Raw genomic sequence first — 240335 nt, forward strand, 5'->3', positions numbered from 1 at the left:
CCTGCCCAGCCTGGCCTTGGGCACTGCCAGGGATCCAGGGCCTGCCCACCCTGCCAGGGAGGAAATATCCCATCAAATCCTTCTCTCTATCAGTCTGAACCCAGTTCTCCTCGCCCTGCCATTACAGTTCCTGATGAGGATGAGGTTATTTACTTTATATTCCATGGTTTTCCACCCTGATTGTCCACATCCTTCCAAAGCTGCAGCTTTCCAGCAGAGAAGCTTCACTCCTGTAAACAGCAACTGCAGAACAGGCTTAATTCTTGAATTTATTCATTTAACGTAAAATCATCAGTAAAGATATTCACAGAGACTCTCCAGGAGCTCCTCTGTTTCCAGTCAGCCCATTTGTATTAAAGGAACTTTATAAGGCCCAATTCTTTAACGCTGTCACGCAGCATCAGCTAAGGAAAGGAAGTGTAATCCCTATTTTAGGGACTTAAGGGCATTGCAGAGAGAGACAGTGACTTGTCAGAAGTTACACAGGAAGTCTGGAGTAGACCTTTGGGCTTTAGCTCTTGGCACCTTTTCCTAGTGTCTTAATCACTATGCCATCATCTTATTTTCTATTTTGGTAGTATTTCCATTTTCTGAAGCATACCTGACTCAAAGAGCCCCTTTTCCTTGCTATCAGATGTACTATTTCTTCTTTCCTTCCTGCTTCCCTTCTTGTTTGGGTAGACACATCCTTCCTGGGGAGCAGAGCAGGCTCCAGGCTGAGCCTTGTCCCATGCCAAACCTTCCTTATTCTACATCTTGGACTCCAGAGCCACAGCAGGGAGTGAGGAGGGGAAACCCTGTAAACAGAACCGGAGAATCCTTGAATGCTTTGGGTTGGAAGGACCTTAAATCCCATCCATGCCACCCCTGCCATGGCAGGGGCACCTCTCACTGTCCCGGGGTGCTCCAAGCTCCATCCAGCCTGGCCTGACATTGCCAGGGATGGGTTATCCTGTCTTCAAATGATGCATTGAAAGGTTCTGCGCTGTCTTCAGCAGATGTAATCTCATTAATCCCAGGCAGTTCTGCCTCTCCTAAAAATTCCTTGTGGTGCTCTCAGCTTTGAAAACAAAAATAATGGAACACTGTCATCATTACCAAACTCTAGGACAGCATGGCAGGATAAATATGGCCTCAAATGCATCTCTCCCCCAGCAGAGATGTGAATCCTGAGAAAGTCCTGTAAAACACACCTGCAACAGCCTTTCCCAGCCAGGAGGAGCAGGTGGGCACCTGTACCTGTCCTGTGGCCCAGGGCTGGGCCTGGCTGCCAGCAGCATTCCAGCAGAGGGGGCTCTGAAGCTGCTGAAAAACCAGAAGCTGTTCTGCCTTTGGAATGGCAAAATTAGAGAAGGAAGGGGAGGAAGAACGTTAAAAATATGATATGCTTTTAGATCCTCACTTCCTCTGAGCTGACAGTCTGGACTGTTTCTAAAACAGCACGAATGAAAAAGCTGAAAATGAAATGCTTCTTCCAGTCACAGCCCCAGAATAATCTCAGAGGCCACTTTTTCTCTACAGCCATTGCTGTGCATGGGTTAACCCAGAGGGTTTCTTTAAGTATTTTCAAGCCTGATTGATAATTAATTTTTCATTCGCAGCTGGTCTCAGCGCAGGGACTCTCCCACAGTCACAGAATAAAACAGCTGTGCCAGATGTTGGCTGGTCCATAACATTTACAAAAGGCAGAACCCCCTCTCATCTTTTTTTCTACCTACATTCCTCTTGTTTTGCCGCACTGACAGGCAACCTGCTTCACCCATTACCCACCAGTTCACCACTTCTTGCACTGCTCCAATCTGCACAAGCTGCCTCCTTCCACCATAGTGGGAGCTGAGAAGTTTCTCTGGAGCGTTCCAAAGCACAAATCCAGGGACAAAAATAATCTGTGAGGATGCAAATGCATTTCTAGGGCGAAAGACAAACAATTCTTAGAAAGAAAGTAATTTTTTGAGCAGGAGTTACTAACACAAAGTCCATATATAGCTTAAAAATCACTGCAGCATCTTTGCAGGCAACTCTTTCCACTGTGGTCATGAAGCTCAATAAGCTTTTATTTCAAAGCCAGTACACAAAGAATTAGAAAAAAATCCAAGGGTTTAGTTGAACTAGATTGAACCTAAATACTTAGGGAAGTCATCCGTCCTGCTTGCCAAGGCCCAAGGTATAAATGTCCAAGCTCTGCCACACTGTTCTCCTCTTGGCCCCAATTCCAGACACGACAGCAGTGACTGAGAGTGGAAAAAACCCTTTAAGAGAGGTCACCCTGGCCAGGAGAGAGACTTAAAGCTACAGAAGTGCCCAATTGCTTTGTTTACACTTTGCGTATATTCAAAATCCCTCAGAGACTAATTATTTAAACTCTAAAAAAAAAAAAAAATCCCTCTTCCCTTCATCTTAAAAACAAAACCACACAACAGATAATTCCCATTTTTTTGTGCAGGGAACAAACAAATGTTGGAAAACATGAGCAGAAACAACACTGGGATACACAGACCCCGCAGCAGATTTTTAAGAAAGCAAATATTTAATGTACAGCTGCATTAACCATTCTGTTGGAGTTCTGTAGTGATTGGGTTCCTATAATGTATTTGGGGAAACTTGCAATTTAAGGGTAGCTGGAATTATCAAGTTTGTTTGGGTATTTGTAGGATGAGGGATCAATATACTTCACCAGCTTTGCAGAGGCAAGGTAAAGCAATCAGCCTCCTCTTCTCCACACAGAAGGAATGAAGTGTCTTTGTAGTTTTCTGCTCCCCCCAGCTTTTTACTCATCACACAGGGAACTGCAGTCAATCTACAAATGTTCCATTTTTATTACAAAGTATGAAAGGCAGAAAATACTGTACCTAATACACAGGAGGCCAAAACTTAGAAAGAAGGTTAAAAAATCTGAATAAAACTACATAGGAAGCAGGAAATAGCATAAAAGGATGCAACATTCCACTTTCAAGCGAGTTCAGAAAATTGCCTTAAAATTTACAGTTTCAACAATATGGTTCCATGACTCAGGTGTTAAAATCCATTGTAACAAACCCTTTTATATTTTCTCCATAAAAATAAAGGAATATAGGGACACTGCAGTTATCCATGTCAACAATATATGTCTGTTGAATAGCAGGATACTGGGACTCCTCTAGGACAGAATAGTAGCAAAGTTGCAGGTGGAGAAAAGGACAGAAGTAAAATTACTATTGCTTTAACATACTCTAAGTGAGAACAAGAAGTCAGGAATCTCATATGGATGTTTGTACAATCATGCTACAAAGATTACACCTTCAGGAAATTACCACAACAGGACTGTGAATGGGAAGAGCAGAAGGGAAAACACACCTAAAAGTAGAATCTCCTACTTGGCTACTGGTAACAAAAATGCTTCGGCGCAACGGATTTAAATTACATTTTACACTGCTAGCAACCCAAGGGTTAAAAAAAAGGTTCTTTTTAAATAGTAATTTCATAATTCCTATTTCCCAAGTTGTGAAAAAAAGCAACATACCTTTTTCCAGCTGCACTGGGACTCTGTCCTGCTCTGGTTTTTGCTTTTCTGCCTTGCTAAGACCCCGCAGACCCACCCTCAGCACTAAGAGGGGCTGGAGTTGCATATGGAAAACAAACTCCAAGGAATGGGAGCTGGACCATGGGTTTACAGCTGCACATGGCCACAATATTTTGTCAGGAAATAGCCTTTTTCCTTAATTTTGTTAGATTTCCTATAAAGAAACCAGCTTGATGGAAGCCACTGAGATCATTTATGACTATGGAAATTCTCGCTTGATGCTAAGTATCAGAGGCTGCACAAAAGGCCACTGAGGTCCTTGGCAGACACACTTGTCACCTGACACAGGCAGCAGCAACTCTCCCAAGTCCCTTTGCATCTGGTGTCTGCCATGAATCACCAGATGAGCCTTCAGTGATTGGTATTTAGCTGCATTTCTAATTACTGCTCCTTTTACTGCTGGTGAAAGGTGCTGATTGGAAGTTCTGAAGATCCCTTCCAGAAAACAAACCAAGTCAGGGGCATCCTAAACTCTCCTCAAAACCCTCAAGAATGGAACATTTCTGACTCTTCTTGGGTAAGCAGGGGAAGTACAGCTGCATCAGAAAGTGCTCTTTAAGTGCCACATACAATTAATTCCCTGGATTCTCTGCAGAGATCAAGAGAAACTGGGACAGAGCTGGCAGTGACCTGCTCTTTGCTTTCCATGTCCACAGAACAGCAGGTACAGGCTTGCTCTGAGAGCAGAAGGCAGGAAACACATGTTAGGGAGAATTTGTGTTACCTGACAGGATAACTGCATTTGAGGTGGTGGAACCACTTTGCTACTGAAAAAAGCAATGGGAAAACTCAGCCCTTTAGTACTTTGATGGGACTGAAACTGTGCAGCCTGCTGAGCCCAGAGCCTGGCTGTGCTGCTGTCCACTCTTTGCAGTGTGTCTGGAAAGAGTTAAAACACCACTAACCATCTGGTCAATTCAATGTTTCAGGCTGTGTGAATTTCCAGGCAGCAGCTGCCGTTTCTCTCTCACAAAATTCAAGTTATCCAAAGGCTCCAGGCACAACCAACACAGCCAACCCAGCACTGTCAACATCGTGTTCTGATGGCAAAGAAGAGGATGCCCAAACACCACCAAGTTCCTGAACAAAAAGGACTCTGGGGGACATGCAGCAGGACATCCCTTGGGTTGGCCTTACAGGACAGTGCCAGTCTCACAACATGAAGCTTCAGTTTAACATTTACAGCCTTGTCAAGTGCTCACATTTTTGGCTTTCAGTAAAAACAAGCGAGGGTCATCCCCAGTTTAGGATTTTGGTGACAGTCATTATTTAACATTTTCTACACAACACAAATGCCTACACTACGAGGGCTGAGGAAAAGATGACTCTCCTCCTAATCTTACCAAAAATATACTTGTTAAAGTGCCATCTGCAAGAGAACAAAATGGACACACTCAGCTCCTTATTTCCATTGACAACAAGCACAGGAACATCTGTGAATTCTGTACATCAGATTCCTCCCCTCACCTGGTCTCTGGCAGGCTATGATCTACAGACTGAGGCAGCTTCTCATTGCACCATGAGGCAAAAATAGAGCTTTTCACTGTTATCCAGAACATTCAGTAGAGTAATTACTGCTAAATTTTGAAAGGATCATTAACTTTGACTTATGAGAGGCAATGCCTCCCCCGTTAAATACATTTCAAGGTTCCATAAGAAACAACCTGTTTTAGCAGTCTTCTTTCATATTATTTGAAACCACTGTGTTTTCTTTCTCAATAGATTGTCAAAGCACTCAAATCCTTACCTTTTAAATCCCTGCACACACAAGTACAATTCCCACAGATGCAAGCTACCATAGCCCTCCTCATTTAGACAGTTCACAAAGTTGGCACACTACACACTAATTCAACATTGAACTTGTTAACTGCTGGTTTTCACCTCCCTAACAAATTTTACATCATCAACATCTCCTGGCTGAGAGCCAGCAGGTTGCCCACATAATAGTAGGAATCTGTGGAAAGCTTGGTTTAAACAGAACATAACAACCAAACAATAGTTTAGTCTCCTGAATTAATCAATTGGAGAAGTGATACAGAACTTCCTAATTCAGAATTATTTCTGTCCCAGAACCAGGCTGGCCTGTACCAACAGCAGCACATGGTTTTCTGCTTTGCTCACCTCACCTGTGTTCACTCTTCCCTTAATGTTACTTTCTACTCAAAAACATGAGGTATTTGCAAGCAGTTGTTCTGCATCCTCTGCTTGTGCAGTAAGCACCAAATAACAGAAATTGAATATCAAAGTATTTATTTTCATGAACTTTGGGAAAAAATAATGATTATGGGGGCTTTATGCCCTACAAAATTGAGTGTCAAACAGGGGAATTGTAATAATCTGTGCATTTCAATTCACAAGTGTCAGGGTTTGTTTTATCTTGCAGACAAACACCAAGCACAGCATTCCCTCCCTGGCACTGGGTCACAGCAGCTGTTGGCAAAAGGGCACCAAAGTCTTTCCCTTCCTTGTCTATATAGAAGTACCATTTGCACTACAGAACATCTCACCCATGAGGATTTTCATGTCTTTTCACTCATTAACCTTTCAAGGGACATCTTTGAAGTTATTTTAAGTATTATTTCCCTGTGCCAAAACAGTCTCTAGTGATTTAAAATGTAATTTCTTGTGAAGAATGACAATGGATTATGCCCAAAGCAATATGCTGTAGATCCAGAAGGTATCCCAACTGGCTAAAAAAAAAAAAAAAAAAAAAAAAAACCAGGATATAGGCTTTATTTAGAATCCAAGATTCCTTAACTTGCCTTTGATGCATTTGGGGTAAGTACACAATTTCACAAACAGACTTCCATCAATTTCAGGGATGCAAGAACAGACACTGGATCCTCTTCAGGTCCCTAACAGGATTAATTTCCAACAGACGCAGAATCTACCTGGCTATTCAGAGCATGAGTTCCTTTACACAAGCTCTCATTATCTTAGCATTCATCTTTGACTCATGCAGGAATCTGTACAGGAATAAATTTTGAAGCAAAAAGGGGACATGGAAAGCACTAACATTGCAGGTAGTTCCCTCTCAGTAACAGCACCTTTTGCCTGCCATTTGTAATTAAACAGAGCATGACAAGCCTGTGGATGTGTTTCAGATGACTCCTAAAGCTGTGAATGCCATTAGCCACTCCTGCTAGGAAAAGCCCAATTTTTGCTTCATCCTATGTAAGTTTTTTCCAGTTTTAGATGAAGTGCTATTGCAAAAAGTGATTGTTTGGCTAACACTGCTCTGACATCCAGCTAAAGCCTGTCTGTGGAACACACCACTCTCACTAGTGCTGCTAATAAGAAAAATTGACCTTCAAGTCAAATGAAGCTTTGTCAGAAATCCCACCACTGAACACGCTGACAAAACACCAGCTTGCACAGTGTTAGCTCCTGGTTCTCTGCTATCAAAAGGAGTGATGGAATACAGCTGCCCCTAATGAATTCCTATCAAATTCCTGAGGCAATGCTTTTCTGAGCTCCATGGTGAGAAGCAGCCTGCAGAAGAGTATTTCTCTATGTCCAGAATGACAAAATTCTGCAGATTCTGTTCTGTATTTGACAGTGTTCTCAGTGTCAGCTTCAGTGTTCCACAGCAATTGCTTTCCCAACTTGCCTTTCCTGCATAAACTGACAAGATGCAAGTTTGCCAGTGTCCTGCTATTTATAATCTGCCTCCAGTTGCAGGTGAATACTCATTAGGTGGAAAGAATTTTGATGTTTTCTGACATTTACACAGAAACTGGGCTGCACACCCTTCCAGAGCAGCTCTGGCTGTCATGTCTTCATCAGAGAACTGCAGAGCCTTCAGCACAGGACCCGTGTTATGGTAAAACTCCAACAAGGATTTTTATCTTGCCTAATCCACTCAGCTTTCATTGAACAGTATTATTGTAGAGGGGTCATTATTCCAAACAGAAGCCCTCTGGCACATCCCCCAAAGTCAGGAGGATGACAAATGCCAAACCTTGGCCTCAATGGCACAGCTTCTTTCCTTCCAGATCCACCTTTGTGCATCACATTAGAGAGTAACTTCTTTCAAAAAAACAGCTTTCTTTTGGGCAGCAGACCAGCTCTTCTGACTTGTCTTGTTCATTCAACAAGACCTGGCAGTATAAAGCAAATACACTTCACAACAAGATTGCTTTTTTGCTCCCTTCAAGACCTCCCAGGAACGCAGGCCAAACACTTCCTCTGAAGTAGAGCCTAATCACAAAATCTTGCTCATATTATTTGCCAATCAAGCAAGCTCCAAAGTGTGAAACCATTTTATTTTGATTTAGATAAGGTAAGTCTTCCAAGGGGAAATAATTTGGTTGGAAGTGTCAATCCCAAGCCCATTACAAGTACATTTTTTCAGGAATTGTTTACCTCCTGGGAGCTCATGTCATGCACAGATCTTCATTCTCAACCTATCACCGCTCTGTTTGCTAACACAACTGCAGGATACACACAAACTCAGTCAGAATTTAAAAATAAGACCTACCATAGTAACAACTGCCTTGAGCATCAGAAAAGTGTAAAGAAATTGTGCAACAAGTACTTGTACTTCACAGCACCAGAAAATTCTGCCCAGGTCACCAGATACAGGGAGCCAAGGCAACAGTTAATTCTGGCAGGCCTTTACTGCCAGGGAGCCTGCAGTGTTACTGTGGTTTGTATCCATGAACAGGTCCTGCTCTGGACATATGGAAGTGGATCACATATCAAAAGTAAGAATTAGGGAGAAAAACCTTACTCAATAGAAAGTTAGCCCAATATATAAAAAACATACAAACGTTTAAACAGTTTAGAGGCAGCAACAACAGGAATGATAAAGATTCCTGCCAAGGTGGCCGTTAACATCACTGTCTTTTTTCCCCCCACCTTGTTTTGCACCTGCATCTGTTAAACTGGTGGATGTGCTGCCTCAGCTGGCTGACAAACACATGGACATATGCAGCAACTTAAAAGCCTGCAAGCTTATTAATACAGTCAACAAACAAATATACAGAACTTTTACTGAGGGGAAAAAAAGAATTTCACAAGAAAACCAGAACCCAGAAGTTCCAAGAGGCTCAGCACGTCTCTGCATTTTAGAGTCTTGAGAGACAGGAGACCCCTGCCATCGATTCTTGTAACAGTTTCTTGTAACAGCAGATGCAAAGCAACAACAGATACTGGCCACTTGACTGGTGGTGTTCTTACTTTAGAGGGGAGGGGGAAGGACACAGCCCTGCCTCACTGTGCACCAAGCTGCAAAGTTAGACTCTGAGGATCTCCAGGCAGTTGTTGTAGCAGATGGCTATCCAGTCTGGCTGGGTGGATGCCCACTGTACATTGTTGATCTCTCCCTCGGCTGTGTAGGCCAGGATGGGGTCCTCGATGGCACGGGGCATCTGCTGGATGTCCCAGATGAGAGCCTGGTGATCATCCGCTGCACACACACAACAAATGCAAGCACAGTCAGTGTAACAGGATCTCCACATGTGCCCACTACTGGCCTATAGCCTCAGGAGCCGGGAAAGACATGGCTGTTCCAGTCCTGATCCACATTCAAGCCAGATACAGCAACACAATTATGCTCCAACAAAATAAACTTGGATCATTACACATTATCCAAGACACAGCTGATAAATGAGTGACCAGTGGGACTCATAACAGCAGAAAACATTTAAAACTGCATTACAAAAAAGCTAAGGAGTATTAAAATAACAGGAGCTTAACCAGAGCTGATGCACAGTTTGGGTACTGGTCTCATCACTCTAGTAGGTGTCTATTTCTGTAACATTTTAGGAAAGTCACCTAATAAAGAGCTTCTAAACTGCAAGTATTCTTTAGCAAAAGGCAGGCAGAGAATTGCATATACTTTAGGATGAAGAAGATTTTGCAAATGCAGCAGAAGACTCTGAGATTCTCCTGTAGGTCTCACTTACCTGCTGTACAGATGTGGCAGGAAGAGTGAGGTGCCCAGGCAATTCCATTTACACAGGCTCTGTGGTTGTTTAACCTGGCAACTGGGGTGCAGGGAACTCTGACATCTAGAATCACAACCTTCAGGAAAAAAAAGCCAGCTACATTAATAAACTACAGTAAAAAAATTAATTTATTCCAAATACAAAATATTTTGAGATCAGGCTATAAACATGGCTCTTTCCTAAAGGATGTGGTAGGCAAGCAAGCCTTGTTCCTAAAGCTGTGCCATGTGTCTCAAAAGAAGCCAGACTTGACAGGGGTCTTGTGAGTTAGGCCACAGTGGCAAACAAACTGTGCTTCCCTGAAGCAGCCTTGGTAACAAACTAAAGCTGCACTGGGAAAGAACAAAGTGACTCAAAGATATTAGGTGAAAATTATTGCCCAACTGCTCCGACTCTTAAAAATGAGCTGAAATATATACAAGCCATAAAGCTCAAGTTTATAATGCCAAAGTCACTTTAACTCCTCAGTGCACTAAGAACTGGTCCTTAATCACACTTCAGGTATTGATGCTGCCCCTTTACCATAAACACTGAGGTGTAAATTAGCATCAAGCCACCCGTCCCAGCAGCCAGGGGAGAGGGGCTGCTGCCTCACCTCCATGCCATCCATGGCCATGGTGGCCAGATAGTTGGGGTCCTGCTTGTTCCAGCAGAGGCGCAGCAGCGGGTGGTGCTGGGGGTCCTCGTAGATGATGGTGCTGTGCTCCAGGTGCCGCAGGTCGAACATCCTGACCGAGCCATCGGCGCCCACCGACGCGAACATGTCCCTGCCGCCGCCCGCGCGGCTGAAGGCGATGTCGTACACCTGTGGGCACAGCATGGCACAGGTGACACCTGGCACGGCACAGCACAGTACAGCTGACACCTGGCACAGTACAGCACAGCATGGCACAGCTCACACCTGGCATGGCACAGTACAGTACAGCTGACACCTGGCACAGTACAGCACAGCACGGCACAGCTCACACCTGGCATGGCACAGTGCAGTACAGCTGACACCTGGCACAGTACAGCACAGCACGGCACAGCTCACACCTGGCATGGCACAGTGCAGTACAGCACAGCTCAGACCTGGCATGGCACAGCACCGTACAGCTGACACCTGGCACAGCACAGTACAGCTGACACCTGGCACAGTACAGCACAGTACAGCTGACACCTGGCACAGTACAGCACAGCATGGCACAGCTCACACCTGGCACGGCACAGTGCAGTACAGCACAGCTCACACCTGGCATGGCACAGTGCAGTACAGCACAGCTCAGACCTGGCATGGCACAGCACAGTACAGCTGACACCTGGCACAGCACAGCACAGTACAGCTGACACCTGGCACGGCACAGCACAGCATGGCACAGCTGACACCTGGCATGGCACAGCACAGCATGGCACAGCTCACACCTGGCATGGCACAGCACAGTACAGCTGACACCTGGCACAGTACGGCACAGCATGGCACAGGTCACACCTGGCATGGCACAGCACAGCATGGCACAGCTCACACCTGGCATGGCACAGCACAGTACAGCTGACACCTGGCACAGTACGGCACAGCATGGCACAGGTCACACCTGGCATGGCACAGCATGGCACAGGTGACACCTGGCACAGCACAGCACAGTACAGCTGACACCCAGCACAGCACAGCACTGTGGTGGTGTTCACAGGGGTCTTAGGATGAGGGAAAAGATGAGAATGTTGACTCTATGTTTCAGAAGGTTTGATTTATTATTTTATGATATATATTATAGTAAAAGAATAAAAAAATTAGATTATGTATTATGATATATATTATACTATACTATATTATACTATACTATATTACATTACATTATATTATACCATACTATATTATACTATACTATATTATATATAATAAAATAATATATATTATTTTATGACATATATTATAGTCAAATTATAGTAAAGATTTGATCAGAAGGTTAGCTAAGAATAGAACAAGCATGTTCTTAAGTCAAGAGTCTATAATGAGTAAAATAATTGTTTCCATAGCCAGCAGTATTTAGGTACTCAAACCTGTATGTAATTTTAGAAAAAACATATACAAACTTGCATAAATCATCTTTTTGAATCATTAAATTGCTCAAGAAAAAAAAAAAAAGTTCTGTTCCTTTTCTAGTGCTTTTAGAAGATGCAATGTAAACAATCAAAATCCCCCATCACCTCTTTGTCATGTGCAATAAGCTGGGTCTTCACGTGGCCAGACACCAAATTTACTCTTCCCAGAACCTGTCCTGTCTCCAGACCCCAAATAGTGCAGGTTGTGTCAATACTAGAGGTACCTGAAACAAAACCACTTCTATTAGCAAAATTAATATTGTCACAAATTATTTAATCACTTCCTGGGTTAATGTAACGTCCCCCAACATCTACAGATCAAAATAGTCACGAGAACAGCATAGGACTAAAATCAAGAATGTCAAACAGCCAGCAGTCTTCCATGCATTTAAATGACCCAAAGCTTTTAACTGCAGAAATAGCCTTCCACACAGGAATAAAGTGTAAATAGCTCATGTCTGCTTCAATCTATTCCAAAGCCTGATGCAACAGGGAGATCAGCTTTCCCATCCTGTTCATCTCTCATGTGTGCCAACCCCAAATTCAATCAGTGATTTGATGGTGTGTTATTATTAATTGATTGCTGATGTGGGCTGAGGGTGGGGTTAGCACTAAAGCTCTTAAGAGATGAGACATGTAACACACAAAAAATAAATAATGTAGTAAATAATTACTAGGACATATTATCACTGTTAATCTCTGGGCAAATCCCCCTGACATAAATGTCTGTTCTCTTCTGGGAAACAAACCTCTGCATCAGTCATCCTGGATTCACCATTTTTCCTGTAGGCTATAATTAAACCTTAAGTGTTCAGCCCCCTCCTCCAACTGAATGAAGGACTCTTGGCTCTCCTCCTGCTGCTGAAATGGCTTCACAAAACACACAGCTCAGTGCACAGTTTCAAATTCACTCCAGAACACCCAGAAATAAGTCACAGAGGTGATGGACATCCTTACTCAGAACTGCAACAACAGCTCACCAGCCCTGGAGGCCAAGACTCTCTATCCCCAAATGTCCCATGTCCAACCTGAGTGACCATTCTGCACTGAACAGGGCACCTTTCAATGAAAAAAAAGTCCCCATGACATGATTGTTTTAATTTTTTAAAGTGAAACAACAGCAGTTTCTATGATGCAGCAGTCTGTGGTTAATTATCAGATTAGCCAGTGGACATGCAGTGACACAACAGCAGTTACAGCCCAGACTTCATCAGGTTCAATTAGAAAGTGTGCCAAAACCATAACATTTTGTCAGTCTCACCTAACAGGTAAGGATCCACTTCATTCCAGTCAAATGATGTCAGTGGAGCACAGAAATCCGAGTTCTTGTTGTTGTTCAGCAAACACTCCAGCCGGGTCTCAGTTTCACCCACCTTTAGAGAAAATCAAACATCTGACTTAAAAAGCAACATCACCTGACTTGTTCCTCTGGCACAAAACATTAGGAGTTAATCCTAGGTTTCCTTCCTCTCAGCTTTACATCCTAAAGCTCTCGAAAACACAGCCACCAGCTCCATTTTCAATAAGCTGATTAAAACAGCAATTGCCATGATAATTCTGCTTCTCTTACAGTCCCCATACAGTCACATTATTGCAATCAAGAAAATCTTGAGTGAAAAAGAGACCAATATATAACACAATTCAGTTCATGGTTCATTTCCTAGGGAGGATTCACTCACCCTCCACACTCGCAGGTAGTCACCACTGGTGGCCAACAGGTCTGGGTAGACTCCCTTGGTGTCTGGGATCCACATCAGCTTTGTGGTGGGGTAGGGGTGATCAAAGGTGTTCCTGCAAATGAATTCTGAGCTCTCCTCATCCAAACCAACAAGCTGCACCTGTGAGAAACCATATTTAAAAGAAAGCATTTAATCAAAATACTAATTTCTAATGACAGCATTAAGACTGAGTGGGTTTCAGGACATTTTCTGTCACCTCAAGGACGACACAAAAGGATCATCATGTCAATGAAATGAGAAATCATTAAGTGCTGCTGGGGCATATAAGTAAAGAAAATATCCATAATCACAGAGCTTTCATTTGAGGAGATGATCCCAAATGAACTGAAATCCAATCCTGAAGGATTAAAGACCACACTTCTCTTTTCCACATCACAAAGCCCAGTTTAAATCACACACTTAAACTGCACAAACATTATTCCAATTCATCCTTAACTGAACTGGTGCTGACAATGTCATCTTCAGAGAGCAAAACAAGCTGTAGTTTGCACAATTAAAGTGCATATCATGGAATTCTTGGGCATAACCTTGCAGACTGTGATGGATCATGTCAGGTAGCTGGCAAGCTTTTTCAGCACCACATGACCCAAAATGTTCTGTCACAAGTGCATGAAAAATTAAATTAATCACATCAGAGAGGAAGAAAGTAAAACAGAATTCAAACTTAAAACATTGGGGAGCTAAAATGGTTACATAATTCAAATGTTTTGTGTGAACCAAGACCAAGAAAGCAGGTCTGCTGAGAGATTCTAGGTAACTGAATTCCAAATTCAGTTTTTGCACAATGAAGTGTCAGGGGGAAGGGCTAAACTTGCCCCATTGTGAGAATGATGCAAAACAGAGCAAACAAGAAACCATCTCCACACAGCCTGGTCATGACAGCACCTGAAGTAATGCCTGAAGTCCCAGACATGATGTTATTAGAAAAATATTGACATGTCAGAAAGTGTGCAGAGAACAAAAGGTGCTGGGAGGACTTGTTTAACCTGCAGTGACTCAGGACCCAAACAGGATGAAAGTCCCACTGTGTGAAATGCTGCTCAAACACAAACATTATGGGGACCACTCACTGCAATCAGTTTGTAAGCTGCTCACAGTTGTAATTTCCTACTACTTTCCACACAGGAGCTTCCTCATGAGAAGAGTACTTTAATGGACTTTTTCTAAGATGTTTATCTGAAAAAAAATCCTAAATTTATGCTTATCCTGGGATAAGCAATTTGTCTAATCAACTACACATTTCAGCTAGATGAGAAATTTATCATATTTTTCCCCAAAACAGAAATGCTTCCGTTGATCTTAAAATCTAATTAATTTGCAGTTTTATGAACTCATTTAGAGATTTTCTTAAATGCAGAGCCTTGCCCCCCCTCAATGAGAAGCTCCATCCTTTCCATCTCATAACAAACACTTAGATGCAGCCAAATATGCTTCCAAAAACTGAAATACAGCCTGTCTTGCCCTCTCTTTATTACAACTACTCCTTACTATCCTTCACACCCTAGTATATATAAATCAGTCAAAAATCTCCCAGACTTCCAAAGTGATTGACAAATAGCTTTCTAACTCCTTTAGGGATCAGAAGTACTAAGCAGATTTTACAAAGGAAGCACATTGTCCTTGGTGATAGAAAATCTTATGGCAAGGTTAGATCAGAAGACAAACGACCTCTAATCATTTCTCCTTTGCTTATGCTGTTTTCCACTCAACATGAGTGTATTAATCCTACACAAAGCAATCACCATCCTGATCACCAGAAGCAAATCTCAAACAGCAAAATACCCCCTTTCACTGGCGTTAATGTAAATATTCCTGCAGTGATATTCACATTTAACCCCTCCTCAGACCTTAAGATGAAGCAATTCAGTATCTCTGATATTTGACATATTTAGGCTGGGTTAGGGAACAGAAATTGTGTTATCACCAGCAGAGCTGCTGCAGCTCAGGTGCCAGCCCAGCCCTCAGAGCTGGAGCAGCTGCCAGGGGGAGCAGGAGCAATGCTTGAGAAGCTCTGCTCTTCCAAGCTCTGCAAATTCAGAGCTGTGACTCTTCTCTGGGACTCCATCACACACGGTCATTACAGAGCCCCTGCACTCATCCTCTCCTGCAGGCTGAGCACGAGGGGATGGAACATGGGATTCTCTCTAGGATGTTGATTATATCAGAGCCCTGTCTCTCCCCTGTGCAAGAGAGGCAAGAATGCTGAGACTGAGGAATGGGAAAGTACTGGATACAATCTGAACCATCCTACATCTCCCTGTAAGTTTTTCCAGTGAGAAAACGAACATCAGCGTGTTCAGTCTCAGCTAGTTTTGTGATTATGCCATGACAGTAACTAGGAATGCTAAGTATTTATTTGTTGCTCCAACACTTGAAGATAGGAAAATCCAAATCTAATTTTAGCATGTTATAATCCAAGCACTTATCAACATAAAGCATAATTGCAACAGTGCATGTCAGTAAAGAATCACCTTTAATCAGCATTCCTTAACTTCTAAAAAAACCCTATTTCCAACTTGATGCTAAAGAACAGCTTCTTTTTCTCATATGGTTGGAGGAACTATGAAGTCCACAGTAGTTTGAAATCCCCCAAAACTTTAATGCAATTAGTAACTACCCAAAATGACATTTCACAATTATTTTAGGGTCATGTACAATCAGAAAGATGTCACTGCACCAATTAATCTCCAGCATTCAATCAATTTTTCTTTGCAGTGCCAGATCTTACAGAACAAATGAGGTTCTGGCAGAAGAACTGCCCTGAACCCTGCTTGGGAGGAGGTGGAGATCTGGGCAGCACCTGGTCAGAACCTGTCTGTCTGCTCCAGTGCTGTGCACACCACAACCTCTGCTGTCTCCTAAACTGGATTGCACTTTTGTCTTGCAGATAGATCCCAAAAACCAGCCTTTCCTGGTGTTTTCCACAGATCACTCCTGATCCATGAAGCCACAGCCAGGAGCATTTTAAACAGCAGGACCTATGAACACTGTGCCCTCCCATCGTGACACTGACCCAGGAGGGTTAGAGTGGCTCACTGCAGTTTCCCAATCCAAGAAGTTTAGGAAACACCACCTCAAATTATTTAATTCCTCCATCCAGAGCAAGGCATCTGTCTTCTTGTAGCAGTGGTTTGATCAGTGAAGGTGGACAAGCTGAAACAAAACTCACTGGGGTTCAAACAGGTCTTGGCAAGCAGCTTCAGTCTGTGCCCCAGAGCCCATTAATGTGATGGCTGACAGGGTGAGCAGATTTGCTCTTTTACCTTCTCAGAGTACAGACTAGAAAAATGTTTCCAAGCTGGTCTCTGGACAAATTGGAAGCTTTCAAGCTCAGCACCTTCCTGTCTGTCCCCAGGAGCATTCCCAGGTCTCCAGGAGAAGGACACAACTCTCACACAGGGCTGACACTGCCTGAAGTGCAATGTGCTCAGCAAAGCCCACACTGAGGACTGCTGTGAGGGCAGTGATCTAACCCCTCCAAAAGATGTCAGCACACCCCTGCACAGAGCCCTAACCCCAACATTCTGACAGTATTTTCCCCAATCTCCATTAAACACCTTGACAAAGCTACATGCTATAAACCAAGCTCGCTGGGCAAACCTTCAGCCTCACAGAAATTTCAGGATGCACTGTAACTTCATCCATCTTCTCATCTCTACTTCTATGCAATTCATTATACCAGCCCAGCACCTTGAAGGTTGTTCAGAAGTGACTGCACATGTGTTCTGAGAGATGAACACAGTCTCTGTTACCAGTGTGACATTCTTCACTTACACTTTGCAGGGAAACACTGAAGATACAATCTCATGCCTCATTACACCCTTGTTCTCGGGGAAAAGTACTGAGGAATCAATACTGAGAGTGGTTTATATACTTATGAAAGAGTTATCACCACAGCAAGAAAGTACAACGAGAACAGCACATTTCCAACAGTCTCAGACACCCTGTACATCACAGAATCACAGGGGCAGGAATGAAACTCAGCTCATCCAGCCCAATCCCCTTTTCCAGGCAGAGTAACCTGGATCAGGTAACACAGGAACACATCCAGGTAGCTTTGGAATGTCTCCAGAAAGGGAGACTCTACAAGCTGCTTGACCAACCTGTTCCACTGCTCTGCCACCCTCCATGGAAAGAAGTTCTTCCTCCGATTGAGGTGAATTCTTTATATCTATATGCATCTATATGAACAAACCTCAACCCTGGCCATGAACTTTCCTTTGTATTGACCAAAAAAAGCCAGATATGCCCAAGCCAGGGGATCCTCTTTTATTCTACAGCAGCAGCATCCACACTCATCCCATACTCACATCTTCAGTTCCCAGCCCTTTACACCACAGAGAACTCACAGCACACGGTGTTTATATGACTGAAGTCAACCCAATCGTTAATACCGAAGATCAGAGGTCACCAGAAGCTCTGCAGCAGCGTTATCCCAAACCCAGCGGCACCCAGGGCTCGCTAGAAGGAGACCAGCCTGACCCTGGTGCAGCTCCCGCACTTCGGTGGGCACCCGACGGTTCTGTACCGCTGCCCCCCGCCCACCCAGCCCCGGGACGAGGCGGGCCAGCCCCTGTTCGCCCCAGCCCCTGCGCCCACCGCTGCCCACCTTGTTGTTGTACTCCTCCACGAAGCTGCCCAGCGCCAGGCGGAACCGCTTGTCGGGCCGGACGCTCCAGTTCATGGCGTACACGGTCCAGGGCGCCTCATATTTGTAGATCTCCTTCCGCTTCCCGTGCAGCGACATGGCTGGGCCGGGGGGGCCGCGGGCCTGGCCCGGGGAGCGAGCGGAGGGGCCCGGCTGGAGCGAGCGGGGAGCCGGGGCGGGCCGGGGGGAGGCTCAGCGCGGCCCCCGGGATGGGGAGCGGAGGAAGCACGGCAAGGCACGGCCCCTAGGCGGGCAAGGCTCGGCTCGGCTCTCGGAACGGCGGGGGAGGCGCGGCTCGGCCCCCGGGGGAACGGGGAGGCCCCGGCTCGGCCCCCGGCCCCGGCCCAGACCCGGCGGCGGCAGCGGCGCTGAGGCCGTTTGGGACTCGGCCTCTCACACAACGGGAACGGAAGCCACGCGGGGAGCCCCGCCCACTGCACCCGAGTTGGATGCCCTGACTGTCATTTAGAGTGTCGGTTGCCTATTGGGTAATCTGCCTGTGCGCTCGGCCCGTTTCGGTTTTCTATTGGTTGTTTTACCCTTCACTCCAAACGGACGCTCGCGCGCTGGCTGGGACAACCTACGGCTGCGCTTGGCCCCGCCCAAGAGGGCGGGCGCTCTCGGTGTCGACATCTTATTGGCTACCCGGGGTCGCAGTGACTGGAGGCGGGATCTTGAGCCCTTATCGATGATCGATTGGCTGGCAGTGATGTCAGTCACGCCAGCCCGAGGCGGGTGGGGCCATTCAGGCTCTCGAGTGTGCCGCGAGTTCGAATCCCGCCTCGGCCGGGTGGCGGACGGGCCCGGGCTTATCTCTAATTAACGAGAGGTTAATTATGGTGACTGCAGGTGAGCTCTGCCAGCCCCGCACTCCTTGCATGAAGTAACCTGGGCTTGACCTTTTTGGGGCCAAGATGCCTGGGATGAATTCATGGATGCTCCCAACCAACACAGCCGTAATTCACATTAGGTGCCAAAAACATCTTTATTAGCAAAGTGTACACTAAAACTCCGGAGAAAGAGCTGCTCACAGTTTGACTACTCTCGGAGGGAGCTCGATACATTACTTGAGCTGGCGGCCTAGGACTATCACAGCATCTACCCGAGCGAGCGGCGAGGCGGCAGCGCTACGTGGGCTTCTCCTACGGCCTCTGCGGAGAGAAGGGTGGGCAGGGGGAAGCACCTATGGAACCCTTATCAAAAGAGAGAGCCTGGGATTGAGGACTGGACACGGGGCTTTTCAGCTTTCTGGGATTGTGCTTTTGAATTTTGTGCTTTATGCCCAGGCCAGTGACGAGCTGGATTTACCCGGGGAGCCGTGGGATGCGTGTTGGGGTTTGCAAGGTGTGATCAGCCTCGCTGGAGAAGTCACTGCTCTGGGACTCGTGCTGAAGCAGGCTGAGGTGGCATGGGCTGCTGGCCCTTCACTTCTCAGTGGCATCAAGTAGGACAATCTTCTGTCCTCTGTCCTTGTCCTGGGCTTGCCATCTGCAGTTTGCCCTGGACCACACCATGGAGATCTCACACTCCTCCTCTGGTGACCACCCTTCTGTAAGACCTGCAAGCCTTGTCCCAACACAGTGGTCCCTGCTCCAGAGGTTTCCAGCACAGCAGCCTCGCAGCCCAGAGCCCTGGATTTGGTCTCCTGTGGTTGCTGTGGCTCGCTTGGCTTGTTCCCTTCTCAAGAAGAAGCCTTGGCAAGGAGGAGGTGGTGGGAACCACGCGGCCTAACCAGCTCGGTGGTGGCTGTAAGAACAATTGTTCTAGGTTCTCTCTAATGTGCAAATGAAATCTACTCTATGGGAACTGCTGGAAAACGTTGACCTCGGAAGCCAGCCACTCTATCCTTCCCGTCACGGTGGCAGAAGATAGCTACAAATTATACCCCTGAGCCAATGGCATTGTCCAATGTCTTACCCTTGCAGTCAAAATCAACATCAACTGGCCGGGCTTGCAGTTGAGGTTCCTCTTGACTGGCCCCCACGTCTCTAACTTGCAGGAAGCACGGGGTCGGAGAGGTGTCTCTGAATGTCCTGGTGCTCGGAAGATGCCTCCAAGTGCTCGGGGAGGGAAGGGAAACGAGAGCCCCGCGAGAGTCCCTGGGTGCTTGGTGCCCTTTGGTGGGGAGGCTCTGGGCTGGGCAGAGGTGGGGAGTGGTGCTCCTGCTCGGAGTAGACGGTCAGGGTTTTGTCGGATGACGCAGACAGATGCATCCCGCTTGACAAGGAGTCCCTGGATTTCAAGTGGAACTTTTCTACCTCCGTGTAGCTCGGGCTCTGGTGGGAAACAAGGAATTGTATGAGAGATGGTAAAAGCAAAATAAAGTACCCACACTCTTTCCTCATCAGGCTCCAAGTCCCAAAATGTTATTTTTCACTTGGGGGAGCCTCAGAGCAGAGGAACCACTTCCTTCCCTACTGATGGGGCAACCTGGCAGCATTGGGGATGGCAGCTGTGCCCCAAAACCAGAGATGCACTGGGCAGATCGGCTCCAAGTCAAAACCCCGTGGCCTTGCTGGGCCCCATAAGTGTGCAAAGCTGTGCCTTGCTGAGAGAGAACTTGAGACTGGGGCAGAAGGACCTGGTGGGTGCTGAGCCATCAGGGGTGCCCTTACCTGCTCCTGGGTGGGCAGAAGGACCTGGTGGGTGCTGGGCCAGCTGGGGTGCCCTTACCTGCTCCTGGGTGGGCAGAAGGACCTGGTGGGTGCTGGGCCAGCTGGGGTGCCCTTACCTGCTCCTGGGTGGGCAGAAGGACGTGGTGGGTGCTGAGCCATCAGGGGTGCCCTTACCTGCTCCTGGGTGGGCAGAAGGACGTGGTGGGTGCTGAGCCATCAGGGGTGCCCTTACCTGCTCCTGGGTGGGCAGAAGGACCTGGTGGGTGCTGGGCCAGCTGGGGTGCCCTTACCTGCTCCTGGGTGGGCAGCTCCTGGTCCTGCAGCGTTGCACAGGGGGCGAGCGGCTCCAGGCTCCGCGGGACGATGCCGTACATGGCCAGGCTCTGGGAGCTGGGCGAGATGGGGCTGTAGGCGGGCGGCACTTGGGACAGCTGGCGCTGCAGGAGCTGCAGGATTACATGAATGTCTGACGACATCCTGGACTCCAGCCTGGGGACAGAGCAGCCAGAGAACCCTTTTGCATCCTGCACTGGGAGGAGGTGCCAACCCCGCTACCCCAGGGCAGTGATGCTTTGCCTGCTGCTTGTTGAGGTTTTTAGAGAGCTTCAGACCAGCCCTGCCAGAGAGAAATCAATCCTGCCATCTCTCTCCTGCCACACTCAATCATCCTCTGCCCAATTTTATGTGGAGCCAAACTGGGATCTGGAGCGGGGATTTGAAAAAAGCTAAAATTACCCTGGAGGGGGGAAAAAATCGCAATGGTTAGTTTTAATCTGGATCAATTCTCCAGGCCAGATGCCTGTGCTGACAGATGGAGCAAGGCAGGTTAGTGCCAACCACTTTTAACTCAGGAACAGAAGAAAACAGAAAAGTAGAAGTCTCTTCTTTCTGCCTTGTCCTTGACTGAAGTGAACAAGTCTGGCAGGAGTGGGCACAGCCCCACTTGCAGGACACAGTCACAGCATCACTGACAGAGTGGGCAGATCTGTCCCCCAGAGCTGGGATGGTGCACTGGAGAGACACCCAAACACAAGTGTGTGGTGAAATGAGCTCAACAAGGGCAGCAGAACCCACAGTGTCAGGGAGGTTCTGGGGTGGTGACAGATGCCAAGGGTGGTGGCAGGTCCCAGATGAGGGGCTGGGCTGCAGTCAGGGTCAGGAGTTGCCCTTTGAGAAGCCGCTGCATTTGCAAAGCACTCTCACCCTCCCCAGGAATGCAGTGTCCCACTGCAGCCACCTCTAGAAAGCAGAAGGTGATGGCCCAGAGTCCCCAGGTCCTCTCCACCCCTGCCCACCTGCTGAGCTGGGCCTGCAGGAGCTCCAGCCTGGACTCGATGTGCCCGGGCCTGCAGTCGCCGTGCAGGGGCACGTCCTGCGAGCTGTGCACCAGCGAGATGTGCTGCAGGGGCTCTGCAGGGTGGGCTGCCTGCCGGTCCTCCCAGAAGCTGAACATGTTGGGAATGTCCAGGGGAGTGGCTGGAAGGAGAGGAGACATCTCAGCATCTCGTCTTGCATCCTCCAGCCCCACTGGAGATGCTTCGGATTCTGTCAGCCGACACAGAGGGAGAGCCATCACCAACATAGATGTGGAGCCACCACTGACATCATGGAGAGCTCTCACCAACACACATGGAGAGCTCTCACCAACACACATGGAAAGGCATCATGTACACACATGGAGAGCCATCACCCACACACATAGACAGCCACCACCTTGACATACATGGAGAGCCATCGCCAACATACACATGGAGCCACAACTGACATCATGGAGAGCCATCCCCAACACACATGGAGAGCCACCACCCTGACGTACATGGAGAGCTATCCCCAACACACATGGAGAGCCATCACCCACACACACAGACAGCCACCACCACATGGAGTGGCACAGGAGGGACACAGCAGATCCAGCTGGGGACAAAAGGCAGCCAAGACCCTTGGCCTTGGAGTGTGGCTCCCCTCAAATGCCCATGAGCAGCTTGGCCCCGCTCCAAGCCAAGGCCACCACACCCAAGCATGTCTCCCCACCCTCCTGCCAGCCCTGGGTACCTGTGTAGGACTGGCTGCTCTCTGCTGCCTGCTTGCCAACCTCCGTGTTGCCGGCGCTGGTGGTGATGAGGCCGAGCGAGGGCAGAGCCAAGTCATCCTTTTTGGCTGTGGGGAAGGGCTCAGCTTTCACAGGGCTGCCAGTCTTGGCCTCATCATCGCTGGCCTGGGAGCAGGGAGAGGTGCTGCTGCCCAGGTCGTCCCACTGCTCCTTACTCAGCGGCTCCTGCGGGTTGGTGAGCTCGGAGTAGGTGTGATACTGCTCTGGGTCAGAGATGCCCGTGTCTGGGTCTGTGGGACAGCACAGCACGTCACTTTGGGCAGTACCACACGTGAAAAAAACAGCCCTCCATTCCCTCAGGATGCCTGTAGGGCTGGGGCACCCCAAGGGGAGGGAGGGGAGGCAGCCTGGGTGCCTGCAGGATGGTTTGCAGGGACAGAGACGCCAGCAACCTCTGCTTTGGGGCACCTGCTCAGGTAGTAATGGATACTGATGGCACTGTCCCACCCTGCCAGCCCAGGGGCACTCACCAGGCTTGTGGGGCTGGCAGGGCAGTGATGCTGACCCCACTGTCACACCCTGCCAGCCAGAGGCACTCACCAGGCTTGTGGGGCTGGCAGGGCAGTGATGCTGACCCCACTGTCACACCCTGCCAGCCAGGGGCACTCACCAGGCTTGTGGGGCTGGCACGGGGAGTGCTTGCGGCGGCGAGCCCGGCGGTAGGTGCAGTCGTACTCCTCGCTGAGGGGTGAGCGGGGAACGCTGTCTGCCTGAGGAACAAGAGGGGCTGCTCATCAGGGAAAGGCCGTCCTGTCCCATCCATGTGTGCCACGGGGGCTCCAGCCCTTGCCATGTCCTCTCCACCACTGCCCTGTCCCACCCCGTGCCTCCTGGACTGGTTTCAAATTATCCTGAAGCTGTCCTTGCTGCTCTGAGACTCAGGTAAGTGTGTCAGGGCCATGGGGAGGGAAGGAGCACCCTGACAAGTGGCAGGACATCCCAGAGTGGGACAGAACACGGAGGGAATTTTACTTCCTTGTCTATATTTCAGGTCTCTGAAAAAAAAATGTCAGGAAAGGACAAAGTTCATTCACATACTGTAAAAGTAGACGTATCCTGCTGTGGGGGAATCATAACTCCCTGGAGAATGCCCTGGGAAATGTGGCTGTTGCACCTCCTGACATCCTTGCTTCAGCCCTCCCACTTGCCAAATTTAAGCCCTGACCGCATTTGCTCCCCGGGGCAGCCCTGGCGCTCACATCTCGCAGGTTGAAGGTGATCTCTAGGTTGCTCCAGAAGTTGTCAGAGAAGGCTGGGTACATGTCCAAGACCTCCAGCAGGTCCTCACGCTGGATCTTGTGCAGGTCACAGTAGGTCAAGGCCCTCACATCGGCGTTGGACTTCCCTGGCCGGGCGTAGAGGCTGATGGGCTCCCCAAAGATGTCGTTCTTCCCTGTGCCAAGAGACAGCTCATTGTGGACACGTGGGCACCCACCACTGCTCCAGCTATTCTGGTCCAGCACCCTTTATTTTGGAGCTTGTGAACAAGGGGATGCCCAGCAAACCCAACCCTGACTGTGTGTGTTGGGGATAACACTGTGAAAGCCACCACTGATGGTGACACCAAGCAAGGGCAGGGGGTCATCAGTGATGGCTGGAGACTGCTGAGCCATGCTCTGCTCTGCTCTCCTCATTCCTTTGCAGCTTCCCCCTGGCATCTCCCAGGGATCTTCCTTGCCCTGTCCACTGGTGTGGGGACCCATCAGATGCTGAGGAACAACCTTCCCTTCCCCAGCATGGGGGCAAGTTCTTCCTCCACTGCTCACCACCCTTTGCCCCTCGCCCGTCACCCCTCGCAGAAGGAAGAACTTTTTCACCTAAGATGGCCACCACAATGTCTTCCCTGAGGATCTCAATGGAGCCGCGGGAGATGAAGTAGAGGGTGGTGAGGACATCTCCGTAGTGCACCAGGGTGTCTCCGGGCGGGGCATGAGTGGTCTTGAACTTCATGGCCAGGGCGCGCAGGCAGCCCTTGCTGGCGCCCCGGAACGCTTTGCAGTTCTGCAGCAGCGTGCGGTTCAGGTGCAGGCAGATGTCGGCCTGCAGGCAGTCAGGGAAGCCCTTCAGCACCTGTGGAGAGCCAGGGGGAGATGTCATCACACCACTGTCCCTGGGAGGGAGCGCTGTGACAGAGCTGAGAGGCTGTGTGGCACTCAGCATGGAACAATGGGGCTAAAAAGGGAGATGGTCTGCCCGGAAAGCCAAAGGTGGGGACATTTCCCATCCCTGGAAGTGTTCAAGGCCAGACTGATGGGGCTTGGAGCAATCTGGTCTAGTGGAAGGTGTTCTTGCTCATAGCAGGGAGTGGGACAGTTTGAGCTTTGAGGTCCCTTCCATCCTTAAACCATTCTGTGATTCTGTGATTTCCATCATCTTTTGATCTTCTCTTAGTGGATCCCTGCCTGTCGCTGGCTTTTACTGCTTGTGGCTGGGGACAACAGCACTCCCAAGCAATAATTAAAAGTAACCAGCTCAATCTATTTATACCCACTGGTGGCATATCCCCTTTTTCATCTTTACACCCACTAATCTTGGATGAATGAGAGCAGAAACTGGCACAAAGAGCACAAAAACCTTAATTAAACAGCACCTGCCTGAATGCCAAGAAACAGCAGCACAGGACAGTTGTGTGCACTGACAGCTAAATATACCTGTGCAAATACCTCATGTTGAACAAAAGCTGAATCTGAAGGTGACATCAAGGTAAAACTCACAATATGGAGAAAGCTGCTGCCACCAATGACTCACAGTGCCAAGGTGAAAACCACCTGGGTTTGGGTTTTTTTTGGAGAGCAGCATATGGCCCTGGGGTCCTCCTTGCTGTCCTCTTTGCTCACATCCCGCTGGTGGCCAAATCTGGAACAGCCATGCTGGGGCTGGTGAGCACGACCTGTTCCTGGCTTCAGCTTGATCTCCCATGCTAGCAGAAGTGTTTCCCTATTGGGAAATCAGGGGTGGACGAATTGATCCGGCTGTGGGTTGATTGATGAGATCACGCTGTGTCTCTGCAGCAGCCGGCAGGAATTGGTGTGAGCAGCAGCATGGGTGAGCTGCAAGCTCAGCTCTCCCTGGGGATGTGTGACCTGGGTTTGTACTAAGCCAAGAGCACCTGTGCTTGGGTAAGGTGGCACTGCTTCTTGTTATTGCCACTGATGTCCGGCCCAGGGTGTGCCCTCCACCTGAGAGGTTTAACCCAAAGCTCTCCCAGCAGCAAACCCCCAGATGCTGCCCAGTTGTTTCATGTGGCAGCAGCAACTTTAGAGGGAGATGCTGAATTCATGCAAATCTGTGTCCTGATGCTGCTCAGGATCAAATCTTAAGGAAAAGAAGGAGCATTAGCAGGGAATGAGAGGGCTGATAACCTCCCCAGGGCTAAGAGTCCAGGAATATGAAGCCTCATGTCTCTCCTTGCCTTATCCTTTCCATTCCTCTGCCTTGCTGCTGGCCAAGCCATCATGTCTGTGCACTGAATCCCAGGGCTGTGAGTGCACTCCCCAGCCCAGAACACCTCAGCCAAGCCGAATCCTCATCCCCACGGAGCCCCGGCGCTGCCGGCTCGGAGACACGGCGCCTCTCCAGCACAGCTCCGCCATTGATCCCCCTTTGCTAACAAACAGCTGCCTCTCTGGGCTCTAATTAAAATGGATCGAGGTTTATTTAAATGCCCTCCTTTCCCTGCTGCGAGAGCAGGATGCACTTTGCTTAGCAACCGGTGGTGTGGAGAGGAGCTGGATCGATACCTGCTCTGCTCCTGTGACACCAACAGACACCAGCCTGAAAGTGCTCAGTGCCAAGGAGGGACTCTGAGCTCCCCACCAAACCTGCTCTCTGGCCAAGAAAAGTGCTCATGATCCTGGAAAACCTCTGGGTGGATGTAAAGGAATGGGCAGAAAAAGGAGAGAAGGAGAAAGGGGGATGCAGGAGGTGGAAATGCAGGAGGTGTATGGATAAAGTCTGTCTCCAACCTCCCAAGTCTCCTGCCCCTATCCTGATCAAACGGATGGAAGTCTTTGGCTGGACCCAGATCTAGACGCTATGTTGTTTAGGACAAGGTTCTGTGAGGACACAGGGCCTGCCTGCCTGTGCTCACCGCGTTCATGTCGATGCCGTTGGTGTAGGACCAGGCGTGCTGGAAATACTCCTCCAGGCGCTGGCGCAGGGGGTTGGGGATCTGGTGGAAGCGGATGAACTCCTTGACCCGCAGCATCTGCGTGTGGTAGCGTGCCGTGCCTGAGTAGAGGCGCTGGATGATGGCTGAGACGTTGCCGAAGATACTGGCGTACATGAGAGCTGAAACGAGAGGGCAGGGCTCAGCGGGACATGGCGAGCTGCATGTCCAGTTACACGAGACCTGGAACCAGCAGATTCCCAAAACCCACATCTACCAGGACCTGAAAACATGTGTTTCTACCACCCCATCCATTTGTCTGTGAGGAAGAGGCACAGGCAGAGGGAGATCCTCCAACCTCCAAAGCAGGGGTGGGAACAGCGGGACATGCACAGGCACTCACAGCCAATGAGCATGACACAGATGGAGAAGATCTTCTCGGAGTTGGTGTTGGGCGAGACATTGCCAAAGCCCACGCTGGTGAGGCTGCTGAAGGTGAAGTAGAGGGCAGTGACATATTTATCCTTGATGGATGGGCCAGAGGAGAGGTCGCTGTCGTTGTAGCGCTTGCCGATCTGGTCGCCCAGGTTGTCCAGCCAGCCGATCTTGTGCTCCATGTAGGGCCTCTCCACGTTGCCAATGGCATACCAGATGCAGGCCAGCCAGTGGGCGATGAGGGCGAAGGTGCACATGAGCAGGAAGAGCACGGCTGCCCCGTACTCCGAGTAGCGGTCCAGCTTCCGCGCCACCCGCACCAGGCGCAGCAGCCGGGCCGTCTTCAGGAGGCCAATGAGGGTGGTGGTCTGCAGGGGAGAGGTGAGACACCTCAGGGACCAGCAAAGGATAAATATGGCATGTTCCAAAGGCACGTTCCCAGCTGAGCTGTGCTTCCTTTGAAGGATAAAAATGCATTTCTAGAGTGTGAATCACCTTGTCCTGGAGGTGACCTCTGAACTGGGTCAGATGAGTCACAGCACAGGAAGGGCAGTTTGACTCTGCTGATCATAAAGGCAACAAGCTCTGGGATTAGAGGTGAGCAAGTGAGAAGAGCCAAGGCCAAGCCTGTGTTTCCTGATGGGTTCTCTCCTTGCCAGCCATTGCTCCCACAAGTGCTGCCTTTCACTCCCAGATGTGGAGCCTCCAGGCAGTACAGTAACTACAGGGTTATCTCTCTGCCAACATTTTGAGTTTGCCTGGCAGTGCACCCCCAAATTCACCTTCATTGGAGTGTGGGCTCAGCCCTTAAACTGAGCCCCCAGGCTGCTCTGCTGGGTCAGCCTCAACAAGGCGAGTGGATCCACTCTCAACACTTAGAGTAGGGACTGCCTGACCCTAAAAAATTAAATCCCAGGTCCCAGCTGCTTAAAAATCTGTAAAGATTTTTAAACACCCTTCTCCACCCTGTGACCAACCACCCCTCTCCCCATGGGTTTAACCATCCACCACTTACATCAAACCGCCCACATCCCTTTCCTTCTTTCACATACATCTCTCCCTGTCCATCCACGTGTCCCCTCCTGTCCTGATGGACCCTGCTCTTACCTCATCAGAGCCGGAGCGGAAGATGAGCAGGTCGAAGGGGATGGCAGCCACCATGTCGATGAGGAACCACCCCTTGAAGTAATGGATGGCGATCTTGCCGGGGTGGCTCACCACCTCGTCGTTGATGTTGACGTAGGTGGTGCGGAAGTTGATGACAATGTCCACGATGAACATGATGTCCACGATGAGGTCAATGATGTTGAGCGGGTCGCAGGAGTAGCTGCAGTCCCAGCGCTTCTCCTCCACCTGCTCCTCGTTGAGCAGGAAGGCGGCCGAGTAGGGGGTGAAGACGGCTGTGTAGATGACCAGCAGGAGGATGAGCCAGTCCCACACGGCCTTGAAGGGGCTGTAGTGCAGGATGGTCCATCGGTGGATGCGCGGCGCCTGCAGCTTGTACTCGGGCAGGACGTCAGCGCCCAGGGACAGCACCTGCCAGGAAAGGGGTGTGAGGAGGATGCAAGGCCAGGAGAGAGGCTGGATAATGCCAGGAACCAGGCAAGGGACTTCCATGTGCTGGTAGAGCATCAAGGAGCACACAATGGTTTCCTACAGCTTTTTCACCTTTGTTGGTTGTCTATGTGTTTGTCCAGTTCTCACTGTGGCTGACACCAAGGTCCTTGTCTGTCTCTGATGGTCACAGCACCCTTGGGGCAGCTTCTTCTCTGCTTTATGGCTGTCTGACCCAGCAGAGAGGAAAGTGCCTGCTGCTCAGCCTCCTTCTGCCCTCAGCTCTGTGCCACCTGCGTGAGAGCTGCTGGAAGTCCCTGGTGCAGAGCTATGGGATGGGCAGCTTGGAGATGCCCTTGCATGGCTGTGTCACCCAAGGGTGACAGCACATTCTGCATCCTGCAAGCCTTTCTTGGCCATAGCAAGTATCTTCCCCTGGATGTCCTCCTGGCACACTTGTCCTCCAAGCAGAGGGATAGCTTGGGCCACCTGCAGCAAAGCCTCAGGCAATGCCCATTTCCCACCTCACCTGTGGCCACCAACGTGCAAACACCACCTCGAGTGGTGAGATGGTGTGAGCCCCCTCCCATGTCGTCATGTGTCCCCAGGCTTGCTGCTTTCATGGGGACACTCCACAGCCCTGGTGAGCTCCCCACACACCCAGGCCTGGCCCAGCTCCCCCTCCAGGACCAATGCCAGCTGCTGGTGGCTCTAAAGCCACTGTGGGGACACAACACAAGACACTGGGTGTGGGAGGGCTGGGGCTGCCCTGCTTTGGGTGCTGAGGGGTGGTGGCATGAAGGGGCTCATTTGGAGCTGGAGGCAGCTGGATCCCCTTCCTGCCCCTGCTGCTCTGTTGTCCCCCAGTGTCCCTGTGGTGCTGGGACCAGTGCCAGTTGCAGAGGAGGGTGAGGGGCACCTCAATTCTCTCTCCTGGCACTGAGCCCCCAGCTAATAGAGAGCATTTTGCTGGGCTGCAAAGGAGAGGAGGGAGGAAAGAGAAAAGAGGAGAAAGGAGGATCCACATATCCCAAGGCAACAGTGATGAGCATCACCGTGGCTCTGGCAAGAGATCTGGAAGAAGGAAGGGATCTGGAAGAAGGAAGAGATCTGGAAGAAGGAAGGGATCTGGAAGAAGGAAGGGATCTGGAAGAAGGAAGGGATCTGGAAGAAGGAACCGATCTGTCTTCCTTCCTGACAGGAAGGATCAAGGTTTCTTGTTCAAGGGTCTCCCAAGGGTCCTGACGCTGCAATCCAGAGCAGATCCACCCCTGTACCCCCATCCCACAACCAGCCCCACACCCCAGAGCCCCAGCACACCGGAGGGTCCCATTCCCCAGCCGTGCCCCCTGCTCCTACCTGCCTGCAGCTGGCCCTGCGCCCCAGGCGGCAGCTGCCCCTCGAGCTCCGGGTGTCCACCATGGGCGCCCCCAGCCCCCCGGGCCCGGGCAGCGTCCGGCAGGGCGGCCGCAGCGCCGGGGCCGGGGCATTGCCCACGCAGGCTCGCAGGCACTCGGCCAGGCGGGTGGGAGGCATGGGCACGAAGGGCACCCGCGAGCCCGGCCCGCGTTAATCAAAGGCGATCGATGCCGGGCCCCGTGGGGACGGCAGCGCCAATGGAGCAGCGGGAGCCGCCGACGTCGGTGGGGACCGAGAGGGGAGGGATTGGAAAAAGTGACCCAAGAGCAATCGTTGTGGGGGGAATGAGGCACCAGCTGGGCTGGGGGACCGGCTCCTGCGGGGATGGCGGGGAAGGGAACGAGGCAACGCTGATAAAATGATTGATCCCAAAACTGGGATGCACCTGGAAGGGCTGGGATGGGCTCCTTCAGCTTGTGTCTGGGAAAACCAGCAGTGCTCCCAGCCTCAGCAGCTGGATGCTTGTTCTGCCTGGCTGGAGGCAGCTCTGAATTCAGGACACCAAATACTGTTCCCTGTGCTGGGGCACCTGCCCTGCCCCTTGTCCCTGCTCCTGGCACCTAGCTCTTGTAGAAGAAGCAAGAACAGCTTAAGCACTCTTGCTTTCCAGGCAGGAATTAATAAAAAAACACATCCCCAAAGATCTGAGGCAGAAAAGGGGAAAGAAACAACTCCCAGAAAAGCATCCAAACCAACACAGAGCTAGGGAGCAGCTGCAACCTTGTTCCTCTCTGCCCCTAAGGATTGGGAAAGTCACCCTTGGGTGGCCTGGGTGGCCCTGGGAGTCTGAAGGTGGCAGTGCCAGTGTTCCCCTGGGTGCCCCTTCCCTTTGTCCCCTTTCTCCTGGTGGGGTGCTGGGTGCTGGCAGTGGGTCAGGGAGTGCAGAAGGGAGAAGGAGGAGGAGGATGGAGCAGGGTGGGCTGTGGGTGACAGAAGGAGGAGGCTCCTGTGACCCTGGCTGACCCAGGCATTGCTCATGGCCCCTGGTGCCCTGGCACCATCACCTTCCCAGCTGTCCCTCAGTGTCCCTTGCATGGTGATGGGGATAAAGAGGACTGACCTGAGGTGGGAGCACATCAGAATCACCAGGAGAGCCTTAAACACGGGTGGCTGGGCAGGATCAGGTCCATGGTGCTGGCTGCAGGCTGGCAGTGACCCAGTGTCACTCCCTGGCACAGCTCAGCCCCCCATCCCTGTCCCCAGCACCCTCCCGCCCAGATGGGGGGACTGGGACACATTCCACCTGCAGACAGGACCCCAGCCTCACAGCATCCCCACAGCGTGCCTCCAGCTGTGCTCCAGAGCCCTGTGAGGCTGAGGGGCCTCCATTGCCCTGCTGGCCTGCCCTCTGTGCCAGCTCAGTGCAGGGCCAGACCATCCCAAAGAGCCTGGCTCCACTCCCTGCCCACCCGCGGGTATTTTTAGTCGCCGTCTCGCCGCTGTCTCTGCCTCACCATGAATTATTTACCAGCCAGGAGCAGGGAGCTGTGGCTTGGCCAGGAGGTGTGGGGGACACTGGGGTGAGGACAGGCAGGGGCAGATGCAGCAGGGAGGAGAGGTCCATCCTGTCCTGTCCCACCGCATCCCATCCCACGCGGAGATTGAAAGTGAAGGGAAGGTTGATCTCAGTGGGGCCTGCACTGCAGGGCCCTGCAGCCACCACCTCTGACCCCATCACTCCACACCCAGCCACTGACCCCACTGTGACAGCCACCCCAGTGTGACCATTCCTTCCTGGTGTGCTCCTTGTGATGGGACCGGGGCATGGAGGCTGCTCACTGTCCCTCTGGGGAGCTCAGGGGCCAGCCCTGGGTCACTGCAGTCACTCCCAGATTAGAGGGACTAGGGGGAAAACAAGCCTAAGAACTGTTCCATGATGTGAGAAGTGGGGAGCCCATGCCCTGTGCGTGGAGGCTGTGAAGCTAAAGGTTTGCTGGCACTGAGACAGAAGGAGAATCCTGCATAGCACCCCACTCTGATGGAGCAAACTCCCAAGCCTGGAGGCTTTTCTGGGGTCAGGTGGCTGCGTTTTCATTAAATTTGCCCTGGGCTGTGGCTGGCACCAATGGGAGGTGCCTTTAGATGTATTCTGTACATTGAGGCTCTCCATGCCTCAGTTTCCCCATGGCTAGACGAGCTCCTTGCCCAGGATTGTGGGATACATCAGCACGCTGATTTCCCCGTGGGATGCACTGCTCCATGCGTGTCCCTCTGGGTGACAGCAAGTGTCCCCTGCAGTGACAGTGCAGTGCCACCTGCTGTCTCCCAGGGGATCCTCGGTGTGCTGACACCAGGCCAGGTCCTTGGCCGGGCACCCCAGGGCCTCCATTCCCAGCGCTGGGGGGCAGAACAGTGGCCAGATCCCCCCACAAAAGAAGCCACATGCACGCACAAACATTCAAACACATGTCCCCTTCAAGGCCACCATCACGAGCAGCTCATGCTGGTGTTTCCCCAGCCACAAATTGCCAGAAATGCTCAGTTAGGGGACTAAAATGAGAATTTCAGCCATTCAGAGGAAGGCATGACCAAACATGGGGATACTGGCATTTCCTGGGGTGGAATCTCCAGGTGTCACTGCCCTCTCTGCTTCTCTCCTCCCAAAGCCACCAGAGTGCTTGTGACTGTCCCCCAGCAGCAGCACCAGCACCCCATTGTCACACACATATTTTCAGGAAAATCCTTTTGTTAGGATTTTTCTCCTGAGAAGCTTAGAGGCCTCAGGAACAAAATGTAAACAGTAATTATCAGCTTGCTGGGAATGTGGTTTGGAGGTCGCCTACCAACAGGGGCATCTTTGATTGCTCTCATGTAAATTGTTTCTACTTGATGACCAATCACAGGTCCAGCTGTGTCAGTCACAAGATTTTTATTATTCATTCCATTCCTTTCTGTGCTAGCCTTCTGATGTCTCCTTTTTCTTTAGTATAGTTTTAATATATAATTTTCATTAATATAATATAATAATAAATATTTATTGTGTAAAATATATAATAAATATATTATAAATTATTTATAATTATATTATATATAATTATATAATATACATAAAATTATATATAATATATAATTATTATATTATATATTATATATTATACTATATTATATTATATACATAAAATATATATTATACATAAAATATATATTACATATTATATACAATATATATTATATATAATTATATATATACAAAATTAAATATATAATATATATAATATATAATTATAAATAATTATAAACTATTTGTAATAAAATAATAAATCAGCCTTCTGAAACATGGAGTCAAGATTCTCATCTCTCCTGGAGACCCACAAACACCACCACCAGACCCCACCCCTGCCTTGGTGGCACCTCATGGCCCCCATACCTGTGTGACCTTCTCGGTGACATTCTGGGTGCGCTCCATCACCTTGTGGGGAGCGATTATCTCGATCTCCGTGGTGGAGCCCGAGCGGTGCTTCTCCAGGTTGAACTCCACGAAGTTGAGCGTGAACTGGGGGATCTGGCTGATGGTCCTGTACTTCATGAGGTCCGAGTCCGACGTGGAGTTCGGGGGGTTGGGTTTGACGTGGGAAGCCTCTGGAAGAGGACGGAGAGGAGCACTGAGAAGGGCAGCGGGAGCAGGAGCAGATCCCCAGAGCCCCGACCTCGTGTAGGACCTCCAGGAGCTGGGGGCCACCACAAGGCGCCACCAAAAGGTGCCAAAATCTGCTCGGCCATAAAGGCTCGGCTTCTTCAGGCTGGCTCAGCTGTGGGGTGCCCAGTCTGGGATGCCTGAGAGAGGGCTGGTTTTCCCCACACATCACCCATCTTTTCACCACTAAACCTCCTGCAGGAGGCTCAGAGCAGTTGCCAAAACACAGAGACATTCAGTGTCCTTTGCTACCCTTGATGACTGTAGTGGGTTGGGGACCAAGCCACTGAGATTCACCAGGGAGAGATGCCAAAACTGGCATGAAAACAGACAGGAGGAGGTCGTTCTCCTCCACCCTTTGCCTGACAAACACAGCTCCTGAGCTGCTGTGCTGGTTTTTTGCCAAACTGAACCAGGAGTTGGATGTATCCTCCGGGTAGGGAGGTCAGAGCTTTCTCTGGAAGAAGAGCTGTAGTGGATCCTGATATTTCTCCCTGGGGAGCTGCCTCTGGGTCACCCCAGGGCAGGAGCAGGGAGGAAGCTGTGTAGGTGTCATGGTCAGGCTTGTGGCAACGTGTTGTCATCAGTGGGACCCTGTACCCAGACCCAGCGCTCCAGGAAGGTCCCCAGACACTGAACTCAGTGTGTACCAACCTTTCCAAATCCTAAAGGCAGGGCAGGGTTGTGTTTTCAATTTTTTACCCCTTCTAACCCTTGCACTCTGACATTGACCCAAGTGGTGGTGCGGCAAAGAGGTGTCTGAAGACGTTGTGAAGGTGCCCATTGCCATCCTGCTGCCACCCTTCTCCCTTCCCTCCCTCCACATCGTGTCTCCTCCTGAGGGTCTGTAACCTGTGACTATTGGAGGATCATGAACCCCCAGCCCGTTTTTACAGCCAGATTCCACACATTGATCTCTCTCATCCCCAGCTGAGAGCCTTCTCTTTCTCGACCTCCATCTGATTTGTCCTCATCACTCTCATGGGAACCAGAGGTCTGGACATGGGTAGCATGATGAAGGGTTGGTCCCTCCAGCCCTTCAGAGTGGCCTGGCCGGTGTCTCACCCACCTCCAACACATGGACACAGCTCACACTGCACATGCCTGCAGAGCCCTCCCCTCCCTCCAGGGAAGGTGGGATGGCATCGGGACGCCCCTCGTGTGGGGCAGCCAAATGCAACCTCACACGGTCTCAAACCTCACACACAAACCATGGATGGCTCTACCTACAGAGCAGGACCTGCCTGCGCAGGGAATCACATGGAGACCAGCAAGTTTTGGGGAGAAGACCCGGGTAATCTCCCCTTTGCAGAGGGAAAAGAGACCGAGACCTCCCCCCCGAGCTGTGCTGGGGCCGTGGCCAGAACCCTGACTCCCGCAGTAGAACCGACGGCTCCGGGGTTTTCCCTACCTGAGTTTGCCCTCCTTTCCCTGAATTTTCTCTGGAACTCAGACCTCGCAGCCTCAAAGTTGTCCAAGGAGGAGACCCTGCGGAGGCTGTGGAAGCTGCCCCCAGGGCGAGACCGAAAGAAACCCCATGCGGGGTGAGGGCCCAGCACGGGAGGCTCTTGTTTCGGGGACGAGTGTTGTAGGGTGGGGTCGGCCTCCAGGCTCGGCCTCCGCTCCTTTTCCAGGAGGGATTCGGTCTCTGACTGCATACAGTTTTCCTTGGGCGATGTCTTCAAGTCCCTCAAAATCAGGGAGTCACCACCAGGCTTTAAGACAGCCAGGAGAAAGCGTTGTATTAGAAGGAGTCCCCGCGTGCTGTGGGGCAAGGTGGGGGAGCCGGGGTAGGTAAGAGGAGAGGCAGAGGGCTGGGAAGCACTGCAGCTCCTGAGGTCATCTCCAGCTGGACCAGGACCTGCTTTGGAGTGGGGCCACCGAGTCCCTGGGGACGTGGCAGCTCCCAGCTCCCGCCAGAGGCCGCGGGGAGGTTTGCGAGGCGATGCTGCACAGGTGGAAGCAGGTGAGAGCAAGAGGAGAGACCTAGGGACAGGCTTGCCTGCAGTCCCTGCTGTGCCATGCATTTCTCTGAGTGTCCCACCACTGGGGCTGCCCTTCCCTCCCCTGCTGCAAGAGCTCAGGCCACCACCGAGGCTCAGTGCCCAGGCCCTGTGCTGGTGTTTATGGGGGAGGATGTGCCCTGCACCAGGGAGCACTGGAGGAGCTGCTGGGTTTGCAAATTTGGCCATATTGCTCCCCCTTCTCCTACAGCCACGGTAAAGCATGGCTAAACCTTTTTCCATGGAGACCTGAAGGGTTTGCAGACCTTAATTTCTGCAATGGGGTGTGCAAAGCAACCACCTTCTGGAGTAGAAACCCATGAGAATGTGTGCCTCCAGTAATACCCACAGGAGGAACTGTGGCACTCCTCACCATCCCTAAGGCCCTTTAGGGCAGGTTTTAGGCTGGCTGCATCTCTGGGCTGTGGCCACTTGACCAAGCTCCAGCGAAATGATGCATCATCAGGCTGTCCTCAATGCACATTTCCCATTCCACACTGCATTCCATTTCCATTCCACACTGCAGTGCCCCATGCAGCTCCAGCCTCGGGATACCCAGAGCTTTTAGCAGTGCTGGTGCCTATGGGAATGATGTCCCCAAAGCATCTGATAACCCTGCACACATCTTCAACCTACCATAGGCACAACCTCTGAGAAGACAGGCACCTTCCATCTCGTTATACCTATGATTTGGGGAAGCAGATTTATCCAGGCTGCCTGGATACACCTGACCCTGGCACCTGGGGATGCCTTAGCAGAGCAAAAGCCTCACAGCCTTGAGCTGCAGCACCTCAGAAAACAACAGCTCTTTGACTGGAGCTACCCTGAGCACTGTCAGGAAGCCACCAAGAACTGCAATCTCTAAACAAGCCCCACCAACAGCTTTTCGAGGCTGGTGACAGCATCACCTTCCATCATGGCAAGTACACTCTTTGCTGGAGGGCTGAGAAGCTGAACCTGCCTGTGCTGCCTGCTCCCTGCCAGGAAATCATGGGGAAATGAGCCTGCCAGTCCTTGCTCAGAGCACACCACGCTCCTACAGCCGCCAGCACGTCCCCTCCTTGAGCTGGGGACAGCTCCCTGGAGCTCCACCATCCTGGACAACTCGGGCTATGGAGGCAGAGCTTCCTCCCAGCTTTGGCACATCTCCCACTCCCCCCTCGAGCCGCAGGGTGTGCAGAGCAGCAGGGAGGAGCTGCAGCCCACGCAGCCAAAGCCCAGCGGGGCCAGCACTGCCCCGAGCCCTGCCCTGCCACAGGAGATGGCCCAAACCACAGCAGCCAAGGGGTTCTGGGATGGGGACAGCGAGGAGGAGCGCTGGGACCTGGCCTGAGGCGTGGGCTGGTATCAGACAAAGGCTACGGTTACCTTTCCATAGTCAATGGCTACTCCATCAAACTCACTGGTGGGCAGAGATTTCCGCTGGATTTTGAGGCGCCGCAGGGACGGGAGACTAAACTTCAAACTCCTACCTTCACCTTGTTAAAAAGAAAAACAAAACACAAGAGAGAAAGGTGTGACCTAGCTGCATGTGATGGCTGGAGTGAGGTGGGACAGGGGAGAGGCTATACAGAGTTTTGGGTGGCTCTGGGGGATGCACATGCTGCGTGGCCCTTCCTCCTCCAAAGCACTGGCTACTCCCGTGCCATCGCAGTGCCACGTGCCCAAGGAAGACCCTGACCTGGCAGCAAGCTCCTCTGAGCTGGAGAAGAGTTCCCTACAACTGTGGATGTGAGATGGGAAAGGTGCAGAGCATCCCTAAGCCAATTAAAGAGGTTAAAGCCAATTAAGGGATTTGGTCTCGGAGGAAACAGAGCCTCTAAATCTCCTTGGTGGAACTTTAGGGGAAAAAAACGCCACACAATAGAGATGGTAATTTAGAAAGGCACAGAAAGAAAAGTAGTTCTAATAATTTTATTCCTGGATTTGTTTTGAATTTTCAGTGAGGGAATTTGAACCACAAAACCAGGATCCCTTTCTGGCATCACAGGGGACCAGGAGACCACCTCACAGGGGACTGGGGCTGGGACAAGGGCAGCCAGGGCTGCTAGGAGCTAGGAGAGAGGTGCAGGAGAGGAAGAGCCCAGATCTGGAGAGGGCCCAATGCCCCTGGTTGTGACACTCAATGTACAAACACTTGTCCTCTTCTAGAGGAGACCACGTTCACTTGCTAGTGCAGAGCAGTGTGAGCAGCTGGGCTCACACCCTCAGGGCCTGGCTCAGCCCTGAAGCTCATCCAGCAGCACCAACTCTGCTCCCTAACTGCACAAAAGGTGGCCTAAAATCCTGGGGTGCATGGATGTGGCATGAGCTCCACAAAGACATTGTCCCCTGGGAAAAAGCACTACGTTGAGAAGCTCTTTGGTGTTGGCAAGATTAGCTTCTCTCATCCGGCCCCACAACATCACCAAACTGCTTAGGCAGGGTGCCAGCCTGCCAGAAATGCCCCTGCCCATGGGGTACCACAGTGGCTCCCTCTGCTCACCCCACCCCCACTGCCTAGGGCAGCTTTTCAGCTGGAAGAAGCAAAGCATCCAACTTTCCCTGCACACCAGCGAGCTGGAGACCAGCAATGCAGCCACCTGTGGCTATGCAATGAGAGACTGAGCCAGAAAACCTGAGCACAAGAGCCTGATCTGGGTGGGCACCAGCAGCTCTGGCCTTTCTACACCCCCTGTCACTGGAGTGGGAAAGCCAAGAAACACAACATGCCTTGGGATGCTCAACACAACGTCCAACGTGCAGGGAAGTGACAGGTGCTCTTGATTTGGGTGCCTCCTGCCATGTCTTTGGGTGGGATGGGATATGGCTGCATCACATGTTGGGATATTCTGAGAGCTGGTGGGGCTGCAAAGCAACCCTGGTGCTGGGATTTAGGATTTCCTCAGCAGGTCATGCACAGAGGGTAGCTGGTACTAAAGCAATCCATCAAAACCATGAACCTCATCACTTCACAGACCCACAAACACATTTATCTGTCCATTCACGCTCACACATCCACGAGCCCCCTGTGTGCACGCCTGCCCTGAGCACACACAAACCCACACCAAACTCTGCTGGTGCCTGCTGCCACACACAGACACCTGAATGCTCCAGGATAGAGAGATGGACTGAGCAGGAATGCACTGGGACTCACACAAACCCCAGTTCAGTGGCCACTTGTCCCCATGGCTCCCTGATGTGGCCCTGGCTCTGGTCCTGCTGTGCCACCCCATGTGCCAAGGGGGGACAGACCCAGAGCTTTATTTTGAGGCCTGCCCAAAGCCTCCCAACAGCACCCCCAGGGAATGTCATCATGGAGGCAGAGGTGGGGTTATTTCCTGACTCAGGTAGAGCTGACCAGCACTGAGGGCTGTATGCAAGGAGGAGATTTAGAACCACAGCTCTTTGTCAGGTCTAACATCTCAATATCCACATCCCCTCAAGAGCCTCACCACAGCTTCCCTTTGACCCAGTCTTCCCAAAAAAGGGAATTTGAGTTTCCCACTGTTTCCAAAACCCTAGGATGAGCCTAGGAGAGCGGGGAATGCCTGAAGCTGGGGCAGGCTGAGCCATTGCAGCGCGGCCATCCTTGTGCCATTGGCCTGCAGCGACACCCCCACAGCACAGCCATGCTCTCGGTGACACCAAATGTCCCCTGGCCCTGCTGGTGACCCCACACACAGGTCCTGCCCCACAGCAGCACCTCCAGCCCAAACCAGTGTTAAACATGGAAAAGATCCAGCAACGCAGGGGTGCTCATAGAGGGGACTCCACAGCTCCACTTCCAGCGAGACCCCCTCTCAAAAATGCTCCATCCCATGCAGAACAGGCTGGGCAGTCCCAGCCCTGTTCCCCAGGCCTCTGGGATTTTGGGAAGCGTATGCAGGCAGATGTGAAGGCAAGGGGAGCCCAGCTGGCTCAAACAGCCTTTCCCCATCCAGCTGGGGTTTGCCTGAGCAGGCAGAGCCGCGGCTGTGCAAGAACACAAACCTCTTCCCATGCAGGATCCTGCCCAGACACAGAAGCATCCTTCAGTCCCGCTGTGATCCCAAACAGACCCTGGGATGGGGATGCTGTGCTGCCCTCTCAGGGCATCCTTCAGTCCCGTTGTGATCCCAAACAAGCCCTGGGATGGGGATGCTGTGCTGCCCTCTCAGGGCATCCTTCAGTCCCTCCATGCTCCCAAACAAGCCCCGGGATGAGGATGCTGCGCTGCCCTCCCGATCCCATCGCCCCAGGGCACGCACCTTTGTTCCAGCTGTGCGACAGGCGCTGGTGCAGGCTCCGCCCGGTGCTCTTGGCGATCAGCTGGGCCAGATCCTCGAAGTTGAGGATGAACATGATGACGACGCCTTCCTCGTTCTTCACAGGCACCACATCCACCAGGCAGCGGAAACACGACGCTACCGAGCAGAGAGAGGCTCAGGGGGGATGCTCAGGAGACCCTGACCTCCCCCTCCCCTGCAGCACCCAATACTTTTGGCAGAAAAGTGGAGTTTTGAGCACTTTGATGGGTGTAATCCCTGCTGGTGGGCATGGAACATGATCTGAGCCCTGGGAAAGGGCCACATCCCCGAAGCATCCCAATCACACTGATCACATCTCTTTTTTCTGTCCCAGACAGTCATTTATATTAATGTACTTGAGAGCAGCAATTAAAGAGTGAGTAATTAAGAACTCAGGAAGTCCCAGGTAGTGGTTTAACCTCATTAAGCATCCTGCTTGTAATCACGCTGCAGTTAATTGCCCTGCAATCACCAGGCAGTTTTTGGGGATGGGATGCAGGCAATGGGGGTGAGCCCACGCCGGCAGCAGGACCAGGTGGGATCAGCCCCCAAGGACATTCCCTAGAGGCATGGAGTGGCCAGACATGGCCTTGTCTTGTCCTGCCACAGGGAAACTGAGGCACAAAGGGGGCACAAGGACTGGCTCAGCGTCCTGGGAGTGATAGAGGCTGTGAGAAGCATCCCAGATATTTCCATAGGGGTTTTCCTGTTGGATCTCAGCTCGACCCTGTGGCTCTCCTTGTGCAGCAGCCAGGCACCAGTCTGCAATTAGAGGCAACTGAAAACACCTGCAGGTCTTTTCCAAAGCACCAACTGAAGGACACAGGTGGTTCCCCACCTCCTTTGCCCGCTTTATTGCCACCAAATCCTATAATCACCGAGTCCCTTCCTTGAGCTGTGTGCTGTTGCTTTGGCACTGATGGGAGCAGGACCCCCGAGCCAGAGCCACTGCCAGTGACACCCCCACAGCACAGCCATGCTCTCGGTGACACCAAATGTCCCCTGGCCCTGCTGGTCCTGCCCCACAGCAGCACCTCCAGCCCAAACCAGTGTTAAACATGGAAAAGATCCAGCAACGCAGGGGGGCTCACAGAGGAGACTCCGCAGCCCCACTTCCAGCGAGACCCCCTGTCAAAAATGCTCCATCCCATGCAGAACAGGCTGGGCAGTCCCAACCCTATTCCCCAGCTCTCTGGGATTTTGGGAGGCGTATGTAAACCCCCCAGGCTCCTATCCCCAAACTCCCAGAGATGATGGAGCAGCCAGGTACCATTACAGCCGGTAGGGAGCCAAGGCAGCTCCGTGCCCGCTGTGCCGCCTTCCCCCGGGATTAGCGGCCGGGCAGGGATGCAGGGACGCGGAGCCGGCGCTCCCGCTCCGGCCGTGGCCGCGCTCCAGCCGGGAGGGCCAGGCCGGCCTTCCTGCGTATGATTTTAAGGAGCTCAGGGCCTCCCGTAATCAGGAGCAGATGGCCGGCATCGGGCAACTTCAAAATCTGCCCTGACGTCAGGGATGTGCACATACACGGACACACACAGGCACAAGAACGGGAAAGAAATGGATGTGGTGAAACCTGCTCAAAGACCCCAGCAGCCGGGATTTGGTCGCTTGTTCTTTCATTCTCTCTCTTTTTTTTTTCTCTCTCTCTTTCTCCACTGCTCACCAAAGGAAACCTGCTCAAAGACCCCAGCAGCCGGGATTTGGTCGCTTGTTCTTTCATTCTCTCTCTCTTTTTTTCTCTCTCTCTTTCTCCACTGTTCACCAAAGGGAGAGGAAACCCACTGAAATGTGTGAGCTGAGGAGCAGAGAGTGGATTTTTGGCAGTAAAGCTGTTTGGGGGCTGCATGGCACGTGACAGGTTACCTCTGTGTGGAGCAGGAAGGATAGAGCTCCTTTCCCTCCCTTTGTCAGGATTTTTAGGGCTCTTGAGATGAAGAGATGCCCTGTAAGAGTGAGGTGGCACATGCCTGGTGGGTGACACGGTGCCATCCCCAGGATGCCACAGCTCTGCCAGTGCTGATGCTGGCAGTGGTGTGTGCAGGGGAGCCCGCTCAGGGATGCTTTCTCCTTTGGTGTGTTAGAAATGAGGAGGTTTTTTTCCCCCCCACGGGTGATTTTGAAGCATCACTGACTTCCTGGAACCCACAAGGTTCACTGGAGTGGGCAGCCATCAACCCCAGGGAGTGGGAATTCTGATCCAGACAGCCCAAACGTGGCTCAGGTGCTCTGCCCTCCTGAATTCCTTCACTGCCTCAGGTCCTTCCTTCCTCCATGGCAGTGGGAGGGGATGGGGTCTGAGCTGTTCTCAGGGGTCCTGGATCCTGGCAGGCCCTGTGTGGCACAGGAAAGGGTTAATCCCATGGCCAGTGCTGAACAGCTGAAAACTGGGCCCAGTTACATCCTGTTGGAGGGATATAAGGAGCAGCTGGGAGGTGGCTGGGGGTGGGTTTGGGTGGCAGCTGGTGCCTGGTTTGATCCTGCAAATCTGGGAGGTGCTGAGCTTGAGCAGCCCTGGCCAATGTCACTGTGAGCCCCTCACTGATCCCTTCTTAAATTAAATAAAATAGACTATTTCTGTTGGGAGGGAACTACAGCAATAATCTAGTCTAACTGCCTGGCCAATTCAGGGTTGGCCAAAAGCTAATCCCCCTCCAAAACCAGGGCAATCACCCCAAAAGTGGCCCCAACAGGCTCAGCCCTGCTCAGACCCACATTGCACAGCATGGAGGTGTCAAGGGAATGAGGGAGGATCAGGGTCAGGGATGGGGGCAGCACATTCCCTTAAGCCTGGCCCAAAGACATGGCATTCCCCAGGATTTGGGGTACCCCCAGCTCTGTGGAGAGGCTGCAGATGGGAGAGCCGTGGCACTCTCTGCCCTGACTCAGTTTCCTAATGGTGAGATGAAGGCTGAGCCTCCTCATCATTCTTCCCAAAAACCAGGCCCTGCTGTAGCGCCAGGCCCTGAGCCAGCCCCAGGAGGCACCTCAGGCCTGCCCTCCCATCCTTGCTCCTCAATCCACTGTCCCCATCCATCTCACTGTCTCTCCCCTTCAGCTGTTCAGCTAATCTGTCTCCATCCATCTAATTTTATCCAGCCACCAAATGATCTCTTGGAGGAGCCCTGGGGGGATTCACAACCTGCCTGTGCTCTGTGGCCACCAGCATGAGGGTGCCCGTGCCCATGTGGGGTGAAACCCAGCCTGGGGGCTGCAGACAGGGCTTGGCAGGTGGGGTAGGACAGGGATGCTGGTTTGAAAGGTCCCAGAGCCAACGTGGTGAGCTTGTATTCCCTAAATTTCTGGTTTGACCTTCCAGCACCAAGCTGAGCGAGTGCCTGGAGGTTTGTGCTCTCTGACCCACCGTGTCTTCCAACCTTGATAAAAGCCAACACTTAATAACATTAAAAATGTCATTGCTGGGGGCCCTCCCTCCCTGTCCCCTTATCCCCTGCAGGCAGCGGTGGTTAATGCATTTGTCATCAGTATTGTCATCAGTATCATCAGTATTAAACTAATCAACAGGACACGGGGGTTTCCAGAGCCGGACACAAGCCAGCATTGTTATGAATATTAAAAAAGAGAGCTATTAATCTGTGCCTGGAGCTCTTCCCCAGGCCAGGAGATTTAATCTGCAGGGTCTCATGGCACAGTGGCTAAAGCTATAGTGGGATTATATAAAGGAGCAGAGGAGAGGGGCTGGGAAGGGCACGGAGGGGACGGGAATGGAGCAGAGCTGTGCTCTGGGGCCAGAGAGGAGCCTGGAGGACCAAGCTGTGCTCCCATCCTGGGATAAATCAGTGTCGGGGCTGGGTGGAACTTCAAAGGGAAGTGCAGATTGCTGGGAGGCCCTAAAGCAAATCCCTGAGGTGGGGTGGAAAAAAATGGACAGAGAGTCTGAGCTAGAGGGAGATTGGTCGCTCCTGGGACCTGGGGTGAGCCCCTGCAGGTCTGCATCCCCCTGCACAGGGGGGGAATGTGCAGCACAGGCTCTGCCCTGGCCCCTCTCCCCACACCCAGACATGGCATCAGGAGACTGAAACCTGCCAGGACACCAGGCCAGCAAAAATGACCTTATTAAGTAACATCAGCAGGACAGAGGTTCCCCTGCGCAGGGATTTGTGTGCTTACAGGCCTTGCTGGCTGGGGGCAGCAGTGGGGAAGGAAAATCAGGAGTGCCAATGGCTGAGGGTACCCACCAAAATGTTGCCACAAGAAAGATGCAAGCCTAGCAGGGTGATTTTGGGTGCAGGTGGAAGGATGCTCTGATCCCCAGGAGCCAAAAGGGGTCATGGATCAACACAGTGGGTTGGAAAAATGCATCTTAACTCTGCCAGGGCAGAGATCTCAGGAAAAAGGAAAGAAAACAAAAAAAACCTGCTCCAGGCAGAATTCTTAGAGATGCTGGGGATGATCTGGGCCTGTCCTTTAGTTCATGGGACACCAGGTCCAAGCAAAAAGCATCTGTGGGGATGAAAAATGTGTCTCTTCCAGCTCTCTGCCCTGGTCACACTGGCCCTGGGGCACAGCCAGGGCAATGGGGGTGCCTGGAGCTGCAGCACAGCCGTGCCAAGGGTGGCAGAGCTGGCTCTGCAGATCAGGATCTCTGGTCCCAGAGCCTTTGCCATTGTGAGGAGGGATGTTTATAAGTTCCCATCTGGAGCTGGGCTCTGCTGTCCATCCCTCTCCCGAGGTCACAGACTGACCCTTAAAGCAAACAGCAAGCAGCAAACAGCCCTAGCTTGGCATAGACCCCATGGGTTTGTACAAGCCAAGGGCTCCACTTGGGGTTGGGGTTTGTCAGCTGGCTGTGCCTTCCTGCCCCTCCAACACCCAAGAAATCCCCTTAGTGCTGCCTTGGCCCCACCATGGGGCAGCAGCAGAGGCTCGCTGGGGCTGCCAGCACCAAATCACCCCTGCCAGTGCCAGGATGCAGCAGCTGCTGGTGGGATTTGCCCTCCTGCTCCCAGCGCACCCGTTGGGCACGTCAGATGCTGCTGTTTACAAAGCTGCATGGAGAAACCCTGGCTGGATCCATCCCCCTGGCTGGATCCATCCCCCTGCCTTAGCCAGGCTTGCTGGCAGCAGCTGCTGGAGAGGGGCAGTGCCCCAGATGTGCCCTGGGCTGGGGACACAGGGGATGTGTCACATGAGTGCCCCTGCTCCCTTTGGAGGTGGTGGCACTTCCCAACCCATGGGGACCTGTTGGGGGGGTATGCTGAGTGGCACAGGGCACCCCAATCCCTCCCAGGGGAAAATCCTGGCCTCTGCAGCAGTGTGATGAGTTTGCTGGCCTGATCCCAGCCCCTAATCCCAGTTCCACGGGGACTGACACGAAGTGCTGCTGGAGGGGACAAGCTGTGGGCTCTGCCCAGCCAAGGACAGGCTGGAGGGGCTGGGGCTGCCCCAGCAGCTGCTCCAGCTGTCACAGCCACATCTCCCCTTTCATATTCATCAGCATCACATTCACGCAGATTAAGCAGAGCCAGTGCCACCAGCTGCTGCTGCTCAGGCCATGCTGGCACTGTGGCACTCAGCACCTGTGGCCACCTCCAGCTCTGGGGACCCCCGTGAGCCCTGCCCAGTGGCTTCACTGCAAGGCACATCCCCACCTGGGGAGGGAAAAACCACCCCTGGGTGCAGCTCAGCTCCTGGGTGTCATCCTCAGGGGATGCTGGAGGATTTGAGCTTCCCCGGGCCACAGTGTGTCTGCAGGGCTGGGGGCCACGGCTGCTCCTTGCTGTGGCTGCAGCTGATCCCGTGCTGACCCCCCCTGTCTGGGCCAGCTCCAGCTGTGTAGCATCTTGTAAGGAAATTAACTTTTCACTGATCTCCCAGCTTTGAGCTGGGGATTAGAGCCCACACGCGCTGCCAACGGCCTCTTCCCTCTTTCCAAGGCCTTTTTGGGGCTGGCATGGCAGGGACGGACAACAGCCCTACCTGGGCTGGTCCCACCTTCCCCCACAGGAAGGTTCCATTTTGGGCTCACTGTTGGCACCCCTGGCTCGTTTGTCTCTGTTCATAATTATATAATTATATTTTATATTAGGTGATGACAGCACGAACATCCAGGTGGGGACCGAGCAGCCAGGCTGTCCCCACGGACATGCATCCCCCCTCACTCAGCATCCTGCCTGACCCCAGGCACCCTTGGGTGGCCCCTTCCTACCTGGCCCCTCCAGCCCAGCCTGGCCCTGCTCGGGTGTCTCCAACGGGCAGATTTTGGGTTTCACGTTGCCTCTGTCAGCCAGGAAAGCGAGGAAACAACCCCGCGAGCTGCAGAGCCGGGAGTACCGCAGTAATAAACAGCAGGTCGAGGCTGGAGATTGGTGCTGCTGGTATGAAAAAGAGGACAGGCAGGTTCGGAGCTCCGCTGGCTAATTAAGCAGCAGCTCCCTATAATGCAAAAGCCTTTTCTTCGCCGATAAGACCCATTTATAATGGGCCGAGCGGTCGCAGGCTGAGTGCTGGGGGGAAACAATTGGAAAAGCATGCTGCTGGTGGGGCTGGGTTTTAAAAATAGACATGAAGGGTTTGCTTCTGGGCTTTTTTTATTTTTTTTCCCCCTCGTTTTTAATAAAAAAGAGAAGAAAGCAGCTCAGAGCTGCAATGAGAGTTCCCCATGGCCTAGAGGAAGAGCAGGGCTCTGAGGACAGCGCCGAGCATCCCGTGAGCCCAGCAGGAATGCTTCAAAGCAGGGAGCACGGTGATGCATCAGGCTCACAAGCCAAGTAGTCCCCAGGGAAGGAATGGGAAACTATCCTGAGGGAGGGAGGGAATGGACCAGGGCCGCACATGCTGTCCTTGCCACAGCCAGCGCACGGCCACTGGCACTGGATGGGAGCAGGGGCACAGCGTGTGCCACGTCTCTGCACTGCCCTGGGCTCCAGCCAGGCCCTGCAGCTGCTGAAGGGGGGCACCTGCACCCAGCCCTGGCACCACTCATGGCCCCTCTCCACCCAGGAGAGCCCCACAGGAAGAGCCTCGAGCGAGCGGCTGATCCTGCCACCACACAGGGCCAGGTCCTGCCGGGATAACGCCGGGATAACACGCAGAGGTGCTGCCAGTGAATAACTCTGATACGCTGGCACCTGGATGCCAGCCCGGGAGATGATAGGGTCTGGGAGGGAGGCCAGGACACCCCAAGATAGGGTGCTGGGCTGGGAGCCAGGGTTCCTGCCTGCTCCTTCCTTTTCCTTCCAGTGCTTCTCCCCTAACTGGCTGCCAGCAGATTGGGGTGCAGCCCTGTGCTCAGGCCAACCCCCATCAATACAATCTGAAGTAATGGGAAAGCTCCATAGGTTAAAAAAAGGAAACACTGAATATTTTTAACCTCCTGTGAGTACCAGACCTGCATTTCCCTGCCCCTGGGAGCCCTGGCCACTGCTGTTTTGCAGCATCAAGCACTAAATATTTATTTAACTTCCTGCCGTATTAGAACTAATCACTCGTATTTTCCATCAAAGCTTCATTTTCATCTTAACGTAATTCCATCTGTGCACGCACAGCCGCATCCTGCTCACTGGAAAGGCAGCTCTGAGGATGTTGGCTGCACCCACTCTCAGCAGAGATGGGGGGTCTGTCTCATCTCATCTCAGAGCACAGACTGGGAGCCCTGTGCCCAAGCCTGGCTTCTCCATGGATTCTCATTCCTGGCGCAGGGATCCCACAAGCAATGACACAGCTTGTCCCAGGAGCAACGAGCCACCCCCAAGGGCTCACAAATGACCTGATTCCCAAATAATCTGGCAACACCCTCTATTGCTCAATGCCCCAATGTGCTCCGTGACAGCAGAGATGCCTCCATCCCACCAGGAGCCACCGTGGGGGTGCTCTCAGCAAAGCCCTGAGCCTGGGTGCATCCTGACGTGTTTGCGTCCCACCACTGGCTTCCCACAGCCCGCCCCACGGAGAGGCTCTTACTGTCTTTGCGGTAGTAGAGGATCTCCAGCTTGCACTCCTCGGAGCCCAGCAGGGCCTGGGTGAGCTGGGCAATGGAGCTCTTGGTGGTGTCGGGGCCCGTGAGGAAGTCGCAGGTGCAGGGCTGCTGCATCACCTCCACGCGCGAGTAGCCGAACATCTCGCAGAAGCCGTCGTTGCAGTAGATGATGGCGCAGTTCTCCATCTGGGCGTTGGCAATGAGGAACTTGCGGTCTGCAGGGAGGCAGGAGAGGCAGCACGAGGCTTAGAGGGGTGTGGGGGGCGAGCTTGGGAGTTTTGGTGTCGCCCCGCTGTGGGCATCGTGCAGACAGGTGACACTGGGGACAGCTCTGGGGGGACAGCGGCTGACCTCAGCCCACACAGTCCCAGGACTGCTCTGCTCTTCAGAGAGAGAAGTGTCCCCACTTCAATGCGAATTTGTGGCTGTGGGGACAGGGGGACACAAAGGGGGGGTTCTCAGTAGAGGCAGTTTTGCTGGGGTTGGCCAATCCCTGCAGCCTTGACAATTCACCACAGGCATGTGGGGACTCTCTGCTGTCTAATGGGCAATCTGTCCCTGACCGGCACTGCAGGCACAGGGGAGAGCTGCAGCCTCTGTCCCTTCCCAGGAGCTTATCAGGGACCTGAGTTATCTCAGAGACTTTCCACCCTTGCTCAGATTTGACTGAAGTCAGGCAAGGGGCAAGAGGAGGAGTGAGTGTAAGGCTTGGCTTCATGGGAAGCAGGGGTGAAACCCATCACATTAATGGTTCTCCTAATGTTTTATAGGGTAATTGTGCCTTTGGGCTGAAGGTGAAATCCAGACTCTCCTGGGCTTTGTGGCCCCTGTGCTAAAAAAGTAAAGTGCTCAAGGGAAGGAAAAGGGAAACTGAGGCAGAGAGTGGTGCTGCCCCATTCCCTCCTGGTGCTGCAGCCACCTAGGCTGGGCTGAGGTCAGACTTGCTGCCTTGCCAGGCTGTGTGGCAGTGCTGCACAGCCCACATGGAGCCACTTCCATCCTTATCTTGGGGTGAGCTCTTATTTGGCTTGATTTTGTGGGTTTTTTTAAGGACATCAGGGAGTGCTGGGCTCTGGGACAGGTTTGCTGGGATGTGACAGGGAGCTGGATGCTTATGTGGTGCCACATCCCTCCCAGCACCATCTCCCTCAGCATTTGGCATCAGCTCCGAGCTGGAGCTAAAGGCAGGTCTGAGCAGAGGGTCCATTTGGAGGCTGTCTCCCAGCCCAGACCCCAATTAATCTCCTGGATTACCCAGGAATGGCATCTGCAGCTTGCGTGCTCCAGAACCCTGCTGCACTCCAGCCTCATGGGGAATTTCACCCAAACGCAAGAGGAACCTCTGCACAGCTGTGGCACCGAGTGCTGGGCTGGGGGGACCCCTCCCAGGCACATCAGGGCTGTCCCCAATGGCACCTGCAGGGTCCCAGCTCTGCAGGATGCCTCCCAGTAAAACCAGAGTCCCCAGGGACGCTGCACAAGTCTCCTGCTTCATTCCACCCTCTGGCAGCCCCTTGGTAGCCCTTTCTGGGGGCTCCCACTCTGGCACCCTTCTCTTTCCCACACAGGGCCGGTGCCGATGCTGCAAACAGCACAAAGCACCACAGACAAACGCTCCCCAGTTCCTTCTTCCCGATCCTTCTACCTCCAAACTGCTTTGCCAGCACTAGGAGGGGACCTCCTCCCAAAGCCCTGCTGCTGGGGCACACTCCCCACCTGTGACGAACAGTTCCCCCATCCAGTGTCAGCTCCATGGGCTGGATCCAGCCTGGATCCTGGCCGGGCTGGCGCAGGACAGGATTTACAGGGCTGGCAGGGCGCCGGAGCAAGCTGTGCTGAGCACAGGGATGTGACCACGACCACGATGGGAAGGAGCTGCAGAGCCAGGTCTCCTTGGGGGGTTTTTTCACCCCCAATTTGCTTTCTGTCCTGCTCTCACCTGCAGATTTCCCCTTGGTCCCAGCCCTGGCAGGGAAGAGCTGGGCCCCTCTGGCTGCGCCGGGGACTCACCAGGAGCAGCTACACCCATGGGAGCTGCGGTGCTGGGGATGAAGGCACCCACAGGCACCTGAGAACCCATTGCCTGTAGCAAAGATGTATTAGGTGTGCTGGTTTGCTGCCTCCCAACACCTGCCACAGCACGAAACTGCCGCGGGGGAGCGTGGGGCGATGTTTGGGCAGAACCCAGCTGGTGCCCGACATGGCTGGCAGGGAGCGGGCACGGAGCGGGGTCTGGCTCCGTTCTCCCGTCACGCCTCGCCGCCTGGCCCCGCTGCTCCCCAGCCGCCGCTTCCCAGGGGGAACTGATAGGAAGCAGGCACAGTTTTTCTCACTTTCCATCCCCAGGGTCACGTCAGTCACCGCCAGGCCAGGCAGCGCAGAGCCTGCAGGGATGGCAGCGCCAGGGAATTTGCCCACTCGGGAAACTTGGACACGCACAAAAAAACCCCACAGCGAGTCGGGGCAGTGGGGGCTGCACCCCGCAGCATCCCCCCGAGCTCAGTTTTTGGGGGACCCCGGTGCCCTGGCCCCCTCCCGTCACCCCCAGCATTGTAGGTGGGACCCATCCCTATTGGGGTGCCCAGAGAGCGGGAGCGGAACCCCCGCGCCCCCACCCAGGCACACGCAAACCCCAGTGCTCCCCCATGTGCACGGACTTTCCGCCGTATCTGACACGAAACCAGCCCCAAAATTCATATAAAGGGATTACTCGGAGCAACAGCAAATGGCAACGTTTCACCAGGGACGGCGGCCGCCGAGAGCGCAGAGTTGAAGGCAAACAAGCGGCGAGCCCGACTGCGCTGGGGTTCACCCTGTCCCCCCGTCCAGCCGGCCGGGACCCCCTCCCCGCCAGCCCCGGCACCCCGAACCGGCCCGGGGACACCGCGATCCCCCCGGGAAACACCGAGGCCGGGGTGGCTCCGTCCCCCGGTGTCGCCCTGTCTGTAAATACCCGCGGGGACACTGCCTGGCTGTCGCCCACCCTCTCCCCCTTCGGGAGGTCACAGGGGCTCCTCCGTGCCCCCGGGGACACCCTCCCGCCTTCCCCCCTCCTCTCCCCGCCGCGCTCCGAACTTGGGGGGCGCCCCGGCCGCGGGGGGAGCGGAGCGGGACCGGAGGGTGCGGTACTCACTTTGTCCTTCAAATTTGCGAATGATGGTGTCCAGGTAGGTGTTTTGGGGGGCCACATGGCCCCGGCGCACCGGCATCGCTCCGCTGCGCTCTGCGCGCCCCGGGAGCGGCGGAACTTGCCGCGGGCGCGGCGGGGAGCGCGGCCCGGCCCCGGAGCGGCGCGGCACGGCACGGCGCGGCCCCGCTCCGCCTCACCCCAGGGCTGACCGAGCTCTGGAGCCCAGCCGGCCCGGGGCTCCCATGCTCCCGGTGGCCGGAAGGGGGAACCCCTCCGCCCGCCCTGCCGCGCCCGGCCCCGGGCGGGGGCGGCCGGGGAAGATGAGGATGGGAGGGGGAAGCGGGGGAGAGAGGGGGGAGGACCCGCTTGAAAGCGGGAGAAAATAATAGAATAAAATAATAAAGAGTAGAAATCCCCCAAAGTGCTTAGTCACCGCTGCCCCGGCCGGCCGGAGGCTCCGGGGGGAGCCGTCAGCAGCAACAGCTGCCGGCCGGGCAGCGCGCACCCCCCGGCGGCCCCCGGAGCTCCCCCGGACCCCCCGGCATCCCGCGGCCCCGCAGCCGCTCCCGCACGGCCCCGAGGGCGGGGGGGGCTCCGGGGCGGGGCGCGGGGCGGGCCGGGGGCGCAGGTGGGTGCTGAGGGTGCGGGGGTGGGAGCCTTGAGGGGCTGGGGCAGGACGTGCTGACAGGTGAAAGAGGCTTTGGGGATGGAGGGGAATCCTTGTGGGGCGTGGAGGGGTGGGGATGGGGTCCTCGGGGTGCTGGCAGAGTCCTGGAGGGAGTGGGGTGCTGGAGCTGGAGGTTCTGCTGGGGATGGGGGGATTTGGTGGGAGTGCCACTGAAGGGTGCTGGGGGCGCTGGAGGAAGGGGTGCTGAAAAAAGGGGTGCTGGAGAGGGGTGCTGGAGGAGGAGGCGGCACCGGGAGCGCCGGGAGCTGCCGGGTGGGGATGGTGAAGGAGGATGGTGCAGGAGGGAGCGATGAAGAGCCCTGGGGGGCTGGGGGCGGCAGAGCAGGGGATGCCGGGGTGCAGGGGGTGCTGCAGGTGGTGCTGGGGTGCAGGGGGTGCTGCGGGGGAGCAGCAGGAGATGCAGAGCTGCAGGGGCAGCAGAGGGGGCGCTGCTGGGTGCCGGGGTTGGAGGGGGCGGTCTGAGGGTGCAGGGGGGCAGGAGCAGAGCACAGGGCGCTGAGGAGGGGGCGCAGCCCGAGTAGGGAGCGTCGGAGGGTGAGAATGGGGTGCAAGGGAAGGGGAGCGAGGGGCTTTGTCGGGATGTTGGGGATCCTGGGGATGCCGGGGGACAGGTCAGGGCGCTCCCAGAGGTTCCGAGGAGGAGGTCCGGGTGCTCTGGGGTGCCGGGGGTGCCGGCCCCACTCCTGGCGCTGTCCAGCCGAGCTGGTGCTGAAGGGGCGGGCGGGACGGGGGGGACCGGCTGCTTCTTTTGGGGGCGGGGGGCTTGGCACGGGACGGCCCTGCCTGGCACAGGGCTCTGCGGGCACGGAAAATCCTCGGGGAACACGGAGCGTCCTGAGAGTCCTGAGAACTCTGAAGGACGTGGAGAGTCCAGAGCACCCTGGGAGCTCTGCTGGGGATGGAGAATATAGCAAGTTCCTGGGTTGTGGGGTCACAGAAAGCCCCATGGGCTCTGTAGACCATGGGCACCCTCGTGGGTTTCTGTGGGACATCAGGGTTCCATGGTGATGCTGAGATGTTCAGACCTAGACCCAATTCAGTTCTTCTGCCCACCTCAGGGTGGAGGCCAAGGGGACCAGCTCCCTTTCCTTCCTGAGAAATCCACTCTGGCTGACCCTCTTCTCCTGTGTCCACTGCTAAGGACAGTGTCCACTCAGGGGCTTTCTATTATTATTATTTTGTTATGCATGATTTTTCAGGCATGAAATTGCTCTAAGAGGATTATGGTCCATTATCATCAACAGAAGTGTTTTGCTGGGGTTTTCAATTAATATTCCAGTGCATCTCAGTGGTGTCCATGTGGACCAGGCCATGCCAGTGGGGCACTCAACCCACAGCATGGTTTGCCTGGTTTGCCTCCTGTCCCTTGGCCAGCACTGCAAGTGAGTGAGGCAAGCGCCCTTTCAGCCCATTTTGGAGGCTCAGTGCTGTTTTTATCTCCATCTCTCAGAGAAGTCAGCCTTCCCTAACGCAGAAAAACTTGTTCTATTGTTGAAGAGGGTGAAAAACCCATTATCTCCCCCCATCCACTCTGCACACTGCCTCTGCCGTGATTTACTGCGACTCGTGGAGGATGTTTTGCTCTATATTACACAGATGCAGCTTAATAGCATGGGGGAGGGAGAGGGACACAGAGTCCAGACTCCTGCCTTCTCTGTTTTCTTGTTGATATACTGTGTGACTCAAGGGAGACAGCTCTGTGCTGCAATTTCCTTTAGAAAATAGGGACATTGGTCACCTGGCCTGGTGAAACCTCTTTGAGATTCCTGGATGACCAGTTCTGCAGGGGAAAGCAAACCCTTACTACTACAGCTAATATGATAGTAATTATGATTATTAATCACCAGGCAGCCAGGATTTAAGGCTGGCCTCCTGCCCTCCTCTCATGCCATAAATCAGCCCGGGATGTTCATGGGCACATCACGTGGAGGAGGATGAGTCTGACACAAAGGGCACGTGCCAGCCCAGAGCCTTTCTGGGGGGGGTCCCCAGAGTGGAGGGTGGGGGCACCAGCACAGCTCTGGGGCAGGGAACAGCCCCGTCCCTCCAGCCCCTCTGCAGTGACCCCAGAAAGGCTTGTCCTGCTCCAGCCATAGCTGTGGGGCCCCTCTGATCCCCCTTTCTCCAAGCAGGGCGTTTGTCCCAGCACGTGGAGGAGCCTCTCCTACCAGCCCTCTTCCCCACATTGCATTTGGAGCTGAGTCATGTCATTCCCTTCCAGGTTATTATTGACCGAGCTCCAGGAGCCTCCCAGTGCACCCACGGTTGTTCCAGTCCCCTCAGAGCTCCCCAGGCCCCTCAGTGCATCCCTGCAGGGCCAGGTCACCCATGCAGCTGCCACTCCATGCCCTGCCCTCTTTGGAGCACTCTGTGCCCAGACTTCTTTCAATTCCCTGGGTTTTAAGCATATGCTTGTGGTTAATCCCGCGCTTACATTTTATCCCAAATTGGAAAAATTGGGGTCTTTGGGCAAATTCTCCTGCTGTTCAAGTCAGCTGAAGGGCTCCCTCTAATTTAACTGAGCAGTAATCCTCTCTCTCCCTGCCCTGCTCTCCTCCTCCTCCTCCCTCACTCAGTTCTACTTCTCCCCCCTCCTCCTCCTCCTCCTCCTCCTCCTCCTTTTTCTCCTCACTGAACGTTTTGGAGGTTTTACTCCTTTCCCCTTATTTTTTTTTTCCCTTCCCTTCCCACACCCTGGGGAATCAGTGGGAGATTACCTGGTTTCCAAGGGCAAAGGAGACCTGGGTGCTTCCCGAGGGTGTCCTCCCCCTCCCTGCTCCTGGCATTTCTGATCTGCGCAGGAAATCATCACCTGCTCAGTGAGGGGTTGCACAGGCACGTTGAGAGAGGAGTGCAGCCTTACTGGGGTATGGATTTATGGTGGGAGGTGTGGGATGGAGGGGCTGGGAGCCCGCCTGGATGCCAGCATGGCAGCTGCCGGCTGGCACTTGCCAGGAGAAATGTTTGCCAACCGAGACGCGACATTTCTGCCTCTCTCTGTAATTAGAGCCACACTGCAAACACAGCTGGGAAGGGAGAGACAGGGCTCTCGTGGTCCCCAAAGCTGCCTCCAGCCACCAGGACTGTCCCCAGGCACTCTCAGGCGTCCTTCTGCCTGGCATGGCTCATGCCTCTGCCTTGCCCTTCACCTTTGGAAGATGCTCCACAGATTTGACACGGGATGGAGGAATTTGGGCTGTAAATTTATTTTTGCAGGTGGAAGGATGCTCCTTGTTTTGGCTTCTTTCTCTGCCTCACCACTCCAAATCTTGATGCATTTTTTCAGGCTCTCACCTCCGCGCTGTTTGTTTGTTAAGTATGAAACAAAAGCCCAAAACAAAGGTAAAAATGTGCAGCCAAATCGAACTCTCATCAGCTTGGGCCTTCCCAGCCCTGGGAGACTGCAAATCTGGAAAGGACTCGGTGACATTAAACCAAGTCACGGACGTTGTTTCCTGACAAAGCCACTTCCACTTGTGAGTGGCAGGGAATGCCACGGGGACTCTGCTCTGGGCCGTGGCCACTCCGGTCATGGCATCCCCCTGGCACCCTGCCTGTCCCCCCTGCCCAGCAGGGGAAACTGAGGCACGGGGCAGGCTCGTGACTCACCTGCCAGGAGGATGGATGGGGCCTGCAGGCTGCGAGAGCTCGTGATGCTGCAGGGAGGAGCAGGGAGAGGCAGCAGGCAGCGGGTCTGTCTGACTGGAAACTCCCCTGGAAAGGAGCCCGTGCCGAGTTCCCAGCTCTTTTGGTGGGGACAATTCTCTCCCTGTCACCTGGGATGCCTCAGTGGGACAGTGCCAGCTCAGGGGGGAGCCCCAAAGGGTGGGGACAGTTCCCCGCCAGCAGTGGGACATGGGCAGAGCCCGTTTGGGGTGCTGCTGCTGAGGCACCCTGGGACAGGGCCATGGGGCTCTGTGGGGCTGGGGAGGTGGTCAGCACATCTGGAACCCCTGGATGCATCCCCTGGGGAGGATGGCACCCCACTGGGTGCCCAGTGCATCCAGCCACAGGCGGGGATGGCACCCCTCCATCAAGGCTGGACATCAGGAGGGTAGCGCTGTCATTTGCCTTGGATCTGGCCCTGTCCCCCTTGGTAGGGAATTCCAGCTGAGCCATGGGGCTGGGAAGAGTCTGAACTTGCTTAGGGGGGGAATAAGGGGTCTTTCCTTCACCCCCCAAATTCACCTTTACTCCCCTCAGCCCTGCTTGAGCAGTGGGAGGGAAGGATGGTGCTGACCTGAGCTCCCAGGGATCTGCAGGGATGGAGCTCTCCCAGCCCCTCCTGCATCTCACTGCATCCCTTCCACAATTCCTGTCCCCTGCGACCCCCCCGAGGCCACCTGGCCCCTCTGTCCTGCCCACGGTGGCCCCTTGTGATGGCCCCAGCTGCTGCCAAGCTGTGGCTGCGCCTTTCCAGGCGCTCCCTGTCCCCCGGAGGGGAATGTGAGGAACGCAGCCCGTGCACCCTGCCTGCTCCTGCCTGGCCACCCGCCGGCTAAGAATAGACCTGCCCTGGCCAGGCCCCACCAGCACCACGGGGCTGTGGCTGTGGGAACCCCAGCCGCCTTCCTGACGGGAAAAATGGACCTAAAAATCCCAAAAAATCGGTTATTCTGATGGCCCAAGGGTCCTTGTGCTGGTGAAGGGAGCCCAGAGTGTTTCTTGCTTTGAATTAATGTGATTTTACAGCAAATCTCCTCTGGAAGCTCCATGTACAGGCAGGGGGGTGCAAAGCAGCCCCTCAAGCTTGGTACCTGCTGCCTCCTGAGCTCCCCTCCAGGAGCTCTGTGAATTAAGGGGGAATCTCCTCCTTTTTTCTGCTTTTACGTTTCTTTTTTCTCCTTAGGGAATGATTTCGCTGAGCCTCCTAATTTCAGCTGCAGGCATGATGCAGAAGGCAGAAGGCAGCAAAATCTCTCCAGATGTTATCACAACGGGGAAGGGAAATCATCCTTGGTTTAAAGCTATCTTGTAAAACACTGCTGCTGGCTTGGCAGAGCCCTTGGGGCACGAGCTGGTCCTCGCTGCCCTCAAAAGTCTCACCCAGGCCCCCCATCTCAGCCAAGAAGCTCCAGTGGAGCTCAAGGTGGGACCTTCAGCCTCCCCCTGGGCTGGACTGGGCATAACCTTGTGTCCAGCCCCATCTCCTGGGTGGACTTTGCACCTGTGTTGAAGGCAGCCTGGTGGCCAACCCCATCCCATCTGCTGCGTGGACCTTGGCCCCGTGTGGAAGGTTGGCTGGTGTCCAATCCCACCTGCTGCACACAGCTTGGACCTGTGCTGAAGGAGCCTCTGGATTCTGCACGGCTGGTGGGCCTGGGCTGCGTGTGTGCCTCTGGACACAGCTCAGGGCACCCTCATCCACCCTCGTGTCCCTGGCAGGACAAACTCAGCTCCTGTGTGGATTCTCTGATGTCTAACCAGTGCTGAGTGTGTGTTGCACTCCCTCAGTGACAACGTTCAGCGTGGCTCTATTTTTTTCTTCCTTTTTAATCCTCTTCTCCAGAAAGCAATTTTCATGAAACTCACAGGATCTTGATGACCTTGGAGACCTCCTTTCCTCCACTAATGGGGCAGAAAAGGAGCAAGCTCAAAATCACCAGCGAGGATCCGAGCTGGATGGAGCACACCTGCACCAGCCTGCTTTCCCAGGCTGAAAATACACTTGGCTCCCAGCTCAGCTCTCACCGTGCCAGGTCTGTGCTCCGTGAGGAGGGAGCCTGGTGTGCCGGGATGGAAAGCAGATGCCCCGGGGTGTGAGAGCTGCTGGGGCTGCTGCTCGGGGCCTGGGATTGTCACAGAACCAGGGAAGGTTGGGGTGCCACCTTGCCGTGGGCGTCCTGCGCTCGGGGAGATGGAAAGCAAACAAACACCCGAGCGTGGGCGGGCAGACACCTGCCTTGTGCTCCTCTGCCAGGTGCAGGGAGCCGCTCCCAAGCCTCAGCTTCCCGTGACCGAGGGCAGAGGCCACGGGATGGGATAGGGACGGGTGGATCAGCCAGATCCCCTCATTTCCCCTGCTGCTCCGGGCTGCAGCAGATCACAGCTCTTTAAGGCTGCAATAATCCCCGGCCTGGGATTAGTTTTGCGCCTAATCACTGCAGAACAAATAGGAAGTTTTATTTACAGAAGCAGAAGAAAGACGAGGCCGGGGATGGGGAGGACGGGGGGGGGGGACGGGTGGGCCTCAAAGCACGGCTGATCCCAAGATAATCAGGAGCTGGAGGGCAGGAGGCGATCGCTGACCTTGGAACCCCCTCCCCAGCTCTTACGTAAGCGCGGCACTGCTGCTGGAGTCACAGCAGCGGTGAGCTCCAGCCTGGTGACCCCCAGCCCTTTAAACAGCTCGTGTCTGGACTTTGGGGATGCCTGGCCCTGATTCAGCCCCTCCCTGAGGCACGTGCTGCGCTGGGAACCCACGAGCTGTCAGCTCTGACGGAGCCGCGGTTCAGGGGAGGATGGAGGTGCTGCAAAGGGATGCTCATCTTTCACCTGCAAGAAGAAGCTGAGCTGCTGCTCCAAGGGGTACAAGACACAGGTTTATTTTTCATCCATGCAAGCGAACAGCCTGGTAGCAGGCAAACCAGGATGTGCTCCATCCCTCCCCAAACTGCCCTCTGTCACTCAAGTCTCTGTGGCTTTGCCCACAGATCAGATTTGGCTGGTGGGTGACCAGGCTGGACCAGCTCCAGCCCTGGGCACAGGGGCAGCTTGTGACGGCTCCGTGCCTGCCGGAGCCTCAACTTCTCTTTCCCCTGATTCAGACATTGGCAAATAAATAGCTCTTCTCTGCTCTGGCTCTTGCATAGTGGAAAGGAATGTCTGACCTGATAGGAGAGAGTAATCCTGGGTTGTGGAAACCCATGGCTTCCTTGGCAAGTGTGCCCATGGCATGGCTGCCAGCCTGGCCAAGTGCCCATGCTTACACCCTGTCTGTTGCCCTGCTGGTGGCTCTGCCTTATTTCAGTTCCATTTCTGAGATGGATGTGAAGGCCTTTCCCCTGACTAAGAAGAACTTGACACCGAAGAAGATGGTGGTGATCAGGAAGAGGAGTGCCAGGGCGAGCAGGACCCAGCCCCCAGCTGTGGCTTGACTTTTGGTCAGGGACATTCCCAGGAAATCAGTTTTGCTGGAGTCATCTTGCTGGGCTGGAAAAGAGAGAAAAGAGAGACATGGTTGTTGCTGAGGGCTCTGGGCTGTGGTATGTTGGGCCACCTTTCTGGTCTCTTGGATGCCCTTTGGCCTCAGCTCCACGAGGAATCAAGGAGAAGTATCCAAACACCCTGTGGTTTTTGGGATGGCCGAGCGGCACCAAGAGAGCTCCATTTCATTCTGCCCCTGGTGAGGGCTGAGCCCTGGCCAGTCGTGGGCCTGCTGTGCTTGGCTGAGCCCTGCATACCTGTGTAAGGAGTCCAGCTGTACTCGGGCCAGCCCAGGACCTCCCCGTTCTTCTGGTTCTCTTTCTCCAGCCACGTCATGAGTGGCTCGAAGTAGCTCATCAGGGCCTCTGCTGACATGTTGGGCTGTCCTGTGATGAGCTGCATGGCTTCGGGCCACGGCTTGCTGAAGCCCAGCTTCAGGGCATCCCTGTGGCAGGAGAAATCAGCTCCAGCGCGTTCCCCATCACCCTCTTGGCTGCCAGCCCCTCCCTTTCCCTTGGAGCTCTTGGTGTCAGCATCCCCGGGTACAGTCTGAGCCCCCAGAACCATAGGGCTGCCAGCCTGGAGCACAGGGAAGGACATTTATCTGTGGGGGAAAGAGGGCTTTGCATGGGTTAAAAACCTCTTGTGAATCCAGCCTGATGCTGAGCAGTCCCTGGGTGAAAGAGTTAATTTTGCAGGTGCTTTGCTTGCAGCAAGGGGGTTGTTTTCCCTAAGGAACTGGGGGCTGGGAGGAGGAGGAGGAGGAGGAGGAGGAGGGAGCCTTCCCCCTGTCAGGGGCCTAGCTACCATCTAGTGGCTGCCTTTGCAATCACAGCCCCAGCGCCCAGCCCAGGGTGTCCCCCCAGGTATGGGATGGGAGGGATGAGCAGGGGCTCTGCTGCCTCCTGTCTTGCTGGGCTGGCTTTAAGGTATTTGGGGATATTTTTGCCTTGGCTTTACCCTGCCCACACACCTACCCCAAGATCTTCCCAGCCTCCTTGGACTGGTAGATGTCACAGGTGTGCAGGGGACCCTTGTGGCCAGCTGCATTGCAGAGTGCCTGGTGGAACTGGAACTGGATCACAAAGCTGACAAAATACCTGGTGGAGAGGGATGAAGAGATGGGAATGGACCCTGCTTGTGCCTGTGCAACAGAGGATGCGGCTCCCCTCATTCTCTGGCTGCACCCTCCCAGTCTGGAGGAGCATCAGTGGCTTTGGAGCTACACCTTCTCCAGCTCAGCTCAACCTGCTGAGGCCATTTCTCCCATAATGTGTTTTATGTTTGTTGGAGTGGATGAGCTCGTCTTCCTTGGATAGGGAGAAATTCCCCTAAATTCAGACTTCTTAGGGTCTCTGGAGCTGCCCAGCCCATGCAGGATGATACCACCAGCCATGGAGAAAGGTGTCATTGCTGGCATCTGACCTGGGGATCCTGCTTCTATGTCCAGGTGGTGTCCCTCGTGCCCCAGCCCTGCTGGCTCACCTAATGTAAGGGACGTTGGCAGGAATGTGAAACTTTGCCCCGGGGTCAAAGTCATCTTCTGACCTCAGTGCTGGTGGGCACAAGCCCTGGTACTTCATCCTGTGTGAGAGAGGGAGAGTCAGGCCAGCTGGGGAGGAGGAGATGGGGCAAAGTGGGAAGGAACAGAGTGGGGTGTGAGGACAGAGGGAGGGGCTATGCATCTCATCATTCCCATTGCAGTCGGCTGGACCACAGGGAGAAAACACCCAGTGGGATGACAGCCTTGTTTCAGAGAGGAGTCTGAATTCAATCCTACCTGAGGTTCCACCACTCCTTGTTGTACTCATCCTCCTTGATCCGCCCATCAAATACCTTCCAGCGCCACTGGTCCATGAGGTACCCGAAGGGCAGGAAGGCAATTTTGTCCAGGGCGATGCTCATCAGGTAGTTAATATCACTTTCTGCCCAGGGCATGAAGATGTGAGCAAGTCAGTGCTGTACCCGCCTCTCCTCCCTCCGTGGGTCATTCTGCCCCAGAACTGGGTGTCCCCAACAGCTCCTGTCCCCTCCATTCATGCAAAGCCACCATGTGTGTCCCCGAGCCCTTCAACCTTGCCCAGCCCCTCCTGACCATGTGCATTTCCAGCTGTTCCCATCAGCATCCCCACATTTGCTCTCCAATTGCACATTGTGGCCCTCCAGCTCACCTTTGTTTTCCATGACCTGGTCCAGCAGATTGATGCTGTGGAGGTGTTTGGGGGTGGAGACAGACAAGGCCATGACATCCCCAACAGCCTCATGGAAGCCAGGGTTGGCCCCGTCACGGAAGGAGACAGGCTGGTCCTTGTACTGCAGGAAGTACTGGACGTGGCCCATCTCGTGGTGCACTGTGATGAGGTCGTCCATGTTCACCACGGTGCACTGCTTGATCCTGGACCAGGACACAGGGGTTGGGGGAAAAGGGAGGGAAATGGTGGCATGAAAACCTCCAGGAACCATCAGATCCCCTTGAGCTATTTTTCCTTTCTATGTGCCCCCTCCCCACATCTGATGCCACGCCAGGCTGGTCCTACTCCACTGGGTTGGTCTCTTCCTCCTCCTGCATCTCCTGCTGCCCATTCCCTGTCCCTGTTCATCAGCTTTTCCATTCTCCAGGGCAGGGCAGGCATGAATTGCCCTCCATCCACCATGGGGACTCCTACCAGCATCTTGGCTACCAAGAGAAGTGCCACAGCTGGGGTGCCACAGCCACACTGCGGTGGCATCAGCCCACCTGCCCTTATCCTACAAAGACCCTTTCTGCCCCAGCACCACAGCAGCAGTGGGCACCCCCTGCTCCCCAGGGGCACCTGAAGTCCTTGCGGTTGTAGAAATCCCAGGCTGAGGCGTGGCACACCACCTCCCGCCCGTCTGATGGCTTCTCAATCATGGACTTGTCCCAGAACTCCTGTGGCATCGGGATGAGGCCCAGAGAGGTGAAGAAACGGTCTGACTCCTCAAACATTCTCTTGGGTGTCCAGCCCTGGGGAAAGAGCAGAGACCTGCTGAGGGGCAATGTGGAAGGATGGGAGGACAGGGATAACCTTGTTCGAGGCAGGGGAATCTCCTGGAGTCAGCTAGACTTGGATCCAGGTCTTGGCATATATAGAGGTAGGGAGAATACAGATGAGGCATGGATTTTTTTAGCAGCATTAGAGCATTTGGCAGCATGGGTGGTGGTAACAGCCAAAGATTGCTGGGTCCCAAGGGACTTCCCCAGAGCAGCCTAGAAATGCACTGACCTGGTTTTTCATGGCCGGGGTGGCATCCACCTTGGTGGCATCTGGGAAAGGTACCACCAGGTCGAAAATGTTGGACCATGACTGAGCCCACATGTTGCCTGGGGAGCACAGAAGGATGACACATGTCAGGAGGGTGACAGGGAGAACAACCAGTTACTCCCTCCTCCTGCACAGGTGGATCACCCTGCCTGGTCCCTGCCCTGTCTGCATAAGGGCAATGCAGGCAGGAGCCCATCCATGCAAGAGAAGCCAAATCATGCTGAGCATGCTGCCCTTCCCTGGGGCAGATTGTCCTCTATCCCCATCCCAGGGGACTTTTCCCTTCAGCCTGAGCTGGACAGAGACCAGTGTTAACTCTTGGCACGGCACAGAGACAGCCACACCTGGTGGGAGAAGCAGCATTGCTCAAGGAGAGCCCTTACCTAGCAGATGGGCAGGGATGGGACCCTTCAGGTTGATGTGCTCTGGACCATAATTTTTGTAGAGGGCTCGCCGTACATAAGCATGCAGGTTGAGGTACAGGGGCTGCAGCTGCAGGTACAGCCTCTCCAGATCTTCCTCAAAGGTGGGTGTCTCATACAGGGATCTCCAGTAGGCCCCGTTGTCTGTGTAGCCTGTGGTAGGGCAAGAGCAGAAGCTGTCAGACTCTTCTTCTTGGGCAAGACTCTGTCTTGCTGTTTCGACACTCCAAGAAAGTGAGAGTAGATCTGGGAGTTAGTGAGACCTCCACACCCTTGGGATTGTGACCCCCAGTTGGGTGAAGAGGGCCGTGGTGGGCTCTAGGGGAGGAGGGCACTGACCATTGAGCACGGCTGCCTTGTTGCTCAGCTCCACATATCGCTTGTAGTTGTTCCTCATCTTCTTCCCAGAAGCATCCCGCCAGCCTTTCCAGGCAAAGAGGAGCTCATCGTAGTCCCGATAGGTGGCCATTATGTTTGTGAGGTCTGAAAGAGAACAACAAAGCCACTGAGATGCTGTTGGATGGGCTGAGCAGGTGCAATGGTTCTGTACTGTGTTGCTCAGGGGCCATCACAGAGAAGGTGAAAGAACCCTTCATGGCCTTTCTTCATGCCCCCACTTAAAAAATTCCCTCCCTTCTGATGCCCCACAGGACACCCTGCTAGATCTTACCAGGGTCCAGTGGGTGACAGGTTTTGTTCTCTCTGCAGACCTTGGCCACGCTGTAGGTGGTCTCCATGTCTGAGAGCAGGGTGTTATACTGCAAAGGAAATCAGAGTGTGTAAAGTGGTTATCCTTGCTCCTGATATTGGAGGATATTGGAGGGTGTCCCAGCCCATTGAGGTTTTTGGGTGTTTCACTCTGGTCCCTTCCAAGATCAAGTGTGACCCCAACGGAGGCAACGCTGAGTCCATACAAGAGGCCCTGGGGCCAACAAGCAATGTGCTATTGTCACCCAAAAATCCAGGCCCTGCTGCAGCCTGGGATAGGCAACCTTTGGGTGGGAAACCCTGAAGACAAGGACTTTGGCTTTGTGTAGAAGGTACCAAGATATCACCTTCTTCAAGGCAGATGGTGGCTGCTCAGTGGCATTTCCTAAAGTTTGAGAGAAACTTTTGTCTTCACACGAGGTGATGGCAAGGGACACCCTCTCTTGCTCTGTCCCCTTGCCACTCACCTCCTTCAGCTCATCCTCAGGTAAGGCTGCCCTCTCAATGACACTCAGCTTCCTGAGGATGCGGGTGACACTTTGGTCCTGGAAATCGGAGGTGTCGAACTGCCTGGCCCTCATGCCGTACTCCAGGGTGTGCTTGGACATGGCCAAGTTCTTCTCCAGCTACAATGGGAGAAGAAGAGTTACTTCAGGGAGAAGACACAGGCCACTGCTAGAAGCACCACCTAGCATCCCACAGCTGACACCTTCCCCTTTGTGGGCACCTCATGGGATGATGAGGGTTTTCAAGGAAAAGGGTGAGAATGTTTTCCCTTTACAAGGGGCAGAATCTGCCCTGGTTTTCAGAGCTTCTGTGAAGCGTGCCCTGGGTACCACCTGCCCTCCCTGGCTGCTGGCTCTCCCTGCACAGCCCCAGGGTCGTTCCCATACCATGATCTCCTTGTTGTGGTCAGTGATGTTGGTGTTGTAGACCCAGGAGGCCTCGGTGTAGGCATTCCACACTTCCTCAGCTGTGCTGTTGTACTCGGACAGGAACTCTTTGGCTTGTGCCTCATCTGCTATTTTGTCTAGAGGAGGAAATAAATGGGGGAAGAGATGAGAAAGGTCAGGAGAGTTGCAAGAGCACTATGGAGAAGCTTTTCCCAGAACTGCAGGTCCACTGAAGGATGCCACAACTTGGGAGCAGGCTGAGCTAAGAACTGGGGGAAGAGGTGCCCAGCTGGGGTGTCCACCGGACAGAAGATGGGACAATAGGATAAGTTGCATGCTCTAGACTCTCCCACATGAGCGCAAAGGATACAATTAAGAAGAGAAACTCTTCACACCATGACTGATGACACCACTACACAGCCTCAGACAATGGCACCTGCCTCCTGGGAAGCAACACCCCATGGGACTTCACTGGAGCTGGTTAGTCCTCTATTCCTGATAGGGGGAACACCCCACCCACAGCAGAGACCTTCCTCTGCTTCTGCCTGTGGATTAATGATGTCCCTTGGAGGACTTCTTCCTGGCCCTCCCCAAACCCAGGATGGAGCTGCAGCCTTACCAATGCCTTCAGGGTAGCCTTCAGGGACAGGGGGACGCCAGTCAAACTCAGGCCAGCCCAGCACCTCGTTGGTCTTGTTGTTCTGCTCCTGAAGCCACTTGGTGACAGGGCTGAAATACTCCAGAAGGGGTCCAGCGTCCATCTGACCCGAGCCAGTGAGATTCAAGAGGATTTCCTGCCACGACTTTGAGGATCCAACTTTCAACACTTCCCTGTGGAGGAGCAGAACAGCAAGAGCCAGCATGAGGCCAGAGGACGGATGGGAGAGAAGCAGTGATATCATCTCAGCATCTTAAGGTTGAAAATGCTGTTCCAGGGTGGGACATGAACCTGGAACTGCCCTGGAAGCCACCACCTGTCCCCAGTGTGGGAACTGAGGATTCCTTGTCACACACTCATGCATTTAACACCCAGGGAATCAACAGGAGCCAACTGTGCTTTAGTGACCTCTAGGTGGGAGCTCATGGCTGGAACAATAGCAACACTCTGGTGGTGAGGACCACTCACCCCACCCCAGTGCTTCCACATATTTCCATCCATCCATCTGCAAAGCTATTTCTCCAGTTCACTTTTCCTTCCTTTCTTCCTTCCTTCCTTTGCACACCATCAGCTTCCATGCACACATCTGCCCATGGCGATTTTCCTGACCCTCCTCTGTCCCCACCTGAGTTTGTTTCCAGCCTCTTTGGACCTGTAGATGTCACAGGTGTGCAGGGGGCCGGTGTGGTTGGCGGCCTGGCACAGTGCCTTGTGAAACTGGAACTGGAGGATGAAGCTCACAAAGTACCTGCCAAGGAAGCCCATGAAGGTCAGAACTGGGGACAAAGGGAAGCAGACAAGTCCAAGAGTTCAACCCCAACATTTGTGGTCCGAGTGTTGGGAGATCTCTATGTCTTGAGCAGGAGCAGCACAGGACAGTCCCTGCTCACAGAGGTCATACCCCACCCATTTCACCCCAAACCTTGGTTCCCTTACCCACATTTCCTCTACCTGATGTAAGGAGTGTTCCCTGGGATGTGGTACTTTGCTCCAGGGTCAAAGTTGCTCTCATTCCTTGAAATCGGGGCGCAGATGCCCTGGTATTTGGTTCTGTGGGCAACATGAGCATGGGAATAATAAAGGGTCAGAAGAATCTAGTCAAAGGATGGGAAGGCTTGGCACAGTGCTGAAGATATCTGCACAGTTAGAGCATGATTCCATGTATATCCATCCATCCATCCATCCATCCATCCATCCACTGTTCTCCCACCATTTCCATGGCTACTTTTACGCTTTTTCTTTCCTCTTTCCTGCCTCCCTTCCTTGCACACGCCCAGCTCCCACAGCCACGTCCCCCCTTGGTGACTGTCCCCACCTCAGGTACCACCAGTCGTAGTTGTAGCGGCTCGGCGGCGTGCGGCCGCTGAACACGTTCCAGCGCCACTGGTCGATGAGGTAGCCAAAGGGCAGGAAGGCAATCTTCTCCAGGGCCATCTTCAGCAGGTAGTTGATATTGCTCTCTGCAGGAAACAGAGCCTGAACCAGGCTGGAAAGGATTCTGCATAGACAGCACTACAGGCACCAGAATTTTAGTGGGCAAGAGGGTGGGTAGATCTGGATGAGAAATGGGCACAGCATCTCAACTTCCAACCTTTTTCCTAGAGAAGGTTTTGTAGGACACAGGAGGTTTCTATAAATACAGTTACACGTGCCTTTTACTGAGTGGGGACAAATGACAATGACAAATATGGTGTTCCCTTGTCCTTAGCCCAGCTCTCGGAGTTAGAAGGCCTTTGGTGAGTGTAAATCTTCACTCTTCCACCCTGGGGCCTCCGGATGAGCAGCTTTGGAGGAGTTTGTTCTGCAGTCACACCACTGCAGAGGCTCTGATGGTTCAGACCCAGAACCAGAGTCAACTCTAGGACAGCCACCACCGTACCACGAGGAGCACAGGGGATGGTGACATCTGTTCTCCCCCTCAAGGAAACCCAGGGAAGGAAGTTTGGAGAAGGACCTGCTGGAGACCCAGCTGAAGCTGTGGGGTCAGGGAAGGGTTGGCAGCACTGCCCTGAGGGGCTGTTGGCTGCCTCCACCATGGCAGCCGGGCTGCCAGGGGCTGGCAAGCCGGGTAGCAATGGCTTGAGGCAGAGACCATCTGCCTCGCTGTGTTTATGCAGCGCTGGCCCGATGCTCTTGGCTGCTGTGATGTCTTTCTTGTCGTAAAACGTATTTAATGACACGGCAGGAGGATCCCAGGACTGTCCCTCCTCCGCCAAGCAGCGCCTGGGGCAGGTCTGGGAGTGCTCAATTTCTTCTGCCACCATCTGATTTGATGTGTTGGCTGAGGGATGTCAGTGGGAGGAAGAGGCTCTTGATGAGCTGGGCAGTGCCTGCAGTGACAAGTCCTGCCCTGCTGTGCTGGCTGGCAGCTGGACACGTCACCCTCTGCCTGCCCTCGTGACTGTGCACGTGCATGCTTGGTGCCACCTCCCCAGAGCCACAGCAGCAGCTCCACTGGTGGATGCTCCTTGGGCAGGGAGGAATGCTAGAAAGGTCAAAGCCAGTCAAGCACAAAAATGTTGTTTTCCAGTTTGAGCTCTTTTGGTGAAGGGAAAGGCACAGACGAGCTCTGGAGAGCATCACTCCTGCCTCAGGGGTGAAGAGTATGGAGCCAAGAAGGGCTCTACATGGACCCATGGAGACAGGAGGGGGCTGTGCATGGACCCATGGAGATGAGAAGGGGTTGTGGCAGTTCTGGGCTGCATTGCCAGACTGCAACCCACCCTGGCATGTCCCAAACCCTTCCCAGTGCCACGGGCAGTGCCAGGCCACCCAGCTCCCCAGAGTGGCTGCCATACCTTCATCCTCAGTAGCATTGCTGAGGAGACCGATTTTCTTGAGGTGGCTGGGGGTGGAGACAGAGAGGGACAGGACATCCCCGATGGCCTCGTGGAAGCCAGGGTTGGCCCCGCTGCGGAAGGACACGGGCTGGTCCTTGTACTGCAGGTAGTACTGGATGTGGCCCATCTCATGGTGCACCGTGAACAGCTGCTCCATGGTCACCGTCGTGCACTGCTTGATCCTGTGAAAACAGCACTGCCTGAGCCCAGTGAGGGACCCCTGAGCTGCCTGTGCACCCCCTTGATGGGAAGGACTCCCCACAGTCTCAGAGAGGGTGGCAGCACCCCACAGGGTGAGGGAAAGCGGAGGGGACGGCAGGGCAGCATTGCCACTCCAGACCTCACCTCAGAAAATGCCACATTGGGCTGCATGGCCAGGCTGGGGTACCCAAAAGGGTGGGGGGCTACCCAAAAGGGTGACTACCAATGGGGATAGGAGAGGGTCTTGCCCTGTAGCCCTGGGTCCCCGCATACCCCCACAGACCTGAAGTCCTTGCGGTTGTAGAAGTCCCAGGCCGAGGCATGACACACCACCTCCCGCCCATCTGTCGGCTTTTCCAGCATGGAAAACTGCCAGAATTCAGGGGGCATCTCCAGGAGCCCCAGGGAGGTGAAGAACTCCTCCGAGACCCGGAACATGTGAGTGGCATTCCAGCCCTGGTGGGAAGCAAGCAATGGGTTATGGCTGAGGAAGGGGCTGCCTGTGCCCTGGGCATTGCCTCCAGGGCTCCAGGACTGTGGGAAGGGGGTGAATTTCTCCCCAAGACTGAGGTCCTGCCCCTCTCTCTGTGATGGGGAGGCCCAGCCCCAGAACTGGTGTGAACATTGCTAAAAAGCACCGAGCAATGATGCTGGAGCTCAGCAGGGGCAGGAGAAGGGAGCAGGGCTTATACCCAAGAAGGGCTTGAAGCTGTGTGATGGTGTGAATGCAGCAATGCAGCCCCCAGCCTGGGGACTGGCAGCAGTCCCAGTGCACTGCCCACTTTTGTCCACCTGCTGCCTCATTGGTCATTGCCAGATATGGAGTAAGACCATTTCTTTGTCCCTTCCCCTCCCAGACATGGATTTTCTGCTGTCCCCTATACAAGTATGAGAAATGACTCCCATGGGGTCACTGTCATGGGCCAGCCCTGGCAACACCTCCTGCTTTTTCTCCCTGGTCCCTCCAATGAGTCCCTCAGCCCATCACCTGCTGCACCATGGTGCTCGTGACATCAAGGTTGGGCTTCTCAGGGTAGGGGATCATCAGGTCATAGATGTTGTTCCACTGCTGAGCCCACATGTTCCCTGAAAAGAGAAAACAGCTGGAGCAGAGCTGGTGGCAGGTCAGGAGAGAAACACAGTGATAACTGGGACCTCTCTGGCCTTGTGTGTGCCCCTCTGGGCACAGGCTGGGGGAGGCTCATCTCTTACCCAGGAGGTGAGCAGGGATGGGACCCTTCAGGTTGATGTACTTGGGCCCATAGCGGTCGTACAGCTTCCTCCGGACGAAGGCGTGCAGGTTGAGGTAGAGTGGCTCCAGCTGGTTGTAGAGGTGCTCCAGGTCCCTCTCAAAGGTGTCTGAGTCGTACCAGGAGCGCCAGTAGCTGCCTGTGTCATTGAATCCTACCAGGGACACAGGGAAAACCTCTGTCTCCAGACCCCAAACGCTGCCCCCACTACCCACCCCCAACAGGTGCGACCAGGGACTAGCAGCAGGATTTTTTTCCCTTTTCCCTAAACTGTTGATACTTGGGAAATAGAAGCTGGATGCCTGGCTGCATCCCAATATCCCAGTTCCTGTTTCCACCCCAGCTCCCTGATCACGCCCTGTTTGGGGACCCCCTGGGTTTGTACCATCCTTGGCGTAGGCGGCGTTGCTGAGCTGCACGAACTCCTGGTACTTGGGGCGCAGCGGGTTGCCCGCGGCGTTGTGCCAGCCCTCCCAGGCAAACAGCAGCTTCTTGTAGCTGCGGGACGTGGCCATGATGTCCGACAGGTCTGGGACAGAGGGGACAAGGAGAACATAAGGAAGCGGAGCCCTCCTATTTTTCGGATATTTTTCAGATTGCTGGAGAGGGAGGCACAGCTCTGCAGAGGTGCCACCACCACCGTGCCAGACCCCAGTGCCTGTCACTCTAGGACACGAAACAGAAAAACGTGGGCACTGGATTTTCTAAGGGGAAAAAGAGGGAAGTTTAATTCTGACTTCAACATTTGTAGATTTCCAAGAGGGACAGTGGCTCTGCAGAGGTGCCACCACCACCACCGTGCCAGACCCCAGTGCCTGTCACTCTAGGACACGAAACAGAAAAATGTGGGCACTGGATTTTATAAGGGAAAAAAGCGGGAAGTTTAATTCTGACTTCAGCATTTAGAGACTTCCAAAAGTGACAGTGGATTGAAGGGTGAAAGTGCCACCTCTCCAATGACACTGGGCAAACTAACAGTTTATTAAATTTCTTTTATAAAAGAATGCAAAACTATAAATTATTTACATCAAGTGTGTGAGAAAGTTCATTACAAGAATGTAAACATCAGAAGGCTTAGAAGAACTTAAAAAAACAGGGTGACAAGTGCCCATTCCTCACACTGGGACAATTCTGATTAACATGGGTGGAACCCAAACCCACCAAGGATGTGGGGACCTGGACAAAGTCCTGGCACCATGGGGTGCCCAGCAGCTGACAGGATCAAGGGGACAGGGACCATACCTGGCTCCAGATCCCAGCAGGTGCCATTGGGCAGGCACACCTTGGCCGTGGAGTAGATTTTGTCCATGTCACTCAGGATGGTGTTGTACTGTAGGAAAGGAAAAGAATGCTGAGAGGAAAGGGGGTGCCAGGGGACAGGAACAGCCCTTCAGGATCTCCCTGCTCTGCAGTGTGTGTGTCCAGACGGATGTGGGGAAGGATTGGTGTGTTTATACAGCACATTTGTGGTGAGATAAGTGTGTTATCACTCGGGGTTTTGGCGTGGTGGGAGCAGGGAGGCTCTTTGGGACAGACAATCCATGCTCCAGAGAGGGGCTGTTTATAAAGCTGTTTGTCAGTGGGGCCACGGCACAAGCTGTTTATCTAAATGGGTTAAAAAAACCAGGAGAAGAAAAGCCAGAGGATGAGGGGGGTTTATTCCTGTGAACTGCAACAACAGCAAACAATAGCAGCAGGAGGTTTCCTGGAACATTCCTGGGAAGCCCACTGTCAGGGAAGGAAATTCCTCTGCTCTGTCCCTCTCTCCACTCCCATTCCTCTGCTCCATCAGTGCAGAGGGGATGGGGACAGTGGTGGCTGTGGGATGGAGCTGCCCAGGGATGGGAGAGACATGACTGATGAGCAGGGAGGAGACATGATGTTGTCTGTTGTCTGGAGGAGGCAGGGATGGGTTTCCTGGAAGGAACTGGGGCTGACAGCTCTCCGGAAGGGATTGCATCACAAGGCTTTGCCAGGGCTTGGCTGGGAATGGCTCTCAGGGAGCTGTGGGTCAGGATGGAAGGGCCTGTCCTGTGCTCATGTACAGCAGAGTACCTGCCAGCTTCAGCCTGGGCAATATTTTCATGCATGGAAATCAAAATTCAGATAAACTGCCCTGAAAGCTCAGGATGTCCTGATATCCTTGGCATGGAACAGTGTCACCAAGGCACAGCAGACTGTGTCTTATGGGGAGCTCAGGAGCTGGGTGGCTGCATCAGCCCTTCTTTTCAGTGGGCTGCACACCTGATGAGCCCAGAGGGGTTTGGACAGCCTGGCTGGTCTCCAGGTGATGCCCAAGACTGCTCTGTGTAAGCAGGAAATCTCCAGTTCCTGCTGGGACAGCTCTAAGATAAGGTTAGGGCTGGCTAATAGGGCCAGAAGGCATCCTGCATCCCCTGGAGACAGCACCCCATCTCCTCCTCCATCACTGTGTAAGGCCAGTGACACCCTCCAAAACGCAACAGGCCAGCAGTGGAGTCTGGATGCTTGTGAGAAATCCCCCTAGGGCATTTCACAGCACCCCACCCTCGCCCAGGGCTCCTCCACCACCTTGCCTACCTGCTCTCTCATCTCCAGGGGCAGGTTGGAGGGTCCCAAGGTCTGGATTGATCCGATGATTTTCCTCAGCTGGGGGTCACTGAAGTTACTCCAGTTGTTGCCATAGAGCTCCTTGGCTTTCTTCCCCCATATCTCTGTGAAGTTCTGCTCCTCCAGTGATGCTGCCACCTGCATGGCGAGAGGGGACGTGGGGGCTCAGGACCAGCCCTGGGAGGTGCCAACACCCAGGCGATGGTTTGGGAGCCAGGGCAAAGCCATGAGGGTTTGTGGGAGTCAGAGGTGACAGGACATGGGGTGACAGGCAGGGCTGTCCCCAGCCCTTGGCACCCATGGATAGAGACAGCAGCTTCCATCTGTGTCTGCAGCCCCTGCTCGCTGTGGAGCTCTCCATGAGCACCCATGGGTGGCCTGTGAGGGTGTTTAGGAGGAGCTCCAGGGTCTCATAAGGGATGGGAGTGCTGGGATTGGGCATCCAGGCCATGCAGTCAGGGTGTCTGGGTGCTCCTGGGCTGCCTTTGACATCTGCTGGACCCTGCTTTTGGAAGGAGCTCTGAGGTCTGGCTTATTTTTATTTCCAATCCTGCTGTTTCTCACTTTCTCAGAAGCCCAAAAGAGAACTATAAAGGTGCCACATCCACCTTTCTCTTTCCTGTATGCCCCCACTATGTCTGTACATTTCTATTTCTCTACATTCCTCAATTGGCTGTCTGCACCCTAAATGCCACATCTGGTGTTCACCCATTTGCTCTGAATCCCCAGTTTTGGGTGTCTCTCTGCCACCCAACTCCTGCTAGCCCTGATCTCCCTTCCTGGGGCCATGGGCTGCCTGTAAGCTGCTCAAATAACACTGTGGGGTGTTATTTAGGCAGCTGGGGCTGTGGCCCTGCTTTTGGGATGGGGTGCATTGCAGGTGTTTGTATCCCAGCCTGATCAGTGTCAGCTGTATTCTTGGGAAGCTGCAATCTTTTCAGAGCGTCCTGGCCCTGTGCAGGGGGAGTGAGATGGTGCAGAGTGCCTGGTCAGTGTCCATGTGCCATCCTGGTGTGATTTATGGAGCTCATTAGCTGTGACTTGTGGCATTTTTAGCCTGGATCCAACACGCCTGGTTTGTTTTATTTTAATCTTCACATTCCCTCAGCAGGCAGCAGGGAAGGAAGGGAGTTGTGGTGTGGCAGAGTTGGAGGCAGATACCCACACAGCTGTGGGACACAGGGGTGGGAATGCCAACAGTGCCAGGTGCCCCTGGCTACCCCTCACTGCTTCCCTTGGACATCCCAGCGCCCACAGCATCACTGGCATCAATCCCCCAACAGACACCCTGCTCTTGCACCACCCCTCTCAACAGGAGATGCCTTTACCCCTTCCCAAACCCCGTGCAGAGCTGGAGGAAGCAGAATTCAGCTGTGTTTTGTTTTGTCCTTGAACAGGCACCTGTGTTTGGTCAGGCAAATCGTGCCCTAAACCCTCCTGACAGCTCTGGTGGAGTGAGCTGAGGCCGCTGGTGCTGCCTGAGAGCCCCTTGCCGTGGCCATGCCCAGCAATCCTGGCCCTTCCTCCTGTATCTGGGCGCTCTCTGTGGGGTGCTCAGGAGCCCCTTGGCACCCACAGCTTCCAAGCTTGCCCCAGTCCCTCCCTGCTGGGAGCACAGTGAAGGCTCAGGATGCAGCTCAGGGCACTGGGACTGCCTTGGCCCAGGCATTCTGCACCCAAACATGAGCAGCTCCCAGGCCCCATTGCCAGCCTCTTGCCCAGAATCCCAACTTGTGAATGATGGTACATCTGTCTGTCTGTCCATCCCTACCTCTGATCTCCTGCCTCTCATGTCCCTTTGTCACAGGGTCCCCTTTTGTGGCAAGCCCCAGAGCTGCCCATGCCCTGGTGGCCTGGCTCAGCCCCTCTTGTGTTATGGATGAGCAGGGTTTTCTGGCCCAATGCTCCCCCAGATCCCCCAAATTCAGCCTTTTGGGTCCTGCTGGCCAGCTGTTGTTCCTTTAGGATCCAGTGACTCCCCATCCCAGCACACGTCCCTGCTGCCCCACCATGGGCTGACCTCAGGGGTTCAGATCCCCTCCTCTACCTGTTCTGGCTTAGGAGCCTTAGAAAATCCAGTGTCCACATTGCAGGGAGCTCCTGGACATGATCCTCACACATTTAATAGCACATAAAGGGGGGAAAGCTGCTCTGGAAACACCTTCTGAGAGAAGTCCATGCAAGGTGCTCTCCTGGCCTTAATGATGGGCTCAGTGTAGCTGGGATGTTCCTGCTCTGCCCCAAGGTCCCTTGCCCCACCACATCTGCAGCTAGAGCTGGATGCCTGCCCAGACATCACGTCAGCTTGACAAAAAAAGGCTGAGGGGGCACCTGGGCCCTCTTGAGTGTCCTGCCAAATTGGCAGTGCCCAGACCTGGCAGGGATCTTTCCCCTGCACAGGAAGATGCATTTCCTTCCTGCACAGGGCACACTGTGCTCCCGTCCCCACGGCTTCTGGAGGGTTTAGGGCTCTGTGTGCCAGCCCCTGTGTGACACTGGGCTGGACAAACACACCTATGGGCTGCACTGCCCTTGTGCCTCTGTAGCCACAGCACTGGCAGGTGTGCCCTGAGCTGTGGCTCGTCCCTGACCCCGTGCTGGGGCCACCAGCAGCTCCCTGAGCACAGCTGGGACTGGGGAAACCACTGCAGCCTGTCCAGGCACTGCCACTGCCCGGGCTGGGCTGGGCTGGAGTTCACCTGACCGAGAGCAGACCCAGGGCTGCTCCCTGCCCCACTTAATACACCCCAAACACATCCAAACTCCTGGGAGAACACACAGCAGCCTGAGGGATGCGCACAGCATTGCTCCCTGCAGAGGTTCCTCCTGCACTAATCTGGGCTGATGTCTAATTCCCTACAGCCTGGAGTGCTTTCCCACCTCTGTGTTTGTCCCCGTGGGCTGGGGGCACAGGGACAAGAGGTGGCAGGCTCAGTCCCGATGCCACCCAGCTGCTTGTGTGCACTTTGGGCTCCTGGTGTTCGCCCCAAACTAAAACCCTCAGCACTGGAATGTGGTGACACCAGACAGGGACAGGGACATCTGACAGCTGGCCCAGTTCTGGGAAGGGGGAAAGTGGGAGGTGCTGGGAGCAGGGAATCACCTCAAAAAATAACCTTGACTCTGCTCTGGGACCAGAGCTGTCATTCTGGGGCAGAGTCTCTCTGAAAGCAAATTTGGGGCAAACCCCTGCAGCTCCTGCACTACAACTCCCACCCTCGGTTTGCCACCCCGAGGTGCTGAGACAGAAACCCGCCGGGAGGAAGGGAACCCCACCAAGTGCCTCCACCGCGACCCAGCCCCCCCAAACCCTGCGCTGGGGACCCCGCGGCGGCGGCATCGCCCCCGTCCCGCCACCCACCTGCAGAGCGGCGTTCTCGGCCGTCAGGTTGGTGTTGTAATTCCAGCTGGCCGAGACGCTTTTGAAGAGCACGGTCTCGGCCGTGCTGTTGTAGTCTGAGGCGAAGCGGGCGGCCCCTTGCTCGGTGCTGTCGTACTGGAGGGGCCCGAGGTCGGAGCCAAGGGCACCTGCGAGGCTCAGCCAGAGCAGCAGCGCCAGCGCCGCGGGCATCGCGGCCGGAGCGCGGCACCGAGGGGCCCCGTTCGGTGCCTTCCGAGACGGCTTTGCCTCCGCCGCCGGCTGCTTATAAGCCGGCAGCTTTCGCGCAAACCCTGCCCACCGAGCCTGCCTCCCCTCGCAGATAAGAGCGGAGTGTTCCGCTCTCCCTCCGGCGGATCCGAGGCTTGCGCGAAGGAGCGGCGAGAGAACGCTGCCTCGGGGGGCAAAGTCCTTTTGGCTCCTGGCAGTGCCGGGAGGGAAGGGGAAGGGGCTGGGATAGGAGGGAGGGAAGGAGATGGAGGAGAATCCAGGGAAAGGCAGAAAAAAGAGAGAGGAGAAAGGCTAGCGTGGATGGGGTGGGTGAGATGCAGCTCCATCCCTGCAGGGTCCCAGTTCCCTCCTGATTTGGCGCAGTGGTGCTTAGCAGAAGTCAAGTGGTCCTTAGCAGAACTCCTCTCACCTGCATCACACGGCACACGCCCCTCGGCAGCACCCTGAGCACCTGCGGGGGCTGCAAGGGCAAGCACAGGAGGGAAACTGTTCCTGTGGGACACAGCCGAGGTCTGTCTCGCACTTCTTCCTGCCAAAGGGACCCCCTTCCCAACAGAACCTCATTTTTCAACAAAACAGAGTATTCCTCCTGCTTGTGAAGGAAATCACATCACATCACACCAAGCGTTTTGGACTTGGAGGCTGATGACAAACGAGTAACAAAAAGTTCCTTCAAAATGAAAACCAGACCTGTGTTGATGGGCTTGATAGCTCCTTTGTTTTGTTTTGTTTTCTATTTACTCAAATAAATCCCTTTTCCCCAGGGTCTGGCCTCAGCCCTGGGAATGGTGCCTGGGCTGAACTTAGACCCTGGGTTGCCTGACCTCACGACTCCTTGTTGGAGCAACCACCCCATAGACACAATAGTGAACACCTGCCAAGAGAGAGCTTTTATTAGGAGGGAACAGAGGGAAATCCCTTGACCTTTTATCCCTGATGGGAGCTGCAGAGCAGCTGGACACCATCATGGACCCTTGAAGGAGTAACTGGGGTGACTCCATGGGGACAGCGTGGCCACTAGAAAAGGGACACATCCTCCTGTCAGCACTGGGCATCCTATGGGGTGTGCACAGCCACTAAAAAACAAACAAAACTTAGAAGACTGCAACCCTCTGATGTCTATTAAACCTCACACCAAAAATCACAACTTCACACCCTGTTCTTGCACCCTCCACCTGCACAGGCTGATGTGAGCACATGAAAACCCTTTATCCCCCTGACCAGGAATCCCCCCTGCACCAGCACCACCTGTGAGCCTGGGCATTGCAGAGCTGGTGGCAGAGTCAGCATCTGCCTCCAGCCCCCCTTGCTGACCCCTTTCCTCACCAGCCATAGTTTTCTGGAAAGTCCAGTTTACTGGGAAGTTGGAAAAAAAAAAAGGTTGGTTTGGGTCCAATTTGGCCGGAGACCAAGGGCCAGTGAATGGAGATTTCCTGTCCCCCTGCAGCCTCTGTTCCCAGCTGCACCAGGGAGGGGTTTTCCCGGCCCTGGGTCCTGCTGCAGCCTCTGGCACCAGTGGGGGCTTCAGGAGATCAGTGAGGCCAAAACAGTCAGTGCAATGTCACTGGTACCCGGGAATCACAGCATTTGAAGCTTTTTTCCAAGGCTGATGTGTCCAATGGATGATCCTTCAGGAGAAGGGTAGTGCTCCATCCTTTTATACAAGACTGTCTTCCAAGACTGGTCCAAGTAGGGCTGCTGCTGCTGGACATTGTGCAGGAGAAAAAGTTCCTCTCCAAGGCTGGATCTCCAGGGATGCCCATGGCTCTGTGTCACCCTATCTTGTAAAACTCCAGCTGCATCAGGCAGAAAGATATCCCACATGTAGGAGAGCACTGGCAGGTTGTGTTGGTCCAGGAAGGCAGGTGAGACACCTGCAAGTTGTCAGATGCTCGTTGCCACCTCTGTGCTGCCCCAAATCCATTCTGTGCTCCCACCAAGGATGGGCTCTGAGTCACCTGTGGGCATTCTGTGGAGCACTGGGACCAGTGCCTACTGTCCCCACCCCTCTCAGGGCTGCTGGGGTGAGTGATGGACATCCATCAGCTCCCAGCCTGCAGGGTACCCAGCGCTGCCAGCACCACAGACCAGAGGGGCAGGAGATACCGAAGAATGTGAAAAATGCGTTGCCAGGGAGACGGATGCGGAACTGCTCGAGAGGATGTGGGCTGGACGTGATGGATGTCCCCAGCAGCTGCCCTGGCCCAGAGGGTGCTTCCCATCAGTTTGCATCGCCGTCATCACTCCGTGGAGACCTTTCCTTCCCCCTCCCTGGGGCACGTGTGACAGGACACGTGTGCCATGGCCGCGGTGTCACCGCAGCGCATCGGCCGTGACACTGCGGCCGTGCCTCACACATGAAGGAGCATGACTTGCTCTCAGCATTTTGGGTCAGTTCCTTGGCTTGCCAGACCTGCAGAATCTCCCTGCCCACAGCCAGCAGTGCTGGTGCAGCCCAGAATTCCCCAGAAGAAATAAATAAGGAGTTTTGATGGTATATATTTCTTAATGGGGCTGCAAGGTGTCCATGATGGTGGTGTGATGGGAGACGGTAAGCAGGTGTGGTGGAGCAAAGGAGCAGGAATTTGGGGATGGCCCTGGTGCTGGCTGGGAAGATGTGGTGATTTATGTGTGTATATCCCAGCCTTAAGGCCTCTGGCTGGGGATGGTCAAAATTATTTTCCCCTTCTTTTATTGTAGACCATATTTTTGGCTTCTCCATCCCACCATTTCTTAAAGGGTTCAAGGTTGCTTCATAACTTCTGTCTGATCCATCTCTCTAAAGAACCAAGGAGCTTCTGGAGGTGAGACAAAGGATTCCCTTTTGCAGAGAAATCATTCCTTCTGTATTTAGACCCAAAAGGAGCTTTTTTTAGCCCAGAGTGCAGTGCTGCGTGTCACTTTTCCTGGTGGCTGTGGTTTCATGGGCATGACAACTCCTGCACCTGTTGGTACAAACAACTGCATTGGGATATTTTCCTCCCTCTCCAGACCCTGAGTTTAGAGGTGGCTGCTTTATTTACTGATGAATTCAATCAATTATCATAGCGTGTAATTCACTAAGCTGCTTTCCCAGCTGTGGTGATGCTGTCATGAGGGAGAGGGGGAAAAAACACCCCTCCAGTCCAAATTTTTCATCTAAACAAATAGCTTTATTTCCCCTCAGCCTTCCAAAAAACTAAAAGAAATGTCCAAAGCAATCAGGCTTTTTACCATTTATTTCAAACCTCTGATTGCTAAGATAATTTTTAGCTATTCCAGTGAGTGTTGGGGCTGGTGGAGCCCCTTGATGTCACCTGGATTTGGGGACTGCAATGGCAAGAGGACACAAAAATCCTTGCTCCTGCTGTCTGAGTGCAAAAGGTCTCTGCTGAGCAGTTTTGGCATAACTGTGAGGCTGTTTCCAGCTTTTCCCTGGATTTAAGGCGTGTTGAAAGCCTGGTGTGTCTCCTCTGAGCGGGGATGGGGGGCAATGAGCTCCGGGGGAGCTCACCCTGGCCCCATGAGTGCACACTCAGTAGAATGCAGCAGAAAGCTCCTTATCGTCAAGTTTCCACTCCACCCCATAAAAACTCCTTCTAGCACATTCCTGCCCTAGGACAAGGGTCCATTGTCCCATGGAGAGCGGACCTGGCGCAGGTGTGGGGACACGTGTGACCCAGCTGGCTGCACGGGGCCGTGTGTTCTCCCCAGCTGGGCAGCTCGGTGGGGCTGGGGGGGAGTGGGAAAGGGACACACATGTGGTTTTCACCATCAGAGCTCCTCAGCCTCATTCCCAGACTGGGACCAGTGCCAGCAGCTCGGGGATGTGCCCATTGCAAAGAGAGTCCTGAGGATGTGCTGTGACACTGCAAGGCCATGAATATGCAGTGTGCTGAAGGTACTGGGGGACTCAAGGCTGCTAAATGATTCCCATGTTTTGGAAGGGTCCTAAATAAATGTTAAACCCCAGTAGTTCATCTCTTGGGGAGCCGCCAGGCACAGTGCAGGATATGTGCACAGTGCCAGGCACACAGTCAGGAACATCTCAGGGCAAGAAGTAAAAACCTGGTGAGAAATCATTGCTGGTTCTTCATCTCTCATCCTTCATCTGTCCTCCTCAATTCCTCCTTCCTCCACCTTAATTTCTCCTCTTTCATCTCTCATCCTTCATTCTTTGTCCTTCATCATTATCCCTCATCCTTCGTCACTCCATCCCCCATCTTTGCCACTCAGCCAGAGCTGGGCATGTTACAGGGTGAGCAAAGAGGCCAACGTGTTCCCCTCTGCACCTATCAACCCGATAAAACACGGCAAAGTCCATTATTCCCCCCCCACCTTTAATAAATGAAAACAATCCCAGCCCTGAGGCGAGCGAGCGTGACTGTTCCTGGAGCATTAATCATCCTCTGGGAGCCCAGCACGGGTTATCGACGCTGTTTATCCAAGCTGCTATTAAAAAATGGCCATAAACTTGCCTTCAGCCTCCCCTGAAGGAGATTAAGTGTCTGCAGGGGCTGCGCTGGGCTGATTGTATCGCCCACCCCACGCAGCAGAGTTGTGTTCCTGGGGAGGAGGAGGACAGGGTGGCTTAATTGCTGCCAGGAGGAGAACCAGAGTCTTTTCCAGCTGATTTGCAGCCTGGGAAGGATCCAGGTTCTTGAGGAAGCTTTGTCCCAGCTGGGAATTACCTGTTTTTCAGCCCTCACAGCTTCCTGGGGAACTGGAGATCAGCCCTTTTGATGTTAATCCCAAGCCATCCTTCAGCCACCCTCTTGGCAGCCACTGAACCTTCCAATATGACTGTTATTATTTCTCTTATATTTAGTGAAAAATGGTTAATTTAGCCCCAGGTTTGGGGTTTCACATGGAACAGCAGCAGCTTGAGGTTGTTTCAGGCTGCACCTCAGCTCCTCCAAGGCAGCTGGGCTCTTGAATCTCAGTCCTCAGGGGAGGCATCTTGCAAATTAGCATTTCTTAGCAATAAGAATTTGATTTAGGAAGGAGAAGAAAGAAACCAACCAAAAGAAGTTAGATCAGCAAAATGGTAATTTAATAATCCGTAGCGGAGAGAGGGAAGACGCCCATGCCAAGGTGGGAGGCACAGTTGGGCAAGGACAAGAACTGCTGGTTTTTCCATGAATTATCAGTTGATGATGCTCTTATTGATCCCTGGATCCTTGACAGCCCAGGACAAGCCTGGAACGAATTCCAGCTCAGCCAACAGCTGGGGAGCTGGAGCAGCATCTCCAGAGCCACTTCAACTCACTGATCTGAAGGAATCTGTGGCAGTCCCAAGCACACCCGAGCATGCTTGAACACCTCTAAGCATCCCTGAGAAGCCTTGAGCATCCCTGAGAGGCCTTGGGCAGCCCTGAGCAGGCCAAGAGCTCTCAAGCATCCCCCCAACCTGCAGGTCCATGCCAGGACAGCCTGCACAGGTTCTGGTCCCTAAGTGACACATCCCCATGCCAGCAGTGCCACAAGGATTTCATTACCTCCAGCCTGGGGAAAGCTCAAGCAGATTTAATAAAGCCATTATGCCCCTGGCAGAGCCTTTAATTAAAGAGCTCGTTATAAATGGCTGCTGCTCCCTGGTAAGAGGAACTCAGCAGTGAAGCAGCTCATTTGTCCCTGGATTGGCTGCCACCACGGCCCCTCAGCAAACACTGCCATTGTTCCTGCTGTATGGATGGGACAAGATCCACCTCCATTCAGTCCTGAAGGCTTAAGGGCTGTTCTCTTTCCTTGTCTGCTGGAAGCTGAGATATTTCAGCTGGACACATGTTTATAAACATTTCTAAACCTATTTGGTATTGGGTTACACAGTGCTGCTCTCATCAAGGCGAACCTTTATGTCTTGCCAAGTATCCTAAAGGATGAATCCCCAAATCTGATTCAATCTGTGGATTTTCCAAGGGTCTCAGCTGGGCTTTAGATGGGGGGAGTTCTCCCTCTGCTCTGCCCAGCCTATCCCAGCCATGGCACAGCCTGGTGGCTGAAGGTTTTGTTTATGGTGGCTTTTATGGCTTTAGCAGATGACTCTGCCATAAACCATTTTCCAAGCAGAGATAAAGCCCCAGTGGAGGCTGGATAGTGACAGTGACTCCTCTGGCAGCAACATACCCCATGGCCCATATCCTGTGCCTCACCTCCCTCTGCTCAGGGTGGTGGCTCTGGGACTCTGCCCCGGACTTTGCTGCTGCTGTGTCAGGGCTCTGGGGCTGCAGTGGGGTTTCAGTTCTGCTGAATCATGCTGTGGTGGCAGTGGCGGGTCCCCATGTCCTGGGGTTTGTGTCCCACAGCACAAGTCTCTGCTGGGCAGGGAGAAGGGAATCAGGATGTTGGTGGGGGTCTCAGCTGGGACTTCGGGTTTCTCAGGGTTTCTGTGTGGGTGACAGCAGACTCCAGTGCCCAAGAGAAGGGCTGGGGGAGCAGCCCTGCACCCCAACAGAGGCTGTTACACCTGAGCCTCTGCACCACGGCAGCCCCAGGTGCCACCAGCCACTCCGAGTGCCAGGATGCTCCAAGCTCCCGTGGGTGGTCGGGGGCAGAGGGTGCTGCAAACCCCACCATGAGTGAGGGTGTGCTGGTTCCCCGGGGTGCTCTGGCTCTGGGGGTCCCTCTGGGGGTGCAGCCTTGAGGCTGCTGCCGTTCCTACCCTCTCCGTGTCTGTCCCCTACGGGCGATCCAGGGCCGAGGATGCTCCAGATCCTCTGGGCGCTCCCTCCCTCCTTCCCGCCCCAGGGCGCTGCGCGGCGCGGGTTCCTGGTGACATCTAGTGGTGTCACACACAGGGACAGGCACAGAGATAGACACAGGGACAGACACAGGGACACGGACACACGGACACAGCGATGGGCTGGTCCGCAGGTGCCGCTCGCCCCACTGCTGCATTCCCGGGGGCCCTGCCCGCACTCGGCCAGGAAAAGCTGAGATGGGGACACCCCTCCTCTCCCCCCAGTTCCCTTATTTCCCCTCATGTCGGGTCTCCAGGCCTTTTCTCCCTCAGGGATTCTCCGCAGGCAGTGCAGGATGTGCCCGGTGTGCTGGGAGGGCTGGCGGTGGGGCAGACGGAGGCCGGGGGGTGATGTTTGCCATTTCCCTCTGCCATTCCCTTCTGCCATTCCCCTCTGCCATTCCCCTCTGCCATTCCCCGATCCACCAGCCCAGCCAAGGGGCTCTGGTTCCCAGGATGTCACTCCAGGGCTGCTGGTGGCTGCAGGGATGAGCCACCAAGGCCCAAACACAATTTAAATGGTGACAAAGGCCCTGTGCAGGGGACAGTCCTTGGCCTTGTGCTGGGGCCTTGTGCTGGGCCGGCAGGGCCTGGTGCTCCTGGCCTGTTTGGGGTGTCACAGGGCGCAGGGGCTCGGGTGGGTGGAACAGTGTGTGGGTGTGGGGCTGTCACACACACTGTTAGTGAGCCACCTCCTCAGGGACTGTCCCCAGAATACACAGACCCTGCTCGGTGGTGATCCCCCTGTTGGCACTTTCGCAGCCCCCCTGCCTCTGCTCCTCGCAGCCTCCCCCTGCAGCCACGCTGGGGTGCAGCTCCCCCTCGCTTTGTCATCGCTGCGTTGCCGTGCCAACGCCGTGGCCCTGTCCCTGCTCAGACACTGTCACCGCTGGGCCTGGCACAGGCAGCAGCAGCAGGCACCCACAGGTAGGCTGGGGAACGTGGGGGAGCAGTGTGGGGATCTGCCTTCAGCCCGTGTGGGGATCTGCCTTCAACCCCTCCAAATGTCACTCAGACCCTCCTCAGCTATGAACTGGAGAGAATCCCCTCCCCTGCATGAGCCTGTAGCCCCCATGGAGAGCAGAGACAGCCCCTGAGCCCCCCTTGGCGTTTTGGAGAGGCCACCGTGAGGGGGGCCCGGGCTGAACATGCATCCTTCCTCCCAAGGGGATTAACCAGATTAACCAGAGAAAACTCCCTGCCAAATGTAAGGAGCACTGGATTTGCCCTGGGAAGGGGGAACTGTGGATGTGCTTGGGGGTGCAGGGAGACAGAGGTTGGGAGGGGAGCGGGCAGGTCCTGGAAGGGGTCCAGTCACCTCCAGTTTTCCCAGCACTCAGTGGTGGTTAATGGGCAACTCAGAGTATCCCATTCCCACAGGCGTGCTCTGTGTCCTGCTGCCAGGCCCTGTGGCTGGGGGTGTTCATTGCCTGTCCCTCCAGCCTCAGTGCTGCTGGGGACTGTGTTTGCCCTGTGTGACTGCCAGCAGGGCCAGATGTTTGCATCTGGTGGGAGGGCAGGGCAGGGCTACATGGGTCTGCAACTCCCAGATGTGCCAGCAGCCCCTCGGTGTGATGAGAGTTTGGGGGAGGCTGTTGTGAAATGGGGGGAGCCAGTGCCTCTCACTGTCCCCCCCAGCCTGGTCCCCCTGCCCATCCCACAGAGCACCCCATGGCCCCAGGCACTGAGGCTGGACACAGGCGGCCTTTGCAGTGCAACTTAATGGGATAAACCAATTCCCTTAACCCATTTATCTGGCTGATCCAATAAAGGTGGCTGGGAATAAAGTGTGTGCGTGGTCTTAATGCATTCCCCCTCTCCATGCTCCCCCAGTCCTGGCAGCTTCGTGGGTCTGTCTGCCACAGCTGGCAGGGGGCTCCTCCCCAGAGGCAGTGCAGAGGGGCCAGGACAGAGGGGACGTTGGACCTGCTGGCTCTAGGTGCCAGGGGAGAGAAGAAGTGGCTGTGACAGTGGTGGAGGTGGCTCTGATCGATTGAGGGACAGCCCAGCACAAAGCACAGAGCAGGTGAGTTGTGGGGGCCGTGGGAAGGGTCTCTGGGGTAGCTGTGGTTGGGTGACACCCTGTGTGCGTCCCCCCCCACCAGCACAGACGTTCACTCAGCCCCATGTCCCCAGGGGCCATTGCTTTTACCATGCAGGGGCTCCCTTGCTTACCCCTGCATTTCCTTCCCCTCAGGGTTTGGGGGTTGTTGTGGGGGTCTGGGAGTGGGTGAAGGTGGGACGTGGGATGGGCATGGAGTGGGAGGGATGGGGATGGAGGGACAGTGTTGGAGGGACGGGGATGAAAAGGATGGAGGCAGGGACAGGCACAGAAGGACAAGGATGGAGGGGTAAGGATGGAGGGGCGGTGGTTGCAGGAGGGCTGGGGCAGGAGGAATGAGGCACGCGGGGCACAGGCAGGGGCAGGAGGGTTGGGAAGAAGGACAGGAGCAGGCAGGCACGGACAGGAGGCTTGGAGAGGAGTCCAGGAGCAGGCAGGAGGTGCAGGAGCGCGGGGACGGGTGTGCCATGGGCGGCTGGGAGCCACCTCCAGGTGCGGGTGACGCAGCGGGACCAGGAAGCTCCGGCTCCGTGGCAGGTGAAGGTGGAGCAGAGGTGGCGGACGCTGCTCGGAGCCGGACCTCAGCCCAGGTTCGCCCAAGGGGGACCTGCCTGGGGCCGCTGCGGCTTCGCTGCCCCCTCCTCTCTGTCCCCGCAGGCTGCGATGGATGGGGCCCCGCCGCCCCCCAGCCCCAGCGGGCTCTCGGCGTACGTGGCCGTGTCGCAGCTGCTGGGCCTGACCCTCCTGGGCACCACCGGTGCTTGGCTGGGCCGCTACCGGGGCGGCGTGGCCTGGCACAGCCCCCTGCAGTTCAACGCCCACCCCCTGTGCATGGTGCTGGGCATGGTGTTCCTCCAAGGTGACGGTGAGCAGAACGGGGGGACGCGCGCCCTGTCCCAGCTGCAGCCTCCAAAGCCCGCAGCTGTGGTCAGGCAGGGAACGAAGGGGACAAAGCGGTGACAAAAGACACGGGGAGGGTGCAGCAGCATCCCTGGGCAGGGCTGGGTGAGCCCTGTGGATGCTCAGGTGCCCTCTCTGTGCAGCTCTCCTGGTGTACCGGGTGTTCAGGCACGAGGCCAAGCGTTCTACCAAGGCCCTGCACGCGTTGCTCCATGGCCTGGCCCTGGTCATCGCCCTCGTGGGTGAGTGCTGGGCTGGGAGGGCTGGACTGGGCAGGAACAGCCCTGCTGGTGATGGGCTGGGATGGGAGGGGTGCACTGGGCAGGATCAGCCCTGCTGGTGATGGACTCTTCTCCTCAGGCATCATCGCTGTGTTCGAGTCCCACCGGGCTAAGGGCATCCCTGACATGTACAGCCTGCACTCCTGGTGTGGGATGGCCACCTTTGTGCTCTACCTCCTGCAGGTAAGGGCTGGGAAGCCCCTGGCCCCCCCGGCAGGGAAGGGGCTCTGCAGCACCTGTGACATCCCCGCGTCCCCACAGTGGTTCCTGGGCTGTGGTTTCTTTCTGTTCCCTGGTGCTTCCTTCTCGCTGAGAGGGTGGTACAAGCCCCAGCACATCTTCTTTGGCATCACCCTCTTCATCCTCTCCATCACCTCCTGCTTGTTGGGCATTACTGAGATGCTCCTCTTCAACATCAGGTGGGTAACCTTTGCCATGGTGTGTGTCTGAAGGATGAGGATGGGGATGAGGAGCGGGTCCCAGCCAGGACAGGGATAGGTCACCCATCCCTTAAGGCTTGGGCATCCCTCTCTATGCCTGCAGTGATTCCTACAGCCACTTTGTGCCTGAGGGCATCCTGGCCAACACCCTGGGGGTGCTGCTGGTGGCCTTTGGGCTGGTGGTGGGCTACGTGCTGACACGGGAGGAGTGGAAGCGCCCACCACTGGCAGAGGAGCTGGCCCTGTCCATGGACTTCAAGACCCTGACAGAAGGAGAGAGCCCTGGTGGTGGCAGCCAGTGACATCTGCAGCTCCTGGTCTCCAGCATGGGCTCCTTGTGATGTCTGAAATGTTCCTGTGCACCCTGTCCCTGGTGGTTTGCATCTCTGCCCAGCCCAGGGTGACGAGGACAGCTGGGGAAGGACATGCTTGGTGCAATGCTGCCCGCTGGACTCAGCTTGGCTTGGCCTTAATCATCCTGAGCTCTGTCCTGTCCAGGCCCTGGTGACCCTGAACCCATCCCAGCCCTGTGGGAATGGCAGTGCTGTGGGCAGGGCAGGGGCACAGGAGAGGGGTCTCCGGGTTCTTCCTCTTCCCTGCTCTGGGGATGGAGTGGGAGCGGAGATTTCTGCACTGTGGGCCAAAGCCTTTAGGCTGTTCCCAGTGCTGGTGGGCAGAGGGGATGTTTGCCACCACTGGGATGTCCCACTCAGTGGCAGCCCCTCTCCCTCAGCATGGGATGCTCCCCTAAAGGGCTCCTGGAGGTTCGGAGTGACCCTGTGCCTGTGCAGGCTCAGCAGCCTCGTGTCTGAAGTGTTTTCTCCCCACGCATGATGTGTTTGCTCAGTGGATGCTCCTGACCTAATAAATGTTTGCAGCTAGCCCTGTCCTCCTGACTCTGCCCCCTAGATCACAGTTTTGGGGTATCCTCGAGCTCCCACACACCTGGGCAGGAGCTGGGAAAGGAGCTGCCTGAGGGGCTGGGAGGGTGGGTGGGCACTAGGGGTGGGATTGTCAGTGGTAGCTGTGTGAGGGACCCCATGGGCCCATCTCCAGGGTCTGGCCATGCACTGGGTGTTATAATTATTATCCACTCTATTATTATATGCCTTTTTTGGTGGCAGCAGTAGTGCTGCCTCTGTTGCCCCCCACTCCTGGTGGTTCCCAGGTCTCTGTCCCCACCCCCATGCAGTGACTGTGAGACCCAACCCAACCATCACTTCCACACCAAGAAGCATCAGAACACTCCTTCACTGACCCCAGTGTGGGAAAAACAGCAGCCCAGACACCATTTCCAAGTGTTAACCATTTATAAATAGGTACATTTTTTCATACATACAGTTTTCATTGTACAGATTACAATCTGTATACATTGGGGGGGGGAATGCATTCTTTTGAACTTTTCACATCTATCTCACAGCTCACATGTACAGACAAGAAAACTCTGCTCAAGCAAATACAGCAAAGGAAAAAATATGTTTTCTTCTTTCCTTAGAGATGAGAGGCGAAGGCCTCTGCTGTTGGCAGGGGCTGCTCTTCCCACTGCACAATATCACAACTGTGTGGTGTTCAATATATCAGAGAGAACAGAACATGCATTGGATAATATACTGTACAGAGAGAAAGTCCTTTACATCTGAATTATAGAAAAGCTAAAGGAAAATTTAAGTGTCTTAAAGATCTTCCCAGCAAGTGTCTCAGAGGATGGCAACCAGGCAGTTGTACAAAGCACAAGGCAGGTGTAGTGGACGTGTTTGTACCCAACTCAGATCCTCTTGGGTGTGAAGACAGAAAGGAGATGGAACGCTGAATGCAACACTATGGCAAAGAAAAGGCTGGACAGGGATGAGCCCGGCAGTACTGGCAGAGTCCACACGAGTCTCTGGCTTATCAGTGGAGCAACACAATGGACTTTATGTAGCACACAGTGCTGCTCTCAGTGGCTGGCTGAGCAGTGCACAGCGAGGCAGACCTGTGGGGACCCAGCCCTATGGGCACGAGGCTTTCCCACCTACCCATTCCCACCCGACTTGCCTCCCCACCGCCGTCCCTGGACAGCATCACCCAAAGGGACAAAGTCTTTTAGCAAAGCAGCCCTCTGTTTTCACAGCCATCAGATGGGACCTGGCTGCTGACTCCCCAGTACCGTGACAGCTAGAAAAGGAGCAGGAGGAAGGACACAGCTGGTGGGCTGGGTGTCTGTTGGCTTTCCCCGTGACGGCCGCGCTCGCTGTGACCTCTTGGGTCGGTCTGTACCAGTTTGGTGAGATCCAGCTGTAGAGTCGAGAGTTGGACACGAATGCATCTTGCTAAAGAATTGAGCCCTTAGTGGTTTATATTAGAAAAAAGAGTTTGATTGAATGAAAATCCAGCAATTATTCACATAAAGCTGAAAAAAACGCAGATTCACTTTCAACCATTGTGCTTTGTGTCCAACACGCCCTCCACCAGCCTGCGAAGCGCAGCCGGCATGGGGTGAAGGCTTTGATTTGCAGAGGTCCCAGCAGGTACAGCAGCTCTTTCCCTAAGCCCTTGGGTAAAGGCTGATAAACCAGTAGAGGAGTTACCTTGAATTCCCAAGAGTACAGCAAAGCACAACCACCAAGGAGCTCGCGGCAGCGCACTATGGACCCCCGCGGGCGAGCAAGGCGGAGGACGAGCAGGCACGCTGGCTTGCTTGGTTCTCTAGATAAGGCAGAGCTGGCACTTCGGTTTTAGCTAGACTTCTCCTGGGTAACCCTGAATATACAGCAACCTTTGCAAAGGAGACTGAACCGCTCCCAGTTTACCACCCAGCCTGGTTCCAGACCTAATCCCAGCACGACTCCGGTGTTTGGCATACCCACGCTCACACGTTCACGCCAGCCACGCGGTTTTCTTCACGGCCAGGTTAAAGAAAAATAACCAAAAAGTTCAGTGCTCAGACAGACTGAGCTGGGCACTGGTGCCACAGCAGACAGACAGATGGACTGACACACATTTCAGATTGTTGGAACCATCACAGTCCTCCCAACCAGTGACACAGAGAAGGCAGCTCAGGTTGTACCTCCTTTGGAGACGGATCTCAAAAGGATCTCTCTTTGCAAAACCTTCCTTTTCCTCAACACTTTGATGCCCACTCAAGACTGTGTCCAAAGCCCTCTGATGCCACTCCCAGCCTGGCTGGTGGGATTCTGCAGAGCTCCCCACCGCGTGGGTGTCCACTCCCCTGGGACCACAGCATCCTCCTAATGTGGGAGAAAAGCAAGAGCCAATGAACCCTCACTGATGGATGGGGCAGACACCCACACCTGATGCTGGGAGAGAAGACTCCAGCTCTGTGGCAGCACACCTGGGTCTCAGAGCAGCCACAGGTGAGGATGGGAGACACCTGGTGGGAAGGTTGGCTAAAGAAAGGGGTCAGCTTCAGCATCACTTTTGGCACTGCCTTCTGCATGTACCCCAAGAATGAAAACTGGAGTTTCAATGTCATCAAGAACCTGCTATTCTTAGTGGACCCAAAATCCTGCTTGCTCGAAGGTGGGGCTTGCCAGTGGTACCACTGCAGTCAGGAGGGCATGAAGGCACCAGCTGGCAGCATTGACCTGCATCTTAATTACTCAAAAAGTAATTAAATACATAGCACAGACATACAGGACAGCTCAGTGTCTGAAACTGAATGTGATCCCACAGTGTGGCCTGATTGTCAGACCCAGATCTAAGAGAAGAGGATGAAGGGTCCTCAGGGTGAGATCTGACCTTGTGCTCCCCCAAGCACACTGGGGCCACGCCAGCACAACACAGAATGACCTCTGCTTCTCCTAATGCAAAGACCAAATCATGACTTTGAAGACGTAGGGGACTGAGCAAGAACAGCTTTTCCAGGAAGAAATGTGCTTCTTACCCACCTGGTGGCCACAGCAGCCGTCCTGCCTCAACTGTCCCTAAGAGAATTGCCAGGGAAGTGCTTTAAAACCACTGCAAATAATTTTGTATTCAAAAATTACTCAATCTGTTGATGCTTATATACAGGAATCAGTTCTTGTGCTATAAATATTATGATTCATTGCTTTGTTTCTTTTCTCTTCTTCTTTTTTTTTGAAAAATACACTAAGAGACATGAGCTGTTTTGCTATTTCTCTAATGAAGACACTACTCACGCTTAAATATCCAGTATTTATCATAGTAACAAATCCAAACAGTAAAGTGCACCCATTTACAGAGAGAACGGATGGGAAACCATTAGTGCAAGAATCCTGTGGAAAATGTAACACGTGGAATTGTGAAAAAACCTGCATGCTGCAGTGTTTCAAGCCTTCTTCAGCTTTGTGGTTGTGTTAAAAGCGTGAGCTGTTTTCTCTTAAAACATCTTCAGAAACTGGGAAGTTACACACAGGAGTGCTGCGGGGGGATGTTCTGAAGGACAGGACTGGGAGCACAAGGCAGTGAGTGGCGAAAGCAGAGCATGGGCAGCTCTGTCACTGCCCCTGGGCCACCCTGCTGGCGTGGCAGGGGAGAGCACCCATGGCCAGGTAACACGGGCACAGGGCTGGACTGGGTTGCTTTTTCCTTTCAAAGAAGCAACTAAAGGTAGGAAGCCACTCACTCAGGCAGAAAGCTGGAGGATGAGAGGCACTAAGCAAAGTGACTGATGCTGCTCCAGACCCAGGACACGTCTCCCAGCTATGGGCATGTGGGATGTGGAGGAGAAATCAGTTATTCCTTACAATACAGAGCATGTTATTTCAGAAATGAAAGGAAGAAAGAAAACCATCACACCCCATTTGCAAGGAGAGAAACCATGCACAGACCTGGGTGTCCCCACATCGAAGGGGTCCCAGCCAGCCCCCATTTACAGAGCCCTGGGATAAAGCAGAGTCAGCACTGGGTTGCACCTCAAGGAAGAAAAAACACCAACCTCAATCCAAATACTGGCTTTGACAAAGACCAAATGGCCCCTGGGGCACCCCAAAAATGCCAAAACTCATAGAGGAACCCCCTTTTCCAAATGCTCTCCATGTGTCTATGAGACACAAGCCTCCCCTGGCCCAAGGTGCGCATGTCCCAGCTTGCTCTGAGCAAGTTAGGCAATGAAACAGCAATGAGATGTGCTGAGCCACACACAGGGAAAAGAAAAAAGCCCCATCAAAGCCAGGGTTTGCTTAAAGAGTTCCAGACCCTGTCCTGAGCTGGTGTGAAAGGGTGCAGCTGCAGTGATGTGTTGCTGGGATATGCTCACTCACACCAGCGGAGGCTGGAGCCCGTGATTTGGTTCAAGAAGTCTTGCAATCGATTCTCAGTAGCCCTTTGGAGGTATCACTCCCCTGCTCAGCACTGAATCGCTCCCCAGAGTTGATATGAGTGAGGTTTGGCATTGGGCAACAGGCACTAGTTTGCTTTAAAACAAGCTACAGCATTATCACTCTCCCTCCCATCATCCCACCCTTCACCCTCAGAACACAAAAGGCAGATTACAAACCCACCAGGAACAAAAGAATCGGTAAAGGAAGTTCTTCCCCCCACCTCAAAAGAAATTTTCAGCAACTAATTGAAAAAATTTTTGAAAATCCTATAAAAAGGATTTTGGAACCGGCCCCTGCTTTTCGTGCTGTCTTGATGTGACTTGCATTTGATTACAAAACTGAAAATAATAGAAAAAACCCAACCTGAACTGGAAAATGTCCTGAAATAGATAACATAAATAAATTATAAATAGGTCTCTCTGAACTACAGCTTCTTAAAAAGCAACACATGGTTTCTACCATGTACAGATATGGAACAGGGTGTCCCTTTCCAGGATTTTGGGAACAGAGAATCTTAGAGGAGCACAGCCCTTGCTACAGCCACTGATCCCTGGCAGGACTGAGCCAGAGGGAAGGGATTGCTGCAGGCCTGGGACTGCAGAAGGACCCTTCCTCTTTTGGGACCATCATGCCATGTTCTACATGCTCATCATAAAAAAAATAAAAAAAAAAAGTAAGAATTGCAATTTTCCTCTTTGAATACCATTTCCTAAGTCAGATTTTTGCTCTTCCTTGCAAGTAATAAACCCCCTCCCAGATGAAGTCCCCAACACTGACTTGCCCCGTGCAAATGCTGTGGGTGAGGTGAAGTCTGCCAACAGTGTGAAGAAATTAGTGCAAACCCAGTTCATGCACAAGAGGCTCCTGGCCAACTCCCTTGGCTGATTAAAACCCATAACAAAGGGCCAACCTTACACCCTCAATGCTTCTAAAATGCCCCAGAGCAAAGAAATCAGTGTGAGGGCACCTGGTAGGTACTTGGAAAGCAGCAAAGTGCTGTGTGATCCCCACCCCTTCTGACCAAGTTAAGTAAGGAAGGAAAGCACTGTAAGCCAGCAGAATCAGAATGGGTATTGTGGGTGCTGTGCATAGCTACTGGTGTTAAATCACATCACTGAGGGTATTCCCCTCTTTGGGGCAAAGAGCCAAACAACCTGGCTGGCACGGGGACCTGTGGATGCAGCCTTGGGAAAGGCTCCTGTGGAATTCCCTAGAATTCCCATCAGAGTTGAGTAAGAGATCACTGAGACAAAAGAAACCAATTTAAAAATCCAAGGCAATTGTCTCTTGAAAAAGAGCTGGTTACCTCCTGCTGCGTAGGGATATCTCTGGACCACCCCACACCATGGACTAAGATATCCTGGTTGGAACTTTGCTGGAATTGGGCAAATGATACTGGCTCGGCTGATGTTGGCTTCACAGTCAGCTGGGGAACAAAAGGGCTGGAGCACGTGCATGGCTGTCTGACCACCACATAAAGTACCGGAGAAACTTGATCATGTAGCTATCAAAGAGAAATAAAAATAATAATAGTAATAATAATAATTATAATAGTATGCATGGAAATCAAGCTTGGAAGTGTGTGCTGAAAACATGAGGGTCTCACTCCAACAAGTGTCTTTTACACATTAGACTCCACAAATGGTCTCTTTGGTTTGATTGGGGACGTCTGCCCTTGCCTGGAGTCCCTGGAGAGCTGCCTGTACAGGTTATCCTGGTAGGCCTGCGCCACGGGCAGCGTCCTTGCCACCTTGACGTCGGGGTATGAGGAGGCTTGGGTGACTCTCTCCAGGAGGTCTCCCCGGGACCCATTGGCCAGCATCCCATGGGGGCTGTAATAGTCTTCCTCTAGCAAATGGCCATTCTGTGCATTGTTGGTTTTGTTATAAAAGGCAATGTTGCTGATTGAAGAGGGTGGGCTAAAGGATTCCGGCTGGGGCAGATTGCCAGGAGACGTGGGACTAATGACAGTGTCCACTGAAGACACAGCCCAGGTCCGGTTCTGCTGATGGAGATGGGGGTACTGCTGAGTCCGAGCAGTTTTATCTATGATTCCCATGAACGGCGTGGTCCGGGAGCGGGCTGGCTCGCTGGGGTAGCCCCCCTGCGTGGGCGACACTGGGGACAGCTCATCGCACGCTCTGTCATAGGCTGGCTTCAGGGGGATCTCCATTTGCTGAATCGAGGCAGAGGGGCGAAAGTTGGGAGTCAGGTTGGAGGTGGAGGAGATGCTATTGCTGGAAGGGGAGAAGCGGAGGCCAACGCTCTGAGAGTGGAGTAGAGGCCTTGGAGTCGGTGGGTGAGGCTTGATTTCGCTGGGATTGACTGTGATGGGCCTTCTTATGAGGTGAGACACATCTGGAGAGCCCAGCTGGTTGGCGGGGAGGGAAGAACGCTCCAGGTCAAGTTTTGAGTGGCACACCGGATAGTAGGAGGCGGACTGGCTTCGCCCAATCTGAGGTGTCTGGCTGTATCTCATCCCCCCTCTGTACGCCGAGGACGGTCTCTGTGGAAGGTCTTCTTTGGCCAGCCCTCCGTGCTGACAGATGGCTCCGGCGCTGAGACTCGCCTGCACGTGCTGCACGGGCCTGCTGTCACCCACGATGCCCCCGATGGAGCCCTGGTAGACCAGGCGGCTCTGGCTGACCCCCATGTCCCCTGATGATGACTGGTACTTGCTGGCCATCGAGTGGGCAACCTGGCTGTAGGCACCAGTCGGGATGACAGTACTGGAATGCACGGCAGAGCTGGGCTGGTTGCTCCTCACGATCTGCGCTTTGGCTGGCTGCAGCCTCAGCCCCGGCTGCGGCACGGCCACGGGGAGCTGGGGCATCTGGAAGGATCTCTGCGTCATCTTGGACAGAGGAGACTTGGGCCGGCCGGGCAGCTGGGAGACGGCGCTGGGCTCCTGCTGGTAGCGCACCGGGGAGCCGGACTGGGAGCGGTACACGCTCATGCTCTCTGCGGGGGGACTGGCGCGGTACTGGGGGCCTCTGCGCAGCGGAGACGGCGGCGGGCTCTGATACTCCTTGCCCTGGCTTCCCACGGGAGGGGGGCTGAAGCGGTAAGTGGAGCCCTGGTGAGCTGGGGATGTGTGCGGAGGACTGGGTCTGTAATGTGAGTTTTGGTGTGTTGGAGACAGAGCAGGAGATGTGGACTGGTATCCCTGCCTGGTCGGTGAACCCACAGAGCTGTTGGACCTGAAATCAAAGACCTGATGAGAGCCAAGAGGTGAGCCAGAAATATAGGCTGAGTCCCTGTGAGCTGGAGATTGGGGTGGGCTCTGGATGATGGGCAGCCCTTGGTTTGGCCTGGACTCTGTCTGTAAGCCAATGGAAATATTTTCTACATCCTGCTCGAGGTATTCCTCCTCAAAGATATCTTGCACAGAATACAGCTCTTCATGCTGGGCTTCGGGTTCTGGCTCCACTGGGAGTGGAGGTGATGGCTGCTGCTGCTGCTGCTGCTGCTGCTGTTGTTGCTGCTGCTGTTGTTGCTGCTGCTGCTGTTGCTGCACCTGCCTGCACTCCTCCTCCACCCGCATCAGCAGCCGCTGGATCTCACGGTTGTTTGGACACAGCTTGATGGCCTCGTTCAGGTCCTCCAGGGCTGCTGAAAACTGCCTGCTTGACAAAGGAACAGAAATGAGAACTGAAAGCACTCTGGATTTGGATGGAGCTGTTTTCAGAGATTCCAGGGGAATAAAGTGGCTTGTGCCTGTTACTGAGGGAGAGAGCTGTGGGTGCTACTGCTTGCTGCACATCTCACACGCTGCCTAATGGGCCTCCCTTGGATTTATGCTATCCAAAGAGAGGGAAAATTCTAGAGAAGAAGGGAACACAGGCTTTAGATGGCACAACCCAGACTAGCAAACACACCTGCCTCTGCAGCTTACGTTAGGGGCTGATTAATTACTCCCCCTAGCATCAACATGAGCATCACCTCTGTTTTAGAGAAGGGGACACCAACACATTGATCACACAAGCCCAGCTCACCGACTGCTGTAAACAAGCTCTGACAGAGCTACAACCATGTACGCCAGTGAGAATTTAACTCCTGCCTGATGCCAAGACCACACAGCGTCAGGCCTGGCTCCAGAGCTCAGGGGCTCCCACAGGTCAGCGCTCTGGGCAAGGCCTGTCTCTCCAATTTTGCAGTGGATTTTGGCTAACTTCTTTGGAACGAAGCAATCAAGCAATGTGAGCCCAGGGAAGTCTTTGTGAGGGAAAGGCCAGCCTAGGGGGTATAACAGGGAGGTGGGGGTTTGGGAAGGGGGGTGTAATTTACAGGGACGCTGTTCACTTTGCAGCAGAACTATGTGTTTGAACATGACTGTGATCTGGGAAAACCTACCCAGATGGGGGAAAAGCTCCCATGTGTGATCCCCCCAGCACCTCCCAACACCAGCTGAATGTTCTGTACAGGCCATGAGTCACATTCTGCTTTGAGTCCAAGTTGTGGTCAAACTAAAGTGCACTTTGAAAAAGAACACCCCACTTTGGTGCACAGGTCTCCAGTGTTGTAAGATGTCCAGACAAAGATCTCCCAGAACATTTGGACTCAGAAATCACCAAATGAGGGAGGGCATTACTTTGGAGTTCAGGACGTTTATGATCTCACTAATGAACACTCCTTAGCATTTCTTCCCATGGGGGCATTGCCTGGCTTTACAGGGTGGGTGCCCACACTTGATGTGACAGGCTGGCAGAAACTGGTCCCTCACACCCTTCTCTGTGTCCCTCCTCACCTGCTGCTGCGTTTGGCCCTTGCTCTTGCATAATAAGCTTCGTAAGACTTCGGTTTCAGCTCCAGTGCTTTAGTGGCAAATTCCTCCGCCATTCCAAAATCCTGCCATTTGAACAGGTGTGCAGGTAAGTAACTGAATGCATTCAGAAATAAAAAATACATACAGCATGGAAGAAAACACACTTAGTACGGACTTTCTTTTTTGTATTGCATGGAAAACTTGATGGTTTTGGGATATTTTACATGGATTCAACATCATTTACAGACAAGGAGCTATGATGGCATTTTCAAAGACTCAGGTGTTGTTAACCTAAGTTGCTGTCATCACTCTCACTGTGTCCCCAACATGTGCATGTAAATCCCTCTCCAACAACCTACAGTCCTGAGGAAACATCTGGTCTTGCAGAGGCTGGAATTTTATCTCAAGAACGATTTTTTCCCATAGTTGAACCCAATAGGAAACCTTTCCCACGCCTTTCTGCTTCCCTGAGCACACTGACATTCTCTGAGGGGCTGAAGAAAATTGCCTGTGAAGGACAGGGCTGCATTAGCTGCAAGCAGGACTTGCCTGGCAAAGGTCTCCTGTCAATCCCACTGTTCCTCACTTCTCCATGACAGCTCACCTGGGAGAGTAGTTTGGGAGCAGGGAGAGGGTGCAGTGTAGGATGGGACTGCTCTGGGTGCTTTCCAGGGGCAGTGCCAAGAGACCAGATTATGAGCTCTGGTCCAGACCCTGTCACCAGCCTCCCTTGCCTTGTTCTGAATGCTTCATGTCCTGCTCAGCTCAGCACTTGTGAAAGAGAACTCCTCCTAGTGGGGAGGATTCCATTTCACAGCCAAACACTGATTTGGATTGCTGCACTGGGCTATGACCTGAGCAGCTCTGGGAGAAAAGACTGAATAGTGCTGCTCCTGATTTGTTCAAAAACTTGTGATGCCAACTCTTGCTATGGGCATTCCCTGCCCAGGGAACATTATACTTCTCTTTGTACCTGCAGTAGCAGTTACTGTCCAACAAACTGAACTGGGAATGCAGTCATGAGGTATCTTTATGGTCTCATCTATAGGTGCAAAAACTGCAGGAGCAATTACAACCCTCTAAAATTTTCTATCACAAAAGCTGGCATTCCCTAGTTAATGATAAACCAAAAACCTTGTCCTCAAAGTACAGGACAAGACCTGGAGTTGATTAGCTGTGAATTGGCTGATTTAAAGAGAAGGTTCACACTTTTTCTCCAAACTGTGTTTGTTCACCAGTATTAAGATTTTACTCCCCTTGTTTTCCACTTTTCTTCCTCACAGAATAAAAAAAAAAAGAAGGTGTCCCAAAAGCTCCTTCCCTTCCAGTGTAACCTTTGCTGGCTCATGACCTCAGCTATGTCACTTTTGAGTTTATGGGGACTTTAATTTGTGGAAGTGAAAGTCCCTGCACTCCAAGTCAGGGAAGGGTGGCAGAACAGGCATCTGCACGAGCTGCTTGCTGGATGCTGCCAGATTGCAGTGGGGAGAGTGACAGGGATCTGGAAGTTCTGGGCTGAGAAGGAGTCTTGTGGAGGTGTTTCTGGATGAGTCACTGCCCTGGGGAAGTGCTAACCCCCTAAGCATATGCTCCTTCATTTGAAATTAATTAGTATTCAAAGGAGCACATCTCCTGGCTCCTCCTCACTGCTGCCCCAGAAATCTGGAAATTGCCTCCGCCCCCATGTGACGATGTGAACATCATCATCAAAAGGGAGTAATAAAAAATTCAAAGAGCTATAAACACAGCAATGAATTTTTAATCGTCTGAAACGCATACTAAACCACTACTGCTTTGGAATTATAAAATGTCAGCGCTCTGTGAAGGACAACCAGGTTAGAGGGAGGAGAGATCTGAGAGGCCAAAGCACCACTAGGGGTGGGCATGTCTCTGCAGAGGCACAAAGCTGCGGGGCTGTACCATAAGAGGGGACACTCACGTTCATTTTCCGTCGACACCGGGAGAGGTTGAGGAGCAGCGACACCTTCAGCTCACGGAAGGTTTTCAGGTCTTCTCCAAACCCTTCTCTGGGGAACTTTTTCAGAGCATACTGGTAGCGCTGGGCAGCCTCTTTCACTTTTCCTTTCTATTGGAAGGAAAACATGTCAAAACTCATCCTTGGGTTGAGTGCACCTCCCTGCAGAGAATTCACTCACCAGCCCAACCAATGTTTTAGGTGGCTAAGGAAGCACAACTCCACTATTTAGCTCTTTCCTAGAAAAGAAGGGCAGAACATTTGATCAAGGGAACATCTGAGCTGGAAAGGCAGATGCCATGCACAAGTTGAGATCTCCCACTTCATACAGGAGCTGTCACACTACAGCAGGAAACGTGGAGAAATGGTGTTAACTTGATACAACTCCATCTGGTTCTTGGCTGGATGGTCTTTTGAGCTGGGTGATCAGTTACCCATTCCTGGAAAACACCCTCCACCCAAAGCTTAATACACATCCAGGAGGGTAAGGAACAGAAATTGTGGGACTTTGTGGAGCTCTGGGGCTCAGAGAAGCCTCTCAATAGCAAAGACAAATGTTACAGCACTGCTGTGGCTCTGAACTTGGACAAACAGGGTGAGATTCACCTCCCTGGACTTCAGATGTTTAAACCTCTACATCTAAGTCTGTTAAGTGGGTTCCTTTTATAATTATTGGTATGCAACAGTCACCTTCAAAGGTGACTCATCTCTGCTATTTTGGGCAACTAATTTTGGGATGGGATGATGTGCACCCTGAAGGGGGGCAGCCAACACAGGGTGAGAGAAAGAGGGCAGGATGGGATCTAGGACACACACAGTTCCTCAGGACACAGACATAAATTTTGCAGCTACAAACAGTGATTTTTAAAAACCTGTAGACTCAGGTTTCTCAGCTGTATCATCTATCTCTGGCAGGCAACTCCTACTACAATGCCAGCTTTGCCTATTTTCTGCTTCACCCTTAGAGCCTCACAGTGAATCACTGTTGTACTTGCACAATTTCTATGTGTGTGCAAATCCCCAGGGTTTAAAGACTGGCTTAAAGCAAACAGAGAGCAAAAAAAGACAACCTAACTGTAACAGTGGAATGCCTCCCATGGGCTAAAGGACATGACAAAGCCAGCTGTGTCCTGACAATCTGTTCTCATTGCAAGAAGTTTATTCTGGGAGCTTTTCTGGGCTATTCTATCCTGTTGCCTTGATCCCCAACAGTGAGCTCACTAGGTAATGACAAGGCTGCCACACCTGATGCAATGACAGCAGCACTCCCAACACACACTTAGGTCCTGCTTGTTTTCAGAGAGGAAATGAAGTGCTGGCTCTAATCCAATGCAACTTGGCTTTGCTTCAGCTTTGTTACAGATTTGGGCAATCAATCCCCTCTTCTCCAACCCCACTAACCAAAACCAAACAGTTTAGAACACAAGGAATGTTGTTAGAGGGAGCTTTTACTTGGCATGGGTTAAGGCAGCAGCATTAGGATCACAGAACCATTTAGGCTGGGGAGGACCAACCACTGACCCAACAGGGCCAAAACCTCACACCAAGTGATGCTGCAAGTTACATCTGTTCCATGTTCCAATCCCACCCTTCTCACCTTATAAAACATGTCTCCCTCCTCCATCAGCTTGCTCAACAGGATGATCATGATGTCAGGTTTGGAGGTTGCCATTGCCCAAGTTGCTGGACCTGTAGTGTACAGGATGCATGATGGGTAAAGAACTCATACAATGCAAGGGTGGTAGGAAGCTGGGTGGAAAAAAATACCCTGGGGTGGGAATTTCTGCTGGAGAGAACAACTTGGCATGGTCAAAGGGCAGAGTGCTCCAAAGGACTGAGCTGACAATTCCTCTGACACCTAAATTAATGTCATCCCCCTTGCAATGGTTTTCCTTTGCAGTCATTAAGGCTAATTCCAGTGGCCTGGGAAAGCATGGAGCAGTTTCCACAAGAGGGCAGTGCTGAATATGGGACATGCTGAGATGGGGGAAACAAACTGTATTTAAAGGAAAAATCAGAGTGGTTACATAAAAGCATTTCTAAACTCAAATCTATGGATGTGTACTAGGGAATCTGCAGTTTGACTGTTGATAGGTGGTTTGTGGTTAAGTGGATTGTGATTTCCAGCTTCACAAGATGTGAAAGGCTAGAGTAGAAAATCCATTAAGGCAGAAAAAAATGACAAAGGGAAGGTTGTGTGTAAGTGCTGCTGGTGCTGAAGGCATCACTGGGCTGGGGGCACTGGCTCTGCACAGGAGCCACCCTGCAGAGCCAGCTCCTATCTCAAGGACTAATACTGGGAGGGAAGGGGTGGCAAAAATTTGAGGACAGCTCATTAGTGTGGGTGAAGAGTAAGTCAACAATATTCTATAAGTAGATTCAGTACGTTTTGGGGGAAGGAGGTTAGTTTTTGAGTTCAAGTTATTCTCTGCAACAGTCATTAAAAAAATTATTTGAAGGTGAGGTAAATTAAAAAGATTAGAGGTGTTGGGGACGCATGCAGACTAAATCAAATAGGAGAAAGCAAGGCTAACAAAGCTATCAGATCGAAGCTGATGCTGACAGCAATGAGATATACCTCGTGGGCGACTCGGTAACGTCTGACAACCTTCAAAGAAAGGAGAAAACAAGAAGTTGTAGGAGAGAGGGGGGAAAAAAATGGATGAAGGTGAAAAAAAAAAAAAAAAGAAAGGAAAAAAGCAGCTGTGAGAGGCAGGCAGCGAGGAAGCCAATGCACCAGCAAAATCCCCTTTCACAGGAAAACGTAACGTGAGCGGCTGTGTGGTGCAGTGCAGGTACACTGAGGTCTGGAAGCATACACAGAGCAAGTGAACGCAGCAGCTCACAGCAAGGCATGGACAGACTACACTTGGCAACTCAGACTAGTAAAGATAGAAAAAGCATTACCAGAGGAAAGACCTTGCCAAAGAAACAGTTGTTTATTGATTAACTTTTGCTAAGTAATACCACAGGTAAAAAAATAAAGTCCCCGTTTTAGTAAAGAGAACCAAGTAGTCCTGACTCGCCGTCTGCTTTTGGAGTGTGAAGCAGTGGCCAGGCCTGAGGCTGCCTCTGGGTTATACTTGTATTTTTTAGGATGCCAGCCCCACTGTTTGAGTCCTGACTGAGCACAGAGCTGATGGCAGTGTCCCCCTGCTCCTACCTATCTTTGCTCCTTTCTTCAGGAGGGTGACGACAACCGAGGTGTTGCGGCAGCCCACTGCTCTGTCGAGGGGCCGCATCCCACTGTAGTCAACGTGCTCGATCATGGCCCCATGGTCCACCAGGAACTGAACCTGCAATGAGAAGCCCAACCAGTCAGTTCTGTTCTTGGCTGAGACCCCCACACACTGCTGGGGATGCAGGATCAGCAGGAGCTTGCTCTTCTCCACTGCCTGGGCTAAAAGCACCTCCAAGGTGTCTGAGTGTACATTGTGGGAAGCAGCTTGAGGGAGGGGATTCTGTCCTTCTACTCCACTGTGGTCTCTGGTGAGACTGGAGAGCTGTATCCAGCTCAGGAAGGACATCAACCTGTTGGAGCAAGTTCAGAGAAGGCCATGGAGATGCTCCAAAGGATACAGCACCTCTGTTAAGGAGGCTGGGAGAATTGGGATTGTTCAGCCTGGAAAAGGTAAGGCTCCAGGACTACCTCAGATCCCCTTCCCTTTTTAGAATGCCTAAAGGGACTCTAAAAAGATTGGAGAGGGACTTTGGACAAGGGCCTAGAATGACAGAACAAGGGGGGGAATGCTTTAAATTGAAAAACAGTAGGTTTTGACTGGATATTAGGAAGAAATCCTTCCCTGCAGTGGTGGTGAGGCCCTGGCACAGGGTGCCCAGAGAAGTTATGGCCTCCCTATCCCTTGAAGTGTTCAAGGCCAGGCTGGACAGGGCTTGGAGCAACCTGGGATAGTGGGAGGTGTCCCTGCCCACATGGCACAGAGGGGAATGAGATGGTTCTTAATTCCCTTCCAACTCAAACCATTCTGGGATTCTCTGATCAGCTTCTCTGGAAGCACCTTCCCATAGGGAGGGCCAGGACTACACGTGTTCACTGCTACATTAAGCTGAACTGTTTGACTTTATGGCTTTTACAGCAGATTCCCCTTTTCTCCGGGTGTGCCAGGGCCACTCACCACCTCAGCGTCGCCGTAGAACGCCGCCAGGTCCAGCGGCGTGCGGCCGTTCTTGTCCGCGTGGTCCGTGGCAGCTCCATTCTCCACCAGGGAACGCACCACGGGCAGGTGGCCCTTCAGGCAGGCCCAGCTGAGGGCTGTCAAGCCCTCTTTGTCCATCAGAGAAATGGAGGCACCTGGAAGAACAAGCAGCAGTTCACTTCAGAGCTCTCCGTTGTTTAGCACTGTTTACCGCAGACCCTCTGCTCAGCAACGACAGCTTGTTTTCAGAGAGCTCTGTACATAATTATTAATTCCTTTATTAACGTTTCTCCCGCCACAGATCCCACCCTCTGTGGCAACTTCAAATACACTTGATGGGAACTGTGGCAAATGAGTTGGTTCACACCAAGCTGCAAACTTTTTCACGCCTACCTCTGCAGGCTTTCCTGGCAAACATCTGAGTAGCACGGTAGATCTGACTTCCTTCATCTGAGACATCATCTTTTTAACTGCCTTTTTTTTTTTAAACTTAATCCAACCCCTTCCAGCTTGTGTGAGTCAGAGATGAAGACCATTTTGCTGTTTCAGCAGGTCACCATGGGGAATTAAGTCAATTCAGCTCAGTTCTCCTAGAAAAGCACATATTTTCCCTTCTTCACTCCCCTCCCCTTTACCCAAAAGTACACAATTTCCAGCAGTATTTCTTCCTGAACTTTACCCAATATAAATACAACATTGTGGGATACACTGCTGCCAACTGCAAGCCAGGGAGAGGAGGACTTGACGTTTTCTTGGATGAGGAAATGGCGCTGCCATACCAACGGGTCAGTATTGCTCCACACGGCATATGGATACGGATATGAGAGCTGAACAGCAGCTTTAACTGAACACTCCTCTTCATGGCATGAAGACAACTCCTGTTGCCATGGCACAGGCATGGCTCTGGCTCTGGAGAGTGCAGAGATTATCTGTACCAGCTCTGCTGCTCCGAGGAGCTGCAGCTACCGGCGGGATGCTCCTGCCAGCAGCTGGGATGAATTGAGGCTGCAGTGCTTTTCTCCTGGAGGCAAACTCTAAACCTCCCAGCATGAGATTCCCTGCCTCTAGAATCTTCAGCAAATGTGGGTGTGATTGAATTTCCAAAATGTTCCCGTTCATCCCAGCTGACACATCCCCGGTCTGCACAGGCTGCCCAGCTGAAAGCAGACTGAGAGTTCTCCCTGCTGGCACAAACTGTTTGTGGAGGAGTACACCACAGCAATGTTTGCTCCAGGTGTGCTCAGAAACCTCTGGCCAGAGCTCTCAACACAGCATGGAGTGAGGGGAGGAGGCAAACAGCACCTGGAGCCATCAGGAATGCCAAGGTGGGACAAGGGCTGCAAGGTACAGGCTTAGGGAGGACAATGTAGAATCACAGACTCATCTAGGTTGGAAAAGACTTTAGTATCATTGAATCCAACTGTTCCACCAGCACTGCCAAGCCCTCCACTAACCATGTCTCCAAGTGCCACATCTTTAAATCCTTTAAATCTCTCCAGGGATGGGAGCTCCACAACTGCCCTCAGCAGCCTGTGCCAGGGCTCAACAACCCTTTCATCCCTCCCCCAGAGCAACTTGAGGCTCCTTCCTCTAGTGTCTTATTCCCTGGGAGCAGAGCCTGACCTCCATCTGGCTTCCTCCTCCTGCCAGGATATTCTGCAGAGCCACAAGGTCCCCCCCAAGCCTCCTTTTCTCCAGGCTGACCTGCTCTTAGCTCCCTCAGCCACTTACTGTGCTCCAGATCCTTCCCCACCTCTGTTTTCTTCTTTGGACATGCTCCAGCACCTCAACACATTGCCAGTGTTTTCTCACATTGCCCACACTGCATCCAGGAACCATTCTGAAGCTGTGGGAAAGCCCCTCCAGATGATCCTGAGCTGACCCAAGCTCAAATTTTGCTCGGGATGAAGCTGGAGCTGGTGTGGTGGGATGCACCACAGCTGGTCCCCAACACCTCCCAGCACATGCTCTGACCTTGTGCAAGCAGGAACTCCACAGTGCCCAGGTGTCCCTCGGATGCAGCCATCATCAGCGGCGTCCGGCCCTGCTTGTCTGCCATGTTCACATCAGCGCCGTGTGTCAGCAGGAGATCCACGATCTGCAGCACACAGAGCCAGGGTTACACGTGGAGACACAGCTGAGGAGATGCCAGAGCCAAGGAAGAGCAGAACAGACCCCACATTATAAAAACTCCCACCCCTACAGGCATGGCGGCCTCTGAGATTGCTGGATGGATGATTGAGGATTATGAAAATGAAGGGAGGTATAAGGACAGGAAGAATATTCTGGTAAGTCACGAGCATCCTGTTTGCTTCTCAAATGGTGAGATAACCAGAGAAGCTGTGGCTGCCCCACCCCTGGAACTGTTCAAGGCCAGGCTGGATGGGGCTTGGAGAAACCTGGGATAGTGGAAGGTATCCCTGCCCACAGCAGGGGGATGGAATTAGATGATTAGATGATCACTATTCCATGATTCTATGATAACACAGAACTTAATCAAAGCTGTCTGTAGCCAGCCAGAGCTTGCGGTGATAGAAGAACCAGTATCACTTCTGTTTGCTCTGACCACTCCCCAAAAGAGCTGGGGCTTGTCTTCTCCATTCCAGCATGAGAGAAGGCACGGCCTGACCCAGCAGGGCGAGAGGACCCCACTGACCTGCCAGTGTCCCTGTCTGACGGCGCTGAAGAGCGGCACGACCCCGCGGCGGTTGGGCTGCGCCACGGCGGCGCCCTGCTCCAGGAGCAGCCTGCACACCTCCAGCTTCCCGCGCCCCGCCGCGGCTGTCAGAGCTGCACGAGACAGGAAAACAGTGAGGGAGAGAGCCACGCGCTCGCTGGAGTGTTCTCCTACCTGGAAATGCGTCTTTCTCCTGCATGGGGTCTGAAATGTCAAAGCTGTCCCGCGGCGGGAAAAGCCGACAAAGAAAATGGGCTGGATTGGTACAGCTTCCACTCTTGTAATTTTAGTTAACCTCAAAGGTCAACTCTTCCATGAAAAGTTTACATAATGTCATGGAATGATGCTGTTTGGGACAATCAGCTTTTACTGTTTTCTGCGAGTCACAGTGAAACGGGATGAGAACCCCAATAAATATAAAATAATCTACAGGCACTTGAACTGAGGTTCAAAGGGTGTCTGAGGTTCAAATTGAGATTAAAGGTGTGACTTCGGTTCAGGTTTAGCTGCAAAGAAATGTGATCATGATTTCAATCCTGTCTTCCCTAATGCCAAAGCCATAGGCTGTGAGGCCCAATGTGTCTGAGAAGGGGCACAATATCCAGAGAAAATAAAGGTCTTCAGGCACTTGACAAGACCTTCTGCAACCTGGCACTGCCTCATGCCACCACGAGTGCAAGGAGCAAGTGAGGGATCCAGCAGGAGGCACTGGCAGATCCTGCCAGCCACTGGTATCAGTCCCATCTGTGGCATTTCTTTGTCCAAACAAGCACAGAGCAGTGTAATCCAGATGGAGGACTTTTAATTTCCATATCCCACTTTAGTCTGTAGATCTTTGAAACCAGGGAAACAATGGGAAAGCAAAACAGGGTGGATTTGTTCACCTGTTTTCCAAAAAGAGCAGTATTTCTGGGCTTTGTTTCTGGCCAGGGCTGATCCTACCAGCCAGGGTCTTTGTGCAAACCCAAAAATATCTCTCATTTTCATATGCCCATGATATTACTGGCGCGTAGAAGCAACACCTGAGAGCTCTTTCCCATATAAAATGTGCTCTGTTAACTCAGAAGTGTGGCTGAGTTAGAGAACACATATTCAATCTGAAAATAGTTCCAAGTTCAGGACCTGCCGGTGGCTTGTTTCAGTATTAATTTTAGATTTTCTGGTTCCTCCCTCTCCCTAACTTTCTGTGCACTTCAGCACAGCTCCACTGGCTCCACGTTCTGCTGCTTCTGGTAGGAGTTGGAGCAGAAGGTGGGAGTCTATTTCTGACTGATGTCGCTTGTTTTTTCTTTGAAATACATTTCTGTGGGTTGGCCGATTACAAGGTGTTGATGGGTTTCCAACTGCAACACTGTTAATGGTGTGGGATTTAATTAATTCTCAATTCTCTTCCATATTATGGCTGAATTTTCTTCTCTTGGGGTTGAGAGACACCAAGAGTTAAATGAAAAATCATTTTGCTGCCACAAGCAGAACGTTCTGCAAAATCTATAATCAGATCCATGTGGGTTTTAAACGTAAGCTACAAATATAGAAGGAAGCAGAGGGATTGGCATACAGGGCTGCTGAATTCCACTGCTAAACCTGCTTGCACTCGAAATGTTGCAGGTTAATTTGACGTATTTTACATCAAAATTACTTCTATTTGTGACAATGAAAATATTGTGAATCACTCCAGTGTTTGGTGTTTGTTCTTTGGAGAAGACTTTACAGAAACAGGATTATTTGATCCATTAATTGTCTACTTTCCTTTGCAATTCCTTCTTTCTGTAGTGACACATCTTTCTGCTGCTCTGTCCCTCAAGGTCCAAGCAACTGGAGTGGGGATGTGGCTCCAGCCTGTCCTTTGCAGCTCCAGCTCAAGGGAAGCTCAAAAGCTCCAGTGCCACTGAGCAGCCAGACCTTGCTCCTCCAGGAGGAATTAAGGAAGATGAAAATGGGCTGGTTTGAAGTTTCACAGTCTGCTGGGAAGCTCCCATGGCCCAGCACATCTGAGGTGAGTCCACTGAGCCCAGCCAAGGAGCAGCAACCAGGATCCAGCACTGGTAAAAGGAATTGTGCAGCTTTTCCACGAGGATGTACTTCCAGAAGGACCACTCACCGTGCAATAACCAAGTCCTGGCATAAACACCACACAACAACTGCTGTGATTCTCAAAACAGCTCAAACAGAGCCTGAGACCAGGTTCAGGTGTGGATGTGCCCATCTCCATCAGCAAACCACAGCCTCCCACACCAGGGATCTGCAACAGGGTATTCTGTTTCTGCTGCTGTGTTTTCTTGTAGAAAAAAACAACTTTTATCTGGAGAAGGAATCATTAAACTGCTCCTATCCAGCACGTGTATCTGTTCCACAGCCGGGCAGCAAGACAAACACTTTGATGGAGATGTTTTTTGCACCTCCAACTCTGATGGAGATAGCATAAATGACTCAGAGACTTTTCTGCTGGGTTTTGATGTTAGTTCTGTCCCAGGGGAAAATGCTCCATCTGGAATTGGCTGTAGTGTGCTGTCAGCAATTCCTAAACTTATGATGTCACTTGGCACTGCCATTTGGATGATATCAGGCTGATATCATCAAGCCAGGCATTTGGTTCTACTCTGTGGAAGATGAGACATGAGCAACAAGTACCAAAACTCAGACAAGCAAGGATTCAGATTTTCAGAGCAGACTGCTATTTTTAGGTGAAAACCTGCATTTCTGTCCAAATTTATTTAAACTCTCTATTTACTTTTGGGAAAATAAATAATACAGTTATGTGAAAGTGAGTCTTGAGTTTTACATGAACTTACAGACTTGTTTCATGTAGACAAAAGGCTGCTCAGTTTGATGGTTGGCTCATTTTTGCTCATTTTCCCATCACACCTACCACCAATTTTAATGTAAAAGTGCATATTCCTTTGAGATGGCTCCCCAGCTTGTGTGTGATTCGTCAATCCCAAATCCACATTCTCAACTGTCCCAGTTAATCAGAACCCCTCTCTGATAGAGAAACTCCAAGATGTCTGGTCAGTATAGATTTTTGTATTTTGGGGGGCAGAGGTGTGGCACAAGAGAGATGGAAAAGGAAGGGAAGGGAAGGGAAGGGAAGGGAAGGGAAGGGAAGGGAAGGGAAGGGAAGGGAAGGGAAGGGAAGGGAAGGGAAGGGAAGGGAAGGGAAGGGAAGGGAAGGGAAGGGAAGGGAAGGGAAGGGAAGGGAAGGGAAGGGAAGGGGACAGCTTCTATAGAAATCACCTGTCTCTCCCCAGAGGCTGTCAAAGCTGTTGATCTGTGCTCTCTCCACCTCCTCTTCATCTTTTTCTGGAAGATCGAGCAGGTAGGAGACGATCTGAAACAAAATGATGTGTCAGATCATGAACTGGAATGTGTTATACAGGAACTGCTGACACCACCACACGAGCTGCTTGTAATACACAGAGGGAAGGGAACAGTCTCTGCCTGGCACCTTGAGATCAAGGAAATATTCTTTCTGAGATTAATCACTGAACTTGCTGCCCTGTACAAGCAAAAAAACCTTACCAAGTGTCCTGATATGATGGCAATGATGAGACTTGGTAGGGTCAGCTCCCTGTGACTGTGTCTGATCTGTTGGAGATGACCTGGTGTGTAAAGTGGGTGCAACTCCTGCAGGAGGTGAGGCTGAGAGGAGGTATTTGGTAGGAAAGAAACTCATTCTTAAGGAAAGGAGAAGGAACTGTGGGTCACTGGGGCTCTTTGGAGTACTAATGGCAGTGCTGGGCTTGGCACTGGCTCAACGGTTGGACTCAATGACCTTAATGGTCCCTTCCAACCTGAACTATTCTATATATAATTTTCCCCATCATAAATCTTTGTCAGGATGGCAGGAGGAAGCTCTCTGGCTCTTCTCTCCCTCAACACACAGTCCAAAGTTACATTTCTCACACTCCCCATGCGTGCTGGAGGAGCGGTGCAGGCAACGTGTGTCCATCCATCTTAAAAGTTTACTCCAGAAGTTTATTCTGACTACTTAAAGGCTTGTTATCCTTCCTCTCCTGGATGCCTGCCCAGACCACAGGGTTTGCCAAGGGATCTGTGAACACTGGGATGGCACAGGGAGGAAGAGCAGGACAGAAGTACTCTGGACTCCACCTGCAGACGTTCTCAGGTGAGTGGGCAGGAAAAGGCCAACCCCTGGTGTCCCTCCCTGCAGAGGCAGAGCAGGTCCTACCTCGGTGTAGCCCATGCTGGCAGCAGCAATCAGGGCCTGCTGGATTGCGTGGCTCTTCTTGAACACTCCCTGCTGCTGGCCAGCCATGCTCCAGTCGCACTGGATCAAGAACTTCACCACCTCCAAGTGTCCCCTGAGAGCAGCATGGACCAGGGCACACTGCCCGTTTTTGTCCAAATGATCCACCTTGAAAAAGAGATGAAACAATGCAATTAAACAACATCATGAGCAACGCATCTTTGCTTCTTCAGAGTTTCCGACCCCTGTTCCAAAATAATGCCACATGTGCAAAATGTGCATTTTTCTGGTAAACTATCACTTCCATGGCCGGAAAACAAAGACTTCCAAAACAATGTCCCAGGCCCTGGCATTATCTTGGCCACAAATGCTTGCTTTGGGGAAAATAGAATTACTTTTCTTTTAGGTTTCTCCAGTTTTCTTCAAAAACTCAAAAGACTATAAAAATATTTTTTCTGTTGTGCTCTGATGTCCAGCATTCAAATTTTCTTGTGCATGGAAATACTACTACCTGGCCCTGGACACTTCTAGGGATCCAGGGGCAGCCACAGCTTCTCTGGGAACCTGTGCCAGGGCCTGACGCTAAATTACAGTTACATAATACATATGAGAAATATTTAATATATTACAACACATTCACATAAATAATATATCAATATTTCTCTTTTTTCAACTCCTTCAGTAATCAGTACTGCAATTTTCTGCAAATATCTACACCAAATTGTGTTTTGGAGTATTTCTCAGTACTGTTAGGGATATTCAAGGAAAACTACGAGTGGCAGGACTTATGTCACTAAACTCTCTCAAAATATCCAACAAGAGCAAAATTCTTTTTTTCCTGCATACCATCCCTACATTATTACAGACAACACAAGCCAGCAAGATTTAAACAGTCCCTCAGTCATCCTGACATCCATACCAAAACTACATAAACCCATATTTTGCCTTTTGAACTAAAATTAAAGATATAGGGAAACCACAAATTGTTTCCAGGAGGCTCTGCTTCAAAAATCAGCATAATTTTCTTCTTCAACAAAGCATTTTCACTTGACTCATAATATACAATTAAAACTCCACTCATCACAAAGCTAAACAAAGGGGATTTTTCTAGGACAAGCCTGATGAAAATTTTAGGAGAATGTGTCTCAGGGAGATATTTAAAGAACGTTTTGTGCTGGAAAAGCAGCGTTGCCACTTTAACCTTGTGGAGTTCAAGGATTTCTCCAGAACATCCTTATGCAGGTCACCAGTGCAGCGTCACTAGGCAGCTCCTAGCTCAGACCTGAATTCCAGACACCAATTACTGACTCTCAGGAGTTGCTGTCGGTGTGGGACTTTTAAACCCACTACATTTTAGCAGAAAAAAAACAACACCAAAAGCAGCTTCTGGCTTCATCTGCTGGAGGACGCTCCCTAGCAAAGAGCTCCGTGTCCTGCCTGCAGGTCCTACCAAACCTTGAGCACGTGTGGAGCAGTCCAGATCAGCTTTTGAGCACTGTGGCTCCTTTACCTTGGCGCGTTTCTTGCACAGCAGCACCACGATGCTCAGGAAGCCGGCGGCAGCCGCGTAGCCCAGCGGGGTCAGGCCGCTCTCGGAAGCTGCATCAACGTTGGCCCCAAACTCCAAGAGCAAGGCCACCATCTCTGCGTAGCCCAGGTGAGACTGGACACACAGAACGGGGGCGTTGTTCAGAACTTCCGTCCGGTAATTCACATTTGCACCTCCCAAAATCAGCAGCCGACTGACCTGCGCAAGGAAGGAGAGCCTCAGGCTGAGCTTCACAGAGAGACAGGAGTGATACCACAGCAGAAACCAGGGCTGTCGCAGACAACTTTTATGAAAAATCCTTTCCTTAGGATTTTTCCTCCTGAGGAGCTGGGAGGCCTCAGGAACAAAATGCAAACAATGGTTATCTGCTGCTGTGGAATGCAACAGGTGCATCTGGGATTGGTCTCATGGGGTTGTTTCTGATTAATGGCCAATCACAGTCAGCTGGCTCGGGCTCTCTGTCTGAGACACAAGCTTCTGTTATCATTCCTTTCTATTCTTAGCCAGCCTTCTGATGAAACCTTTTCTTCTATTCTTTTAGTATAGTTTTAATGTAATATATATCATAAAATAATAAATCAAGCCTTATGAAACATAAAGTCAGATCCTTGTCTCTTCCCTCATCCAAGAACCACTGTGAACACGGTCACACAGGGCCTTGACACATCCAAACAAACAAAAGGGCATAAAATGCTCAGTAAAACCATCTGCCCAATAGATGGTCCCACTTGATGCAGATGGAGCAATTTAATCATTTCCCAAGTGGCTAGGAAGTGGTCTGAAGGTGCTGCCACCCTTTGTTTTGGAACAAAGCCACTCCAGCCCTGCTGCAGCATCTGGAGACATGGAGGGGATGGGGAATCAAAGCACACAGCTGGAGAGAGCTGTACTCAGCACGCTTCCCATGGGATTCCTCTCTAGGGCTGGTCTGGCTGTCCCATTGCACGGCTCCCTTTGCCCTCAGCACCAGAGAAAAAGCCTGGACCTGATGCTCGAGAGTGACAAGGAAGGGACATGGGGACAGACACTGAGCTCACCTTGCCTGGGTGGGAAGGACCTGGGATAAACATCCTCCCATGTGAGAAAACAATTCCAAACCTGTATCTGTCTGAAATCCTTTCTGCTGTAGAGATGGGCTCACCTAACTCAACACATTCATCTTACCACTGCAAAAGAAGTGCCTGAACCAGCACATCCACATGTGCCGTTGGATCTGGAGTCACCTCAGAGTTCATGCCTATCTAAGCCAGAACCCTTTACAAATTCCAACATCAGTTAGCACATTCCACATCTTTGGGAAGGAAAAAAGTCCCATTTTGCACAGGCACAAACTCACTATTTGCTCATTGCAATGAAAAGGAAATCCTTTGTCAAAGTAGTGGAGCTGACAGACCACCTCACATGGTAAAAAAATCTCAAAGGACTAAAGGCTTCTCCTCAGCTCAGGACAAACACCCAGCAAGCTGCTCAGCCTGGCCAGGACACTGGACACAACTCCAGTGAAAACTCTGCATGGTCACTGCCCATTGCTGGAGCTTCTTTTGTGAATTCTGAACCCCCCAGCCCTCCACCTCCTCCTCCAGTACCTTTATGTTTGGGGTGTAGAGATTTCTCAGAGATGCCAACGCCATTGAAAGACCTTCAGTACTGTAGGAGATCCAAAGCCCTTGCAGGATGGAGGAAGATACCCCAACTTTTTTACTCAGACCCTGAAAAAGAGGAAGGAACTTAGATCCACACTTACAAATGTGCTCAGTCACACTGGGCACATCCTCCTGGACTTCAAAGGAGTTTCAGGACAATTATGACTACACCCAAGACAATGTGACAATTTGCCATATCTGACCTTCACAGTCAATTTATAAGCTTGCAGAAAATTACTTGTAAAGGTAATGTAGCCATCTCCAAGGTCAAGGAAAGGTAGGATTTAAGTGTGAGCAACCAGATCCATTCAACACCCTCACAAAATGCCATGTCAGGAACACAGATTGCTGCTTTTTTAGTTTTTAAATAAAGTACACAGTATCTGCTCACAGTGGGATAAATTCAGGAACTTTCAACCACAGCCAGGTATCTTGTACCAGATTGTGTCCAACTTTTCTAGCTGGTGCCCATGATCAGGTTACACATAATATATTGAAGGTCTGACATATTTTCCAGCACCCCTAATTGGCAGAACATATTTAAGCAGGTTTCTCCCTCCTGTGGAAGGAGCCACAATTTCTCCACAGCCGACAGATGTGAGTGAACAGCTGGATGGAGGAGCAGAGGGGTGGGACGGCGACTCCAGCAGGAGCCATGCTGTCAGCATGCCCCGAGTGCTGCTGCTCTGCTACTGATTTCCCACGAAAGCCTGCTGATTCCATGGAAACTGCACAGGCACCTTGCACTGCACACTGAATTCTGTCTGGAAATGCAAACCCTGCTTTCTGCTCTCTCGCACGCCGGGCGGGCGCTCCCACCCCTGCAAAGCAGCAGGGTCCCAGCTCTGGTTTGTGTGCCTGGGATTGGGATGATGCCACAAAACCTCAGCACAAGGTGGGGTTTCTTTCCTCTGAAGGAATCATCATCCCAACCCCTTGCTGGAGTCAACTGCAACCTCTGATTTCTCTGTGTGAAAGATAATCTGCAGCATCACCCAAGCCATCAACAGATTTGTCATCTGAAACGGTTTTATCACCAAAAGAAGCAATAGATTAGACAAGCTCTTATAAATAACAGCTCCATGTACTTGTTTCCTTAAAATTCAGGGAGCTAAACCACAAAAGATACCTGCTGCTTGTGTTGAGGGAAAAAGAGCTCAGGAATTTGAGCCACTGTGAAATGCTGCTTTTGAAATGACACAACACAAGACATTAGAGGTCAATATTAAATTTCATGAACGTCAGGACAGTGACATTGGAAAAGGAAAGCATTTTTATAATAAACAGTTAAAATAATTTAAAAATAGTTATACTACTATCAAGCCTATAAATAAGTTGCCTGAATCACCATCAGGAAAAGGAAAAGGGTAGATATTTTGAGAATAGCCCTCTAAAGATAATATGCTATAGAAATCTTAACTGTTGCATTAGAATATATATATATATATATATACACTTAGATATTAGTGCAAGACATAAAAGGTGACATTTACCCCTTAAAGAAAAAGTACATTCAACACCATTATCATTTAGTTAGCATTCAAGCAAAAGCCTGCCCTACTTCTCATTTTTTAGCTCACATCTTCCTTTTCTAATTCCCCCTTCAGAACAGTGGGGCACAGTGAATCCTACAGCAAAAACAAATCCCAGCTTCATACAACATCTACATCATACAGAGATCAGATAAAAATACAGCCTTGTTTTTACTAGTGTTAAGCACCCACAGGTCCTAACACTTTTAAGAAAATCTGCATTTCCTGTGACCTTACAAATCCACCCTCTCATTCCCACCTTCTGGTGCCTGGGCCAGCAGGAAGAATGATATTTAATTTATGGGTCATATTGGTATTCACATCCAAGTTTTGCTTTTCAATTACCCAGGTCTTAAATGTCAGTGTGAAGAGAAGGATGGACCAATCAGCCAATTTCAACAACAAATTTTCCCGTTACAACCTAAATTTTCATTAGACTCTTCAAAACCACTCTTTTTTTAAGAGATGCTTTTTTTCTAGATGCTGCTACAAGAATTCATCTTTCAGGGCAGGAAGCATCTTATGGAGGTGAGAGAGGAATTTTAGGTAAGGAGGCTATCTGCTGAATTTACCATCTGAAGGAGGGTTTAATTTTAAGGATTTCTTAGGTACCACAGCCAATTTTCTAAACTCACTTCTACATGCTTCAGCAGCCTCAAGCAATCACACTCCTTACACCAACCCCACAATGAGACTGAGCGCTGCTGGTGCTGTGGATGAGGTTGGTGTAAACCTTCATCTGAATTTTTGCTACCTTAAAAATATGTGCTTTGAGGATGTGATGTCCCAGTTCAATAGTCTGCTGTCTGTTTAATTTTCCTTCTTGTCGAGAAAACCAGAAGGCAAGTAGTGTGTGGCCACTCCTGAAATCAGAAGGAAAAGCGTGTCAATATTTCTCATTACACCAACAGAACAACTTTTGAAGACAAAAATGCTAATCCTTCAACCACATCCAGCTTTGGGAAACAGAGCTGGCTGAATTCTCACTTGTAAACCAACAACTAATTGCATCCTTTATTACTGGTGATCACTGACAGCTCAAAACCTCTCAGACATTGGCAAACAGCAAACAAAACAAACCCCAATATATTTTCTATATATATTTTCTATGAGTAGATGTAAATTTAGAAACACCAAAGGTACAATGCAATGAAAGCTGAAGTGCTACTTTTATTGTCATTTCACAGAGGCAAACCACATTTGCAAAGCTTGTAACCAACCTGAAGCCACTAGAAAATGCTATATTTAAAATATCCACACTTTGAATAAAATGTCCTTTAAATGACACCTGCACTCACTACCCTGTGGACAGTCCCATGGAATTAAACAACTTTATTGCTTTGTAAAACTCCTGCTAAAAATGTTCTCCAGCTTTTCCAGTAATAAAGATGCTTCTGGCAATGCCCTACCAGACTGACAACCACAGCAAATTAACTGAACTACACACCAAGTCCTGTTTAAGGCAAAAAAAAAAAAAATCTATCAGACAATAAATTCTGTTGATTTAAAGATGATTTTATGGACATTTTTAAACCTTTAAACATTTACAGATTTCCATCTTGCAATGCTGCAAGTTCAACATGGCTGAATCTTCTCAAATATGCAAGAAAATTATTCTCCACAGAGACAAAAAACACACACATGATGCAGAAATGTGAAGTTTTAATACCATTTCTAGGTGAGATCAGCAAATACCTGCTCCTGCAGGTGCCCCAGGCACATCTGGATGCCACAGCAGGACATGCAGCAAGCAGAGCAGGAGCCAGAGAAGCTCCACCCTGGGACCTCAGTGGTCTGTGTGATGTTTTTTTGGTTTTACCAACAAAATTATATTCTTCCTTAAGCCTCTGGCTGATCCCAAGGGAGTCCTTTTAAGCCACTTCATTTCTGGAAGTACATAAAAATGTGACTGCACTAAAAGCAATCTAACCCCTTCCAGCCAAGGAAAATAAAATATGATATCAGCTGTGGCTTTAAAAGGGCCTTTAAGGACAGGAAATGTTATTAGCTCATCCCTGTCTGGCAAAGCAAAGAAATACCTTGGATGGCCAAACATCTAGTAAATATTACACAAGATAGAAGCTTTCACAGCAGTGGGGATTTACCAGCTCATCCCCATTCAGGGATGAATACTACCCATCTCAAAATAAACTCAGAAAAAAAAGTGAATGACTTCTAATGCCCTGGCCAGGTTTTTGGCAAGGTGTCCCCTGAGCCCTGCCAATGAACCTCCTTTTGGATTGGTAACACATGGATTTGTGTGAGCAGAGCCCAGGGATGCTCTGTCAGCCCTCATGGTGCTGGGAGGACAAGAATGTGCCTGCTGGAAAAACAAATAATAATAATTTTTCTTATGAGGCAAGAATTGATCCCCAGGTTTGGACAGGTGAGAGAGCACCACATCCCATTTACAGGTAATAAAACCGTTGCACTGGTGGGGAATTCTGTTGTGCTTCACTCCCCTGTTTATAGAGGCACCATCAACTCAACTGGTTGCTGAAATGTTTTTAGTGACTTGCTGTACTTTCACTCTTAGGTCATAAAAAGAAATTGAAGAAAGCTCCCTCTTCTTGTCTGTCAAGCTGCTCTCCACACCTTGGCCTGGCACAGGGCCCGTGCTGGGATCCCACTGCTCCATCCTTCCCCTGACTGGAGGAAAAGCCTCTCCAGATGGTGACTCTGCCCATCACAACACTGCTCTGATGCCTCAGCTGAGTGCTGAAAACCCATCACCATGTCCTAGTGCAAGGGAGTGCCTCTGCTCCATGCATCTGTGCTGTGAGAACTCTCCATACAGCACCAACAGAAGGGACAAAACAGAAAAAGCTGGAACAGAAGGGCCCTGAAAGTGCTTATAGCACCTTGAGCTAACCCCAAAGCTTGTTGCTTTGCCTTCCTTTGGCTTTTCCCCTCTTTGGAATGGGAGGAGAAGTTCAGGTCTCCTATCAGAGAAGATAGACAAATGCTCATTACAGTGGTTAACCCCTGGGAATGTCCATGGGAAGGAAGGAGATACAGATCAGAAGGAAACAAGGACTAAGAAACACAGCTTGAGTGGTGCCAGATACTGCTGGAAGTCAAGTGGAACAGCAATTGCTGGATTGAACCTGGCCCTGTTCTGCCAGATGATGAAAACCTGTAACTGCTGTAATACCCTCAGTCCATCCCATTAACTCATCAGATTCACAATGCTGTGATGGGTTTTCAGAGGGGCCAATGAGTTCAGCTCCACCCGAAGGTTGGTGGTGCTCAAGAACTTGTAATTCACTGACCAGGGAGCTGGAGAGAGACTTTGGACAAGGATCTGGAGCGACAGATCAAGGGGGAACAGCTTCAAACTGACAAGAGAGTAGGTACAGATTAGACATCAGGAAAACATGCTTCCCTGTGAGGGTGGTGAGGCCCTGGCACAAGTTTCCCAGAGCAGCTGTGGCTGGAAACGTCCAAGGCCCGGCTGGAGCGGGTTTGGAGCAACCTCAGACAGTGGAAAGTGTCCCTGCCCATGGCACAGGGTTGGACTGGATGGCCTTTAGGGTAATTTTCAACACAAACCATTCCAAGGTTTTATGATTCCACCATTCAGCTCCTTCCCTTTCAGGGGAGATCCTCAGGCAGGCATCAGCAGCTGCATCCTTCTGCTCCAGACTGTGAGAGGCTGTGCCCAAAGACTCTTCAGCCACCCCTCTGCCTCTGTGCTCCACATCACAGCAGAGCAAACAACACCAGCTTTCTGCTTGTTGGTGAAAAGCTCTTTGAGAACGTTTAGGAATGCTCTGTTGGATCTGTAGCTGCATTAATCCTAAGCATGAACTGAAAATCCAGAAACTTCACCAGTGACACACCAGTGCAGTCAGCTCCCAAACTGCTCTTCAGCTGCAGTTGGAAGGGCATTCACCTAAATTTCATTACAGACATGACTTTGGTGTTATGAATAAGGCATGTACAAACTACTCCAGAATAAGGTACAGTATTCATGAGTAATGCATTGCCTCTGCAATGCTTCCCAGACCTTGGCTTTCAGCTGCTTGATAAATACTTGTTCTGTCAACATTAATTGGAAACTAAACCAGACTGCAACAGCACAGGCTTTTTTTTTTTCCTTTAATACAGCAGAGTGGCAGTAATGATTTCTACATCAAGGAGCTCAGTGAAATGATATGCTTTGAATTTCACCACTGCAGAGTTTATCATCAGAGATTTTTCTATTTTTAATGTAAGGTTGTTGTTTTTGGTTTTTTTTTGGTGAAAAATTAATAGCACTGCCAGCTCAGCTCCTGCAGCTTTAATCTGCTCTCTGTGCCTGTATCAACTCCTGTCATGGTCAGGAGTCTGCCTACATGGGCACAGAGGTGTTTGTGTGTAGAAATGTGCATATATACAGTGTGTATATAGATAAATAATTATATATGTAAAAAAGACATTAAAATGAGTCTCTAACCATTCCAACACAGCATGAACCAGCACACACCTACAGCAGCTCTAAGGAAGGTAAGAGAAGGCTGCAAATGAGGTTATGTGGAATTATGGAATGGTTTGGGTTGGAAGGGACCCTAAAGTCCATCCAGTCCCACTGTGCCACAAGCAGGGACACTTTCCACTGTCCCAAACTGCTCCAAGCCCTGTCCAGCCTGGCCTTGGGCAGTGCCAGGGATCCAGGGGCAGCCACAGCTGTGCCAGGGCCTGCCCACCCTCACAGGAAAGAACATTTTCCCAATATCCAATTCAAACCTACTCTCAAGTCATTTTGAAGCCATTCCCCTTTGTCCTGTCACTCCATGCACTTAAAAATAGAAGCTGGATCTGATCTCTACACAAGTGTCCCTCATCCACCCAAACATGAGTCACACACAGCTCTGGGTGCAGAGCAAGATGCTGCTGGATGTTGGTACCTCAAGCACAGTCCCCAGGTGACCTCATTCCTCACGTCACAGATGGAAAAGGACAAATCTCACTGATGAAATACTGGTGGGACCAAAGAGCAGTGAAACACAGCAGATTAAATACAAAAGAAAATATTGAAAGCTTCCAGATCTGTGCATCATCTAAACTCTTCCAGTTCTCAGGTAAAAAATGATTTTAAAGAGTTTAAAATTACTCTGGGGTTAAGGCATTGTAACACCAGAGTAAAAGACAAGTAAAAAATAAATGAGAATCAGTCCTGTTCACTTCTGAACCTCCCAACATCCAAATCCCCTGATTTATACCCACATCTCCCCTCTTCCAGCTAATCCCATGAAAACATTCCCAAGTCAAGAGATTTGACACTGTGCCCAGTGAATCTGGTCTTCAAAGAGATGTGTATTCACATTTTGCTCAGCTCTGCCAAGTGTAATGTCATAACTGCAGTGCAGAGACTGATGTGTGCTCTGACAAAGCCCAGAGCCTCTCCCCTGCAGAAGGACAGCTGGATGTCTGTCCTGCAGAAAGGCCAAGCTCAGCTCCAGGAGCCCCTCTCAAAGGAACAGTTTATCACCTAAATTGATTTACTGATTTTTTTTTTTTTTTGTAATGTAGTTTCCCTCTGATGTCATAACTGCAAATTTACTTGGAAGGAATTCACATTATAAAAACAAATTTAAATAAAATAGTCAAGGCTACTCTCTCCTGCACTGCTGGAAGATGACTTTGCTCTAAAAGTGGGTCTTAATATTTCAGGAATAAAGTAAAAAGAAGAAATTCAGTAACATTTCTTTCTTCAATCAGTTTCTGGTTAACTCTATTCCTCTCTACTCCTCTCTTTTTGGTGGCTCAGTGCCACAGGATGAATTATTCTGTGAATATTTTGTTCCATTTAGATGTGGAAATGGCCCAGCAGACAGAAGTTTAAAGTCCAGAAGAAAAGAAAAAGATCAGATTTTATGAGGACAGTAACCTAAGATACTGAATATATTCAACCCCTCCCTGCATCCCAGTGCTGAGGTTTGCATGGCTAATGAGCCAGTTAAAACGAGCTGATGTCCTTTATGGTGGCACTGATCACATCTGCTCTCCATCTCATCTGTCACCATTTATAATCTGTGCCTTTTCTCCTTGTCTCTTCCAACTGACACTGCAGCTGCAGTTCAGGGCAAAACCTGCACAAAAGTCACTTCACTGCACTGCCAAATCCCTCCTACAGACTCCCAGCTTGCTACCAGTGGCTTTAGTAATTTGGTTTTGATCTCTGATTTCTGCACAAGATTAGAAAGGAACTCCAAGACAGCTGGAGAGGGTCTGGAGCAACAGGACAAGGGGGAATGGCTTTCCACTGCCACAGGGCGGGGTTAGATGGGATACTGGGAAGAAATTGTTCCCCCTGAGATTGCTGAGGTCCTTGCACAGGTTGCCCTGTGGCTGTCCCATCCCTGGAAGTGTCCCAGGCCAGGCTGGATGGGGTTTGCACCATCCTGGTGTAGTGGAAAGTGTCCCAGCCCATGGCAGGGGTGGAACTGGATGGGCTTTGAAGTCCTTTCAACACAAATCCCTCCATGATTCTCTGATTAGAGTTAATATTTAGAGATGCTGGAGATGTGGGATTTGCATATGATAAGTTTCCTTCACTCACTTTCTTGAGTTATTACCCATTCTTTTACATTTCAAAATTACTGGGTTCCAAGTAAAGCAATAAAAAAAAAAAACTTTTCTGGAAGACATATGGGATGCCTAAAAGTTGTATTCTCAGAGTCAGCACTCCATTCTTGGTGAACAGATTGGGTCTGCCTCTCCAACTTACTGGAGGACATGATGATGGACTCATCTCTGGGATTCACAAATATGGCACTCAATAAATAGGCTTGAGGGGTAAATTAAAAGAGTGAGAAATGTTGTATTCTCCTTCCCTTTGAATGGGTGCAGAGGAAGTTCTGCTCCAAATGACAGCTCAGCCACCACTTCTACCACACTTGTGCCAAAATTAGAGCTGTGGAAATGATGAACAACCAGACCTGGTCATTAATTGCACTAACTGAGCACAGACCTTGCACAAGTGCAGGTGACCAGACAGCAGGCTGGGCAAGGAAATAACCTGACCTCACGTATTTTGGGGGCATCCAGCCCTTGGCTGGGGATGGCAAAACAACTGACAACATGTCCCTTGTGGCTGTGCTGATGTGGAGAGTGCTGCCTGCACCTTGGGGCCCTCAGAGAGCCCACTGTGAGCTACAACATTGCAGAGCTACAAAACTGGCACTCTGGAACAATGAAAAAGACATTAAGACATCATTCCAAGTGTAAAGGAGTGCTGAATAATGACAGCACCCCCTTTCCAATTTGGAAAACCTGATTACTCCATCTCTGGCCCCACAAGGTACTAGTGGGCACTGCATTATTTTTAATTTTCTGCCTAATATATAAGGAATTCAAATAAATTCTAAACCCATTATTCTGCTTCATCTTGAATTCAAACAATGCCTCTGCTTTGCTGGGTAAAATCTATCCCTCATGGATATGGAGAAAACAATTAAGACCTACCCTGGGTTTTGGTGAACACTTGATCATTTCAGCTAGCAATAAATCTGAGTATATTTTAAGAGCTTTTGAGAGTCTTGTAATAAAAAAGAGAAAGAAAATCAATTAATCCATGCACCATAATGCCCAAGTGATGGCCATACGGAGGACTGATCTGGCGGTAATTTTTAAGAAGTTAAGACATGTAATGCAAGAACCAACTCCCCATTTAAAGCTGTTTGTTTATTCCTGAATTGCTAGAAATATCACTTTCACCAACTTCTTTTCTCTCCCAACTTTCTAAACGAATTATCTTTACACTGAGGACTGTTATTTGTCAATCAGATTCAGCATTCCATCAAAATAAAACAAAACCCCCAATTTTGCTCCAAAGCCTTCACTCCATCATTTTGCTGGGTAATAACATAAAAACATTAATTTCGTGCAGGGGAAGTCTCCACTTGCAATGCGATCTCAAGAGAGAAAAAGGAAAATGTAAAATACCTACAGAGCATTGTACTGAAAGACAGCACTGCCAGAAACCATGGCAACTGGGGTGTTAGATGAGAGCTGTTTCCTTCTGCCTGCACTGCTGCTGCATGTTTATCCATGCAGCGTATCTTCAGTTGGGGTCTGACAAACAGATCTGGTTGATGGATGTCAGAGAGGAGGGAAGAGGTGAGGAAACGGCCTTGCTGTGGGTTCATAAAATGCCTATCCTTCAAAACCCACTGCCCTAGGAACAGCAAAGCTGCACCAAAGGCACCGAGCGGCTCTGCCAAGCTCCAGTCCTGCACAGGTCACCTCCCTGTGCCCCAGTGACCCTGCAGGCCAGACAGGGATGGCGTTTTGGGCTTCAGCTCACCCCAGTCAGCAGCCAGAGGAGGCCACATGAACTGCTCCAAGGGCTCAAGGAGATGGGAGTGACTGCCTGAGCAACAGACACCTGGATGGCAGCCCCTAAAATCAGGGGAGTTTTGGCTTCACCAAGCCAGAGGTGAAGCACCTGAGGTGAGGATCTAAAATGCTTCATTTTGCTAAGGTCCCATGGATGCTGGGACACCCCCAAGCAGCACAAAACCTCTTCCCTCAGCCACCAGCACCAGCACCTGGTGGTCCAATGCCACCCTGAGACACAGAAGCCCAAACTGGGATACTCACACAGCAACAGCACCAAGAGTATCTTTATCCCACTCAGCTTTCCTGAACAAGGGTAGAAAATCTGTGAATCTGCTTCAAAACCTTGTGTGTGGGGTAGAGGAGCAGCCTGGGAAGATTCACTTCATCCAGCCCTGTCAGAACTGGAAACATCTCCTGGGGAGCCCATCATCCTGAGATTCCTCATAACTCAGCTGGAGGAGATGCTTCCCAGGCACTCCTCATCTGACCTACGGCAGCCTTGTAGCTCAGGATGAAATTAATCACCCTAATTTCTCTCCTCTGACTATAAAGCAAGTCTAGACAAGTAACTCAGATGTTTACACTTAAACCTGGATAAAGTAATTTCACTTCTGGGGTCCATATCTGACTACAGCTCTCTTACTGCCTTGCCAGGGAAAATCACTTCATTTCTGTCTTGCTCACAGCCCTTTCAGCAGCAGCAAAAGCATAAAACATTTATTAGTGTTGTAAAAACATGGAAAATAATTGCATAGACGTTTCTGATTAAGTCTGGGCAGAAAAAAGCACTGCATTAGAGCAGAATTTAGGTTTAGAAATACAAGTGTAGGAGAACATGTAGTAAGAACTACTTTCTCCAAGCACCAGTCACAAAGGATTGGGTCTTCCCCTAAAATGTTTTAGCTATTTGTCAAGGAAGCCACTTGTGCAAGCACATCAAGTGGCTGATGTGCTGGCCTGACAGGCTGGGGAGGTCGTTACTGCAATGCTGGTTAAGTGCTCTGACAAATGCCTCACTGGAGCCCTGTGTTAAAAAATGGAGGGGTCCCTCTCTGGGGAGAGCAGCAGTGAGATTGTTCCCCTTCAGAGCCAATTAGCCTTTGCTTTGGACACCAAACGCATGATGAGGGTTCAGAGAAGAGGGTCAGCATCTCAACAGGCTAACCAAAACCCCAGAGGGTGGATATCTGCTGTTTTTCCTAAAAGCATAGAAAAATGTGATAATTCCTGGACACGGTGTTCCTGCTCTCCCCTCCCCTCTTTTCCATGCTTCTGAGAACATGAGAACTCGCTCTCACTAATGAAATCAGGGAGATTAGCCCAGCTGCAGTGCTGGGATATGAGTGGACACGAGGCCCATTATCCCAATTTCCTTCATAATGGTCTCACACCTGGACACTCTGTCAGGGTCAGTCAATTAAAAGCAGCTTCACAAACCCACATTTCACTTCAAAGCTCTTCTTGCAGGGAAAAATATCAGCCTCAGCAACCTTATTCTTCACCTACTGTCACCGTACTGACAGGGTAGGGTCAAACTGCTTCATGTATGACAACCCTGAGGACTGCTCTGTACAGTTGTCATGTCTTCTCAATGCCCAAACAAGCAGAAAGAAATCCATCTGTCTGTGAACAAACCAGATGCAGGCAAATTTTCACAGGCTACTGCTGTGAGCTCTGTCAGTGGCCAGCTCTGCTTCTCTTCCAAGAAATAAAATGAAAAATCATGACTTAGCTTAATTGCTGCTCAGGGTTTCCCATGCTCTGAGCTCAGTATCAGCTGGACAGGAGGATTTTGTGGAGTGTTGTAGCTCAGGGATTCCTCTCTATTAATCTCTGGATTGCATCTGGTTTCATTAATTACCATCAGAGCATAATGTAATTAGTGCACATTATAAATCAGAGATACATACTAGTCCTCCAGTATGTATGGGCTCATGCCCGTGGTAGTGAGAGCCTGTTGATGCACTGGAATTTCTTTTTGCCTGTGGGAAGGAGCTAAGCCAGGTCAGCTCTGTGGGGATAGCACAGAGCATGAGTGGTCTCCATAAAGTCATCATTAATTTCCTCACAATAATGGCACATATGAGATGGAAAGTGATATCTGAAAATCTCCTAAATAGTCTTGAGGGCAGCACAATGTGTTTGTGATGCTTGGGAAAGGCAGCACCAAACCCAAAACTAGAGCAAAAATCTTTCTGGTGACCTGCTGAGTGAACATGGTCCAATTTGTACCTTCATGTTGATTACACACTTTGTTTCAGTGCAGAAAAATCTAAAGCGCAACACATCTGAATTTCCTTCTGAATCTGGCGCTCTAAGAGTGAAATTTCCCACCACTGTGAAGATGAAGAGAATTTCCGGACCCTCAGTCCCAGGTAACTCAGCCACAGGCACTGCTACCACCCACAGCACCCAATACACACCTCACCATCAGGGAAGCATCCTGCACCTAGATTCTATTTTCATGGTACTGATGGAAAGCAGTGATTAGGAAAGCAGTGATAAGGAAAGCAGTGATTTTCTGAGCTGCTCTTGTTAGGGATCATTCTGGCAGGTGCTGTGTGATCAGTGATAATTGCCAGGAGTACTGGCTGCTGTCCCCTCACTCAGCTCACAGCAAGCTCCCTTGCAGCCAGGCCACACAAAACCAGTAGCACCAGGTGGGAGTGACTGGGATGGAGGAAGCTCCATGATTATGATTTTAAATGGGCAGAAAAATGGAGCAAAACTTATGAGGGTAAATGGTGAGAATTACAGTCAGATGGTGTGTTTCCACTTGTCACTAGAAACAAAAGTCATGTTGTTGATAAAGATCATTGGGCTTAGAGAATATAAATCTAACTGTGATTAAATTCTGTTCCCTGTGAGCTAAGCCAGGAACTCAGCTGCTGTCAGAACAGAGATTACAGATGCATTTACAGTGCAAAGCCACTACAGAACAATTCTGTTATTTTGTTTTCAAAAACACCTTTAGTAGAACTACGAGGAGCACAACTACCTAAGATGTATCCACACTACTCATCTTTCCACTTCTTATCTTCTACTTCGTGTGCTTTTGATACCTATGGAGAAAGGGATGATGATGCCCCTTCTCCAGGACTGAGCTGGCAGGAGTAACCTGCCCCTGCTGATAACTGAGCTAGGCAGCCTGGGGCCTTCTGAGGAACAGCTCATCTCATTCTAAAGATGAGTGCTAGGTTTGCCAAGTCAGGTGTGTGCCCAGGGGTGCTTGTTTCTTTCCAGGAACAACATAAAGACCTCAGGTGATCAGGACAGAACACGGAGACCTACGGTGTACACAGAGCAAACTGTGTACAGAGTAACTGCAGCCATGTGCAACTTCATAAAATAAGATGATTCAGGTAACAGTGTAGAGTAACACATTGGTAAGCTCTGGTTTCTCAGAGCATTTGCTTACCTTGGATCACAAAGAAACTTGGTTTTTTCACCTTCTTCTCTCCAAATAAGCCATTCTCGGAAAGAGGGATGAACAAACATTCGCGTCATGTCTCTACGTTTGATAAGAAACATAGAAAGGTTCTCCATCCTCTGCTGAAAGTCCTCCCACTCCAAAGTGCCCTCAATGTTACCTGCATTAATGGCCTGAAAAATATGTTCATCTGTTAATGGGTGCAGAGAAGCCACTGCTACGTTCAAGAGAGGCATGACCCGATCAAAGGAAGACTGTGTTGGGAACTTCATATTGCACTGCAACAGGTACACTTCAGACAGGGACACTGGCACCACTTTGTAGCTGGAGCTTTTTAGAACTAGGTATCCTTTCTCTATGAGATCAAAAGTAAGTTTCAGGTATAGGTAGGAGCCTTGGCTCAAGGTCTTGAGGTGAGAACTGAGTTTGCCAAACGTAGTGTTGTCCATTTTGCCGTTGAGCGAGATGTTGTTCTGGATCTCCGAGCTGCTGTGGATCCGGTGAAGGATGTATGCCTGCAGGTCCTGGTCGATGGCTTCATTCTCCTCCAGTCTATCCAAAAATATTCTGTGGAAGGGCAACAGCTTAATTATTTCCTACAAAGAAAGAAAGAAAAAAAGATACTCATGCCTGCAGTGTTTACTATTCATTAAGCAGACTTAGTTTCGATTACAACAGCACCTTTGAGACTCCTTTAAGACCTCCCATCAGGGCAAGAACACAAACAGCAGTTTGTGCCCTCAGGGCCTCACACTCCCATCTATAATCAAGCAGGTTGTGTGTGACACATGACTGATATAAAAGCAAGGGACACTTTCTAACAGTACATCCATGGAAAGGGCTGGTAAATTCACACAGAGAGTGCCCTTGTCATTCCCATCCCTCCCAACCACGGATTGACCTCCCATCCCTTCTGCTGTCCAGGACATCCAGATGACAGACCTGAGGCCACAAGAAACTTGCTGAAGCTGAGACCTCCCTGGGAGCATCCTTCTGCATTCTACATCCACAAATGCACAGAAACATCAGGACAGACAACAGTGAGTATTTTCCAGTGCAAAGCAACTGTGTCTGTCTGCTGCAGGACACTGCACTCAGGAAAAGCTCATCTACTGAATTCCCTGGTTCAACATAAACCAAAGATCACCAAAGGCCTCTCCAAAGAAATTCCTGCCTCATGTGCTCTCAGTCACTGTGAGGACAGGAGAAGTGATGCAACAGATCTGTACAAGGCCAACTCCAGGAAAGCCAGAAGCTCTCCAACAAAATAGAGAGGGAGAGCACAGTGCGAACTCGAGTGGCAGTGAAGACTTTACGGATGCAAAACCCTAATTAAATGAGGAATTCAAGTCATTGGGATCCAATTTGTTTACAAAGATTTCTTCCAAATGATATTTAATTTACTCCATTACTGAGCGAAAAATGGACCCCAGCACTCAACAGCAAATAGTCTGTGCTCTGCTGGATCTTGGGAAGCAGCTGCCATTCCCAGTGACAATGACTATGTGGGCACTGGCTGCTCTGATGGGGCTGGAACCACTCAGCTCCCTGCTGACCTGCTCACAACAATCTTGAACCGAGCAACATCTTGGCCTAATCAGACTGAAATCATCATGCTCTGGGTCACACTGAAAGGAATGAAGATCCAAATTCCTCTGCCCTTCTACATGGAGCTATTAGGAAGGCAGGGCCTGGTGTCTGGCAGCCTTCCTAATGGCTCCATGAGTCAGGCCCTACTGGCATGTGAACAGTCTCAGAAAATGATCTGAGCTATTTGCTGATGAACATTTATTTACATGAATAAGCTATGATGGATTAGATCCTTCCAAAGCTGTAGAGTGAGCCTAAGGACATGGATGTAAATCCACGAATAAAAAAGCCAAAAGGATAACCTGAAATAAAGGTTTTGAGCAAATCCAGAACATCCAACAAGATCTTCTTTACCAAAGTCCCATCATGACAATGACACAGTTTATCCCTGTTTTGGGTCTCAACATACCTGTAGACTTGTCCTGACTGTCACAACCAGCTTCAGCCAGGAAGGGAATTTTCCAATCATTTTGCTCAGGAACGATACTATGGTGTCTCCATAATCTGGCTTGTGAAATTCAGCCTCATTTAAACCATCAATTAATATAATGAAATCTTCATCAGGGATCTTCCTCTCTGAGAGAAAGAGAAAAAGCATTTATTGGATAGGCCATAGACACACAACCATAATGTACCGCAACGTCACTACAGAGTTTTAAACCATGAGCAGATATTGCCAAAGAAGAAAACACCTACAGCAGCAGCACCTTTTTAATGATACATTAATTGCATATTGACCTTTAGAGATCATCTCATTCCACCGTCCAGCTGGGTGGACAGGGACACGCTGTTGTTGTTCCAACCTGGCCTTGAAAATACTACAAGGAGTAAATCATGGACTGTTTAAACAGGATTTTTTTGCTGCTGGAGAATACAGTTACCCAGGTGACGCTGACAATGCAGTTATTTTTTCTTTGTCAGACACTGAGAGCTGAGTATGGCTGAGTATCTCAACTAATGGTAGAGATACCTCTGGACTTGTATCTTAAGCTCAAGGGGTATCTTCTCGATGGTAAATTTGTCTAGTAAGACTCAAAACCAGGTGCAAAATGTGAAATCTGAGTCTATTGATGGCATATGCTATTCACATGTACCATATGTCAGAATTTAGGGCAGATGGGGGTCGACCTCCTTAACAAGAAAAATAAGAATCCTCCAAAACACTCTGAAATCAAGAGCAGAAACATCTCCCAAGGAGCTACTGTAATAACCAAGAATTATTTTCCTCTAGAGCAGCAGTTCCTAAATGTATCCTTTTTCTTTTTGCCAAGAGTGATGATTGGAAAGAGCAACCACGCTCCTTCCACAGTGACATTTCCCCATGCCAGGAAAACCAGCCACTGCCATGCTGTGCTGGCTCTACATATGCTTTGTGCCTAGTGGAACAGGGCAGGTTGGACCCAGATGCTGCTGCTCAGAGCTTGGACACAGCTTTGAAGAGCTGATTTGAACATCAGGGCTTTGAATCTGCCAGAAGCTGCATCTCCTTCATGTTGGATCTTACACTGTAGTGTGTAGGGTGGTAACAAAATTAACTGAACTATTTTTGCAGCCAAGATGCAGCACAGGCACAGTAATAAACATGATTCTGCAGGACAACAGTCTTGAACTCTGCAATGCTCTGACAGTTTTCATGGCAACGAGCAAAGATCTTATATTTAGTGACTGTCACAATGAATTACTTATAACTTGCAGAGGGGAGAAAGAAAAGAAGACAAAATCAATGCTGTATTAGAAAAAGCTCTGTTATCAGAATAAGGCTTGTCACCAGCTCCCCCAGAAGCTTTACACATGGTGTCTATGGACTTTTTGATACCAGTCCTTTGGTGAAAGCTTCAGATTCTCCAAAACCCGCTAAATAGTGACAGGGAAAGGGAAAAAAAAGTCACCCCTACACAAATAAATCAGAACATTTTCCTGTTAGCAGTGCTGTGAATGGAACTGGTTGCTTGTTTTCACCTTGAGAACTGCAAGGACAGCTTTGGGAAGTGAAAGAAGCAAGAAACGGGAAGGCCAAATGGGATATTGGGAAAAAATTCCTTCCTGTGAGGGTGGGGAGGCCCTGGCACAGGTTGCCCAGAGAAGCTGTGGCTGTCTCTGGGTCCCTGGAAGTGCCCAAGGCCAGGCTGGATGGGGCTTGGAGCAGCCTGGGATAGTGGAAGGTGTCCCTGCCCATGGCTGGGGGTGGAATGGGATGAGCTTTAAGGTCCCTTCCAACCCAAACCATCCCATGATTCTCAGTCTTCCCAGCTTCACCAGCTCCCACCTCTTCCCTTCAGCTCCAGAAGCGACGCCGGCAGATCAACCCATCCCTTCATTCAAACACCCATAACCCCAATTTAGCATCATTTAAAAAACCACAATAAAAACAGGCACGTGGGAGGCTGGGACACAGCAAGGAACAGCAGTACCTTTGTGCAGGCTCTCCAGGGGCTCCAGGACGCCCCTGCGGAAGGAGGCCATGGGGTCCTGCACGCAGGAGCGGAGGCTGAGCAGGCTCTGCAGGTGCGGCTCGCGCAGCAGCTGCTCCCGGTACGCCACGAACTGCGGCGAGCGGCAGAGCAGCGCGGCCACGTTGTGCACAAACTCGGGCACCAGGCAGGTGTAGGCGTTGTCAGCCTGGCAGTAGTGGTAAGCTACGACCTAGCAAAGAGAGAAGAACGAAAAATCCCGCGTCTTCATCAGAGCCACGCTGGGACAGCTGGAAAAGCAGCGGTTTTTCCTCTGGTGAGTTTGAGCTGTTCTGACAGGTGAAGTCTTTAAGAGCAATGAGTGTTAACTGCCTATGACAAGAATCCAGACAAATCAGTTGGTAAAAACAGGCACTGATGCTGAAAAATGACTGGACCTCCCGCTTGATGAGTAAATGAAATTAAGCCGTAGCTGTTTGCAGAGACAGACAGTGACAGCGGCTGATGTCTCTGAAGTGCTGTGCTGAGCTTGTTCTGTGCTCAGTTCTGTTTAAGAACTAGGTGCCAGTAAAAACTTGTGATTGTTTTCTTGAACTTATTCTCTATTTGCTTTGTTTTCACGTGTCAAGCTCTGTGGAAGTGGACAGACAGCACTCCCTGAGTCCATCACAGTGAGGCAACACCGCGGGTACAGATTCCCCTGAGGCGGGGGCGATGGCAGCTCACTGTGCTTTACTCATACATTGTGATCCCACACTTCATTAAAAAAATTAATTCAATTTAAAAAAAAAGAAAAAAAAAAGTTATCCTTTTCCCAGCTTTCCCCTGACTTTTCCAGCTCAGCAAACCCTGCTAGAACCCTGCTACATTCTGCCCACTTATTAAAATAAGCAGAAAACCAGTGATATCTTCTCAGGCCATGCTGCCAACCTTCTTGTTTTCTTTTGCAATATAAAATAGGCCCTCAAAAATCTGTGTCTGTTTGTGAATCCCCTGGGAAGCTGCTCTGGCACTACTCCAGCCCAGCTTCTCCTGCTCCCTTGCTGCCTCCAGCCTCAGGCACTGCCTGCCCATTTGGAATGAGCCTCTGCCAGGGCACAAAGCTTTTCTCCAGCTCCCATTCTGGACTAGGTTTTCTTTTCAAACATCACGGAGTATCCAAATATATCCCAGCAAGGCAGGTGGGAGCAGTTCTGTACCAAAACCACCACTGCCCTGGAGCACCGTAGCACAGAATGTTGCAAAATAAATTGCATTTTTGAACTTGGGAAGGACAATATAGCTGAGAACACTGTGAAAAGGAAAAGCTCCTCTGGAGCTCAGGGCAGCTGGGATGAATGTGCCCATGGCTTTGGACATGATGAAGGCTTTCTGTCTCTCCACCTGCAAAACCTGTCCCTTAGATAACAGGTGGCTCCAGGATGGCCAGGGCAGTGAAGGATGGTACCAAGGAATGAACACATCAGGCTGTGGGGTCCTCAACCACTGCTGGTTCAGCACTGGCTTTTAATTTTCAATATGAAATTACCCATGGGATATAATGCAGTAATTTCCTTTCCCAGTCAAAACGAGGTGTGACACATGCAGCGATGAGAAAGCTGGGCTGTTATTTCAAGCATCAAGCTCTAATACATGTATTTAAGTTTTAATGGATACCTCCAAATTCCTTACAGAATTTTTCCTACCAGACAGTTAAAATATAATGAATTCCCTTAGAGAATGCACTATGTTAAGTAATTACAGAGGTAATGATTTCTTTTCATCAATCCTATTTATTTGGGGATTATAACTTGTGCATTCAAGTTGCCATTCCTTGATATCAGGTTCCACTAACAGAAATTACTCTGATTTCCTATGCAATTTGTGTGTAGACACAAAAATAGTCTCTTTTAATGAAAGGCAAATATATTTCTTCCAGGAATCTGAAGAGTCATGTCACGGAAAAAGGGTCACCCATAATCATCATCACCATCAGATTTTGGGACACACATGCAATTACAACCCAATTAATTTCAGCCACTTTTCATGCATTACAGTTGGACTTGATGATCTTAAGAGGTCTTTTCAAACCTTAGCATTCTGTGATTCCATAATTCCTGATCTCTGTGCTTGATTTATGGGTGTATCAACTAAGCCTTATAACCAGTAGGATAAACATAATGCTTAATGGGTGGATCTGAAGCTAAAGCAGTAAGCAAAGGAAGATTCTGGGAAGTCAACCAAATCAAAGGCAGAATGACGTTCTTAGAAAATGCAACCTGAGCCAGAATTTCATCTTGATGTTATTTATTCTCTGTGACATTTTCTCTCAAATCACAGAGAGGCTGCCAAACGCCAGTGCTGCGAGTGGAGCCTGGTGCTGGAGATGGGGCTGAGAATCAGGCTCCTCACTTACATGGAGCTGGGTGGGAAGCAGTTTTCTCACACTGTAAAACTTTACAAGTTTTACAATCCTGTTCCACCCTTGGGAATGAGACCAGGTGAATGTGAGAAGTGTAAGAGCCTCCAGGATGGCAAGGGGCTGGCGTGGATGGGACTCACCCCAAACAGGTTCAAACAAGGCAGAATGACGTACTTAGAGAATGCAACCTGAGCCAGAATTTGCCATCACACCTCCTCTGTGGTTTGTCTTGGCTTCCTTCTGGAAGTGTGTCATGCAAGAGCAGCCAATCCCTCCTGGACCAACCTCCCAGACCCCTGAGCTCACAGCAACACCCCACTCTTAAAGAGCTTCAGTATTGTATTTTAACCTTTAACAAGGCTTTTTTTTTGACCCATACAAAATAGCTTCAAATAAATGCAGTGTAACACTGACCTGCCACTATGCCACATGCCAGGCACAATGCTGGCTGGGAAAATGGAAATGGCCATTAGCACTGCATGTGACTGTGACCCAGTATGTGGCACGTGTGACCCAGTTTATTGGGAATGTTCATTACCTTTACATAGCTGAGTATGCTGGTAAATGCTTTCTGAAACTCATTAGTGGCCCAGGGCATCAAGGCTCAGCAGCAATGAATCCCTTCACCTCTGTGTAGGGTAGGAGCACTCTGTTTTTATATGCCTGCAGCAATGTTAGTGATGCTTTGGATATGGCTGGGAGGATGGGGAGAAGAGCCTCTGGAGCCACCAGCTGTGTTCAGCATCAGAAAAATGAACTAATGCAATGGATGTGCAGCTCCTCCACCAGCTGCTCTGCACGGGGTACAACCCATTAGTGTAGCTGAGCTGGGTTTCAGGTCCATTTGTTAAAGTGCTGCTACCACACAGCATCCAGAAACCCAAAGAATAAAGCTGTTCAATGGGTTAGTTAAAACTGGGTAGCCAGTCCATTAAAAATCCTCTGTGAGTAAAGGATAAACCTTCAGGGAAAAGGAAAGGTCAGCAAGGCAGGACCAAGTCGAGCTCCTGCTTGCCAGTCAGCAGTTACTTAGTTCTAAAATTAATGATTTGTTCATCTCTGACATTAAGAGCTAAATGCAAACTTTGCCCCCAAGAATTTACTGTATAAAAACCAGGCATAAAAGTACAACCCTGAGTAATCCAGAGGAGGAAAAGCAACTGTTTGCTCACCTTTCATTTCTGTCATCACAGATACACAACTTCTGAATATTGGGATAAGTGACATTTTCAGAGGGAAGGGGAGTGGGTGAGAGGACAACGAGCTTCCCACCAGCATTCTGGAGCCTGTACCAGCCATTACCTAAGACTGTTTGTATATTATTAATCTGCTTTTGTAATGATCTGCATTTCTCCAGCACAGGGACCTCAGCCCAATCTGAGAACATTCTGCTCTGCTCAGTGCAGGCAGAGGTGGAACATCTGCACACAGCTTTCTCCAGCTCCTCACATATGGTTCATCCAGCTCCTAAAATAACCCTGACAATTGTGGTTGTCCATCACTGTCAACACTTTCTTCTGTGCTTCAATTCTGACTTCAGTGTAAACACAACTATAAAACACACACATCCAAGAAACACTTTTCCATCCAGATAGACCAAAGGACCTTAAAACCCTTCCTAAAGAGTCTGCAGCCAAGGTACAACAACATATTTTTACTTTAATTTTGGCTGTAAGGATTGTTTTTAGCTCTTTCTCCAGCGATCAGAGATGCAAAAAAATCTTCAGTGAGCAATCTATGCTGTGGATGTGACACAGTGTTTGAAAGAGCCATATTCCTTACCTTTTCCAAGAGGAAACAAGCTAAACCAGCATCCATTTATCAATTACATACCCAGCAGGATGACTTAAGCACTCAGGGGAAGTGATAGATGAGGTATTTTAAGCAGAGATAGCACACTTTACTGCCCTTTCTGGTAGTCTGCAGAGCTTCAGATTTGCAAGGAATACAATGACTAATGCAGCCTGAACAAAACCAGACCTGGGCATTGCACTCCTTTCAAGAACTCCATGTGGAAGAGGAGAGTACCAAAATTATTTATGCAGCACACGCTACCTGCCTGGCTATCTGTGTGCAGCAGGAAAGCAGACAGGACAAGACAGTATCTGGCACAAAAAGCCAAGCAAAACACGTCCTGGTAATAACTTCAAACAGAGACTTTTCTTGCTGTTTTCCTCTCTGAAGTGGGAGGAGGTGACAGGAAAGCATTACCTGCTCCCATCCTCCCAAAAGGTGGAGGAGGAGCAAGAGCAAACTCCTTGGATTTCAAAGCAATAGAATGGCACCTTCCCATCTCCACAGAATTAGGGTTAAATCTCAGTAATACAATAAAATTCAAGCTGTAAATCTTACGTACATAAGTGTCAGTGTTCCATGTGTTCCACACAAACCATTCCTGCCAAAACAGCCAGTAATTTGTATATTGTTCCAAAGGCTATGGTCTACTTTGGAGAATTTTCCAAAAAATTCCCAAGTGCACACACAGCATTAACACTCAGCTTGAGCCTTCCCCAAGTACAGTATCTGCCCTTTTCAAACAAAACACTGCTCAAAGACTGAGCAATTTTATTCTCAGTGCTGAAGAAAAACCACAATTATTTCAAAATTGTGTCATATCCTAACATCTGCAATGAGAAAGTAGGCTATGAAAGACAAACCCTCAGAGTAACAGGGAAGTGCATTCGATCTAGAGGGAGTTTCATTTTAGAGAAATAACTTCCCCGGGTAGTAAAACCCCTTCCAGAAGTCTCTCTCCCTCGAGGTTCCCCAAGGGAGCATTTGAACAGAGGGATTTTTCTAAGTGACGTCAAGAGGGAGAAGTTCCAAGGAGTGGCTTGAGAAGTTCCAAGGACTAAAGCTGCCCATTTCCCAAGGAGCCCCAAGCCCTGAGCAGGGCAGTGCCGTACCTCTGAGGCCAATCTCCGCATGGCCCTTTCCCCAAGGAGCCCCTAGAGCTTTTCCCCAGGAGCCCCCAGCCCCAGGTGGGCGCCATACCTATGAGGCCAATGTCTGCACGGCCCTTTGCCCCAGGAGCCCCCAAGGAGACCCCAGCCCTGAGCAGGCAGTGCCATACCTCCGAGGCCAATCTCCTCATGGCCCTTTTCCCAAGGAGCCCCAAGCAGGAGGCCAATCTCCTCATGGCTCTTTTCCCCAGGAGCCCTCAGCCCCGAGCAGGAGGCCAATCTCTGCATGGCCCTTTCCCGAGAAGCCCCCAGCCCTGAGCAGGAGCCAATCTCTTGCATGGCTCTTTCCCCAGGAGCCCCCAGCCCCGAGCAGGAGGTCAATCTCCTCATGGCCCTTTTCCCCAGGAGCCTCCAGATCTTTTCCCCAGGAGCCCCCAGCCCCAAGCAGTGCCATACTTGTGAGGCTCATCTCCCCAGCCCCAAGCAGGTGCCATACATGTGAGGCCAATCTCCCCATAGCTCTATTCCCCAGGAGCCCCAAGCAGGTGCCATACCTGTGAGGCCAATCTCCTCATGGCCCTTTTCCCCAGGAGCCCCCAGCCCCAAGCAGGTGCCATACCTGTGAGGCCAATCTCCTCATGGCCCTTTTCCCCAGGAGCCCCCAGGAGCCCCCAGCCCCAAGCAGGTGCCATACCTGTGAGGCCAATCTCCTCACGGCCCTTTTCCCCAGGAGCCCCCAGCCCCAAGCAGTGCCATACCTGTGAGGCCAATCTCCTCACGGCCCTTTTCCCCAGGAGCCCCCAGCCCCAAGCAGTGCCATACCTGTGAGGCCAATCTCCTCATGGCCTCCTCCTGGCGCCGCCGCATCTCGGGCGTCCCCGGGCAGCTCCCGCTGGCGATGGATGCGTGGGCAGAGGGCGGCTGTGCCAAGGGCAGCTCCCGGTTGGCATCCACATCTGCCCAAGGAAAGAAGTTAGGACAAGCACTGACATTATTAAAAACTAGGCAGCTGCTGTTTTCTAGGTTAAAAATACTTCCCCCACAAATACTCTGGTTGGGATTTCAGGGATTTCCAGGCCAGAGGCTTCTCAAGAAACTTCTTTTGGAAGCAGAAAATGACCACTAAGAAAAAGCCTTGAGTTTGTCTTATTCATCTTCCCCACTGTAATTTCATTGACTTCTAAATAATGACAATAATGGAGTGAACTGGGCCCTCTGGCAGGCTCTGCCCTCAGGTTTGGTGGATTTGAGTGCAGAGCTCTCCTGCTCTCCACTTCTGCCAGCAGACCTTCCCTTGTTATGAACAATCACTGGTTAATTTGGTTCCAAGTCCTCCTTCAGCACAGACAGCCAATTTTTCTGAATTACAGGCCTATTTTCTAACATAAATAAACGAGGAGCCCCAGCTAATACAACCATCTGAAGCCCATTAATTTAATCAGGGGGAGAGGAGCAGGAGCAGCACAAGGACCTGGAAAAGGCTTGCAAGCAAATAATAAATTATCCTGGAATCATCTCTGGCAAGTTTAACTGTGTTCTAGTGCATTTTAGCTGCTTCTTTTGCTTGGTAAAGCAGAAATCGGCTTTACCAGCAGATTGCTACAGAAGCTCATCCACCTGGCTTTTGTGGATAACATTCCCAAACTATTTTATTTCAAAGTACTCATATGGAGGGTTTTTGAATGGCACCATAACATGCAGCACTTGGTGATGTCTAATTATTGATTATTTTAAGAACACCACCACTCTGAAGTGCTGTCCGTGCTGGCAGAGGATTCTCCTGACTGGATTGCTGCAGTGCATCCCTGAGCTTGACTGGAAATAATCATGCAAACAATGACCCATTTAATGGCAAACAACAGAGGAGAACGACTGCTGCCTCCATAATTAAACCCTGAATGTGTTAGAATGAGGCACTTTCTTGATTCTAAGCATAACACCACTGTCACCTGTATTAATTTTCTGAGAGAGGAATTAGAAATATGAGGCTGCATTGAAGCCAGTTTAATTAGCTGATTGCACAACTGCCATAGCAGAGTCAGACCACCTGATCAGCACGTATTAATTAGCATAGATTTAATAAGCATAATAGATTTTTTTTTCAGCATGTGGAAAAAGAAATGACAAAGAAACTTATCACAAAATCAGAGATGAATCATAGAATATCCTGAATTGGAAGGGATCCGCAAGGATCTTGCAGAATAATGATCTTCTATGGCTAGACTTGTGATCTCTCTAGGAAATCAAGTCTAATTAATTACTGATTCTGAAGGTTTCCATCCTAATAACTAACACTGAGGAATCATTTAGCTTTAAACTCCAGGGACACACCAGAGTGAACTAAAACAATGTGTTAGGTGGGACCAAGGACCTTCAGCATCTGTGGACAAAGGGTGCAAGGCACCACCCCATGTGAGAAATCCAGCTTTTAGTCCAGGAGTTTAGCACAGCCCTATCTTTAATGTCCCCCATCATCCTGAGGAAACTGGGGACACACACTCACAGCTGGTGCACTGCAGAGCTGCAGGTAAAATACAGAAACAGGCCCTGCCTTTCACTACACATTGTTTATTTAGCTCTGACAAGTGACACTGCTCAACATGCCAATCCCAGTGACATTTCTGCTCTTCTGATAGGGCAAGAGCACAGCATTTCCAGTAAACAGATTTAACTACAGCTTCACTGAGATACAGTGACCTACATCCTTAAAGATACCTTCAGGTACCTAACTCAGTATTTTTAGTCCTGTCTTACTCACTCACTGCAAGCTGAGTGATTTTAAAATGTTGTCATCTCTACCTGCAAACCTGCCAGGGCTTAGTGATGGGAATTGGATGGGACCAGAGGAGGCAGAGCAATCTTGGGTCCTGAGCATACAGGGGCTTCTGACCTGCACGAAATATTTACACCATGATTCAAGGAGATAAAAAATCTGTATGGGAAGAAGAATGCATTGGCATGGATTTATAATCATAGAACACTAACTGCCTGATCTGGCTGGAGATGTCATGAGCAGGGGGATTGGACTACATGACCTTTAAAGGTCCCTTCAAACCCAAACCATTCTGTGATTCTAAAATTGGAGGCTTCTCAGCCAGAGAAAGTCTGTGATGTTTTTAAGCCAGACAAGTCAGAGACAGACTATTCTGACTCTTCAAAAAGCAGCTTTGGAACAGGAGCAGTATAAAAGCTGACTGTATCAGTACCTAGAGGGACTCCAAGAGAGCTCAAGAGGGACTTTAAACAAGGGCATGGAGGGATAGGACAAGAGGGAATGGCCTCAAGCTGAAGAAAGGTAGATTTAGATTAGGAAGAATTTAGATTAGGTATTAGGAATAAACTGTTCCCTGTGAGGGTGGGGAGGCCCTGGCACAGGTTGCCCAGGGAAGCTGTGGCTGCCCCATCTCTGGAAGTATCCAGGGATGGATGAGGCTTGGAGCAACCTGGAATAGTGGAAGGTGTAGCACAGGGTTGAAAGTGGAAGGCCTGTAGCAGAGGGTTGAAATGAGATAATCTTTAAAGTCCTTTCCAACCCAAACCATTCAGGACTTCTATGACACACTCTCAAAGGTCCTTCCTTTGCTACACAACAAAGACTAAGCTGATTCCTTGGGCCTGAAGAGAAATGGGATTCTTTCAGCCAAGCCCACTCTAAAAGCTGCCGTAAAAACTCTGAATTTTGGAGACCCACATGCTGCCATCCTTACGTTTTGGAGAGGCGTGGGGGCTATCTGAAGCAATCTGCCTCATCCTGGTGCCGTGGCAGCTGAGCGCCACCAGCCTGGAGATGATGGCGGTTTTGCCGAAGCCGATGTTGCCGACGATGACCACGCCGCGGTTGACGCTGGCGTTGGAGCTCTGCAGCTGCGCGTCGATCTCGTGGAACACCCAGTCCCGGCCCACAAACACCGACTCCGTGGTGATGCTGGGCACCTCGAACAGCAGCGGCTTCAGGGAGATGTCGGGGGGTCTGTAGGGCGCGAAGCGCACTGGAAAGGGAGACAAGGGAAGAACATCAATGTCCACGCCTGTGCTGAAGATTGCAATGCAAGCTGTTTTCCATTACCATCTGTATGGCAGATTTGTCAAGTGGGCAGTTTGCTTTACCTCTCTCTTTGAGTGACCACATTCACACCTCCCTGGTAACAGACTATTGGATGTTACTGCATGGCTGATAAGAGCTACAGCATGCCACTCTGAGATGCTCCGCCCAGAGGGAGGAGCCAAGCATTCCTACCCAGATACAACCCAGAGGGAGGAGCCAAGCACTGCTGCCCAGATATAACCCAGAGGGAGGAGCCAAGCATTGCTGCCCAGATATAACCCAGAGGGAGGAGCCAAGCATTGCTGCCCAGATATAACCCAGAGGGAGGAGCCAAGCATTGCTGCCCAGATATAACCCAGAGGGAAGAGCCAAGCATTGCTGCCCAGATATAACCCAGAGGGAAGAGCCAAGCATTGCTGCCCAGATATAACCCAGAGGGAGGAGCCAAGCATTGCTGCCCAGATATAACCCAGAGGGAGGAGCCAAGCATTCCTACCCAGATACAACCCAGAGGGAGGAGCCAAGCATTGCTGCCCAGATATAACCCAGAGGGAAGAGCCAAGCATTGCTGCCCAGATATAACCCAGAGGGAGGAGCCAAGCATTCCTACCCAGATATAACCCAGAGGGAGGAGCCAAGCATTCCTACCCAGATATAACGCAGAGGGAGGAGCCAAGCATTCCTACCCAGATATAACCCAGAGGGAGGAGCCAAGCATTGCTGCCCAGATATAACCCAGAGGGAAGAGCCAAGCATTGCTGCCCAGATATAACCCAGAGGGAAGAGCCAAGCATTCCTACCCAGATATAATCCAGAGGGAGGAGCCAAGCATTCCTACCCAGATATAACCCAGAGGGAGGAGCCAAGCATTGCTGCCCAGATATAACCCAGAGGGAGGAGCCAAGCATTCCTACCCAGATATAATCCAGAGGGAGGAGCCAAGCATTCCTAACCAGATATAATCCAGAGGGAGGAGCCAAGCATTCCTACCCAGATATAACCTAGAGGGAGGAGCCAAGCATTGCTGCCCAGATATAATCCGGAGGGAGGAGCCAAGCATTCCTACCCAGATGTAACCCAGAGGGAGGAGCCAAGCATTCCTACCCAGATATAACCCAGAGGGAGGAGCCAAGCATTCCTACCCAGATATAATCCAGAGGGAGGAGCCAAGCATTCCTACCCAGATATAACCCAGAGGGAGGAGCCAAGCATTGCTGCCCAGATATAACCCAGAGGGAGGAGCCAAGCATTCCTACCCAGATACAACCCAGAGGGAGGAGCCAAGCATTCCTACCCAGATATAACCCAGAGGGAGGAGCCAAGCATTGCTGCCCAGATATAACCCAGAGGGAGGAGCCAAGCATTCCTACCCAGATATAATTCAGAGGGAGGAGCCAAGAATTCCTACCCAGATATAACCCAGAGGGAGGAGCCAAGCATTCCTACCCAGATATAACCTAGAGGGAGGAGCCAAGCATTGCTGCCCAGATATAACCCAGAGGGAGGAGCCAAGCATTCCTACCCAGATATAACCCAGAGGGAGGAGCCAAGCACTGCTGCCCAGATATAACCCAGAGGGAGGAGCCAAGCATTCCTACCCAGATATAACCTAGAGGGAGGAGCCAAGCATTGCTGCCCAGATATAATCCGGAGGGAGGAGCCAAGCATTCCTACCCAGATATAACCTAGAGGGAGGAGCCAAGCATTCCTACCCAGATATAACCTAGAGGGAGGAGCCAAGCATTGCTGCCCAGATATAACCCAGAGGGAGGAGCCAAGCATTGCTACCCCAATATAATCCAGAGGTTTTTGAGACATCAGCATGGCTTTCTGCACTGGATTCCCCAGAGGAACAGCAGCTGTCTCTCCTTCCACTGGATCTTCAGAGGAAGAATACATCCTTCTCTACAGGACCCCCTTGCTCCAACAGAACCACACCTGAGATACTTCAGGAGGGCTGCAGCCACAATTCCAATGGGACTGCCACCAACACCCTGACCCACAGGGTGTCAGGTTGGGTTCTGACTCTGGCAGTGTTGTTCATGTGTACTGCATTGTTTATTTTATCCTTTATTTTTTTTTTCATTTCCCTATTAAAGAACTGTTATTTCCTGCTCCCATATTTTTGCCTGAGAACCCCTAATTTAAAATTTATAGCAATTTGGAGGGGTGGGGAGGGTTTACATTCTCCATTTCAGGGGAAGCTCCTGTCTGCCTTAGCAGACTCCTGTCTTTCCAAACCAAAGACAGCCTGTCATATTTTCTGGAAAAATCCCTTTGCTAGGATTTCTCTCCTGGGAAGATGAGAAGCCTCAGAGAGAAAGGAAAACAATATTATCTCATTTGCTTCTCCTGTGTTGTGCTGCTTTAGAATGTGGTTTGAAGATTGTTTATCCAACAGGTGGTTGCTTCATTGGTTTCATGTGAATTGTTTTTTATTTATTAGCCAATCACAGCCAAGCTGTGTTGAGGATCTGGAAAGAGTCATGAGTTTTTTATTATTATCTTTTAACCTTCTATCAGTATCCTTTCTGTATTCTTTAACATTCTTTAGTATAATTTAATATTCTTAATATAATAATAATTTTTAATATAGGTCTGCTGACATTTGTTTTCTGGAGAAGAAAAACCACGGTACATCACAGCCCTCAGCTTGTGCCTTGGGTTACAGCAACCTGAAAAGCCTCAAATCCCCAGGGATGAAAATGGGGAAAGCAAAAATTGCCTTCCCCATCCTATTAAAAAGCTGTCACTGGGAAGAATCCTTATCACACTCTTAGTGCTGGGACTCCTCTATTGCTCCCTTGCTTAAAATAATTGATTTAACAAAAAGCAACAGAGACAATCTCCCATTTAGTCTCTCTCTGAGATTTTGGAACCCTGGGAACAGACAATGGGCTGTAATGTGTCCCCCAGCACAGGGCCACAAATGTCTTCACTATTTCAGCCCAGTGCCAAGACTAGGGATATTAAAATTAAACACAAATTTAGGATTTCCAGCTGGAACAAAGAGCTGCAGTTTGTAACAGCCCAGATTGATGCAATTTCACAGCAATAGCTGCAAAATGCAGCATTTCAGGGAAGAGCACCCCCCTTGCATATGCAATGACATGAAAATGTTTCCAAATAGTGATGGTTTGCTTTTTCACATCTTCTTCTCCCTCTTTTTTTAAAAACAGCACAGAACCTCAGATAGGATAATAAACAAAAAAACTGAAACATTGCTGCTATTCTCATGCAACTGTCACAAAAAGTGGAAAAAAAGCCAAAACGCAGAAGGAAAATATGTAGTGCAACAAGGGTTTCAAAAGTGTGTCTGGAAAACAATTTGATTCTGTTCCTACAATAAAGTTGAATGTTTTGGATGCAATCACCGCAAATTACACAGCCTTGGCAAGCTCCTGCCTCCGAACATATGGAAATTTGGTCTGTCAAACTTTGCTTCCTTCACTTACTGCCTGCTAATGCACTTCTAGAACTGCCTCAGCAGCCAGGAGGATTTCATTGCACACTGCCATCCAAAGCTCACAAACCCACTCCAAATTTGGGGGGGTCATGTCTTTGGGACAAAGTCCTGCCAGGCTGTACCAGGTTGAGTATGTTGGGTGAAAACTCAGCCTGTGCCTTCCAGCTCCCCAGGTCCTCACCCTAAGATGGTGGGCTCAAAAAAACCCCCTAGAGAACAGGAAAGTTTCAGGTATGGCCAAAAGAAACCCTGTTCTATGCACAGGGGAGAATAAAGCAGTCTCATGGCACAGAATCAACCTGAAAATATCCCAAATGAGCTTTCTTGGCCACTTACTCATCTGTGCAACAAAAAATGATGAGGCTGAAGCCTGGTGATCTGCTGCAGACTCAGGACTGTCACACTGACAGCTTCAGCACGTGGTGGAAGACTGAGCTCAGATTAAAAGAGGGATGTAAGTTGAAGGATGGGCTGAAATCCCAAGGAGATGGAGCAAAGTGAGCTAGAGCTGATTGGGAATAATAAGCAAAACACCAAAATGTCAGCCCTGGCTCCTCTTCTCATTGCTAACGTCTTGTTTGTGGAATTTGCCACAAAAAAACCACAAAAATTTCCTCTTCAAAAAGCTTTTTAGAACTCAAAGAGCTGCCTAAATACAGGCATTGTGAGCAACCCTACAAGCAGTGGCTGAGCTGGTGGCCTCATCACTGCACTGGGCTCCTTCCCCACTGGCACACTGCAGAATGCAAGGGGGAACTGCAATCCCTGGCCTTGATTGAAAAACAAGACAAGAGTAGTAGTCCATAAAGTTTCTCATTTTGAATAACTTAGCAAATTATTAATCCCAAGGAGACCAGCTGAGAGCTGGGGGTATTCATCCTGGAGAAGAGACAAGAGAATGCTCTGGGATGACCTTACTGCTGCCTTTCAGTGCCTAAAAATGCTCCAAGAGAGCAGGAGAGGGACTTTGGACAAGGGCCTGAAGGGACAGGACAGAGGGCAGCGTTGGGTGAGATATTAGGAAGGAATTGCTCCCTGTGAGGGTGGGCAGGCCCTGGCAGAGGTTCCTAGAGAAGCTGTGGCTGCCCCTGGATCCCCAAGACCAGGTTGGATGGGGCTTGGAGCAGCCTGGGACAGTGGAAGGTGGCACTGGGTGAACTTTAAGGTCCTTTTCAACCCAAACCATTCTGAGATTCTGTTTTTCACAGGGACATGGATGGAGTTCCCCACACAGACACCCCCAGGATGGGAAGCCCTGAGGGCCTCATTGTGCTCCTACCTCTCAGGTCCTGCTGTGCCCGGGCGCTGGCCACGCTCTGGCGCGGCATCCGCAGCGACGTGCGCAGGGGAGTGTGCCTCTGCTCGTCCAGGTAAGCCAGATCCTCCAGGTGGGCTGAGCTGGTGGCTGCCACGAGAAAGCAAAGAAGGACATCACGCCTGGCCCTTGGATCTCATGCTCTGGTTACTGTATTTTTTCTGTTTTTAATGAAAATACATGGAGGTGTAAGTACCGTGAGACAACAGAGCTGATGTGAACCAAGTACAATTTCCCCTAGGTAAAGTGTTTTGGTGACTTTTTCTCATGCTTCATGTTCTCATGCTTTTACTCATGTCTCCTGTTGGTTCCCGAATAAAAAAAGACACCTTCTACTATTCCAGGGTGCTCCAAGCCCTGGACACTGCCAGGGATCCAGAGGCAGCCACAGCTGCTCTGGGCACCCTGTGCCAGGGCCTGACTCCCCTCACAGGGAAGAAAGTGTTGTAAGAACTGCACCCAGTTGTAAACTGCTCAGTGACACAATATATTCAGTGAGTGTACTTTGTAGGCTGTTATAAAAATGGGTATTTTTGTGCTGTTTTGGAAGATTTTTGGGGAGAGTCTTAAAAAAAACCCAAAAACCCTAAAAAGAAAAAAAAGCAGAAAAAAAAAAAAAAGCCAGTAGGTATAAGTGCTGCTATGCTTTGCTTCCAAAGAACAGAATGTATACAAACTCAACTGTATTTGAAAAAAAAAAAATAGAAAAGAACCTGTTTTAGCAAAGCTGAGAATTCATGATTACTCAAAATGTGGAATATCATGGAATATCACAAAGAAAAGCAGCTTTTTGCCCCATTCCAAGCTACACTGTATCCACACTGATGACCTTGAGGCTCAAAATTATTATATCTATTTTCTGGTGGGTTAATTTTCAGTTGGATTAGTCAACTAATCTGGTTTATCAAGTGGTTACCCAATGTGTGTCACTGCAGCAAGGACACTGGCAGCTCAGTATTAACTCTTTAAGCAATGTCACATTTGCAGACAGACTTAAATCAACTCTGAAACTACACTTGGCTTCCCTTTCTCATCACTCAGGCATAAAGATAATGAGGTTAAGATAATGAGGTTAAACTCTTTGGTGAAAACCACCCATATAAATCCATTACCTAAACCCCATAATTTTCTGGTGCCATGAGCATATAGGAGCTATTATGTGATCATTTGATGATAAAATGTTAAGCCAAATATTGAATTCTCATCATATTTACTTTCATGATTTAAGCGGGGACATGAGCTGTGTTAGCTGACACAGTACTTCAAAGCAGCAAAATCTCTACCAAAAAATAAACATCTAGAAGGAAAAGTTGTTCCTGAACTTTACTGGATAGTTTCCTCTTGAAATAGGATTTGCCTCTAAGTGCACCAAACAAGTCAACAACTTCCAAAGACAATTAAATGAACACACATGTATTTAAATTTATGGTGCTCAGCCTACTCTGTTTGCTTTGGAAGATGTTTACACCGTGTCATTTATAAGGAATTCATCTAAAGCAAGCAGGCTATGGAAGCAGAGTTTTTGAGTTTTTCTATCCCCTCCCTTTAGTCTGAAATCTCAGATTTTCAGTCTGTGCTGCACCTCCATGCTCTGAGTTTGTATTTCACCATCTATAAATCTGATTTCTGCATTGCTTTTAGGTCTGTGACCAGCCAAAGCTGGATTAAAAAGGAAAGCTAATCCAGTTATGCAATGCAGCCTGATTCACCAAGGGATGCTGATTTAACAGACAATGTCCCAGGCTCTTTGGGGCATCTCTCAGAATTGTCTCTGGGTTTTCTGGACTCAGAATCCAAAGTGTGGATTTCTCCACATGTCAACAGAGACACATCGACAACACATTTTATTCCAGAGAAATTACCCAGCAAGAAAAAAATATGGGGCAATAAAGGAACAGGGAGTAATTCCAGACAAGCAGCTTTGCAGCAAAGCTTTAGTATTTCTAATTCCATCTCTTTTTTCTGCCCTGCTGTTACCAGCTTCAGGGCAACGCTCAGCAGGCTGGTAAAAGACATCAATAAGGTATGGCACAACATCATTCAGAAATGTTTCAAAGAACAAACATGAATTTAAATGAAATTAATGTTGATTTTATGCCAAAAAATATCAGTCACTAGCAAACATCAAGTGCTGTGAGGTGTGAGATGTTTGGGGCACAGTCCACCAGGAGCATTGGGACCCAGAGCAGATCTGTAGACAGAAAGTACCACCATTCTCTTAACTCCAGAGCTCTTAAGCTCTTCAGAGAACATGAGACAGGTTATTTTACTTGCAAAGAATCCTTTGAAATAGTAGAAATGGCTATGATGTCGCAGCACCTTAAACCCAAAATATTTGCATTATAATGACAGTAAAGAATCTGGCTTTTTCTTTTTAAATATATTCTCCCTTAATCTTGTACAATTTTGTAAGAAAGGCATAATAAACTGCTGAAATAACCATTAAACACCATCAGAAACAGTTTTCCACAGAGGAATTTTTCATTGAGAACCAAGAAATCAAACAAAAACCCGATTTTTGTCATTCTTAAGTACGATGACTCCAGGAAGGAGATTTCTTTTTGGATAAGGGAACACAAGAAGGGCTGTGGCATCTGTGTGCTGTGCCTGGCTGTGACCCAAAGGCACAAACATGGATTTCTTACCTGCTACTGAATTTGGCCGTGGCATAAGGTACAGAGGAATTGACTGCACTGACTGGGACAGGACTGTCTCCAGGTTCCTCTCGGGGATTTTGTTGAGGCTGTAGGTGGAGGCTGACATGTTCTCATCCACACGGTACAGGCAGGAGTCCATGCTGGATTTCTGGGATTGCCACTGCTTCAGGTTTCCCCCAGATCCAAGTTCCTTACTGCTTTCCCCTCCGTATTTAGTGCGTTCCACATTCTCAGAGTAACTTGTCAATGTAGCTTGAAGGAAGAAATGAGAAACAAAATGAGTAACAAAGAAAGAATGGTTTGAACGCACGCTGCTCAATGCTGAGCTGAGCCATGCAAGAGCCAAAAATGATCTTCATCAAATTTTCCATATCCACATAAATCAGAGATTATGGATTTTACTTTAATGATACTGTTTCTGCTTACGACTTCTAAAAGAACATTTAAGCTCTAATGTTTTGGCTCATACTGTTAAAAGCCATTTGTAATTACAAAGAGTATTAAAAATTCTGCGCTGCATTGTATTCAAATACACCATTCCAGAAAGAACAGAAATTATTCAGGAGGAAACATTACCATGGCTCCTCATGTCTTTTAATTAGTATCATAGTTTCTACATTTCCTTTTCCAGGGAATATTTACAGAAGTTTGCAAGGTCTGACACTGAGAAGCCTCCACTGACCTGCCTAAACAACCAACTCCCATGGATTAGTTTGGCTCAGTATCTTTGCATCCCATCAAATGTCCCAAAATTTAGTTGCTTGCAATGTATTTTGAAATTTAAAACCAACACATGAAACTGCTACGAATTGGTATTTATTTGTTGGTATTTATACATAGGCTTGCTGTCAGGTAAACATTTATGATTTAGGATAAGAAAATCAGATAAAAACAGAAAACAGCTATTCACACATTTCTCTTGCTCCCTCAAACTGTCTGAGAAATATCTTTGAAATGATCCTCTATAAAAAAACTCCATTTCAAAGACTGGGTTTGCAGGGCAAGGCATGCCATGTTTTCTATTCACAGAAAAAAAATCCCCATTGATCCATTAGGATCCATTCGAATCTGTTAATTTAAAAAATCTATCTCAGTATGTGTCTAATTAGTCTTTGTAGAAACAAATCAGCAGCTGACATCAGTCATCTTCCAACACATCAAACTGAGGAAAAACAAAATAACCATGTGTCAAAGTAAGTTTTCTTTAAGTGAAACGACAAAAAAAGAAAAAAGTCCTATTAAGTCCTGCTGCCCCTTTTTCTAATCAACAATTTGTGTTCATTCTAAACATAATTTTCTCTAGTTTACACTAAAGCTGTTTTATGTGCAAACTCATCACTGAAGCAGATATTTAGGACTGTTCCCTGTGGATTAATTTACCTGCTGAACAGCCCTGGATGATCTAAGTGCTGCTACACATGCTGAAGTGATGGCTCTATGGATTTAATCTCTTCTAGGAGCTATTTCAAACCAAAATAATTTAAACTTCAGTTAAAAAGCAAAAGCACCAGGTTAGCTGTGAGTCAGCAGCATGAACTGACATGCTGAGCACATCTCCCATAGTGTGACCCCCAGAGCTGCTCAGACACTACACTTTCACACTGACAACTGGAGAAAGCATATTTCAGGAAGATAATTTCAGAAACTTTACATTACCTGCAGCTACTAAGATGTGGAGTGATATTCAGGGGAGAAAAGTTACAAACATCAGATTGGCAGATAAATACAATGAAAGTACAAAGATTTGGGTCAGGGAGTTGGATCAGGTGGTCACTGTAGGTCCCTTCACACGGAAATATTCTATTCTATTCTATTCTATTCTATTCTATTCTATTCTATTCTATTCTATTCTATTCTATTCTATTCTATTCTATTCTATTCCATTCTATTCCATTCCATTCCATTCCATTCCATTCCATTCCATTCCATTCCATTCCATTCCATTCCATTCCATCCCATTCCCATTCCCATTCCCATTCCCATTCCCATTCCCATTCCCATTCCATTCTATTCTGACAGCATGAGAGGAAACAGCCTCAAGTTGCACCAAGGAAGGTGAAGGTTGGACATTAGGGAAAATTTCTTCATTGAAAGGATGGTGAAGTCCTGGAACAGGCCATCCAGGCCAGTGATGGAAAAAACATCCCTGGAAACATTCAAAAAACATGTGGATATGGTAGCTGGGGACAGTCAAGGGGACTGGAATTAGCTGGTCCTTAAAGGTCCCTTCCAACACAAACCACTCTGTAATTCTATGATTTTTAAACACAAGGACACCTCATTAATCAAAAGCTCAAAAAAAATGCAACCTTTGAACTGACAGCATGCTCTAAACTGGGAAGAGATAAACTGATAAACTCAAATTTATCAAAGAGCAGGAATTTTTGCCTTAAGCCATCTGCAGAGAAGCAGATCCTTCAACCCCGGTCTCCAAGGGAGAGGTGGGACGTACTGGAGGAGCCACAGGGGCACCAGAGGCTATGGAAGAACACTTGAGGCTCTTCAATTGCTAAATCCAGACAAAAAAGCACAACTCTGCTGAAAAAAAATCAGAACTTTGCCATGCCTGGGCCCTGCTCTATTGGATCATGCTGACCACAGTGTGTGCTGGTGAGCTGGGAGCAAACAAGGCACTGCAAGGATGGAGAAGGATGGGACAGTGTGTGAGTCACACACAGAACAACAGAAACCTGACATGCACCAACAGCTGAGGTTCCCTATAGCACCCAAAAAATACCACAGGGACATAAATATAGACGTGTGTGCATATAGATCTGGGTATTTATAGATACATGGCTGTGTCTCCAGTCTCCACTGGTGCAGTCTCACGCTATTTAATGTGAGCACAGAGAATCTGAGGCTTCCAGATCATCTGACTGCTGGAGAACACACAATGAACGATATCCCATGGAAAGCCCCTTGGATGAGTGTGCAGGCAGTGTGGTGCCTGTCTGCAATCCTGCCTGCAGCTTTCTCCTGGGATTTGCTGAATCTCTGTCCCCATGATCCCAACCCACCCACAGCACCAGCACCACCTGCACCAGCTTCAAGCAGCTTTGCAGGCACATGGACTGAGGTGCCAGGAGGGAATACACTCCAGAAGTGCTGGAGTCACTTCACAATCCCACCCTGCTTTGAGCACTCAAGATTTACTCCTGTGTTTCCTCTGTCAAACTTTCCTTTCCCAACCTGCCTTGTTTCCCTTGGAAACAAAAGTTTTGATTAGAACTTTTTGCAAAAGACACGGGTGAAATATTTTAATTTCTTTGGGGAAATAACAGAGCTGTACTGAAGCAGCAGCAGCGCCCTCAAGACGGCACCTCAGCCCTACAAACAGCACTACACATCTCAAGACAGTTTTGTGCATTTACAGGCCACCAATATTATTTCTCATTTAGCTGCAAGCTGGCCTATGCCCTGGGAGGTTTTCAACTGAATGTGTCTCTAGTCAAACACACAAGGGAATTTTTACCATCCCATCCAATTTTCCTTGAGGCAAAGACCATGCCTGGAAAACATCAACCTTTACATTCACCTTCCAGCTGTAACTGTGGGAGAAGCAGTTTCTGTAGGTCCCACGTGACAATGACCAACAGCTGTATCATTAATTATATGTAAAGATTTATAGTGCCTCAAGTAAGAACAGGGATTTTGTTAATTTAAAGAAATAACTGCAGCAAAGCAATGAGCTTCCATATGCTGCACTGCAACGAGCTCCAAACCCTGCCTGAATTAACCTCATTTCACTTCAGCACCTCTTGCCTCATTCCATTAGAGACGTCCCAGCTAACACGTACAAGTTGGCAAGGAGTGAAATAAATTTTTTACCCTAATCTACATAAGCCTCCATAAACTCAGCCACAGAAGCATACACCTAAATATAGCCACATCACCCCAGACCACCACTCCAGCTGCCAAAGAGAAAAACTTGGCAGGCAGAAAGTGGAAGTCCAAACCATTCCCAAGGGCAGGGAGCAGCCTCGTGCAGTCACACACTGTCTGTGCCCCAACAACCTTGGTGCACCTTTACAACATTACTCTCTGCTGGACACCACCAGGCAGTGAGTTTATGGCATTTCCACACCAAAAAAACCCAATCCCAAAAGCCCCAAGGTGTGTCCTGCTCAAGGCTTGAGGCCAAAATCCACAGCACTAGCTGGATGTTTAACTTCTCTATCAACAGTGGTCTCAAATAGGAGAAAAAGAAAATTAAGATCACTAGCCTAATTCACATAAACAATCCCACAAATAGACAGACATTAAACAGGTAAAGCCACTTCTGTGTCAGGCCTGGGGGTGTTATAAATCATGGTGAGCATGCAAAAGGTCTTAAAACGAAATGAAAAATACCTCGACAGTAGCATCACCTGACCCTAAATCCATTCTGTGCTAGATCTGAATTCCCTGCTGCACCAGCTGACAAGCAGGATGAGGAATGGGATAAAGAATGGGATGACAAATGGGATGATTGCCTTGCAGGGCTCTATCCTGGCTGCTACTCAGGCTAGAAATGCAAGGTTTGGGTAAAACAGAACGAGACCCTGCCATCTCCTGGGCCCAGCTCCCTGCAAACACTGAGACAGAACAGCTCAGCAAAGCTTCTGTTTAGAAACTGCAGTTTATTACTTGCAAGAACGAGGTAATTGATGTCATAAAGCACACTCCACTACTGTAAACATGAAAGAAATCTGTTAAAAAGGTCCCAAATCTACAGAGGTAGCAGCCTTAATGATCATTCCCCAACTCTCTTTGGGGAATGAGCCCAACTAGAAGCCATTGAGATTCAAAAAAAGATCTGTAATTCTCAGAAATGTTATTCATTATTAACAGAGCATTTCATAATACTGATGAGAATGTCAGAATTCAAATGCTTTAACTGTAAGATCACAAAAATATTTAACCTGAGTTAAATTTGTCTTGATGTGCCTTTTGAGCTTTGTTCCCTTCTCAAAGCAGATGAAGTTGGAAACAAATCCATCTTGTTTCATTGTCAGCAGCATCTATTCTGCATAGCAGCATCTATTTTGCTTAGCAGGCACTTAAACAAATTTATTAACAAACCCATTTTTAACCCAGAAACACATACATCTGTAGAAGGCAGCATCTTGATGAAAGCTTAGGAATAAAAGGAAAAAAATAGCAAAAAAAGAGTAAATGGAAGAAGCTACAGACCAGGGATTCCAAAGAGGGAATGGGGCTCCTTTCTATGTTATTTTCCACCGAATAAATCCACAAAATCTGAGTGAAGACATCTTATCCATACAGTACCAGGCCTGTGCACTTCACCACAGCAGTGAGGCCAGATTTCCACTGCTCACTGCTTTCCCTTTGAAGCTGCTTTCCCCTCACACCTGTGTCCCTGCACAGCACGATCCCCTGACACTTCAGCAGGGAACAGAGCGCAGAAAAAAAGAGTGGCCCCATTTCAACTTGAACACACTCCCACAGGAAGATGCCACATGGAAAACAGCCATTCCCTAGGAGATTGCTGCTAATGATATAAAGTGCTGCCTGAGCATCACTGGGATAAGCTGGCAAGAAAAGTTTGCTGTTTATTTCAAAGGATTGCTAAGACTGGTGGAAATTTTCCTGTGTTCTGCTGCATTCCAGCAGCAAAGCTTCCAAGCTCACACCGGAGGGGCCGTGAGGTGCAAAGTTCCCTCAGAGCAGCACATGATTCTTTGACCAGTTCTCTTTTCAGTAGCAGATTTCTGAACATTAACAGTTGGCTGCTTTTACATAGTGAGAGCCAAAAAATCCTGGAAGCTATTCAGAGGTTACAGTCAGGTCAGGATTTTCACCAGCCATTCTGTTTTATATGGAAAGAATTCCATGGCATCCAGGAGAAAGGACTGACTTGCTCCTACCTCTGCTCTTGTCTTACCTTCTCCCCCATTCCTTTTCTTTTACAAATATCTGAATTTGAAGATCTGGACCTTGTAATTTTTTTTTTTTTTTTTTAATCCTTTCAACCTTTTCTCAGCTTTTAGAGCCAAGTGACAGCTTGGGCAGAGGCAGGGATCAAACACCCACTTGTACTCAGTGTGACCCTCCAGCCCAGCCCAGCTTTGGGGCTGGATGTGGGAGAAGGTGCAGCTCTGATGGTGGGATATGTGAGCAGGGAAGTGAGGGGGTGGGATCCTGCAGTGACTTTGCCAGGATTCATTAACCTACTTCGGCACACAGCTCAGAATAGCTCACCCATTTGCATTTTAAGATCACGCAGGCAGAAGTGCTGCAAGGGTTGCTGTGGCATCCAGGAGCTGAACTAAGCCCAGATTCCCTGATCAGCCAAGCAAAATGTTAACCACTAGTGCAACTAACCTCCCCAAATTACCAACCTGCCTTTCTTTTTTTTTCTTTTTTAACCCTACATAAATTGTTAGCAAAATAAAATCTTCTTAAGCTGGGGAAATACTCAATCTAGAACATGTGGCAAAGACACCCAAGTGACAATCATCCTGTTTGATATCATATAAACATTAACGTTTTCCCATTGTGCCTGTACAGTTACTGAACAAAATTGATCTGTGCATATTTTCTCCAGATTCTTTACACCTGCAACCCACTGATCACTCAAATGAAAAACCTGCTACAGAAATTCACTGAAATTTGTAATAATTTAGTTCAGCTGCTGCCCAAGGCTTCCTCTTCCACCATTTAAACAATTTCCAAAAGTTAATTAATTGATCCAAAGTTATCAATCTCATACATCCCAATTTTCACCAACTACTATGTAGTTCTGCCCATGAGAAATGGAAGATGGAGGGGTACAGATCACCTTGGTCACTGCAGTATAAACCTGAATAATGCAAAATCATTCCCCTAAATAGCAAACACAGATAAATAATATTATATAAATAAAGCACTGCATCCAGCTCTGGGGTTCCCAAGGGACATGAAACAGGGTGAGTCCAGAGCATCACTGAGTTGATGACATGCCTGGAACCCCTCTGCTCTGGAGCCAGGCTGGGAGAGCAGGGGTGGAGAACAGAAGGCTCCAGGGAGACCTTAGAGCCCCTTCTGTGTCTAAAGGGGCTCCAAGAGAGCTGGAAAGGGACTTGGGACAAGGGCCTGGAGAGATAGGACAAGGGGGAATGGCTTCCCACTGCCAGAGGGCAGGGTTGGATGGGATATTGGGAATTAGGAATTATTCCCTGAGGGTGGACAGGCCCTGGCACAGGTGCCCTGAGCAGCTGTGGCTGCCCCTGGATCCCTGGCAGTGCCCAAGGCCAGGCTGGGCAGGGATTCACCTGGGATAGTGCAAGGTGTCCCTGTCCATGGCAGGGGTGGAACTGGATGGTCTTTAACATTCCTTCCAACCCAAACCATCCTGGCATTCTCTGACTATAAACCAAGCCTTGTTAGACCAGCCAGCAGCAGCGAGGAGGAAGAGGAAGAGTACGGTCTGACACTCACCGATGATGCCGCTGTCTCTGCTCTCCAGCGTGGATGTGGGGCTGGTGACAGCGCCATAGGTGCAGTCCTTGGCTGTGACAGTGGCACTGACGGGTGGCAGGGTGGAGCAGGGGCTGCTGGCGGGCGGCGAGGCCGTGCTGCTCGTCAGGGTGGAGCAGGGGCTGATGCGCTGCGTCACCGCCGAGCTCTGCAAAACGGGGGAGAGCAGGGGCACATCACTCACCACAGGCACTGCCAGGGGGAAAGGCTTTCTGTAGCTCACACTTGAGGATTTGCTTTGTCTGGTGAGGTTAAAAAGTGCCGTAGAGTTCGAAATGAAAACATCCGTCAGGCCGCCCCCCACCTGTGGCAGACACTGGGCTCGTTCTCTCCTTCACGCTTCAGAGATCCCAGCCTCCATGCTCAATAGGAGCCACAGGAAACATAAATAGCAGTATTTATCAAAAGCCTGATTCCATACTCGATCAGGAGTTTTGGTTGTTTTGTTAGCACTGAACGGAAAGCTTAAAAGAAAAAAAGCACAAATAAGCAAAAACCGTGACAGAAAGGTAAATCTGGTGCTTCTGTTCAAGTGGAGAGTTCTGGGGAGGGAAACACAGTGTGATCTCACCTTTACTTACAGTTACAGTCACCATATCCAGGAAATCCTATAAAGACCTCTGGGCCACTTCCATCTGCTCAGAACCCTTGTGGGGCTGCAGTTTTAATTTTGCTCTATAAATGTTTCCTCCATTCAAGGAAAACAACAGAGATCCTTTATCTAGATACCAGATGGCCCTTCCCTGCCCAGGCATGCTTTCCCCACCAGATAAAATTTAAACAAACCCTCAATAATGGAAAACATGGCACAGAAAGCATCATACCTGCAAACTGCATAGCAGGCTTGACCTCTAATTTTTTTCCCTCCTCCCTATTCTCTATTTGAAACTTAAAAAACGTCTGGGAGGGACTTTTTTAAAGGTGAACATGGTGTTTTATATTAGGACACCCTAATGGCAGCTACCACGTGAAGCCACCAGGAAAAAACCTCCTTTGTCCAAGTATCCTCATGGGTTTTGTAAAAATCCTTACTGAGAGAGGAACTGCCCTGGTGCTGGAGGAGCACAGAGCATCCCTGGCAGGGGGATGGGGCAGCCACCCCACAGCTCTGCTCTCATGCCAGAGGGAGCTGAATCGACCTCAGCCTAATTACAGAATCTCCCAGCATGGATCAGTGCATCAGCAAACCAGGGACACAGTGCCAATGTCACAGCTCTGCTGGCAGGTTTGTGTATTAACACAGATGCCCCAACACAGCAGAAAATGAACTGTGTGAGGGTTTCTGTGTTCATTCATCATCTCCCTGTGGTACCCATCAGGGTTGGTCTCTTCTTCCAAGCAGCATGCATCAGGATAAGGGGAAATTGCCTGGAGCTGGGCCAGGGGAGGTTCAGGTTGGATGTTAGGGAAAATTTCTTTGCTGACAGAGTGGTCAGGCATTGGAAAGGGCTGCCCAAGGCAGTGGTGGAGTCACCATCCCTGGAAGTGTTCAAACAACAATCAGATGTGATTGTTTGATCACATATCACTTTGTGATATGCTGGGATTCACTCAAAGGCTGGACTTGATTCTCTTGCAGGTCTTTTCCAATCTTAATTCTAAAACACCTACAGTGTAAATGATGGCTCCCAACACATGGTCATCTCTACTGAAGTACCTGGGACAAGCAAAGCAACTCTCTCCTCTCTCCATCCTATTTTTAAAGTGCCACTGGAAAATCCCATTTGATCAGCTTCAAGAATGTAAAGCTTTATTACTATTATAAATTCTTTATGGTGGAGTTTTTCTGTGTCTTTGTTTTAACTGTCATTTTAAACTAATCCCCACTGAAACTTATCTCAGTACAAAATAGCATCCACTAACTTTAAAACATAGGAATCATTGCACTTTAAAGTAAATTAAAATTCGGTGCAAGGATGGTACACTTATCTTCCCTCCAGCTTATAAAACTATTGTTTCATGAAATGCCAGAAGTGATATAAGTTCCTTTATTTGCTGTGTTATCAATGCAGCTCCTGAAGAACAAGCTCCTTGCAACTGGAAATTATGAAATAACACAGTATATCACTTGGCATTGATTGACATGTTTTATTCTTGTATTGATATAGAAAAATGTTCCTCTGTGTGAGTTTTAAATATAAATTTCCATTGACAGAACATTCTGTATTATTATTATTGCTGCTGTTTCATCTGTCACATTTTCACTGAACTTTGAAAAATTACTCTGTTCTGCCAGCACCTCAGTGTCCTTTGTGCTGCTCTGGCAGACAATACAGTTAGAAAGAATGTCCCAAAAAGTAGGAGAAAAAGGATTTAATCCTCAGCATTTGGGATCTCCCATTAAGGAAATCACGATTAAGAGCACAGAAAGAATATATCCTTGGATATATTCAAAATAAGGGAACTGGGGGAAAAGGCATCATAGAGATGTACAGACTGGGCAGTTTCAGTGCAAATACTCCCATTCCTTATCTTCCTTTCAGCTTAAGCACTGGTGAGATGGCAAATAATTATTGTCTCGCCTGAGAAGGCAAAGCATGGCTGGAATAACAAGCAGCAGCTTTTGATACAAAGAACGTTTTCTTCGCTGAGCTCATGTAAATTAACACATTAAAAGCCAACAAATTGTTCTGATTTTTAGATTCAAGTGCAAACTACTGGCGAAAGTCTCAATCAGATTTTAATCAATCAGCGGCTAACAGAAGAATTAATTTAATTAATGCAAATCCCATAAACGTCTCATTGCGTGATTTTCAACATGATTGGAAGTAAGGTAGTGGAAGAAATTCAGTGTGGGATGGAGATTTGGAGAGGTTTTACCAAATTTGGTGCAATTCAGCAGCAGCTTTAGCTTGGACAGGATTTGTTTGCTGACACAGCCAGTGGGAGATGGCAGAGTCAGAAGAAAGCCCCAAAAATGTGAGATGGCTGGGGCTGAGGTGCAGAGGCTGATGGAGAAGATTCGTTCAGCCTACAGAAAGGACAAAGGTACACTGGATCCAAGGACAGACAGCTGCACCCTTCCACTACCTGCAGGGCCTGGAGAGAAGACACAACCACGCTCCAAAGGGAAAGGACAAGGAGCAGCAGTCGCAGCCTCCATCCAGGACATTTTCTACCAGGTAGAAGATTCTTCACACCTGAAGTTGGTGAGCCCCAAGAGAGGCTGTCAGGAGAGCCCACTGATCTCCATCAGTGGAGATTTTCAAACCCTGCTTAGATGAGCCTGAGAACCACAGTGCCCCCCTGAATCCAGCCCTACTTCTGGCGTGCGTGGATGGGTTGACCTCACGAGGTCAACTCCAACCTTGAGTATTCCAGGATTCAAGGCAAGTGCTGACATCAGGAGACACTTACAAAGGAAGGAAAAAATTAACTTGGTAATTGAGGAACCAGCCTCTCTTTATCTTCTCCTGAACATGAACAGCATTCAAAGGCCCTGGACAAACTTTTTCATGCAAAAATTAGCACGCAGCCCAAGATACCAATCTAGTTTAGAGGACAAGTCTGCTATTTCTCTTTAGATTTTTTCTTTTATTTATTCTCCAAAGACATCTCTGGCTTTAGAAAAAAAAGATTGGATTTTAATTTCTGTCAAAAGGTAACAACAAAAGGAACCATTTATAGTAGAAAGCTCTGCTTGGCTTTGAAGTATTCAGTTGAAATAGGCGCCTGTTAAAAGGACATTTTCTAGCCCAATGTATAGAACAGTCCATTTTAAATCCACATCTTGCTTTAAGAAATTGAATGGGAAGTCTTAAAAGTGTAACATACGTGTTAAAGGCAAAAACTTTACGAAATCCCATTTCTTGGCTCTCAATCAAACTAGCTCATGCAGGAGATCAAAAATGTCTTGTGTCAGTCAGTCAACCCAACCTGGCCCTGAGACACTGCCAGGGATCCACAGGCAGCTACAGCTTCCCTGGGCACCCTGTGCCAGGGCCTGCCCACCCTCATACAGAGGAATTCCTTCCCAATATCCCATCTAACCCTGCCCTCTGGCAGTGGGAGCCATTCACGTCACTCCAGGCCTTTGTCCAGCTCTCCTGGAGCCCCTTTAGGCACTGGAGGGGGCTCTAAATTCTCCCTGGAGCCTTCTGTTCTCCAGTCTGAGCATTCCCAGCTCTCCCAGCCTGGCTCCAGAGCAGAGAGGCTCCAGCACTTGGACCAACTCCGTGGCCTCCTCTGGACTTGCTCCAACAGGTCTGCATCTGTTCTGTGCTGGCGACAGGCCATTTCTCACTGACTCTCTTTTTAAGGAATTCAAGTTCTCTGAATTACATTTATGTTAAACATCTGAGTGACTCATGCAGAGTCACCCAATGGCAATTAAAAGAACAGAGAATTGCAAGTGGTTGATGAGTTTTGTGCTCTTCTGTTACATACTGGATTAGCCATCTGTCAATTTAAATACAAGAAGGGGTGGGGGAGGAAAGGCCTCCTATTTTCACTCTCAGCAAAACTGCTAATTGTTGGTACCTGAGGCAAAGGAGGGAGAAACTCAGGCTCAGGCAGTTTCTACAAAACCTGTATCATAGCCCAAAGCTTTCCAGCCAGCCAGGGGTATAACAAGCTCTGTCACAATAAAGATTTTATGATTTGCCTTCTTTATCTGTTTTCAAGCATGAAATCACCTTGTTGGGCAAATATGAGCAAGAACCATGACTATCTGTAAAATCAGGCTACTACTACTTCCCTCTCCCTTCTGCAGAGACTGAGTCTTTATGTAACACTACTGAAGTACTTCTGAAATATCACCGAGAAGATGCCAGGCAAGAACAGATTATTTTGGTCACTATAATCTGATTAGAAACACTGCCCACTCCTACATTTGCAGAAACAGAAAAACAACAGAAGCTGTCTCACATGGCTGATCCCTGAAGCGCGGCCTGCTGTTCTGCGAGGATGACTCACTGTGAGACAGGAGACACAACCTTTACCTCAGCACCATTATTTCATTGTTACACCTGGTCGCCATGGAATTAGGCAATAACCACCCTCTCCCGAACGCCACAGTGATCCCAACCCATGCCACAGGGGATCAGGGGGCCATACCTGGTTCTCGTCCTGCACCTCCATGCTGTACTGGGGCCCTGGCTGAACCTCCGTGACTTTCTCTCCGAGGAGGAAGCCCAGGCGAGTCATGAGTGTGTTCGCTGCCTCATCTACGGATGGAGGGGGTCCCAGCTCTTGCTCGGTATCACCTAAACACAAGAAAACCAGGTTCAGACAGGAATTGTTCGCTTTCGGCTGCTGCTCAGTGGTTTTTACCGACACGGCACCTGTACCTGCTGTGTACCCTCAGTATCCGGGTTTTCAGGTTATTCACGTTATTCGAGTCTGTTTTACCATTCCGTGCTGGTCATTAATTTTAGGTCATGTACCATAGATGTATGTTTTCTCCAATGTTAACTGTTGCTTCTCCTCTCACTGCTCATTATTTTTGCAGCACCTCCCATGGAAGCACACCTAGGTATCTTGTCCCTGTAGCAGAAGTACCAGAGCTACCAGCGAACAAGATTTTCCAGACCAGCATTGGTTTGCTCTCTTCCCTCTGTTTCTCACAGAGAAGTTACTCACAGAGAAGACAAGAAGACATTTAGAAGGTGCTCCATGAGCTGCAGAGCTGAGCAGTGTTACTGAACAGTTAATAGGAAAGACCAGGACAGAAAATACATTTGTGGAAATGCAACTTCCACTGTCACCTGCTGTCCCCAGCACACTCACAGTCATATGGAAATCAAGTCTCTCCAAATAGAACTCACTTCCTGCACTCCCCCTATGGGTTATGCCACAAATTCCCCATCAAGTCTGCAAAACAGCCCAAAACAACATTTGTAATGATTTTTTCTATTTTTTTTCCCACCACCTGCAGGGAAAGCAGCACAGATGAGTTTCTAGCTAGCAATGCACACTGGGAAAAGGCCCGGCAAGAAGAGTGGCATTTCTGTAGCCTTTTAATTTTATAACAAAAAAGGAAGAATAAAAACCTGTGGAGGTTTTTGACTTTTAGTATCACACATGTAATTTGGGTTCTGAAAGTCAAGTTCCTTCCTGCTTACACCAACAGCAGGGTTAAAGCCTGAAGGTCAAGTTCTTACCACTTTACACTGAAGTAATACTGTGCTTAGTGCAGTTATAGGAGACTAATTAGGATTTGCAATTAGTCTACAGTTAATTATTCATCTGATAATGTAGAATTTGGAAAAGAGCCCATCTCCATTTCCTAGCTCTGTCCTGGTTTGGGCTCCTCCAGCACTCAGCCTGCAACAGTAAAAGGATGCTACTTTAAATAAAATACTGCTTTTTGATAACTGTAACTGAAACCCTGTAACTGAAACTGAAAATCATGGAACCTGGGACATGTAAAAAACCTCAGGAAATTTAAGCCAGTTGCTTCCAGAAATTCACATTTAATCTCACAGAGCACAGCTCACAGAAGTTTACAGCAATTTTTGGATGTCTCATCTGCACTACTGCAAATTAAAAACCCAGGAGCATCTCCCATGCAACCACGACTGCATTCCAAGCACCACCAGCTCTGGGAGCTGAGCATCTGGAGCTGTCCTTTCACTGTGGCTTCACTGTTATGAAAATGGATGATACAGTAAATCCACGTAAGCTGAGTTACTGAATCCCCATTGTACTGCCTGAACCGACGCTGACGTGAATCCCATAGATTTAAGAGAGACAAATTTAAACGGATGGCCCAATTTGAGGAACTGCTGACCACCCACAGTCAATCTGTGGGCATTTACTGGCTCTAGGAGCCCGAGCCAGAACACAGACATTTATGTAAAATGATAACTAGAGAGACTTTTATTTCCAAGGTTGTTTCTTTCTTTAAAAGGTATACTACATTTTTAAAGGAAGATTTTTTGGTAAAAGCCATTCCCTGGATATGGCTCCACAGCTTATTGTGCATTCATATTCTGTCTTTACAACCACGATATCAAAAATATTCTAATTATGCTGACTTACACATCTGGGGCAGAAAGGAACAGCTGGATCTACCTCTGTATTGCCCACTTGGGAGGATTTAGGAGTGCCCAGGTGAGGCAGCTGCAGGGCACTGGGCACAGCCAGTTTCCTTTGGCTCAGTGCTGGGAACAACTCCCAACCAAACTTCACTCATTGGAGCTTGAGTTTAACCTTGTCCTTAACCTCCAGCTTCTATTAAACCACCCTTTAAACATCTCCAAGAGGCACAAACCTGGATTTCACCTGTAAAATACAGAAAACTACAATCTTGCCTCAAGTCACTGTACAGGTGCACAGAAGATACAGAGGATAATAATTACGTGCTTTGATAACAGCAGGGCGTTGGAACCACAACATCTTCAAGATCCCTTCAACCCAAACCAGTTTGTGATTGTAATTCACAGAACCATGGAAAGGTTTGGCATGGGAAGGACCTTAAAGCCCATCCATTCCCATCTCCTGCCCATGGCAGGGTATCTTGCACTGTGTCCCAGGGTGCTCCAAGCCACATCCAACCTGTCCTTGGACACTCCCAGGGATGGGGCAGCCACAGCTGCTCTGGGCACCCTGTGCCAGGACCTCACCAGGCTCACAGGGAACAATTTCTTCCTCATATCTGATTTAACTCTGACCTCCTTCACCTTAAGTTCTTCTGCCTTGTCTTGTGACTCCCTGCTCCTTCCCTGCGAAATGCTGGGTCATGGTACAAGGTGTCACCAGCTGAGCCACAGCAGTGGAGCTGTGAGACCTCCAGATTTCATACAAAACTATACATTATTTTATTACAACCTGGCTTTCAAAGTACAGACAACTTTGAATTTAAGCAAAGCGCCATTGTACTGGATTAACCCCTCCTAAAGTCTTAAAAAATAAGTGGAATCATTTAACTGAATGTCAAAGAACAGACAGAACAGCTCTGAAGTGAATGGGAATTATGGAAAAAATCTGTATGTTGCCTTTCAGGGCTGACAGTAAGACCTAATATTCTCTTCCTAAGTTCAGTGAAAGGGTATAACTGTTTTTTTCTCCCTTCCCCTGTGTGTTATCCAGTTGGTGCTGCAACCACATTGTACTTCAACTCTCAAATGAGAGTTTGTGTCTTGGCTCAATTCTGCCTCTAATGAGAGGTCTGCTGCAACAAGTGGAGATACCCAAGGCTCACACAGGTACCTTTTTCTCTTTATTCTGAACAATTTTAGCAGATCCCAGCAGTGAACACCCCCATACTTTCCATCTACTTCTGCCTCATTTTTAGTTAATGACTTTTTCTTTGACTGAACTGCAAAAATGCAAATTAGAAATACAACCTGAGCTTGTCAAGCAATTTAATACCTCTGATCCTCCCTTCAAAAAATGCAACCCACTTTAAATACGTCAGCAGATCTCTGCAATTCACCCTGGAATTTACCTGATTTAGGCCATTTAGGAGCAATTTTACAGAGCCTGGCAGCTCTCTCAGATGGCTTATCCAGAAATACCCTTTGGATTTCTGAAGGGGTCAACTCTTAACACCTCTGTAGGCATCACATGCAGCAGGATTGAGTTCATAAGTGCTCATAAATGTTCAGAGTATTCCTTGAAAACCAAATATATCATTTTACGGCAGAGTTACTAGGTTTGCTCTTCTCAAGAAACCGTAACATTCAAAATGTCCAATATGTTTTTTGTACATTGTCATTTTCAAACAGTGTTTCTGTTACCTCCTTTCAATTCCTATATGAAAGTTGCCACATATTTCAGCTGCAATTGCTTACAAGCAAATGAAATTTCTTCATGATTTATTTGGTAATGCTGTGACTGGTTTGATAGCCACCCTCATCTAATTCTAGATAAATGGTGGAGGGTAGTGCCCCTGGGACACATTAACAATGCATCTGCAGTCCATAGAATATTTTTAGTTTAATTGCCATACTTTTACTTTCAAACCAGCTGAAACCTATTGCAGTGAGTGGCTAACAAGAACTGGGTAACAGTTCCCTTAGAGGCACCCATCCCCAAATTTGCCTATGAGACTGACTTACCTTTAGGAAATCAAAAATTCTTGAATTAGCAATTTAAAAAAAATAGCTACATGCAAAAGCAAGCACTTATGGAAGGGCAGAAATAAATTATACCATTTAAGACCCTGATCTTCAATTACATAACTGCAGAGTTTTATCTAACAACTTCCCTACCTCCATGTGACCTGAATCTGTCCCATTATTATGTACATCTGCTTTAAATTATTCTGGATACACTTGAGCTGTATTTGGAAAATATCCTTGACCATTTCTGCATATCCCCCTAATCTCAGAATTAATGGAAGATTTTTTCATTAGTCTTGTTTACATCGAGAAGAGATTTAAAAAAATTTAACTACTAAGGGATGAAGGCAGCCCTATGAAGACAGCCCTATATGCATCTCTAAAAATGTCAATTTTTGTACTGCTGCACCTCCAATCCTGGGGTCAGTTTTGGAGCCCCAGGAGCAGCTGAGGGAGCTGGAAAGGGGCTCAGCCTGGAGAAAAGGAGGCTCAGGGGGGCCCTTGTGGACCAAAGAAAAAAGAATGGGGGAAATGAGAGGGCACTCATTAATGAACATCCATCCATCCATCCATCCATCCATCCATCCATCCATCCATCCATCCATCCATCCATCCATCCATCCATAAAAGACCAGTTATCATAAATACAAGCCTGGGCATCTGGAGTATCTCCTGGAAGCAGGATTACACTTTGATCCCCAAAAATGTTCCTGAGCTCTTTAACAAATCAAGGACACCAGGACGGAAGCAGTAAGTTCCCCACTGACGGAAAGCAGTGGCAATGGCGGGCAGGCAGAGGCAGGCACACCCCCAGGGGTGGCAAACAAAATAAAACAAACAAAATAAAAACAGACAACTCCACAGCCTTAGCAGGGTGCTGAAACCACGGGGTGCTGGGTTTGAGTGTAGTGAAAAAGCCTGAGGGAGCAGCAGCCGGGTTCCTCTGCAGCATCCGCCTCAGCCGGGGAGACGCGCCCTTCGGGAAGGGGTGCGGGTTTTCCTCCGAGGCATCCCAAGAGATGGTGAAGGTCCTTTCCAGCCACAGCGGGTGGAATAAGGTTCCAGTTCAGCAGCTGCTCTTACAAGCAAAGCTCACCCATGGTAGGAGAAGAATTGGGAGGATAAAAGCAGTGAATCCTCCCGGCAGTGAGCGCAGGCCGGCTCGGCTGTCCCTCTGTGCCCGTGTTCACAGGGGTTCTTGGATGAGGGAAGAGATGAGGATCTGACTCCACGTTTCAGAAGGCTTGATTTATTATTTTATGATATATATTACATTAAAACTATACTCAAAGAATAGAAGAAAAGGTTTCATCAGAAGGCTGGCTAAGAATAGAAAGGAATGATAACAAAAGCTTCTGTCTTGGACAGAGAGTCCGAGCCAGCTGACTGTGATTGGCCATTAATTAGAAACAACTCTATGAGACCAATCACAGATGCACCTGTTGCATTCCACAGCAGCAGATAACCATTGTTTACATTTTGTTCTTGAGGCCTCTCAACTTCTCAGGAGGAAAAATCCTAAGGAAAGGATTTTTCATAAAAGTTGACTGCGACATCCCTCCTCTGATGCCAAGAGCCCAGCCCAGCGCCCACCGCCCAATTCTCACAGCATCTCTGCTCTTTTAAAGAGAAAACCCCTCAGGTAAAGAGTAGCCAGCTGCATCCTTCTCCCTCCTCCTCCTCTTCCCAGCCACATCTTTTGTTCTCTGAAATATCCGTAGTTATTGTCTCTTAGCAACAAATGGGACAAAATTTCACGAGAGAAAGGAAAAAAAGTAAAAATCCTAACCTTCACCAGCATGTTGCATTATAACCACCCAAATCATCTATTTAATTCCAGTAACTCTCTTTCAAAATTTCTCACATTCCTTCCTCTGATTTTTCACATCATTTATTTCTATCAGGTGATAGAAATCTGACAAAAATTTTGAAAACCCTGCTCCGTTTGTGGGAAGGCCAACACTGGCCAACCAACAGGGGCACAAAGTAAGTTGGAGGAGACTTTCAGAAATATATACATACATATATAACATAATATTTTCCATTAGTTTCAAGGGAAGAAGAAGATTTTGACAAAACACCTTTCCTTCTTCCAAAGCAGCTTTGCCAGGTCAAAACACAACGAGCATTAAAATGAACCAAATGTTTAGTAAGGCAAATGACATTTTACTGCCACCTTTGACCACTGTTAAGTGGGAGGTCACCAGCAAGAGACAAGACAGCACAAAGACCTTGCCCTTACCTGATCTGATCTATTAGCACATTCCCAGGATAAATTTATTAAAAGCAAATCTGACTAAATTATAGTCTTTGCATTTACGACACTGACAACAATCTTGAAAACCTACCATTACATACCTGAATAAGACTTTAAAAGTTCTGTTTGGATGTAATAACTGCTACAGAAATAGAATAATTTACTGTTGCCAGCTTTTAAAATACCGAGTGAGACTGAACAGGGCTTAAACCTGGTCTAGTGGAAGGTTCCCTGCCCTTGGCAGTGGGTAGAATGGTCCCTTCCAGCCCAACCCAGCCTGTTATTCTCTGATTCTTTTGGGGGCCAATTTCTAACATAATCAATGTCTAGGGCTGTTGCTAATTGTGTATCTTCAATGACTGGAGAAGGACTACTGTCCATGTGGATGAGATCAATTTAAAATTTGTTTTTTCTCTAACTATATGAAAATCTTACCCCACTCAAATAAAATAAAATCACCCACACTGTCCTCACAATGCCCTGAAGTTATGCAGATCAGGAGCTGTAATTTCATCTGTAAAATGCAGGTGGAGAAACACCACTGAAGTTACTGAAGGGGGCAGATACAGGTGACAGATGTGCAGGTAACTGCACGTAACAGCTCAACTCCTCTTGCCAGGCAAGACAGATGCCCAGAATAGATGGGAATAGTGCAGAGAGCCCAGGAATGCTACCCCAGGCAGACTCTGCCAGCAGCCAGGAGCAGAGAACAGCAGCAGGGACCTGCTCGAAGTGCTGACCATATGTGGTGGGACAGGGTTCCTCATGGGAACATATGGAAGAGCCAGTGGGGATTTCACTCTGAGAAACAAAACCAGCAGGCACAGGAGTCAGGGAGGAAGGCTGCCACAGTCTCAGTCCAAACACAAGGATTTTGGAGCCTGCAGTAAGTTACAGGGCACTGGAGGAATTTGAAGCCAGGTTGGTACAACCAGGGCTGCGCTTTCAAGCTGGCAGCTGGCCAAAATGGTCATGGTTTGGACTCAAGGTAATTATTTTCAAGCAATTTGGAGTTAAATAATTAGTGACATAAAACGTCAAAAATTCTGCTTAATGAGGTGGAAAATCTACCGTGGTACAGGAGGTTATGCACAAGTTGATCTCCTTTCTTCAGGGTCCAAGGGCAGCTGTGCTGCCCTGGAGAACAGAGCAGATGGGACAGAGGGAACGCTGACGACTGAAGCCAATTTCACCAGGGGAACAACAGTCACGCTAGATAAGAATAAAGAAGTTCTTGTTCTGCAACCCTGGGGAGGGTGAGGAAGTCTCAGCAACTGGCAAGAGAGCACAAGTCATGGTGTGGCTTTCAGAGCGCTGCATATTTTCACTTATGGGCAGCTCTCCATAGCATCACTGAAATTCAAGGACTTTCATCCGTAGGCACTGGGACATGGGAGCCAGGCTTATAAAAGAACAGAGCAGTCTCCTACAAATGTAATCATCCCTTCTTCTATACAGCTAACAATAATGGTAAAATGAATACTGAGGGGGTTGCCTCCGTAAAGAGGCGAAACAAAATAACAGCATCTCAAAACACTGTAGGAAAAAAAGAAATAGAATTACTGGCCACTTCCTCTTTCTTTCCCCTCTCCTCCAGCTACATTTTTATGACAAAAACAGGCTGAATGGAGCTTGGAGCAACCTGTCCTAAAAGGTGTCCCTGCCCATATCAGGAGGTGGGACTGGATGATCTTTAAGGTGCCACCCAACCCAAACCATGCTGGGATTCAAGAGCATCAGTGCTCCTGTTGCCAAAAAATAATATGCTAGAAGAAGAAACTCCTCTGCCAGAGTCACTCCATCAGTGAGAAACCTGCTCCCCACCTGCTCAGATGTAGGAAAAAAGGTTTTACATTGATCCTCACAGGCCCAACACTGACAGTTTCAAAACCATCAGGGTTGGTTTGCTTACGTACATATTTATTCGCTGCCAGAAAGCTATAAATATTCAAAACGCCAAAGTATTAGCACAAAAATGTTACTGTTTCCCAACAGATCAGTTGAAAGCAAGCACTGCAGCTTGCTGAGGCAAAACAACTCCTTAAATTCCCTGGGATCTGTCCGGATGGGCAGCCAGAGGTGCTGGGCTGCTGCTGCTGAAGGATCCAAAGCCAAACACACCTCAGGAGCCATCCAGGTTACATCTGTGAAAGCAGTCACAACACTTTAAAGTTGGGCAGCTCATCACAAAAACAGAATTTGGATCATTTACAGCCTTTCCTCCTCTTTTTTCCCTTTTTTTCTCCTCCAGGTAGATTGAACCCAAACCCTGTAAGGGTTGGGTATTAATAGATTACACCAGGAAGCTGCAAGAAAAGCATGTTGTCTCCAGTTATTCAGCAGTTAAAATATATGGGAACAGTGTATGGGATTAGTATTATTTTTGTTTCTGATCTTGAACAACTCTGCTTTGGTAAGATTCAATAAACCCTAAACTCAGGACCCTGCCACTATTCTCCAAGTTGCAGCTTTCAGTTCAAGCAAACTCGATGACACCTAATGGCAACTGGTCCGTGGCCAATCCCAAAAGGATTCACACCCAGAACTCCAGCAAGGCCTTCAATATTCCTCCCTCTGATCCAGAATTCCAGACCAGACCGGGGCTTGTTTTGTAATACACGAGTTTATTCTGAAACTGGTTCCATCTCTTGATCTAGCAGAAGGAACCAAGAGCATCCTCCCAGGAACAGCATGAGAAAAGTCAATTGCTTCCATAGCAACCAATGTGCCAAATTACGGCTCTTCTGCAATTAGGGCTGATCACACAATGATTTCCCATTCCCTTCAGGTCAGTGGGCTTGACAGTGCTGGGACAAGCACAAGATTCAACAGTAAAACCATTTGTCAGATCACGGTTGGTTCGATTATTTCCTCTCCTTCCCCCTCCCAGTTCATCACTGTTCAATGAGACAGAGGTTGGACCAGAATCCTGCTGGCTAAATTTGTTTGGGGTTTTGTAGGATTTTTTTGGCTCAGTGCCTGTATTTTCACAATGAAAAATCAGAGAGTACTGCTGGTTCCCACATTCCCTCTTAAAGGGATTTTTCTAAGACCTGAGAAGCATTTTGCTGTGTTTAGGAGAAACACGTGGATAATGTAAAATGAAAAATCCACATTTTACGTGATAAAAAGAGAGAAGCAGCAGCAAGCAGATGTCAAGCTCAACGATTCTTTAACCAAAGGAAGAGAAAAAGGAGCGATGAGATGAACACAAGTGCTGCTGCCATGGTAAATCACTCCCCTCCCTGTCTGTGGCAGGAGCACCGCAGTGATTCCTAACTCAATCAGGGATGAAAACAGACGCCTGCCAGCCTCATGTGCAATACGAGCAAACCAGACACTCAAGATCTGTGTCCCAAAATTTCTGAAGAAGGAGTTAATCAAATTAAAAGATAATGTCATAACAGACTTAGCCTTTGGAACACAACGCCAAGGTAATCAATTACATAAAACGCAACTGCAAACATTAATCTGAGGCAAAAGGCCATTACCTGAAAGCACCATCCATCTCCAACAGATTTTCTGAGCACTTAAAAGTCAAAACATGTTTTAGCTACCGTGAGAAACAAAAAGCAGCTCAAAGAAAGATGTCCTTGTGACCACAATTAAGAACCAAGAAGGCAGGACAGTTTACCACGCAAGCAGCGCCTCTTGGCAGGAGTGAGGTGTGATAAAGTGGGGGAAAACCCCTACACATTAAACTGAGTCACTAGAATCACTGCAGAAAAGGTTTGACAGTTGAACAGCAGAGGTTTGAAGGTCAATTCCTGCTATTCTACGTTATCCTCCTTGAAGAGCAGTGATGGATGTGAGGGCGGCAGCCCCAGCCTCCCTGACTCCACAGGGCTGACAAGAGGGAAAGCACAAATGCCTCTGTTGAACAGTGTCGGCAGGACTGGAGCAGAGACAAGAGGGAAGATGGATCAGAAACCTTCCAAGACCTTCCTTATAAAGTCTCTGCTATGTCACAGAGTCACAGGATGGTCTGGGTTGGAGGAGATCTTTTAGCTCATGCAGCTCCACCATCCACTAGAGCAGGTTGCTGTAAGCCCTGTCCCACCTGGCCTTGAACATTTCCAGGGATGGGAGACCTGTGCCAGGGCCTCATTACCCACACAGGGAAGGGACAAGCAACTCCTTCTCCACCAGGGACACTTCAAGTCAAGGACTGAAACCTGAACAACCTCTGCAACTAAAAACATCTACAGAAACAATCTGACTCAATGATCCTTGTGGGTCCCTTTCAACTCAGCTTATTCTGTGATAATTCTGGTAGAAAGGGGTTTTTCAAAGTCATGGAACAGCGCTTTTTTTTGCCATCATCTTAGTTGCAACAACTATAAAAATATGGTCCAAATTCTACATCCATTTTAGAAGATTTATTAATTTTTAAATATCTACATTCTTTCCTCTATACAATGAATGTAATTGAAAAAAAAAAGAAATGGCACCAAGCTTAAAACTTCACTATTTGTGCTTGGTATTAGAATGTCCCTCCATGATACCACTCGGTATTGTGATCTTCTTTCTCCCTCCTCAGCACTGGAACGTCGGGAGCACGTCACTCCCCCACACTGACTCACACTGAAGATGTCACAAGCAAATCTTCCCCCCAGCAGCATGAGGGGCACTGCAGTTGCTCAGGAAACCACCTCCCTGGAATGTGCTGAAATTCGCCTGAAGCCTTAAAATAAACATTTTGATACCGAGCAAAATTTCACCTCTCGGCATCTCAAATTGAAATCGTTATTCCTATATCTGCAGAGTAGCTAATGTTCTCTTTTCTTTGCTATTTAGTGTTTTAAACTGCTTTAAAGTGCATAATTAATTACATTTTTTTGTCAGGGATCACATTAAAAACCACTCCACCTCCCCTCCACTGCCAGGCAGATCATCAGCCTAATTTCTTTCCTTCTTTCAACTCACACCGTTATTCTTGGAAACGCTCAAGGATTTAGCGCTGTGTGCTACATCTTCACAGGATGCACACATTTTAGAAGAGGGTTAATATAAGCCTAGCACAGAAGAAAGGAGTTGTATTTCCTTGGAAAACTGATTCCAGGCAGTGCCTGAAGCTTTGCCATGATCCAGAGCAGGACTCTAATAAACCAGGAGCTGGATGCTATGTCCCCTTTGGTTCCTGTGAGCTGACCACAACTTAGTTCTTTCTTTCTTTCCCTCTTTACACAAGGATCCTCCCCCAACCACCTACTTCTTCCAAGGTGGAGCATTTCAAGCTTGGAATCCAGCCTTCCACACCAGCAAAACCTCCAGCCCTCACATTGCTGCTACTTTCACAGAAGGATCCATAAATTTGGGCAGTTTCTTCCCTGAGCAGCTTCAGAAATCCTTCCCCAATGGATTCTATCCTCTCCTCTTCCCTCGCCTGTCCCAGCTGCCAATATAAACCTGGCCACAGTCCCTGAACACGGCACACGTGAAGAGAGCAGCTCCCTAACAGGTCCCTGGCGTCACATTTAAGGAAACTGAAACAAACTGAATTCCCAGCCTGCACTTTCTACCTTGACTCCAAGTCCGTGCCCTTCCCTGGCATGCTCTGTTCTGCTCTTATCTCATTTCCCTTTTCCAAGTACACCAAGATGGCACTTGGGGACACAGTCTCATGGTGGCTTTGGCAGAGCTGGGTTTGCAGCTGAACTCAACAGCTCTAAAGGGCTTTCCCAACCTTGGTTCCACTGTGACAACTCTGCCATTGTCACTTTTTCCCTTCCTTAATGACACTTCATGGTCCTTTAATGACACTTCAAGGCAGTACAAAACTCCACTTTTCCTTTCAGATCACTAAACTATCAGCAAGAGAAGGAGATCAAATAGCAGCAAAAAGAAATTAAAGAAATGGCAGATCCCATTGTCAAAGCCCATCCCTGGGCTTGGCAGGAGTCCTGCCCTCCAAAGCTCTGGAAGAGGGGAGGCACATGTCTGGGTGTGGGAATGTGGAATTTATGTTTTTTTAATCTTACAATGCAATGATAATTCTCTGTGGATGCAATCATAATAAGTTTATAATTATTAACAATTATAAACATGACAGTTGAAGCCGTTCAGTTAGAAAAAAGGGCTGCAGCAGCACAATTTTAATTGTAATTCATGATGAACTGAAAAAGGAGCAGCACTTTTCAAGGCAACTGTGGTCTCAAATTAGGCATTGCCAAGCACAGGAACTGTCTTTTGATTTTCTGGGACAACTTCTCTTTCAGACAATACATTCAAGAAAGCCCACATTCAAAATCTGGACAACATTCAATTAATTCCTCCAATTTTGAGTACTCTAAAAGTTCATCAGCCACAGGAATAATCAACACCCTGATTTCACAGTCATTTATTAATATGACCTTGGCGACTGCAGCTACAGATTTCAGAGGCAGATGTCACACATTCGCCCACCATTTCAACATATTAAACATTATTTTTTCCATCCAAAGCCTATAGTGAGTATGGTTCATTAGCAAGGAAAGCCAGGGGAAGAATGTGCAGAATTCAGCACAGAATCCACCAAAAACACTTGCTGCTGTTTTCAGCCTTCTCCCAGCACCTCCAGAGTCTCCAGCCTTCCCCAGGTTGCCACTTCCAAGTGGAAATGATACCGAGCTGCACATTCCAGGCACTCGCATGTGCTGGGTTTGCTGGGGCTTGGGGGATTTAGGTAAAGCCTGCCCGAGCTGACAGACATGAACAGGGCTGAGCCACGAAGGGACATGACCCACTTTATTTATTTTTCAACCAGAGGCCTCAAGCAACATGTATGCATTTCACAGCAACTGCTACAGGATACCTAAGTTAGAAGGAATTTCTTAACAAAATAAAAGTTAACACCCCAATATTCCTTGATGCAGGTAACAAGGTCCCACAGTTTTGTTTTAGCTGATTTAATGATGTTTCTGAGACGTGGTTTTATTCCAGCCTCTCTGCAGACCAGCATTAAAAATTAAATTTAAAGCAAGTATGTTTATTGGCTCATTGTTATCTCCTCAAAAGCAACTCTCTAGACCTTCTAAATTATTCTGAGGGGAGAGCAGCCACACGCAAAATTGCAAGCAACAAACGTAAACGGGCAATTATCAGAAACTAATGCTTATTCAAAATTCAAGTCACTGAAACTTGGTTAGGGAAGGTCCAACCAACCATCCAGCCAAAGGAGCCATATTATACATTTTAAAAATCTTTCTGCCTGTTGCCCCTGTTTGCACAGAGCCTTTGCATGCAGCTTACCAGGGCAGAATGCATCAACGTCCAGCTTCTGCGCAGAGAGGGTTGGGGAGCCAAGCTCGGACTCTGGGATTCGAGGGCTCTCAACAAACTTTGCTTTCCTCAGAGGGGCTAAAGGAGAAGGAGGGGGAGAGAAAAAGAGAGGTCATGAGTAAGGGAAATAGCAAGCAACAGATGGAAGCACTTAACTAAACGACACTGTCAGACTCATATCAGGTTACCTTTTTTTTTTTTTTTTTCCTGACAGGAAAAAAAAAAATTATCTGCATTCTTTACAAAGGAGATGGCTCTTGGTTAAACTTTCAAACTGCACAGGCTGACTTTAAAGTGTGTGAGCACTGAGGCACATTCCTGATACTCTAAAACATTTTCTTTTCTCCTACTTTAATAAAAATTTTTATAGGAAGCAAATGAGCCTGGATCCAGCCAGCAACTGTGGAAAAGCAAAGATCATAGGGAGGTATACAGAGCCCATCAGATTTCAAGATATTTAACTGTAAATATCTGAACACATAAATGCTATGTTCAGTAATTGTTTCCTTGAACATAAAATTTGAATTTCAAGACAGTCTCGTTGTTGGACCAAACAGGTTTGGTGTTCAACACAAAAGAGCAAAGCAAAGCTAACACTGTGCAAGCCAAAAAGAAGCACTCCACTTTTATCCTTGCAAATCCATAAAAGATCAAGAGACTTAATAGAGGATGGGGAAAAGGTAAAAGTGTCTGTAACAAAGCATCACTGACCACTTGTGCTAGAAAAATGGGATTTTCTCCACATTTTAACAGTCTGAACTGTAATAGACATGAAATTCTGTACAACAATTTTTTGGACTAAAATTAATAAAAGTGGTTTAGTAAAAGTCTTTAAATATATTCCAGACCAGAGAAAGAGAACTAGAGAAAAAGTTACATGCAGAGGTTGTTATATTGCATTTCCAAGTTAAACACTCATGCCCATTACAAAGAAAGGCTAACTTGAAAAGTCCCTCAGCACTGATTCTGGGGATCAGTGGCTTCTGCCCCTCCATTTACATAATTTATCTTTATAGCTCCCTGTCTTGCAAATTAAATTTGGGATCTGCAGATAAAGATTGTAAGATTGCTCTTTTGCTTCTCCTGTAATAAAAGACCAACAGGTAAGAGGCAGCAATAAATCTCTTGGTTTTAGGGAGCTGCTGTGGCGCTGGGAAAGGCTGAGAAGGTCCAAGGGCCTGACAGACAATGCACAACCAGATCACTCAAACTCAGCTACACATTAGTGATCCCAGATTTTTTTTTTTTTTTTAATGGAGTGTGCAAAACAGAGATCCGGGTGTGGTTTTTCACTATAAAGTCCCCGTGAAGCAGAAGAAAAGCAAAGAAACAACCCCTCCATCTCTGCACCCAAACAGGTGAGCTAAACACCCCCCCCCCCCCTCACGATCCCCCTCAGGAGATGTGCTGAGGGAACACAGGGACCACACTTCCATTTTACACACAAAACCCTGGATGAACAGGAGACAAACTGCCAGCACATTCCCTGCAAGGCCATCAGGGCCCGAGGAATGTGAGAAACTCAGCAAGGACAGCCTGCAGCCCCTTCTCCCCCCACCCCACCACGGCCATGGATGTGCAGCACCACTCAAACACACAACCTGATGCTAAACAAGCCAGCAGTCAATTCTGTATAATCCCCCCCCCTGGAAAAAATCCCACATGTGCACACACAAACACCCCACAGCCACAAACTGGCCAACACCCGAGAAAAATCAGTCCCAGTAACAATCTCGTGCCAGATCCTGATGTAATGAAAATATTGTAATATTGAAAAGATTATTGCTATGGCCTGAAAATGGTTTAAAGTAATAATTCTGCACTGGTCAACCCTTTAACATTTAGTTTGTAATTGCAGTTTTAATAAATATGCTTTACCAAAGTCTCAGTAACCGTTATTTCAATAATATATATAAAAAATAACCTGTCTTTATCATTTCTGGCTGACACAGGACCATATATCATCCCATGCACATGTGGCAGTGCTCACACTGTGTTCTAAAATACAAAACCCACAGAATTTTCAGAGTTCAAGAAATGTTAATAACTGATGGGATCGTCACTAGAAGGTTCTGCACTAAAAGGTATTTTTGAAAAGAGGAAGGAGAATTTTAATGAACATGGAGAGGGCAATGTGATCACTGCACTACTTGCTGTGTGGACACACAGGTCTGTGGAAGATGTTCTGACAGATCTGCACTGAACAGTTCACCTCTCACCTGTAAGGAAGGGTTTGATTTCCCATTCTGTTGGGTTTTATTTCTACGTTTACTCTGGATCTCTTTTACTCCTCACTGAGGTGCCCACTGCCCCACTAATTCCTGCCTTCCCCATGGAACTGACTGATGCCCACAGATGTGGATCATGGATCCACAACAAACTGATCCACCATTTTTTCTCTTTCCACCATTTTTTCTCTTGAGGGCAATAAAGAACATCATATCCCCAATGTGGTGAAGTCTCCATATACTGCAAGTTCAGCCATACACATAATTTTAATGCATTTCATATTATCACAAAATCACAGACTGCATTGTGTTGGAAGGGAATTTAAAGCTCATTCAGTTCCACTCCCTGGAAATAGGCAGGGGACTCTTTCCACTACACCAGGTTGCTCAGAGCACTGTCCAGCCTGGCCTGGCATCTATTTTATTATGTTTTTGTTCCCTCAAAAGCACAACCTGAGCCTTAAAAACACACTTCCACCAGCCAAGACACACCATGTCACCATGACTCACAGACAACAGTTTACTCTAAAAGGCTCCAGTCAATACAATCCTCCCCATGTAAATACAGGTGGGGAAAAAATCACAGAAGAAAAAGTTTCTGTTATTACAAATACCCTAAGTGTGGAAAATACTAAAACTCCTCCAAACTCACCTATAACCCGATTACAGGAAAGGAGGATTCTCATGTACACGAATTAAGCACCTCTGACTCATGTTCAAATGAAGATTATCCTGACAGATTCAGATTTGGGCATTAGTCTTCTATTGGAATAAATAACAAATGGAAGTATCATAAACTCTAAAACCTGGTTTGACACTCTACAGCCAAATGTTAATGGATAACATTGATCTTTTTATAAAAGTGGCTTTTCAAGGTACAACGGTTTGCCTTGGTCCTGAACCCCTTCCTGAGAGCAAAGGCAAATCCTATGATCACAGTCATGGGATGAGCTTCTGGCAAAAATTATAAAAACTAACAAAAGCATGAAACAATTATTTGAAGTATTCTGTACCTGCTCAGTCCTTTAGGCCTCTTATTCCTGTAAGGATTTTCTATATGAAACCCACCAACTCCAGGTGTTAAACAGCATGAAAATAGCCCTTCATGTTACACAACTGGAGTTTCTCTGAGCACAGAAAATGATGTCTTGCAAGAACACCAAAAAAAAGGATGTCTGCAATAACCAGTTATAAAAATATAATGGATTGAGTAAAGATGGAAGTCACTAGCAACGCTGGCTTTCTAGAACTGCAAAACTAGCATTTTAAGGTATCTTCCCACCCAAACCAGATCTGGGATTCTGTGACAGACTAACTCTAGGGAAAGTATTTCATTAGTAACTGCCATGTCAGCAGCCTGACTTTTTAAGTCTCTTTAAAAACAGGGAGCAACCTTTGGAAGCTCAGATTTAAAGAGAGGGAAAGTGGGTGCTCAGTGCATCCTCCACTGCCACCTTTCACTCATGCCAGAGCCTGACTCACGTTTGGAAGTGTCCCAGCAGCTCTGCAGTGCTGTGCAGAGCTGACTTTAGTGAAGCCTCCCTCAAACTGAAATGTTTTTAGTGCTGCAGAGTTATTGATCCATGGAGCTCCTGGAACAAATAACTGTCACACTCAGCACAGCTGCACACAAGCCAGCACATGGGTGATGAAGCTTTGCTCCCTCCTATGTCCCAAAGGATCCTTTATTTGGCTGAAGTAAGAGCCATAAAGAGGAAATCATGGACCACGTGAATATTTTTGCTGTGGCACTAATCCTGGAAACCTAGAATGGTTTGGGTTAAAAAAAAGACCTTAAAAGAAAATGATCCAGGCCCATTCCCTGTCATGGGCAGGGACATGTTCCACTAGACCAGCTTGCTCCAAGCTCCATCCAACCCAGCCATGAACAATTTCCAGGGATGGGGCAGCCACAGCTTCTCTGGGAAACCAGAAGAAATAACATACCAGCTGTGTGGAATAAGGATTTTTAGGTATATATTAAAAAAAAAAATTAAAATTAAACCAGTGACAATACATACAATGAAGGTTAACATCCTCTTTACATAATCCAGCATTATTTTATAGAACCCATTGCGTAACAGTTTTTTCCTCTTCTATTATTTGAGACTATAAAAGCTTTTTAAATTACATTTCCCAGCCTCTCTCCTCTCATCCCACATTATCACAGCAGTGAGGGCAGGGCAGCACAGAAGAGTGGTGAGAACAATGTGTTGTCTGGAAACATCACATTCGTTCCAAAACTTTCAGAAAACATATTTAGTTTAGGAGATAAGGCCCTGAAACACGAAAATTGAAGGAAACATAGGTGGAAAGAGGAAAAGAACAAATAAAAGCAGGAAGAGAGTTCAGCAAGCTGATATTAGGACAAGCAACGGGAAAGGAGAGCTCAAAAAGGCAACTACATTAATGTAGAAATTCTTTTTTAAACTGTAGATGTCTGTACCATAAAGGTTTTGCCTATTACTGCCCCTGAAATTTATTTTTCCTTTGCAGAACTTAGAAACAACCTTCTCCAAAGCAATGGATTCTGCAATCCCATGGGACCACAGAAACCTCTTGGAACATTCTTTCCTCCTCTCTGTCTCTCTCCAGATGAACAAGGCACAGAAAATATCAGCAAGAATACATTCAGTGACCCCAAAAAGGAATGAGTCTTCTGAAAAACTGCAATTAAACCAAATTATTACCTATCTAACCAAGATTATTACAAACCCTCCCAAATAATTGATCAAAATGATTTTCTGTCTGAATAGACATCCCTAATCAATGCTCAAGGGAGAAAATCACCTGGTTTTGAAAAGGCTTTTACGAATTTTAAATATATGTACAATAAAATAATACAGACTTCTGCCTGAAGTGTTCAATAATGGCAATACAATGATGCTTACAATACATTTATATATTCAGAGAGAAAATAATTCCTCCTAAAACACTAACCTGGCTGTAGCCTGTGCTTCCAAAAGGAATTCAGCTCAATTTCCATTTTGCTTATTATTATAAACAATTTTCTCCGATTCAGGGGAAGTGGAACAGTGATTTTTACCAGTGCTGGAGACACCAGCCAGCAAAGTCCTCTCTCCCAGCTCAGCCCAAGGGGTTTAGGAGCATCCCAGTGTCAATCTCCTGAGCAGATGCTCCCTGGAATACTCTGGCAAGCCTCAGGGAGAAAGCTGCTCCTATTATTGATCCCAAAAAGAAAAACACATCCTCACTTTCCCCCTAGATAAGGCTTTTTTTTCCATGTGGGTTGCCAACAAGTCTTTGTTCATGTAGGGGACAGCTTTGAGGAGAAAGAAGTTATTTAATTAAAATATAGACATGGCAGGGGGAGGAGATGGGAGTTTCCTCTTCCCATCCAAACTTATCAAATCTTTTTGACTCCTTGGAGCTGTGGCACACTGTACACTTCTCCCTGTCATTTCCCATGGAAAATTCTTCTTTTCAGCATCTTCTGAAGCCTCTTAGAACTGCCTTTTTTAGCAGAAATTCCTCATCTGTGACTCAAGGTAGAACCCTGTGCAGGAGACGAGGAAGATGAAAGCAGAGAAAATAAGGCAGCACCACCTGCTCCAGCTTTCTAAGTCATCTTGTTATGAAAACAAGCAATAAATTTCTGTTGCAGTCACTCTTGAAGTTTCAGGCTTTGTTTGCACTAAAAAAATATAAATAGAGTGACTGGAGAGCTGGGACTAGGGGATGAAACCACGTCATCAATATTTTAAGCCTACGTAACCTCTGCTCAAATACCCCAAAGATCCTCCCAAAGACAGGAACAGGGTAGAGCTGGAGGGGAAAGAATTCCTCAACTCCTCATATCCCTTTCCCCAACAGTTTTATTTCATTAAATGTTAAATTTAAAACACATGAGAGGAGAATAGTACAAAACACATGTACTGAATTGCATTATTCTCATTCAATCTCCTACTGTCCTGGAGTTCTCTCTGTAATTCAGTGACTCAGATATTGCACTGGAACTAAAAATGAGGAAAAATGTCCAAAAAGCACCTGGATGTACTGTAAGGGATATTTAGTCTATAGAGAGCAGCGAAGAGTTCTGTCACTTTAATCAAATTATAGGCAACCCTGGTAATTCACTGGTTAGAAGGAACCTGTTACACCAATTTCTAACAATGCTCAGATTTCAAGCTAAACTTTCAAGCTTTTTGAAATGGTCTGTGTTGAACATGCCAGTCAAATCCTTTCTGGATATTGACAAAGCTTAATTTAGACACTGGAAAAAAAGAAAATATCTTTAACTGATGATTCTTCCCAAAGAAGACAAGAACAAGTGAAATACAAACAGTGCTGAAATGCAGTTTATCTCCCTAGTGTTTTACTCTCTTACACAGCTCTTCTACAAGAGCTGCAAGGTCCCTTCTCACCCAAACCATTGTGCAAATCTATGATTCTCTCCATTCTTCTTTACACTTAGAAGTGTTCACAGGAAGGTCTCCCTGCCCATGGCAAGGGGTGGAACTGGATTCTTGTTAAGGTCCTTTCCAACCCAAACCATTCTGGGACTAACTCTGCCCCTCAGACCACAACTGGATTCTTGTTAAGGTCCTTTCCAACCCAATCCAAGCCATTCTGTGACTGTGATTAACTCTGCCCCTCAGACCTCAACTGGATTCTTGTTAAGGTTCTTTCCAACCCAATCCAAGCCATTCTGTGACTGTGATTAACTCTGCCCCTCAGATCTCAACTGGATTCTTGTTAAGGTCCTTTCCAATACAATCCAAGCCATTCTGTGACTCTGTGGTCAACTCTGCCCCTCAGATCTCAACTGGATTCTTGTTAAGGTCCTTTCCAACCCAATCCAAGCCATTCTGTGACTGTGATTAACTCTGCCCCTCAGACCTCAACTGGATTCTTGTTAAGGTCCTTTCCAACCCAATCCAAGCCATTCTGTGACTGTGATTAACTCTGCCCCTCAGATCTCAACTGGATTCTTGTTAAGGTCCTTTCCAATACAATCCAAGCCATTCTGTGACTGTGGTCAACTCTGCCCCTCAGATCTCAACTGGATTCTTGTTAAGGTCCTTTCCAACCCAATCCAAGCCATTCTGTGACTCTGTGGTCAACTCTGCCCCTCAGACCTGCTCCTATTCACATGATCCACACACACACCAGGCCAACGGGTCTGCAGCGTCCCAGAGCTCCCTCCAAGCCCTTTTTAGCACTCGATGCCACAACCAGCACCTGTCAGCTGCCTGGTGCTAAGAGAGTTATAAATGAGCATTTATCCAGCAGAGAAGTAATTCAGCACCCTTGGCCACCTCATGCTCAGCCCAGTTTGCTTTCATGACCTGCTCCACCTTCCCAGACAAAGCTCTGCCATCCTGTCTCTGCAGTGCCTGTACCCACTGCTCTGACTCTCTGTAATTAGAGCAGTAAAACATTAAAACCTGCACGAGGGGTCTGGAAAGGAACCGAAAAAGAATAACAAATGCGCTCCAGACAGCACTGCAAGAGTGCTGCTGAAGTATTTTACAAGGAGCCAAGAATGATCAAAGGTAGGTATCAAATTATAGCAGCAAATTAAATTGGAACAGGAGTGGCAGGGCAAAGGCCAGCAGTGAGCCTGAGCTGCACGTAAACAAAATCTCATTCATTCTCCCACTATATCCTTAAGAGCAAACCAAGATATTGTAACTATAAAAGAGAGAAGAGTAAACTGTAAAATATCTGACCATTCACAGCCCAAGTAATCCCAAGTTAGAGCACGTGAGAGACTGGATCCTGCTCACTATATAAAACATTGTTTATGACCAGGACTACACAGTTACAAGCCAATATAAATTCACTCCTTGATAACAGCATTTTATAATAAAGGCAAGACATTAAGAACAGCTAAGGTAATTTTATTTCTGTGCAAGTCATTCAAATTTTGTGATGCTAAAACTAATTTAGTTGGGTTAGTTGATACCACCAGAGCTGTAATTACATTGACATATATGCAAAACTGTTCCATTCATATGAAACTGGATTTAGGATCCCTATTGCTCTGCTGGTAGCAGCGTCACAGAATATTCTATCCTTAAAATGAATATTCTATCCTTAAAATGACACTGCTTATCTGGCAAGGCACGAGCCTGAATTAGCTGAACTTGTTTGTTAACACTTGAAAAACTGCAGTATGCTGCATTTACAAGGTGGGTTTTACCTAAGAAAGTTTCTAATTCAGCCATCTGCAGTTCTCAGTAATTTATTTGCTTTTCCAATTCTTCACTTCCTTGCAAAATTAAAGGAGCTGTTGGAATTTTCTGTTTTGGGGACTGATGACTGCTCATCATCCTTTCCTTCCACAGAGGAGCAGGGACAAGGACACATGTCACGCCTCAAGGATTTAATTGAAATATCTAATAGCCATGAGATTATTTGTGTGAACACAGATGGTTGAAGCAGACTGTCACTGACACAGGAGTGCCATGCTCCTCATCATGAGCAGATTTAAGACCCAAAACTCCTCTGAGGCTTTGGTGCACACAAATCCTGTGACATCACCAATGTCCCAGGACCAGGGGACATTAAAGTGTAAATAATGGGAAGGCAGCACTTGCAGGGCCCCTTTCCATGCTGAAAGGGCTACAGCCATGGCATGCAACAGAGCCAGGACCATTTACTGACAGAAACACACCCAGCTGGTGACTTCCCTTCTGAAAACCACTTTCTCACTTACACCTACTCACTTCCATGGCTGAGAAGATATAAAGAAAAGCAAAACAGGGATAAAACCTGTTTTGTCCTGATCCTGCTTTCATCTCTGCAGAGGAAATGCTTGTAGAAATTTCAGGTTTAAGCCTTCCACTGTAACCAAAAGGGATGGGGACATCTTCCACTAGCCCAGGTTGCTCCCAGCCCTGTCCAACCTGGCCTTGGACACTGTCAGGGATGGGGCAGCCACACCTGCTCTGGGCACCCTGTGCCAGGGCCTGCTCACCACTGCAGGGAAGGATTTCTTCCTAATATCCAATCTAAACCTACCCTCTGCCAGTTTAAAGCTGTTCTTCCTTATTCTGCCACCACAAGCCCTGGTAAAAACGCCTTCTCCATCTTTCTTGCAGCTCCTCTATCTAGGAATCTAGGAAATTTCTCTAGCGCCAAGCTATCTAGGAATTCCTGAGCATCAACAGCTACTCCAGGAAAATAACCACAGAGCAAGGAAAGAGAAGTGCCAAAGCAATGGTCCAGAGCCAAAGATCCAGCTCAATCCTCAACCTCCTGCATGGTTTGAGCATCAGTCAGGGGATCTGTGATGAAAAATTGGCATGTGACTCTGCAATGACCCCACCAGGATCCTGTCCATGTTGTGCTGGAACATCTCATGCGTGGCATTCATCCCAAACTTGGTGATAAGACCATGAGTTTAATTGAACCTAATCAAGGTTTCCTGCATGGTTAGAGCCAGCCAGGCACAAATCACATCAGAAAATAATTTCTGCAAAAGTAATGCTCAATCTTTGGGCGTGTGACTCAACCCAACACACCTCTGTGTGGTCATTCCTTCTTCACACAGGAAGAAGTTTCCAAAACAGGCTGTCCTGCTGTGACAGAAGTAGGAGAGGACCAAAGAACGTGCCCAGCTGGAGATGACGCCTTTTCCTTAGAAAACAAGGAGAGTGCAGGGGCTTATTCCCCATGAGTGTATCCTGTGAATGCCTCTCTGCTCCCAAGTGCACAGGACACCTCTGAAGGCACGTTCCAGGAGTAGGAGGAAAGACGTAGCCAAGGCAAGAGTGATGGCCTGATTTAACTCCACAGGAGGCTTTCTGCACCACCTCCTCTTGCTATAGAAACCTCTTAGCTATGTCTAAAAATTAAAAATTCTCACACGCCAGAAGTGTAATCGTGACAGATGCTCCATTTTGTGCAGCCCCAGTGTGAAATAAGGACAATTTCTCTCTCTGAGCATCTGAAAACCCATGGAATTAAAATGCAGTATTTTTGCCTTTTAAACACTATCTACACTAGAGAAACTTTTGGGGTTCTCCCTCTGTTTAAGCATCTACACAAGTGTCTGAAATGCAGAGCTATTATCACCTTTTCCCAGCTCCAGTGCTGTGATGACATGTTTACCACATCCTCTGCAAGGCTGAGCATTCCAACAGCCTCGATGCAAATAAAAATAACCTTGGGAAGAGCAAATTCTAAAGGTTCTGCAAAAACCTCACACCACCACCAAGGGAAAAACAAGGGATTTTCTGCATATCTCTACTGCAATTTCTGCTCTGTCAAAATGAAAGACAGTTGGGTGTCAAAATAAGACAGATAGGGTTTGTCTTGAAAACAGCACTGAGGAAAATCCATGCTAGAACTGGTAAGTGTCTTTCAAAAGCCAATAAATATGATATGCCAGCTTTTTCCTTCCCTTTATTTAAGAAAATAAAAGTTGCATCCAAACTATCCTGAAATTAATGCAGAAATACCATGAGTTTGACAGGTCTCCAACAAACAAAAACCCTTCAACACAGGATTTGGTTTAATTCCAAAAATTACAAACAGACACACTATTTATCTGAATAAATTTCAGGGACAGATTTGGAGCTCCCAAAAATTTAAATCAGAAATTTTCTCATTCCCCACAAAGAATTATGTTGGTTTGCTAGAGACAAAAGTCCATCTGTGAGTACACAGGGACACATTCACCCACCTGTTTCATCTCTGCAAGCCCAAATGGTTTCCATTTGAGTATGAGCCTGTCAAAACAAATCACATGTCCCAAAATAATGGATGAAGAATCCCAAAAATGGATAGTAAGAACTGACACACCAGGAAAAATATACTCAATATGTTATTGTAACTGAACGAGCATCCTCCTTCTCCAGCAGGTTTCATTGCTGGAGAATCTCAGAATAACTGAGGCTGGAAAGGACCTCCAAGATCATTGAGTCCAACCTGTGTCTGACCCTCATCTTGTCACCATCCCAGAGCACTGAGTGCCACATCCAATTACTCCTTGGACACCTCCAGGGACAGGGACTCCACCACCACCACCCTGAGCAGCTCCTTCCAGTGCCTGACCACCCTTTCCATGAAGAAATTCCTCCCGAGACATCCGGATTTGTCACATTAAGAGCATAAAACAGGACCCAAAATCCAGATGGCCAAACCACAATGAAAAGTTGTGCGTGTTTCAGGTCATTTTTTTTAAAAAGGGACAACTCAGTTATTCTGACAAAACACAAGTTTTCTACTCATGAAACCACTAGGCTGACAGAGATTGCAAGGGATCAGGGAAACTTCAACAGAAAAATTAATTATGCCCAGAAAAAATATATTAGACACTGGAAGCACTGAAATCTCCTGGCATTTTCCAGGTAACTGGGTCCTTGGCACTGCTATGCATTCTGAGACACGGGGTGGGCCTCCCACCCAACCTCCACTCCTACACAGCAACAGGAATTTCAGATCAGTGTCACACTGACAGCATGACAGAGAATTCAATGAAAAGAAATGTAAGCCCACTGCAAACACTATGGTATAAAAATACCTTAAAAAGAGCAGTCTCTCCTGACGCCAACAACCTGAATATCCTTCAAAAATTAGCAGCAACATGAGCATCAGGCACTTCAACAGCTTTTTCTCAAATTCTACCTTGGTAATGGTTGTTTATTTACTTTTATTTCTAGATGCTCACTCTTTCGGTGAAAAGCAAATATTTCTTTCCCTCAGCACAAAGGAGTTTTATAATCCACTCAAATCGAATTTGTGGTCATTTCAGAACACAAAAGGAAAACATTATCTCAATCCCATTGTTCTAACATTTTGAAAACAAACGACTTGGTGTCTGTAGCATTTTCAAGTCACTCCTCAGCAGTTCTATTTCAGCAATGCTCAGAAATCAAATTTTTTCATTGCATGTTCATTTTATGCTTTGTATGAGAAATTCTGCACATCTGAGCAAGGAGGTGACAAACTCAGATTATGTAAAACGATTGCAACAACTAGAACACAAATAACCACCAGCAGCATCACTCCATCTGACACTAACTCCCTCCTAGTAATGGCTTCCTTACCAGCTAGGAGCCCCACAATCCCTTATTGTACACTGATTTTCTGCAGTTAGAGGAGGAATGCCCAACACAATCCCCATCAAAGACCGTGCGCGACAAATCGTCCAAATACTCACAGGGCTTTGCTTGCTCTCCCCATCAGCCAGGCTGGGAATTCAGGGGTACTGCTGCCTGGAGAGTGCTCTGGCACAGATCCTCCTCTGATCCCTCCCTCTCCCTAGCGCTGGCTCCATCCTGCTGCTCCCCACGTCAGGGTGATGTTACAGGTGACACCTCCCGCCGCTGATGTCAAAAGCTCCGCTCCCAAAATCACAAAGCACCGTCTCCCTGCGGCGCCCGCTGCTCCTACGAGCATCACCTGCACATCCTCTGGGTGCCAGGAAAACGAGCTCCAGCAGGATTCCAGACAAGCTCATGGACACACAGCCTTCCCTCTTCGGCAAGTCTCTCCCAGTCTTACAGAGCTGCTTTAATTCCTACCAGAACGCTGCAGCAAATGTAGCCTCTACACCTCCCCTGGGTGGGGGGGGGGGGGAAAGGATTTTTATTTTAGGGTTTCTTTCTCTGGTGCAGCTTAATTTGCTCTTTTCCTAGAGCAAACTGCTGAAAGAGCAGGGAAATAATGGATCAGGAGAGCAGAGTGACTGACTCATGGATGCTCTCCCGAATATTTCGGAGTAAGCTGAGGGGCTGGTGATGCAGCCCAGGACCAGAGCTGATGAATGGCGCAGTGCTGCTGTTGTCATGGCAACTAAGAGGAAAAGAAAAAAAAGGCAGCACCATATAAGGAGTTGTGACATGGATTCTGGGAACAATTTATACTAAAGGGCTCTAAAGCCCTAGGATACTTTAAAGCTGCAGCACCCCCTTGGTTGGGGACAGGGTGCGCTGTTCACATTGAAGAGTCAGCACAAATTTCTGACAGGATCACTCACATCCAGCCCAGACATGTCTGCATCAGGAGGGCTGCACCAAAACAACATGATTCTGCAGTGTGTGCAAATAACTGGAACTGAAATAATTGAAATTATTAAATAGCTGGACACTAATAAGGACCCAAACTAATATCTGTGAAAACAGAGTACCCACAGGTAGGCACAGCCCCACACAGGTGAGGAGCTCTGTCCCTACAGAGCGAGGCTGACATGAGCCAAACTGCAGCACCATCAGGTGGCTGAGTGCCTGAGTGGCACTGACACCAACACAGACCCTGCCAGAGACAGAGAACATTCCCAAATTAACCCATAACCCAGGCACTGCTGGGCAAGGGAGGCTGGCAGGGCCCCCAGAGCACCTTCAGGTATGGCAGAGCAGGGAAAGCCAGCTCACACACATCTGCCAGCACAAGCTGTAAGCAAGGCCAAGCTTTGTATTCCATGAGCAACACTGGGGAAAAACACATTATTCACCAGAACCATCATCGGCTGCTTTTCACTTAATGCTCAAACAAACAACACACAGTGAGGGAGAGAATGGCCACTGTCCACCCAGCACAACCACAACACTGCAGGGCTGCAGCCTGGGCTCAGCAACTGAAGCTTTTGTCAGAAATCCTTCCCATTGATGATTTATTTATTTTTAAACACAGAATCCCAGAATGGCCTGAGCTGGAAGGGACATTAAAGATCATCCAGTTGCCACTGCCATGCCACTGCCGTGCCCATGGGCAGGGACACCTTCCACTGTCCCAGGTGGCTCCAAGCCCTGTCCAGCCTGGCCTTGGACACTTCCAGGGATCCAGGGGCAGCCACAGCTGCTCTGGGCACCCTGTGCCAGGACCTCACCACACTCACATCACAGAATCATCCTTGCTGTGGCTGGAAAAGACCTCGAAGATGATCAAACCCAACCATCAACCTTGCAGCACCACCACATTCCACACTAAACCGTGCGATCAAGTGCAAGAGCCACACGTTTTTCGAGCACTTCCAGGAGCAGTGACTTCACCACTTCCCACATGTGCCAGCACTGACAGCTTCCCCCCAGCACTCCCACCCCTGAAGCTGTGCCTCATCATCTCTCACGCTCCCACCCAGCTGAGCTGGTACAACAATTTGGAGAGAACATGTGGGCCTGGGGGCTGCAGTCATTAATCTGGGTTTATCACCACTAAACAAGAAACAGAGTTTTCAAGTAGAGAGATCTGAGTTTCTTAGTCCCACTATTACAGTTAACATCAAAGAATATTGGACCATCTGCTGAAGATACAGAGAAGGGAGATGTGACACACTCCTTGTGGCTGCTCCCAAGAGATGCAAGGGTATCCCACGAGGGATGGGGAGAAGACAAGACCCCAGCACCACAAATGATGTGTGATGGTGGCACAGAACATGCTGGGTGTTGAGATCCCCAGCCCAGATGGACCTGGAGGGTGTTGAGAACCACAGTGGTGGGTCCTTACTGGTATCACTGGGAGGAGCAAGCCTCCATCCTGCTCAGCCCTGCTCTCACCATCTCTGAGGGATCTAGTGAAAAAATATACATCTTCTGTAGGAAAGAGGCTGCTATCAAGTGCCTGAACCCACTGATTTGTAGGAATATCCCTACTGATTTATATGAATTCTATTCTTAGGGAAAGTTCCCACATTCCCCAGACACAAGGGAGGAATGCTCTCAAAGAGAGATCTGCAATGAAACCAGTTCCCCAGGCCCATTTCTTTGAAGAAACTGAAGCAAATTCACAGTGGATACAGCAGGATCAGGCATCTGAGAATCCAAACTGAAACATCCAGGCCAGGTTTTTGTTAGAAAAACACGATTTCTTTCCTAAATTTCTTGCTAATGTTCTCCCCTCCTCACTCTCTGCACAGGCACTCACACACATGCTCTTTCTAAGAGAATCCCAATGCTTGCAATCTGTCATTCAATAGAAAAAATAGCAATAGCCAAGTACAGTGATGAATAAAATTATCCCTGCGCATATAAATGTACAATATGCAAATGAACACTCCTTCCTGAGGAGGAGGAGGAGGAGGAGGAGGAGGAGTGGGATGCAGCACAGGGCTTTGTGCAAACCCTCTGCAAATGGTGGGTTCCACAGGAGTGGAATGAAACATCATGAGCTGAGTCTTTCAGCCCAGTATCTCCTTTATTAACCTAATGCACGTATTTTTGGCATCAATTCCCAAAAGCACTTACATACATTCACCCCTGAGCACCCTCCTGGAAAGCACTGCTGTCCTCAAGGCAGGTATACAGAGCACCTGCATTATTTTCATCACAGTTATGGCTTTGAGTCAGCAATAACACACCCTTGATGTATAGCAGAATATTTAAGCTCATTGTTTCAGCATCAGCTGCTCTTTGTGCAGCGAGCACAGTAACTTTTGAGTGCTGATTTTATTGCAGACACACACCAAAATGGTGTCTTCCATTACTTAACCTGGGCTGGGAGGGTGGGGAGTTTTCTTTCCCTTTATTACATATTTTTAACATTCTTTTTGTTAATAAAGCCACTATTATTAAAAAGAAGAAATAAATAACACAAACTGAGGTTGAATGTGCTGATTTAAGTCCGTTTTCAGCCAGCGCTAAACAAGAGGTGGCAGGAGGGGGAAAACTGATTACTTATGCTATTACTTCACCCCTTAGAATGACAATGATCTTAGTTTTTTTAATCACCAGACTATTCAGCAGAGTGGAAATTGCACCCACGTGGAATATTTATCACCCTGTGAACCCAGCCATGTCTTCATACCCAGCAAACCCAGATACCAAGATGTGAGTGAGTGACCTTAGTTCCTCTAGGTAAAAAACTTTCACTCTGTGGAATGTGTTCCTGAGGTGTTTTTTTACCAAAAATGGACATTTTAACTTTTCTGTGGATGAAAAGCTGCCTTGGTTAAAAGCAGACAGATTAGGAGCTTCAAAAGATTATGTTATCATAGAATTACGGAATTATTTGGGTTGGCAAGGACATTAAAGCCCAGCCCAACATCTACCACTGTCCCAGGTTGCTCCAAGTCCTGTTCAACCTGGCCTTGGGCACTGCCAGGGATCCAGGGGCAGCCACAGCTGCTCCTGGGCATTTGTGCCAGGGCCTCACCATCCCCACAGCCAGGAATTTCTTCCACACATCCAAATCTAAATCTCCCCTCTCGCAGTCTGAACCCAATTCCCCCTTGTCCTGTCTCTCCAGTTCACAACAGAAAGTCCCTTTTTGGTTGTAGGTTCCTTCAGATAGTGGTAAATGGTCCTAGGACATAAATTTTTATTTTTAAAAAAATAAATTAAAATATAAAGGTTTTTATGTACCATACATGTGAGGTACATAAACACCCTCTCACCAACCACTCTGCAGATACAGAATTATGGCAGGAAGAGAATTTCTCTACCCTGTCCTTTCCAAGTTCTCCTTTCACCAGAGGGCAGAGGAAACAAAAGGCACCAAGTGCATCAAAGCTCCCTTTTGTACACATAGACCAGATTATATTCCATAAAAACTCTTTTTGGAGATTTCCCTCAGCACAAGCACAGGATCCTGGCTGACCATAAAGCTGGGCACAGACTTAAGGCAAAAAGCGAGTTTCTCAAGAACAGTTACCAGTAGAAATACTTCTTTTCAGGCTTTTATATGGAAGTTGGACTCCAAGTGCTTTTGAAATTCACACTACTGCATCATCTCTAGGTATTCATACCACAGTCCTGACAGGTTACATAAACAAAAAGCAGTATCTAAAAATATGCATGAACTAAAAAAAAAAAAAATCTGTCATTCAGATTTTTTTTTTAGCGAAGTATAACTTTGCTATAGAAGTTCATAATTTCTCTGATGTTCTCTCAACATTCAAAATTTAAGCATCAACTTCTTCAAAATCACTGTAATGCTTCCACAGTGCATAACAGCAACACAAAGTGGAACTGAAACACACTCTGACAGAAATTTCTCAAAAATGAGAGAATATTTGTAAACCAGAGAGACCTTTCTCAGCAAAGAAAGATTTCTCTGTCAACACAAACATCCAATCCATGCCCAGGTTTGACTGAAGCCGATGCTGCAATAAACAAGGGAACGACTTCCACACAGAAACCATTCAAAGCTTTTTTTTTTTTTTTTTTTTCTTACAGATTTTTGCACCAACGGACCTTAAAAGCCCCAGCGAACTTTATTTAAGTCCTTACCAGTTAACTTCTTCACAGGTTGGAGCCGAACACTGATAGACTGATGTGTGAGTAAGGGGGAGGATGGAAGGGAGCGGGACATGCCCTCCATTATCCGAATGTGCTGCATACCTTCGGTCACTGGGAGAGGAGGAATTGCGTAGTCAGGTTCAAAAGCACAGTCGTTCTCTGTGGAGGTGCCTAGTGGGGGGAGGAAAAGAAACACCAACGGGTTAGAACGCAAGGGAAAGCATCCTGCATCCATCATTCCAAAAGGCCTGGCTGGAGGGAGCTCTGTGCAGAGCTCAATTGCCAAGTGCTTGCTCGCTTTGCACGCTCGCGACACGTCCCTTGCTGTACCTCTCTCTATATGATGAACAGCAGAACCATGAAGAATTTCTTCCAATGTTCTTAATTTGTCTTTCAGAATCTTTTAATCACCAGACTATTGCACCCACGTGGAATATTTATCACCCTCTGAACCCAGCCAAGTCTTCACATCCAGCAAACTCCAGTTTTCAATATAATGGCCGCAGTTTTTAGATTGTTGGTTTCTAATAAAACCGTCCCAGCTAAATTAAATTTCAATAGGAGCACCTTTAGCCTAAAAAAAACCACAAACCCCAAATCAAATGAAGAACAAACACCTCTAAAAACAGCCACCAGCTCCAATTCTCTCAAGAGACACAAAAAGCACACGTGGGGGACGCATCATTACACATCCACAATGCAATACATGAAATAACATGAGAACAAGTGAAGATAGAATAATAAAAGGACTTGACCCTAATTGTAATCAATATTAATGAACAGTGAAGGGAAGCTGCTTCAGATCAGCAAGAGTCAGGAGCCATAAGGTTCCTCCTATTAGTAGCAGATATGGAAACCTTGGGGTTGAGGACACCTGGATCTCCACTCTTGTCAGTAAGATGAACAATCTAACCCAGACAACTAATAATTCACATGCAAAACCAACCCAAACTGTTATCAATGATATTTCACTAATTTTTCAACAATGTGAGAAGGCCAGACTTGTATCACTCTGTTCCGAGATAGATTTTAGCTCTTATTGATGCTGATGTTTTCCCTCTATAAAGACATTCCTCACTGGATTTCCACTGGGTAGCTGTGCTGCTCTCACTGGCTTGTGAGAGTGCTTTTAAAAGAGAAAATATTTGCTGGACAGAAATGGAGATGGGCAAGAGTGGGAATAAGACTGAAGGGCAAGAGCCTCAAATGCATGGTACTTCAGAGGAGATGATGGACAAGCTGTATTCCCAATATCCAAAGTACAATGTGAACAACCCAACATATTGCAGAAAAACCCATGTTGAAATAACTGTCAAAAATCTTGGACCAGTTCCCAAAGGGTTCTAGAGGGCTGCAGCACCAGTGGCTGAAGTGCATCCATTCCTGGTGCCAGCAATCAGGAATGTCTCTCAGCAGCTCTGTAATGCTCTTTACATGAAAGCCAAATAAGCACTAACACCCTTCACACCCTCACTGGCTTTGACAGTTCCAAACACAGCTCACTCCCTGCTTGCTCATCACTCACCAGTTACCAGGAGCTCTCTGCAGGCTCTGCCAGCCCAGCCAGGCTCACCAGGAGTGTCAGGAACCACCATCTCTGCCAAAACTAGCACCCAAAAGGCCAACCCATGATGGGCTTTTAAAATACATTTGGCACCAGGCATGAAAAAACAGATTTGCCACCCATGATTTTGATTCCTAAAAATAATTTCAATTGCCTCAGGCTAAATTTTAGGGAACCACAAACCATGGGCATCTCCTGCAGCTTAAAGTCTGGGAAAGACTTACAAGTCTATGTGCATTTCACTGGTTATTATGGTGTAAGTTCCCAGTGTCTTTGATCAATCTACTTAAAATCAAGGGCAGTATGTTATATAAAAATATAAGTAATTACAGGTGGGCAAAGTTTTTTCCTCTTAAAATTCAAAGGCTTTACAACAAAACAGTGAACTCACAAAACATCTACAAGGTACTACCTTCATTTTGCACGTACCAAAATTCCTCTCTCCTCCTTGGCAGAGTAAATAAACACACAAGCAAAACCCTGAAACAGTCTGAAATTTGTTTTGATCAGAAAGAATATTTGGCTTATCAAATCCTGGAATTAGGGCTCATTGACGGCTGAACTGGAACTTAACAGTTTGGTTATGTAACATATTTAAATAAAACATTACTGTGAAGTGCATATTTGAACTAATAAACTATTTCTTGGAGTTTTACAAGATTACCACAGAATCATTCAGGTTGGAAAAGACCTTTAAGATCACATTCAACCATCAACCCAGCATCACCACGATGCTCACCACTAAGCCATGTCCTTAAGTGCCACATTCACACATTTTTGGAACACTTCCAGGGCTGGCGACTCCACCACTGCCCTGGCCAGTCTGTTCCAGGGCTTGACAATTCTCTCCATGAAAAATATTTTCCTAAACCAACCTAACCAAAACCTCTGACCTAAACCTCCCCTGGCCCAACCTGAGGCTGTTTCCTCTTGCCCTGCCAATGAAGCTTTGAAGACACCTGGGCATCACACACGGTATCATGGAAGGTCAGACAGCAAGAAAACAACTGTCCCATTTCAGCTGGATGCTTTATCCAAGGATAATAAACTTCCTCAACCCACCACAATGAAAAATACCCATTAGCACGTGCAGACAGATTTCAAGTGATGGACACAGGGCTGGGGAAAGTTAGAGAAAATGCTTCTATAGAGCAAAGAGCTTTCTTCCATGCTGTAGAAAGCCTGTCTCTACAATTGCATCCACTGATCCAAATGGAAATATTCAGCTCAGAAGCTTGTTGCTCCAAGAACTTGGAAGCTTTTTAACCTTTTCCCCTTCCATTCCCTCTCACACTGAAACTTCTTGCTGGTTGCTGCAGTTCCTTCAGTCAGTCACCAAAGAGGTACAGATCAGTGATTTTTGAGAAAGGATTTGCAAAAACAAAAAAGATCCCCTCTTACTCTGCCAAAACCCATGCCTTTCCCACAGCAGCAGAGATCCAGAATAGATGGGCTGAAAGGGAAATTGAGAGAACAGAATGTGTTCAGATAGCTCCCAGCAGCAGCTGCATCTGAGCTGCTCTGCCCCATAACAAGAAACCACTGGACACAAGCCAAACACAGAAAAGGACATGCAAGGCACCCACAGCAGAGCCTCTAGCAAAGTTACACACCAACAACTTCATCTGAGCTCAGCTGGAAAGAACAGCCAATCTCTCTGAACATCAAAGCACTCCTCCTTCTATGCAAGCTACCATGGAATCTGTATATATGCTATAAATCACCTGGTTCCTTCCTAATTTTACTTTAACTCCACTTTAAAACAATAAAATTAAAAATAATACATTTAAATGCAGTAATTGAAAGATCCTATGTGAAAAGAGCAGCTGACACTTCTGAGCTTCAGGGCTTTAACTACCAATTCCGATCCCCGTAATTCTGATCACAGCTTCAATGACTCAAAATCATCTCACCCAGGCAACATTGGAATACTGCCAAAAAAGGACAATTCTCTGGAGAAAATGTCCCCATAATAAGTCATTAGGACACCATGACAACAACAGGCTTGAGCCTAAATGAAAGGAAAATTATTGCTGCAATCCCAAAGGCAGAGTAAGTCAACGAGCATAGAACCAGAGCCCTTACTCACAAAAAATGCTGCTCAAAGCTGTGTGAGAATACAACATTTTCACAACCTTCACAAATGAAAAAAATGCTTAAAACTTAGTAAAGCTGGTTCAAAGGACATGTAACCCAGCACAGATCTAAGACCAGCTGCTGTCAGGGACAGAAATCCCCATTACAGGACTCTCTGTGGTGTTAACCAACCACCAAACCTACTCTGAGTGACAGAGGCTGTTGGATTGTTATTTAAAGAATATAAACCCTGGTTTTAGTACTTCCTTCCTTGGACCTTTTGTCCTTTTCCTGTGGGATGAAACAAAGCAAAAGGTGTAAGGTGGGGCTGTTCAGCCCCCAGACAGGTACACACAGGTCCTTTTCTATCACATCCCAGGGCTTGGGGAAGGATAACCTGGTTATGGTGAACTGCCTGGTTATAGTGAACCTGCCTGAAGCTCTTTGATATCAGGAAAATAAGCAGAAACTTGGAAACTGAATGCTGAGTTGGGCTGGCGTGCGCTGAAGAATTCCAGCTCCAACAGCAGAACACTCGGCCCCTGTGGCTGCAGTATGGAGACACCGCGCTCTGTGCTGCGCCAGGAGTCAGCCTAAACTCCTTCAGCCACTCCAAGATTGTCTGGTTTGTCAATCTCAGAGCTGCGTGGACAATAACCACGGGTGCAGAGTCTGTCAGGTCACACAGTTTGACGAGAAACACGACACGTGGGAAACAGCAAAGGCGAACAAAGGAGACGAGTGCCCGAGGCAGAACAACACTCAGGTTTTACCTTGCCCAGCTCGGCTCTGACGGGAGTCTACACTTGCCTGTCTTCGGTCTGGTGGCTCCTCGTTCCCTCCATCTGCACGAGAACCAAAACAGCACAAGTAGAACATCACAGTGGACAGGTCAGGCAGGTGCAACTTTTCCTTGAGTCCCATCACCTATCTCAGAGGAACAGCAGGACAAAAGGTCTCTCTGGCAGACAGAAACTGGGCAAACTGCTGCTTGGCTCTGCTGCTCCTTCTACCTTTGCCCCAGCTCACTGCAATGAAATCCATGAGGTCCTTGGGGACAGAAGGAAGGTTTTACTTGCTCCTATTGATGCCACAGATAAAATGGCATCATGAAGGAGATAAAAACCAAACTGTGCATCTTCAAAGAGCTCCTTCACTTTGGACTGTTATATCAAAACATAAAAATATTAAGCACTGGAATTAAGAGATCAAAAAAAAAATTTAAAAATATCTGAAATATGAAATTTGAAACTGTGTCCCTTTAAAATTATTTGTCCGCTAAAACCCAGGAAGGCTGGGAAGAATAAAACCTCTTATTGCATCCTCTTGAAGCTGTTTAGGAAAGCAGCTACAGTTAACAAATCCCAAATCCATCTGTGTGAATGCAGAGCGGGACATTATGTACAATATTATACAATTAATTACAGGCTGCTCTTCATTGATCAACTGACCAGATTAGAAACAATAGATACACCCATCAATACAGATGCTTGAGTACATGGAGTCTCTGGCAGCTGAGAGCAAAAAGAAGCCCAACTCCACAGACTGGGGAAAAGCAAACCCATGGATTTCAAATTCAGGCTGTATTTCAGCAGCTCTTTCCTTATGGTAGAGGAAGGGGAAGCTTTTAAAATCTTGAAAACAGTTTTGAAATAACTGAATTCTTAAATAGCTGTTAAAAGCTCAATAGCCAGTTTAGCATTGATGTGTTTTGATGACACTAAAAGCAACTGCATTTTCATACATTTGTATCTCTGGATAGAAATCTCTCTACATAAGTTTTTTGGTGAAGAGGCCTGTTGTGCCATAATTTATCAACTCCTGCTGTATCTGAGCTATATCTGGATTGATGGAAGGTGTAAATTGCAGCACAAGAGCAGAACTAAAATGGGGATTAAAAATTTTAGTCTACCTCTACCCCCAAAAAGAGAGGAGCCACACCCCAGGCCAGGAGAGGTTTTCTGCTCCGTCTTCCCTTGGTGAAATGCTCCCAGCCCTCAGTTTTCCTGAAGCAATGCTCTGGCACCTTGAACAGATGCCAGGCAGGCCATTTCTGCCACCTTTACGTCTTTCCCTGCTGACACAGCAGCTGCACGTGAAGGTCGCCTGGCTACAGCAGCCCAGAATCCTGATTTTAAATGAGCTGCACCCACCCCAACAAGCCAACAAATCCCAGGGAGGTCACAGACCATGACACTCGTCCAGTTCCCTTCTGCACTGTGGCTGCCAGAAGGATGTCACACTGCAAATACAACTGGCAACTGCAATATCATCATCATCATCACCATCCCTAATGGCCCCTGGTTATGACCAGCAACCATTAGGGATGACAACCTCTAAGTCACGGAGAAAACAAAAACCCTTCTGAGCTATGAACATAAATCCAAATGCAAAGTAACTCTAAGGACTAAACATTTCAAAAGACAAGAGAGTCCCAGTATTAAAATCAGGAGTAAAGCCCTGTATTAATCCAAAGACACACAATCACCAGCAAAAGAGAAACTCCCTCCCTGAAAGTTTCATCATTCCTTTGACACCAAGCTACATGGGGCTTGTTGAGGGGACTGGATGAGCTTTAAGGTCCCTTCCAACCCAACCCTGAGATCCCTGATTTATTTTATGAATCAATCTCCTTGATCAGATGGAAAGACATCTCTGCTGTACAGTTACCCAGGTGTATCAAACCCTGCCTTGAGAACAAGCCATGGCCAAGGGAGGGGCTGGGGGCAGCAGATTTGGGGTCCCACTCCCCAAAATGCTCCAACACTCAATGGTGGGACACAAAATGGTGACAACAGGCTGCCAAAGCCATTGGGTTGGAGAAGAGAAACAGGAATCAAGAGTCTGGGATGGATCTCCCTGCAAAGTTACACAGCATATTAAAGGGGAAAGAAAGCTCACGGTAAATTAATCTCCAAAATGCATTTAGCAGGTGGGAAAGGAAAAAATAAATCCGATGACTCAGCAGATATTAAATCTTCAGTCAGCATACAACAGCTGCTGCATTTGATCTGGATGCAGCAAAGGTGGAGCTTGGTGGAAACCAAGGATGGGAAGGAAGAGCCACAGTTAAGAGCTGAATAACTGAACTATTTAATTCTTTTTCTCTTCACTACAAATAAAAATGTTGGGCATAATCTGCTCCCAGCAAGGTTAGCAGGGAACAATACCACACTTAATTATGAAGTTATCTCACTGGACATGCAGAAAAGGGGAGATTACTGTTTCTAAGGGAATATTAATTCTCACATTTTTGAACTTCCAAGTGCTTGTATTTACATCCACCTCTGTCATCGCAGCAACACTCCTAGATATTTCCTTTATGCATGATTTTAGGTAGTTGTTACTATTTGCTTCAGCAATAGCTATTGTTTATAGACATGACCTACTATACAGACAACATCTATGGACAGTATCACTCCTGAAGTTCGATTGACTCAGTTGCTGTAATGATTGCCAGGGTGGTGAAACACCAAAGTTATTGACAAATCCCTCAATGCAACAGCTAAAATAGGTCACCAGAAGTAAATCAGTTGTGAAATCATTGCTAGAGAACACAGCTATCCATGTTAATTTAAAATAAAGACCAGCACAGACTGAGATGAACCTGGTTAAGGAGCTTTACAGAAGTTGTCAAGCAAGAGAAAACAATCAAATGCCATGAGGGAAGTGAATAATATTGTAAATATTGACTCAGTAATTCATATTCTCTTGCACCCCACTATGAAAGGGAGAAAAACTTTTGTGATCTTTAAAAAATCTCAGTGATAAGAAAATCCATTAACTCTTCCACAGCATTTTAATTTTTGAAAGCTGCTGTCTGCTCAGTGTCCAGCATCTGTCCACCCGGGGTGCTGGACACAGGTCAGAAACCCGACAAGGCTTCCGAGTGCCTGATTCTGAGTCCAGAACAGAGTAAACAGTCATGGCTATTAACTCTTTCTCTCAGTTACAAGGAGATGAAGGGATCTCAGAGATCATGATGAGTCACAGGATCAGCAGAGGAGCCTCTCCTGCTATAGCCAGGTATGAGAAACACTCCTGCTTCCTCTTCTGCCCCCATCCCCATTCCACCAGCTCTCCATTAAAACCAATGACACAACAAATCCTCCCCAATACACACAACTGGATTCTTTGAACTGACTGCTTTGACAGGGAAAGAAAACCTCAAGGTTTCAGCATTCCTAAACAAATCGCCGCACAAAGCACCACAATTAGTATGAGGGGGCTGCAAACAGGAGCCAGATCTGCACCAGCATCTGCACCAGCACATCTGATGTCAGTAAATCCCACAGCACCTCTGGCATCAGCTCTGTCAGCACCTCCTGCCAGGCATTCTCCTTAAAGGCAAACATAACAAGTTTCGTACAAAATCAAGTGCTAGCAGCCCAATATTCCTGGTTTCCTACTTAATTAAAAGGCCTTTAAAACCCACACTGTGACTAAACGTCTCTCAAGATCTGACAAAGCAATTTTTAAGGCAGAAGAATCCAAGGGTGGGTGAGGCTGCTGCACGCATGCTGGGGAATCTGCGGCAGGAACCGACTGCATTGGACGTGCTGCTGCTCTCACAGCAACCAGCAGAGCACACCCCACTGTTAAGAGCTGATAAATCAATAGTTTAAATCCATATCGTACCGAAATTGTATCTGGAAAAGGTGGAACACTCACACAAAGGCAGTCAAGCCGCGAGGGACGGATCCGACTCCAGCCCAGCCCAGCATCCCTGCAGAAGCATCCCCGTACGCGCGGCACGGCGCCTGGAGATGTGGCTCCCGGCTGCCATTGTGCTCCCAAAACAAAGACACAGGGGGGAAAAAAACCCCTTGAAATAAATAAATCAGACAGCTGCAGGGGCTGGAGCCCACCGGGAGGATGCTGGAGCTGCCGGCACTGCTGCTGCAGGAGCCGGCGCCGAGCCCGAGCCCGGAACCCGCCGCAGCGATGGAGAGGGAGCTGCAAATCTTGTTCTCAGCATTCCCGATGGATTCCTGCCTGCTAAGAAATGACACGTGCCACATGATCTGCCTGCTGCTCTCCCACGGTGAGATGTGCCTGGGAAGGGGCAAAGTGTTTCCCAGCCGGAGCAGGAGGGAACAGGGAGCCCAGTCTGGTACTGGAAGCAATTATTTGAATCAAAAGTCCTGATCATTTAGTTTGTGAGTATTTTTCAGCCTCAGAAAACAATATGCACCCCCACTACAAATTCTTATTATGCTATGATTAATTCTATTTTAAATTATATTAAATATTCTATTAATTCTATTAAATATTCTATTAATTATATTATTATTGTTGTTGTTGTTGCTATAAAATAGCAACGTGGCTTAATAGGCTTTGGCAATTCATAAACATACTTAAGTCCATCCACTTATCATCCAAATTCTTCTTTGAGCAAAGTCATTTGGGCAGAGCAGGAGTTACAGATTTTGGTTTTCCGAGGGAACTGTAACACAGATCCAGGGAAGCATCACCCAGCAAATGTGATGCTAAAATGCCTCAGCACCTCCCAAAAGTTGGCACTTTTTTTCCTCCACCTGCTCCTGCATGCTCCAGCTACATTTTTATGGCAGAAACTTCCTCTTTTTAGAAGCAGAAAGGGCTTTAAGGTCCCTTCCCAACCCAAATCACTCTGCAATTCAATGATAAATGGACTTCAAACTGTAAAGGTCTATTGTCTTCTTCTGGGATATCCTGCATTAACTCCTCATGTTGCTTATTAGTAATGAAAATCCACAGGAATAAAAGACAACAAAAAACCAACAATAAAACCAACTCAGTGGTCAGAGGCCAAAAGACTTCTTAGAGGAGACACAGACCAATAACAAAAAATTCTTTGCCTCTGCAAATACATTTGTGTTTATTTTTATTGCTGCAGTATTTGGAAGCCTGAAATTAAGGTCCTACTGTGTTGGCAGCTTGTACAAAAAACACAGCAAGGAAACACCCTTGTCATATTATCTTTATTAACTTAAGTCCTATTCCTACAAGGGACATTGCCAGCATTCCTGCCCAGGAATTTCAGACACAAGTACAAATGAGGTTTTTCTCCAGCATGAAGAAATCATATATGCCAACATCTGAGTTATTCTGGGGCAGAATGAATCCTAAGTTCAGATCTCAGTGACACAGATCTGTACCTTCACCATCTCAGAAGCTGTTATTTGTCATTGGAAAAAAGCAGGTACTTCTAATCTGGGGTACAATTCATCTCACCTATTTCATACAGAAAAAGCAGCATCCTTCTTTCTATTAACATCAAGTAACTCTTTTATCCAGAGACACCTATACTGAGTATGTAAATCAAACCCAACAACCCCTCCCTTTTTTATTCTTTTTTTTTTTAATGTGGGAAGATGACTTCATGACAAAAATATATGGAGTAAAAAACTGTGTGGCTAATAATATTTGGGAATTATACAGTCTATTTCATTCATTAATTTTAAAACCACCGTAACGACGTATAAGTCAAAAGCAGACTATATTTATTATATAATTAAATTGTGTCACTTGAAATCATAACAAAAAAACACCCCCAAATATAAATTAAAAGCCTCTTTTTAAATCTGTATGTTGGAATAATGATCTTTATATAATAATAATCCATGATCTTTATTTCCTACTCTAAGAATGATCCAAAGATCCAGTTCAACAGATTAGTTTTGTCTACCAGCAAATCAGTAACAGTCTCAGAGGAGAAGTGATGGCTGAACTCACCTAAAGAAGATTTTCAAACCTATTTAGATGACAAAAAGTATGTTCAGATGAGGTCTGAACACCTTATAAAGCTTCTAATCAAATGTCCATAGCTTGCTTCGATTTTGAGGGGATTTTTGAGGGGACTAAGAGAATATGGGTCGGCTTCTATACTGATCTCATCCTCAAAAAGAAAATTATATAAAAGGAAACATAAATCCTCCCACTTCAGAAAGATCTTGCAGCAAAAATTTCCACAATTCGTTCAAATAGGTCAGTTATAGATGGAAGCTCCAGCAAAAATTATCCATGAGTTATCTAAAAATATATCTGATACTAAAAAAATTAGTCCTCACAGACATGCTGAGAGGAGAAGTTTGTGCAAGCAATAGAAGAGGCTGAAGAGGAGAAACTCCTGAAAAGGTGCTGCTTAAAAGTCAATCCTCTCCCAAAGAAAAGATGATTTTTCCATTAAAAGTATTAGTAAGTTATAGACATTTACTCTTCCTTAAGGAAAAAAAGGGAAAAGGGCAGCTGCAATCCCAAAAAGAGAAATTAATGATGGAATTGCAGAGTCATTCCTCACACCTGGCACAGGTACTTCCTGCAGCCCAGAAATGTTTTATGTGATCCAAGTGGAACGTGCATCTTGGAAAAGCTTCACATGTACAGTGCTGATCATAAAAATCCTTCAAAAATAAAAACATCAGTCATATCAATATAATCTAAAATGGATCAATACAGATTCAGCATCTGTCAATATAATAAACACCTGCAAGAATCTGCACTAACACTTCCCAGGGTCAAGCAACACTGAATATAAATAATATTTATATTTAGGAACTGGGGGGAAAAAAGCAATATGGAAAACTCTCACATCTTGGACAAGAAAACATTTTATATATTCAGCACACTGAGGTAAAATGGCAAAATCAACATGCAGGTGTTGAATATTTCTAAAACAATTTATTTATTTAGAAACATTTAATACTTACTAAGTTTCTAGAATTATAAGAAACATTACTTTTAGTTTGCTTGTATAAAATCCAAAAACCCATTTTAATAGATCAGATTACAGATTTTGTTTAAATCCTACTTTAAGGGAAGGAATCCAAGTTTGTTCCTCGGGCCAGGCCTCTCCTAGCAGGAAACCCCCAAGTTATGACATCTCAGTGATTTCTTACTGATTTTCCAGATGAAAATGTTGAATTCACTGAAATACACATTATTTTCTTAAAAGATTTGATTGGATTGTTAAAGTATTACAGATATACAAATCCTTAAGGTTTCTTCAGGCATTCTGGAAAGGACATTTCGCTTTCCCAACTGTTTGGCTGAACAAATCCCTCAAATTGGTATAATTTCCCTTTGAAGGTAGTGTGTATTTGAATTGTATATGAGAATATCTTTTTTATGTTGAATAAGAGGAGACAAGGTCATTTGATGTGGGAAGATGGAACTTCAACCCCTTTGCACATCAGCACAGGAATTTCAGTGGGATTTGATGGAAAACTCCTGCTCCCTCTACTGGCTTCAATATTTCACCACAAATGTGTCAGTAAATGGGAGTAAAGCCACAAAATCCCACATGTACCCAAAATGTGAGTTCTGTGTCCTGTTTTGGGGTCCCTCCTGCAAGAAAGGCCATGTCCAGGGAAGGGAATGGAGCTGGGAAAGGGGCTCAGCCTGGAGAAAAGGAGGCTCAGGGGGGACCTTCTGGATCTAGAGTTGGTGACAGTCACACATGTGAAAATATTTATGAATCAGAATTAAATAAATAGATATTATTCTAATACAGGCTGCTAAAATTCCCTCTAGGATAGTAGTGCAGGAGAGAAGCAGAAGTTTCTTTGTCCAAACATTTTGTATTTGTCTGGGAAAAGAGTTTGGTACATGAACAAGACATATTTTGATCAAATAAATCAGAATACTAGAAACAGCATGCCTGTGTACATAAACATCTTCCTGATACACTGCCTTCTTCAGAAGGAAAATTCTGAATCACATAAATGCAAAACAAACTTTCAGGAAAGGTCAGTTCATGCTTAAACAAACTCAAGGACAAACTTTACTGTGGTCAGAGGATTTGTCAACATACTCAAGTCTTGTTTAGAAATGGATTTATGAAAAACCAGCCGTCTTTGTGGAAGAACAGGATCTGAATTATTATTATTGGGGTGGAACACCTTGAACATGTGGATACAGTCAGTATTCAGGACCATAATTCATGATGGGTCTTTTAACACCTCACTTTTAACACTTTATTAAATTAAGTCACCCAACATTTATAGGACCCACCAACTGGATCTCATCACTCAGCAATTTCTTTCAGAAATGAAATTGAAAAAGCAATTGTGACCCTCAAACTCTTCTGGGGTAAAAGTTATCCTCAGACTTCCACAAGAGATCAGACAGATGAGAAAGTGCACAGAGATCTGGCCAGGCAGAAATGAGACCTTCACAGAAATGCCTTTTATCTTCAAAAGGCAGGAATCCAAGGAGAAGAGCATTTGACAGGAGCCCTTTCAGTCCCAGAATTAAAATATAAAGTGGCAGGTTCCAAAAAGCCCTATAAATACATTGGAAATGAGAAGTAATTGGGTCTTCTGCAGACCAGGAAAGAAGAAGAGGTTTTTTAAAACCCTGCGCCAAAAATATTCTGAATGACGGGCAGGCTCCTGGCTGGGAAGCTCCAGATAAAAATTGTGCATTTTATAGTCAAGAACAAGCAAGATGTAATTCCTAACTAACTCAGAAGAGAAAAGCAGACCCTTTGGGCTAAGGATTACATGCCTCAGATTTTAGAGTACTTGCCTTGCCTTATTTCTTGTTTTTTCTGTGTGTGGGTGGGGTTGTTTGTTTTTTAGTTTAGTTTTGTTGTTATTGTTATTTTCTTGACGTTTCTTTGCTTTGTTTCATTGTTCTTGTTCTTTTGTTGGTTTTTTTGGTTTGTTTTCCCCCTGGTTTTTTCTTTTGTTTAATGTTACATTTATCTTGGCCTCTGTCAGAAATAAACAGCACAAATTCTTGGGCTTACTCCTCACAAAGTGAAGGGAAATAAAAAACCCAAACAAAATGTGCAGTTTTGCAGCTGAATTTCAGCAGGTTCTAAAGGGAATCCAAACTCTTACAGCAGCATTAATTTAATGTGATAATGTAAGAGGGAAATAGTCCATCAGCTTGGAAAAGAACATGGATAACTGTAACAGGTGAAATCACAAATGCCTTACATGGATTTATTTCCCTAACAGGATACTGGAATGAATACAGGGGGATTGATTTGATGTGCACTGCTTCAATACACACCCAGACCAAGGAGTGATTAATACAAGCAAGAAAACTGCAGATAAATGAGACAGGTCCTTAACAAACCAAATGAAAACAATGGAGAACCTCACGGTCTCTGGATTCAGAAAACAGAACTGCCTCAGAAGAACTGAATTTGGGGGGAAGAAGCCACAAGCATCTCTTACAAGCAGCAGGTTTGCCTTTCTGCAGATTAATACACCTGCTAGCCCTGATCATAGGGCTCTGGCCACAACAATCCTGCTGGATCTTCATCCAGAAGGAATAACACAGGAGAAAAACACAGTCCTTTTATACTTTAAAACAAACACATCTTACATAATATAGCTCTGGATATAAAACAAATGAGAAAGCTTGTATGGCTGAGTATCTCTAAATTAATTTACACTGGGAAAACAAAGGTAATCTGCAACTATACTGAGATCAGATTTCAGCACCACAGATGCTATCTGGCAGCTTTGTGGAATATCCATTTATATCAGAAAAAAAAAAAAAAAAACCTAATCAAAATATTGTTGCAGGTATATTGTGTCCTCAAGGCATTACTGTAAACCATCCAGAGCACTCCTGAGTCATGGGAGAATTTTTCTTAAGACAAGACATTAAATATGTGCACACATGTGCATTGAGCACTGTGTGTCCACTGTGAAACTCCAGCACTGAAAGGACAGCCAGAATTAATCACAGGAGATTACACAGGCTGATGCTGCAGTAGAAATTAATTGATTTTAATTAGCACTACTGAATGTAACCGTCTACTCAGATGCATGTAATTGTATTCTTCTTTTATAAATATTTCGTGTGTTACTGAATCATAACACCCATCAAGCAGCAAAGGGGAAAACCCACCCTCGCTGAGGTAAAATAAATGTTAATCACAGTTCTCAGAGAAGTTGCTTAGCAGTTTCTAAAGGAGGAAAATTAAGAAGGCTACTGCTGTCATTACCAGTGTTCTTTTAATCACCAAGAATTATCAAAACCACATCACGTCTAGGAATCATTAGCTTGACTCCACTGCTCCTGTTTGTCAAGTGCTACTGCAAATGAAAGACACAGCAAAGCACAGGGATTTCAAAGGCCAGCGTGCTCCTTTGGATTCCCCAAGAAAAGAACACAATTCCCTTAACCCTGCTTCAAAGGTTTCTTCCCACACTGGAATGCAAAGTGACTGGAGTGCAGGGAATGAAGACACAGCACAATTTCACAGAGACAGCCGGGTGGGCTGTCACCAACCCACAAGACTCAGACTGAGTACACGGCACACCTGAAACCTCCAAAAGATGATTTTCCTAATGTGGAGTTTAGGATTTTATTCACAGTTCTCAGAGATGGGTGTAGCTCTGATGGGGCAAATCAGAGCACCAAAACCACCAGGAAAGCTTAATTTCCAGCTTCTAATTAGCATTCTAAATCTTGTTAAACAAAATTTTAACATTTCAATAAACACATAATCTTTTTAGAGCTCTTGAATGAGAAAAAATCCAAAACCTGCAGTGTCCCACCTATGTCCCCATAAAACTGCCAAGACAAAACCCACCAATGGAGACAACACCGTGGAGGGACCTGAAGGACAGCACTGACTACCAAAAGTACCAAATTTGTAATTTGCCAGAACTGCAAAGCAAATAAATACAGCAAGTTTCAGGCTTACAGTACTGCATGCAACACAGAAAATGTACAGTGAAGATTTACTGATTGTTTTCCTTACTGTGTTGCAAAAAAATACTGACTTAAATATATTTATCTAAAAAAAGATCTAGGCAGCAATGAATTCATCTAATGTCATGTAAGAGTTTAGAAGATTACCAACTATCTGAAAAATTATTATGCAGTGCAAGGATGTTTGCCACTTAGTCACAAACAATATAAACAAACCTGATCATCTCATTTTCCCATTCCCTCTCTTGCCCTGAAGAATGCCAAGCAGAACTTCTCAATAAAGCAACTTATTTCAAGGGCAGAATTGCAGTAAATTTAACATACACTCCAGTCACTAGGCATTAGAGAGAACCTCATCAATTCAATTCTGTCATATTATTTTTCAATATATGAATGAGAAAACCCATCTCCCCTTCAGCTTCGCCCAAAAGCAGACTGTCGAATCTCAGTACTTCAGAACTGACATTTTTCATTCACAAAATAAGAAACACGTATTTGCAGAGCTTGGCATATACAAAATCCTTAATATTGCTTCTGGGAGATAAGCCAAAAGGAATACCAGGGCCTGTTAGCAGCACATCTGACAAAGAGAGGGCTTTGTAGAGAAATCACAAGCTAAGGTGATTTGTCTATGTACAGTTCTCTAAAGGTATCATCAAAGGACTTGTACTTTCAAAGAGCAAACGTGACACAAATCACAAGAGGATGGAGCCATCTGCTCACAAGTCTTCCACAAACCTGTCTTTTCATGCAGGAAACTCCCTCACACCAACCACTCCTGCCACAAGAGACTGAGGAGCTCCTATGGGAAGGAAATCTCCACAAAAGCAATGAACAGCCAAGACCTCAGGCCTGAATTCTTATGGTGCCTTTGCAAAACAGACTTTTACCTGCTTTGAGATCCACACCACAGCGCAGGCTTGAGCTGCCCAGGACCAACCAACACCCCACAATTACCACCAGACACTGGAAAAAGGGACCACTGATGTCCAAAGCATCAGCGCTGCCCCACAACTCTCCTTCCCCAAATACAACATGGCCAGGAAGATATTAACAGATGGGATTAAAAATGGCCAAATTCTGGCAGTCTGAGAAACACACAACTTGCTGAAAACCAAAGGAAAACAGCCCATTTTCCCGCTGCCTTTACCAGCACTGTGTCTCCTCATCCTCACCTCTGGTTTCTCAAGGAACATCCATATGAACATCCATAACATAAATATCCACATTACACAGATGCACAAGTACAAATAAACACTGTGTCCCAAAATATTTAGCATGTGCTGCCAGATGGCTTTAAAATTCAAAATGAAAGATCTAATTAAAAGCTCTTCTCCTGCCAACACTCCATTTTTGGAAAAAAATACAAAAGTTAACTAAAAATGTTTTTAAAGCCTATCAATATTTTGTAATGTTTTGCTTTACAATCTCCCTCAATCTCTGTCATGGATGAAACAGGCCAAGTCACATGAACCAATACTAACTGTAAACTCCTTTCCTGAGATGGCGGAAAAACAAAATTGACATAAATGATGACTAAATTTGGGCAATTCCTCCTTTAATTTCAACTATTCCCGCTCCTCTCTCTCCGTCCTGTTTAAAAATAAAAGCTTAAAAGAAATTGCTGCTGCTCTCACAAGTTTTGCCTGTAATTAACTTGTGGCAGTGAAACCTGCTTATCACAGACATTTCAGAAGAAAAAAAATTTCAAGCACCAAGGTTCACGTATGGAAAGTACATAAATGAAACGTGAACCTTGGTGCTTGTTTACTACAAGATTACGCAGAACTCTTACTTGGTTTTCCCTGCATCTTATCACCCCAATAAAACCAGATGATGGTTCTACATCCATTCAAAAACAAATATAGCTTGAAATTAAAAGTACAGCGCAATATTAAAATGAAGTATAATGATGTCTAGAAGATCATCAGCTGAGCACATCTGTTCATTAAGAAGGAGGAAAGTCCTGCTAAGACCAAAACAAACATGAAAGGGGTGGATTCTGAGGAGGTGACGGTTACTTACCGCTGGACCTGTTTTTGCGGTTTGACTTCCCTCCTGTGAGAAGCATCTTGAGACTGTTTCGAAACATGGCGATCCCGCTCCGCTCGGCTCGGCGCAAACCCTGCGGGAAGCACAACAACAGACACGCAAAGTCAGCGCTCCCACTCGGACCGCTGGAAGGCGTTATGGGGAAGGGAAGAGGAGCTAAAACCAAGGTGAAACGATGGAAAAATTAAAATTGAAAAGTTGAAATTGAAAAATTAAACCGCACAACTACATTTTTACACATTGCAGTGTCACTGTTAAACAAGAGCTAAAACCAAGTTAAAATGGAAAAATTAAAATTAAAAAATTAAACCGCACAACTAGATTTTTACAGAATGAAGTGTCACTGTTAAGCAAGAGCTAAAACCAAGTTAAAATGGAAAAATTAAAATTAAAAAATTAAACCGCACAACTAGATTTTTACAGAATGAAGTGTCACTGTTAAGCAAGAGCTAAAACCAAGTTAAAATGGAAAAATTAAAATTAAAAAATTAAACCGCACAACTAGATTTTTACAGAATGAAGTGTCACTGTTAAACAAGAGCTAAAACCAAGTTAAAATGGAAAAATTAAAACTAAAAAATTAAACCGCACAACTAGATTTTTACAGAATGCAGTGTGTCACTATTAAAGAAGAGCTAAAACCAAGGTGAAATGATGGAAAAATTAAAATTGAAAAATTAAAATTGAAAAATGAAACCACACAACTAGATTTTTACAGAATGAAGTGTCACTGTTAAACAAGAGCTAAAACCAAGTTAAAATGGAAAAATTAAAATTAAAAAATTAAAATTGAAAAATGAAACCACACAACTACATTTTTACAGAATGCAGTATGTCACTATTAAAGAAGAGCTAAAACCAAGATGAAATGGAAAAATTAAAATTAAAAAATTAAACCGCACAACTACATTTTTACAGAATGCAGTGTGTCACTATTAAAGAAGAGCTAAAACCAAGATGAAATGATAAAAAATTAAAATTAAAAAATTAAAATTGAAAAATTAAACCGCACAACTACATTTTTACAGAATGCAGTGTGTCACTGTTAAACAAGAGCTAAAACCAAGTTAAAATGGAAAAATTAAAATTAAAAAATTAAACCGCACAACTACATTTTTACAGAATGCAGTGTGTCACTATTAAAGAAGAGCTAAAACCAAGATGAAATGATAAAAAATTAAAATTAAAAAATTAAAATTGAAAAATTAAAACACACAACTACATTTTTACACATTGCAGTGTCACTGTTAAACAAGAGCTAAAACCAAGTTAAAATTGAAAAATTAAAATTAAAAAATTAAACCGCACAACTACATTTTTACAGAATGCAGTGTGTCACTGTTAAACAAGAGCTAAAACCAAGTTAAAATGGAAAAATTAAAATTAAAAAATTAAACCACACAACTAGATTTTTACAAAATGCAGTGTGTCACTATTAAAGAAGAGCTAAAACCAAGATGAAATGATAAAAAATTAAAATTAAAAAGTTAAAATTGAAAAATTAAACCGCACAACTAGATTTTTACAGAATGAAGTGTCACTGTTAAGCAAGAGCTAAAACCAAGTTAAAATTGAAAAATTAAAATTAAAACATTAAACCGCACAACTACATTTTTACAGAATGCAGTGTGTCACTGTTAAAGAAGAGCTAAAACCAAGGTAAAATGACAAAAAACTCTTTTGCCAATAAAATTCCTAACAACAACATCATCCACATAAAGCCTACCATTCAGTTTGCTTACAGTTACCTAGGCTTTATTTCCAGGACAACACAATTCCAGTGCTGCTGGAATAGCCATAACCAAATTTTGCCAAATAATTTATCATCACACAGAAGTGGGAGAGACACAGCATTTAGCAAATTGCCTCCATTTCCCACCAATATTAAAGCCAAACCCATGAGAAGGAGCTGCTGCCCTTCCTGCTGCCCAGAAAATCAATCCTGCTGACACCAAGCACAACTCCAGATGCTCTGCAGCTCCTGGGCTGGTTGTCTGTCACATTCTCTTGTGAGTTGGATAAATTGTCATGAGGAGACAAGTCACTCAAACCCAGAGTAACTGATGCAAAAATATCAAACAAAATTTATCCCTGTATTTTCCTTGCTGTGTATGTCTCGAGAGGAAAAAAAAAAAAAAAGGTTGTTTGAGTATTGCTGAAGATAAAAGAGTGTCTGGGATCACCAGGCACACTGACAGCCTGGGCTGGGGAACAGCCACTTATTAAAGCATGTAAAGCATGAAAACACCTACAACAAAAGCAGTTCAAACCAGACCAAAAGAATTGTGAAGAGTTTTTGATCAGTACATACAATAAACTACAATTTTCTTTCTATTGTACACATGATATTCCATAGTTACAAGATAACACGTTCATATTGCAAAAATAGTGTATTTTTTTTTCCTGTAACAATATTTGGTTCCTCTTGGAGGATGCTCAGTAAATGCCATCTTGCATTTCTTCCCATTTGTCTGATACTTTCAAGTCTAATAATACAATAATGCTCAGTTCAAAGAGCTTTTAATGTATGTTTAAAGCCAGTGAAAGTCCTTTTAATATGGTGTTACTGAGAGACACCAGCATTCCAGGGCAGCAGCTCAGAGTACATACACCCCAAACCCCAGTCAGCAAACAGGGATGGCACCAACTGCAGCCTTTCCTGACAAAAGTTCACATTCCCAATCCCACAAAGTGATTTGGGAGTCTGTGTCCCTTCATGGATGAGTATTAAAAATGGAATCAGTATTTCCTTTGAATTTATGAATCACTTGAGCATCCCCTGGCACCCTTCTGCCACCAAAACACAAGGAGCTGGTGCTCAGGCTCATTCCCATTAGGAGCCCCTTCAGAGCATCCCACTGTTACATGTCAAAAAAAATTCTATTTGGGTACACAGACAATTGTTTAGGGACTTTCCCCATACTGGTTTGCACTGCAGAAAGAACTGAGCAGAGCTACACCACCAATGCTGAGCTACAACGGAATTCAACCAAATTCTGTCAAAGAAGCACATATCGTTTGCTAATAATTATATTTATTTACCAGGGCCAGGAGGTGCAGTGCTGCTACTAGGGCTGAGTTAAGGCCCTGCACAGACAGAGCCTCCATGAATTTGCTCCTAAAAACCCCAGAGTGGAGAAAGAAGTGATGTCCTGAATAAAGACCCTGGGTTACCAGCCAAGGGACATCCCAAGGACTAATTCCATATTCTCAGGGCACTGCTGGACCACAGGAAGATGACTCTGCCCATGCCAGGGGCTGGAACCAGGTGGTCTTTATCCCTTTAAGGGACCTTCAACCCAAAGCACTCGGTGATTCTGTGACCCTGATACGGTTCCTCATTGTCACTTACACACAATACTGATGTATTCCACGTGTAAGCACTCATTAGACTTACATCCTGATTAGTTAAGGTGTTCACAACACAGAGGAGCAGGTGACCAAAATAAATCAGCTGCTGGTTTTCATTTTCATGCACAGCTGTGTCCCTTTGTGGCTTTGAGCAAACACGGTCACAGCTCCTCCTCTGTTCAGCCAACACCACTAAGCCAGAAGTAATATTTAGGAAGAAGCACTCTAAATTAAAAATCCTGTTGGTTGCGTTAGTTCATGGAATTAGAAGCATTAATAGCAAACAGAATTACAGTATTAGGAAGAGCTGGATCAGAGAAGTTTTCATCCTAACCTGTGAATTCCTTAATGCAGCTCACAGCCCAGGTTAATGCCTTTCTCCAGGATCAGCAGAAGCAGAAGGAATGTGATGGGGATCCCTCACACCTCCACTAACACAGGATGCTCTGGCAACAATTTGGGCCACCAAGAGCTACTGCACTTGATTTGTCCTTTATCTTGTCATTTGTAAGTTCACCAAACCAAATTAAGACAAGCACAAGTCTCCAAACAGTATCAGCAGATGAATAAAAATGATATAATCTCCATGCAGCATTTTTAGAAAAAACAGCTCAAGAATCTCCTGGTTTATGTCCAGACACCCTGGCACATGTTGCTTGATCTTCTAACAAATCTAAATTTCAGTGAAATTCACAAACAATAATAACTTTCTGGAGCATGAGAAGGCAGTAGTACAAATATGATGAGGAAAAAACGACAAAGTGGAGGGGGTAGAGGCAGACTGAGCTCTGCAAGCTGCAAACTTACACAAAATGCTAAGCTTGAACAAGTCAGCGACATCTCATTAAATCCTTTGGGATGACCAAGGCCTATTTCAGTGTTTTCTTAATCTTAAAACAGAGTTTGTAGACAGGCTGCAGAAACCACCTCATGTTTTTGGTGGCTACACATTATTACAGCCCACAGAAGTAACTTTTGCTTCTTTTTATAGAGATATTGTCTGTCAGACGAAGAATTACAAATCAAAGCGAATTTTTATGCCTATATACCACCAGTAGAACAACCAGATCCCTGTATTCTCCTCCTCTCTGATCACCCCACTAAAAATAAAATTTTATTTTATATAAAGCTGATTAGCAAAGCTAAGCTCTTGTTCAAAGGAGTGTTTGATGTCCAGTGAGTCGTACAAACATTGCTGGCAAATTTTGTGCATGTCAGCATTAGGAGCTATTAAATGTATATCTTAAGATTAGAATTCTGTGTTTTTTCCTATAAAACCAATTTCTTGACAAGTGGCAGGAGCTTCATGAACTCCATTGACCATCAAATCCATTAAACTCTGCCTCACCACACAAGTGGGAATAACTGACTACAACAACACTGAAGTCTAAGGAAATATATATTTATAAGCTTGGTCCATGCACATTTAAACACACAGGAGCAGAATTTAGAGATTAAGTTTAGAGATTAAATATTTCCAGGAACTTTAGGAATGAAAGCAGCACTGTTGTGACCTAGCAAGCTTGCCAAGAACTTCTAGGATTATTTGGAAATACAAAAACAGCAAAGATATTAAATGCACTAAACCCTACCAATTAGAGGTCTTCAAGCAATTAAGAGTTTATTAAACAGAGTTCTCTAATAGGTTTAGAACAACGAAATTAATTGTTTTATGTTATGTTTCTCCACAAAAGCCTGAACACCAATAACTGTCTTGGGGGGCCTGACATGAAAGCCAATCTGCCGATCCACTCTTAAACAAAATATCTGGAGATCTCTGGACAGGATCTTTCCTACAGATCCTGCACAGATAATAATCCTAGAGCCCCTGCACTTGTGCTGTCTCCTGTCCTCCTGATATGACCCCACTGTCTTTGCTTCTCCAACTATCTTTGACAGAAACACATAAAAATACACCCCTAAAACACCTAACAGCATTCCCACTGGAAAAACGTGTGCAGGAAGTCACCATAATGTTTCCAAGGAGGCAGGAGGTTGGCCTCAATCCCTGCTTTTATTTTATCAAAAGAAGCAGCTGCTAATGCTCCAGTTAAAAAGCAATTCTGAGAGCGTAACAAAGTAATATTCCAATGTTTGTGAACAACAGCCCCAAGGTGAACGTGGCCACACAAAGTTCTTGATGAGTCTGTGGGGATTGTGTTCACTCAAAGTCTGTGGCACTTATGTTCAGAGGTAATTTTTATACAGTTACAGCCTGGGAGGAAGGAGACAAGCGCTGTGTTATTATGGAAACCCACACAATTTAGCAGAGGAACAGCTCATTTTGGAACACAGCACTTGCAGAGGCTGGAGCTGAACCTGGAGGAAGGTGCAGCGCTCAATCCCTCAGCACTCACCTGCAGGCTCGAGCTTCCCCTTCTCTGCTAGCATGAGCTTGTTTGTCTTTCTGTCTGGAACACAGTCATACTTCAAGTAAGGACAGAGGAGAACAAAAGCACGGCTGCTCTCAGAGAAAGCCGCACTGACAGACAGCTTATGACTCACTCTGAAGCCAGAGAAACTCACTACTCTCAAACAATAACAAAACTCATGAGATAACCCTGCCAGCCACAGAATACCAACTAATAGACTCTGTAACCATAAGGTCTTGGTCAACATTTGAATTTGCTTTTCTGGGAAAAAGATTTCTGCAGCAATACTTAAGTGTTGACATTTAACACCTATTTAAAACATTGCAGAGAAGAATGCAATCACTCACTAGGAGAAAGCCAAAAGTCAGTTCTCACCTCAACATGAAAATGGGATGACCTTGAAATTCAGGAAATTTAATTTTGAACCAGGCTTTGTCATTTTGCATAACCTGGTTTCTAATTCTAGATTAATGATACAGACTGAATTCCCAAAGGACACTTCCATTCTCCATATACAACGTTATAATTCTCCAGCCTTGGAGAAAAATGACAACCAAAAGCTAGAAAAGCCATCACCTCACTTTCATCAATTCACCTGTGGCGCTTTTAGTGTCTTCTGTGTTGCTCATAACAGTAAAAATTATTGCTTTGGTTTTAAATATTAATAGTAACTGCCTCCATCTACAAGCAAGGGAATAGGTATCTAAGCTTGAAATAAAATGGCACAGTTGTGCACCAGCTGAGTCTTGCTAAACTGCCTTGAAACAAATTTTAGGGCACTTCCTACAAGCTGGAATCATAAAATGGCCAAAGCTGGAATGGACTTTAAAGTTCACCCAGTCTCACCCAGGGATGCAGGGGCAGCCACAGCTTCTCTGGACACCTCACTTCCCTCACAGGGAACAACTTCTCAATCTAAGCAAACCTAATATGTGCAAGCTCTCACATCTTTTTCTCTAATACAATCAGGTTAAGAATTGGTAAAATTCTTAGTAAAACTTCTTGGTAAAACTGTTATAGAAAGACAGTGCCCTTGTTCCACTTTCAGGTGATCACACATCAACGAAGAAACAACAAAAGACAACTGCAACTCTAAACAATTAAATTATGCCTGCAAAGAACACATGGGATTGTAGGAAGAAAAAAAATTCCTACCTTGATATCTTTGGACAAGTTAAATCTTTAGCTAGAAGTGTCCTCCTCCATTCACTGCAAGTCCTGAAAGACAAAGAAATGCAGCAGAATTTAGTGGCATCTTCTCAGCACCCTCTGTGCCCCACCTTGTCCAGTTGCACACACAGAGCTACAATAATCCCATCCCAGGAATAAACCCAGAACTTTTCCAGAGAATTACTGTGTAAGGATCAGGCAGACCCCACTCTTCATCCTTACATTTAAAAAGTGAATGCTCCTGCTTTTAAATCGCTGTTAATCAATGCTAATTTTGGTCACCTGCCTCTTCCTTCTCACCACTTTTCAAATGGGAAGAGAAAAAAAGCAGATATACTGTCCTTTGACACACATCATATAACACATGATTTAACAAGTATATTTCCCTTCATCCTACCAAGTTCTGCTAAAAGCCTACAACCTCCCCACCGTGTTTTTTTTTAAATTCAACCCTTAAATAAACATAATTCCCAAGAGGGATCCAGCACTAAATCAAGGGTTCAGTACTTGGTCCTTTGCTCTGTCATCATGTCCTTAGAACATGAGGTTCATCAATGAAAAGCCACAAGAAATAGATCTTGCCACTTACTGAAAAAGATGACAGCAGCTATTTTATTCCCAGCCTGTGTTTTATTTGTGCTGACGATATTGCACTACAGCCTTCACCAATCTATTGTTTTAGAAATCTCATTTGAGAACCAGCAAGTAGAAGGCAATGGAGACACATTTCATTTGTCACCCAACCAACAAACAAAAAGAATCAAAGTAAATTGAGGCCACCTTGTATTTGCAAAGTAAAGTGTTCAACTGCATCAGTCAGGTTTTTTATTCTCCTGCAAGAGAAGTCATTGACAGCTTTACTTGGGATTCATGGTGCTCCCAGAACTGTAACAGCAACTTCTCCAATGGCCTTAGATTAATACTTTTGTATGTAAAACTAGAACATTCTATAAATTAATATAAAACCTTATTTTGTTTCTCAGGGCTGCCAATTACCTCCCTGCTTTCAATTTTTCATTTCTCTGGGAAAAGAAATAAAGACTTAGCAACCAGCACAGCCCTTCCATGGGAGCAGGGAGGTTTCCTTCAGCCAAGCAAGGAAACATCTCCAAGGCAGCTCATCCTGCAGCACTAAGGGGAAACCTTTTATGGGAGCAATGTCAGAGACCCCAGCTCCCACACAAAGCCCTGGGCTCTGTTCCATTCTCCTGCTTTGTCAGAGGATGCTCCTCCTTCAAATTCCCCTCCTGGCCTGTACAAACTGCCCGTGCCCCAAACCACCTGAATGCCCAAGCATTCAGCCTTTGGCAGAAGCTGTCTGCTCAGAAAGACTCGGCTACAAATTTTTCAGCGTCCAATCACATGGAGCACAAGACCAGCATGGAACCTAAACCCAAACAGGCTCAGATCAAGCAAGACTTTTACTGGATATCACTTCACATGATTTAAGTCCCTAGAAAGGGTTTTTGTAAGGGCATGGAGCGACAGAACAAGGGGAGAATGGCCTCAAGGTGAAGGAGGGCAGGGTTAATTCAAATATTGGGCAGAAATTGTCTCCTGTGAGGGTGGTGAGGCCCTGGCACAGGGTGCCCAGAGCAGCTGTGGCTGCCTCTGTGGCAATGTCCAAAGCCAGGCTGGACATCAAGAGCAACCTGGCCTAGTAAAAGCTGTCCCTGCCCATGGTATGGTGTGGAACTTGATGAACTTTAAGGTCCATTTCACCCCAAACCATTCTGGGATTCTATGATTCTAAAATAAACCCTCTATTCCTTAGATCCTAAATATAGACAAAAGAAAAAACAGATCTTAAAATAAATATTTGGCCTTCTCCACAATTCTTTTAAACAGTCCATATCTGGGTACTTGCAAACACCTCAGGTGAGTGAGTAATTTTTTTCAAAAGCAGCAACGTTACAATTTTTGGAAAACTGAAAACACCCGTGGAATAACTAAAAACAAATCCTTATAAATGTTTCAGCATGCTGCCATCTATCTTCTTAATACAGCTCTGAATGTGATACCCTGTAAAACAAAGAGCAGGAATGTTCTGTGCTGTGTGAGCTGCAGACAAGCACCTCCAAGCCATCAGGAACTCCCCATCTGCATTCCATGAGCAGATCCAATGAGTCTGCTTTGCACTGAGCTTTTAAACAGCAGAGCTTTTATCTGCTCACAGGATTACATTAAAAATCTTTACATGAACGCAGCAGATATTAGTGGGTTGTCAATAAAACCTGAATGGCATTAAAGCGCTTTAATTCTTTAAATGCCTTTAACCCTCTAATTATATTTGTAAATTCTGCTGTTGAACTGTAAGAAAGTTACGTATTCTGACATGTTGTATCACAACAAATACATTTAGAGACTAATACACAAACAGCTTTGGTGGCAGAGAATCACTTTTAGAATCATTCCCTCTTGATTAAACACACAAATCACCAACTAGCACACATTGTAGCTGCAGTATTTTCCTGTCAGGCTAAAATCCATGAAGGAAAAAAAAAAATTAAAGCTTAAGGATTCAAGGCAAAAACCAGAAAAGCTGCCTCCATGGAAACTTGACTACATAGTCTGAAATCACACCAGAATGTCTGAATTCACAGCAACAAGTTTGAGAAATGTCTTGAGATATCTTGAGCTGAATACCACTCATGCTATATTTGAAAATATTGAACATTAGTACTGAGAAACATCCAAATAAAAAGCTGAACTAAGACTGGTTTTCTATTCACCCTAGAGTAAACAAAGGAACCTTTTTCCCCCTCAATCCAAGCAAGCAGGTAAAATAAAAACTCACAGCAATTTTGAAAAGCTAATTGAATCTGAAGCCTCTGGAGCAAACGTAGCAAAGGTCACACGTATCCTGATCTCAACAGTTTAATTATATTTTCCCAGAGAAATTAGCAACTTACTCATACTTTTATCAACAGAACATTAATACACAGACATTAAACACAATGGCCATCTGTCTTTGAAAACCAAAACTACCCCAATGATCAGAACATGCTGCTCAACCAGTCCTGCTGGAAAGCAAAGGCTCTAAAATGCTCTCATGAATAGGGATTGCCATCTTTAAATGCAGTTATTTTTCTAGTTTTGGCTGTCAGATGCGCCAGCTGGTATAAATTGAGCAAGCCTGGATGGTATTCTAAAATCAAATCAAATCACAGTTGAAATTCTTTGCACATATATACATGTTGGAAACAAAATACATGCAGACTAAAAATAATCTTGATTTCAGTTCTAACTTGCATAAATTAATTTTAAAGCAAAATGTGTGTTTTAATGATGTCTGTCATGTAACAAATCAAAGATCAGGAAAATGACAGCATTCTTTAAATTATTGTCATGTAACGATGACTGACCTAATTTTACTGGGGACTAATCTGGAAAAAAAGTCTCATGTTTCCATCTTGGCAAAGAGTTTGTCTTCTGAACCTCATATTCTCTAATTAAAAGCAAGATTTAAATCATATGTTGCCATACATAATGACTGCACTTACACAGTTCATTACACAGGAAAGTAGACCATTGATAAATCAAGAATTCCACAAATAACACCATACAACATAACACTCCAGTCCAGAATTAGATACCTCTTGGCTGATTTTCAAAAGTATTAAACAAGCATCCACTCTACCATATTTTAAGCTGGCAACAGTTTCTTCATGATCATCACTCTAAATAACAACGGGAAAGCATCCAGACCTCAATGGAATAATGAAAAAAACAAAATATCAGAAAACTGACCATGATTTGAATTAAGATTTTTTTGCTTATCACGTATGCCTTAAAAAAAAAACCCACCCTGTGTGTTAAATGCAGACGACATCCACATTCTGCTCTTCACAACCCAGACTCCTGCTTTTACATTGCAATTATAAGGAGCTCCCATTTTATTTTCTGCTCACAAATAGTTCCAACCTATTCATGAAGGATTGCATTTTTCAGCATCTTAATCATGTTTATCAAAATTTACAAACCTACCTATTTACCACCTTTTCCCCAGCAATCTGGGGGCAGGAGCTGTTGCTGTTTCATGGTACCTGGTGGTCCCCAGCCCTCACCTCTCATATTTTCACACTCTAATTACCATCTTATGTTTAATAACTCTTATGTTTAATAACTCCAACAGACAGAGACTGTTGGAGCAATGTAGGAGTTAGTGGTGGTGCCACAGCAGAAAAGAGCAATAAGTAAGTGTAAGTCTTGGGTCATGCTACTCTCACCAGCAAATCTGCTCAATGGCTTTAGAGAGAGAACCAAGTGTGAGTGTTGATTATTCCTTGACTGGTTTTCATTTCAAGTATTCCAATACTGTAGGCTCCAGAAGGAAAGCAAGCCAGTTATTTTTGTTGTTTCTTCTTGTTTTCCTTGGTTGTGTACACTCTTCAGTGCCAAGAAATGGATAGGATTTGGGTTTTGCCTCAGTGAATGATGACATAAGTTATTGATGATTATACATGCCTACATTTGCATTCCAAATGTAGGGGAAAATACATTCCCTCTCTTTCCATCTCCAGGAGCCATTAGATTTTCTCCATAGGACAGATTATAGACAGGATTTTAAAAATCAGTTTGTTTTTGTGGTTATACAACTTTATGGAATAATCTCACCCATAACTGCCAAAGTTTTACTAAAACTGGGGGAGCAGTTTAGAGGCTTTGTCTAAAACCCCAAACCAACTCTGCTGTGTTATCACTGGCTTTGACACACGCTTTCTGATACTCCTGACTACATCCACGAGTCATGCACTGAGCATTTCCTTTCCCAGAGTGAAAGGGAACAGCGTCCCTGAGCATTCTGGCGCTGGAGGGACTCAGAACAGCACTGGAACTGCAGCATCCCCTGGTTTTACTGTGAAACCAGGGAAAGGACCGTGCAGCAAAGCAGGCAGCAGGGGTAGGGCAAAGCAAATTGCACCTCTGGTTTTTCCAATGCTCCTGTGTGGGATCTCAGCACCTCAGGATGGAGGTGCAGAGAGGCCGAGACCACCCTTGGGGGGCTCGGGAGTCCTGGAATGTTGCCAGAAGTGTCTGGTGGCAGGATTTTGATCCTACACAGGAGACGACGCCTGTATGAGGACTGGGAGGAATTCACTGGGTGAATGGTGAAGGGATAAGTTAATTAGAGTGTGAAACACAGGGTTTAGGATTTCGGTACAGGGGGGTCTAAAGAAGTAAGATGGAGGAATTGGGGCGTGTCCTGTCCTTCTTCTTCTTCTTCTTGGCCTCCATCTTCTGTGGTGGTGGTGGCACTTTGGGATTGGTCATTACTAAAAGTGCACCGGTTAATAAGGGTAGAAGGTATTGGGGAGAAATGATAAATATTGTACACGTAACTTCGGGTATAAAGATAGGTGACCGCCCCAGGGGCTCGCAGTGTGCTCATGGCTGGCTGGCTGTGCAGACCTCTGTCGGGCTGAAAGAAAATCTTTTAGATAAACAATTAATAAACACCAAGACCGAGACAAGATCAGAAGTCTCTCCTCGTCCTTTGAAGCGTCGGCTCTTCAAGGCCATCCCTGGGCCTTTCCAGGCCACCTAGACAGCCTAAACAGCACCAGAAAACTTACAAGCCTAAACAGCCGAGAAACCGAGCAAGTGGCATCCCTGAGCTATCTCAGGACATAAATCAGCCGGAAGAAACTGAAAAATTTACACTCCTGTACCAGCCAGCTGAAGTGACTGAGGGCACTTCTGAGCCACAGGCAAGGATCCTGAGGCCAATATAATGTTTTGTTTAACTGGGCTAAGTTAAGAGGGTACTTGGTATTCAAAGCCAACTTCCTAAGCCATACTAATGTAGTTTTCAGGAGTCACATTGAAAGTAACTCAGTCTTGGATTTGGGAAGCGCTCAGCTTACTCTGGCTCTCTCACTATGAATGTTTTCTGCCCGCTACTGTTTATCTCCTCAAGGCTTTGTGGACTTGGTTCTTTGATTCCCTTTTTGGACCCCAAACAGCTTGCTCTATGGTTAGCTGATTTTTCCTGTTAAAAAAAAAAAAATCTCACTGGGCTTTCAGTTCTTACTTGCATCACACTGAGGAACTACAGTTGTTTTTGCCAGAACTGTAACTCTGCATATCTCCATTTTTTGCTGCTGGTTGTGGGATGAAACCATAAACTCCTGATTGTGCTGTTAGCTGAGGAGGACAGTGTGAAGTGGAGTTCGTGTATACAACACTGAATTCTTCTGAAGCCTGCTATGTGCTGTAATTTCAAATGTACTCACACAATGGCTTCATTTATAACTCGTAGTTTAAACACACTGTCTGAAGTAACCCCTTTGGTTACATTCCCCATTCATTGGTCTCAGCCTCAAACAGCAGCCCATTGTCTCCTTTGCTGTAGCTGACATAGCCAAAATGCCTGATTCACCTTTATTATACTCTGAAACAATGTCTATCAAGAAACAATGGTCCGAAATCTCCTCAGGCAAGTTCTGCAGAAAAACATTTCTGACATCAAGATGCCTTACAGCAAATACAGCAATCGCCTGGCTGCATCACCACCCGTATCAAAATGACTTTTTTCTTTAGCAAGAATGAGTCAGAAACATGAAAAATAGTTAAATGTTCAGAATCTTGTAGCTAGATTGGATTATCTAACATCTAAATTAAGTATGGACAGCATGTTTTCCAAAGTTCATTGCTCTGAAAGCCAAATAATGCAAATGATACGGCAGAAACACTTCAGGATAGTCTTAACACAAATCTAAAAAAAGGCGTATTTCCTCAGCTACCAGAGAGCTTTTATGCTTTATAAACACACACAAGGAAAGCAAAGGAGGAAAAATCTCTGCTCTCAGCTTTTGGGCTCTTATATTAAAGCAATATTCATAATCCCTACTGCCCAGCTGTGTGATACAGTCATTTAACTTGTTAGCCTTTAGAGATCACAAGACCCATGAATAAATCCCTCCTTAATACAAGATGGAAGCAACTCCCCAGCTCAGCAACACCTCCCAGGAACTGAGCCAAGGCGAGGAGATGAACACAGACACCAAAAAACACAAGAAAAGCAGCATGACCTCACTTCCAGCAAGGATTTAAAGGGCATCATGCTGAGAGACAAGCATGGTACATACATATATTCCACTTGAAATCCGTGCTTCATTCACCCTTTTCCAATAATTGGTTTTAAAATGCATCTCCTTCTCTGCTACACAGCTCCTCTGTACTCCATCATCCCTTTGCTACCTAAGCCATGTCCTGTTTCAAGTCTTCCTCAGCTCTAAAATATCTTCTATAAAACAAATGAAACAGAACAAAAGCGACTCTTAAGAAAATTTCCTGGTCTACTTTATTTACAAGTTTGTTGCTATTAACCAAACCACTGAGCCACTACGACATCCCTCCATAACAACTGATAGAGATCTCAAAAATTCCTTTAAGGTGAAACTATTAAAATACTGAGGGAAAACATAGGAAAGCTGCTAAGAAATCATTTCGCTGCTCTATAAAGCCCAGCTAGAAAATTCATTTACTAGCATTACAGTAAATGAAACCTGCAGAAAAACCCAAAACTCTTCCTCCTCCCAGCAAGCTCACTGTGCAGAGCCAACAGCAAGTGTTTGTCTTTGGTTTTCCGGGTATAGGAAATGCATTTCCTCTGCTGCTCCTGCAGCCCACTGCAGGAGAGATTCACAGAGCAACAATGCCCACAAAAAGAAACCAAACTAAGAAAATCTCAACGGAGTCAACACTGAACCTAAAATTACTCCTTCAGTGTCAAGCTAAGGTCTCTGCTGTTAAAAGGTGACTCTGCTCATGAGTGACTTTTTGTGTAATAATTACTTTTAATACACTAATACACACAGACAGTGTGGTTTCATTGTAGTTCCTCTGCTGCTCTATCAAGAAAAACAAGGATTCCTCCACTTGCACCAGGATAAAGAGGCTTCCTCCTTCCCAACACAGTTTGAATCATGCATCAATATGTGACATATAATACAGATTCTGTGTTAGTTCTGGGTAATCTGACAGTAGAGAATTAGATCCCGAACTTGAAATCCTTCTAGGAAGTTATTACTGCTGCAAAATTACTATAATATGACTACTGCAACAGTTAATTAAAAAGATCTGTCACCATGCTCAGGAAAGAATTTTTCACAGGCTGTTTTTGCTACCAGCTCCACCTGCTTTAAGTACTCACACTATATTGGCAGTAAAGTGGAATGCTTAGTTGAATCTATGTAAGCAAATTTAAAATAACTACACCCCTGAAGTAATGAAAAGAGGAAGATAAGGAATGAATTTCAGTATTATTAACAACACCCCTTCTCTTTAACTCTCAATTATATTTGTTTGTATAAAATCATTTGTGTCAGGGCACATTTTATTAGCTTGCTCTAAAACATCTGTAGAAAACTCAGGCAGCAATTAGACAGATTAATGTCTAATACTGAAGAGTAATTTACCCCATTCCCCACTGCCAGCTAAGAAATGCTACTTAGCCCTCCCTAAATGTACTCTTGCTACATTTTTCCAGACTACTGAAGAATATAAATTATGGCTATAAATACATACACATAGAAATTTTTAAAGACTATATCAAATTGTGAGAAAAAGGGAAACCATCTAAAATTCTCTATTAAAGGTTGCAGTCAACAAGACACCAAGTCCCAAAGACCTTATTACAAATACACATAAACAACATGGTAAATTCAAAAGAACTTGGGGGAAAAAAAGAAGTCATGAAGATTTACCAGCTTCCAATACTCAGCTAATAATTAAATGTGAAAATCCACTAAACATCCACTGAGAAGATGCTGCTTAGAGCAAAAGGTGACCTGTAACCTTTACTATGAGGGTGTGTAGAAAAATAATGCTGATTCGCATTCCAATTCAGTCTCAAGCCTGCCTGCCCTGCAGATAAGATAAATGCATCTGTAACACCAGGCAGTTTTCATCAGAAACACACAACTACATTCCTTACAGCTCAGTCTCAGCAGCACCCACCCCCTGAACCACTGCCCCACATACATAATGCATAATTATTGGGAAAAGCGCATTAAATAAAATTTTAAATTCCTTTCCTCACATTTATTTAGAAATAATAATAATAATAATTTTTAAAACCTTTGATCCAAGGTGCCATGAAAGGGCAGTATATGTGCATTCAAGGAGAAAAAGCAGCTGCACACTGATCCATCCTTGATAGCAAGTCACCCCGAGTGCAGTGATCCATTCTGTTCTAAGGGATGTTGACTGGCATTTGTAGCACAGGTATAAATGTGTCAAAATCCTGTTCGATTTCTAAATCACTCAATCAAAGTCAGTCTTAATCTCCAGATGAGCTTTTGTTCTCTCTAAATGCTCCATTAGGAGATTGGGAGCCTTTTTCACACAAGCTTTTCAGAATACATCATTACTAAGTTCACCACTTTTCAGTTACTCTTCCCACCAGCCTATCCACATCTTTATTTACATACAATTACCTACTCAGGAAACACATTTACAAATTCAGAAACATCTCATTGCTGCTCTCTTCCCTCAATGTCATCTTCACTACCTGAGTTCTCCAATAATTTATTGGCTCATCTTCCTTCACCCTCAGGATGCACAAGACAATAGTGAGAAATGCAAGCCCTGGTATTCACAGACCTGCATCTGCAGGAGCAGCTCATGGGAACAAAGAAAATAACATTATTGTCACACACAGGGTCATCCTGACAAGCAGGACAACTCAGGAGGGAAAAGTATCCAGGAATGCTGGAAAAGTAGAGACTGCCATCCCAAAAAAAGATTTCTTTTCAGCCTACTGAAAAGCACAGAGCAGAAGCCAGAGTTCTCACAAAAAAGGACTTTTAAATAATAGGGATGACGACCTGGTATCTTTTTGGGAAGCTCACAGGACGAAGGACAAGCAGATTTGCTCAGCCCAAGGGTGTTTTGAAGGTGACACTGCAAATATCAGACACCACTCACGGCCCCTCAGTCCTGCAGTGCCCTTTGGAAAAAAAGAACAATTTCCCACACGCTTCCTTTATTGTCACACACATGTAACCCTCTCAAGGCCAGGTAGAAACACTTTCACAAACTTTTTAGAACATTAACATTTAAAACAACAGCAGGATGAGAAGGGGGAGGCAGGAGGAAGAGGAAGAGCATAAATAAAGGAAGGAAAACCAAGCTGATGTTCCTCTAATGAGCAACGTGCAAATCTCGTCATCTGATATCTATACTGGGTAAAAATAACTTTTTGGAGGAAAACAAAACAGTTGAAAAAACAGCAGGTTCTTTCTGAAGCTTTCTTACAATATTTCCACAGTTTTGGCTACAGTATTTCTACATATTATTTAGTAAAATATGTAAGCATTTAGTTTATTATTATTTAGTAAAATATATAATTTTTAGCAAGCTGCACACAGATAAAATCCGTCTCCTCAAGGAAAATCGAGAATTCCCAGAGGCACACAAGTAACACAATATGAAATATTGAAATATGAAATATGAAATCCTTTATCTAAAAGGCAAACAGATATAAATGTGGCATCTTTCCATCAAATTAGGCACATTAAACATGTAAGTGAAGTGACTAATATTTTAAGTGGTTTTTTATTTGGAAGAAAATAATAAAATTCAATTTTATGAAGTAGTTACACTGCCAATAATCATCTACTGTTTCTGTTTAATATTTTTTAAAGAATCAGATCAAATCCAACTAGCACAAGCACTTCAGATAGAAAAACTTGACACCAGGAATGAAAACTCAGGATTTTTCAAGAGGGAGAATGGACACAGAGTGCTTTTCCCTGGGCTCTCTCTAGTTATATTTGATGTGAATGATGCGTTACAGAGCATCTTAAAAATACAAACAGACATCCTACACAACAATTTTGTAGTTCCTTTTAATCACATCCTGCAGTTTACACCCCAACGAGCCACGCCGCATCCTTTCTCACACACAATATTAATATTTATTCCAATTTTCTTGAAAAACTTATCTAGAAATCAGTCAGTCAACAACTTGTCGTGATTTATAGTTGGGTTTTTTGGTTTTTTTTTCCTAGCTATTCACAAAGAGCCTGAGCTCAGAATATGGAACAGCAGGCCTGCTGCCAGCAGACTTCCTGCGCTCCAAGCCTGAAGCATATGGATAAGCTCTTAATACAATACAGAAAGACACTTCTTGAATGTAAGCAGGCAGGATTGCTGTGCACAGAAGTTCAGCACAAGTGTATAGACTATGAGCAAAGTGCCAGCAGATATAAATCTGGGGATTTATGGTATAGATGCTCGACAGGAGAGGTTTAAGCTGCCCAAATTCCAGAAGCGCACATGGCAGCCAGCACACGCATCCATCAGACACAAGGGCACAGGTGGCAGAATGTGACATCTGAGAAGGGTAAATAAACACCCACATGCACACTCAGCTCCAGTGCACCCACAGCTAAACAGGCAATCATTAACACTAACATTATTCTGAATATTACACTGCTCTGAAACTGAGGAAAACCAAACCGGAGCACGCGGTACATAAAGATGGACTCATCACTTGGAAGCTTTGTATGGTTCCTCAGTTTCCAGATAATGAAATGATTTAATCTTCCCTTAAAGATTGTTTTGTCCAAACTTGGAAAGGTTTTTCTTTTGCCTCCATTTATGAAGGATGTTTATTTGCATCTGATTTTTAGTGGTTATGCTGGAGTAAAAAACCTTGACTAGACAAAAAGACACGTACATGTCACCAGTAAAGGTGACAGCCAGCTCCTTGTAGGGCCTGATCTGCTTTTACAGCTGCCTGTCTGCAAGGACAAAAGCAATGCAAAGGTTTATTGTAATGGCTTTCTTAGTGCAAAATTTTAATTGTAACCAAGCAACATTAGAGAACACACTGTCTACAGTTACATCAGCCACGCCATGGATTTGGTTTAGGTGAGTGCTGAAACTTGCCACAAAAAATTAACTAATTAAGGTGACTATTCCAAAATGGAGTATCTGACAAACTGTATTTCTTAACAGAAATAATTTGGTAAACAGATTAAACAACCCCACACTTAAAAAATAGCATTTGTTAGCTCACTTAAAAAATCTGCACATGTATCCACCAATTTCAACACAGAATTCTACTCCCAAAGGCCCAAACTACAGTAACACAACATGGAAAACTGACTCAGTGCAAGGATTGGGGGTGTGTTCAGTAGACTTGGACAGAATCTTTATTGACCAGATTTGGTAAACTGAGCTTCTGGACATTTACAAGAGGAAGAAGCAGTTTAAAAAAAAACCCAAAAATAAAACAACAACAACAACAAAACCACCACAGAAAGAAATCAGCGAAATCAGAGTCCAAAGCAAAGCTTAGACACATTATGAGGATTCCTGCAGGATTCCTGGCAAATCCCTGTGCTGAGACAATGCACACTGACAGGAAAGCAGCTACATCTGCCCAGAAAATCTGATGAAGACCAAAGCCCTCTTTGAAAGCCTGTCTGGGTCTGTGCAGAAATTTTCTCCACACTCACTCAAAGTATTGACAGAGTCTGAGCAAGTCTACAACAAGAACCCAAGTCTGAAAATGGGCACAAATTCACAACTCTCCCTAAATTTCCCTTGCTCTGAGTACATGCAAATGATATTTTTCAATTTTCAATTTTATTTATAGTGCTGACCATTTTTATTCTGAATAAACGCTGACAAATTAACCTGCTCATACTCCAAGCTTCTAATTTTTTCAAGACCCATTTGGATGTAATATTTTCTTCCTATCCCTGCAGCACCTTGAAAGCCAATGCCATCCACAGGTTTTACCAGCACACTCTCAATCCCTCCATCAGGTTACTAAGCAACCTGGTAACCAGCTCTGCAGCCACTGCACAGCACTCCTGATTATGCCACATCCAACTTTTCAAACAAAAATACCACAGGCCACCATACTGAAGTGATTCACAAAGCAAGATCGAGAGTTTTGCAGCTCATTACAAAGTTTCTCTAATTTTAGAGCAGCAATTTGTTCAAGACTAGTTAATAGTGCCAAAGACTGAGATCTTCAGTCCCCACTGGGTAAAGTCTAAATCAAATCAACAGACCATTTATATAGCCTTCAAAAAAAATTCCCCAGTTTCATGGATTCATCAAGTTGAGGCTTACATAATCCCAAAAAAAGCCAATTTTTTTTAGTGCCTAGGAGCTGGTCTAGCAGGCATCACAGCCACACTCGTCTGACTTACTCCCCTCACACTTTCTCTCAAATGCCAGCAACTAAAACCCCAGCAGAGCCCCCCATGACTGAAAATACTTCTCGAGCCGGCAAAAATAAATACTTGCATCTCTTTCTCTTTGAAAACGTACACTGATTTAGAATGACACCATTTGGCCTGTGATCACAACTTGTAACTGGCAAGAACTCCCACTGTTATTACTTTTTGGGAGAACTGCTACCCACATGGTGCCAGATGGTCCTTTCCACCTCTGCTGAGGAGGTGGGGCAGCACTGCCTGCTGTCAGCATTACAGCTTCTTCACTTTCTCCAAATCAAGACAGAGATGATATTACCAGAATGAAGAGAAAGAGGGTGGGCACTTGTAGCTCCATTGCAGCTTCAGCCTCCAAAGAACAATAATCCTTCCTTTCATGGCGCCTCTTACACCAAATCCCCACCCCTGAAGGAAACAAGGGGATGTCATGGCCCCCATGCAGGTATTAAGCAAAGGCTGGTGCCAGTGAAAAGCTGCTCAGAAAGATTTCAATCAAACACAGAAGTTCTAACTGTGAAGATGAGTATCTCATACTAACAACTGGGCGAAGCAGCAGGGAACTGAGTCGGGGTCTTCTAATCAAATCTTAGACTGAAAATTAAATAGAAAAATTGTTTGAGTAAGAGGAGAAAAACCCATTAAGTAAGAAAATGGGGAATTTGCCCCTCCATAAAATATAAATTATTTATTACACTAAGATTATGTGGAACTGTAAAAGCTGCTGGGAAAGATAATCAGCAGATAGATAATTAGATAATTAGACTCCAACTTACACAGAAAGTAACAGATGAAGCAGCACACAGCTACACACACAGAATACCTGCCACAAGCCAGATCATTTTGCACATATCCTTAAACATAAAGTCACATGAAGAACACCAGAGCCTGCAAGCTGGGATAAACCAGCAAAATCTACAGACACAAGCATTTATTTTGATCATTCAAATCACACTATCCACTTGCATTTGCACCTCTTCCCAGGCTCAGTTTAACAATTCTCATAAAAGTTACACACACTCACACACCCTTTTGTCTTTCTTCTCCAAGCATAGATTTCTAAAAATCCATCCTCACTACTTCACTTTGCTTTTCCCTCTGTCGGAACCCTTCCATACTCTACTCCAGAAAACCCCTGAGGGATAGAAAGTTGTTTATCTGTTTGCCTGCTAAACTGCATTTTGCTGGAGACTTTCCTCAGAGCACTTGCAGGAACAGCCTGGCTAAGCCCATCCCAATTATCCACTCAGCCACTGACTCCTCCTGCTCCCAAATCTCCTCCTGCCCAGGCAGGGAACCAGCAATGTGCCTGCCCTGAAGGAGCCTGGAGAAACAGGAGCAGCACAGGGGTCTTAGCACTGAAAAGACAACACTTCAAATTCCAAGCAGCCTAAATAATAAATGAATAAATGCTGCCATCCCCCAGTCCTGCTGCAGAACACGCAGGCTTTGCCAGCGATGCCTCCCAGCATTAAAAACATGGAGCTCATTCCTGCAAAAGCACTTTGTACCTTTATCTTCTTGTTACTACACTTCTTCGCTACCTGGAACATTAAGAGCACCTAGCAAAAAATAATTTCTAGACAGAGAATAATCCTACACAACAAAATGGAAGATAAGGCAAAAGGGAAAATCATTTGTTATTAAAGGACCGACCACTACAAATATTCAAACTCCCATTCTGAAAGATATTGTACTCTGTCTTTAACTTTGGTATTTTTCATAAGCACTGCTGGTTTCTCTGTTTCATCAAGGTTCTCATCCAAACTATGAAGAAAACACAAATTTTTAGGAAAGACACCTGAAAAGAACACAAAAAAAGGAGGAAACCACTTAGACCCATATACAAGCCTTACTCATTAAGGCATATAAAAAATAAAAATTGTAGCAGAGGTGTTTCCTACTGATTGCTTTGTAAAAGCATTTTGCTAAAATAATCTGAATTCAGAAAAATAGCAGCAATCTGTCAAATATTATTGTACCTGCCACGGAAATTGTACAGGCATGAAGGGGAAAATCAAATAAATACCCAAAATACTTAGAAAGAAAGTAAGTAAATAAGAAACTCCCCATCATAAAACACAAATTAACTATCTCTTTTCTCACACTTCTTAATTAATAACAAATACTCAGTGTAACTTGTACTGCAAATAACAAATCACTTATCCAAAATACTTCTTTCATTAATGAGATCATTACAAACATTAAATTTGAGATCACTACAATTCAATCATAATTAGCAATTATAGCTGATGTAAGTAAAAATAAGACAATTGAATATTCACCAATAAAGTGAGGAACTCAAGAGAAAATTGATGGACTTATCCTATTCATTGTTATTTGGGAATTTTTCCTCAACTGTGAAGCTATTCTATATTTTAATCTTAAAATTATTCCCTGCAGATGAGGGTAAAAGATGTAGTTCAACTAGTCAGCTGAATTTCATCAGTGGTGTGATATGAGCTTCAACTACTGCACACTGGAAACGTGCAAATCTGATCTCTGAAAACCAAGTCAATGGCAGAAAACCAGGACATATGGAAATCTGGATATAAAGACAAATAATTTCAAATGACAAGCAGACCCTCTGCCGTCTCACATGCAATCTATTTTAAAAGAAATTATGACAAATTTATGAATTAAGAACTCAAGGAAAGAGCAGCAAGAAGGCTTGTCTCCATCCTTCCAAGCTCTGGGCTGGCTGGGATAATGGCAGACACACTTTTGGTATTTGCAAATGCACAGAGGAACAAACGCAGCTTTCAGCCTCTCCGCTTTGATGGGCACAGTAAGGTCACAAACGCTCATCAGATGACTTTTCAGTAACTTCTGAGAAATGGGGCACCATGAATAGAACTGCTTGTGGTGCAAGAAAGGATCATTCATCCACCCCAGGTCCTCCACTCCGGACATATCGCTGGATTCTTTCTCATTAAGTACAAGTGAGCAACTAATGAGCAACAAGTTGCTCCAAGACTCTGGAATTGCGTGTCTGAAAAGATCTCTCACAACAAATCCCCTCTGCAGCCAAACAGTGAAATCAACAGCAGGCCTGCCCTCACCCTGCACAGCTCCCAGTCTGCTCAGGAAGATGCTCCTTCGGTCGCAAATATGTTCTTTTCATAAAGGACGAATAAATAACAAACACTGGTAAGAGCTGAAATGTCAACATGCATGATTCATTGCTCTCTTCATTAACGATGCCAGCACCACTCTCCCAGATTACTTCCCTGCCATTAGCTCACACAACATCACCCCTCAGCGTGCAGGGACCTGCCTGTATGGGAATAGTAACATGAACTCACCAGGATCCTGTGTGTTCCTCAAGTGTCTGCATGCGCCTCTGCCAAATCGGCTCTTAAGGATTCCTACCTCAGGTTACTTCTTCAGTAAAGCTAAATAATCCTCATCTTTACAACGCAGCAGGACGGATGGGAGAGGAAGGGCAAAAATAAAAAAAAAAAAACTTTAAAATATCTGCTCAAATTTTAAGTTCAAAAAAAGCAACATTTTTTTTTTAGAAAATAAGCCCTGCACTCAGAGCAGGAAAAAACTTTGCCAGAGTGTTATAAAAAATACTGAGCAAGCAAAACTTAGAGCAAAGTTTGCTTTATGCAGAATACACAGAAACCCAACTATTACAAAGATTTTATAAGAGCCATGAATAAGTAATGATTCCTTCAAAATCAAATAATGATGCAACATGGCACAAACCCAAAGCTGAGTCAAAGAAGCACACGGTACTTTTCATGTTTTATCATTACTAATTAATGCTTTCTTACAGAATATTTTTCAAGATAGAGTTTCTCATGCCACAGTATAAATTCTGTTATTTGATGAATTTTGGAAGGATAGGGAATAAATGCTACCCAGGAAGAAAGCCAGGCTGCTCAGGGGACTCAACAGATTATTCAAAGATTTTTCTTCCCGAGGAGCTGAAACACCACAGCACCCAGAACATACAGCATTTTTATTCACAACCTAGTAAAGTAACTTCTGCTCTCTCCTCAGAATCCCACAGGCAATTCCATGCCAAATTCCTCTCCAACGTGTCCAGCATCCTTGCTAAACTCGATCCTTTCATCACAGGCTGCTGAAGTAGAAACTTGAGGAACCCAGGGATGGGACAGCTTCACAAGGGTCTAAATTCCCAGTTTTTCCCTTTCTAATGCAAGTCCACAAATCAAGTGCTAATTCCTCTAAGTAATGTAGAGTTTGCATTTAAAGTAATTAATTTTTAAATTAATGTAAAACAAACAACTGCATTTTAGCCCCATACAATAATGGGACTGGAACCATTCTAAGGAACACAACCAGAATTTGGTTTTTCCAAGCTCATAAAACCCAGCTGGCAAATCAACCAGAGACAAATGACCCAGTTCACTGGATCAAGTATTTCCAGGTGCAGCGAGCTCCAAGCACACTAATTTATCTCCAGCGAGCGCAACAGGCACGTGCTCCACTTTCCAGTTGAAATGAAGGTGCCATTCTGGGTTGGCTGGAGCTAATTTTCCTCACAGTAGGAATTTTCCTCACAGTAGGAATTTTCCTCACAGTAGGAATTTTCCTCACACAGGGCCGTGTGTTGGTCGAAGACGTGAACTACAAGAGTCAAAAACAACCAGTGGGCTGGTTACCAGTGTTACCAGCTGGTTACCAGTGTTACCAGCTGGTTACCAGTTACATCTGTTACCTGTGATGACCATGGTAACCTCCCAAAGCCCTTGCTGGCAATGTCACCATGTCCTGTGTCACCACAGAGCTCCACGTGTCCTGTGGATGCTGAAAGAACTCCTAGAGGTGGGCACACCTTTACCACATTGGAAGCAAAGCACAAAACCTGAAATTACTGGTCAGGCTGACTGCAAGGGTTATAACCAATGATGTAACAAAGGCTGCAAATCTGTGAGTATTTGTGGAGTACCAAACATAAAATCACTGATTTCTGTACACCAAAAGGTGCCATTTTAAAGCTTTGTGCAACACTCCAGACACAAATTCCCAACTGGAATCAACCATTCACAGAGCTCATAAAGGACAAACCCAGCCACTCTATTTCCCACCCCTGCATCCTCCTCCTTTCAGGCTTCACAGGTGAAGTTCAGCTCGTTGATCCAGCAAGAAATGAAATAAACAGCTGTCATTCACACAACAGATGCTCAAAAGTTCAATGCAGCACACCACAGAGGGTCCACAACACTGAGGGTGGGAGAACAGGACAGTGATTCAGCACAGCTTCTTAAAATCTGCCTAACCTCATCAAGAAACAACACCCAAAGCCATCCGCCTGTCTGGGTGTCAAAGGAAATTACCTTGTCAAAGGAAATAACCATTGTGCTCGAAAGAAAATTCACCCTCAAAAGTTGAAAGAATCGATGTTTATACATCAAAGAGACAAGAAACAAGGATTTTGCTTTTGAAACAATTTCAAAGCAAAAGATTTTTTTTTTTTTTATAGTGCATAATATGGGATTACAGGTGTTAGCAGACTCTCAGCTGATCTCATGTTTAACCACCTCTAAAAAAGGGAAATCTTGATAAAACATAAGAAAGGACGTAATCCTTCTCTTTTTCTAATGAGAAAAACCATGCACAAATTTGGGAGAGTCACAGGTCCATTTTTTTTGTTTTTAATGTACCAAGGGGTTGTTCTAGTTTTCTGGCTTCCCTCTTATTGTTTTTCTTTTGCAGTCTAACAAAAAAGTAGGATATACTACTATGAATTTTAACAAGCATCCTGAAATTAAACAAAATACAAGATTATAAACATATGAATACACAGTATAAATAACATAAATGTGTCACAAGCAGGCCTGGCATCAAAGTGTTCTTCTGGAATTACATATAAACTTACACCTGCAAAACTCAAGAGTAAACAGTGCATAATGCTGTACATGATACATATTTGGGCCTTGAACCATTTGCATTTATGGTCATTAATATTAATAAGCAAGAATTTGCAAGCAGGAAGTTAGGGATGCTTGCCTGTAATGTATTAAAAAATTCATCTTGCAAAAATTCCCTGCACATAACAGGTATGCTCATGGATTTCTCAACATTAACATATATATCACTGGTATTTCTAAAGGTTTAGCTGAGAGTAAATCTAGTGTGTGCAACCTGAAATTTAAAACAACCCAGGAGCTCACACAGGATCATGGGAAAACCGATGGAAAAGACAGAAAGATGAGAACAAGGGAGGAATTGCTACAAGGCAATCAATACTGATAAGGAGTTTATTTTATAAAATTATATTAGTCATCCAGTTACCCTGAATATGTAAGCAGTAATTCACACAGTAATTACAAGTCTACATTGCAGGCCAGCATGCTCCAATATTCCACGGCCACAGCAGAGATCCAAACAGGATACAACCCTGCCACTCCAATGAAATTGGGGTAAATTTGGAATACAGTCTTTCACTGTGTAGGATGAGTCACTACAGAAAAGAAGCACAACTCTAGTTTGTTTATTTTCTTAGAAGCCCAAGAGTCCTAAAAGCCCCAGACCTCTAAGATAGTCTTTGCCTAAGCATTGCTGCTCGCTTTCCACCAACGGTTTGTTTGCAGTCAAAAAATGAGATTTTGATTCTGGCCAATGGCAATATGTTGTATTTTCTTCATTCAACCACAGATCTATCATGCATTTAATAAGTAAACATTCCTCCACACCAACTGCCCATAATCTGAGGTGTCTCTCACCGCACAGTAAAACGCCTCGTGTGACTGTACCCAGCAAATCCCCTTCAAAAACATTCTCACCAAAAGGCACTTATTACACCAGCTCCTTTTTCCTGTTTTATTCACACCTTAGGAACGGATGTTCCCAGGCGCAGGTTTGGAAATTAAATTCTGAAGATTAAATAAGGAAAACAACAACCTTTAGCATTTTGCAGGAATCATTCCACGCCCCAGCCTGGGCAAGGTCTCCTGGCCATGTTGCTGCCCTCCATGCACAGCACTCTTGCAGTATTTCTTCTTCTCCTCCCAATCCAACATTGATTTGCCTTCGCTCCTACAGCGCAGCTATGTTGCAGCGCTAATTAGCCCCCATAATTTATTTACCTTCCCCAGCTATTTCATTTTCCTCGCACTATTTCCACCTTGACAAAACCCCAAAACCCACACCGCTCCATCACTGCCTAAACCAGCTCGCCGCAACTTCCCAACACAAACAGCCACGAGAATCCGCCTTTTCCATCCAAAACACCCCATCCGAGCGCCGTCTGCCTCATCATCATCTCGCATTGCTTTTCTGCATTTTAGCCCCCACCGAGCAACCCACGCGTGTAACGGAGAGACACAGCGTGTGTCATTGGACTCCGCACGCCTTACTCACCGCTCCGAGGGCGCGCACCGAGCGGGTTTAACCCTCGCGGCGCCCGCAGCGGCGGGGGCGAGGCCGGTGAGCGCCCGCATCACGTGCGCGGTACCTGCGGCACCTCCCGCTAAACACGGCGAGAGGGAAACGGCCTCGCTCCGGCCTCCGCCGGGCCCGAGGGGACGGATGGGGCGGAAAAAACACCCATCGCTGACCCCCCCCCCCCCCGCGCGCGCCGCTTTCTCCTTAAACAAAACGCTCGGTTTCCTCTGCGAACAAAATAGTCAATTTCTCATTGAAGAAATAGAATTTTTCGGCAACTCGCTGCTCGCGCCGACCCCGCCTTTCCCGGCGCTCGCCGCCGCCGCCGCATCCCAATCGAATGAGCGAGGCACCGACAGCGCCGGCTTCGCCTGCCCGGGAAGCGCGGGGAGGAGCCCCCCGCCCCAGCCCTGTTGTTGCGGTGCCCTCGGCCCCGTCCCCCGCCCGCGGGAGGGGCGTGGCGGGGATCGCGATCTCCCCCTTCCAGCCCCCTCCTCACGACCGCCGGGCGTTGCCCCCTCACGGTGTGTCCCCGTCCGTGTCCCACCCTCACCCCGCGCCCGGCGCTCCGCTGCTCCTTACCTGGCGCGGGAGGCTCCCGGCGGCCCCTCACAGAGCGCGGCTGCGCCTCCCTCCTCACCGCATCGCCGGGAGCCGCCGCCGCCGCGGCGAGCGCGCGCCCGAATGGGAGGGGACGGGGGGCGGCCGGTCTCGCCCCTCCTCGGCGGCTCCTTCACCGCCCGCCCGCTACAGCGCCCCCTCCGCCCGTCCGTCCGCCCGTCCGCGCCCGCCGCGGCCTCCTCGGGGGAGCCGCCGCTCCTCCCCTGCCGCTTTCCTCTTCCCTTCCCCCGTTCCTTCGCTCGGTCGGCTCCGAGCTCGCCGCCGCCGCCTCACGGGAGCCCGCGGAGGGCGGGGAAGGGAAGCGGCGCGCGGGCGCGCGCGCTCCCGGGGCTCCCTCACCCACCGCCCCCCATGAGCGCACGGAGGGGCGCGGCCAAGCGCGGATTCGTGACGAGGGCACGGTTATACAAAACAGGCGCGCCACGCTCCTCCGGAGCGCAGCGCTGCTGCCGGCTCCGCGCTGCCCGCATCGCCTTTCCTTCCTTTCCTGCCTTTCCTTTTTCTCCCCACCCCTTCCTCTCCGGCCGTACCTGGCGCGGCCGCGGGAGCCGGCGGGGGATGCGCCTCGCTGACACCCGGCCGGCCGGGAGCGGGGGAGCAGCGCCCGCGCCCGGCGAGACGCGGAAACACTGGGGGCGGGCGGGGGCAGGATCCGACGGGGAACGCGGCTGTGACCGTGGCCGAGCAACGGGACGTGCCCGAGCCATGTGCGCTCGCAGCCCGATCTACCCTGGGCTGCCTCCCCACTCCCTGTGGGCATCAGGTCCAGGGCCTCGCTCAGGTGAGACCCCACCTGCAGAGCTGCCTCTGGGGTCCCAGGAAGGACGTGGACTTGGTGCCTGCTCTGGACTCCCTCCAACAAGATGATTAGAGGGTGGAGCAGCTCTGCTCTGAGGAAAGGCTGAGAGAATTGGGATTGTCCAGCCTGGGTGGCCTAAATTGCTCCTTCCAGTACCTGAAGGCAGCCTGCCAGAAAGATGGAGATATTTACAAGGACAGGACAAAAGGGGAATGGCATCAAACTGGATGGTCTTCAAAGTCCCGTCCAACCCAAACCGTTGTATGATTCTGTGAGCTGCAGGATGGTCGCCCACAAAGAAGGGAGCAGGAAACACTTTCCAGGGCAGCTCCATGGGCAGGAACAGGTCTCTGACAGCTCCAGGCTCTGTCAGGACCTGCGCAGGGCCAAGGCACCAAAGCCACCTCTGAGGGCTGAACCTGTTCCTGCAGGTACTGGGCACTGAGGTGATGGAACACGATGACCCCGGTGCCTGTGTGCTCCTCCAGGTACCTCTGCAGGTGTGCCAACACCCTCACTGACTTCCACTGCTTCTTCATAACAAATGAGACTTCTGGGAATAATACCTGGAAACTGAAATGTTTTACTGATCATCACATACAATTGAAGGCCAGAGGCACAAGGAGCACACAGGAAATGCTGTATTGCCTGTTAAAACTAATATAAACATTTATTTAGATTACCTAAATAGTGTAAGGTAGCCACTGAAACCAGCAATCCAGTCAGCATCCTGGCATTGCTTAATTGCCCATGTGAATGAAATGTAGCTGACAGAAATCTGGGGTTCTCGTCGAACTGAAAAATATTATTTTTGCACAATAAAAATATATGGTAAACAGAATATTGGGTTTTCATTGGCTATTTCCCTTTAAGAAAAATAATATTTATGTCTTAAGTCAACAAAATAATCTTTTTAGTCCAGTACAAAATGTTCCCTTTAATTAAATTATCTCCACTCCCTTGGGATGGATGCCTCATTAAACCTCCTGGGTGCAGATTGCTTGCCTGCATCTCACCCTGGAATGGTTAAGAACTTTACATCACATCTGCCCACAGTGCCAAATTAATCACCAAATAAATGAAGCAACAGGGTAATCTTCAGTTGTGAGTCAAGAAAAGCACTTGTACAAAAAATAAGCTGCAATAGAAAGAATCCTACCTAGGAGGTGTTAATGAAACCCAGAGACTGCTCTGCTTTGGGTTTTATGCATATTTGTAGCAGAACTGATGAACAAGATGCCAAGTTTCTGGAATGAAGGTGGCATCAGAGTGAGTGCAGACTTGTCATCCACATTATCTGTCAGTGCAGTCACTGGGTTTGCCTTCACAGGAAACAGTGCAACAAACACTTACACAACAAATTACAGCAGGGAAATCTTCCAGGAATGTTTTCCTCAAAATCTATACCCTCCTGCCTCCCTTGATCCCTGTGGGAATGGTACTGCTTTCCTCAGCATCCCATCCTGGTTGCTTTTGAAGTCCAGAGGGGACAGTAAGTGACAGGATCTGGTGACAGTGTGGCTGTGTGGCTTGTGCCACTCCTGAGCTTTTTGTGGTGCTTCTCCCCTAAAAGAAGGTGATGTGATAGCCCCAAACCACTCTGTACACAAACAGGCACTCTAGAAGGAGCTCAAGCCAGAATAATTCAGACCACCACTGGAACCTTTCAGCTCATGCCTAGAGCTTTGCCATGCCACTATTTTATCATGAATATCTGTTGTGTAACAGCAGTTACTTTGCAGCTAATTTTTTTTTTAAGGTAAATCATATTTGAACGGAATCAAAAATAAGCAGGAGCTAAAATATCTGCAGTGCTGGGGCTGTGCCAAACACCCACAGATTCTGTACCCTGTACTCAAGCCTTGTCAAGCGGCTCAGCACATCTTTATTCTAATCATTTACTTTCATTTTATGCCTAACAGAGAATTGTCCTGATTACTCAAGCAAAGCACAGCAAGAAAAGCACAGAAAACATTTGGTCACCTTTGGGTCCTTGGTGCTCCTGGCGTAGCTTGAACCTCCACAGTCTCTCACCATGAAAGATTTTGGTGTATGTGGAGTGATCACATAGCTCTTGACTGGATTTCCACTAAATCTCCTCAATAAGTGATTGGATCACTCTAAGCAGAGAGGCAGCAAGAGCTGCTGGAGGTTACAGAGTGACTTGAGCAGCTGAAAAAGTCCCAAGGTTCATAACTCTTCGGGCAATGCAATTCCAGCCAGGAATTTATTGTCACACTGCTGACCATGGACACCCTGACACAGCAGGGCATGGACTGAACGAGTGCTTTTCACTTGGACAGCTCTCATCTATGCACAGACACTGGTTAGGTGATAAAATCACAGAGCAAGGGGATCATTAAGGTTGGGAAAGACCTCTCAGGTCATTTGGTGATCCTGGAGGTCTTTTCCAGCTTTAATGGTTCTGGGATCATTGAATCCAACCATCAGCCCAGCACCACCACGTTCACCACTAAACCATGTCCTCAAATGCCACATCCACATGTTTTTTGTGCACCTCCAGAGATGTGAGTCCTGGGCAACCTGTACCAATGTTTTCCAACCCTTTCTGTGAAAATATTTTTCCCTAATAACTATTCTAACTCACCCCTGGCACAACTTGAGACCGTTACCTCTCATCCTGTCAAAGACAAAGGCACTTGGTCCACATTATAAAGATGAGCATTATAGAGCACTCATCTTACAGACAGGGAGAGGTGCAGAGTGAGATGGACAGGTCCCCCAGGGACCTAATGAGGGGAACAGGGTCCCCAGCCCTGCTTGCCAGTGCACTGGATGAGCTGGGAAAGGAACCACAGCAGCCTCAGCTGTTGAGTGAAGATATTTGGCACCCCCAGCACCAGCAGCAGCCTCTGCAGACAAGTCCATGCAGCCTCCTGCTCATCTGGCAGCTCCCTGGCATGACCAGCATCACCATGGGAACGTTTCTGAATCATTATAAAGAGTTCAAAAAAAAAAATCTCTGTTCTCCAGTGAGAATGGGCGCAGTTACAGAGCCCTGGAATGGTTTGGGTTGTTGTACTCAGGTTTACCAGGGGTGGAGATCATCCCCACTCCAGCACCAGGCTCTGGGAGAGGAGCTGCCCCTGCTGTCCTTGCCAGCGCTCCGGATTAGTGTGCACAGGGAATGCTGACTGTACCAGAACAAGGAATTCCGTGATAACATGCCCAGCTCAAAGGCAGAGTCTGGAACAGGGAGAAGGGCGAGAGCAAAAACCAAACAGGAAATGTGTAAAACTCCTGCTGTCGGGGAAAGGCTGAGAGGACTTTGTGCTCTGGGCCCAGGGCACTGCAAATGGCACCCTGAGCTGATCAGGATGAGTCCTTACATCAGAGACCCAGCAGCACAACCCTCTGTTTGTGCTGTGGGCACTGCCTGCAGCTGCTCTCTATGCCACTTCTTGGACTGTCCTACCCCCAGACACTCATTTTCACAGAAGTGCCTGCCTCACCTTCTAATACTCAGTTAATGATTGACTTTTTAAAGTATTCCTCACAATAATAATAAACCTGCCAAATAGTGTGACCTGGGGGGCAAAAGTAACCTGGTCCTCCATCTTTCAGAGCTAGAACTTCAGAGCTGGAAAAGTTTGGGTGCAGTAGGTTAAAAGTTAAATCAAAGTTAGAACAGTTAACTTGAAGGAAAAAAAAAAAACCCTACAAATTCCAATCATTCAAGTACTCAAAGTTAAGGTGGTCCTGAAAGGAAGAAGCCTGAAATTGTACATAAGCACTATTTGAGCAGGAACTAGAAAATGCCTATTGGGAACAGGCCATGATTGTGGTGGAACAACATCTCTGCTGCATACAGGTAATACATTGAGACTCCTGGTGAGATTATTTGAGGATTTATTCTCTTCTTATTGAGGATTTCTTAGAATAGGAAAAATAAGTAAATGCAAAAAGCATCTTAGATTAAAAAAAAAAAAAAAAAAACCACACAAAAAACTGGCTGAAGAACAGTCATTTGCTGAAGCAGAAGGATGATTTTCCTGGGACAGAGATTATGTGCACCAAGGTGAGTAAAGGCAACCCCATGTCACCTGCTCCTCACCCTGTGCCCCCATTCTCAAACTGTTCTGCATCCCCACTGCCTCTTTTATATTCCCTTTTAATACAGGAAAAACCCATAACCTGACAAATGCTGATAGCACAATCCCAAATCTCCGTATTTACATCCCTGAGTGCTGCTGTTATTGACAGAGCCCTCCTCCAGTGGCTGCCATCAAACCAGTCATTTATTCAGCCAACACTATCCAAACACAGATTGTTTATTCAGGTACTGCTGACATTTCCTGCAGTTTGTTTAATCCACCACAGGGACCCTGACAGGGGAGAGGGGGCATATTCACCACCAGTGGGAGATCCTGTCACAGCTCCCCATGCCATTCCCACTTGGTTATAAAACAGGAGGTAATTTTAGCAGCATTCTTTTTGTTTGTTTGTTTGTTTTTCTCTTTTTAGACACCAAAAGTTAAACCTTCTGAGGAAACTTTGGGAGCTCACTTGCCATTAGGAGCTG

General features: G+C 47.8%; 5 protein-coding genes across 5 annotated transcripts; 1 reads left to right on the forward strand and 4 right to left on the reverse strand.

Moving 5' to 3' along the window:
* Positions 1-2792: 2792 nt before the first annotated feature.
* DCAF7 (DDB1 and CUL4 associated factor 7) lies at positions 2793-18320 on the reverse strand. The gene is made up of 7 exons (XM_059489309.1): positions 17938-18320; positions 13269-13427; positions 12851-12962; positions 11695-11813; positions 10106-10315; positions 9469-9586; positions 2793-8969 (listed from the first exon to the last, which is right to left on the reverse strand). Exons 1-7 carry the CDS (start codon positions 18073-18075, stop codon positions 8797-8799), a joined length of 1029 nt encoding a protein of 342 aa, XP_059345292.1. The 5' UTR covers positions 18076-18320; the 3' UTR covers positions 2793-8796.
* A 716-nt stretch (positions 18321-19036) lies between these two features.
* Positions 19037-51373, reverse strand: KCNH6 (potassium voltage-gated channel subfamily H member 6). The gene is made up of 16 exons (XM_059489362.1): positions 51192-51373; positions 48043-48273; positions 40084-40239; positions 37223-37332; positions 35263-35566; positions 33585-33796; positions 28352-28780; positions 27213-27612; positions 26792-26991; positions 24519-24771; positions 23901-24094; positions 23312-23411; positions 22644-22931; positions 21887-22067; positions 20882-21080; positions 19037-20252 (listed from the first exon to the last, which is right to left on the reverse strand). The coding sequence occupies exons 1-16, from the start codon at positions 51265-51267 to the stop codon at positions 19965-19967; spliced, it is 3621 nt and encodes a 1206-aa protein (XP_059345345.1). The 5' UTR covers positions 51268-51373; the 3' UTR covers positions 19037-19964.
* Positions 51374-58405: 7032 nt separating this feature from the next.
* On the reverse strand, positions 58406-75803 carry ACE (angiotensin I converting enzyme). Its single transcript, XM_059489340.1, is given in 26 exon segments — positions 58406-59028; positions 59280-59467; positions 60000-60122; positions 60508-60606; positions 60803-60947; positions 61194-61417; positions 61836-62008; positions 62268-62365; positions 62690-62881; positions 63068-63211; positions 63399-63486; positions 63904-64062; positions 64330-64466; positions 64949-65160; positions 65613-65735; positions 65939-66037; positions 66303-66447; positions 67786-68009; positions 68312-68484; positions 69017-69114; positions 69241-69432; positions 69664-69807; positions 70521-70608; positions 71838-72005; positions 75229-75464; positions 75467-75803. Coding segments are annotated over 26 exon segments (4200 nt in total). The 3' UTR covers positions 58406-58837.
* Positions 75804-83083: 7280 nt separating this feature from the next.
* Positions 83084-86678, forward strand: LOC132084357 (transmembrane ascorbate-dependent reductase CYB561). The gene is made up of 7 exons (XM_059489429.1): positions 83084-83122; positions 84029-84221; positions 84915-85122; positions 85301-85399; positions 85518-85621; positions 85700-85857; positions 85982-86678. Exons 3-7 carry the CDS (start codon positions 84921-84923, stop codon positions 86178-86180), a joined length of 762 nt encoding a protein of 253 aa, XP_059345412.1. The 5' UTR covers positions 83084-83122; positions 84029-84221; positions 84915-84920; the 3' UTR covers positions 86181-86678.
* Positions 86679-90019: 3341 nt separating this feature from the next.
* Positions 90020-235182, reverse strand: TANC2 (tetratricopeptide repeat, ankyrin repeat and coiled-coil containing 2). Its single transcript, XM_059489387.1, has 29 exons — positions 234955-235182; positions 213794-213856; positions 206889-206988; positions 193976-194047; positions 189554-189733; positions 172159-172266; positions 158722-158870; positions 153628-153814; positions 146197-146460; positions 143516-143641; positions 138433-138714; positions 135548-135681; positions 129422-129653; positions 127420-127586; positions 125409-126016; positions 114420-114528; positions 112077-112199; positions 110452-110688; positions 108924-109109; positions 107969-108062; positions 104714-104847; positions 104032-104155; positions 102037-102212; positions 101064-101196; positions 100479-100508; positions 99498-99589; positions 97865-98011; positions 95908-96008; positions 90020-94783 (listed from the first exon to the last, which is right to left on the reverse strand). The coding sequence occupies exons 3-29, from the start codon at positions 206953-206955 to the stop codon at positions 92782-92784; spliced, it is 6264 nt and encodes a 2087-aa protein (XP_059345370.1). The 5' UTR covers positions 206956-206988; positions 213794-213856; positions 234955-235182; the 3' UTR covers positions 90020-92781.
* Between the last annotated feature and the right edge of the window lie 5153 nt (positions 235183-240335).

The sequence above is a fragment of the Ammospiza nelsoni genome, chromosome 26 (genome assembly GCF_027579445.1).
Source record: "Ammospiza nelsoni isolate bAmmNel1 chromosome 26, bAmmNel1.pri, whole genome shotgun sequence".
NCBI lineage: Eukaryota > Metazoa > Chordata > Aves > Passeriformes > Passerellidae > Ammospiza > Ammospiza nelsoni.

Bases quoted from the DNA above. Each gene is read 5' to 3' on its own strand.
- DCAF7 (XM_059489309.1), bottom strand. From the start codon at position 18,075: ATGTCGCTGCACGGGAAGCGGAAGGAGATCTACAAATATGAGGCGCCC. The intron at 11,814-12,850 runs GTGAGACTGACA...GTTTTGTTTCAG, and splicing joins AGTGGATCCTTACCTGTTAG to GTACCTCTAGTATTGACACA. The intron at 10,316-11,694 runs GTGATGGGGGAT...CTGTGCCCACAG, and splicing joins TTATTGCACATGACAAAGAG to GTGTACGACATCGCCTTCAG.
- KCNH6 (XM_059489362.1), bottom strand. From the start codon at position 51,267: ATGCCGGTGCGCCGGGGCCATGTGGCCCCCCAAAACACCTACCTGGAC. The intron at 48,274-51,191 runs GTGAGTACCGCA...GCCTCCCTGCAG, and splicing joins TCGCAAATTTGAAGGACAAA to ACCGCAAGTTCCTCATTGCC. The intron at 22,068-22,643 runs GTACCCAGGGCT...CTCTCCTTCCAG, and splicing joins GAGCAGCCAGTCCTACACAG to CCACTCCCCTGGACATTCCC.
- LOC132084357 (XM_059489429.1), top strand. From the start codon at position 84,921: ATGGATGGGGCCCCGCCGCCCCCCAGCCCCAGCGGGCTCTCGGCGTAC. The intron at 85,400-85,517 runs GTGAGTGCTGGG...TCTTCTCCTCAG, and splicing joins CCTGGTCATCGCCCTCGTGG to GCATCATCGCTGTGTTCGAG. The intron at 85,858-85,981 runs GTGGGTAACCTT...CTATGCCTGCAG, and splicing joins ATGCTCCTCTTCAACATCAG to TGATTCCTACAGCCACTTTG.
- TANC2 (XM_059489387.1), bottom strand. From the start codon at position 206,955: ATGTTTCGAAACAGTCTCAAGATGCTTCTCACAGGAGGGAAGTCAAAC. The intron at 189,734-193,975 runs GTAAAACCTGAG...TCCCCCCACTAG, and splicing joins TCAGAGCCGAGCTGGGCAAG to GCACCTCCACAGAGAACGAC. The intron at 99,590-100,478 runs GTATATCTCATT...TGTACACTACAG, and splicing joins GTTACCGAGTCGCCCACGAG to GTCCAGCAACTTGGGCAATG.